Genomic DNA, 288,358 nt, shown 5'->3' on the forward strand with positions numbered 1-288,358 from the left:
GACATCACTAGGTGAGCGCAGGCTGCAGAATCCCAGAGTAATGTATAAATACATGCTGCCTTTGTCCACCTAACAATGATAGGTAAACTCAACCCAGCACCTGCCAAACTAATAAATAAATTCTAAAGTGGGCGTGGGACAGATTTTAGTATATAGCATTAGTCTCTGCACAAAATAATAGATGGACACAGATCTTCAGAAATGACAAGACTGAAACCTCAATAAACCAATAAAACTCTAAGAGAACCCCCCCCCCCACAGACCTGCAACAGCAATAGTATGTTGGTTGAGCTAACATAATATTCTGTATCTGTTTGAGAAAGAGAGAGAGATATTAACTAAACTGCTGAGTGAAAGTATTCAGCAGGTGTGGCTTCCTCCTTCCCCGCCCCCAATGCATGATGAAAGAATGGGAGAGAAGCTGTTCCTGTGTAGTTGCTGCCTGGGGTGTGTTGCACAGGTGGAAATGCAGGAATTTAACCCCCGCTGTGCTGCTCATCTGGAAGTCCCTGCACTAGGCACCTCCAGCGCTGCATTTCTCAGTCCAAAGGTTAATTATAAGAATCTTCAACCTTGGTATGGTTCAGAAAAGACTAGGATTTCTATTCCTCTACCACACTGCCCTTTCTTACAGGGATCTTGCTGGTGTAGCTGATCACTCTCCTGAGCCAAGTGCTAAGAAGGATCCTGTTACCTCTTCAGCTTCCAACGCCTCCTCTTCCCAGTCCTCTCTCTGATCACTCATCATCACCACCAATCCTGGAGCTCTGAGATTTCTTCCCTTGGGGGTTCCCCTCCCACCATTCCTCTGCACCCAACCCGTCTGGGACACAACTATTAGTCTGCCTGGCGCCTTCATTATACACCTTTAGGCGCCAGGCAAAAGTGTTCCTTTTTAGCCAGACCTTTGGTTGATTAGATTGACATCCTATGCCCTTTTAAAATGTGGTGGCGTTTTTTTTGGAGGGGGGTTATTGGGTTGTAGCTGCTTTTATTTTATGCATTTTGTGGTTTTATATTTTATTCTGTGAACCGCCCTGAGACCTGTGGATATTGTTGTTGTTTAGTCGTTTAGTCGTGTCCGACTCTTCGTGACCCCGGACCAGAGCATGCCAGGCACTCCTGTCTTCCACTGCCTCCCACAGTTGGGTCAAACTCAGGCTGGTAGAACACAGTCCAACCATCTCGGCCTCTGTCGCCCCCTTCTCCTTGTGCCCTCCATCTTTCCCAGCATCAGGGTCTTTTCCAGGGAGTCTTCTCTTCTCAGGAGGTGGCCAAAGTCTTGGAGCCTCAGCTTCAGGATCTGTCCTTCCAGGGAGCACTCAGGGCTGATTTCCTTCAGAATGGATCGGTTGGATCTTCTTGCAGTCCATGGGACTCTCAAGAGTCTCCTCCAACACCAGAATTCACCTGTGGATATAGGACGGTATGTAATTCAATCAATCAATCAATCAATCAATCAATCAATCAATCAAATATTGAGAACTACAGTTTTATTTTTTAAAAGATGGCAGCGTCCAAAAAGCCACAATTAGCTGACCTTAAAGTACCCACCCATGAGCAAAGAAACTTCAGAGCGACTGCAATATGAACTTGCAGTTCCTCCCGAGTTCCATGCTGCCACCCGGGAGCTGAATCAGGCCCCGTTTTCGGTCCCCTTTCCCCCGTCTCTGGCGCCGCTGAGCCCGCGCGGCGGCGGCGGGAGGAGCCAGGGCCGCCCCGGGGGCCGAGCGCCCTTCCTGGGCGGCGCGGGGCGGGGCGGGCTGCGTCTGGCGTTCGCGGAGGTTCCTCCGGCCGCCTCTCTCGGCGCGCCCGCCATGGCCCTGGAGCGCTGGGCAGAGGCGCTGTCCTTCGGCGCCTTCCAACGGGGGCTCCCGCGGGGCGCTGCCTACGGCTACGGCGGGGAGAGCCCCGAGGGGCTGCGCCGGAGGGAGCTCGCCCGCCTGGCAGGTAAGCCGAGTCCCCGGCAGGCAGGCAGGCAGGCGGGCGGGAGGGGGGGGGTTGCAAGCTGGTCGCTCGGCGCCGGACCCCCAGGGGCTGCTTGGGGGCTCAGGTGCCGCTTCGCTCCGTCTCCTTTTCCCTCGGGTGCTTTGGGTGCCCCAGGTGCCGGAGAGGAAGGGGCGCCTCGCGGGGACCCGGGGAAGTTTGGCCCGCTGCGATCCAGTTAAGGAACAAGACCCGGGCTTACTTTGGAGTCAACAAGAAGGACATAGCATATGCGACAGCGGGGAAGTAATTTGTCCTGCTCTCAAATATCCAAGCGGCCGGGGAGTTTTCTCTTAAGCATTAAACAAAAGTGGTGTTTAAAGTACACAAGCAATATCAAGGTAAAGAAACAGTGGAGGTGGAAGCTGCCTTTATAGATTTGTACTGGAAGATTTGTGTCGGTGGTTCCGTGGTGTCTGGTGTCTGCCCTAGAAAGATTCTTTTTGGTCACTGTTTTAGTAATGTTGTAACCAAAGTTGCCTTTACAGGTTTTCACATGTTATATAGCCTTTTTGAAAAAACAGCCAGCTCATACTTGAGTTTGTTTGTTTGTTTGCTTATTTAAATGCATAGATAAACCACTCAATATTTTAAAAAACCTGTTAAGTGGTAGCTCTAATTGGCAGAATCTCTCTTCCCACACCCCACAAAAATGTTCATTTACAGAAGCAATTCAGATGCTAAAGTATATATTATAAAGTACCCCCCATCAGTATTTATTTCTAACCAGGAGCACCAGCAAGACTTTCTGAGCCCAGTTCGTTGCACATGGATTGGGCCCTCTGCTGCACTCCTAAGCAAAAAACAACCAGAATCTGCATAATGCAGATTATTGTATTACACATGTAATATAATGTCTACCAGGCAGAATATCAACAGGTGAAGCTTTCCCCATAATTGCAGTTCCATACTAGAAAAGATTTACCCTGTATAATTTCTGCGTCCTACATACGGTAACTTTTAAAGGTGATGAGAGTCCTGCTGTACTTCAATGTCAACTTTAAAGCATGCAAAAGAGTTCAAGTTTCCTAAGTTGTACATGAGCTATGCTACAGTCTGTAGGTCTTTCTTCAGCAGACCAGGCATTGCAGTTCCGATGAATGGGGGTCAGAAGTGATTTAAGCTTTATAGATGTTCTGTTCAGATGCACATGCTTTGCATAAATCAAAATTCAGTGTTAAAAGATGAGCAACATATTCATTTGTTATGGGTACTCATTAACATTTTATTTGTTTCTTAAATTTCTATACTGCTCTTCATCTGATGATCACAGGGCAGTTTGCAATATAAAAACACAAAAATACATACCATAATGACAAATAAAACAATACCCCCCACCAAGTTTAAAAGGCCATAGATGGTTTAATTAGCCAACGGCCTGGGAAAAGAAAAATGTTTTCACCTGGTGCCAAATATATGTAATGAAATTGTAAGGCAAGACTCCCTTGGGAGAGCATTCCACAAACGGAGCCACCACAGAAAAGGCCCTCTTTTGTGTTGCTTTCCTCTAGACCTTACGGAGCGGGCGCATGAAGAAGGGCCTCAGATGGGTCAGTCCTTGAGGTATTGCAGTCTTCAGCCATAATATATCATAATAACGGCAGCATTTATTCTTCATTTTTGTGAAGGATTTGAAATCCCAGCCAGGAAGCCCACTGGGTGACCTTGCAAAGTTGCTGTCTCTTAGCCAAACCCACCCCACAGATGGGCGGGGTATAAATAATAAATTATTATAATATTATTATTTAGAGGGGGAAAGTGGGATATAAATGCAACAATAGCTTCCATAAATACTCATTTTGGGTTTTTATGCTAGTAGTCTCAAACTACCTGCGAGGACCCTTCCCTTCCCTGACTCATTGGGCATAGCCTGATATGGGCATTCAGAAGCTCATGTGAGAAGATCCCAGATTCCATCCCGTGACTTCTGAGAGGGCTTGGAATGGTTCTGTTTGAAATCCTAGAGAGTATAATGATCAGGTAGCATGCATGCTTGTTCGGGAAATAATTCCATTTATTTATTTCCCAAGCCACCTCCCAAAGGAGTCTGGAGTGGCAGTGCATGAGGAAGACGAAAATCACCCATGTACTAGGCATAGTCTGCATTACATCTCTGTGCATAAAGCGCACCTGTCTCTAGAACTTATGCAGAATACAGGACCACTCTCCACATATAAGCCACCTTTAAGAACACACAAAGAGCACTTAGGCCTATACTTGTGGGTACAGTGGTTAAGAACTTAATTTGTTCTGGAAGTCCGTTCTTAACCTGAAACTGTTCTAAATCTGGGGTACCACTTTAGCTAATGGGGCCTCCCACTGCTGCCTCTGCGCCATTTCTGTTCTCATCCTGAAGCAAAGTTCTTAACCCGAGGCACTATTTCTGGGTTAGCAGAGTCTGTAACCTGAAGCGTCTGTAACCCGAGGTACCACTGTATAGGGCAGTATACAAATTTAATAAATAAAATAATAATAATTAATGCCCTGTCAAATCTAGCAACTTATTTCTCACAATGGCCAACCAGATGGGAGGCATGCAAGGAAGACTTGCGTGCAAGAGCAGCCTTCATAATGGCGGGTGTTTCAATAGTATTTCATAATGACTCCCCACACCCTTAAAGCTGAGGAATAAAATCATATGAGCTGCATTATCATTCAAAGAAGGCTGGGTTATCATTAAAATAAAATGTGGCTGATGTGCTTCAGGCATGTTCTGAGTTGACAAGTCTGCACCATGTTACAATTGTAAGAACTCTGCTTGATGCCATTAATTTATTAGATCTGCTCAGAAACAAATTTAATGCCTCAAGGTGTCATCTACCCATAAAGCTTCTCCCTTAAAGGGAGGACGTTCTGTTGTGTTTTGCACTCTGGCTAGGCAATGTCCTTAATTGCATTTATTAAATGAGTAAAAGAAGAGGCAAGACCATCTTTTAGAAGGAACCCATTTCTTGGGGATGAGTAGTTATTTCTCTGTGCCAAGGATACTCCTCGGGTGGTTGTGGGTGTGAGTGTCTAGGAAATATGGTTGTGGGTGATTTAACAAGGTAGCACATAGCCATTGATCACCGTATACTCCATGAATTTGTCTAATCTTTTGAAGCCACCCAGTCAGTGGCCATCCCTAACTCTTGGTTGTATATTCCATAGTTTAGCTATGTGCTGTGTGAAGAATGTACTTCCTTTCATTTATCTGGAATCTTCCAACATTCAGATTTGTTGGATGGCCCTAAAAGGAGAAAACATTTTCTTTATCCGCTTTTTACACACCATGCATAAATTTATACATCTTTCATGTTGCCCTCCCCTTACTTGCTTTTTCACTAAATGAAAAGGTCCTAAACGTTCGTACTGGAAGCAGTATGCCACTGAATATGAGTTGCTTGGAAATGCAGGAGTTGAAGGAATGCTGTTGTTCTCAAGGGCTGCTTGTGGGTCGGCCACTGTAAGAAGAGTGTTAGACTAACTAGATCAGGGGTCAGCAACCTTTTTCAGCCGTGGGCCGGTCCACTGTCCCTCAGACCATGTGGTGGGCCGGACTATATTTTGAAAGGAAAAAAACCGAACGAATTCCTATGCCCCACAAATAACCTAGAGATGCATTTTAAATAAAAGGACACACTCTACTCATGTAAAAACACGCTGATTCCTGGACCATCCGTGGGCCGGATGGAGAAGGCGATTGGGCCGCATCTGGCCCCCGGGCCTTAGGTTGCCTACCCCTGGACTAGATTGGACTAGATTGGCCTTATCCAGCAGGGCTCATCTTATGTCCTTACGTGTTCTTGGGACGTTGGGAGTTGTGATCCAATATATGGATACCCACATGCACTAAACTAGCCTTTGCCAACCTCATCCCCCCCACCCCCTAATCTTTAGGACTGGTCAGCCTTCCTATACTGGCTGGGGCTAATAGCAGTCATGTTACACAGTATCTGGAGGGCAACCGGTTGGCCAACGCTGCCCTAAACCAAAGGTGTGGATTTGCAGTGCTCTGCCCTCTTCTGCAAAGCTTCACCCTTTATTTCCTATAACCATCGTTTACTGTGATGTCCTTGTTGGCACCCTATGGTTAATGGCACCCTATGGTTAATGCTTGTCTTCTAAACCAGAATCAGAAACCATTCCAAACCCTGAATCACCAGCCATAGTTTTCTGAGTGGGACATCTCAGTATACCGGTAATTAATTCTGGACAGAAATGCAGGAGAAGCAAAGCGTAGGCTGGGGGAAGAGGGAGTGTGCAAGTTTGTGTTTCATTCATACTTCCCAAACCACCTGCCTTCATTGTTTGAGGTTTGATTGAATTGAACATAAGAGTCTTGTGATATCCTGAAGACTAAAATATATACGATGGAACACATTTTTATGCTTTTGTTAATCAAGAGTCACCAAGTAAAGTGACTCCCTTGATAAATTGGTTGATGCAGTACAGTATTAGCTGCTGAATCTACATTGACCCAGCAGCTTGCAGCAGGAGAATGCAAATAGGTGAAACTGTGAAGAACTTATTCATCCTTGAAGCTAGAACAGAAGCTATTTTTCTAGAAAAAGAGGTGCCAGAACTCACTATGAACACCTCCCTTGTTCTCTTATAATTGCAATGGTGCCCACCTGAGAGGTGCCAGAATCAGCAATGGCGCCCGCCCTGTGGAACGCCCTCCCATCAGATGTCAAGGAAATAAACAACTATCTGATCACAAGGACAGGCAGCCCTGTTTAGGGAAATTTTTAATGTCTGATGTTTATCACATTATTATTATCATTATCATTATTATCATTATCATCATCAATTCTGTTGGGAGCCACTGTTGGGAAACCCAGCCAGATGGGTGGGCTATAAATAAATAAATTATTATTATTATTATTATTATTATTATTATTATTATTATTATTATTAAGTTTCAGCTATGTTCCCTATGTTTTTAGCTGCTCTTGTTTTTATCTGTAAGCTGCCTTAAGTCCCTGTCAGGAAAAAAATGAGGGATATAAATATCTATATAATGCTACTAGTAATAATCCCTTCTGGATCAGGCCAAGGGCCTGTGGTGGCCAGCGAGACAGGAGCAGGCGCAAGGGCATCTTGTTTGCAGAGACCTGCTCCCACTGATCCTCAAGGAATTGCTGCTGCCCATTGGAGTGATAGAAACAGTTCTAAAGTGTGCGTCTAGAGCAAGATGGCTGCAACTGTGACCTCATTGTTAACGGTGGCTATGGCAATTGTACCAGTGACATCATGAAAGTAGACTTACCGTACAACATCTAGTTTTCTCCTTTGCTTGGTTATAGAAAAGTGTCTGATTACTCATTTATTTTTATCATTTACAATTTTAATGATTACTACATCTTTCAGTAAATGTGTTACAGTTTGTTTTGAGTAGCCTCTTGGGGAAGTGGCAGTCCAATCCATTTTCTGATTCAAGTCACCTGAGGGTTCTATGGCACACTGGTTGAAAACCTAGGCCTTACACCATCATAATGGTTGCCCCTTCCCCATCATTGGTAGCTAATAATGTGAAGTGGAGTGTTGAAATGCAAAATGTTATGACATCACAAACATAGCATGAGTGTATCTGTACATTTTGAATGCAGTTGCTATAAATTCTCTCAGATTTTTGTGCTTTGGGAAGAATTTAATTTCTTGTATGAACCAACTTCCACTTAAATTGAGTGTTCTAAATTACTTCCAGCATGCTTTTTTGTCATCATAGACTCCATTCTATTTTAGCAGAGACATTTATTTTGGCATTTTGGGTGACAGAGTAGTTAACAACAGTCTTTTGTTTGAAATCAAACCTTATTATGTCTTCTTAGCAAGAAAATATTATAAATTACTTCCTAAACAAGCCTGCTTTTATAGTTTAGGAAGATTGCCAGAACTGTGTTTCAATATGCAAGTCTTCACATGCAGATAGAATCGAAAACAAACCACTTCCATCTAAGCAAGTTGTACTCACCTTTTCAATTTAAGTGTTGCTAATTAACTTCTACACATATGTTCAGATCAAATTGGTGTGCGTGGTTCACTTTTACACGCTCTAAAACTAGATGTTTTCAAGTGCAAAAGTAAGAACAGCCTCTGCCCCACTTGTTCCTGTCTGGGCATGCCTCCTGTGAGCAAGTGATTCTGTTTACAGGGGGAGTGACTGAATTCTCAGCCAATCTCTCTACTGACTGCTTCATGTGCATTGAGAAATAAATAACATCATTAGTGACTACTGTGATCCTAAAGTGGGGGGAGCCAACGGTCCCCTCCAGATGTTTTGCACCACAATTCCCATCTGCTCCAGCCGATATAGATAAATGGTCAAGGATAATGGGAGTTGTAGTCCACAATATTTGACGGTGCCACACTGGCCTCCTCTGCCCTAAAGTGCCCACCAAGGCCAGGCAGTCTCCTTTCTGAGAGGGTGTCTTGAGAGTACATGAGCCATTAATCATTTATTTCCCATATTACACTGAGCAGCAGGGGCATCACGACCTGTTTTGCCATGCCATCGCAGTGTCCTTTACCTGGGTTGCATGGCAGCGCCCACAAAGTGGCAGCAACAATGGCAGCTTCTGGCGAGATCTTGCTGCTGGCGGTGGGATGCCCCTGGGGGGCGCTGCTTATTGGGCTTTTGCCACCCGAGGCAGCTGCCTCACCCTGTCCCGTGGATGGCCCAGCCCTGCTCAGCAGTTGTCTTCTGGCACAGAGCTTGGGAATGCTAACCGAATGACTAAAACAAACTCAGATATGTAGATAGGGTGGTAAAGGTAAAGGTAAAGGGACCTCTGACCATTAGGTCCAGTCGTGGCCGACTCTGGAGTTGCAGTGCTCATCTCGCTTTACTGGCCAAGGGAACTGGCGTCATGTGGCCAACATGACTAAACTGCTTCTGGCGAACCATAACCAGTGCACGGAAACTTCCCACTGGAGCGGTACCTATTTATCTACTTGCACTTTGACGTGCTTTCGAACTGCTAGGTTGGCAGGAGCAGGGACCGAGCAATGGGAGCTCACCCCATCACGGGGATTCGAACTGTTGACCTTCTGATCAGCAAGTCCTAGACTCTGTGGTTTAACCCACAGCGCCTCCCACGTCCTTGATAGGGTGGTAGTGTAGACTTAAATATTAAATTTAAAAACCCATTAGCAATTTCTTGGTACTACTGAAGGGACAGCAATGGGAAGAGTTAAACATTTGTAAAATATCAGCCCTAGGGTGGTGGTATGTTAATCTTATTGTCCTCAGGCCAAGGAACTGGAGACTCTTAGACTATATATTGAATTCCTGAGCTGATGTTTAAAAGGAGACAGAAACATGATCTTGGTTATCAGCACAAATTTAATAGTTTATGATTTACTGTGGTAGAAATCACATCAGTATAGAGAAAAGGCACAGGTCTCTAGGCTGCTGGATGAATGCTCTGTACTTTGAATTAAGCCTGAAGTGGGTAAATTCCTCCCACATCACTATGGTGTGAACTGGATGACCCTACATGCCAGTCAAAGTCCACATTGTGCCATGCAACTGTTGCTCTTACGTTCAGGATCAGTAGTTTGTATGGCCCTCGGGGTGATGTGGATGACAGCATTGCATCCAGCTGTTTTGCTTTTATCATTGAATGCATTGCAGCTTTGGATGTTGGGACAGGTCCCTATCTGAGAATGTGCAGAACTCCATGTCAAAATCTTTGGAAATAAGTGCTTTTAACACAGGCTGAATTTAGTTATAATGTCAATCTATAGTTTAGAACCCAAATCATGGTCTTAGTTTCCTTAGAGTACATGAACACCATGTTCTAGAGCTATGTGTCTTTTTGTTTTCCATATTTTTGGAATAACTATGACTTGTCAGTTGAGAGAATGGCTGGTGTGTTGAATCTGGCTGTAATCAGCAAAGCTGCTCAATGACATGGATATTGGAAGCCATATTGTACAGTGGTCCCTCTCTGGATACATAATCTTTGGGCTGTGAAAGCGGCAAACCTGGAAGTATTTTTCTGGGTTTCGCTGCTTGGGCAGAAGCCAACTTTATTATGAAATCTTCTGACCTGTCTTGAGAATAGAGTGGATCCTAAGAATACCCAAGCCAGCCACCTCTGGGTATAGAAAGCAGCTCTTTATTACAACTCTCACCTTACACTTCCTGGTATTACCTGAGTGGTATTGCCTGGATGACTATAGTAGTGAGCTTCTTAAAAAAACAATAAAACTTTGTTTCAAGTGATTTTATTCTGCACTGACTGAAAAGATATTTTGAAAATTCATTGATTTTCAGATTTCCAGCTTTTATAGCATGGTAGTTCAGTGAGTGATACATTTTTGCCTGTTTCATTGTAGGAATTACGTACCTTGACCACGCAGGCACAGCACTCTTCCCACAGAGTTTACTAAAAGCCTTCACTGATGACCTCAATGAAAATGTTTACGGTAAGGAGAAATCAAGCAGGTGGGGTAAATCTTTGCTCCCTCTCTTTGGCATTGTTAAAGTTTCCAGAATTTAAAGCTGGGCTGAAATTTGCGACCTCTTGGCATGGTTCCATTCATTGCCAGCAAAAGTGGGGAGTATTTTTTGTAGCCTTTGCAAAGCTGGCAAAAAATCTATGGGATTGATTGATATCAATTCTGTGCACTGCCATAATCCACTAACTGTGGCTTTATAGTAATGGCCTTCACATGTATTCAACTGACGTGGGTTTCAGTTGCAAAGAAACTTCTTTTAGAATTGTAATTATTTTCACTAAATCTCTTTATAGGAAGCTGCTTGCTTGTTAACTAGTTGCTTTGGAAAACTGTTGTAAAGAGCTTCAAGGCACAGCAGTGAAATATAAAATGAATGTTATATTTAATCACATTTATAGGAGTTTTTTAAGGTAGTGCTTGGCAAAAAGATGAAATGTCTTGTTTATGAGTCTTGAACGTCTCTCTTGCCTCTTAGGGAACCCTCACAGCCAGAATATCAGCAGCAAATTGACAAGTGATACAATTGAACATGTTCGATACAGGTAGAGTGGTCTTCATTTTATAAACCCAATGTTGTACATATTTCACGTTTGCCTTGGGTCTTTAGTTTCGCTATAACCACTTCTTGTTGCCATTTATTGTATTGCCTCACTGCTAGAAATGCCAAGTTTCAAAGTATCATTAAGTGAGTGAGAGTGTGTGTGTGTGTGTGTGTCTATTACTGTATTTTAAGAAGTTGTAATTTACTGTATTTCATAGTATCATAGATTTGTAGAGTTGGAAGATAACCCAGGGTCATCTAGCCCAACCCCCTGCAATGAAGGAATCTCAGCTAGAGCATCCATGACAGATGGCCATCTCCTCTCTGCTTAAAAACCTCCAATTAAGTACAGACCACAACCTCACGAGGGAGTACATTCCTCTATCTAACAGCTCTTGCTGTCAGAAAGTTCTTTCTGATGTTTAGTTGGAATCTCCTTCCTTGTAACTTGAATCCCTTGGTTTGTATCATAACCTCCTGAGTGGGAGAAAACAAACTTGTTCCATGAGACAGCCCTTCAGATATTTGAAGACGGCCATCATATCTCCTCTCAGTCTCCCCTTTTCCAGGCTAAACATACCCAGCTCCTTCAACTGTTCCTCACAAGGCTTGGTTTCCAGACCCCTGATCATTTTTCACCCACCTCTGCACATATTCCAGCTTGTCAATATCCTTCTTTAATTGTGACATCCAGAACTGGACACAGTATTCCAGGTGGGGGCCACACCTTTATTTTAATTTTAAATTTTTTTTGTAAACTGCCCTGGAAACTTTGCTGAGGGGCAGCATGTACATATATTAAATTGTAAAAGTGGTAAATTAAGCTTACCCAAAGTGGATCACTGTTACGATAGAAATGAGTGGATATGATGTTCATTTCAAACAGCTCAGTTTCATGTATGTGTGTGATTTTTAGCCTCTGCTTAGATCACCTATATCTCCTCCTCCCTTTCTGGTATAAACTGAGGGCCAAACGGGGCATGAAATGACATGTACTGTAAATAGGAATGGAAGAGAATTTTGCTTGGTCTGCAGATTAAAGCAAAGTGACCTAATTTGCAGTTCCTGTACATGGATTAGAAAGCAGGTAACAATCACATTCTCTAAGTTTTACAATGCAGTTTTGGTTCAAAACCATATAAAATTGTACAAATATATATATATATATATATATATATATATATTAGAAGGAAATGAAGAGAAAAGCAAACAAATAGCTCAGGCGGTAGAGCGTGAGACTCTTAATCTCAGGATTGTGGGTTTCAACCCCACATTGGACTAGATGACTCTTGGGTACCTTCCAATTCTACAATTCTATGATTCTATAAAATATGCATTGGGGGGGTATACATACAGTTCATACGTGGGTTTTGTTTTTTTGGGGTGGCTTCTTTAAAAAATGAAACCTGTAGAAAATGGGACAGATGCAAAATGGATGGAACAGAAATAGGCTGATCCATCCACTCCTGTCAGTGCACCGTTTCCAAACAATTTTTGTTTTTACTTTAAAGTTCTCATCCCAACTTGCCTCTGGTTGCCAACTAGAACAACCCTTTTACCCATTCCCACATATTTTTGCTTCAAAGTTAAGTCTCCCTAAACTCAGCAGAACTTTTTTTAGGAAGCATTCTTGGAAGCAGAGCCAAAACATATTAAGTAGCAAAAAAGATTGATTAACGTTGGTGCCCTATTTTCCTAGAAGTCATTGCTGGTTTTGAGATGACTCTTCTGTATTGAAATTTCCCTGGTTTTCCTCTGAAATGTTAGCAAAGTCTGTCTCAAAACAGTGTTGTAACTGGTAAAATACATGAAAATCTCATTTGACCTTTAGTACGCAGTAAGAAACATCCGATGCAGTACCTGCTTAGTATTGATTTGTCCTTTTGAAAGGTCACTAACTGGAGACTGTTCAGATGAATGAAACTAGAGCACTCTACTGTGCTCAGTGCATCTGTTTAAAAGCCCAGAGTCAAAGTTTTGATGGACTGAATTGCTTGTGCTTGTTTAGAGATCTCTTGTAGTTTGCCTAATTAATTCCCTGATCCCATATTTCAATGCAACATATTTGTGTAAACAAATCAGATGCTGCAGAGCATAAGTCTGAACCGCTATTTACAATGCAGTCTCTCTCATCTGGACTTTCACTACATTAATGACAGAATGTGGATCTGTGAGGTGCATACTAAAAGCTAGTGTAGCAACTAAGAGAACGAGCTGTGTGTTGGGAGGTTCTGGTTTGTTTGTTTAGAGATTTACACCCTGCCCTTCAACTCAATGTTTCTCAATGTGGCTTATTCCACACCCCGTAAACCTCACTCACTCTTTCTCTCAGCAGTCCTTAGTCCTCTGGCTGATGGATGTGGCTACAACACACTTCCCTTCCATTCTGCATTTCCAGGGGGCAACTGGCAGTTGGAGACAAGTGTTCTTTTTGGCAGGGAGGGAGGGAGGAAATTCCTTGAAGCTGCTCTTTCTCTAACCAGTAGATGTGTCCAAGTTGGTCCACACCTTGTTCTTCATAGTGTTCTAATCTTATTACAACCAGCAGCTCCCAGTGTGAGTGCCCAAGCCCTGCCCTTTCACTTTAAGCCGGTACTTAAAGAAGCAGTGCTCTGGCTTGCAGCTGGGTTCCCCAGTGTTGATGAGTGGCTCTCAGCTGTGTGCTTTGTCAGGAGCATCCCAGGAGAAAGGGAGAAAGGCCTTTAACTTCAGTGGGAGGTCATCATCATTGCATCCCACCCACAGCTTCCTAAGGCCACTCATCGGGCTTTTCTTGAGCAGTACATGGACATGTTTAGTGGCTGGGATATCCTGTGTATATTGCAAGATGTGTAAATTTTTTTTTTAGAGTTTCCATTAGTAGAGATGCAGCAAAATACTGTCTGGCATATTTAAGTTAAAACAAGCGAACTTAAAAAAAGTTCCCTTTCCTTGGAAGTCCTGAACGTTCTCCTTTTGTGTAGAGCAATACTGCCGTCTGGGGTGAACCAAAGCCACAACTTCATTAACTTAACACCAAATAGGTTTATAAACTGGTTGCACGTGAAACACATTGAGATGGAATCCAACTTGGATGCTTGTCAACCAAAGCTGAGAGGGAGGGAGTGTGAGGAAGAGGCTGGTGGAAGTTGGATATGGCTGTCCTTTGCCGCCCTTCAGCAGCAGAACTTTGACTTTCCCTCTCTAGATTGAGTGCTGTTTCCCTTAGGGCTTTTAAGGAGAGCCCTTGTATTTTGAGGATCATCCAATTTCTTCACAAAGCCCAAGTCCCCCTGCTACCAGCTGCTGGGGCCAGGCAGCATATGGCTTGTCCAGCCCCACTGCCAAACCAAAGCAATGCCTGACTGCTCTGTAATCATGGGGGCATGGAGCTGAATGTAATTTCATGTCCCTGCAAGGTGAACAACCCTCTTGAAATAGCTTAGGCTGCCGGACCCTGAAATGAGGCACCATTCTAAGCTGCAGAGCTTTCTGAATTGTCATCTTGCATAAATGAACTTCCATGGACACTTGGCCCCCCACAAGACATGTTCTACCAGGAAAAGTGAGCAGATTACCTGCATGCCTGGAAACTGCTGGGTATACCCACTGATGATGTTCCTTGCTTGGCAGATGCCATTTCCCCCTTTCCTTTTTGCAAAAGTCATTATTGCCTAACTGCACCCCAATTACATCCATTGGGTGTAACACTCTGTTAGCAGTGAGGGATGGGAAATCTGCCCAGAACATGTCATTCTTGCCAGACAGCTGTTTAGCTGTGTGCCTTTTTCTCATGTGATACTCTATTGCCCGGCCCAGTAGTGAAAACAACACTTTTATATAGAAATATAATAAAAAGCTCCTATGCCAGAAAGGTGTGACATGTAGCTGCAGTAATGGAAGCAATTTCTGATCAGTGCTAGAGCAAATATTCATTTTCATGTTTTTTGCCATCCACTATTTTGAATGGTGTTGTGAATCAGCGTGCTCTAGTGAGCCAGGTAATGCTTTGTTGTTGTTGTTTAGTCGTTTAGTCGTGTCCCGACTCTTCGTGACCCCATGGACCAGAGCACACCTGTCTTCCGCTGCCTCCCGCAGTTTAGTCAACCTCATGTTGGTAGCTTCAAGAACACTGTCCAACCATCTTGTCCTCTGTCGTCCCCTTCTCCTTGTGTCCTCCATCTTTCCCAACATCAGGGTCTTTCCCAGGGAGTCTCCTCTTCTTATGAGGTAGCCAAAGTATTGGAGCCTCAGCTTCTGGATCTGTCCTTCCAGTGAACACTCAGGGCTGATTTCCTTCAGAATGGATAGGTTTGATCTTCTTGCAGTCCATGGGACTCTCAAGAGTCTCCTCCAGCACCATAATTCAAAAGCATCAATTCTTCGGCAATCATCCTTCCTTATGGTCCAGCTCTCACTTCCATAATGCTTGCTAATGTACTAAAATGCAAATATTGTTTGCTCTCCTCCCTTTTAAAAAGCTAGCTGCTTTACAGAAAACATAAGAATGTAAAAAAAAAAAAAATAGAGGGAGAATATATCTTTAAATACTTTGGTGGTTGTTGCCATGTTGATATGAGAGATCAGGAGAACGACAAAGGGACATGGTTTTATTGGACTTACTCCTTTGGTGCCAAAGTGGTGGCCCATATTATGGGGCAGAGCTGCCTTCCTGCCATCACAGCCCTGATCTTGCCACCACCCAATTCATCTTCACTCAGGTAAACTGCAGCAAACCTGTTACCAAACCTGGCACAAGAAACTTCCCTCCGATTAATTTCAGTGGGAAGAAAAAAGGGAAGCATAACTGCCCCTTCATCTCCAATGCTGCACATGCTGCCAAGACAGAGTGGATATGAGTGGAAACTTGGGATGTTGAAGAAATTCTCCAGATGTATAAATTTTCATTTATGAAAAATTGTATTCCATTTAAAAGGATTTCTAAACTTCTTAATATTTAAAACTCTCCAAAGAGTATATGGAAATAAAACTTAAGAAAAATAAAACATACAAATATATACAAGCATAGCAATAAAACTCAACTATAAAAACAAAAAACAAAAACCCCCAAAATGAGAATAGTTCCTAAAATTAACTTTTTCCAGCTCTGAGCAAAATTTCATGTCCCTGCAAGGTGAACAACCCTCTTGAAATAGCGTAGGCTGCCGGACCCTGCAATGGGGCGCCATTCTAAGCTGCAGAGCAGGGGTAGGAGACCTAAGGCCCATGGGCTGGATGTGGCCCAATCGCCTTCGCAATCCGGCCCATGGACGGTCCAGGAATCAGCGTGTTTATACATGAGTAGAATGTGTGCTTTTATTTAAAATGCATCTCTGGGTATTGGTGGGGCATAGGAATTCTTTCATTTTTTCCCTTCAAAATATAGTCTGGCCCACCACATGGTCAGAGGGATGGTGGACCGGCCCACGGCTGAAAAAGGTTGCTGACCCCTGCTGCAGAGCTTAGACTTAGTTTAGGCAAATCTATGCATCATTTTTTGTGTACAATAAAACAGTATTGGGGGAAAGTGTTTAATGGCAACTGTACAGGTCCCGATTGCAAAATAGTTTTGTACAGTACTTTTTCTGGGGGTACTCAAGCATACGCAGTACCAGCGCCTCCCCCCTCCGTGTTGAAAGTGTGGCACTTACAGTAACAACTTAATGGTGAGTACCTGCAGCTTTTTTTTTCTTAGAATAAAGCACTGCTTTTGTACTAAATAAATCAAAACGAGGTTTGCAAGGAATTGATCTGAACTAGAGTAATTTAAAAGAAGAAGAAAGAGTGAGAACAATTAACAGCTCTATGTAAAAATGAAGTTCTTTGGGCTTCAGAGAGATAATTGCAATATAAAAATAGCATGTCTGAATTTCTGCAGAGTAAGCTGGAACACTGCTGACTGCCAGTCTCCAACCTCCTGACTGTTCTATCTATGGCTCTGCCCGTTAAGGGAATGGAGTGGCAGGATGCACGGGTTCACATCACCAGTTACTCTCCATCCAGTGCGCTTCCACTGCTAATTTTTGAAGCCACATTCACACATCCTTTTCCTGTCAGTCCTGCAGTTTCTTGGAAAATACTGGATGCGTTTTCACCCCTCAAATCAACTTCAGTTGGATTAGAAAACTGTTTGTGGTTTGCTTTAAAAAAGTATTTGGGTTGCAACCAGATCTGTCTGTGGAAAGGGGTGAGTGGGAGCTGCCTTTACTGTCCGTCCTCATTTTGGTGTTGCTCCCCCACAAAAAAATGCTCATATAGGGGGGTGGAAAGAGCCTGGCAGCAGCCATGGCTGGCTCATTCTGGGACCTCTGTGGCCTCTTTGTGGAGCCTGGAAAGTACCCTCAAACTCCCACCTCCATTGCTCTCACCACTCATACAGTCCAGCAGAACAAGCAGGACAGGACCAGAAGAACACAATTGCCACTCTGAATCACATGCCTTAGTTTAGAATCATAAAACTGTAGAGCTGGAAGAGACCCTGACGATCATCTAGTCATTCTAGTGCAATGCAGGAATATGCAGCTGGCCCATATGACCAGCTGAGCTAAATAAACTGATGCACATGAAAGAGGTATGATACTATCAACAGGGTGTTGTCGTGAAATGAAAGGGGATCTGTTCTGTTTTGAGCGATGGCCTCAGCAGTAGGGAGTCTTACTGATATTTTGAATCTGCAGTCAGAGGGGACCCTTTGCAGAGTAACTCCCTCTGCCCCTTCTGGCTCTCCATGTGGGATAAGCCTCATATACATAAGCCAATGTGGGCAATGCTTTTCTAAATCTCCACCAAGTCTGATAGTGTAAAACTGGAAGAGTATTTTCTGATTTGGGCCAGTTAAGCTGCACAGTGTTTGCACAGCAGGATCCTTTCAGGTGGCTAATGTGCTGCGTGTCAGAACAATCCCCATTGTAATTATGAGAACAAAAACCTTCTCATTATTTGCTCCATTAATCTGTTGTAGAGGAATGAGGCATAAATAAGCTTCCACTGAACTAACCATATTTCTTGATTCCTCCATCTAGAAATGTTGTAACAGAGATATCTTTGATCCAAGCAAAAATGGAAGGGTTGAACTGATGCTTAGGTCTAATTCCTGTGCTTGGGTCTTATCACACCTTATGTTAAATGTCCGCCCTGCAGTTGTAAGTGGCAGGATGGATCGGGAGCCGCTCTGGGGTGTGTGCTGTTTGGGTTTGAGTCCCAGGTGCTCCCACTCTCGCTTTTCTTTTCTCTCCCCCAAGCATGAAAAACAGGTGTGTGCTGAGGCTTGAACTCTTGTTTGCAGTTTCCCAGCCTTGTGCCCTATGAGTGTGCCACTGTGATTGTGCAAGTGTTGATAGTAGGTCTCTCTGTGTGTTGTGTGCATATTGGGATACAAGTTATATGGCAGGGAAGTGACCAGATGAGTGAAACGTAAGTCTGGCTCCGTCCCTGATGGATGGCTGTGATGTATGTGCAAGCCACACTGCAGTACGTGTCCTTCATTTCTATGCTAGCTTTTAATTTTCTTTTTTGGCATTTCAGACAACTCCAAACAACTTGAAACAATAAAAGTTACATTCAGTTAGACACATAATTTCTTATACTTGTCTAAACATAAGGCATAATATCTTAGATTACAAAGATCTTGATCCTGAGCTAACAATCAAAGCTGTGACTCTATCCAAACAGCTTCCATTTGCCTGAGGCAGTTTACAGGAGACAGAGAATTAATATCTCCATTCTCTTCAGTAGCTTGAAAACAAAGAGCTCTCACACAAGATGCCTACAGATTAGCATATGCATAGACCTGTCATGCAATCCTTTTCATGTGATTTAAACACCTTATGCCTGAGCCAAAAAGATACAGCCCTACTTAATAATTAACCTGTTAGGTTTTCTTCAGCTTCAATGGAAATTTCCAGTCATGCTTTACCAGTACAATACGGGGGCATTATATATTTATTTTCCATTCCAATGTACATTAAATAATTATGCTTAATAGAGCCTGATGATGTTGCCAGCTAGCCACACAGGAAGCTTTTGGGGGGACTCTCCCTTGCTTGCTCATGGCCACGCTGAGCTGCCGCCGCCACCAAAAACAGTAAGTGGCCTTTTTCACAGCAGATGGCATCATTTCCGGTCCCCCCCCAGTCTGCTTGGGAAATACCATATAAGTTCTTTCCCATGTAACTTTCACACAGCAACATGCTCTGTTCTCTGCATGCAGGTGCTTGACAACATTGCAGTTGTCAATACACTATATGAACTTGAAATTGGATGCTTAATTTATAGTTTAGGAACGAAACAATTTTATTCTTCTTGTGTTTTTATGACAGTGCTCTGTGTTCCTTGTCAAAGTTCACCCTGTCTCCTCAAACTCCTATGCTGGCATTTGTAAGGCTTCCTCCCCCCTTTCTCATCCAGTTTGGAGATTTGTCTAGCGGACTTGGGATCAGAATGTCTTTGTATTTAATTGCTATGTAGTGATGTGGTCTTAGTCTATGTCCTCTGACACCTTCTCCAGCATTAGATCAAACTACCCATTTGGGTTGCTGAACTGTTTTCTTTCCTGCAGCAGTGTCACCCCAGGTCAAAGAGATTTTGCAGTGCATTGAAAGTCAAGCTCCTATTTGATAGGGGAAATGAAATGTATGTATTCCCCACAGGCAATGATGATGCCATTGGGCAACTTTGTAAAAACCACTACTTGGTGCAGCGGACAGAATTAGCAAGGTTTCCAGGACACAAGAGGCAAGAAAAATATTATAGTAGTATAAAATAGTGGAGGGAAAAGACATTTTCCATGATGCTGTGTTTCCCTTCTCTTTTTTCAGGATACTGCAGCACTTCAATACATCTGTAGAAGACTACACAGTCATCTTCACTTCAGGCAGCACAGCGGCACTCAAACTTGTTGCAGAGGCCTTCCCTTGGGTTCCTGAAACAGCAGAGGATCCTGGCAGCCGCTTTTGCTACCTCACTGATAACCACACATCTGTGGTGGGCATGAGAGCAATCGCTGATGCAATGAATGTATTGTCAGTTCCAGTGAAACCAAAGGATCTACTGTCGGGGACAGATGACTTGGTGGCTGGAGGGAACAGCTGCAAAACACCTCACTTGTTCTGCTATCCTGCTCAGAGCAATTTTTCAGGGACTAGATATCCTCTTGCATGGATAGAACAGATAAAATCTGGGCAGCTCTGCCCCATCGAGGTCCAAGGGAAATGGAGTGTGCTCTTGGATGCGGCATCTTACGTCAGCACTTCTCCGTTAGACTTAAGCCTTCATCAAGCAGACTTTGTGCCTCTGTCATTCTATAAGATGTTTGGATTCCCCACTGGTCTAGGCGCACTGCTGGTGAAGAATGGAGCTGCTGCTTGCCTGAGGAAAGTCTATTTTGGAGGGGGAACTGCAGCTGCCTACCTTGCAGGAGAGGATTTCTACTTACCTAAAAAATCAGTGGCTGAGAGGTAAAACACAATCTCCTTAATAAAACTCCTGTTACCTAGGTTCTAGAATAATGTTCCATCAGACCTGAGGCACTGACGGAACCATACAGGTCCCGTGTCTTGATGGTGGGGATTGTTCTGTCTGAAATTTACTTTGAAAATATACTTTTAATAAGTGGTGGTGCAGCTTCACATGGGGTTTATGTTGAGTCACACTAAATGCCAAGGAATTAAAAATGCACTGAAAAATATATTAAGCCTTCCAAATCCACACCAACTAAATCTCAAAAGTGTGTGACTAGGTGTTCCATTTAGACATCCGAATTCCAGCTTATGCAAAGTTACTAGTAGCAAAAAGGCAATTTAAGATGTTCAGTATCAATCATGTTTCACTTGAGATGCTTCCGGTCCCACCCCACCCACCCCTGGCACTTAAATTATTAAGCATTTTAGTGTGTTTTCTTAATTTGCTGGGTCCTTCTGTGATGTTGCATTTAACTAATAAGATATAAAAGAGCACTCCCAGTGATAATTATCTGTTTTAATAAGTGATCTGGTTCACTTCTACATAATATGAGTCCATATTAGACATGTTAACTTAAATCAGAAATAAAAATACTTCAATTAGAAATATTGTGCTGCAGGATTCTGATAGCCATTCTGAAATTTCCCATACTTTAAATAAATGTGCTTACAGTCACAAAATTTCAACTAGGGCTGATCTGAAGTCTAGCCTGGCCAAATTATCAGAGGTTTTAGGGACAGTGGTGTCACTTGTTTGAGTGAGAGGTAGCAGGGGGTCATAGAATATGGGACAGGCTCTACCCCTCCCCAATCCCTGTCAACAGCGCTGTGTCATCACGTAACATCATTTCCTGGAATATTTGAAACTGTAAATTCACTGAGTACCCTCTCACCTGAAATACTTTCCTCCTGCCTCTGCCCCAAATAATTGGAAAAGGGTTCTAGGAAGGCAGATGGGAGGTGGTTTTGCCAAACTGTGGGAAACACTGTATTAAGGTAGCTGTGTAAGCTGAAGTCTGTCTTTAAACCCAACTAACTTCCAACTCTTTGTCTCATTGTTTTTTTAAAAAGGGTACTGCATTTTTCCATAAGAGGAAAAGGTCAGGGAATATACACAGTAGCTTTTTTCAGTGAATAAGGTTTTGCTCTTGTGATATTTCAGGTGTATAGCATACTAGCATAATATTGTACCGGGGAGTCTGATGGCATCAGCTACTGTTTGGTGGTTGATGCCTTCTTGGTAGATGGGTCTGTCTGGACTGCAGTGGATGGTATAGTTGCAGACGTAAAGGTCAGAGGGGGCACTGACATCTGATACTACCAGTTGCATAATCTGTTCTGTAGAACCTTCCTACCTCATACTGTAAGGATAAAACAAGCAGTCTTTCAATATTGCTCTGGATTCCTTGGATGAAAGGAAGGATATAAAGTAAATACACTTATTGATTGAGGTGTTCATTCCTGGTTGTTTTCTGTGCCATCAGTCTAGGAGGCTGATCATCTTGTTTCTTTAAGTAAGTAAGTTTTTTGAGAGTAAATGTGCTTCTCAGTTTGTTGCAGCATTATTCTTCCTAACCAGAGGCAAAATGACCATGTTTTGGTGCCAATCATCTTATCAGATCTGCTTTTCATTGCTTGATACAAGTATATGAAAATATGGGTATGCATCCTATGTAAGAGTTGTAAGTGCCATAAAACTACCTCCAGAAATGGGAGCTTGAATTATCTAGAAATGTGTTTTTTGGGATCCAGAAATAAAGAGGTGAAAGGATGTTAGGCCTGCTTGGGTCACAGGCATTTGTGCTGCAATAAATTAACTAGGGGCTTGTCCACTTATTTATTCAATTTATTTCTGCTTGTCCCATGCTTTCTAGGCACAGGTCCAAGTGGTGTTGCCAAGGCCACTTGCCCTTAGAAAACCTGCTCTTTAGCACTAAATCGGAACAAGCAGCAATCTGTGGAAAACCTGATTGCCATTTGTTCCAATTCAGTGCTAAACTGCAGGTTTTCCCAGGGGAAAGTACTGGGCCAAACGGACGTGTGGACAAGCCCTGGTTGAAAATGAGGAGGCATCTGATGTGCCTCTGTGAGTGTCACAGATCTGGAAGTACCTCTTTCCATTCAGTCTCCTCTAGGGTTTGTTAATTCTTCTGTGCCTTTGCATTTGAAAGTTGTTGCAGAGACACAGCAGTATTGCTCGCCTTCACAAGATGATTCCTGTTGATCTCTGTGAAGTTCAGTATTTGGGGCTTCCCTGTTTTGCATTCAGTACAAAGGGCAGCCAACTGTTCACCCCGCCCTCCCTCCCACCCTCCCTGCCCTCCCGCCCACCCTTAGTACCATCACGACCTTTTTCTGATTGTTTGTACAATATATTGATGTGTCAGTGTGCCCCTCAGTCCTGTGTTTGAATAATTAGGTCAACTGGATAATCTTAGTTAATTATAAACCCTTGCTCTACTACGAAAACCAATATTGGTGACATTCAGACAAAAGCTGCAATCCTGTGCTTACATCAGGCTTCCTCAACCTTGGCCCTCCAGATGTTTTTGGCCTACAACTCTCATGATCCCTAGCTAGCAGGACCAGTGATCAGGGATGATGGGAATTGTAGTCTCAAAACATCTGGAGGGCTGAGGTTGAGGAAGCCTGGCTTAGATATTCATGCTCGGTTCCATTGAGGTCAATACTTCTTTGTACACAGAAGGCAGCACAGAATTTACAGCCAGGATTGCTTATGAATTCCAAAGCCCATCCAAAATATAACCTCGTTACCTGCTCTTAGGAAAGGGTCAATGTATGGAAAGGGACAGTGAGATTCAGGACCTTTTCTTTTGGGGGTCCCTGACTTTGGAAACTTTCCCTAGGGAGGCCTTCTAGCTGTTAAAAAGAACCTTCTAAACAGGAATGTCTTAACGTACCTGAAGAGCTGTCACATGGCAGGTGGAGCACGTTTGTTTTCGCCTGCTGTGGAGGGAAGGACTTGTACCAATGGATTCAAGTTACAAGAAAGGAGAGTCCGACTAAACATCAGAAAGAGCTTCCTGACAGTAAGAGCTGTTCAACAGTGGAACGGATCCCCTGGAAAGTGGTGGACACTTTTTCCTTGGAGGTTTTTAAGCAGAGATTGAATGGTCATCTGTCATGTATGGTTCAGTTGCAGGGGTTGGAACAGATGAGTGTCAAGGTCCCTTCCAATTTTACAATTCTGTGATTCTATGATTTCTGGCAGGGTAGGAAGAGGGAGCACGGTTACTGCGCTCCATATTTAGTTTGGGTTTTAGAATCTTCTGTGTTAGAATAATTCTCCATTGTGTTTATTGAAATAGTGGTTACACCTCTTTAAGCCAAATAGGCTGCTTAAAAGGGGAATTGTTTTTTATAATGCCCTCCTGGTGGGAGAGCAAGACAGACTCTTCCCACCCACCGGATGTGCATATTCTCTGAGACATGCATATAAAGCCATAGCATTTGAATAGGGTGCCAGGGCATAAAATGCAAAACACATAGGCATACAAATCAGGAATGACTTGTAGAATCCATGAATCCATGAACAGTGAGTTTTGGGCCTGTGAGCACTGCGGTTTTTTGCCTTTTCAATTTTTATTCTCACACATGGAGAATTTAACATACGCACTTTATTTCCCATCATTTTCTGGGGAAAATATCAGGCTTCATTCAATCATTACTGAAGACACCATCAAACAGAATGATTATTTGTGGCCCTTGTTAACTATCTAAAGAACTGTGATGTTCTTAAGAGAAGAAATTAAGTTCCTGAGCACAATTTCTTGAAATACACATGACTACGGAGCATGGTACATTGTTCTCTCTGACAGTAAAATGGAGTAGACTGAGAGATTGCCTCACAATGCTGGTGCCTTACACATGTGACCTAATGCATTCTCAGCATTGCTACTTGTGCCACATTTGTCACCAGTGTGTGGCAGTTAGAGATATTATGCAGAGAATGTTAATAGATATATATATATTTTTCTCCCAGAACAGTTTGCCCAACAGTCCAGCTTGGCATTGTCCCCTGTGAATGTTGCAAGCAAGGGCTTTTAGATGATGGTGTCAGAGTGACCTAGAGCTGTAACACAGGACGTTCTGAGTGAATGTGCAATATATGCTTAGTGTAAGATAAGAAATTACATGTCAGACAAGGATGTGGTGATCCTTTGGTTCATGACATGGTTCATGACACGTGAGTGCTGTAGACCCTGGTTTCCACACCATAGACCTCCAGTACTTTGCCTCTTTGGCACATATACACTTTTGTAAATATGTACACTCCTATGTTTAGGAATTGGTACATTGTTTAGAACCTGAGACTATGTCTGGGATGGTTCTATGTGTTTACTGGATAAATGTGTGGAAACTGGAAGCAGTGGCGTAGCGTGGAGGGTGCAGGGGGGGCCGGCCGCACCGGGCGCAACATCTGGGGGTTAGGGTTAGGGGGCGCAAATCCACGGGTTAGGGGGCGCAAATTACTTGCCTTGCCCCGGGTGCTGACAACCCACGCTACGCCACTGACTGGAAGAGCTCTTAAAATATATGTTAATTTTTTATTGTTGGATAATCTAACCTGGAATGCTTCCTAATGTAAGCATTTACATTTGACTGTGGATTATGGCCCCCAAAATGATACAGGACGCTTAGGAAATGAATTGATGTGTGCATTCCATCACCCATTCTCTGCATTGAAATGATTGTGGCAGAGGATACGGAGGACCTCTTTTGAGAACTTTCGAGACTCTGAATCAGAGTGATGGATTGTTACTTTTATTTGCAGATACATTGTTTATTAATTAATTGTTTACCGGGCAACATTTGGATTGTTTTTCTTACCAACAGTGGCAATGTTTCACTCAAAGCAACTAAATTTTTAAATTCATGGGGTGTGAGGTATGTTATGCTCCTTTTTTCAAATGAATCTTCCCCAGATGGGGGGGAATGATAGTTTTTAATGGTTTTGAATCAAGACCTCCATTCACATGGCAGGAATTGAAATGTATTTGGGAGCTATTACAGCATATTTAATAAATTACATTCTAAAAAAGATGTGGAGGTAAGAAGTGACAAGGAAGGCTGTGTTCTAAAATCTTGTAATGAGGAAAGAGTTTATATGTTTATCTTAGTATGACTTTGTGGAGCAGAATATGTTGGTAAAATAAATCACTTTAGCAGCTTGCCTTAAATCCATTTACAATGAAAATTGGGGCAAAAATCACTGGAGAAACTTTTTTTATTATGCTGCAGAGTTCTCAGGAACAAGACTAATTCCAACACAGGCATTTTTGATTAGGAAACTGAAGTGATGCAATTTCCCCCTTCTAGTAGGTATGAAAAGCCTGTTTGAAGAATATATTGCTACTCAGAACATTTCTGGACTATTCTTGTTTCCCTCCCTCTGCCCACTTAAAATATTGCTTCCCTTACTTTGTATGCAAGGTGTTATTGAAATGGCTGGAGGTGTATTTTGTGATGCTAATATAGCTGCCCTCCTGCATTACCTGTGTCTCCTTAGAATGTGAAACCTTTGGCTTTATGAGGTAGAGGGGAAAGAGCTGTTGTTGAAATCCCCTTTCAGCCGGTGGCGTCCGGTGGAATTTTTCATAGGGGAACAGTTAGGGTTGTAGAGTTGAGGACCCCAAGGAATCTCCACTCAAGCATCCCTGGCAGATGCCTGAAAACCTTCCGTCTCCCAAGGAAGTCCATTCCCCAGCCGGTCAGTCTGCCCATTCCTAGCACCTTGCAGAAAGAAAAAGAAAAATGGCTTTGCTTTGTTTTTTTCAAAAACACAACCCCAGGTGGAAGGGTGGATTCCAACCTCCCACTAAAAAAAACATTTTAAACAACCCTGCTTTCTTCATCATCTCCCTTTCTATGATTGTGTTGTTAGCTGTTGAATGTTGCTGCTGTTCTTTCAGGTTCTGGCAGATTGGGACTAGGTCAGGGGTCAGCAAACTTTTGCAGTATCCCTCAGACCTTGTGGGGGGCCGGACTGTATTTTGAAAAAATTTAATGAACAAATTCCTATGCCCCACAAATAACCTAGAGGTGCTTTTTAAATAAAAGGATACATTCTACTCATGTAAAAACACGCAGATTCCCAGACCGTCTGTGGGCTGGACTGAGAAGGCAATTGGGCCGCATCCAGCCCCCGGGCCTTAGGTTGCCTTCCCCTGGGCTAGGTGGTTGTTTTATTAAAACACCATGCTTTCAAAAGACACGCACAAACACGGAGGCTGAAGGTGAGGAGGGAGGAAGTGAGCTATGAAGGTCCCAGGGTTCTTGTCTTCCACTCCCACCCCATAGGCTTTCTGACTGCTCTTCCTTTAAAATGAAGGGGAAGGGGCTGCAGTTCTGCTTCAAGCAGCCCCTTCCTGCTCTTGCATGTGCATTGCTGTGCAGGGTCATGCAGTTTTGCAGCCTTTGCGGAGGTAATCAGAGAGACAGACAAACACAGAGATGCGCATGCACACTTGGTCGTAGCCAGGATTTTTGTTAGGGGGACAGGCCTTTTGTTGGGGGGGGGGCAGAACCTCAGCTATGTATTTTAATAGATTTTTATTGATTTTTATTGATTTTGGGGCTTCCTGCTTCCCTGGCTATGCCCATGCCCATGCACACACAGACACACACACACACACACGGAGCTGGGAGCATTAAGGGGGCTAGGCTAGTCCCACTAGTTGATGGACTGCACACCGTTGCTTTCAGCCCTTAAAGTTCACTGTATTTCTATGGACAAATGTCACAAGATGTTATGCATTTATTTACATACAATCTTCTGCCAAACTACCCATTTTTTATATACTAAAACAAACAAATGCAGATTTTCCCAGGCAGATTGATGGAATTTACTGGCATAGACTTTTTTTCTTCCGAATTCCCTCAGGGCAGCCCTTGAGCCGATATAAGAGGAGTAACCCTCGCAATTCTCCCAAGGCTAATTGATGGCCTCATAGAACTGTGCTGAAGTTCAATATATGAACTTCAATATATGAAGTTGAATATAAATTCAATTGCTAGTTAAGAAGTTGGATTCAGTAATTGAGTGATGCTTAAGCTTGATTCAGTGTCAGGACAGTAAACTTGATCAGACACTCCCAGGGATTACCCCAGCCGAAAACATGCGTGCTAAAGCAGACTCTGTGTTAATGTGGAAAGAGGGAAGGAGAAAATGAAGTTCATTTTAATTTGCTGTACTCTGGAAAGTGCTGCCTCCCTTCACATCTAGTTGGAACAATTTAGTAACTTTTTCCCATTTCATCCTTTTGCTTTCTCTGCATGCCTAAATTAGTTAATTATCATATTTCACTAAACAATGACATCGATTCAAGCACTTTCTACTGGGTTTTGGAAACTTCTCCCTGTGTTTTTAGCCTGAAGCTGTTTTTCTGTGAAATAATCTGCATATAGTTAGCTTTCAAGATGTTCAGCAGGACATCTTAAGAAGACTTAGTTGCTGAGTAACTGTCACACAGAAGTGGGTCTTAGCATTATGTTCCAAATTACATTTCAGGCAGTGTGACAAATAGCATCATAATAACTTTGACTCAGTTGTCATTAATTATAACTGAAATGTAATCACAGCTGGGATTTCGCCTAGTAATTGCAAGCTATAAAGGCAAACATTAATATGTACAGGGGGAAACATACTTTCATAAACTTAGGTAAATCAAGGCAATATATCTGCATGACCTGAAAAATCCTAACAGGCTGAGGTTAAGATAGGAAAATATTTGGAACAGTTTCAAATGTTTCCTTTACAAATTTTACTGCATTGAATGCAAGATTGTCTGTGTGTCTTTTGTGTCATCCAGCTGCCAGTGCTCAGCCTTGGAAGTAGTCAGGAAAGGACAGGCAAGAAGTAGAGATAAAATATTAAATCCCATATAGCAGAGCTAGTTTGTTTCCAAGTTAGCTTTAAGGTTCTGATATTGACCTTTGAAGCCCTGTGTGACCTGGGGCACATTAGAGGGAGTGCCTGTTTTTCATTACTGAGGTAGAGAAACGTTTCCAGCCCAAGGGCTCATTGGCTCATAGGCCGCTTGCCAGTGTTGGGCAGGGCCAGTGGTGCCAACCACAGGGTGTGGAAAGGGCTTCAGCCCCCTCATTATTTGTGGGTAGGGGGCTGAGCCCCCTCACTTTTGAGGGGGCCACTATCTTGTGTAGCCTGCTGCTGCCAGGCGGGTGTGGGATGCACGGAGGGTGAAGATCGCCCTCCACACCCCTGCTGTTGCCGGGTGAGAGCTTGTGCGGGGGGCGGGGTATGTGGGGGGTGAAGAGCTGTGTAGCCCACCCACTGCCACCACCAGGTGAGCACTCATGCACTGGGTGGGGGCGGGACGCACAGAGGGGCGCATGAGGTCATGCATATGACAACATGCGATACCGGGCCCCCTCAACATGGGGGGCAAGTCGGTGCCCCTGGCAGGGCCAGAGGCAAAATTGAGTCGAGCAACATACACAACTCTTGCCTGTGTGCCGTGTATTCAAGGAAACAAGGGGGCTTGTCCCATTTCCATGACATTTCCAGCAAGGCCAAAGCATTTGGGGAGGGTCTTGAGCCAGTGAGGGGTGTGACCAGGGCAGAGGCATTGCTTGGGAAGAATCCCAGGGGCCAGGTGCAGAGGTCTGGAGGGCCACATTTGGATTCTGGGCCAGAGGTTCAGTACTGGTATGTTATTGCTATATGTCAACATTGCGATCTTCTGATTGACCCCTGCTCTTTTCTTTCCCATCTCAAGTGCTGTGGTGGCCATCCAATCAGGGCAAGTACCGGTACTTTGCGGCAGTGAAACCTTGTGCCTTAAACACTCTGCTTCACAGAGCCCCTGAACCTAGCTCATACCTTGGGAGAGTAAATACTTCTGCCTTGGAGCTTTCCTTTTGTTGTGTTAATTGTAGAAATAATGGGGTTTTAATATGGTTAGTTACAAAGGGAACTTACTATAAACCTTATGGTAGTAAGCCATGTTGTGTATCTGTTGAGTGGAAAGGCAGTATTAAAAAAATATATATTATATAATTCTCCAGCAAGGAACAGGGCTTATTGAAGCCTTGGTAGCTAATCTACTTTTAGCCCAGTATGGAGGATTCTGGTGACTCTGCTCCCAAAGGAAAAGTGATATTAAAATTCCCCAACCCAGGGTTAAATCTCTGTGTTGCTGAAATTCAAACTTGCAAATGGGTTCACAAGAGGTATTAGTGCAATGCTAGAGTGACATAAATGCATCTCTGGCAGTTATAACAGCAGAGCAGGGGAAAACGGTGTCTGTCATGAGCAGGACGTGGGTATGACATAATTGTGTCTCATCCAAAGACCCTCTGAGTTCATTTTTTATCTCTTGCTAGAGTGTTTGGTGTTACTTCTCTTATTCCCCTGCCTGCCTCCCCTCCCCCCATGTCTCTTAAAATAGAATATAAAATTTTAAAATAGCAGGATTGTTTCATAAAATTCTGCTTTGCACACTTGTTATACAGGACATATTTTTAGGCTTCCTCTGACTGAAGTTCTGCCAGCAATTTGCAGTTCTGTGTATGTAAGCATCAGGGAATCCCTTGGTTTTGGCAAGTGGTCTCAGATTTGGCAAAGAAGAGTGTCATCTCCTGGGTGATAGAGGGGATGCTTTTAGAGCCTATGTGGAGATATACAGCAGAGGATTCCCTTGAGGGTTGTTTGGTGCAGGGATGACATATTCCCCCCCCCCCCCATGCACAGTATTACCACGTACCCCACATTCTCTCTCTCCCTCTCTGCCTTGGAGATGCCTGGTTCATTTCCTCCTCCAATCCATCAGTGTTTGAGCCTCTCCTCCTTCTCTCCATCTTTCCTACCTCAAGTCTACCCCAAAAGGATTGGTTTTTGTTGTTGTTTAGGCTGCTCCAGCCTCCCCGCCTAACAGTTGGCGTGCGGGATAGCACAGCAGCAGCAGCAGCCTCTTTCCTGCGCATCCTCCAGCTTCCTGTTGGCCCCAGAGCTTCAATTCTAGTGGTGGTTATTTTTTGATACAGTATTTTTGGTATGGATTGGCGTAAGAGTGGCAGAGAGGGCGTTTAAAGGATGTTTAGAGAATGCTCCCCACTTTATGTGATTTAACATGTGGGGAGAGCCCAGAACATAACCCCTGTGTAAGTGGGGAGTCACCTGTATTGTGGGGTGGGTGAAATAAATGTCTCCACAAAATACATGCAAATGAGTCTCTTTTGCTGTTAACATCTTTGCAACTACTTGCCAGTGTCTCACACTTGGAAAAGACAGACACTAACACATCTCACTTTTCTTTTAAAAAGAGAGAGAGAGGGAGAGGAGCAAATTATACCACCCACAGTCCTAAGTAAGATTGAACTACTTTTCTATAGCCTCCTAGCCAGCAGATTTGGAGCACAGGTTTGTGTTTTCTCCCTTGTGTAAGATGTCTGTACTGCAAGATGATAAATTGCAAATGAGGTTTTTTGTGCATGTGCTGAATTATAAGTTGATGCAATGTATACCAACTTGTAGTTTGTATCAAGAACCCCCCTGCCCCCCGCTTCTCTGGCATCAGTGATCATTTTCTCTCCCCCCCCCAAATGCCCTGCAAATCTTGTTTCTTAGTGGGCTCATGCTAAGTCAAGCACTTTGGGGATTGGTCTGCCCAATAATTACTGTTGGAGACTTAATTGAAGTATTTTGACAGTCTGTTCTAATTATCTTCCTTCAAACCAATGCAAGTAAGGTTTATTATGGGTTCTTTAAACCTGGGATTGGTCTCTCTAGAGAGATTAATATGTTAAATATCTGAGTTTTAATTAATACAGTTTCTTAGTCCCAATAAGACCTTGTTCAAATACTACAGGGGGGATTAAGGTAACCATTTCAAAATAAGTCTCTACAGAGAAAGTACATTTGTACCCTGGTTGAGCTCTCCCTTGGGTGATGTGTTACAGGAGAGATTCATCAGATAGTCCCTTGAGGAAGAATAATCGTACAGTACAAGAAAGCCAGGTGTGTGCTGCTTGAACTTTTGAACCCTGCCTGGGAAACGCTGGAAGTCAGGGTGTCAAATTCCCATCTTGGGGTTGCAGATACATGGAGCCACTTTGGATTTCTTCCCATAGTCAAGAGTCAAGACTGATTTAAGATTTATTAGATGAGAAAAAATGACAGTTCTACCAAATTCACTTTGGCTATGGTGATGTCTTGTTTGGTTGCTATACATATTTGGATATGCTCCATGAAATACCTGAAAAGTCTAGCAAATCCCTTTCTTGTAATTTAATACTGAATATATATATTCCCATATTTTCCCTGAGCGAGACTCAAGGCAGTTTACATATAAAAACAAGAATGGCTAAAAACAGAGAAAAATATCATTAAAAACAATTAAACATTTGTTGTTGTTGTTTAGTTGTTTAGTCGTGTCCGACTCTTCGTGACCCCATGGACCAGAGGACGCCAGGCACTTCTGTCCTCCACTGCCTCCCGCAGTTTGATCAAACTCATGCTGGTAGCTTCAAGAACACCATCCAACCATCTCATCCTCTGTCATCCCCTTCTCCTTGTGCCCTCCATCTTTCCCAACATCAGGGTCTTTTCCAGGGAGTCTTCTCTTCTCATGAGGTGGCCAAAGTATTGGAGCCTCAGCTTCACGATCTGTCCTTCCAGTGAGCACTCAGGGCTGATTTCCTTAAGAATGGATACGTTTGATCTTCTTGCAGTCCATGGGACTCTCAAGAGTCTCCTCCAGCACCATAATTCAAAAGCATTAATTCTTCAGCGATCAGCCTTCTTTATGGTCCAGCTCTCACTTCCATACATCACTACTGGGAAAACCATAGCTTTTACTATACGGACCTTTGTTGGCAAGGTGATGTCTCTACTTTTTAAGATGCTAAATGCTAAACATTAATCAAATTAAAACTATGAAACTATAAATTAAAACTATAAAGCCTGTTTAAACTTTAAAACAGACAAATAATTCCCATAAAACAGCATAGCAACAGCCCTTTTGTTAAAAGCAATCAATTCCCCAAAGAATGACCTGCCAGCGGAAGGATAAAAAGGAGGGAGCCAGTCTGACTTCTCTTGGGAGAGAGTTCCAGATTCTAGGAGCAGCCACTGAGAAGGCCCTTTCCCATGTCCCTGTGAGGGTGGCAGGACTGAGAGAAGGGCCTCCCCTGAAGATCTCAAAACCCAGGTAGGTTCATTTGAAGGAACATGGTCTTTCAGATAGCTTGGGCCTAAGCCATGTGGGGCTTTCTAAGTAATAGCCAACACTTTCAGGTTTCCCCAGAAACAGACAGGTAGCCAGTGATCTGTTGTAGCAAGGGAGTCATCATCTGCTCCCTATAGCCAGTCCCAGTCAGCAGTCTGGCTGCAGCTCTTGCAGCCCCATGTAGAGCGCGCTACAGAAAGCGCTCTCTCTCTCTCTCTCTCTCTCTCTCTCTCTCTCTCTCCCCCTCTCCCCCCCCCCAGTTGAAATGGTGCCACTGCATCTCTTGTGAGAAAGAGCCATTCTCTGCATTGTTATAGCTAGGTCAATATCTTCCTAAGGTTTATGAATTTTTGCTAAATAACTTTTGGTTTTTATAGTGTGTAAATGAATAAGCAACAAAAGTTGACTGAAATGTGATTTATTTATTTTTTCAATCCATGTAGGTTTGAGGATGGGACTGTTTCTTTCCTTGATATTATTGCACTAAAGCATGGATTCGATGCCTTGGAAAGACTTACAGGTTAGTCTGCTGTCCTGACATTAAGTTCTGTGTCCATAAAACCAAGGTTTGTTGGTTTTCTAGGTAAAACACGTGAGTTACAACCGGGGTTATCCATGACCAAAGGCCTTGTGAAACTTTAACGGAGGAAATAGATAATTACTTTGAAGCCTGAAACAGTTGAATCAGTTATCGTACAACCAGCTAGATGAGCAATGGTAAAAATCTTAGCAGTGTTCACATCACCCAGGCTTCTAAAAAAAATTAAATTTTCACCAGACCCAGTACCACCAGCTGAGTGATGTTCTAGCTTGGAGCATGAACGCAGAAATATGCAGCTCAGTCCCATCCATATTTACTAGTGCTGTGCAACTGCTTCAGACAAATCTTGAATTCTAAACCAAATTAGCTGTTTTCAGACCAAATTGCGTCCAGCCAGCTCCAGATTGGTCCAGAGTGTGTCAGATTGATCCAGAGCTCCCCTTCCTTATTTTCTATCTAGAAGTAGTCTTGCACTACCCAACACTCTTTCTAACTACATTGCAGGGTCAGATAGTTAAAGTTATTGAAGAACTATATAGTCAGTCTCATGAACAATTACACCTTATAGAACAGGTTAAGCTGGGTTAAGCTATTCATCTGGGAGCAAGCATTATTCAGCTCAACAGGACTTTTGAGGAGGCAGGTGTAGAATTACACTGTAATTATTCAAAATTTCATCTCTAGGATTTGTGAACAAACTCCAGTGTTCTGCATAATGCACAGGAAGAATGTATTAAATGTATTCATAATATGTGGTATGGTGATCATAAGTTCCACCACAATGCCAGTCTTTTTCATTACTTCAGAGCACATCGTAAATGGTAAACCAGAACAGCTAAAGTAATCTTATTACAAGATTCTTACAGAATTTAGTATATTATGTTGAAGTACTGCTGCTCTCAAGAGGCCAAAACAGAGCTGACCCACCCATGAGGTGGGGTGAAGCAGCTGACTTGGGTGGCAGAAACCTCCAAGATGGCAACTAGCCTGCCCCATTGCTCCAAGATGGCAACTAGCCTCTCACCGGTGAAGATCTTGCCAGAACCTGCCATCACCACCATTTTGCAACACTGCCACTCAAGGTGGGCCAAAATATTTTTACTTAAGCTATACATGGGCATGGCAGTCAAAGTGCTTTAACTTTTGTGCTATAAATTGTGTAACTGCCACAAATTCTGTTGAACTGTAATGACTGGATGAGATCTGTGGCTGAACATAAGAAAGCCCTGTCTTCATCTACTCCTGCAAAGGGAATTGTGTTTGTCCTGGGGAAAGTAGGGAAAAAAGACTTGGGGTGGTGGTGCTTGCAGCCCAGGATAAAGAGTAAAGATAAGGGCAACTGCCGAAAGAAAAACGGACATTATTTATGTATGCAATGACAGCAGCAAGAATTCTGATAGCACAGAACTGGAAGACTGGAGAAATACCATCAAAGGAACAATGGCAAGAGAAGCTGATGAATGCAAAGTTGGCAAAGTTAACAGATAACTGCCTAAAAAAGACAATAGTGACTTTGAAAAAGAATGGGAACCTTTTACATCATATTTGCAGAAACAACAACAACAACAAAAATTAGAGTCATTGGCAGGATTTAAATAAACATTTGCAATTTTATTCATTAAAAACAAGAAGCCTAATAGTATGACAATATAGAAGTATATATAAACAGCAGAATGTAATATGAGATGGAATAAACCAGGGATGGAAGTTGAGGGAAGTCAGCAGGGAAGGGGGAAACTGAAATTTGAATGTAATGTAATGATTACAGATATTGTTAAAATAAAATAAAAAACCAATAAAAATGATTAAAAGATAAGGGCTGGAGACCCTGGTCTTAGACTAAGGAACCACAGCTCCCCGTCAGCTTCTTTCTTTTTTAAAATTGTTTGGCTTTTTGCTTAATGAAAATGCACACACAACCATTTAAAGCACAGAGTTGTCTTATCGGCAGCAAGTGTTTAAAGGAGTTGTGTTTTGCTCGAGAAGCTCTTAAGCTAAATGGACTCAATTAACTAAATGTAATCACTGACCATTTATTTATTTGATTGATGAATATATGACTGAACAAAGTTGAGTTTTGGCAATTTAATTAAGGTTTTGAACCTAGCTGATGGATGAATTTCGGTTCTTTAAATTGGGTAAATAAAACAACATATCTCATTTGAATTTTAAACAACAGTGTTAATGAATCAGATCTTTCAGCAACTGATTTTTCAGTATGATGAACAGAGTTTATGAGAAGCCTGGAATGAGTTTGTATATTGATCAGGTCATATTTAAAGATTTATGTCTAGTTAACAAATTTGAGTTTGCCTACAAACATGGCTATGGGTCTCAATAGGCCTTGGATACCTTTACCGGGAGAAGGACATGGGGAGTGCAACCCTGTTGGTGGCTTTGGATACCATAGACCAGGATGGTCCAACCTCCCAAACCACGTGGGCCACAAGAGTACTTCAGTACAGAACCTGTTGGCCGCCCCCTGCCTTGTTGTCTGGCAGGGTGGGGGGAGCCAGGACAAAATTTGACGCCCCCTCCAACCTTTGTGCTGCCTTCCCAAAGCTGTGTAAGCAAGGAGGTGGGCTTTGGGAAGGCAGCCCAAGTGCAGCCCAAATGTTTCCGGGGGCTGCCAAAAAAGGCCCTCAGGTCATGCATTGGACCACACTGCCGTAGAGCATGGTATTCTCCTGAGCTGACTTGTGAGAATGGGTCTAAGAGAGACTATTTCACAGTGATTTTTGTTTTGGGGGGTGAAGTCAAACCGTTGGAAAGTTACAGCACCTGCTGTGGCTGTAGAGACTGATATGGGAGAGTCATGTTTTGTTGCATTTGGGGAAGATGAAGGCATCCGGTAAATAAATAATATACTTTGTGCCTTGCAGTGGATCAGAATATATTCCCTTCAAATTCTGCAACACTTGTAGAACTCTATAATCTCAACAATATAGTCAATCTGTTTGCAAATGAAATGCATTCTCAAATATGAATGGATTTACTTACAACTGCTGTGGGGTTTGTTTGATGAAGAATTGTAACTGCTGAGAATTGTGATGCATGAAGTTAAAACACAGAAGCTCAGCAACGCTATGTAGGTACAATTCATTTTCCTGTGGATGCCTATTTAAATACTACTTTTTTAAAAAAAAGATATGTGTAGTATCCTAGCAGGGATTATTTTGTTTGTAGTATGTACAGTTCCTCAGCTGACTTGATCCAATCCTTTCTTCAGTGCAGAAGCATTAAGATAATTTCAGAAGGACCATATTAAAGCGAATGAAAGTTTGCATATTTTGTGAAACGCTACTTATTCAGCAGCTCCAGATCAAATGGCACTAATCATAAATATCAGATATAGAAAATCCTTCTGAAGTCACCGTGGGGTTAAGTCAGCTGCTTTACTCAGCCACAAACTCATGAAATATGTCATAAAGCCTGTTTGACAACTTCTCCTAATTACTAGAGGTATAAAGGACAGTGTCATGTTGTGGTTTGGGGACGGAACTGGGAAGTGAATTTAAAGTTCACTTTGAACAGCTTTGCTGTGTGTGACAAGTTGATCAGGCCTGAGAAACACAGTCTGGGAATCTTTCATTTCCTAAAGGGAACACTAGGATACCAGAATGAACAGCCAGACCTCAACCTGCAAAGTTGTTGCAAGGGAATATAAGAACAAATCACCAGACAATGAGAGTTCAGAGGTTTATTTCCAAAATATTGAAAGGAATATTATTGCCTCCTCTCCCCTGCCCTCCCCGGATCCATTTATGTTGCCATTTTGACTTTAAATGGAGCTCACAATATTTTGTGAATGTTACAAGAGCCAGAGTGACGTAAGACCTGGGACACCAGGGTTCAAATCCCTTCTCAGCCATTAAGCTGACTGAGTGACCTTGGGCCAGTCACTGCCTCTCAGCATAATCTACTTCGCAGGGTTGTTGTGCGGATAAAAATGGGGAGGAGGAAAAAACAATGTTTGCCACCTTGAACTTCTTGGAGGAAAGGTGGGATATAAATGTTATAAATAAATATATAAATAAATTTTCTGTGAGAACAACAATTTGTAAAAGTGTGAACATTTACTAAGCACCGTTTGAAAATTAAAATAGTAAATCACTTGCCCCCTGAAGATCTCAATCTAATAGAAATAGTAGAAAAGAAAACAGGAGTGAATATAAGCTCTGGAGTAGGATTCTTTCTGGCAGGGAGAAGAAAAGCACCTCTTCTGACTCTGGTCAACTGATGGGGCAGGCTGGTTTCCCCCTGGAATCAAACCTAAGTAATCAGTAAAGATACGCAAGGACTTGCTACTTATCTTCCCCCACCCTCAAGGTGTGCAAATCACCACAAACAGTATTTCAAGTGACCAGAGTTGAATGCAAGCCATTTATCAGGAAGTGCCACCTGAGAGTGAGACAGAACATTTTGCACCCATGTCCCTGGATCCAAAACAAGACGGTTAAAACAAACTGTGTTTTTAAATTTCACTCACAATGCATGATAGGTTGTAATGATGGGCTAGATGTAGTCAATATTACCCATAACTCTTGGGAAGATGCCTCACGTGTCTCCAAAAAAGTCAGTTGACCCTTACATAAAATTATCATTCTAGCTTTCCCCCCTTCATCTGCAGCAATTAGACAAGAAGAAGGAACACAACATTCTGTGCTTCTTTCATGTTGTCTATAGATAATTGTAGCTTGCTGGATGTCAGCCATCTTATGTACCGTATTCCCCCAGTGGGATTTATGAGAGTTCTCTGTTGATCAATAACCAGAGAAAATCTTTGGATTGAAAAATGATCTTTTGAAAAAGCACAAAATGTACTTTGTGGCCGTTACTGTGCATACAAGGCTGACATTTGACTCTTATTGCTGCAAGCCGAAATACCTCTTTGCTTTTTTTAAAAAAAGAAGAAGCAGATTTCTAAGATACATACCACAGGGGGAATTGGGCTGCAGCTTGTGCAGGGAGAAGGGGAACAAAATGCAGTAAAGACTATCCAATTATTCCTCTGCTACTTGATTCAATAAGAGCAAGAACATCTAAATGGATTTGGGAATTGAAAGCTTCTTGACTCAAGAATATGCACTGTCAAGCTGGCTCCAGCTTTTGAGGTTCCTGGGGTCACACAGTGCTGATAGCACCCGAAACACCTGCTCCCCTAGGAGCAGCACTCCTGCAGCCGCTTGCCTGCCCTCATATCTGATGAGCCCATTTTCTCCAAGCGCTGTGGGGAGGCAGTTGCCAGCAGCCTTATCCTGTAGGGACACTGCCAGGGTTGTTTTGCTGCTGTGGGCAAGATACCCCACCCCCCAAGATGCTGGCTGCCCTGCAGATCCAGGTTCCCTCCCCATCCCTGTTCCTGCCATTGCATCTGCACTGGCAATGGCAACTGTTAAGTTGTGGGTGAACATATCAGGCGACACAGCGATTCTTCAAACAGCTCTTGTTTATTCACAGGCCAGGACAGAACTGAACTGAAGGGTTCAGTCAGCCTGCTTATATAGAGCTCCAGTACCATGTAACTGTAACAATTTTCTAAAACTATCCAATCACTGAACGTCACTTTCGATCCCTTATTTGCATAATTATCTACAGTATCCCCCTGCTGGCCCAGGGTGAGAACCTCAGTACATAACAGCAACGGGCACCAGACCCAGCACCGCAACTGCACCCTCACCTACAGCTGTGCCCGTGCTGCTGCCATGGGGGGCAAAGACACAGCAGGTGCAGTGGTGAGGGCAAGGGTGCTGTCTTTGGGAGGGGGGAGGTGAAGCCCCAGTGGGGTAGGCCGCATAGTGGTGGGGGCAGGGACAGCGGTCAGATCCACTGCCAGAGACAAATGGCGTCCCCTCGCCTCATGCATGGGCTGCCCCTGGACATGGCAACAACTGCTACCACTCTTTGGCAAGCCCACTCATGCGTGAGCAGCTCCCAAAGAGATTGGTAGCTGCAATAGTGCTGCTGGTGGGAGGCCCAAGGGATGGCACCACTGGGGTGGGGCCAGGCAAAGTGTCAGCCTTGATGGGCCCTGCATGTCTGTGGACCACAGCAAATGCCCCAGTGGGCAGACTGGTGATCCTGAGCCTGTGTACTGTTTATCTTCTGAACCACCTGGAGCTCTTCAGTTGAATGTAGATGACGATGATGACACTGTGGAACTGGACAACTGAGCTTCATGTGCTTAACAGCTAAACCTGAACACCCAAAGTATTTTTCTGCCGCGAGGAGTTCACATTTATGTGTGAGTTGTGAATATTATTATTGTTTTTGTTATTTCTATAGCACATCAATGTACATAGCTCTGTACACCAAAGGGCATGCAGTCAATTGCATCTGAAAATGCTTGGTTTAGTTGACAAATTTAGTTATAATTTACTTGGGAGCCAGACTTCCCATTAATTAAATACACAAATTAAATTGGGAAACTACCTAAGCTGTCTGTTGCTGGCATATGTCCTTTTCTTCATAAGCATTAGACAAGAGATTAAATTGTAGTAGGATTTGCTGGAGTCTCAGGGTGTGATTTACTGAAATTACGGGTAGAGGAGAAATTTGTTTGCTCCACAACCTAATTAGCCAACCTAATTTGCTCATCCTGGATTTATATGTGGATCAGAACACAGCTGTCAATTGGAGTATAGTACACATGTGTATGACTTTTGTGATGCACTTCAATGCACATTAATTTAATGTATTTTTAATCTTTGTTGGAAGCCACCCAGAGTGGCTGGGGAAACCCAGCCAGTTGGCCAGGGTACAAATAAATAAATTAATAATAATAATAATAATAATAATTATTATTATTATTATTATTATTATTATTATTACTTTAGGTTCAAAAAGTGTGCACCAAAATGCATGTTTTATGGGAAAATACATCCAAAGATTCATACTTTAGGGAAAGAATATATATAAAATGAGAAAAATTGTAGCATTTAAATGCATTTTGAGGCAAACAGTGAGATGAAACAGAACTACGATTGAGAGTATTTGAAAGTGATTTGGAATGGAAACAGACCCACCTGTCTGCCTGTCGCCACATGAGCGCATGAGCATTCAAACCTCTTGTTTAAAAAGTCAGTATTTCTTGTATTAGCAATCAAGGTTTCATACCATCATCTCTTCTTCTTAACTAGAGCAAATTTTATTTTCAGATTAACAGTTTTTAATTTTTAATCTATTTTTCAGAATAACAGTTCTGTACCTGGCCCTGCCTCTGCCCCTGTTCTTCCCTCTTCTGGGTTCGAAAGGACCTGCACATCAGTGATGGCATGTCAGTTGGACACGCCTAAAATGGCCACCACCTGTACAGCCATTTCAGTCTGAAGTCTCATTCACAGTCTTATTTTTTAAAACAAACAAACAGCCATACACATAGAGGCAGCCTGGATTGCCCTGTGTCAGAGTTGAGCGTTCGCTTATTCTTACCTGCATATGAAATAACTGATGGGATAAGTAATGGGTGCAGGATACACACTGACAGGAAAATGAATCCTGTATCCTGCTGGGGGCTGGAAGAGACCTCAGTAATCATTATAGTTAAGTTTAATTTTGTACATTGCATGTGTTGTTTAAAGACCAAAGGTCTCTCTTCTTCAGCACATAAATTTCAAGGGATTATGATAATGCTACTTTGCAGAAAATAGCTGAAATTACAGGCTGAACTGAACTCCAAGGGGCTACTTTATCTGGATGTTGTGCATGCTCTCTAGCTCTCTCTTGGATAATATATAACACTGGATGTACATAAATGAGATAAAAAGACTGGGTGAGGACTGAATAAAACAATTGACATAAAAGGTCTCTGAGGAATGTTGGAGCACAGCACCTTGATAAATAAAAAAATAAAAATTTGAATTCACAAGAGGGAGCATTTAAGTAAAGCAGCTGTTACCTGGAACGTGCACTTTCCATGTGTGAGCTCTTGCCATGTGTGCGACCTGCACTGGCAATTAGGCACCTGGGAACATGAGAGCCCCTTGGCATCAATGGGGCCACTCTCTGGGGAAGCTGTCTCATTGGGCTTCAGTCTCAAGACCTGGGGCTGGGTTCAGATCTAGCTGGTTCCTCCTCTGTGTCAGAGTGCTGGCTGCTCTTCAAGATCCGGGTTGTGACAGCTGATGCAGACAAGCAAGTTCATTCTTTTTCACTGACACTTCAGGTGTTCTGCACTCCTCAAGGAATCTCCCTTGCATGGAAACCTATCTATTGCCATCTGTGGACTCAGCTACGTTAGTCAGAAGACAGTGTTGTAAATGTGTTATAACACTGTAACTCCAGATGGCGCTGTAGAGCTGAATATACAACTCAATGATATTTTCAATTGTGAGATTTATAACTTTCTTTGCAGAGCGTTTTCAGAGCGATTTTTATAGCTGTGTAGATCTAGCTTGTGTCTTCAACAAAACAGGGGAAGAAGCGGGAGTGATAATCAAGGGCTGTGCTGTCATTCATCTTTGGCCATTCTAGTCCAACAAATATGATATTTTTTTTATTTTAAGGGCTCACATTAATTCCAGTTCAGATGTGCTTTCCAACAGTGATATTTTTTAATGCACTGAGAAGCAGTGAGCAGAACTCTATTTTTTTTTATTAGAGTTTAAATTTGATATTCTGTTTTTGGGAGGCAGGCAAGGGGAAAGTAAGTGGGCTCCTGGGAAGCAGGAAAGAACACATTACAGTTTCATTTCTAAGTGGAGGTTTATAATGTGATTATCAAAATGTGAATAACAGTCAAAATAGTGTAGCAGTTTATTCCCAATAGGTAGATTTTTTTCTTTGAAATAAAATAAAATAGTAACATGCTTTCCCAGCAGGAATCTCCATTCATGCCAAGTTCTTTTCTACATTTGAGCAAAATGTATTTATATGATTCAAACATCAAACACTGGAATGATAAATAGCAGGAATAAAATCCTGTTTCAGGAAATGACTGCAATGGAAGAACAATTAAAATAAAACTGGCAAAAAGTTGAAAATATTATTTAAGCTTGAAGAAAACATGGGGCGGGGAGGAACATTGCACTGGAAACAAAATGTTAAGTCAAAAAGCAACCAGTATGGGCAACAAATGTATTAAATGTATTAAAAGATTTATACAGTGAAGTATCAGCAGATATTCACATTCATGCATCTAAATTTCTTTTTTAAAAAAACAAAAAACCGAGCCAGTGTCTTACACAGTGAATTACTCTGTGTTATCTTCCCTGCCTACCAATTCATTTCCAGTCTCAGTTCAGTGTTAGTGTTGCCTCTAAAGCCCCAAATAGCTTAGAACCAGGATACCCAAAGGATCATTTTTAAATTGTGTGTCCACAACAGAGCCCTTCTGCATGTCTTCTGATCTTCTGCAGCACGGGAGGCATGGATATATTAGAAAGCACCTTGGGGGTGGAGATTTGTTTGCTTTCCATTTTTGCTGGCAACTGAAGACCTTGTTGTTTCGGAAAACCTCTGATTCGCCTAATGTTGCAAGTTGATTGTTTATTTTATTTTTTTGCTTTTATTGTGATGCATTGGCTCTTCCGTGAGAGTAGGAAGATGAAATAATGATTAATTCATAAATAAAATACATTATCGCGTTCGGTTGACTAGAAATGGAGATTAGGGGTCAAACCACATTTCAGGCTGTAAAAAATAGAGGAATGCTTTTCATTCTATATAAAAAAAAGCAAAGCTGCTACTCTTTCCGAAACACAGGTGAAGGTCATGTCCTGATCTTCCCAGCAGGGAATCACTTCACTAAACTGGTATAAAATCAGTATGTTTCTACCGTGGATGTGCTCCTTTGGAGCATAATATATGATGGTGGTATAGCAGTTCCTTTCCCTCACACAAATAGATATCAAATATTTTTCAGAGAGGAGGCTGGTTGGAAAAACCTTGTGAATTAATATGAAAGCAATCAACGCATGTGGCTGCATGTGCAACTTTGGACTGTGAGGGGTTGTGGGCATATAAATGCTAAATGTTCCAGCGGTCTTGGAAAACTATACATGCTTATTTTACAACATTGAAATAAATACTGAAGTTGTGAAAAATGAAGGCAGGAATTTTATTTCATGCTATTGGTAGTTTCTTTAAATGGAAGCAATTCTCAGGAGCTTAAGTGGTTCAGTTCATTTTGTATGCAAAGCTTCTTTCAGGGTATTAGAAGCATCTTCATTTCAAAGATTAGAAATGTTAAAGAAGAATGACAGATGGAATGAAGAGCAGGCGGTGTGTGTGTGTGTGTGTCCTGCTACAGGAACAGTGAAAGTGGTGCGAGAGCTATTTCTAGGTGCTCACAGGTTTTCTACCTAAACCTAACTCTTGAATTCTCAAGTGATGCAGTCCACACTTCTTGCCACAAGGTCTATCTGTTGATTGTAGTCAGTGGTCTGCTCTGCCTCATGGGAAGATCAGTCATGGTGGACAAATGACCCTGAAAGACAGCTCAGGGAACACTACATTACGTATTCAGTAGCGCACAGGCACATTCTGGGGCAAGAGCTCCATTCAGAATGGTAAACATTTGAGGTCCAACAGGCCTCACCTGTGCCCTGTGGAAACTGGTGTGCTCTGAAATTATTTGAATGGTATTTTGATGCTTTGAAAAATCATTTCAACAGCCACAAATGGAAAAGGAGAGGGCAGATAGCTTTATGTTTTCTTTTTCTTTTTGGATACGGCTTTCTCTTTCTGCCCTGTCCTTCATAAAGAGACAAGAGGCATGTGAAGTTGTTTGTTTCTTGAAGGAAGAGAGGCAGACCTTTGATTTATGCTTTACAATGAATTTAATACGGTTTAACTACATCTGCCCCCCTTTGACTAAGGAGTAACTAGGTGATATTTATTACCATCTTTTGATGGGATGTTGTGGGGAAAAGAGCATAGTAAAGAATAACCCACAGCTGGGCTTGTTGTGTAAGCCACGTAGAGGCTGAATTAAAGAAAGACTTATGTTACGATGGGTGTGTTTGCACTGGAAAAGAAGGCATCGCAAGGTGGAATCCTGTGGCTGAGATGGGTTTGGAAAGTTCGCTCTGTAAATTGTTTAGGCTGCAGTTTGAATCTGCTCTGTGTGACTGTGTTATCATCAGGATGGGATTCGACCTTAGAAATATGAGCATGACAGAGGAAGCAGAAACTGCAACAAAACACCCAACCCGGGAAAGATCTACGATCTTAACAATGCTGTTATTGATTATAAATACTAAGGTTTAACAATGCTGTTATTGATTATAAATACTAAGGTTTATTATATATATTCACTATGGAAATAGAAGCCAACAACCAGCTTCCCTTCCTTGACGTCCTAATCTACAAAAAACCTGATGGCTCCCTAGGACACACTATCTACCGGAAAAAAACACACACCAACCGCTACTTACATGCTCAATCACACCACCACCCTGCACAAATAAACTCCGTAGCCAAGACCCTCATCTCCAGAACCAAACGCCTGGCTGACAAAGACCACTTGACAACTGAGTTACAGAATCTCTCAAATGTGTTAATCGCCAATGGATACCAGCAAAACAGGGTTAAGAAGCTAATCCAAAAAGAAACACCCCCCAAAAACCAAGACACGGAAGAAAACAATGGCATGGCCCTCCTTCCTTATATCAAGGGCACTACAGATAAAATTAGCAAAATCCTCCATAAACACAATATCAAAACAGCCTTTTGCACCAACCAAAAAATAGCCAATATCCTCAGAAACCCCAAAGATAAAATCCAGTTGGAAAACCAAGGGGTCTATGAAATACCCTGCAAAGTCTGCCCAGCCACGTACATTGGACAAACAAACAGACGAATAAATGCACGTATCGCAGAACACAAGAATGCCGTCAAAAAAGAAGAAAAATCTTCCTCTCTTTTCCAACACATGAAAGAAACAGGACACGAAATTAATTTTGCAGATTCCAAATTGCTCTTTAACATGGAACATCACCACAAGAGAATAATCATGGAAGCCATCGAGATAGAGAAACACCCTCACAACATGAACAAGCGTGACGACACGTCCCGCCTGCCAGACATCTGGAAATTAGCCCTCCCCACAAAAACCGACACCAGATCCAGAGGCACACAGAACGCCACCACCAATCAACCACACCAGACCCAAACCCAGACCCTCTCCACAGATAAATTACAGACACCATCCAGTAACCAAACCATAGTGGCAACTCCGGATGCTGCACCCCCCTGCAATCCCTACACAGATCTGGCTGGCACAGGGCACAAAACCACAGCTCGCCCCTATACACGAAGCCAAGCCAAAGCACAACTAAGTGCAGTACAGCCATCTTCCCAGAAAAACTCTTCACAAATTCAAGAGGTCAAGACACGAAGGCTTTAGCAACTAATCCACACCTAATGACCCACCTAAGTGGTACTCAGAATATCACTCAAGAAATCACTCAAGATATCCCTCAAGTAATTAAGGAACAAAAGAAGAAAAGAACACTAGCCTGGGAACTTCCCCTCTGCCCAGAACTTTTGAGGTAATACACCACACCCCTCTACAGTATTTATAGGAACTCAAACACTGAGATCCCGCTCTGTTCCAGTAACAAGAAGCCGAAAGCACCAGCCTGAAGATGACGAGTGAGACCTCGTCGAAACGTCGCCTAGACACCCCAACTTTTACACGGGAAGACACCCGAGGACACCAAAACCTGCATATATATATATATATATATATATGTATGTATGTATATAGTCCAGTAGCACCTTAGAGACCAGCTAAGTTTGTTCTTGTGTGCATGAAAGCTTAAACATGAAAGCTTAAAGCTTATACCAAGAACAAACTTAGTTGGTCTCTAAGGTGCTACTGGACATTTTTTATATTTTTTTATATATTTCTACTGCGTCAGACCAACATGGCTACCTACCTGAATCAAGGTTTATATGAGGAATTTGCAGTATGCAGGGTTGTAGAGGGGCAGCTGTTAAAAATATTATGGTAATTGCAAAGTGATGTCAACTAGCGACTAAATGAGAATTGACGCAGCAGTGGGGGTATATCTTGGACATATTCTGTAATGAGAGCGGGAAACTGGTTTTGGAAATTGTATTAATTTGGTTTGATTTGTAATAATTTGGAAAATCAATAAAAATAACTGGCAAAAAATGTTTTTTAAAACCTGAGAAAGTAAAAGGAAGCCTGAAGCAAGTAATCTACTTTGATAACTCTAGAAGTGAGGCTGCTTTCTGTCACAAATTCTAAGAATGAATTTTATATCCTCCCACCTCTACTGCTAGGATTGGTAGTTTGGAGTTTTTAGAAAGCATCTTTCATTTTTCAAGTTGACCTAATCAACCATTTTGTGCCAAAATCCCAATGACTCTTTGAAGTGAATTGCATAAGAGGCTTAATATAACTGAGCTTAAATCCTGAACCTTTTGCTTTTCATCTAGCACTGCTCTTTGAATAACAAGTTGGATTTTGAAGGAGGGGAATCTTACTGTGAATCTCAGGTTATCAGTTCTTTTGCCAGGTGACTGTACTGACACGCTGTGGTTCTCAGCAGTTTTAAATCAAATGTCGTAAGTGCGGGATGAGTAAACATCAAGGAGCTGACTTTTTCATATCTTTTAGAAGTGATACATTAATAATACAGTTTTTGGAATAGTAGCAAATATTGGTTATGTGATATTTTATATGCATTACTAAGCATTTATAAAAAAGGTTAAATTTAGAAGTTTTCATTGCTTTTGCTATCAACAGTAACTGGAAGATACAAGGTCCCCCCCCCCCAAAAAAACCCCTAATTAAAGCCACTGATATTCTATTTATTTCATTCTGTTTGTGAATCCCTGGGAAAGATCTCAAAGCAATACATAAGCTTATTTACAAAAAAATAAGATGTTTTGAAATCAGATTTACAGAAAAATGTTTTCCTCTTGTGATGCCCTGGGATGATAAATCAGTTTTATGCAAACAGGAAATGTTGACAAAAACCAGGAATAAAATAAAGCTGCTTTTGGCATACAGCTTTCAAGAGCGTCTTTCTGGCTTTACAGTTGAGGGAGCAATTATTTTACAACACTGAATTATATTTTACTCATGGGGAGAGTGCAGGGAATATGGAGTCTCCTTTTGCTTTGGAGAACAGAATGCAGTAGTGACCAATAGAAAGCTGCATAAGCGTTGAGTGTGACTTCCTTCAGCAGCATAAATGCTGAAAGAAGATGTCTGCTTTGTGCATCTTTGACGTTGCTGAGCTCCATGGTTTGAAAGCCCTCTTTCTCCTTCGGTTCTGGAACTGCTATTGCCAGTCTTTTTGTTAAATGGGTGGAGATGTGATTTCCCCTAGGTACTTTGATTCGTCATTGGTTTGCTCGTCTTTTTGGATCAGATTACTACATCTAAAATCTAGTAGATCAGCTTCACTTCAGCCAGATCCCATTACCACTTTGTGTAATCTCCCCCACAAATTCTATATGTAAATACTATTAGATGAGCAAGGACTACCAGTAATGGCTTTTCCATATAAGGTTCTTTACAATTGACTCTCAAAATACAAGTTGCTAACATCATTGAGCTGAAAGAAGGAGTAGAAATTAGCTATTCAACAAAATAAGATGGGGAATTTCCAAAAGCCATCTGTTCATTAAGATAAATACTGAAAACATATCACATGTGGTCTAAGCATGCCATCCTGAATGAGAGGATTACGCTTCGGCTGAGGAGGCAGAGAAAGAGAGAGAGAACAAAAAGGAATTGCACACCCAATTAGAACCGAGTGGAAATGAAATGTTCCTACCATTAATTAGAGTAGATGTCTGATTTCAATGCATATCTGACCCATTTTTTTAATATTAGTTTACCCATGTCAAGAATAAATTAGATGTGTGGCAGGTGTTGAAAAAAACCAAAACATTAGGGCCCAGAAAACTTTCAGTAGAGTGATGTACCATAAATTAAACAAACAAACAAATAAATAAATAAATAAATAAATAAACCTTTATTGTCACTACACCACCTGCGTGCAGTGAAATTAAACGAGCCACACACACCCGCCACACACTCAGTCTTGTGCTTGTCAGAAGTCAATTACACCACTATTTTTTTCCATTCAGCAGCCCAACAGCCCACGGATAAAAACTGTTCTTTAACCTGTTGGTGCGGCTGACTATACATCTGTATCTCCTACCTGTAGGAGATTTAAAAGGTGCTGGCCAGGGTGTGAGTCGTCCCTAAGAACTTCCCTCGCTCTCCTGAGGCAGCGGTCTCCCGCGATGTCATCTAGCAAACTCCGAGGACAGCCCATGATGTCATGTGCTGTGTTCACCACCCTTTGTTAAGGACTTCCATGCTTCGTTTGTTGTTTATAAGAATTACGCCTTGTCTATTATATTCTCTTTATTTTATTTATTTCCCACAATTCATGACATGAATCTAAATATATAAAACTGACTACTGAAAACAATTGCTTCTGTAGTTATGAAAAATGGTGTGAAAATTCTGTCACAGGTGTTAGATCTGTGATGACTCCTCCTCGCGTGAAGTCATCAGTTGATGACACTGGAGCTGCTAGATTTGCCCAGGAAACACTAAGAGTGAGTGCCTGCTGCTGTAGCTTTCATGAGAAAAATCCCGGAACAAAATGTATTTCTGTGTGGCCAGGTTCTCTTATTGATATGTGAGTCTTACTTCCAAAATGTCCCTTCAAAGAATCTATTTTACTATGATGTCTGCAAAAATGGATTGAACCTTCTTTTTAATTTTTTTAATATTTATGTTGTTTATGTAAACCTAATAATCACATCTTTTAAAAACTTACATTAAATAATAATTACAATTGACTTGATTTTACGAGCTCCTTTTAATGTCCCTGTAGAAATGGCTCAAAATGAAACTGGAAGTTGTTGAATTTTTCTCTCCTCTCTCCCCCTCCTCCCTGCAGGTGGAATGAAGAACATAGAACAACATACATTTGCCTTAGCTCACTACACCTATAGAATCCTCTCTACGTTAACATATCCTAACGGGGCACCTGCTGTGCATCTTTACAGTGATACAGACTTCAGCAGCCCTGAGGTCCAGGGTCCAATCATTAATTTTAATGTATTGGATGAAAATGGAGATATAGTTGGTTATTCACAGGTATGCTTTAATAATTCTCTTGTTATCTTCTAATGCATTTTTGTGATCATTTGACCACCTTCACTCAAAATACCTGCTCTTGCTGAATTCTTTTATTCCTTCTGAACCTCCCACATGTTGTTTTATATTAAAAATAACAAACAAGGGAAGAAATATTTTGACAAAGTGGAGGACAAGTTGTCTGAACAAATTTGGACATGGCTACCAAGAACAGTGTTCAGTGTGGCTGGCATGTTATCTTCAAAAGTATGGTGAAAACCTTCCCCTTTGTCCTTTTTATGAGGTACGTCACCAGAGTCTTTTGAGTGATATTGGAAAGAGTCAAAGCCAACCTCCTCATTTTTTTTAAATAAAGAATATATTGTTCAACAATGATCAAAGAATATGAATTAGCAATTCTAATGCTTTTAAGAGCCTACCCACTCATTACATTAAATGTCATGAGTCCAGTTAAGATAATATTCATAGCCAGCCTAATGGCTTTTTTGGCCATGTTCCCAACAGCCATCTCTAAACCTCGGGGGGGGGGGTGATCATTCACTATTGATTTCCCCCCATTGATTTAGCAGTTAAGATTCCAGGCAGGCAGAAGAACTTGATGGACTGAAGGAACAGAATACAAACCAGATGATGAGGGAAAATATTCTGCTGATGCCTCCAGTTCAGTTATTCCTTTGGCCTGTATCATCTTCACTGTTATGCAGCGAGTATCTTAGCACAAGTTCCCAAGGCACAAGGGTTGGATTGTGTTGTTCTGCACTACTAAAATGGATCTGATATCAGAATGGTGTTTTGTCATTACAGTCTGGCAAAGTGCATTTGCAGTGTATTTAATCAAATCCGACTAGGTGTTGAAATGATTTGTCTCCTGCAGACAGTTAACTAGGTGGAGAACTGCTCTCTTGGCTCAGACATATGATCAAAGGACAACTAATGGATGCATTTAGCAATTCTTATATTCTAGAAAACCTGAAAATACTAGCATATCCTCCAACATTTCTCTGAAGAAATTAGGGATATCCTATTCTACATTAGGAAGCTTCTCCTGCATTTGTTCTTGCCACACACATATACGTAATATACACATCAACATTGGTCAAGTCAATTACAACCTCTCAGCCTAACCTTCCTCACAGGATTGTTGTAAAGAAAAACTGTGTGAGGGAAGAGATTGTGTACAGCACCTTCAACAGACAAATGGAGTGAAATAACATTTTAGCTGTAAGCTGTCTTGAGTCCCTGCCAGGGGAGGAAGTGGGTAATAATAATGGAAACCATGAGAAGGATCAGGTACATACCTGAGAGTAAATCCTATTAGGCTCCATTTACAATAAAAGAGTAAGCACTCCATATGCTTCTTTTAAAATGGCTGGCTGCTGAAGCGTTGCATTAAACTGACCCTTTCCTTCAAAATTATAGGAAGGACTTTATATGCCAGTTTCACCATTTCCTTCATTTGGTATAGGAATTTTATTTTCACTATAAACAGGACTTTGTTTTTGCACCTACACACACAAACAACTTTTAATTGTTCTCTGAGACATGGAGAGGAGGAAAAAGGAAAAAGGAAAACCGGAGTATTCTGGGTTCAAATCAGAAATTGAGACAGATATCAAGTCAAAAAGAGTTTGTGAGAGAAACTGCAATGTAGGGAGAAACAGGGCTTTTTTCTGGGGGGACGCAGGGGTTTGCATACCCCTAAACATTTTGTGAATCTAAGTCTGGCCTCATTGAGGGGCTGTATTTCAATATGAGTACGGAAAAGTACCCCTAAATATTTTTTTAGAGAAAAAGCACAGGGGACAAATATGTGTCTTCATTCCAGTCTGGTAGCTGCCATGGCATATGTACATTGTTAAGTTATAAAATGAGGATTACATCATGGTATATTTTAATGAAAAGTCTCTTTTAGGATGCAAAGGTGATATTGGGGGGAAATCTCAAGTTGCATTAGAATGAACATGCATAAAATCTAAAGCAGCTAAGTTATTGGCTTTAATTGATAGCAAACTGATATCTTTATGTTGAGAATCTTTCTTTCTTTGCTGAACCTACAAGGTAGACAAGTTGGCTGGGCTGTACAACATACACATTCGCACAGGCTGTTTCTGTAATACTGGAGCTTGTCAGCAGCATTTGGGGATCAGCAATAATGACATCAAAAAGAACCTGCAGGTCAGTATGTGTTTAGTCCATTCATGCTACCAGCTACGCTACTTAGGGGTGCAATTTAATGTTACCGTTTCCCAGTGTATCCTAGCAAGTCCTGCCAAGTCCAGCATTATGGTTTTATTTAGGTGCTCCCAAGTGAAGTCTTCAGTCTTTCACAGGCTCCAACACTGTCCAATATTCTCAAACGAAAAGGTAATGCCATCAGCTAGTTTCTGTGCATTGCAGTCCTTTTTGGAAGTGAGCCCCAGTCACTTCAGTGGAGGTGCGCACAGTGTTGCCGTTTTAAAGAATTATGAGTCAGCACTAAACTGGACACAGGTACAATACTTGCTCTGATGTATTATTAGATCTCAAATTTTGTTGTTGTTGTTGAGTCGTTTAGTCGTGTCCGACTCTTCGTGACCCCATGGACCAGAGCATGCCAGGCCCTCCTGTCTTCCACTGCCTCCCGCAGTTTGGTCAAACTCATGCTGGTAGCTTCGAGAACACTGTCCAACCATCTCGTCCTCCGTCGTCCCCTTCTTGTGCCTGCCATCTTTCCCAACATCAGGGTCTTTTCCAGGGAGTCTTCTCTTCTCATTAGGTGGCCAAAGTATTGGAGTCTCAGCTTCACGACCTGTGCTTCCAGTGAGCACTCAGGGCTGATTTCCTTCAGAATGGATAGGTTTGATCTCAAATACGTAAGAGCAAATCCCGATCCCACTCTCGAAATAAACTGTGGGCAAGATTCTGCAAAAATTATTTCTGCAACAAAAATCCTTTTTTATTATTGTGATTGTTGTAGAGCACCTGTAAATATGTACATAGAGATATGAGAGTAGTTTACCTTTTTCGGGGTCCTTACAGTATTCAGTGTAATCTCTTCTCAGCCTACCTTCTTCCTCTCATATACTTTTCTTTTTTGAAAGTCCTCTGGCCATGAAATTGTACAACAGGGCTGGGGAACACTTTTCAGCCACTTTCCTTCCTGGCTAACTTTCTGGCTGTCACATGCCACTGGTGGATGGAACCACACACACAGCCACATGCTGAAGGTAGAAGTCCTGCAGGTGGGAGGATGCACAAGCCAGGGCTCCCCCAGCCTGTTTGTACGGCAAGCTCATGTGTTTATCAGGGCAATCAAAGCCTTTATCACCCTTAACTTGCTGAGTGGGTGGCGGCTTTCCTCTGTATCCTGTTGTGGAGCAAGGACAACCTTCACACATCAGCTGCCGTTTTAAGGGACTTCAAAATTTAGTAAAGCCGCATGTCCTTTGCCATGTGTGCCATTTTACTCTCCTAGTTTATTTGTCAAATGCAAACAAACAGCCCTAGTGTGTTGTACATATTAGGTTAGTGAAAAGACACAGTAACTATAATGCTGTATTTTAATGGAATGAATAATGAAAACAGGACCAGAGCTCAGCGGTGAAGCACAAAGTGTTTTTGCTTTGCATGAATAAAGTCCCATGTTCAGTGATTGTATCTCCAATGGGAAATCTTGGAGATGTGCCATCAGTCAGAGTAGACAGAATGATACCCAGAATCCAGACTTCATATGTGGCAGTTTCAGATGTTTATAAAACCAAGGGAGAGCAGTTATAGAGACTTGTTTGCAAAATGTATAAATAGAATATATATTTTACTATGTGCCTAAAGGCAATATATAAAGCATAAGAAGGGGAAAAACAACATCCTAAAATTAAAATAAATACTCCTTTTAAAATTGGGGACTGCAGCAACATACTTAAAAGTAAACCTCTCCAAGTGCCTGGAGGAATGGGTTCAGTTTTACAGAAACCTAAAACTCAGTAAAGGCAGATCAAGGTGGGTCTCTCAAGTAAGGTTTGGGGTTGTGAATAACCAAACTTGGCACAAGGAATAAAAATCAAGATTACTTCTCTCTCCAAAACAAAGTCTTGCGGGGGGGGGGGGGACGGGACATTCTGTGTTTTTACAAAATCTTATTGCTGTAAAATACAGTACGTTACATTTTGATAGCGTATACAAAATGTTTATCATACCTTCTATCTCTCTCCCCCCCCCCCATCTAGGCTGGGCATGTCTGTGGTGATGACATAGATGTAGTTGATGGACGTCCCACTGGGTCTGTGAGAATCTCATTTGGCTATATGTCTACATTTGAAGATGCACAAGCCTTTCTAAAGTTCATTATAACCACCAGACTCATTGGCTGCAACGTGGTTAATATTCCATCTCCAAGACAGACTATTTCAGAACTGGTAGCGTCTCCCAGGGAGAATGGTCACACCTGTGATAACAACAGTGCAAATAAGCTGACTCCGAACAAGAGCACTGGGGACTCTGCACTTAGTACCTCTTCCACTTCAGTGAACATGCCGGTCAGTCTACAGCCAGCCAAGAGACATTCAGAAAGAGACATGACTGAGGTTTTTGGGAACCCAGCAGAAGACATGCCAAGTGGTAGAAGGCCAGTCACTGTCACCAACATTTATCTCTACCCAATCAAATCATGTGCTGCATTTGAGGTAAATGCTTTTAGTGATATTTAAAAGATTCACATTTTTTCAGGTCTCTTGATGTTTTATATCTATATATATGTATATCTCTATATATCATAGAATCATAGAAGAATCATAGAATCATTGAGTTGGAAGAGACCACAAGGGCCATCGAGTCCAACCCCCTGCCAAGCAGGGAACACCATCAGAGCACTCCTGACATATGGTTGTCAAGCCTCTGCTTAAAGACCTCCAAAGTAGGAGACTCCACCACACTCCTTGGCAGCAAATTCCACTGTCAAACAGCTCTTACTGTCAGGAAGTTCTTCCTAATGTTTAGGTGGAATCTTCTTTCTTGTAGTTTGGATCCATTGCTCCGTGTCCGCTTCTCTGGAGCAGCAGAAAACAACCTTTCTCCCTCCTCTATGTGACATCCTTTTATATATTTGAACATGGCTATCATATCACCCCTTAACCTCCTCTTCTCCAGGCTAAACATGCCCAGCTCCCTTAGCCGTTCCTCATAAGGCATCGTTTCCAGGCCTTTGACCATTTTGGTTGCCCTCCTCTGGACAACCAATGTATATTGTGTGTGTGTGCGTATGCATACATTGGGATGGGTGTGTATATATCTAGATCTAGATCTGCATAGATGTTTTATATGTATATGTGTGTGCGTGCATGTGCATGTGCATGTGCATACACACATGCAATTTTTAGCTCACAAAGGCATCCAGGGCCAGAGCCGCTTCACCTTCACGTAGAGAGAGACAATGAGCCTCCTGTGCCAATTTTAGGAATACCATTAACTGGTATTAAATTGTTGGTTATTTAGTGTATGTGTATATCTATCCATCCATCCATCATGGGGCAGAAGAAGTACGGTACATCATTAGGATTTTCTTCTAATGCATCAAAATGTTTTTGGCCTTCTCTGTTCAGATATATATATATATATATATATTTGTTTTCGTAGATTTTCACGGGTACAGGAATGCAGGTTTTGGTGTCCTCGGGTGTCTTCCCGTGTAAAAGTTGGGGTGTCTAGGCGACGTTTCGACGAGGTCTCACTCGTCATCTTCAGGCTGGTGCTTTCGGCTTCTTGTTACTGGAACAGAGCGGGATCTCAGTGTTTGAGTTCCTATAAATACTGTAGAGGGGTGTGGTGTATTGCCTTTTGAGGCAATACACCACACCCCTCTACAGTATTTATAGGAACTCAAACACTGAGATCCCGCTCTGTTCCAGTAACAAGAAGCCGAAAGCACCAGCCTGAAGATGACGAGTGAGACCTCGTCGAAACGTCGCCTAGACACCCCAACTTTTACACGGGAAGACACCCGAGGACACCAAAACCTGCATATATATATATATATATATATATATATATATATATATAAAAAATCAGAATAGAGGTCTCTTCTGGCCTGGCCCAGGAAATAAAAAGAAGAAAAGGGTCGTTTTGGTGTCCCTGAAAGGATTGCTCCATTGGTTGGTATAATCACCAGGGGGGCTTCGGTTCATCTTAAGCTGTCTTTTCCATGAATAATTGGACACCAGTTTTATCCTCACATGCATCCTCAAAACTTTTGTGTTGTGCTACAACAGCGTGTAAACAGCAGGTAAGTGTGATCGCCTAAGGCCTATGTTTCACTCAAGTAGTGAACCTGCATCTGGGCTGTACAACGTCAGGTTGGGGTACACATGAAAAAGTCTTTCCACATAGGGAAATAATTATTATATTATTACTGGTGTTTTTGTAGGAGAATTGCATCACTGAGGATAGAGTGGCTGTACTCTAGCAGAAGTCCCACCTGTGATGCTTTTGCCTATTCCATTTAGTAACTGCTCAGAGGGTCCCCTGCAGTCTCTTCACTCACTTTTTGCTCCATCAAGGAGGGGTTGCATGCTGCATAATTTGGCTCTAGAATGGGCCTTTTCGCTTTTGAGGAGAAAGGGGGGAAAGAGGAAAGAACCCTCAGAGAAATCAGGACAAGAGATTTAAAGAGGGAGAATTGGAATATTTCTTCCTTAAGCCTGTTGGAGACAGTGGAGATGGTAGGGCAAGGTGAATACCAACTGTTTGACCAACCTTGACGATGGGAAGGAGGAATTTGGAGAAACTGAGGGTTGATTGGTAATGGGGAGACAGAAATGCAGGAGAGGGAAGAAAGATGGGGATCGTATGGAGGGCAAACGCAAAATCAGGGAGGTAAAGAACTCTTAGAACTCTGCAATGCAAGGGCAGTTATAAGTCTGGAAATGGAAGACCTGAAAAAGAATAGGGTGCTTTTGGGATGACAACCTCCAAGGCTTGTTGACACAAGTGGTAGTGGGCTTTAGGTTAATTTTAAAGTAGGGTTTGCAGTACTTCTGATACAGCATGCTTTACTTCTCAGAGCTCTGGTAGTCAGTTGGAAAGGAGGTCCCATGTTAGCTGAAATGTGCAACAGGACCCACACCTTTGCCCACGCCAAATGGGAATTTTGGCTGGAAACTCGCATCCAGATTTGACCAGGGCATAGACTTGTAGTGACATTCAGGAAAAATTGGTATTTTTAGTCAAGGCACTATAATGGGTCAATTAAAATGGCCGTGGAACTGTGCTCTCTGGCAACAGGGGGAGGAGGAAGGACTCAGTAATTTTCCAGTTCTATCTGCCTGCATAAAACTACAAAACTTGGAAGCTGTCAACCACTTCACAGATACTGTGCAGCTGGAGGCTGCACATAGAATTGTGGGTCACAAATTCTGCTGACTGGCATTCAGAGCATGAGGCAACTTCACAGCAACTAAAGTTAAACTTTTTTTTTTTACTCATTGTCTTAAATATATGGAATACTTAGTATCAAAATAAATATTATGCTAATATTCTGTTATCTTGAAACAGCTCTTGTCTACTCAAGGAGTTCAGTGGTGTTAACAGTCCCATATCCTAGATGACTGTTTCTGGTGGGACAGTTGCTGAACAGGTCCATATTTTGAATTGAGCAGGGCTGGAGAAGCTAGCAACATTGCCTCTGCTCCATGACTCACTCCCAAATATGTCAAAACACAAGACCCCCCCCCCCATGGGCGTAGCCAGGATTTATTTTAAGGGGGGAAGCATTGTGTTAGGCAGAACCGAGTTACTTGTAATGCAATTGGTCAGTTAAGTAGGCCCTTTGTCTCCAGTATCAACAGCACTAGTCACTGATGGCAGGATATCAAAGAAAGATCTCTTTCATTCCCGACAGTCCCTGCGTAAATAGTAGTAGAGATTATCAATTTTCTGCTTAGCTTCCCAGTTTTATTGAAGTCTGAAAGAAAACACAGCCTATATTTATGTTCATACTGGAGGGAGTGGCTTAAAGAGTCTTTTGCTTGTGCCTTGGCATGAGAGAAAGTGATTAAAGTACATAATAAACAAAGAAATAAATCAGGCAAGCCGAGGACCAATCTAGGAGGATCATTCATAGCTGACAGTGTATCCCCTTGAAAACTGAATGCCACCCCCACCCCCCACCCCGCCCTGCATCCCAAAGATAACAGCCCTTCTTTTGTGAGCATACTCATCCAGGGCTGAAAGAGGGCTGTCAAGAGCTCTTGGTTTTGCCAGGGTTGGTTGAAGCTGCCTCCAACTTCTAATTCAACAGCAACAGCAGCAGTAGCAGCAGCAATAGTTCAGAGATTGGACTGTAGGCATTGTTACCCCAGGGCCACTGACTGTGGCAATAGGTCTAATATTGGGAATTTCAAGAACAGCCTCCCTGAACCGACTTCACGTAACACATACCCATCACTACATTTTAGTTTGGGTGATTTTACAAAAATCCCCCAAAACTGCTTAGTAGAGTGCATGGAAACGAATAACTTAATCCTAAAACTTACAATAAATATTAATTCAGTAATTAGCATGCTTGTATGCTCTGACATGACATGGGCTGCAGGCGGTGATGGGCGTACAGCAATTGAGGAAACACTTGATTAACATGTTATAATTAAGAGGATGCTGATTTGCATTACAAAGAAATGTTAACATTAAAAATACATTTGCAACAAAAATACGGCATTTAAGTGTTGCGGTGCTATTTGAAAATTCTCTCTTTGAAGATTTTAATTGCTTTTCTTTTTCAAAGTTAATAACATTACCACCTTGCCTGTGACACTCCCTCCCCCCCCACCGTTTTTTTGAATAAGGCATGATGAAGTAGGTAGATGGTCTACACGCTGACCTAGAATCTGACTTTCCTTTGCAATGTATTTTGCAGTGCTTTAATAGATGTCAATATTATTATAGCTTCTTTTATGAAAACTTCCTGCTGTGGATCACAGCCCTGCATCTGCATGAAAATTGAGGTCAAAGCCATTGAAGGCTCACCTGCATTGAAAATATATTCTCTTCAGTAATAAGTTTTTTAGTTGCCTGGGAGTTTAAAGCAAAACATAATAAGAAACATTACCAAGGCAGTCACATATTTTTCTCAAGTATAAATGACACATTACTTTTGCATGCGATGAGCACAGCCCTTAATTCAGAGGTGCAATCTTGGAAAATGAAGACTCAAACTCCAGTTCAGAATTCCATTGGCAGAGCAAAGCAACTGCTGAGGGCAGAGTTATGCAAATGAAGCATATTTACATACAGGTACTGGTTCTTCTGGCAGAATTTGCAAAGTTTTCTTTTTAAAAGAAATGAAGCTGAATTCTGCAATCTGCATGAATTATTCAGGTTAATCTAATATACAAGCACCAATCACTCAATAAGGCCAGCTTTATTTGCTGTGGTAAAAGTTGTGTTTCCAATAAAGCTTACATGGGGGGGGGGGTGTCAAAGGTCGAATTCTCTTAGGAATTCTCTCCCTCCTTCCACTGTATCTGTCTCTCGTCTCTGCCTGTCAGAGAGTCCCAAACACCAGTCAAGTTGACCTATGGTGGGTGGGAAGAATGGTGAGGAAGGGAATCCCAGTGGGGTAGCCCCCTTGTGCAGCCCATCCCAGCAGGGCTCAGTGCCAGCTCCCTTTCAGCTCCAAATTCCTTATCTATAGCCATGCCTGTACCTGCCCCATACCTCCCTTTTGTGCATGACTAAATCTGTTTTGACTATGGTAGCGATGGGACTGGACATCAGCAATGGAGAAAACGATTCCATGAAAACACACACACACATTTATAAATGTTTAAAGCGCATTGATTTTGCATTGTAAATGCTGCAGAATGAAAAAGGTAAAAAATGCTGCAGAATGAAAAAGGTAAATTTTAAACATTAATAACTTCATCGTAACAGCAGGTTTCAGGCTATTCATATTTGCTCAAGACTACATAAATAAAAGAGTATTTAATCTCAGATGCAATAAATACTTTAGACTCACTGAGATCACTGTGCACTAGATTTTATTCTAATTTTTAAGTGCTCCCAGGTCTAAGATGAATTATAATATTGTTCTCTTTACGTTTTCCTGAATAAATCAGTCCACATTTTTCACTACCTCATTGCCGAATAATAAAACAGGATATTCTAATGGAACTTCCTCAGGCTGTTTCAACACCCCGCCACTGTGGTGAGCTTTATCTTTCTTGTTAAAATCTGCTTGATTGGCTTGGCATCATTTTTTCTGGAAAATGCAATCTCCCTGTATGTTTGTCAGATACCATACAGGGGAAAGGGGTGGCTGTTAAAAAGAAGGAAGGCAAGAACTTTTCCTGGCAGTTTTTGTGTTTTGTTTTTAGTGAATATATATGACATAGCACTGAATGCTTTTTAGGCCTGTCTTCAAATCCAGGCAGAAGATGCTCCACTATCAAGTCTCTCTCCTGCCCCTCCCCCACTCCAATTTGTTTTCCTGTTTATTGAATTTATATTGTGCTGTTCCTCCCAAAAGAGTTCAGGGCAGCAAACACTTTAAATAAAATACAGTGGTACCTCGGTTTAAGAACATCCCTGTTTACAAACTATTTGGTTTATGAACTCCACTAAACTGGAAGTAGTGTCCCGGTTTGTGAACGTTACCTCAGTCTAAGAACAGAATCTGAACAGTGGAAGGGCACCAGCGATGGGAGGCCTCTTCAAGGAAAGCACGCTTCGGTTTAAGAACAGACTAAGTTCATAAACCAAGGTACCACTGTAATGACAATAAAAATAATTTTAAAAACCTGCTTCAAAACTGTTGCAAACATCTGAAAACAAAACACCTAAAACTATTTTAAGAACAGACGTAACCATTAGGGAAGCTTTTAATGCTTAACAGACTACTGTATTTTACCGTATTTTTCACCCCATAGGACGCACCGGCCCATAGGACGCACCAAGTTTTTTGGGGGGGAAATAAAGGGGAAAAAATTATTTTCCCCCCAGGTGCTTGTGGGGCTGGCAGCAGGGAGAAGCGCTCTTCTCCCCGCAGCCCGCCTTCAGACCAGGTCCGGGGACAGCGGGGAGACGCGCTGCGCCTCCCAGCTGTCCCCGGAGCTTGCGGGGCTGGCGGCGGGGTCTCCCCGCCATCAGCCTCCAAACCACTTCGGGATACAGCGGGATGGCGCCGTTCCGCCTCCCTCTGTCCCCCGACCTTGTGGGGCTGGCACTGGGGCTCTCCTGAAGCCTGGAGAGCGAGAGGGGTTGGTGTGCACCGACCCCTCTCGCTCTCCAGGCTTCAGCGAAAGCCTGCATTTGCCCCATAGGACGCACACACATTTCCCCTTAATTTTTGGAGGGGAAAAAGTGCGTCCTATAGGGCGAAAAATACGGTAATACTTTGTTGAAAGCCGCCCAGAGTGGCTGGGGAAACCCAGCCAGATGGGCGGGGTATAAATAAATTATTATTATTATTATTATTTATTATTATTATTATTATTATTAACCAAGGTGGGCATCCGAAAGAGTACTGTCATGGTGCCTGACTAATATCAACAGAACATAGGGTTCATCCACACTTCCCTTTGTCCTGTGATTTCTTCCATTTGATTTCTGTCTTCTAGGCATGGGTCCAAGAGCTTCTTTTGTCTCGCCACTTTCCCCAGGGAAACCCGGTGATTGACGTTTGCTCCAATTCAACAGTAAGCAGTGGGTTTTCCCAGGGAAAGCAGCAGGACAATTTAAAAATAATAATAACTAGATTTGTGTCTGAAGTCACAGACCAAACAGAAGGGTGTATGAGCCTATAGCCAGAAAGCTAGCCATTAGTGTTATGTACTGAAGTTCTCACCCTGGGCCAGCAGAGGGATACTGTAGATAGTTCAGGTCCACGTATGCAAATAAGGGATCGAAAGTGACGTTCAGTGATTGGATAGTTACAGAAAATGGTTACTGTTGCGTTGTAGTGGAGCTCTATATAAGCAGGCTGGCTGAACAGTTCAGTTCTGTCCTGGCCTGTGAATAAACAAGAGCTGTTTGAAGAATCGCTGTGTCATCTGATATGTTCACCCATAACTTAACAATTAGCTAGAGCTGTGGGAAGTAAAGTGGACGCTCGGGTTGCGAACGTGATCTGTGCGGGAGGCACATTTGCAACCCGCAGCGCCGCGTCTGCGCACGTATGGTGTCGTGCATTTCTGCGCATGCACGAGCGCTGAAACACGGAAGTAATCCGTTCTGGTACTTCTGCGTTCGGCACGGTGCTCAACCCGAAAATGCACAACCTGAAGTGTCTGTAACCCAAGGTATGACTGTAGTTGTTCTGGAACACGTGCCCTAGTAGCATCCTGGACAGAGGCAGAAAGGGAACAGAGGTCATCCTTCCCTATAGGGGGGACATGTAGCGAAAATGTCACCCCAACTGCCCGCCTCCTCCATGAGGGAGGCATCAGCAGATCCAGTGTAACCCTGAGGTTTGCAGGTAGTCAGAATAACTTAGGGGGAACCCTGAGAGAACCTCCAAAACAGCCCCCTAAGAACTCTTCACACAGTGCGTAGCTGAACTGTGGGATTCACTCCCACAAGAATAGATGGCCACTAACTTGGATGGCTTTTAAAAGCGACAAATTCAGGAGAGGATAAGGCTCTCAGTGGCTACTAGCCATGGTGGTTGTATTCTGCCTCTGTTGCTGGAGGGAGAATGTCTCTGAATAAGTGAATCACAGGTGGAGAGAGTGCATTCAGGTTTTGCTTTTGACCGGTAGCTGGCCATCAGCCGCTGGACTAGATGGGCCATTGATCTGATTCAGCAGGGCTGATACGTTCTGAACTCACTGGAACAGGGTGTTGACTGAGAGGGTGGAAACCGGCGAGTGGGAGTGGGAGAACAGAATGGAGTGTCTGGAAAAGGGAGAGGAGGAGGAGAAGCACATAGATATCACAAGAGGGAGGAGAGAGATTGGGATATGTTGCTTCTTCATTCACTCACACAAAAAAGCTGTATTAAAATATCCTCAGGTATGGAAGCGAATGCTGCCCATAGATGTCAGTGGAGAAACCAAAGACTTTAATGTACCTGAGACTGGGCACATGTTTGTCCACCTCCCTTCTGCAAAAAAATCAAGACAAAAAGAGAAAAACAGCATGGTGGCCATTGAGGATGTAGCCTGATCAATGGGCACAGAATGCTGACTGGCTGCAGGAACGACAATGTTCAGGGGTCCAGCTACTCCAGCAGGAATGACAGTGGAGTCGCTGGAACCCTGAACAAAAGCACTCAGTGCTTCAAGATTTTGTTGAAGGGCCCACTTCTATAACATGGTGACAATTATCCAGATACCATTAAATTATGTAATATTTATAATTTTGTATAGTGTCCTTCAATCCTGTTTTCAATATTGTGGCTGAAAAGCCAAATCTCAATTTTTTCTTTCTATCTATCATCTATCTATCTATATCTATATCTATATCTATATCTATATCTATATCTATATCTATATCTATATCTATATCTATATCTATATCTATATCTATATCTATATCTATATCATCTATATCTATATCTATATCTATATCTATATTTATCTATCTATCTATCTATCTATCTATCTATCATCTGTCTATTTATTCCACCCCTCTGACTAGGTTGCTCGAGGCTGTTAGCAACAAAATATTAAAAACACAGTGAAACATCAACCATTAAAAATTTCCCTGTCTTTGAAAAGTCAATCAGTTGTTTATCTGTTTGCCGTCCGATGGGAGGGCATTCCACAGGGCAGGTGCCACTACCGAGAAGGCCCTCTGCCTGGTTCCCTGTAGCCTCACTTCTAGCAGTGAGGGAACTGCTAGAAGGCCCTCAGAACTGGCTGGACAATGGGGGTGGAGACGCTCCTTCAGGCAGGTATACTAGGCTGAGGCTGTTTAGGGCTTTAAAGGTCGGTGCCAACAATTTGAATTGTGCTTGGAAATGTACTGGGAGCCAATGTAGGTCTTTCAGGACCTATGTTATATGGTCCCAATGGTCACTCCCAGTCACCAGTTTGGCAGCCGCAGTCTAATTATTCCTAACAAGGGCAACAATCCAGGTAGAGTGGACTTACTGCAGCTTCTCTTGGCCCTGCTGCCTAACACGATAAAGTGCATTCAGCCGCTGGATTCTGCTGCTGGGGGAGGAGCCATGCCCTAAAACCAGAGGTTTTCAACCTTTTTGAGTCAGGGGTTCCCTTAACCAACTACATTCTTTCTGTGGCTCCCCTGTGGGGCTCAGGAGCCCAGTTATGTCACCCCTTGCCTGCAGAGCCGGCAGCTCCTCACCCCTTTTTGAACACCCTCCCTTGTGGAGGGTTCCCTCAGCCTCCTCTCCTTGAGAGTCCTCTGGGCAGCCACTGCTGCTGCCCCTGGTCTCTGAACTTCCCCCCACAAGCCTTTGGGAGGCAGAGGCATGAGAGGGCATCAGAAGAGGGAGGGAGGGAGGGAAGGAAAGAGGCCAGGGTTGCTCGCAGCACCCCAAGATGCCACAGCACACTGGTTGAAAACCACTGCTTTAAACTGTTCCTAACTTCCCAAATTTTACCAAGTCTTTTCCCCGAGTTATTAATCTAAGGATAATCTCTGTTTTGTACTTGTGACATTTATTTTGTATATGGCTTTGATTATTTATGTTGATAATTTATATATTGCTTTTCTTTGTAAGAAATAAACTCAGATCAATTTCAGTTATAAAATCAATAAAACATCATATATATTAAAACATAATGTATTAAAAATGCTTTCTAAATAAAAATATTCTCCCAGAATATGTTTTGGAATTTGTGGCATTCCAAATTCCTGCACAGGTTCTATCCTCCAGCAGAAAAAAGCTGGGGTTGCAGTGGGAAACTCATTCTCTAGAACAGGGATGTTCAACAGGTCGATCACAAAGCTCAACAACTTTGGCTACCCAAAAAAAGCTCAATAACTTTGGTAGATCACTGCCAGTTTTTTTTATAGTGGGAGTAGATCGCAGTCTCTTGAAAGTTGGACATGCCTGCTCTAGAACATTGGAGCCAAATTCCCCCTAGACATTCATGATTCAGAAGGACTTCTTCCCTGAACCCAGAGAAGTTTGGGATGCACCTTAGTCTATTAATCCTGTTTGCTGTTGACAGACAGTATGCTCTCATATCCTTTCAGCTCTTGCAGTGAGGTATTGACTATTAAAAGTATCTATTTTAAAACCAGAAGTAAATACCTACCATTTTTAACTCATTTGATTCTCAGGTAGTTTCAGTCATGAATAGTTTTTCCATTTCTTTGCTCAGCGTCTGTGCACATCTGCAGCTTAAAGACTTACTAAGTGAGCAGAGGTCTGTTTCCCATCAGGTGATGCGGTGGCCCATCGGAAATAAAGGTTTGCTGTACGATCGTAGCTTCATGGTTGCCAATCACAATGGCGTTTGCATCACTCAAAAGCAAGAACCGAGACTGTGCCTTGTGCAGCCCTTTATTGACCTGGAGCAAAATGTGATGATCATCAGAGCAGAAGGTTGGTAGGCAAATCTTCATTATCATTTCATTGTAAGATGGTTTCAGTAAAATTTGTAATAGCACAAATTACTAGTGTTTCTGACAGGCCTTTCTGAGAATTTCTGGTGCTGCAAATCAAATAATAGATACCAAGTATGTTATGGTTCCAGCTGTTTGGCGTGCTTGGACAAACTGTTAAGGGGTGGCTATCCTCTACTTTTGGGGTCTGATCAAGACCCAAAGCATTTTTTTTCTGGCCCCTTAACTGTTTTTTTCACAGGGACAAAAAGAAGAGAAAGAAGTTGGCCCAGTGCTGGTTTGGCCAGATGGAAATGTGCCCCCCGTAATCAGATCAGATATTCTCCCACTCAGCTAATTTACCTGCACTATCTGAGGAGCGAGGGCACTGTGTACATGAAAGAGTGGGGGGGGGGGTTGATGGAGAAGGCTTCTTCTTATGTTCTTAACAGGCATGTGGCAGGAATTATGAATGCAACTAATCAACCGCAGCTGGGTGTCCCGTCCCCCCCGCAACTTTGTATATTTGCTCACATGTCAGTTTGCCAATGAAGAGGATTCTGGGGCACATTCTAGGGTACACCCCATTCCCATTGGGCCCTGTTAGATTTATTGGGCCTTATTATCGTTGCTCTGTAGCTGTGCAGTGTAAAGAAAATTGGTATACAGTGGTACCTCAGGTTAAGAACTTAATTCGTTCCGGAGGTCCATTCTTAACCTGAAACTGTTCTTAACCTGAAGTACCACTTTAGCTAATAGCGCCTCCCGCTGCTGCCGGAGCACGATTTCTGTTCTCATCCTGAAGCAAAGTTCTTAACCCGAGGTACTATTTCTGGGTTAGCAGAGTCTGTAACCTGAAGCATCTGTAACCTGAAGCATATGTAACCCGAGGTACCACTGTATATGTGCAAGTCATATTTAAGTGAAGCTTGTCTGTCATTACTCATTAAATACTGTAACTCCTTTCCATCATTTTTCTGCCCCTCCCTTTCTGCAAGTAACTCAGCCTGAGATTAAGAGGCCATGTTTTGTTCATGCAACATTCCTGAGGTAGTGACTTGTCAAAGGCAACCCAAGTGCCATCAAGGTCCCTTGGATGGCTGAGTCAGGATTTGAACTCAGATTTAAGAGGTCCAGATCTAATACTCTAATTACTGTAGCACACTGTTCCACAGCCTTTCAGCATATATGCAAAGAACCTTGACATTTCTACAACATGGGAGAGGTGGGTGGTGGTTCTAACCATTTCATCGTAGGTTAGTAACGCAGTGTTTAAAAGTCAGTAGTGACATCCCTGTTAGCTTGATCAGGTTCTTCAAACCTGAGTGTAAAAATACAGTAGCAGAAAGGATGGAAAGCCTTTAATATATTGAACATATATTTCACTTAGCTGCAGCAGCAGGCCTGTACTTTTCAATTTCAAAAAAAAGTATTTTTACTTTTCTAATCTCATTATTTATGTCTTATATATCTACATCTGAACTATGTTTGCCATCTCTTGGTGATCTTCCATTTTTACTTGCCCTGCATGCAACATTATTAATAATGCATGTCCATTTGTTTGAGCAACTGATTCCAAATATGTTAAATCCTTTACCTGCTTTATTCTTAGTTGTTGCACAAAACATTGCTTCTTTTGGTTTCCTGTCAAGGATACTCCTATTTTTATGAATTGTGTTACTGAAATAAATAGGCATTGAACCGGGTTAGTAAAATGTTAAACTTAGGACAACAAGCCCTTCATAGAGACCTTGAGTCCAGCCTTGGGTTTCATTTATCATCCTGATGCCATAAAAAGAAGCCTTTTATGATTACTCAGTTGCACAGAAGGAGACTGGAATACATCAGTGTTAATTGTACAAACAAATGTTTCTTTAGTAATTACTCTTCATTGATGGACTAAATACTATGAGAACAATTCAGCTAAAAACTGAGACACTTTTAAACCAAGTTGATTTTCAATCTCAGTGGGAGACCTAAATGTGTTAAATGAAATCAAACAAGCTTTAAAGTGCTTTAACTTTAGTTGGATTGTGCCCCATATGTTTCCCATGCTGTGCTTCAGGTTCATTGGCCACATTGTTCAATTTGGATTCACTTTCGCATCAAAAACCCAGTGTTTAAAATATCTTTTGCCAAGGACCGATTTGCAATATAAAGCCTCCATCAGGAAAGACCTTCAGAGCAATTTTCTTCCTGCTTTCTTCAGAACTGAATATCTTAAAACCTTCAGATTCAATAGCATATCATATGTGTGTACATTGTTTAAAAACTTGGAGTATGTTTAAAAGATACCTGAAGTCAAGCTACTGTGTGGCTGCATGTGTAACACAGAAAAGGAAGCCAATTTTCTCCCATCTCCATTGCATCTTTCAGGTTTTCCCCACTGCTTTGCAGGATGTGCCATAAAGGCAAGGCTGCACCTGACATAGTTGTATTGGCAAAGTGTATATTAAAAACCTAAGTATAAAACAGGGACGCGGGTTTGAATCCCCGCGACGGGGTGAGCTCCCATTGCTCAGTCCCATCTCCTGCCAACCTAGCAGTTTGAAAGCATGCCAAAAAGTGCAAGTAGATAAATAGGTACCGCTCTGGCAGGAAGGTAAATGGCGTTTCCGCGCGCTGCTCTGGTTTCGGTGTTCTGTTGCGCCAGAAGCGGCTTAGTCATGCTGGCCACATGACCCGGGAAAACTGTCTGCGGACAAATGCCGGTTCCAGTCGTCGTCTGCGACTGAACTGTCAGGGGTCCTTTCCCTTTACTTTTTTAAAATATAAAACACAGCATTGGAATGAGAAAATTTTGGGAGATGGCCCTGTTTCTTTTATCCTGATATTTTCTGAGATGATGCCTCTGCTATTCACTTGAAACTAAAATCTCTTTGGGTTAATGAAGTACTAAGATATGTGGCCCCAATATAGTAAAATAATTTGTTAATAATAATTTTCAATTAACCACATCCAATACCATTCACATCATAAACCATTTCAGCATCTGCATCCCCTCAGTTCATTTTTTCCAGAAGGGAAAATTACAGCTGAGACAGTTAGAGTTGAATTTTCTTTCTTTCTTTTTAACCTGAGAAGATGTCCTTGCGCATGCAAAAATGTTTTGGTGTGCTCTCATTTTGCCTAGTGAATATTTTTCGAAAACATATTTTAAAATGTCAAGTATTTGTATTTTCTTCCTTTCGAACTTCTCTTTCCCCCTCTTAAAAGAAGCCTATATTCTCATTTATTAGAGGTGACATAACTGGGATAAGACTTCTTTTCATAGAAGTCTTATCACGGCTGCAGTAAATTTCTGCCTATTCCAATGTATGAAATACAGAGGGAATAAAGTTACTAAAAGCTAAAATTGTGCATTGGCAAGCGTGCTGTGGGGATCAAGGTTGCACAAAACTCTGCTATATCCTTGTTTAATGGTCATTTGGAGCCACCTGCAGGCACAAAAATATATTTCTGTATTGAAGCTATAACATTTTGATCCAGCACAGATGTCATGCTAGCTCCCGTAGCAAATGATAGTTTGCAGAACAGAAGCTGGCCTCAGGAATGTGTATGTCCAACCTGGCATGGTTTGACTACCCCAGATGGCCCATGAGGAGAAGGAAGAAGCAGTAGATCCAGGGATAAAGAAGAGAGGTCCTTCTCTTCTGACTCCAGGGGTCTCGTCCGTTCCTCTAGGAGCTCAAAGCCTCACCAGGGAGGAGGGAGGCCTTTGACCAGCCAGAGGGACCAAACAGAAGGCGCTGAAGGCAGAGGGGCAGATACAGTTTTGTTGCAAAGAACCATGTGTCCCCTTTGCAGGTCCCTCGCCCCCCCCCCATAAGCTCAACAATTTATGTATCCGGAAGATTATTTAACTTTTAGAATGTCTGCCAGTATGCTTTTTACTATGTTTTTATTTTGTTTTTAATTGTTGATGTTTTGTGATGTGTTTCTAATATTGATAAAGGATGGTGATGATGATGATGATGGCCATCACTGCCTCTTGGGGGAGCAAGTTCCATAGTTGGACTATGCACTACATGAAGAAGGCATTTTCTTAAAAATTTGATCTAAATCTTCCAACATTCATTGGACGTCCATGAATTTTAGCATTATGAGGGCGGGGGGGCTTTTTACACACTCTGCACAATTTTTACTTACCTTTCCTCTAAAATAAAAGGTCCCATAGGGTTCCTAGAGGAGTTGCTTCATCCCCTTGATCATTTTGCTTGTCCTTTTACGAATTTCTTTTCAACTATACAGCATCCTTTTTGAGACAGTCCTTTCCCTTATGAGGGGTCTGGGTCAGTTTATTTTTTGCTTCTGAGTCCGTACCATTACTCCGCTTCAATAAAGATAACTTCCTTAACTTACAAGTACTGACATCCGCTGCTGTGTTTTGGAGCAGGAGCCAGAACACTGGATTTGTGCAACACTAAACTCCAGCAAAGAAAGAGTGGCAGAATGTACTTGCTGCCAAGGCTTCTGATTTGCAAACTGTGGTTTGCAGGGAGCTAACACTCTATCTGCAACCAACTTCTGCCCAGAACCCTTTCACACTGCCACTAAAAACATTGAAGCTTCAGTCCAGACATTCTTGTTCATAGATGCATGTAGGGATCTCCAAGATGGGCAGTGCTGTTAACTCAGAGACCATTCCCCCCTTATTGAGGATTGTGGGCTGGCTAGAATCAGTCCCCTATAAGCCTCAAACAGATGATCTAGACTTCTTAGTTGCACAGATTCACCTATATGCTTACAGCCTCAATCCACCACAAAATGCATTCTCAGGTTCTAGGTGAAGAATTTTCAAGGCAAGCATTTGGTTTCTGTTAGCCCATGACTTGTATCATTCTATTTAATGCTATAAAAATGGAGATATGAATAATGTTTTCTATAACTTTTTATGTAGCGATGGATCCCATTTCTGTGTCCTTGGAAGAAGACAGTGAAAGTCTGACTCAGACCTGCCAGAGTAAAGTCTGCTCACACAGGTGAGGGGGGGGGGGAGTGAACCCACAGAGCTTGTGTTGGTGGAATGAATGAATCGTTATTTGCATCAGCAAATATTGGCCATAGCAATAAAAGAATAATACAATGTACAAAGAATAGAAATAAAAAGTCAATTATATAAAATATGTTTTAGGGTTTTGAATCAATAGTCAAATAGTGGATCTTATTCCGATTGCCCCAGTAAAAAATCTTGCAACCTTTGCTGTCTCCTGCTCATCTTGATCTGCCTACAGAAAGGACACTGTGTTGCTGGAAACCAATGGCCTTCTTCCCAGGGCAGAGGGTGTGGGTGAAGGGAGCCGTGATTAATCCATATGAGCACAGTAGCTGTGTTTGGATGCAACACTAAACTATTACAGTGGTGCCTCACAAGACGAAAAGAATCCGTTCTGTGATTCTCTTCGTCTAGCGGTTTTTTCTTCTTGCGAAGCAAGCCCATTGAAGGATTAGCGCTATTAGCGGCTTTTAGCGGCTTATCTGCTTATCGGATCAGCTGATAAGCGGCTTAGCGGCTTAGAAAAAAGGGGGGAGGGGAAAAAACCAGCAGGAACTCGCAATACATTGTCGTCTTGCAAGCAAGCCCATAGGAAATTCGTTTTGCGAAGCACCTCCAAAACGGAAAACTCTTTCGTCTAGCGAGTTTTCCGTCTTGCGAGGCATTCGTCTTGCGGGGCACCACTGTATTTGTGTTTAAGAGTCTTAGTGGGGCTTTGGAGAGAACCAGAGGAGTATGGTTATCTTTGGATACAAATTCTAAGGAAGGACAGAAAAGAATGATGCCACTCTGTACATCAAGGAAGATACAGAGTCCAACAAACTAAAAATTGTAGAAAGGGCAGACATATGCACAAAATTGCTATGGGTGGCAATACTGGGAGAAAAGAGTAGTTTAGTACTTGGGGTGTGCTATTGTTGCCCTGACCAAAATGCTTAGGTCAGGGCTTGAGCTTGAGATGAAGAATGAAATCAAGGAGGCATCCAAAACTGGAAGTGCTGCAGTGATTGGTGACTTCATTTATTCAATCGTAGATTGGGTACATGTATGACAAAGACGTGACATTAAATAACAGTGCCTTAGAACTGTTCATGTTTAATGTTTATGTGTCATGTTTAATGCTCATCACTGCTAAAACCATAAAGACAAAAAATGAAACATTATTTTAAAATGTTAGTAGTTGGAGACAAGCCAGGGAGGTGTTCCTCCCTGTGGAACACCCTCTCTCGGATGTCACGGAGATAAAGAACTACACAACTTTTAGATGGCATATGAAAGCAGCCCTGTAACGGGGATGGGTGGAGTATTATTATTATTATTATTATTATTATTATTATTATTATTACTATAATAATATCCCACTCTTTCTCTGAAAAACTTCTTTGAAACATATTTAGATGGCAAGGGAGTCAAAGTTGTGCTTAAAGGAGGATAAGTATGGAGAGAAACTCAGTAAATCTTTGCATCTGTCTTCACGGCAGAAAATAAAATGCAGATCCTTGTATCTGAACTAGCCTTCGCAGGTAAAGGTAAAGGTAAAGGACACCTGGACGGTCAAGTCCAGTCAAATTTGACTGTGGAGTGTAGGTGCTCATCTCCACTTTCAGGCATTTGTCCACAGACAGCTTTCCAGGCCATGTGGCCAGCATGACTATACCACACCTCACCAAAGAACAAATTGAAAATCTTAACACCCCGATAACGCTGCTGGAGGTTATTACAGTGGTAAAGCAAGCTAAGTTAGGGAAATTGCCTAGACCTGATGGACTACCCTCGATGTACTACAAATCCTTCCAAGGAATACTGGCTCAACCACTGGTGGAGGTAATGAACCAAATTCTTCAAGGGGAAGAAATCCCACCTTTGTGGAAAAATGCATTTATAGTATTAATTCCAAAACAAGACCAAAGAACTATACACCCAAAGAATTTTGGGCCAATATCTTTATTAAGCAATGATTATAATTTATTTACAAATATCATGGCAAATAGAACGATGACAGAATTGAATACAGTAATCCGTGAAGATCAAGCGGGTTTTTGCCATCTCGACAAATGAAAAATACCATCAGAAATATTTTGAATATAATTGAATATCTGGAAAAAAGGATAGAGAAGCAAGCAGCACTTCTGTTTCTAGATGTGGAGAAGGCCTTCGACAATGTTTCATGGACCTTTATGACAAATATCCTAGATGATATGGACTTCGGGCCAGCAATTTTATATTATTAAAGATTACCGTATTTTTCGCACCATAGGACGCACTTTTTCCCTCCTAAAAAGCAAGGGAAAATGTGTGTGCGTCCTATGGAATGAATGCAGGGGGGAGGCAGGCGGGAAAAGCCCCCAAGAGCCGCACACAAGCTCCGTGCGCTCTTGCGGGCTTTTCCACAGGAGGGAGAAGGGACTGACTGGCGGCATCATCCATCCCGCTCACTGCCTTGGCTTGATCCATAGCTGCGCGCAATCCCTCCACCAAGGAGAGGCTGCACGGGGCTATGGATTCTTTAGCCCCACGCAGCCTCTCCCGGGAGGGAGAGGCTGCACGGGGCTAAAGGGGAAGCCAAAACAGTGAGTGGGATCCATCCCGCTCGCTGCCTTGGCTTGTTCCATAGCTGCACGCAACCCCTCCGGCAGAGAGAGGTTATGTGCAGCCTGTACGCTGCTCTTTGGGGCTGGGGGGGGAGATTTTTTTTCTTGAATTCCCCCCCTAAAAACTGGGTGCGCCCTATGGTCCAGTGCGCCCTATAGTGCGAAAAATATGGTAAATGAAAATACTAACTCAGAATTTTTATATTACTAAAGATTAAATGAAAATACTAACTCAGAATATAAATAACCAAACAAAGAGAGAACTGGAAAATGACTTAGGAATTAAAGTGGAAAAGAAAATTAAATACTTAGGAGTATGGATTGCATCTAAAAATCTGAACTTATTCTGAGATAACTATAATAGAGTATAGACTGAAAAGACTTTCAAAAATAGGAGCGTAATTAAAATGAATGATACCCAAAATTGGCTGCCATCAACCAGCAAAGAACAAACAAGTGTCAGGCTGCTGCCAGTGACTCCCACAGCCGGTTGCCCAGGAACATACAAAGACAAGGAATGGTCTTACCGTCCGCTTTTATAGGTGTTGAGAAGTGCCCTCTGTCTTTGTGCTCTTTGCTCTCCTACTTTCAAGGCTCGCCAGGTTCTGGGGGGCGGGGTCTGGAATGCTTTCTAAAGACTCTGTTGCCCCCCTGGTTATTCCTCTTCCTCCTCCTCTCCCTTTATTTCCCAACTTTCCCTTTCATCTGTCTCTGAGCTGTGACTTCCCTCAAACCCCTGATATAAATCTATACTGTCTTCCTCTTCTCTGGAAGGGTCAGGCTGTGAAGGTGGTCTCCACCATTCCTCCTCTGCCCAGTCCCTGACAACAAGTAAGGAAGTGGGAAAACTCTGGGTCTTTGGATATCTGAATCAGCCACACGTTTGGGCATAATTCTTTATGTTCAGATAATTGAATATATTGATAATTAATGTTTTGATAGCAGGACCTGTGTGCAATGTGATCTGAATCTGACTTCTTATCCTGGAATGTGAACTGATATTAAAGAAGAGAAGTAATTTGGAACTTTTTCTTAATGCAAGACAGGATCTCTATGCAGAAGCCAAGCATGGGGCAGGGGCAAAGAAAGTGAGGGAAGAAGGGCACATGCTGTGGCACCAGCCCCCAGCTCCATAAACCTTGGTTTCCTGAACCAGGGGTCAGAGCCCAAACCTCACCATCATGTTAAGTCTTGCTAATGCACCCATCTGAAATGGAAACAATAGGAAGAAACACAAGAAAACCTATAAAACGGTTTACAGTTGTGCTATGTAAATAACAGTACATAATATTCTTGATTAACAAAATAGTTCTTCCAAATGCTGTTTTTGGCTAAAACTGTGTTATAATGGGTACAGCGGGATTGTAGGTGGCTGGCATTAAAAATATCTAATTATGCATTGCTACCAGCCTGACATTAGTTTTGCATCTGAAAGGGAGCTCTGAATTCTTCCTTACACTTTTCCCTTACAGAGTGCAGACGCACGATTGTGGAGGACGAGCGGCTGATTGGTTTTCTGCCTTTCTTGGCCGGCAGTGCCGCCTGATCAGGCAGAGTTCAGACTTCAAAAGAAATGCTAATAAGAAAGATGAAAAAGGTATACATTTTGCATGGTTGTTAGGAAATGAATATCCCAGTGCTGCAAATGTGAAGTGTCAGCATGGCTTATATGCTCTTTCATAGATGAAAATCAAAATTGCCCCAGTGATACGGGATGCACTGAAATTACAAAATGAACACACGATGGACTGACTTTTAATACTACACAACTCACAGGGGAAACTTCTGGGTTTTATAATAAAAGGAACACCTTTGTATCCAACAACATATAGTGAGCACTCCAAACCATCACTGAAACTATAGTCGTATTGAATATCCTATTAAATAAAATTGTAATTAAAACAATATCTGAAAATAAGGTACCGTGATATTGTGCATTTCTGTGAGAAAACCAAGGACTTGAACATTATGTCACTTTATTATGTGCTGCAGCATAGGTGAAGCTGCATATGCCTGTGTTGGGTTAATGCTTTGATAGGCGGCTACTGGGATCCTTACATAGGGTGCTCCAAGCTTTCCAAGAATAAGTAGGAAACAACAATATTATTACCAATATTTTCCAAACACATTCATTGTATGTTGCAGCCCAAGAGAGAAGTAGCTCTTCTCCTTTGCATTACTCTTTCCCTTTGCTCTTAATGCGTAAGCACAGAACTATGCACTCTTTTGAGCTATAACAGACACAGGGTACAAAAAACCTTCCCCTTGGTTTCTGGATTTAGAGTTGGGACATGTGATGAGTCAGATGAGACGTCACATGCTGATGGAAGTGAGCCAAGTCAATTCAAATGGACCAAGTAGTGGTTATGACGAGGCCAGTGGGAGGGCAGAATTGTTAAGGGTGCATAAGTTGAATAGTAAATGAGATGTTGGATAGGTAATGAGAAGAGATCAGCAAATGAATTTGGAGAGCAAGGGCTTGGAGATGCAAGCAGAGTAAGGAGGAGTTTGGGTTCATGGATGGCAGGGATAGATCATATTAGGAGTGGTGCTCATTCATGGTGATTGCCCCAAGCAATGCTTCCATGCCTTTCAAGAGATAGAATCTTCTTGAAGCTTCTAAGGATTTAATATCTTTACCTGGTATGAATCGAGTGGGACTACACATCCCACTCACCATGTGAGACCATTTTGGCTCTGCCTGATAAGAGTTTTCAAATCCCACCATCTACTGTCAGAGGAAGCTGGAGAGATCAGATGGGGACACACGGGGATGGAGGAGCCTTTAATCCTTGCTTTTCTCTGTTTAGCAGCTGATTCGCAATAGAAGTTCGGGGGAGCAGGAAAGTGGGCTTCTCTCTCTCTCTCTCTCTCTCTCTCTCTCTCTCTCTCTCTCTCTCTGTTTGTGTGTGTGTGTGTATGTGTGTGACAGAGGAAGAAAGCGAGAGATAGGAGATTTACTGCAAATTCAGTCCTCTTCAACTTTCTCTGCCTATAGGCATGGGAGCCATAAGAATTATCAAGGGACATAGCTAAGCTGTTTGTTCTTGTGGGTGTCACATGTAGTCTGGCTCCAAGCCATGCAAATAGAGGCAGTCAGCTTGCACGTTGGCCCATTCATGTACAGCATTAGCACATAAGCAGTGTGCTCGCCTGGCTTCCAGTTCACTGACATGCTGATGCATGAAATGACATGCATGGAACCAGGGTTTTTTTTTTTCCAGCTGGCGGTCACTGGAGCCTAGTTCTGGCACCTCTCAGGTGGGCGCCATTGCTATTCTAAGAGAACAAGGGGAAAGTTTCTGGTGAGCTGCAGCACCTCTTTTTCTAGAAAAATTGCACTGCATGAAACCCTTGCGCAAGTAGCAACAGCACCTTTACCCCTCATCTTCACGGTGTCTGTTTTAGCTATAAGAGGCCTTTGAAATAGACTGGATTCCTTCCACTGTGCTCAGAATTTCTAACAACTATCACCTTATACTGAATGTATTTCAGGAGAGACCTCTGCTGCAAGGGCCTCACTCTCTCTAGTCAATGAAGCACAATACCTCCTGATCAACAGAACAAGTATTTTGCAGCTGAGAGATAAAGTTGTGGAAAGGTAAGTGCTTCCTCACCTGAAAAGGCACATTTCCTTGTGTTGCCTCTTTTTGTCCTTTCCATGAGCAAGACTTCTTCTGGCCCAACCTGCTTAATGTTTCACTTGTACACTGACTACTGTACATGCACAATTATGGCAACTTTTATTCTTAAGAAAAAAATAAGAATGTGAGATGAGCATCTGCTGGATCAGACCATCTTTTCTAGATTTTCTAGTCCAATGTCTAGTCCATTGTCCACACAGTATTCCAGGTGTGGTCTGGCCAAGGCAGAATAGAGGAGTACTAGATTTAGAGACTAGACTTCTATTGATGCATTAGCTTTTTTTTGCTACAGAATCACATTGTTGACTCATGTTGCAGTCTTCTAAGACTTCTAGCTCTTACATAGGTGCAGCTGGTTATTTCAGGCTGAAAGGGACAAGTGGGACTTAGAAGAACAGAAAGAACAATCCCTTCTCATGGGCTCCAGTGTTGCTGCAATTCGGGGATTTTTTAAAACGGGGAATTTTGTGACGCATTTACCTAGACTTGGGAAGGTTTAAGATGGCAGCCCTCATCTGACCATACCACCCATGGGTGCCAACTCTCTGTGGCTGAAGGGATGGAGCTGCCCCCTCAACCTTGAGGGGCCAGGCTTTGCTGCGCCTGCCTGCCTGCGATGAGCCCCTTTGGGCTTTCACACGCCAGCAGCGTGTGAACTTGGTGCCTATGACACCACCTAAACCCACTGTAGTTGAGCAGCATTACGGCCGTCCAAATAAGCAGCATGCAGGTATGAGAGATTATGTTCTCCCTTCTTGCTCCTGCTTTGCACCATTCTTGGGTGCTGTTGCCAGGCAGGAATAGGTGCTTCAGCTCTGCCTGTGGTTGAAACAAGAGAATCAAAGAACATGATGAGGCATTAAGAAAAGCAAAGAAGAGGTGGAGTCTGAAGTGACAGGAACTGAATTCCTTCTTGCCTCTTGGGAAGTGGGGGGAAAGAAGGAAAGGAAATTCAGAGCGGAGGGGAGGACTGTGGCAAGCTGGCGGGGCTCCCAGATGAGGAACAGCGAGAGGGGCGGCAAACTCAGTGACCGCCCCAGGCATCATAAGCCTAGCTACGTCACTGATTGCGCTTGTTCGAACTTTGTTCATGTTAGTAATTAAAGGCTATGTGAAAGCTTTCGCCTTTTGAATGCAATAGAAATCTGTCTTCATTGAACTGAGAAACATGAAAGCACAAGTGTTACTGAACTCATTTGGGTTAATATTAGACCATATTGTTTCCCCCCCTGCCTCTGTGGAACAGACTAGGTGAATCACTTCCCCCTCAGGAACTCGTCCACCGCTTCCGTGCCAACATTGTAGTCAGCACAGATGAGCCGTTCGAAGAAGACCTGTGGGAGGAGATTGCAGTGGGTCCCCTGCGTTTCAAGGTACAAATGGCTGCAGCTGTTTGTTAGTGTCATACGGCATGCTGGGAAATAGCAGGCAGTGGCTTCTTGCAAGACAATGATTCAGGCAAGGATCTGGAACAGCAGTTTGGGATACAAAACAGCTTTGAGCTAGAATAGTCTGAGCAGCAGTGTCTTATTTTGTGTGTGCAATGGCTCTCTGCTACCACAGAAGTGACCTGGCTTGGCCCTGTGACGCAAGGGCAAGAAGGCAGCCGCTACGGTCAGATTTGTTGAATCCTGGGAGCCAAGACCCAAGTTTGGGGCAGGTACCCTTTGGTAGGAGAACCCGAGCAGAGATTTAACATCGCAAAACATTCAGCAACGAAAACCTGGTGTAAAGCCTTTAAAAAGTGTTCTTCCACTGAGTCCCTTAAATGTCCCCTTTTAAAAGTTCTTTCCAAATTGTCCCACTTCCCCAGCTTAGACACTGACCACACATTTGGGTAAGTCATAAGATAGTTTACTTAAAAAAAACACCTCTTCAAATGTCAGATCCATGTGCTTTTCCACACAGCAACCAGAAAAGATGCACAGGCAGTCAAGACGTTGCTTAGTTACAAAAGGTAAAAGTTAAACTATTGATAAACTATTGAAAAATGATCTGAAACAGAAGAGGCTGGTCAAAGTCATGTGGCCGGCTGGAATGACCATCTCAAACCTCCTTACATGCTGAAGTCCTTATGGAGAGAGAAATACTGTATAGCAAAGGCATGGTGACCTATTGCTGCTAAGGTGGAGGATGATGGCATAGGCTCAGCCTGGCAGGACAGTTTATTCTGTTTATTTTAACCCCTTCATGCACTGATTAGATTTACATGCTAAAATTATATGAGGCTGGAACCCTACAAGACTGACCAAGAGCCCAGCCAGCAGCACTGTGATCTGCACACTGGTGTTCCTTGTGGCTATGCTGTGGTGGAAGGAGGAATACAGTTGTTGGGCCTGAGAGACTTGTGGCACCACTCCCCACTCTCCTCAGGAAGTAAGGATGGAACCTTGCTCAAGTAACTCCCTGGGTTTGCTTCAGGCTCCCCCCCCCCACGCTTACTAGCTTCCTGTTCTCTTTCTATTGAGTCTGCCAATGTTTCCTTTCACTCTGTCAACTTCCCTCACCTGCTCAACTATTCCCTCATAGCCACTTCAGAAGCCCCTTTGGGAAGAACTTCTTCACAGTGGATTCTGCTTCTCTATTGGTGGTTCCGTGAGGCTCCCAGCATGTACTTGCCTGCTTGTCTAAAATAAATACTACTTCTCATAGGCTGGCCAGATGTCAAGAAAATTCCTGACATGTCCTGGTTTTGGGGGGTAAAAATGGCATCAGGGGGGAATTTTGCCAAATTGGCAAAATGTCAGGGAAAACCAGGCTGTATGGCAGTGCGCTGGTAAAAGCAGCGGAAACAGATCCAGAATCACTATGGGGGTGGGAGGAGGACGTTTCCCACCAAAAGCTCAACTTTGGGGGTGTCAGGAATTTTACTTTTTGAAATATGGCAACCCTAACTTCTCACTGGAGAAAAATTAAACCAATGTGAGGATCCTAGGCACTGCAGTTATAATTAAACACTGTCTATGTTAGTAATAGGAATACTATTATTATTACTTATTAAATTTGTATAATGCCCTTCATTCAAAGATCGCAGGACGGCTCACAACATAAAAATACAAAATGAGAACACAAAATACATTATAAAAACAAGAAAAAGAACAAAAACAAACCTTCCCCCCCCCAAAAAAAAGCCACAGTCCTTCAAAAGAGTAATGTTGATTCAATTAAGAGTTGTAGGCATTTTGAAAGATGTTCTACTTGAAACTAAGTTCTTAGGCACAAGTCTGTGCTGTATAATAGAGAACAAAGCTTTAGAACTAAGGCAAGCTACTTAATTGATATACTAGAGAATAATGTGAATAAAATAGAATAAGGAGAGCTGAATTAAAAATTGTCTTGTTATGTTTAGATTACTTGTATAACCAGTATGAAAATGTTCCCTCCTGTATGCTGGTTTGTTTTTATTTAAATTATCATTTTATCTGCGCTTTCAGTCGGAAGACCATATCTTGCAAGAGCTTTTGCATTCCCAATAGATTGGGGGGTGGGAAACCTGTTTTGCCTGGCTGGGCTGCACTGCTTCTTGGTTGGATGGATGGAGAACTGGGGAAGGGGCGTTTGGCCTGGTGGGGATAGATCATATTGTATCGCCCCACCAACTTACGCTTCCAGTCCTGCCCACTTTTAGCTCTGGCCCCGCCCACTATGGTGTGAATCCCCTGGAACATTTCCCATTGTGCAACGCGGCCCTCAGCCTGATAAAGATTCCCCTCCCCTGCTGTAGGAAATGCTATATCCCGCAAGGCAGTGGAGGTTTCAGATCAGAGTTTTCCCTTTCCTGCTGCCTTGTGGGATGTCTTCAGGAGAAGAAAAGGCTAAGGAGTAAACCCTACACAGATCCAGAGTGGAGTGTGTAAGGGAGGTGGATGGTGCTTTGCACGCCTCCCTCGGGCAGCGCTGGTGTCAGATGTATTCCTCTGCTTCCTTTTGGGCCGCATCAGCGAGGCTGAAAGGCTGAGCGTCTTGTCGTCTGGGTAACCTGGGACCTCCATACACGCAGCTCAGGCTTGTGCCCCAGGGAGGTCACGTCAGTGCTGCAGACACACTAAAAACAAGGCGGGAGGCTGTGTTATTTGATGTCTGCAGTCCTTATGTTAAGAGTTTCCCCCCCAGATTCAATTTGGTGGCTGAAGCTGAAAGCATTCTCCAGGTGGCTGCCTGCTCATGGGATTCCAGCACGGCAGCAGCAGTATTTACTACCAGTTCTTTTCTGAATCCCTTATCCCAGACAGAGAGGAAGCGTTTGTTTCTTGTTGTGGCCCCTGCTCTGACAGGGCTGAGCCACTCTGTTGTGCCTGCTCTTCACTATGGCATCTTCTGGGTAGAGAGCTACATTCTTATGCAGAAGATGGCAGAGTGCAAGGGAAGGTAGCAGTGCTTCTTAAGTCTCTGATTTGAATAATAAAATTGTAGTGTTGGAAGGGACCCCAAGGGTCATCTAGTCCAACCCCCTGCAATGCAGGGATCTTTTATCCAGTGTGGGGCTCAAACCCACAACCCAGAGATTAAGAGTCTCGGGCTCTGCTGACTGAGCTATCTCAGTACCTTCAAGAATGAGGGAAGAAGCAAAGCCCAATGCCTGCTTCCTATGAAACGCCTACATTCTGGAGTTCTCTCTCTCTCTCTCTCTCTCTCTCTCTCTCTCTCACACACACACACACACACACACACGGCATCATCACAGTTGGAGAACTATTCTAGCCAAGCAAAAGCAAAAGCACGCTGTGGCGGGAGCATGGCCTGGGAGACTCTTCAGGGCTGGGCAGAGAAACCTGGAGGGCTGTATTTCACCCCTGGGCTTGAGCTTACGCAGCCTTGATTTTGCAGAAGGGTGAGTAAACACCAGTAACTCTGCCAATAAGTGGGGCAAACACTTGCCATGGTTTACATCCCCACCCCCACCCCTGCTCAGCTTTGCAGGCCAAAAATGTTTGGTGCTGGTGATATGGTCAGAATGGTTGCTGCTGGCATTTGACTCCTCTAGAAGCAGGTGTGTTGTGATTCCTGGCTAAGTGGGGGCTTCAAGATCTTCTCTGTGCAAATTTCAGGTTACCGGGCCATGCCACAGATGTCTGGTTATCTGCATTGATCAAAAAACTGGAGAACGGAACAAGGAATTTCTTCAGACTCTGGCTGCCACTAAAGACAAAAAAGTCAGTATACAAATACTTATTTCCAAAAAAATGTGCCCTTTTCCCTTACAGGGAAGGCTTACAGTTAAAATAAGAACAGCTGAAAACAGAGAGAATAAAGAATAATTTAAATACAATTAAACATTAATAGAATTAATAATAACTATGTATGTATATGTGTGTGTGTGTATAGAGAAACAGACAAACAGACAGATAGAAGATCTATTAAAAACATACAGACAATTGCAACAAAAATAGCACAGCGTCAGCCCTTTCCTTAAAAGCGGTCAGTTCCCAAAAGCCTGTTGGAAGAAGAAGGTTTTCACCTGCCAGTGGAAGAACAACAAGGAGGGAACCAGTCTAACTTCTCCAGGGAGGGAGTTCCAAAGTTGCCTGGGAGCAGCCACCACCAAGAAGGCCCTCTCCCACATGCCCACCGAGTGTGCCTGTGGGGGGGGGGTTAAGAGAAGGGCCTTCCTTGAAGATCTCAAGGCCCAGGCAGATTCGTATGAGGGAATATACAAATGTGAATGAGCTGCTCAGTGGAGCTTTGCAGCCACTTCCACAAAACCTTTTGGTTTTAAAAAAGGGGAGAAAGCAGAAAGCAAGGCGAGCTTTCATTTGCCTTCCTTTTTTTTTTTTTTTGCCCCGTCAAACCCTGAAAGATCTGTAAGTATAATAAACGTTAAGCCTAATTTTTAACAGAGCATCATGCCTCCTTTCCTGTCTACATGGGGGGGGGGGTTCTTAAAAGTGTTTACCTAGTGATAACTATAGAAAGGCCAAATGCCACCCCACTAAAAAACAAAACAGGCAGAAATTGTCCCACAGTACAGTAGGATGCAAGCTAGCAAGCCAAAGTCTGGGTAACTTCCACAGCAAATACTACAGTGCTTCCTCGGAACCTTCACATAAATTAAGGCTGAATTTAAGCAAGAAAAATGGAAATGGTTCTGAACATCATCTTAAATAACTTGACCATTCTTTCTGTTCATTGCACTGCTTGTAGTCAATATACTTTATAGGAATTTAGTTTAACCATCCAGAGGCATTGCAGTTGTTACTGTTCCATCTGCTGGGTATTTGATCTTACTTACAAATGTTTCCCCCCTCAGACTAAGTTTGGAATATACCTGATGAATCACCCTGAGATGGAGATGGTCTCCCACCCAGATACATTGTCAGTGGGATCGCCAGTGTTTGCAGCGGTGAAGAAGATTATCGCATGTTGAGCATCGGCTGAAGAGCAAACAGGTGGAGGATTTCTCAGCTGAACCTGCACATGGGACGGTCTTGCAGATTATTCATATGTGTTCTCAGCAGCAATATGATCTTCTCCAATATTATGAGTAAAAGGTCAATCACCTTTAAACATTCAGAAATGGCATGTCACAGCTAATCAGGTGGATCAATTTTTGCAACTCTATATCATTTGATCATTTGATTTCTTTTTTTCCATTCAGGTTCACGAGGGACTTGTTGCAGGGCAGTGATGCTGGCTAGGAAATTTAATGTCCTCAAAATGCCACTTCACAAGTTAGATCGATAGTTAATAACCTCAAATAGTCAGCTGATTTAAATTAAGTATGGTGTGTGTGTGCAGTGTGGGGGGGGGGAGAAGAAATAGTGCTTTAGGTAAGAAACAGAGATAGCTGGCTGGAAGTGAATCACCTTGGGATTCAAAGGCTTTAACGTGGATAGCAAATTTGCTGCCTTGCTGCAGTGCCTGCTGTGAGCTTCCACTGATGCAAGTAGCACCTGCAACAAAGGACTCATCCAGACTTCTGCTTCTTTGCAAATTATTTTTATTGATCTTGTAACAAATTGCCACCAAATTAATACAAGTTTAAAAGCTGATTTCCCACCCTCCCCCAAAGGTCCCCTCTATTTTCCTCCCTTCTTTGCTGCTCCCAATAAAATAACTTTTACAACTATCTTTTCAAAGTCCACTCATCCCTTCTCCCTACACATCATCTGCTATGGCTTTTATACATTGTTATAACCTGTCCTCAAAATAGTCGAATAGAGTAAATCCTCTTTTATCTATCTATAATAGTCATTGATCAGTTTTGAAATATTTCCCTCTGATGCCTCTTGAGTAGCACTTTGCCTAATAAAAACAGGTCCTGCTTCTTCCCAGACAAGACACACATAGTCCTCCCTAACATGGCCTTGAACATTGCTGTCTCACATCTGGCCCCAGTAATAAACAGAGTGAAAAGGAACCCCCTAGAATTTTTTTTGTATAACTATATAATATACATCCCCCCTCTCACACTCCCAATCTCCCAGCATCCCCCATCCCTTGCATTTCGCCAGTTTTAATCCTCAATTTTACATACAATCAGCTCATAATTAATTAATTAATAAACATAATCCGAATCTCTTCTCATTTCCAACTTCAAGCTTTGGGGCTGATGTAATCCCACTTTCTGGTTTCCTCCAGCTTTTGGTTGCTCACCCAGCAGCCGGCCTTTAGCACCAAATATAAGCCTGAATGGAGGGGAAATTGGCCTGGTTTGTGAGCATCTAAAAAGCATGTGTTAATTATGAGGAGGTGCCATGAGTTTATCCAGAATAGATCATTCCAAACCAACCTTATCTCCTTTTTTGATGCCATTACTGCTTTGGTCCTGTGCCATTTCTTTCCTATCTCTGTCTTGCTTCACCTTCATGCACACTGGCTTGTTTTGCTCTTCTTGCTCATGGCAAGGCTTCACCACCACAAACATAAAACAGTACAAGATTCTGTCTTTGCAGCCCAAGCCTACAGTCTCTGCAACCCAGTGCTTGCTAGTTCCACTACATTCAGTGAGGCTTGCTCCCTGCTTAGTTTGCATAGGAATACAGCCTACATAGCAGTGTAGCAAGTTCATTACCCAATTTGTGGACTAGCACCAGATTTCCCCTTGTGGTGCATAAAGATTGGTTGTGAGACTTCACTTGAGTGGCACATTTGACCAGGGCCAGCCCACTGGCAAGGCAAGGTGAGCCAACCACCACAGGCATCAAGATCACACACACACACACACACACACACACACACACACACACACAACCATGATTTCTGAAGTAGATCTTCACTGAGCCCTTCTTCACTGGTGGGGATGGAAATCCTGTTTTGTGGTTCACCTCAGGTGCCAAAATGTCTTGGGCCAGCCCAGAATCTGACCCAATGGAATAGTGAAATGGAATGCAGAGATTTACATAGCTACAGCCTAGATGGAATGCTGAAAAAATGCCAAGTGGTAAATTGAGCCACACTTTTTATTCAAGTGAATAACTGTATTTGTGCACTGTCTACTTAATCAAAATAAGTTTGCTGTACATCAATCCTGACAATAAATGCTTTGCAGATATTATCCAAATATTTTTGAAGCTAAATTATTTGTCTGATATTTGAGATCTATATTTGATATCATGGGATACTTGATTCCAATATTTTATATTAAATAATATTTAATAATATTTGATATGACATATGATGTATTAGTATCTGAAAGCATTTTATGGAAGACATGAAATAGACATGAAATTGGACTGTTATTTTTTGTAATACCAGCCAAAACAATCAAGAGAATGTAAACAAATCCAAAGAACTCAATTTGGAGGGGAAATGTCTCTCAGGGCAAACTATTCTGTGTTAGAATTTGCATTCATCTTTCTGAAAAGCAGGTTGAAAATATTTGCCAAATTTCAAATATTAGAAAATATTTGTTTCAGCTAAAATATATAATTTGTTTTTCTATGAGCTCATTTAATTAAACTGACATCTCTTACACTTTTTGCCGAGTGGTTTGTCTGTCTGTTCTCTATTGGGGGCCTTTGAGATATTGTCACCCAATCTGTGAACACAAAGCAGTTGGTTTTCCTCTGTGATGACGTTTTGGATTGAGAAGGTGGACTGAATTTCTCCAGACTGTGCCAATTTGGACATCTTTGGATATACCACTGGCCATTTGGCATGGTGGTTCCTGAGACAGCAGGGCAAGCAGACCTGGCATGGCAGCTGAGTGCACAGAGGAGCAGCTCGCGAGCCACCCGCCAAAGGCGCAGGCTTGCTGGCCGCAGGACTCTTCCTCACAGGGAACACACTGATGAAGCAGTACCCTGCAGGACTGGCCCCTCCTGCTTTCTGAAGTGTTGTCAGGAGGGCAGGAAATGAGATATTTGCAGGAAGGTTCCTGAGATCAAGGAACAGGTTTTCATCTGTTCCATTGGTTTAAGTCCTCCCCTCCAGAGCAGACAAACACAAGCATGTTCCATCTTCCATGTGACAGCTGTTTAGATATTTGAAGACAGCTATCATATCTCCTCTCAGTCGCTCCCACAAGTACTCCTCCTAAGGCTTGGCCTCCAGACCCTTGATCATTTTGGTTGCTCTCTGCACACGCTCCAGCTTCTCAACATCCTTCTTAAATTGATGTGCCCAGAATCGGACACAGTATTCCAGGTGTGGTCCGACCAAGGCAGAATAGAGTGGGACTATGACTTTCCTTGATCTGGACATTATGCTTCTGTTGATGCAGCCTAGAATAGCATTAGCATTTTTTGCTGCTGCATCACACTTGGCTCATATTAAGCTTGTGGTCCACCAAGACCCCCAGATCCCTTTCACATGTACTGCTCGTAAGCCAGGTGTTCCCCATCCTATATTTGTGCATCTGGTTCTTCCTGCCTAAGTGCGGAACCTGACATTTGTCCATATTGAAATTCACTTGTGCCAGTTCTCCAATCTTTTAAGGTCATTTTGAATTCTGATTCTGTCTTCTGCAGCATTAGCTCCCCCTCCCAGTTTGGTGTCATCTGCAAATTGGACGAGCATCCCCTCAATTCCTTCACCCAAGTCATTTATAAAGATGTTGAGCAACAATGGGCCCAAGACAGAACCCTGTGGCATCCCAAGATGACAAGGAACCATGAATGAGTACTCTTTGGGTTCGGTCAAATCCACTTAACTGTTCATTTTACCAGCTTCCTTGCAAGAATATCATGGGAGATTTTCTCAAAAGCCTTACTGAAATCAGTATACGCTATGTCCACAACATTCCCCTGATCCACCAAGCTTGTAACTTCATCAAAAAATGAAAGGAGGTTTGTTGGGCAAGACTTATTTTTCTAAGTGCTCACAGACCAGCTGTTGAATAATCTGTTCTATGGCCTTTCCTGGTACAGTGGTAAAAAGGTAAAGGTAAAGGTACCCCTGCCCGTATGGGCCAGTCGTGTCCGACTCTAGGGTTGTGCGCCCATCTCACTTAAGAAGCCGGGGGCCAGCGCTGTCCGGAGACACTTCCGGGTCACATGGCCAGCGTGACAAGCTGCATCTGGCGAGCCAGTGCAGCACACAGAAACGCTGTTTACCTTCCCGCTAGTAAGCGGTCCCTATTTATCTACTTGCACCCGGGGGTGCTTTCGAACTGTTAGGTTGGCAGGCGCTGGGACCGAGCAACAGGAGCGCACCCCGCCGCGGTGATTCGAACCGCCGACCTGACGATCGGCAAGTCCTAGGCGCTGAGGTTTTACCCACAGCGCCACCCGCGTCCCTCGTACAGTGGTACCTCGGGTTAAATACTTAATTTGTTCTGGAGGTCCGTTCTTAACCTGAAACTGTTCTCAACCTGAAGCACCACTTTAGATAATGGGGCCTCCTGCTGTTGCTGCGCCGCCGGAGCACGATTTCTGTTCTCATTCCGAAGCTTAAAGAATCACTTCTCCAGGAACCTACAATATTCTGAGAAGTGGCTTCTCGCACGAAACAACCATTTCTATTGGTATGATCTGGGTTGCACCAAGAAGGCCTTGGGTGTGAGAGAGACAAATATTTCACAGAGGATGGCCTGAGAGATAAGAGTGTGGGGTTGATCTTTTGAAATATTTAAATATTATCCTCTGTGAAGGAAATGTTTTCATTTTTTGTGTTTTAACTCCAACCCCCAGACCTTTGTGGGCAAAATACACTGCGATACACTTTCTGTTGCAAAATTTACACAGAAGTAGACCTACAGCTTATTGCTTCTAGGGCACTGACACCTGCACAGTTTGGGCTGAAATAAAATAACAAGAAAACCCAACTCTACAGTTCACCAGATGCTTTCCAGGTTACAACAATGTGAAACACAGCATTAAAAATTACAGCCACAACCTGAGTGGGTCTATATGCTTTCCTCAGATGAAGTTGGATGAAATTGTCAGATGCGCTGCTTTGGGGAGGAATCTGCAGAGCTTTGAGAACAGAGAACAGGGAGAAGGTGGTTGTGTCCCAATCAATGTAATGCAAAAGTGTGTGTGGGGGGGTGTCAACAAAAGCTGACCCAGGAGTACACAAATTCCCACAGTCCTTTTGCAGTAAAAAAAGATGTACCATATTGGCCCGAATATAAGCCTCACTTTCCCCCCAAATTCCGACTGTGAGAAGTTAAAATGCGGCTTATATTCCCGGCCTTATGGTATGCAGCCAGGAGCAAACCGTCCTGGTCCTCTGCCCCACGGTTGGGAAGGGAAAGAGCGAGGAAGGGAACAGGATGCCCGTAGCGCAGCATGGCTCCCCCTCCCACTGCCCCCAGTATGCAGCCAGGAGTAGCGAAGAATGGAGCGGCTTATATTTGGGTATTTTTTAATTTTTTTATCCCCCCCCAATTTTTTTTAAAGCTGCAGCTTATATTCGGGTGCGGCTTATATTCAGGCCAATGCAGTAGATATACTGCAGATATATCTGATATATATTTAGATATATATCTGGTAGAGCTCTTGATTTTGAGATTTTTTGGTACCAGCTACTATTGATATATTGGAATAAAATAAAATGCTCCATTTTTTCCCAAGCAAAGATTGATCCAGAGAAGCAGACTTCTGACACCACATTCTTGGTTTGGTTTAGGGACATTTTTTTAGTCCACCCCTAGAGACACTTCCACCCCTAGGGACAATTTGGTTCATTTTAAAATAAGTGTGGTTTTAATAAGATATTATCCTGATTCTTTTTAGATTATGAATTTTTATTCCAAGAGTTAAATGAAGACAAAACATTAAAGTCTGACACTGAATATAATTTATCTGCATAAAGGACTTTATATTAATTTTTATTAAGTATTTGCTTGGCTTATAAAGGGACTTTATAATCGGAAAATGGAGACAATGTATTTACTTTGTAACCCAAGAAAATCTTTAATAAAAACAAATTTTCCTCATTTTGCCACTAGATGGCAAACTTCCTCTTTCTGATCTATCTCTCTGTGTTCAAAAAGAAACGTACAGTGGTACCTCGGGTCAAGAACTTAATTCGTTCCGGAGGTCCGTTCTTAACCTGAAACTGTTCTTAACCTGAAGCACCAATTTAGCCAAAAGGGCCTCCTGTTGCCGCTGTGCTGCCAGAGCACGATTTCTGTTCTTATCTTGAAGCAAAGTTCTTAACCCGAGGTACTATTTCTGGGTTAGCGGAGTCTGTAACCTGAAGCGTCTGTAACCCGAGGTACCACTGTAATCTCACCTGGCGCTGGAAAACAAGCAAGCAAACGCCCCTTTGGAGAGGTTGGACTACTTTAAAGGTGCCCAGCACAAAAGCCCCTAGTCCTTTTGTAATTTGACAAGTCAGGGGTCTTCTCTTATCATGCCTGCCATTTTCAGACCAAATCCCCACGAAACAAATCTCCGGGGGGGGGGGCACTAGGATGCCAACTTCACCCACCTCTGCCCAAAGGAGTTGGGTTCCCTAAGAGCAGGGAAAGACGGGAGGGCCCGCCCCTCGGGGCTCCTCCGCTGTTTCCTGCTGAATCCGAACAAGGCTCACTTCCCTGGGGAGCGACGGGTTTCCACAGGGGAAAGCGATGGGGACACAAAAAGAACCTCTCGGACCCGCGACCAGAAACCGCGGAACAAGCGGACCTGAGGGGGAACCCTTTGGGTTGACGAAGCAGGCCTGGGACTCGCGACATTCGTTTCTTTAAAATAGCAGCCTTTTAAATGCGTGATAACATTGTGACACCAGGCGGCGCTTTTTGGGCAACGTGATTTCCCATTATGAGGTTTTCCTGATGTCCCTGGATGCAGCCTCGGACTTTGCCCCTGATCTGAGTCGCGCAGCCTCCCGCAGTGGCGTAGCGTGGGTTGTCAGCACCCGGGGCAAGGCAAGTAATTTGCGCCCCCTAACCCATGGATTTGCGCCCCCTAACCCTAATCCCCAGGTGTTGCGCCCGGTGCGGCCGGCCCCCCTGCACCCCCCACGCTACGCCACTGCTTCCTGGCAGTTTTATTCTCTTGGCAAACCGCTTTTGTAGCTGTTAAGCGGTTTATAAATTTTAGGATTTTTTTTTTTAAAGGGCATTTTCAGAAAAAGCTGCTCGTGGCTCTCAGCTGTTCCTTCTCAGCTGCTCGCTCCTAGTTTGTGGGAGGGTGGATTTAAGGTGTGACGCGGGGGGGGGGGTTGCGTGCGAAGAAGGGCAACCTCTCCCCACTCCGCCGCTTTGCTCCACCCTGGCAGGCAGGCTGGCAGGCTGGCTACACGCGACGCGCTCGGAGAGGGCCTCCGGATCGTCCCCCGGGCTGGGCAAGGGTTCGTTCTCATGCAGCGGCTGTTGTGCAGCCTCGCCGCCGCCGCCGCCCTTGCTCCTTCGCGTGCGGGGAAAGGCCGCCGGCAGCCCTGGGAGCGCCTCCCTCCGCGCCTTCACACGCAGCTGTGCCAGCCCAGCAGGCGGCTCCCATCCTCCCCGAGCCCCGGCCGGGCTAGCGGGGGTTGTGAGCCACCTGCAGGGAGCCGGGGGTCCTAGCAGGCTCCCTCGGAAGGTGGAGCGGGGCCCTCCTTCGCTGGAGGTTGGATGGCCAGCTGCGAGGAATTCTTAGCAGGCTCGCTCCACCTCCTCCTCCTCCCGACTTTGCAAGGAATTAGCAGGCTCGCTCCACCTCCTCCTCCTCCCGACTTTGCTGCTGCTGCTGCTCGGCTTTTTTCCTCTACCGATGGCACGCTGTGCCTTGGAGAGGTTCCCGCTTCCTTGAGGGGGGCCGGCCAAACGCGCCCCCCAAAATGTTGCGCCCGGTGCGGCTGGCACCCCTGGCACCCCCCACGCTACGCCACTGGCCTCCCGCCAAAGCTCTTTGGACCAAAGCAGGCTGTTTTCCAAAGCACCAAAAAGGGGATCCAAATCAAATCAAACCCTGAACACTGCCGGTTCCATTCCCATGTCATTTTATTATTATTTTTTTATAAGATTTTTATTGATTTTACAACATTTTTAAGAAAAACAAACAAACACTAAAAATGACAAACATACACGTATAATTTCAAACATATTTTCATAAACCTCTTTTCTTGGACTTCCCCATACCCCCCCTCTCTGCATCCCAATGTCCATAATTCAACTAGCAACTCCCAATTGTTACTTTCCAATCTCTATCATCTTAGTCCTCTTTTATAGTCTAGCCTTGTATCCCTGTACCCTTTTGCTTCTGGAAACCACAACATTTTAGCATTCATTAAGTTTATAGTAGTCCTTAAGATAGCTTTTAAATTTTTTCCACTCTTCTTCCACCGTCTCTTTTCGTTGGTCACGGATTCTGCCTGTCATCTCAGCCAGTGTCATATAGTCCATCACTTTCATCTGCCATTCTTCCACAGTGGGTAAATCTTGTGTCTTCCAATACTTTGCGATGAGTATTCTTGCTGCTGTTGTGGCATACATAAAAAAAATTCTATCTTTCTTTGTCACCAATTGGCCGACAATGCCCAAGAGAAAGGCCTCTGGTTTTTTAGGAAAGGTACATTTAAGTACCTTTTTCATTTCATTGTAGATCATTTCCCAGAAGGCCTTAATCTTCGGGCATGTCCACCAAAGGTGATAAAAGGTACCTTCAGTCTCTTTACACTTCCAACATTTATTATCGGGCAAATGATAGATTTTTGCCAGCTTGACTGGGGTCATGTACCACCTGTATACCATTTTCATGATGTTTTCCTTTAAGGCATTGCATGCCGTAAATTTAATACCGGTGTTCCATAACCATTCCCAGTCAGCTGACATAATGTTATGTCCAACATCCTGAGCCCACTTAATCATAGCCGATTTAACTGTTTCATCCTGTGTGTTCCATTTCAACAGCAAGTTGTACATTCTAGATAAATTCTTAGTATTGGGTTCTAACAGTTCGGTTTCTAATTTTGATTTTTCCACCTGGAAACCGATTTTCCTGTCCTGTTTAAAAAATTCCATTATTTGACGATATTGGAACCAATTTTCTACTTTATGCTTCAATTTCTCCTGACTTTGTAGTTTGAACTTATCTCCATCCTGTTCTAAAATTTCCCAATACTTCGGCCATCCGACCTCCATATTGAGTTTCTTCACTGCTTTAGCCTCCACTGGTGACACCCATCTAGGGGTTTTATTTTCCAATAGATCCATTCCCATGTCATTTTAAGCTCTTGTTTGTCATTCTGCTAGTTAATTACAGCTAATTAAAGATACTCATTCATTACATTATTTATATGTTTTGTCGCAAAGGATTAGCATGTTACATATACCAATAAAATACAGTAAAAACAAACACAGCCTTTGACAGGCATCCCAGCTGAATCCTGCACAGTGTTTACTCTTGCCAGGGAATTTCCCTAGGACCATCTCTCTCTCTCTCTCTCTCTCCCCCCCCCTCTCTTTCTCTCTCCACACACACACACACACATTTCACTTTGTTATTGCCAGGTATTTCTCTAATACTAACACAGAAAGGTGGAACTGGGAACTGCTGAACTGGGGAAACCCAGCCAGATGGGTGGGGTATAAATTATAAAACTATTATGATGATGATTAACTGTGATGTTGCCTCTACTCTCTCTCAGAGTGGGAACTGTATGCAACCACACATATGTAGTTTAAGTTGTGAAGAGTCCGGGTTGTCTTTAAGGATTAATAAGGTGTTGGTCAGGCACTCCCTATCTACACTAAAGGAATTCAGAATTTCAGGACCGGAAGAGTTGCATCATAGGATACTGAAGTAACTTGACAGTATTCTCTTGGAGACTCTGGTCTATCACCTTTGAGGAATCCTGGAGAGCGAGTGTGGTGCCACTGTGTGGAGATGTCACAGAAACAACATCATGGTGAAGTTGTGTAGCTGCACATGACATCTGGACAAAGGAGGAGCCAATTCACTCCTGCTAACATGAAGGTGAGGGATTGCCAGCCTCAAATCTATTTAATGCATGAAGGGAAGGAAGGAACTAAGTAGTCAAGATTTGTTCTCCCTCAGTCTACATCTAGATCTAGATCCAACTTATATACCAATAATTTGGTATGTTATTTACCTATATACCAATAATTTAGGAACTTTCAGCACAGAACTAAACTTTTTTTTGCCTGTGCAACACATGAATCCAACCTTTAGGGAGTTTCTAAGTAAACCATTTTTAACTTACCAAACATGTAAGTTTCTATGCTAAGGGAACTGGGGAATTTTGGAAGGATGTAGAAGGGCATATTTTAAAGAGAACAGCTTATATTTCCATGTTTTGCTGCATATTGTGTGGTTTTAAATCTCTGCTAGGGTTCTCTCACCAGAGTACTTGCCCCAGCAATTATCCTTTTATACTTGTTTTCCCTCAGTACTCAGATATAACGATGCCACAGGACTGCCAAAGTGCGAGCCACGGGGACGCAGGCTGGAGCAGACCAGCAACCCAAGAGGCAGACCAGGACCCAGGGATTCCGGCCCACTTATGCCACATTCTGCTTGCAGTCTCTATGACAATCAACACAGCTCCCAGGGTGGGCTGCCTGCCTGGCGCCCTCCAAGTGCTGCGTCAGCTGGCTGGGCTCTCCCCTACATAGGTGGCGCAGCATGCTCCTGCTGGGCAGGGATGCTCCGGTGGTGTCGGCAGTGAGGGCTGGGTTGCCACGGCAGACTCCTTCACCCTCTGTGCTCTCCCCCCCCCCCGTGCATGAGCCCCAGGCATTGTTTGGTCACGCGACACTGCTGGACCAGTCCTGCTGGGCAGTTCCTTAGAAAACCTCCTTTTTCTCCACTGTCACTACTCCTCTCCCTCTCCTAGGTGGTAGCAGGAGCTGACCCCCTGCAATGGTGGAGAGGAGTGGGAGTGATGAGAAATGTCTTCTCAAAGATCAAGAGGAGGGTGTAGAGCCTGCAGCAGCCATGGCAGTGACGTCCAGTGAAATTTCCTGAAGGGAAACAGTTAGGGTCAGAGGCACCAGCATGGCACCCACTGGCAGAGGAAGGGGGGTGCGGGTGTTGGGAATTCCATTCCACCCTTTGCTGCAGACATGGGATTGTTACATGTCACATGTCTGTTTACATTCCAGCACAGATTGCTGGCACGAGCAGAACTTCTGCTCTGTATTGCTTTTGTTTTCAGTCTCTCTCCGAGAAGACCAGTCTTGGTTTATGTATAATAAATGCGTAGTTTAGTATCTGTCTACAGCCTCAGGCCTCTTCTGTTGCACAGTTTGCACTGCTGAGGAAAGTCTGCTCAGGTCTGCAAGCTTGAGTCACTCCGCCTCTCCCATAGCCACCCCGCCCCCGGCTGTAGGACACACTTGCCAGGCACCCGAGCGGCTAGCTACGCCACTGATTGCTCCTCCCTCCCTAAGGCTTGCAAAAGCTTCCTGGGCTTTGGGAAGGAGACACCAGGAGAACATTAAGGGGAATAGTCTCTAGGGAATAGTCCCCTAGTCCACTGACCACCCACCACTGAGCCTGGGCAAGCACCTTTGGGTGGTGGGAAAGCTTACACTTTGATGAGGTAACTGGGTGGTGGTCTTTTCTCCCCCCTCCCCCCATGCCCCTTTTAAACTTTAAACCAAGGCAAGCTACTCTACTCACTTTAGAAATCTCTTAAGATGGTCCTGGGAAATACAGTGGCTTTGAGGTGCCCAGTGACACTGTTGGGAGAAAGATTTTAACTGGCATTTTTGTTAAGAAGGAAAATGTTCCTTGAAAAAAACACCTTTCTGCATTTGCTGTGGGGGCACCTGATTTTGAAAGTGGAGTGGCTTAAGCAGGGTTTATTTCCAGGCAGAACTCACCAGACCTCAGTTCTGGCATCTCTCAGGCAGGTACCATAGCCTTCTAGAAAAATAGCACTGGGCTTACCGTAAGTATTTAAGGGCACACCTCAAGTCTCTTGGCTTGAGGGAGAGATTTAGAACCTCCCTTTTCAGATGTTTCCAGGAATTGAGGTGTCTTGGGACACAAAGGTACCACACCTTCTTCTTTTCTTGCTTTAACCACCTGGGGGTCCCCATTTGAGGAGAGAGGCTACAAAATTGCCAGGCTGTGGGACAGCCCCCTCCCCTTGAGGCATGTCTGACCCCCACCATTGTACGCATTTTGTTGGCGAGCCAAGGCACACCTTTTTGCACATGGCTTGGGGTGGAAGGTGAGTCCAGCGCACCACTCCCTCTGCAGGGTTGCCTGTTGGTTTTGCCTGCTGTTTGACACAGTTTAATGGATAGTTTGGTGTTGCTACACACTATGTGATTTGCTTGTTGTTTTAAACTGTGTGTAACCTGCCTATGCGGTGAAGAGCAGACTATAAACGCATATAAATAGATGTCCTGCTTTTAGACTCTTCTAGTAATATGGCTGCCTTGGACTCCATGTGGGCACCAAATTTCAAGATTTCCTAGAGAAGAGCACCCTGGCAATTTTGATAGCCCATTGTTGCCATGCTCTGCACACACGTGTGCACCCATCCAGGGTGGCATGCTGAAAAGCTAGACTTGGCTTTGTGGGAGGCTTAGTGTGCGCAGCGCAAGGACACTCCCCTCCACTGCAGTCCGTGCCTCAATTCTCCGTACTGCTGTTACTATTATTTACACCACTCTTATTTCAAGGAACTCGTGGTGGCATACAGGGGTCTCTTTTCCTCACCTAACATCCCTGTGAAGTAAACAAGGCTGAGAGAGAGAGAGAGAATCATAGAATCATAGAATCATAGAGTTGGAATAGACCACAAGGGCCATCGAGTCCAACCCCCTGCCAAGCAGGAAACACCATCAGAGCACTCCTGACATATGGTTGTCAAGCCTCTGCTTAAAGACCTCCAAAGTAGGAGACTCCACCACACTCCTTGGCAGCAAATTCCACTGCCGAACAGCTCTTACTGTCAGGAAGTTCTTCCTAATGTTTAGGTGGAATCTTCTTTCTTGTAGTTTGGATCCATTGCTCCGTGTCCGCTTCTCTGGAGCAGCAGAAAACAACCTTTCTCCCTCCTCTATGTGACATCCTTTTATATATTTGAACATGGCTATCATATCACCCCTTAACCTCCTCTTCTCCAGGCTAAACATGCCCAGCTCCCTTAGCCGTTCCTCATAAGGCATCGTTTCCAGGCCTTTGACCATTTTGGTTGCCCTCCTCTGGACACGTTCCAGTTTGTCAGTGTCCTTCTTGAACTGTGGTGCCCAGAACTGGACACAGTACTCCAGGTGAGGTCTGACCAGAGCAGAATACAGTGGCACTATTACTTCCCTTGATCTAGATGCTATACTCCTATTGATGCAGCCCAGAATTGCATTGGCTTTTTTAGCTGCCGCGTCACAGAGAGAGAGAGAGAGAGAGAGAGAGAGAGAGAGAGAGAGACTGACTAACTGGCACCAAGACCTGAGTGGGCTTCATGACTGAATGAGGATTTGAGCCTGTGTCTGCCCACTCCTAGCCCTACCATCCAACCCACTGTTTCTCAAAGGGAGTGATGGTCCACACTGTAGGGCAGGAGAGGATGGCAAGTGAGGCAGGAAGATTCAAGGACAGTCAAAGAAACAATTAAACATTTCAGTGTAGTATCATATTGTATAAGGGGAGCAGGTGGCGCTGTGGTCTAAACCACTGAACCTTGGGCTTGCCAATCAGAAGGTCAGCGGTTTGAATCCCCACGACGGGGTGAGCTCCCGTTGCTCGGTCCCTGCTCCTGCCAACCTAGCAGTTCGAAAGCACACCAAAAAGTGCAAGTAGATAAATAGGTACCACTCCGGCGGGAAGGGAAACAGTGTTTTTGTGAGCTGTAGCGTTAAAACAGAAGTGGTTTAATCCTGCTGGCCACATGATCTAGAAAGCTGTCTGTGGACAAACGCCTGCTTCCTTGGCTGAAGCGAGATGAGTGCCACAACCTCATAGTTGCCTGACTGGATTTAACCTTCCAGGGGTCCTTTACTTTTACCTAGTGCAGTACAGTATAGTATCAATATTTTTTTTTAATTTGCAGAATATGGATAGATACATTTTCAAAATGAGACCTAGGGCAGCAAGGGATATTGAGGACAATCGTAGCTGTGATCTAAAATCACTGTTCAGAGTGCTGGAGAAGACTCATTTAATTCAACACCAATAGCAGGCCCAAGGAAACCTCCAAAAGAGAAAGTTTGCTTATATGTGGATAGCTATACGAGTCTCAGTTTCACATGGACTGGAAATGAAAATGTTCCTCAGCCTATGGCCTTGGTCTGCGGTGAGAACCTTTCTAATTCCAATATGGTCCCAAAACAATATGAAAAGACACCTGTTGTCAAAACATGGACATCTGGCAAACAAGAATGTTCAGTATTTTAAAAGGCTTTTGGTACAGCGGAAATGCCAACAATCATATTTCAAAAAATGTATAGAAATCTCAGATAAGATGCAGATTATATCTTACCAAGTGGCTGAATTGACTACTCAACAGAAAACATTGGGCAAAATAACTGAAGAATTTATTGATGGTGCTATCAATGATTAAATGGGCGCAAGATATTGGGAAAAATATTATGTTTGAACAATGGGAAAAATTGTGGAAAGAAGATATGAAATTCACCATGTGTTATATACTGAAAGAAAATTACCTTAAAATGCAACATAGATGGTATTTAGCACCTGAAAGAATAGCAAAAATGAATAAAAACTGTAGCGATATCTGCTGGCGATGCAACACGGGAAAAGGTACTATGATACATATATGGTGGAATTGTTTAAACATCAAACAATTTTGGGAAATAATATATAATGAAATGAAAAAAATGTTTAGATACTCATTTAGGAAAACACCAGAAGGTTTTCTATTGGGAATAATACCAGGAAGCCTAAAGGAAGAAGATAAGACCTTATATTTATACGCAACAGTAGCAGCAAGGCTATTGATTGCGAAAAACTGGAAAAGTGGTATAATACCGACAAAAACAGAGTGGCTTGCCAAATTATTGGAGTATTACAATATATCCAAAACAATGGAAGAAATTGGAAGGATTTCAAAAGAAAAGATAGGGACTGGAAGGTGTTTAAAAGATACTTGCAAAATCATATCGAAAAATCAGAACTCCTATTAGAATAAACAAGTTCCGTTTCAAATACTGAAATATCAAATAAGATGGAAAACAATGTGTAGTAGAAAAAGAAGTATGAAATTAGGGTAAAGGTGTGTGAAAGAAAGTAATAGAAGTGGAAAGAAATTGTAATTGAGTAGACTGGAAGTCAAACACAAAGGTGGGGTGAAGGGTTGGTGGATGGTGATGGGGAAAGGAACTATTTGTGGGATTGAGTGTAAGTATGTTTGAACATTTTTAAGGATTGTATGAAATGTATGTTTGTATGCTTGTATATGTGTATTAATGATGAATTTAAATTAAATAAATAAATAAATAAAAAGAAAATACAAAATAAAAATAGTTAAAAACAAAAAAAAGAAAAGAAAAAAAGAAGAATTTATTGATGATGCTGAGCTGCATTGTTTTATACTTTCTGGTTTGTCCTGTGATCATATTTTAAAGTAGTTCTGTTATGTTATAAATCAAGCACTGCTAGGAGTTCTTTCCCTTTGTTTTCCAATGTATTTGTTATCAATAAAAAGTTCTGTGTGGTGCAAGTAATCCCCCCCCCAAAAAAAGTGTGGCCCAGAGAAAAAAGTTTGGGAACCACGATTCTGACCATTGCACCACATAGACATCTGGATCTGCTGTGGTGAGGAAAGCTTTGCCTCCTCCATTTCTGCCTGCGGTGAAGTTGATAAAGGTCCAGAATTCCCACCAGGGAAAGCCTCTAAAAGAAGCCAATGCTGAGGGAGGCATTATCTGCACCCGTCTTCCCAAGGCTGTGCGAAGGGTGGATGTCATGGCCATGAATCAATTAAAGCCTCTTCTGACACATGAAGCTGCGCAGGAACTCCTGGACCCGTTTTACAGGTTTGTTTGGAGCGGAAACAATATGAACTTGTCGCTATTGTAACTAGGACAAGGCAGATTCGTGCTTTGTGAGACTCTGGGTTCTTCCACGTACAGAACTGTCTTGGAAGGGAGAACAGGAAGAAGCAGCAGGGGAAACGATGGTGGAACAAGATCTGTGGCTAGAATGTGCCTCGACTCAAGAGAAATGTAAGTTGTCTTTATAAAAGTCAGGAGGGCAACAGCCTCATTCAGAAGATGGGGAAGTCCAGGAAGTGGGAAGCCGGGAAGTCAGCATTAATTACAAGCTTCTGGGCATCTAATGGGATTATTGCATTTGAAATGAAAAGGTGAAAGGCACTGATGCGAATCATGGGGAAAAGTTGTTATAAAAAAACCCAGTTGCTGGAGCAGGGGCAGATAAGGAAAATGAGTTTCTGGCACATTGAAATGGAGGGGAAAGATGTTTGGAAGTGCCTTTTGATACACTAGGTTCTTTGCTACAGAAGTAGGTTCTTTTTCCAGTAATAGCTGAGATTCAGAGCAGTGTGTGTGTGTGTGTGTGTGTGTGTGTGTGTGAGAGAGAGAGAGAGAGAGAGAGAAGTTACAGAAAACCTTTCCACATGTTATTTTATTATATACTTTAAATAGTTACAGCCTACCTTTATGCTAAGTTAAATACTTGATTGTGACCTGCATCCTGAACTCTTTGATCTGTCCTTTACATATGTTTGTAAACACACTTTTTGGCACATTTTAAGATGTGTACTTAAAACACCTTGCAGTCTATTTATTGGCCCTGAGCTTCCAGAGAGAGCATGAATAGTAGGCCTTTTTACGCATGAGTCTAAGGCACCCTTCCCCAACCTGGTGCTCTCCAGATTCCTTGTACTACAACATCATCATCACCCCACATTATTATTTCCCCAGCCACTCTGAGCGGCTTACAGCAAAATATTAAAATACAATAATCTATCAAATATTAAAAGCTTCCCTAAACAGGGTTGCCTTCAGATGCCTTCTAAAAGTCAGATAGTTGTTTATTTCCTTGACATCTTATGGGAGGGCATTTGACAGGGCAGGCACCACTACCGAGAAGGCCCTCTGCCTGGTTCCCTGTAACCTCACTTCTTGCAGGGAAGGAACTGCCAGAAGCCCCTTGGTGCTGGATCTCAGTGTCCGGGCAGAACGATGGGGGTGGAGATGCTCCTTCAGGTATACTGGGCCAAGGCCATTTAGGCAGTGGCGGAGCTTCATTCTCTGGCACCGGGGAGTGGAGAGCAGGTGGGGGCGTGGCCCCCAGCGCATGCGGGGGGCCCTAGCCATGATGGTACCCCACCGGAATTGCGCTGCCAGGGGTGGTGCACTCTCCGCGCACTCCTCTTCCTCCACCAGTACATTTAGGGCTTTAAGGTCAGCACCAACACTTTGAATTATGCTTGGAAATGTATTGGGAGCCAATGTAGGTCTTTCAGGACCGGTGTAATATGGTCTCAGTGGCCACATACAATTCTCATCAGCCACAGCCAGCAAGGCTAGCTTGTCTAAAAGCTTGGCTACACATTGCATACCCAAGTGTGTAAGAAAACCCTGACTGGCCTCTTCATCCCGGAAGAGGAAAGGCCCTTCCACTTGTGGGATTGCATGAGAACCCCATTCCTGGAGGAGGCAACATTCCACTTTCGATCATATGATGAGAACAGTAAATATGCTTAGCTGTGTAATAATCTAGAATTTAAAATAACATACCGGTTAATGCAGTAGAAACTGCCATATTCTTTCATTTTGTTTCAATTTCTGTTCCACTTCTTGACTCAGCATTGACAATGACAGAGACAATAAAAGCAGAAAATTATTAGTATGTAAATGAAATAGGAGCTGAAATGAACTTCTGTGCTGTTGTATCACAGGCATACACAGCAGTGACTGAAAACACTGAGCATGACGTTTGCCTGGCAGGATCAGAGCAGAGAAGTGTCGCCAGCAGTGGGTGCTCACAGGCACCATCTTGTCCCCAGCAGCTGCTCTTTAGAAGCACCTGCTGCCTCTAGACATGGAGGCTCTCCTAACGTGTCTCATGGCTACCAGCTGCTGGTTTTTTTCTGCCCTCCATGAATTTGTCCAGACTTCTTCTTATTAAGCTACCTGAAGTCCTGGTCATCACGATGAAGCCTTGCACAGATGCCTCACCAATTCAGAGGGTGGAGGCTCCTTAAGGCAGGGATGGAGCTATGCTCCTCCAGATGTTGTTCAACTCCGATCAGCCTCAGCCAGCATGGCCAGAGGTCAGCGATGGTGAGCACTGGAGTCCAACAACATCTGGAAGATCACAGTTCCCCTGCCCCGCCTTAAGAGGTGTGTTTCCTGAAATGCTTAGCAAGTTGCACCTATTTATTTGTGCATTTTTACAACTGCTGTACATAAATCATACATTGTCCATCAGTTATCCATTTCCTAAGTACTTCCCAGTCCACCTCTCCGGGGCATTCTATGCAAACCCTGAACAGCTGCATATCCCGATCTTACACACGTTTTGGTCTCAAGTCTTTCTTTATTTGAGATTATCTGGAGATTTGATTGAATATTATACCCTCTAAAATATTCTCCCAAGCACTTCCACTCTTTTTTAAACTGTGTCTCATTTTTATTTCTTATTTTCGCAGTCATAGATGCTAATTCTGTACATTCTATCAATTTATTCGGCCAGATATCTTTCATAGGTTATTCTTTTTCTTTCCATTTTTTTGCGTAGACAACTCTAGCAGCAGCAGTCACATATAAATATAGGTTGAGAGCCTTCTTTGGTAAATCATTTCTTATTATCCTTAGTAGGAAGGCCTCAGGTGTTTTAGGAAATGTAGGTTATATATAGATAATTTCCCAGAATTTTCTAGTGTATTTACAAAACCACAACACATGTATCAAGGTTGCAAGTTGTGCCTTAGCATTGCATGTTTGCACACCTTGCAGTGAAGAGCACACCCACACATAGCCTCTCCAGGTGACAATCTCAACCAACACAAAGGTCAAAAGAGCCTGGGAAGCATTGCTCCGCTTTCACCTCTGTACATAAATTTCCCAGATTAGTCATTTTTCTGTAGTTCAGCTTTACTGGGATCAAATGTTTTCCTCAGATGAGAGAACTATAAAAAGGCTTCTGGGAGGAAATGTTCTGGTCATATCAGATTTTGGCCTTTTGATGGGCATGAACCAGCCCACAAGGCACTTTGAAGACCCACCCATTTCCCCAAGAGTTAGGCTGGGTCTATATGCATGTTGCACTGTGAGCTGTGAGTTTCTTCTATTCAAACACAAAACATAAACAAAACCTCCCTGCAACTAGAAAACCAACAGACCAGGTATCGGGTTGAACTTGAACCAGGTGATGCCCTAAGCCAGGCTGGAGAATTCCCAGGTCCAGGGGCCCAGACACCTGGCCCCTCAACTCTCCCCAGGCCACACACCTCCCTGGCCCTCCAGCACATCCCCACAGTTTTTGCCTGGATGTTCTGTGTCCTTATTTCTCGTCCTTATTCCTTTGCTTGCCTGGATGGAGGATAGAGAGGACTGTGAGTGTGCACAGAGACCAGCCAGTTGTATAAAGGTAAAAATTATAGTCATTGCTCCACCCCTAAAGGTTGCCCAAAAGGGAACGTAGTCCCAGGCTGAAAAAAAGATCCCCACCTGTTTCTTCATATTGTCCTAAAGGTAAAGGTACCCCTGCCCGTACGGGCCAGTCGTGTCCGACTCTAGGGTTGTGCGCCCATCTCACTTAAGAGGCCGGGGGCCAGCGCTGTCCAAAGACACTTCCGGGTCACGTGGCCAGCGTGACAAAGCTGCTCTGGCGAGCCAGCACCAGCGCAGCACATGGAAACGCCGTTACCTTCCTGCTAGAAAGCGGTACCTATTTATCTACTTGCAGTTAGGGGTGCTTTCGAACTGCTAGGTGGGCAGGAGCTGGGACCGAAAGACGGGAGCTCACCCTGTCGTGGGGATTCGAACCGCTGACCATATGATCGGCAAGTCCTAGGCACTGAGGTTTTACCCACAGCACCACCTGCGTCCCTCTCCATATTGTCCTAAGCTGCTCTTATTTCCAGGTAGGAGTGGGAAGTGTTTTGTTGGTTGTTTGTTTGTTTGGCTTTATCTAAATGTGGGGAAGAAGTTAGGAATGGATTCCTCAGCTCACCTCCTGAACTGGTACAGTCAGCCTAGTCTAATACATTTTGCTGCCTGAGGCAGCAAAGAACAAGAAGACAGTGTCCTCCTCTCTCCTTCTATGTACAAAAGCTCACTGAACTGAGAGCTGTGCCTAAGAAGAGCTTGCTGCATCAGGCCAGTAGACCATCGAGCCTGCCAGCCTGTTCTCCTCATGGCCAGCCAGGTGCCTGGGAGAAGCCTGCCACTCACTCCAATGCTGTCACTGGAGCAGGGCACTTGAGGGCAGCTGGCTAAGGGAAGAGATGCTGGGCTGGCGCATACACCTCTGTGTGTTCTGCAACAGCACTTGACTCCCTGCCCCTCCACACCTTGGGCACAGTCTACTGTCCCATCACAGCAGTCTACATTTATTACAACACTGCAATATGCTCCAACCACTGAGACACACTTCTGCTTCTAGATAGAAGAGATACACATGGCAAGAGAAAGAATTTCCCACTTCACAACAGCAAGGCTGCAAAACAGGGTCTTCTGGTCTTCCCTTTCGCACCTCCCTCCTGCTCACTGTTTGCACAACAGCCTTCCTTAGGAGATAAGCATGTCTTGAGATAGCATGCAGGAGACTAAATCTTGTCAAGGATGCCTGTGGTTACAGCTTGTGCAGATCTTATATTCCACCCAGCCCCTGCCTTGCTCACAAACACATATCTGGGACTTGAATTCATTAATAACTTTGTTGTTTCAATTCTTCCTGTCACAACCTCATTATTCTGGAAGAGTGATAGTATGCACAGAAACCTGCAGCCTCCAGTTCCCTCCCTCCCTCCCCTTCTCTCTCTGTGTGGCATTTCACCAACACAAAGACTCATGCACCTTCCATAGGCGCTGCAGCAGGTGAATGCTTGACACTAAGATCAGACTGGAGGCCAGCAACAGATAATTTTTGGATAATGACATTTACGTGCTTGTGGAGTTTGCAGGAAAAACAGGAGTGTATCAGCTCCTGCCAAGTTCAGTAGAGCCATATTCAGTCACTTCAGATATTGATCTTGGCACCTCTGGGTAAGCAGCATTCAGAGGGAGTGAGTCACTCATTTGGATCACTGAGGACAGAAGCAGTTTCAGCAGGCACAGCTCCACCTTTCGGCACTTTAGCCTGGTCTATTTATTGTCATTTTAAATTGACTGTGATGCTAGAGGCACAGGAACTATTATGCATAAACAAAAGGCCTTTATTAAATATTGTCTATTAAATTGCATTTTCACTGCTTGCCTTATTCTGCATATAGGTTGCAGTAGCACTTTGATTAAGCAGCATTGAAATCCTTTCATTTGTTGCCTAAATGTTTAGTAGTTGATAAAATCCATTAACTGGACCATTTCTGAAGCCTTGTTTGAGCACAAGGAAGCCAGCAAGAAATATTATGGGGGAAATGAATGTGCTTCCAATATTAATAGGTTCTATTTCTAGTCAGCCTGCCTCGCTGTCTTTTTTGCAGCCACATAAGGAGGACTAGAGGCTTTATAGGCTGATGTGACGCCTAGTACTGTTCTTTCCTAGGCAGTGACTCATCCCTTTGCCTGCACTAATATTGAAAGCAAAGCAACTTTCTGTGGGCTAATCATTGCCATGAGCAAGAGAGGCAGCAGATGGGTCACCCTGAGCTTGTCTGTAGCAGTGAAGGTTGCAAAATTAAGCCTGTAACTTCAACCCCAGTAATCTCAATTAGGGAAAAATTAGGACACACTCCCATACTTCAGGTCTTCTGGCTGAGGGGCTCTAGGATCTAGAAGCTGGTGGAGCTTGAGCTTGAGTTATTGCCCCTGCATGATATAGATGCCAGAGCAATTCCCCTCACATGCCAGCAGAACCTTCAGGTGGCAGAGCCCTCATGGCTGTGAAGGATGTTCTTGTTATAAGAAAAAAGAACCTGCTCCTTTTCCCTTATGGGGTATCCAGGAGCCCAAATAGAGTCCTTTTGTAGGTTCTCTGTCGGTAGGACAAAATAACAGAGACCAACCAGAGAATATTGAGAAGTAAGGCAGCTAGTAAGCCTGATCTTTATTAAAGCTGTTGCAACAGGGTGCTCCCCCCCACACACAGGAGGGGGGGGGACCCCGAGCCGTGTGAACAAGCCCTTATTTTAAATTGCCCGCCCTGGAGTCCAAGACCACCCCCTAGATACATCATACCTACATCACAGAAGGGGTGCAGCCCAAGACGACCCCTTTAATACATCAGAGAAGGGGCGGACTACAACAGAAATCTGAGTGAGTTGTTTTTTCTCCTGTCTGCTAGGTTACTTGGTTAGATTACCTGGGCATCCTGGCCACTCTTGTTATGATAACTACTCAATTCCTGAATCCAGGTCACAGGTCACAGGCTCACATCCTATTCATATCTTAAATGTGCCCTTAAGACAGAATTTGTGAAAGAGACAATGGGGAGATTTCCCATTTTCCTTCGACCTTGCAGAGAAATATTTGAGGTCATTTTGGGAGAGAAAATGGCTTCAGGACTTTTCTGTGGGTTTCAGACGTGGTTTACATATTTGTATGTGTTTGCTTGGTACATCTATGAACAACTATTTTTTATATATATATATATATATATATATATATATATATATATATATATATGACCTTAAAATTCTTATAACATTCTGTTTCACTGCCTGAAGCAAAACGGGACGGTGCTGCTGCCTGCCCACCAAAGCCTCGCTCACTGGGGTCATGCTGCTGTCCAGCGAGATCTCATGGCACTCTTGCGCAGTGGCGTAGCGTGGGGGGTGCAAGGGGGGCCGGCCGCACCGGGCGCAACATCTGGGGGGCGCGCACTCGCTGCCTCCGGAGTCGCCGAAGAGCCTCGGGCGCAGGCTGTAGCAGAGCCCCATGTCTCGCGGAACCGACGAGCTGTGCGCGCGTCCGGGCTGAAGGTGTCCGGCAGGCAGCGGCTCTCAGCGCTCACCGCGGTCCCCGCGCGTCAGGGCCGCGGAGGACGCGCCAGGCAGCCCCGCCTCCGCCGCTGCTGCTGCAGCTGCTGGGCCATGTTGCATTTTCCTCGCCTCTCTGCCCCCCTCCTCCTCCGGGCAAGCGGCGTCGTTTCGGCGGCAGCGCCAGCGGCAACTCGCCTCAGATCACCTGACGCGGCAGGTTAGGGGTTAGGGGGGCGCAAATTACTTGCCTTGCCCCGGGTTAGGGGGCGCAAATTACTTGCCTTGCCCCGGGTGCTGACAACTCACGCTACGCCGCTACTCTTGCGAGATCTCACTGGAAGCCACCGCCACTTCTCCAGTGGCAGCAGCAGGGGGAGCAGGGCATGTGCTGCACAGCAACCCTGCAGGATTCTGTCACCTGAGGCAGCTGTCTTAGTTTGCCTCAGGGTGGGCCAGCCCTGCTGTGAAGATATGCCAGAGGAGCAGACAAAAGGGGCTGGGAATGTGAGTGGGACAGGGATGGCAGCACACTCCTGGGCAAAATGCTGAACTGGGTGGACTTCGGTCAGATCCAATGCTGTTAAGTCTTGTTTTCTCATTCATGTGGTCTTAAAATGCTTTTTCAGCATCTGTAGAAATTTAGAAATAAATGCATACACTGTAGTGGAATTAGCTTCTGCTTAAACAGAGAGCCCACCACATCCCCATTTATTTGCTAACTTTGAAGGTTTATTCTAATGTTTAGCTAGACTTTGCTTCTTTGAAGTTTCCACCTTCTAGTTAAAGTCCTGCCCTCTGGAGCAACAGAGAGCAAGTTGGCTCTATCTTCATCCTGACAGCCTGTCAGATATTGGAAGAAGAATGCACACCTGCCTCTTCAGACTAAGCACACCCAGCTCTTTCAATCCTCAGAGGATTTGGTTTCCAGATCCATCACCAGCCTGGCACCTAAAAGATGAGTGACCGTCAGGTGAGCTTCTGATGAAATGACTGCGGCTGAGGAAGAGAGATATGAAGCATCTGGTATCTCTGCGGGACCAACTTTCTTTCTCTCCTTTGGCTGCAGCCTGATGGAATGACATTTTTAAAAATTTGCAAATGTGCAAGTTGAGCAAGGGCAGAGGGAAGCAGCTTGAGCAAATCCACTGTCCTGCGTCAGAGAGGCAGGCCAGAGCCTTCACATTGTTTTCCAGGTCTCAAACCTAGCACTCACCCTCATTCTTGGACTGCCTCTTCCAAAAAAACCCCAATTCTATTATTTACTCATATGCACCCGCCTCCAGCTGGTGGAGAGATGAGTCATTTCCACCAAAATGCCTCCACAGGTGTCTCCAGCTATTTGGGGTTTTTTTTAGCCATTTTGGCTCACTTACCTGTAATTCTCCTAACAACAACTGTTGATTGGCATGCCTGACTTTTAAGACGGTCCCTTAACCCTCTTTTGATCTGACCCCAGACTTCTTGCAATCAGATATAATTCTACAACCATCTACAATCTATCAGAGAATGATTTAGGCTGTAATCCAATCCACACTTACCTTGAAGTAAGCCCCATTGAATTCAATAGGACTTCCTTCTGAGTACACATGGTTAGGATCCTGCTATTATTTTAACCTCCCAGCTCATCCCAAGAGCAAACTGGAATTTCAGCCAGGCCACCAGTTGAGTCCTCCAATGGGCTGTTCTGGCTGCCGATCTGTTAAATGCATTTCGCAATTAACATTAAGCCAAGGCACACATAGGTTTGTTCCTTCAATACTGTAGGGTCTGGACAGGATTTAGAAACACTGGGCATAAGCTTCGTTGTGATAGCAACATTTTCTACATATTTTACTGTAGAATATTTTTGCTATAGAGAAATATTCTTAAAATCAATGTGCTGTATTACAGCCACAGATAGTCAAATGGCTCTTTCAGACTAATAATTTCATTGCTTCTTTTTATTAGCAACACATTTTATTCATATTTATTCATATCACTTTGATGAAATGCACATGCATATCTTGAAGTATGACATTTTGGTCTCTGAATGGGAAAAAGCTCTGCAGATGGCATCAGTGAGTTCCGCTTGCAAGGGAGCAGTTGGGAGCTCACACATATGACATCAGATATGAAGCAGGTGTGTGGTTGGCGCCAAATTAGGCCCATAAGGTCCACACCTCGCGTTTGGGAGGAGGCAGCAAGTAAATCATTTACATTTTTTTGCATTCTCACAGTTCTTTGCATAGTAAGTTATATCCTAAATCTCTTGCCCAGTGTATCATCACAGATTTTACCTGTTCTTCTTCTTTCTCCCATTCTTATAACAATTTGTACATGTGGGGAAATACTTTAACGGTATTTTCTAGTAGGTCTCTTTCAAACTGTGAGATTTGATTTGAGAAATCATAAATCATTCCTTTTATCCATTTTTAAAGTTTTGTTAAGTTGATGATATTGTAACCAATCAGTTGCTTTTTGATCTAACTCTGGTTTCTCTTCAGATCATATAAATCTTTTGCCTTTAACTGAACCATAGTTTTTTGTTTACTTTCACAGACTAAACTACAGCCATGTTGGCTGGTGATAATTACATGCATACACTGATGGAACGCATGAGGGAATTTTTAACCTAGAGTCAGCATGCACAAAACTAGTATTTCCAGAAAAGGGAATGAGCAACAAGACAAGACAGAGTTCAAAGCACTTGTATATGCAGGGTTTTGTGTTTTTAAAAAAACAAAAATAGAACAGGCAGCACTCAGATTGAATTAACTATTATTCGGTTATATCTTTAGAGGGGAGAGGAGAAGGGGAAGAGCAAGCAAGATGGAGATAGGTGTGATATGAGAAGGCAGGAGTGAGGGGGTGACTAATAAAGAGATAGGAGCATATTAGAAGACAGGAAGACATATAAGATTAGTGAAAAGGTGAGAAAATATAAATAGCACCTTGTTTGTAGGCAACACATCAAAAGTCTTGGAGAATTAGAGTGGCCAGGAAGGAAACAGAATTAGAGAGTGAAGGGTGAATGTTACTTCTTCCAAGTGGGTAGGTAGGGAGTCTTCTTCAGGGGGTCTACTCTACTATGAACCAGGAGACCAATTTTTGCACCAGTGCACTGGCCTCACAGGGTGCTGTTCACTATGATTTGTGATGGCTAGGACATCATAGCCATAGCAGTTTATTACCTAGGAACATCCAGGAGAAAGGCCGTGATGGAGAAATGCAGGCACAGTTAACCTCTTTGATTCTTCCCAACCAAATCTAGTTGGGATTATTCTTAAAGGCTTGGTCTTTCAAGGAACAGCTTCACTAACAAAGGAAAGGAAGGGCATCTACAGTTCTGGTAGGATTTTCATATCCTGACATGAGTGGTGGTGGTTATAAAAGGGTGTGGAAGGTTGCAAAAGGGATCCATGTGTACCTTAAGGGTGTGATTTCCTAATCTGAATGGATGCTGATTCATTTGTGGTGTTGTTCTAACAGTGGGTTTTACTCTGCTTTCCTGTACTTCTCTGGGGGTTCTCCAAAGCCCATAAATAGAAGTGCAGTGGGGTTTGATTAGACTGGAGATGGACTGGCGTTTAGTCAAAGTGAAATGGGCCACTTTGGAGAGCTCTCCTGAAGCTCAAGGCCTACTTTGAAGATTGAGAGGGACAGAGACACTTACTGCAGATGGTATCTGAGACATAGTCATTTTAAATTAAGAAAGGTTTTCCCCTCAAGCTCTCCATAAAAGGGAAATTCTATGGAGGGAAGAAGAGGGTGTCTGGTTCTGGATTAACTTTACCAGGACTCTCCAATCACTGATTGGGGGAGGGCGAATAAAGTAAAATATTATAACTTGTTCCAGTGTGCTCTGTGCTCTTTTGCCAGTTCTTTCTCCTAGGAACAGCAACATATACAGTAAACCACATGTGTCAATGTTGTTGTCGCTTTCACTTGGGCGCTCTAAACCTTTTCTTATTCTAATGCAGTCCAACCCTTTCAAATAATCTATTCTGAAAACCCTCGTGTACAAAAAATGGGTCCCTCATTAGAGTCCATTGCTGCCCCCCCCCCCGCGCTTCAAGCCCTAGTTGCGTCAGTGAGTTTGATAGGTGTGTGTTGGTGGATAATAGTGTATATTTTAAAGTAAGGTAGTAGTTTTTTCTTGATTTTACTGTTTTAACAGCTTTGAGGTGTTTTTTTTAAAAAACACACACACCAAGCAGTATATGTGGTGATGACCACCAATTTGAGTGACTCTAAAAGGGGATTAGATAAGCCCATGGAGGATACCATGGGCTAGTAGCCATGATGACTGTGCTCTGCTTTTACTGTAGGAGGCAGGGTGTCACTGAATACCACCGGGGGGGGGGTAGTGCTGTTGTGCTCATTTCCTATTTGTGGGCTTCCCATATAAGCATCTGGTTTACCACTGAGAACAGGATGCTGGACTAGATTCAGCAGGCTCTTCTTATGTTCTTAAGCATGGTCAAGACCCATTGCTTTTATTCTAGGGTTGTTTTTCCTCTTGCTCTTTCTTACTTTACCAACTCTGTGCTACAAAGATGTCTGCAAGTGTGACATGAAGGCTGTGTGGGAATTCCCTTGCAGGCAACTGCAGTGCCTGGAGACAGACAGTCAGGTGATGCAACCATAGCAGTGAGCAGAGGAGTAATGCCCACTGAGTGGAGTGCAGAGAGAAGAAACACCATGGTGCATTTGCATCAGCAACAACCAGACGCCTTCCTCTGCCCCAGCTGCAACAAAACATGTCTTTCCTGCATTAAAATAAAAAAATCCTTCCAGTAGCACCTTAAAGACCAACTAAGTTAGTTCTTGGTATGAGCTTTCGTGTGCAAGCACACTTCTTCAGATACACTCTGTATCTGAAGAAGTGTGCATGCACACGAAAGCTCATACCAAGAACTAACTTAGTTGGTCTTTAAGGTGCTACTGGAAGGATTTTTTTATTTTGACTATGGCAGACCAACACGGCTACCTATCTGTTTCCTGCATTAGTCTCTACAGCCACAGCAGGCAATCTTCCAACCATTGAACTTCACCCACAAAGGCACACTCCTCCATTGTCTCCCGAGACAGGCGAATGCCAACCAACCAATCTATGTATAATTTCTGAGTCTGCAGTTGATTTAAACATTAGCAGCTTCACACCAGCTATCTAGGCCAGCGTCCTATTCTCACAGTAGCCAACCAATTTCTTTTAAAAATAAATATATATTTCTGCATTTTCTATTTTACATAAACAAATGAATTAAATGCATAAACGTATAATCCCTTCTGACTTCCCTCCCCACCACCGTAGATCTTAATGTAATGATTTCCCCCTCGGCCTCTCTATCATAACTCTATTTTTATAAATCCTTCGTCAATCCATAGTTCAAATTTTTACTACAAGTTTTCTGTCAGTCCTAGCAATGTATGTAGTTGTTTACAATAGCTTTTCAAATAAATTATAAACTTTCCCCATTCTTTATTAAAGACCTCCTCTTCCTGGTTTGTAATTCTTTCTGTAAGTTTTGCCATTTTGGCATAGTTTTTTGTTTTTTTAAAAAATATTTATTAAAGTTTTTTAAAATATAACAATGAGAATGAAAAATAAAAAGAAACAAAATACAAAATACAACATAAAAACAGTTAAAAAACAAATAATTTTCCATAACATATCTTCCTTACACTTATTTCCCCAGACCTCCTCATACCTCCCTTCTTTGTATTCCACTTCAGTTTGTTAGTTCAGCAAATCCTTACCATTAAGCTTTTACCCATTTGTAAACCTTCCCCCCCCCTATCTCCTAGAGCATTACAGCTGGAAACCCCTTAGTTTCTATCCAACATCCTTCTAGCATTCATTAATTTTACAATATTTCTGTAAATAGTCTTTAAATTTCTTCCAGTCTGCCATTTTGGCATAGTTCATCAATTTTTTCTGCCACTCTTCTTTGGTCGGAGTTGTACCACCTTTCCATTTCTGGGCTAAGCACAGCTGTGGTCACATACATAAATAGTTTTGTCTGGTCCTTCAGGGTCAGTAGCCAACCAGATTTCTAAGGGAAGCCTGAAATGGACCTGAGCACAAGAGCAGTCTCTTTTCTGTGGTTTCCAGCAACTGATACTCAGAAGCATTACTGCCTCTGCATTTGTCATTTGTTAGGGTACATATTCCTTGAAAAGCTGATGGTGTGGCTATTCCTTTTGACACACTTGTATACCTAGACTGGAACATACGTTTTTGCTCCAGTCTAACCAGTCTGCGGGGTGGGGAGTATGAACACTGCTGATCTTTAGACAGGCATATAAAATCCATTTTTGTAGACTATGGATTGTAGAACTCAGGCGACTGCCTAAAACTGTCTGTTGCAAATCGCCAGAGTCCCAGAGGCACTTGATGGGAAGGAAATGCCTCTTTCTTGCTTCAGTCAGGCTTGTAAATCAGTGCAGGCAGAAATGGATTCACTCCTTGCTGTTTGTAGCCGTGGTAGATGTGGCCACTTTGCTATTAGAAATGAATCAGCTAGATGCTGGACATCAAGTGCTGGTTGAATAGAAAATATTTCTCTGCACATAACATATGATGGTTGATGGTAGCACTTAAATTGGCTAGCTATGTTTTCAGACTCTTTACCCTTACTGGAAATGATGAAATGCTGATGATGCAATGTATCTCCAATGGACCCAGCAGCCTTGTTCTTTGCAGGCCCAGCCCATCTTAAAGGGGAAGCACAGGAAGCTCTTAAGGAAATTAAGTGGGAAAGAGTTTCTCATGCTGGCATCACATGAATGACGTTTCTCCACTCCTTAAAGGGACTTGGGGGCTGGAACCTGAAACTCATTGACCATCCAAGTACGCTACTTGGAAGGTTTCTATTTATTTTAATAAAGAATTCTGATACCTTGGCAGGAGTACTGTGAGAACCCTAGTTTAGGAGGCAGAGCACGGGGTGCCTGCTTGCTATAGCCCTTTTGGTATTAAAGAATCCCAACAAATGCTCTTCAAATACACCGCATTCTTGCAATTTAAACCGAATGGGTTGTAAGAGTGAACCAGTGCACCTTGCTAAATTTTATGCACACTCAGTTCTGAAATGGCACACTTGATTATTGGATGCGGAGGGTAGTTAATGCTGGATCTATACATGGGCCATAGCTGCAATTAAGATGATTTAGGCCTCTCTTCTGAAGCTGTGAAGTTGCTGACTTGACAGATTACTGGAGTTGGCAGTGTTTTCCTTTTAAATGGAGGCATTTTCAGCTAATACCACCTCTGGTGAGTCAGGCCCTTGGTGAGTGGTTTTATCAATTTCCATGCTGAGCTACAGAGCCCTGTGTTTGCAAGGAAGTAAATCTTTGGTAAAGAGTCCAGCAGAAAATGAAACCTGTGTTTGCAGAATAGGGGGTGTGGCATTTTGGCAAATCGTTAACTACAGAATTGACTTTGGGCAATTTCCTAGTTAGAGAAGGCAAGCAGGAAGGTATGGACATGATTATCATTTGCTATCACAGACTGAGCCCTAGACTACATGGGAAATAAAGCAGCACAAAGGACTCTCCACATCTGACCCATGAAAATAGGGGCAAACTTATACGCAGGATTGCTGCCCTCTTCCCACAATGGCATGTTGCAGAAGGCTCTACTTTGCCTATTGCATGCTTAATTTATTTATACTGCAATAGCCTGTTATTTACTGTTTTAAAAGCAAAATACAATGGCAACTGTTGCTAAAGATATAGTAGAAAAACACAATAGGTATGCAGTATGCAGTAAACAACAGGCAGTATGCAAATACTTCACCAGCCACAACGTGTGAAATGGCAGGCTGTGCCATGCTGCTTCAAGAGTCCACACACATGCATTTATATGCCACAACACACTCAGCTGCCATTCAGACTGTGACCACAACACTATACGTACACACTTAACTGGGAGGAATTCTACAGAACTTAATGGGACTTACCTCTGCTCTGAGTAGACATGTATATGCTTGCACAAGCATCTTTTAGAGAACCCAGGCAGGAAGCTGAACGCTGAAGATAACTCTTGCAAACTTTGTTAGCTAAATTTTAATAAGGCACACCCAAAGGTAAAAAGAAGGACAGTTATTTACTAGAGATAGGTACCAGGAAATAGGGGCAGCTGCAGCATATAACTTGCTTGAACTTCTGCAGTGACTGTTTCTCTTCAAATGCCTTGCTGCCTGGTGCTGAGTCTACACACAGAGCTGTGCCGCCTGTTTTTACAGGACTGGGAAGACCCCTGTCCATAGCAGTCAACCTTTCCCTTTTCTTGAGAGGAATCCTATTCGGAATAAGGGAATTTCCCTTAAAAAAAGGGAAACATTGACAGCTATGCCCCTGTCTGAAACTCTAGAGAGCCACTACCAGTCTGAGCAGGCAGTACGGAGCTACAAGGACCAATGGAGTCCCTCTGTACAAGGCAGCTTCCTGTTAGGAGAGAATAAATTTTTATTTGCGTCAGCCATCAGCCATAGCAATAAAACAACAATACAATATGCAAAGAATAGAAATAAAAAGTCAATTATATAAAATACATTTTAGGGTTTTGAATCAATAGTCAAATAGTGGATCTTATTCTAATTGCCCCAGCTAAAAACCTTGCAACCTTTGCTGTCTCCTGCTCATCTTGATCTGCCAAGAGAAAGGGCAGTGTGGCAGTGGCTGGGTGACCCAGAATGGCCAATAAAAGAGGGGTGATAACCTCATTCCTCAAGTCTTTAGGAAGAGTGTGAGCCAGAAGGGCATGTTAGGAGAGAGAAAGTTGAGAAAGGAATACAGTAAATGCCAATTCTGCACCCTCTGTGGCTTGATTGGCGTGAAGACCTTATGTGGTCTGAACTACAGCAAGATGTGAAATGGAGAGCTGAGGTCACAGCGAATGCTTAGGCAGGCTCTGCAGTGTACTGTGGGCGAAACACAACTGCTGGTAGTGGCTTTTACTCAGACTTTACAAATAGCAATGACTTGTCAGTAGGCAACCCTGAATCCTGCAGACAATGAATCTAAATCTGCAATGGCCCTTTGGCAACTGAATTTGACCCAGGAAACACATTCATCTGGCTTTTGAAGACACCCCCCCAAAAAAATATTATCCATTTTATTTGTGAATCCCTATCATAATGCATAAAAGGGATGCGGGTGGTGCTGTGGGTTAAACCACAGAGCCTAGGACTTGCTGATCAGAAGGTCGGCGGTTCGAATCCCCGTGACGGGGTGAGCTCCCGTTGCTCGGTCCCTGCTCCTGCCAACCTAGCAGTTCGAAAGCACGTCAAAGTGCAAGTAGATAAATATGTACCACTCCGGCGGGAAGGTAAACGGCGTTTATGTGCGCTGCTCTGGTTTGCCAGAAGCAGCTTAGTCATGCTGGCCACATGGCTGTACACCGGCTCCCTTGGCCAATAAAGCGAAATGAGCGCCGTAACCCCAGAGTTGGTCATGACTGGACCTAATGGTCAGGGGTCCCTTTACCTTTATCACAATGCATTGCTTTACTACATTTCAAATTATCATTAGCTAGCATTACTGTAGTATGATATTAGAAAAGCACCAATTGCCCATTAATTGCTGGCCATATAAATCCCATACCTTTGGTCAAAAAGCCAGTATTTCGACAGGGATAGTCTTATTATATTGAGTATTCTATATCACAAAGTGATTCCAACTTTCAAAAACAGTTCTAACCCATGTCCAACCCTCTAGAAATATTGGCAAAGAGAACTACATAGCACTTCCAACCAGCCACAACAACAGACAGAAAAAAGGAGGGGGGGAAACCTCGGAAGGGGGGGAGAGGTCTCCACTTCTTTCCTTGGCTTGGGGGTCATATAGCTGTAGACCCTCCAACTTTTCTCAGGACATTCTGGAATCAAATCAGAAACCAGGATGGCTTCTGTAAAACCAGGACTGTCCCTGGAAAATAGGGGCACTTGGAGGGTCTGTTAAATGCCTCTGTTCTTTAGACTCTCTTCCTGAGAAAATAAGTTCAGGCATAGAGTCAGAGGCTAAGAATTCATACAGCATCTCTGCAGTCCCCTTTTCCACCCTTCATAACACCCTTGACCGTTTTGTCATGCTAAGGTTCAACTGCTTCCCAAGATGGTCTCCTGCTGCTACTAATGTCTTTAAATTATTTTTTATTGTTGCACATAAAAGTTTTAGTACACACGCTCCTCATAGATTGGGGGCGGGGTTTGCATCCTTTATTGTCTGCTTCCTTTTTTTTGCCACAGTTTGTCATTCTCTTCATTTGGACAAGGCTTCCATTTTCTAAAGGAAGTCTTCTTGCCTTTAAGAGCTATCTCAATTCTGCGTGTTAAACCACACTGGAATCCTCTTGGACTTTATGACCCTGTTCCAGATCTAGTGAGCTTCTTATTATTTGTATCTTTGGAGACATTTGACCCTCGTTACTTTAAATTTCAGCTTCCTTTTTACTAATCTCAACATTTTGGAGATACTTTATCTTTTGAAGTTCAATGTGTTGAACTTTCTTGTTCGGATGTTGAATTTGATAGCATTGTGGTTTCTCTTTCAAATTGGTTCAGTTTTCCTTGTCTAGCTTCCCCCAGCTGCTACCAGTGGGGGGGGGCGGCTTATTTAAAAAACCTCAATGGGATATTGTGGGGGACCCCAAGGCCCCCCAAAATATGATAATGTGGTCCTGAGTGTGACTGTTAAAAAGGAACTTATAGTAGCCTATCACTTTAAGAAACTGCTGAGAATGCCTTTTCCTTTGTAAGCAGCCGCCCCTCATGGGGCAGAGAGAAGCTAAAACTCTTATCGCAAGAACACAAGCAGCTATACACTCAGGTTCACAGCACTCAGTACAAAGCTCAATAGCTCTTGCAACAAAATGTCTCTGTGCAAAGGCCGTGCAGGCACAGTGGATGTCGGCTGTATCAGAATATTAAAGCTATGTCAGCAATACAACCGATCTGTATGCAAGTTTGCTTATGCTAGAAGCGCAGGCACACTAAAATGAAATGTATCTAAGCGAACTCCAGCCAGCAACAGCTTGTTCTGCCTCTTTGAATGGGGCATCGGAAGGGTTTCTGTGAACGTGATTGGAGGAAATTGTAATGCTTTGTGTGAGAAACCTATAAAGAACGCGTTTGGAAGGGGTTCAGCCTTTGTGGAGCAATTCTGCTGAAACACTTTATTGCAGTAAATAAACTTTTGTACCCTTACTCACAAGTAGTTAATGGTACAAGTGAGAATAGCAGATTTGTCCTGCTTCAATATGACCCAGCTTGCTGGGATCTACCAGATTCCAGTCAGTAGAAATTTTACAGGGCAATTTAGGTAAATTGAGTCCCCTGGGAATGATAAATTTTGTCAGAGAGGAGAGTGAGATGAAGGGTTAAGGTACGGATGTGGGCAGTTGCAGCCCTCTGGGAAAGCAAAGGTCTGGTTCCCTATAATATCTGCCTGAATGTGCACTCTAGTTTTGAAATTTGTGGTAGCTTTTAACTACAGTAGCTTTAAATTGAACTAAACAGTGAATTTTCAACCAGGAATAAGGCCTACACTTGCACTTTTCTTTAGTCAAAACCAAGGGCTCACCCACACTTCTTTTTTTGCAGATAAATTTTTATTAGTTTTTCATTATACATAAATATAAACATATTCCGTATAGATTATATAAGTTACATATATCATACCCATTCCACAAATCATATATATATTACACAATTATTTTAGGCTCAACCGAGCCTCGGACATCCCTTCACTCCTTTGGTAGGTATCAAATAAGTTCTAAAGTCACGTATTTCTTTTCCTTACTTACTTGGCAGGGGAGACACCTTGATCACCCACACTTCCTTTTGTGCCGCGTTTCCATACCCTCCAACATTCCTCAGGTGAAAATAGAGACATTTCTCACTCTCCCCAACTGACCCTCCTTGACCCCCCCCCATTTTTGACACCCCCCCAAGCATTTCCTATCAGTAGAAGGGTGAATGCCATCACCACTTCAGCAATGGGACACAGCAAACACACACATCCTCCACACTCCTGAGAAAACTCTTTAATCACTTTTTTCTCCCTTTGGTACATTTACAGAAATAAAATCACAAAGTAATAAGTAAATTTTAGAAAGGGGCTAGATTAGACATGAACGCACAAAGCATTTTTTTAAAAAGTCAATATTCCTTGCACTCCACTCTGCCCTGCTCCCCCTTCCTTCCTGCCCAGGGCGGCTCTGCTGCAATGATATCCTGTCTAATGGTTAGAGTACGGAGCAGGAAAGAGGTTCTTTTGGATCCCAGCGGATGGGGGACTTAGCAGACTGTTAGGTGAAGAAGAAAGTAGTTTATCGATGGACAAATGTTAGCAATAAGGCAGAATAATACTACAAAATAGGATCTAATCACTAGTATGAAATATAAAGCTCTACAATAAACAAAGACCTACAATAAGTGAAGACTTAACACTAAGTAACATGTAATCAGCAGAATAACTATTAAGATAAGCAAAGTAGTTAGAATTTGCGGAACGAAACTCAGTAGTTTGCCCCTTCGGCTTCTAATGAACAGCTGGCTGACTCAGCTCCCTGATAAGGATTGACACAACCCACTGCTGCTGGGGATCTCTGAAGCGGCAAGCCAGCAATCCTATGAGATGGTTTCCTAATCAGGTCCAGAGTACTGGCACCTTCTTTGTTATGGTTCCAATATGAGATCCCATTGGTCCGCACCAAACACAGTCATTTTATACTCTCTTAAGGCTGTAGCCAATGCCTAGATCAGCAGGTGTTCTCATGATATAATTCCATTCCATCCTTTGATGTGGTCTGGGAGTGGGTGCACGTGTGGCCTTTTTCTCTGTGGTTGGCACAGAGGAAGATTGAGAGAGAGTTCATGATGTCATCTGTCCTTCAGGCTGAGCCAAGTACAGTTCCCTTGCTGGCCACCCTGTTCTTTCCCAGTCAATTTCCTTTCTTATCAGGCCAGCTGGCTAGACCATTGGCTGGTGCCAAGTTAGATATATATACCGAAGCTGGTGCCACGTTCTCATTATACAGCTAGATATACAAGGATTTAAAGCCACAATTACTTCAAGATCAGGAGACAGCACTTACTGGTATTGCTCAGGTGATACAGAGCCCTGTCTTTTGCCAGCCCCTCAGAGCCAGCGGCTGCAGCCTCTCTTCCTCACCCACTCTCCAGCAGCCCCTACCAGCTGCGCAAGGGAGGAGGCTGGCAGCAGCGGCCATGTAGAGGCTATGGAAAGACAAAGGGATGCTCCTTTGCTGCTGCCACTCTGGACAATTTTATGCTTAAAATTCTACAAGGCAGGCTTAAGCAGTATGTGGACCGAGAACTCCCAGAAGTGCAAGCTGGATTTAGAAGAGGCAGAGGAACCAGAGGCCAAATTGCAAACATGTGCTGGATTATGAAGAAAGCTAGAGAGTTCCAGAAAGACATCTACTTCTGCTTCATTGACTATGCAAAAGCCTTTGACTGTGTCGACCACAGCAAACTATGGCAAGTTCTTAAAGAAATGGGAGTGCCTGATCACCTCATCTGTCTCCTGAGAAATCTCTATGTGGGACAAGAAGCTACAGTTAGAACTGGATATGGAACAACTGATTGGTTCAAAATTGGGAAAGGAGTACGACAAGGCTGTATATTGTCCCCCTGCTTATTTAACTTATATGCAGAATTCATCATGCGAAAGGCTGGGCTGGATCGCCAGAAGAAATATCAACAACGTCAGATATGCAGATGACACAACCTTGATGGCAGAAAGTGAGGAGGAATTAAAGAACCTTTTAATGAGGGTGAAAGAGGAGAGCTCAAAATATGGTCTGAAGCTCAACATCAAAAAAACGAAGATCACGGCCACTGGTCCCATCACCTCCTGGCAAATAGAAGGGGAAGAAATGGAGGCAGTGAGAGATTTTATTTTCTTGGGCTCCATGATCACTGCAGATGGTGACAGCAGTAACGAAATTAAAAGACGCCTGCTCCTTGGGAGAAAGGCGATGGCAAATCTAGACAACATCTTAAAAGGAGAGACATCACCTTGCCGACAAAGGTCCGTATAGTTAAAGCCATGGTTTTCCCAGTAGTGATGAATGGAAGTGAATTGATGCTTTTGATGCTTTTGAATTCTGGTGCTGGAGGAGACTTGAGAGTCCCATGGACTGCAAGAAGATCAAACCTATCCATCCTTAAGGAAATCAGCCCTGAGTGCTCACTGGAAGGACAGATCGTGAAGCAGAGGCTTCAATACTTTGGCCACCTCTTGAGAAGAGAAGACTCCCTGGAAAAGACCCTGATGCTGGGAAAGATGGAGGGCACAAGGAGAAGGGGACGACAGAGGACGAGATGGTTGGACAGTGTTCTCAAAGCTACCAGCATGAGTTTGACCAAACTGCGGGAAGCAGTGGAAGACAGGAGTGCCTGGCGTGCTCTGGTCCAGGGGGTCACGAAGAGTCGGACACGACTAAACGACTAAACAACAACAACAAGGATGCACAGATTTATGCTCCCAGGATTTAGCTCCTGGCACACAATGCTTTTACAGTGCCTTTGTTTTAGTTTCAGCAGATGCATTAATTAATAAATATGTATCGCTTACCTTCTCTTTGTACAGCTGCGTAACTTGTTCTGTACTTTGGTGCTCTGTGGGGTCATGGCACTTTGTCAGTTGGTGTTACTCTTGTGCTCCTTAGCAAACTTGCAGCAGATTTATGCTCAGTCAAAATCACACAGAGAGCCTGCAGGAGGCTCCCTGCTATAGATTTTTGCTCTGTACAAGTGGGAAGCTGGAAGGACCCATACAGCCATGAGGTGGGGTTAAAGGCATGGCCCTTCTAGGCAAACAGTGGCTGAATAGCATATTGTCATGTTGGAAATTTCAGCTGACCTTTCTCATTTTGTGTATGTGATGTTGCCAAGAAAAGCCAGAAGCTGAGGCTTAAAACTCTGGTGACCACAGGGAATGCTCTTGTGCACATCTAATACAATTAATTCAACCTCTATGGGAAGGGAAGCAGCTTTCTTCATGAAATTGTTAGACTGAATCATTACTGGGGCTCTTAAATTATACCATAGGAAGCAGAAGTGTGACCATAAATATTCATGAAAGCAACCTGTATCCTTGAATTTCAGAAAAGCTGTAGCAACATGCTTTGCAATGCATATTAATAGCAAAAAGAAACCTATTGACAACCAGTCGTGTCTGTACAATTACAAAAACAAAATCTCGGTAGAAATAACCACTGAAGACAGATATTTTTTGGATTCCAGTGTCATACATTTTAATGCAGAACTATGATCTGAAATATGTTTGCGCTCTTTCATGGCTCCTTTTCATTTCAGTAGGGCTCTCAAAGGAAAACCTCCCAATTGCACCTCTCATTAATTGGAGTGAGGATGCCAAGGCCAATTTAGTCCCATAATCAGGCCTGAACCAAGACTGAAATGCATCAATATAATCTGTGTCATCCATGAGTCCTTCAAATTGTTCTGCCACAACCCTCTTGGTCAACTTCCCTAAAAGGAGGGTATTTTCAACCAAGTGGCAGTTGTCATAAACCAGTGGGTCCAGGCTGGGCTTTTCCAGGAGTGGATGGATCACCACTTCTTTCACGACAACTCGGACCACTCCCTCCCACAGTGTCAGAGACTGGGCAGATGAAGAGGAGTGGTAGAGACCACCTCCCCTGGAGCCTTCCAGAGAAGAGGAAGGGGCAGATAGTATAGATCAACAGGACTGGCTCGACACAGGGCACACCCTAGAGAAGGCATTCCCAACCTTCGGCCCTCCAGATGTTCTGGACTACAATTCCCATCATCCTTGACCACTGGTCCTGTTAGCTAGGGATCAGGGGAGTTGTAGGCCAAAACATCTGGAGGGCCGCAGGTTGGGGATGCCTGCCCTAGAGGAAGAACAAGAGGGAAGAAGTTGGGAAATAATGGGAGATGAGGATCCAGGTAGCATTGAGCAGGCAGAGCCCGAGCAGCAGCTGACTGACACGCTGTCACTGGAGAGACTCCCAGAACCCATTCCCTCCCTCCAAACCAGGTGTTTACTGAGAATAGCAGAGCAGAGGACTTGAAGGCAGGTGGCCCTTAACAGCAACTGTTGGAGAGGGGAGGAAACTGATGAATAGGGAAGTTCGGAGGGGGGGGGGGGAGATACTGAAAAGTACTTGGTTGCCTTGCCTTGGGCATCTGGAATAATAGTAAAAAGGACTAAAAAGCCTGTGTTTTCTCTGTCTCTCTGCTTTCCTGGGCAATCAGCCAAGAGCCGCCGACAGCACCTTGACACACAGTGATGCTTTGACCAAACCCTGGATCACACCCCTTGGCAAGCTTAATAAGCCTAGAGGGTCAAGCATCAGGGGTCAAGGAGATCATTTGGTGCTTGTGTCTATGTCAGCTTTTATTTTATTTTTTTACCAATTATTTTTATTGATTTTCCAATTTTGACCCAATTATAAAAATACCAATTAATTCCAAATTAATTCAGTTTTGTTCAAGCAGTTTCCCATATGCCATTCTTGATGCATCCATTATGTTCTAATATTACTGCATTTCATATTCTTATTTTACAAAAGAATCACTTAATCAACAGCTGCACTCTTAATGATTTCTATTCGTGTTATTATTTAACCTTACATAAAACTTCAACTGAGGAGCAATAACTCTTTTTCTTTTCAGTCTGTTTGTGTCACGTCTAATAAATCTAGTTGTTGATCTATTTGGCCTTATATGCCTGTGCCCCCCCCCCTCCTTGGGCTGCCTTCTTCTCTCACTGTTCTGGCTGGGTCAGGGTGGAGCTATAATCCCAAGGCTAACTCCTCCTTCCTGGGCTCAGCTCCATCCCATAATACTCAGGCAATTCCAGATAAACAACAATCCTCTCTTTTCTGCTGGTCATCTGAATCAACAATTTCCAGAGATTCACCTTTTTCCTCCATCTGGAAAGGGAGGGGGGAGGGAAGGGTATTTCTCTTCAAAAACAATTTCAGGCACCACCTTCTCTTTAAGATTCAACCAAGCCACCCTCCATAATCTCTTTCGTTTTTTTGGGGGGGGAGGGTTAAGCTCAAGTTTCCCAGCAACATCCATCAAAACAAGGCTCCCCCTTTCACATCCTTCAAACCACACACAGCTTTAAATCTTCTTTTAAATCTCAAAGTTACACAGTACGTCAAACCATCTTCACTTGAATATATTTAAATTTGTGTTTGGAGAGGGTTGCCAAATCATAAAAGTAGGAACTTTCGTAAAAAAATAGCAGAAGGCTTCCCTCTCCTACACCCACCTCCAACACAAAATAAAATCTTCTCCCAATTTCAAACCTCAGTTCCATGCATCTGGACAGTCCAGAGTTTTAGTGTTCACATCTACTCCAATGACAAGCCGTGCGCATTGACTTAATGCCAATTAAAACCCAATTATTAGGAGAACCTCTGCTTCCGATGGCGATCTGGGAGGGTTCTGTCTGCCCCTGTGTTGAACTGGACAGGAGGGGGGTCAGCCTATTCAGCTGCTGTACCCCAGGAGGTTTCCAGGGAATGCTTTAACCACTTCCACTCCCCTTTTCTCTGTCTGTGCCTCTCTCCTCCGCCATCGGGCAGACCGGAACCGGAAACCCGTGTCCATGACAGCTTTTAGACATACCATGTGTGTCCGTGGGGGTGGGGGTAGGACAGGAGAGAAGGCCTGGGGTGGCAAAGCTTAAGTTCTTTTATTTAGTGTATGCTTGGGGGGGTTTCTTTCAGAGTCACTTGGGGAAGTTCTCTTTCTATTCGCTTGTTATGTTTCCTTGGTGGTGAGAGAGGTTGGGGTGGCCTAGGGTGTGGTTGATTGTCTTTGGCCGGCTGCAGTGGGATTTGTTTGTTCGTGGGTGAGGGGGGTTGTCGGGTTAAGTTAGCCATATTGAATCGTATGCCGTCGGTGGGTTATGAGCTCTTTCTAGTGTGAGTGGGAATTGTTATCTTGGAAGGTGTTCAGTAGGGCCAGTTCTGGGGTGACTTCTAGTACCTGTTTAGTTATTTTGCTTCTTTCTGGTATGACTGCACACACTCCTTTTCTGACTGGGTCCACGATTACTTGGTTTGGTGGGATCTGCTGGTTCAGACACAGCATATGTCTGAGAAGGCTCCACGAGGGATCATGGGGAGGAGGTGCAAGGAAAAAACTGTTGTGACATTGAATTCTTTGGCAACTTGGAAGGGCTGTGGTGGGATCCAGAAACGACAATCTGGAGCCCCACTGACCACTTAACTGCTCTCTTCTCCATCAGCTTGGGAGCTTTTTCTGAGGCTTGCGGGGTATGATAGCATCCTTTGTCATTTGAGCATCTTTATCAAGATGCTAACAGATTTGCCTGCCTTTGATCAGTTGTGCTTCAACAGTCCTCTGATTCTTTAATCCTTCCCAGCCCAGAGAGATGTTAACCAAAGGATCTCACAATAGTCATCTCCTTGAAGGAGCAAGGAAGCACAGGGGAATCAGATGCACCACAAGAGCATCTTGGATGGGATGGCTTTCAAAGAGGGCGAAACAATTGTATAGAGGAGAGGCCTATCAAAGGCAACTAGCCATGATGGCTATGCTCAGCCTCTCCTCTTGGAGGGAGCAATGCTTCTGGAAAGCACTTGCTGGAAGCCACAGACTCCCCAAACGTGTTTCACAAGGACCCCTTCCTTCCCTCTGCCCCAGTACCTGAGGGTTGTCACGTCTCTCCAAGGATTTGGCCAGAACAAAGTATATGCTGGGGAAAGGATCCCTCCTTGCAAAGAAAACAGAGCAATCAGCAAGCAGCTGGCTCTCAGCCATGCTAGCACCAGTCTGGCGCATGAGGGTGGGGACACGGGAAGGAAGCATTCCTATAGTATAGGGCACTCAATTGGCATTTCCACCTACCTGAACTCTGAGCCTTTCCCCCCTTGTTCTGGCCTGCCTATCTCCTAAGGAAGATGCAAGCTCTTGCTGGAAGCCACTGGTGGGGAAGAGTCTTTCTATGATTCCCAAATATTTCAGAAGCATCTTTTTGTTCCTATAGCTGCTTGATATAATCATACCATGGAAGGGATCCCAAGGGTCATCTAATCAAACTCCCGGCAATGCAAGGATCCTGCCCATAGCCAGCCTTCTGGGTACCATTTCAATTCTGCATGGTGTGGAGAAAGGGGAGAGAGAAATGTGTTGCTGACACTCTCATAACACTGATGTGAGATCCACACCATGCAGCCCTTTCAATAACTAAAGTCTAAAGGGCTGTCACATGGAGGATGGAGAAAGCTTGTTTTCTCCTGCTCCAGAGGCCCTTAGGGCCTGGAGCAGTGACTCTCCTTCCTTGGAGGCTTTTGAGCAGCGCTTGGGTGGCCATCGGCCCTGAATCATCTAGTTGAGATTCTTTCATTGCAGGGGGTTGGACTAGATGACCCTCAGGGTCCCTTCCAAAACATGACTTCCCCAAAATGATTCGTGCCATTGTGGCTTCCCTCTCACAGACCTACAATCCCCAGATCCCCTAACACTTCAATTCCAAGGATCTTTTGGGGGAAGAATTCTGGTTTTTAGAAAAGGGATGGAGAACCTGCAGTTTGCTCACCCCCATTTGCTAGGAGCCAAGAATGGGAAGCTCAGGTGCTTCTAACAGTATGGTTATAGGGAGCAGAATGTATAAAATATTGAATGTAATAGGGTTACAGTCATACCTCAGGTTGAAGTTGCTTCAGGGTGAGCGTTTTCAGGTTGCGCTCCACGGCACTGCGTTACTTCCGGGTTTCGCCACTTGCGCACACACTCAAAATGACATCACACGCATGTGCGGAAGTGGAGAATCGCGACCCGCGCACGCACAGACACGGGTTGCATTCGCTTCAGGATGCGAACGGGGCTCTGGAACGGATCCCGTTCGCATCCAGAGGTACCACTGTATTAAGGTAATTGTATCAGAATTATTATGGGAATGTTAAGGAGGGAGGGAGGGGGAAAGAGAGATTGTGGAATTCTGGTGGTGAGTGATGATTGGATGAGGATTTGAAAGGGAGTTTGAATACGAGGCAGTTGAGAATCAGTTGAGAGCAGTGGCTTCTGGAGGGGGTGGTTGGGCAACTAACTATTCAGTGTGGGATCAGTAGTCTAGTCATCATTTGTGCAATAAAGCAGCATATAAGATAAAGAGAATTTGAGGCCATAAGCTCAGGTACACACGTCACCCTACAATCATTTAGTGAATCATCCATACAGTCTCCTTTAGTGAGGGTGCAGTACCTAGTGTCAGGACGAAACATTGATATTTTTTGCTCTTTTCTAGTTTCATAGGCTTATGTTCTGGTTCTAATTTCTAATGATGTAATAGGGGTGGGGGCTCTTAAATACTGGGGGCTGCCGCACACGCCTTTTCTTCTTTAAAATAATTTCCCCTCGTTTTGAAAAGCACATGCATTGTCTCTTTCTTCAGGTTCTTCGTTTACATTTGTTGTGAGACATTGGTGTTCTATGCAGTATAGGGTTGGGAAGAAAAGAGGGGACCACAGGCCTCAAAATGTTTAGGGCCCTCTGGTTATAGAAGGAGTGGAGAACCTGTGACCCTCCATATATTTTTGAACTGAACCCCAACTCCCATCATCTCCAGCCAACATGGTCAGTGGTCCAGGATGGTGGCAACAACTAGAAGATCACCACTGCTGGGTTATAGTGAGGAATCTTGTTCCACAGGCTCACTCTCCCTTCCTCCCCTGTTACCTTCTGTGTGAGAGCTGTCCTCTTCCATGCTTCCCCACAGCAGTTGGCATTCTTCAGCTTCAGGGACATCTCCTGTACCAAGGATTCACTATTGGTTTTCTGAAATGCAAGATAGGTAGGAAATAGTCTGAGCATGCACAAAGTAGCTTTCCTGCACCATTGCATAACCACCTGCAGTTCTTGCACATATGAAATTGGAGAGTAGGGCTTCTAGGTCAGAAAGGTGTGGCAGCTTCCAAAAGACACTTCTAATTTTACCCATTAAGCTGTTGTGGCACCTATCAATCTTAGCAGCGTGAGATGGAACAGGGTAGCAATATACATGGCAAATCTTATTCTAAGACTCAAATATAGAAATGCATTCCTGTGCCTTGGTACACATTTTGGAAACACGTCAATCTGAAAATCAATTAGTCTAATTCAGTTGCTGCTTTTCTGATCCCGACTCCTGATCTAATTATTTATTTATCTTCCTCTGTAGATATTTTATAACTGGAGAGATGCCACTAGGGCATAACCGCTGTACACTAAATGAGAACACACCATAAGGCTAGGATATTCCAGGAAGAGCCACTTAAATGAACGGAGCACAGATTTTATTCTTTACATTAATTGTGACCTTCAAATTAAAATGGCTCTGTTCACCCCCCCTTCCCCTTTTAAAAAGCATCATGACAAATTGCTTGCTTTGAGTGCAGTGCACAGATTGCACAACTGGTGGGGTCCACTGTTTCCCCCCATGCATATATAGCTTTCCAACATTTTGCAGATAAAAGCATTCTTGTAACATCCCTCTTCTCACACAAAATATCGCTGCTTGAGTGCTGCTCCCTGCCCCCCCCGAACACTTCCCAAAGGCACTTCATCTCCTGTGTGCTACGTTCATATACTTTGCAGTAGAGGGTCTGGCATACAGAAGCCAAGAGGACTTTGTTCTATGAGCTAAACAATATTAGGGGAAAACATTATTACCTTATGTAGGTCACACCAGCCTGCCGAAGGTACTAAAATGGTCAGCTGAGGCCTTACTTTGAGTATCCCAGGTTGGCTGGGTGGCTACCAGGGAAAAGTCTTTTCTGTCATCATGCCCTGACTTTGGAACACCCTCCCCAAACATGTTTACCTGGAAACCACCTCTTTTAATACACCTTAGGTACAAGTTGCTTTGCTGCTCAAGGTCTTAATGGAATATCATAATACTGCTTATAATCTAGATGCTGCTCCACTGATTTCAGTTGTTCTTAATTGCTTTGCATATTTTTCTGGCATTGATTTAATCTCTTGGAAGTTGCCTTGCACACTTCTTCTTCTTCTTAATATATAAAAGTATTTTTATATATTGCCAGTTCATACAATATAATCCAGTGACATACAACACTGTATACAATAAAATATAAAAGACCATAAAAACAGTAAAAAATGATCCTTAAAATGAGTGGCTGCTCCATTTTTAACAGTTACATGTGCCTATGTACATAAAAAGGGTCTTTTAAGAGATGCCTGAAAATAAAAAGTGAGGGTGCTTGCTGACATTCTGTTGGAAGGGTGTTCCATGGGCAGCACTAAATGTCTGACTTTTGGTGGAAGCCAGTCAGGCCTGTAACATGAAGGACAGCTAGCAATATTCTTGTAGGTGATCTCAGTGTGATCAAACTGAGAGATTAAAGCTCAGGCCATCCCTAAGGTGTCTGGACTCAGGTTGCTCAGCTCTTTATATATGAACACAAGGGCCTTGAATCTAACCCTGTGAAGATATTGTATCAAAGGTGTTAACATGCTGTTGGCATTCTGCACCAGACATATCCTCCAATATTTCTCCGATGAAAATAGGGAGAAACGATAATTTTACTATTTATACTCCACACAACTTACCAGCAACTCTGGGTGGCTTCCAACATATATACTGTAAAAACATAGTAAAACATTTAACATTAAAAAAACTTCCTATACAGGTTTGCCTTCAGACAGCTCGGAGGGTTGGATAACTCCACACCCTCCAACATTTCTCCAGTGGAAATAGGGGCATCCTAAGGAAAAGTGGAACGTTCCAGGATCAAATCAGAAACCAGAACAGCTTCTCTAAACCAGGGGCGTCCCTGGAAAATAGGGACACTTGGAGGGTCTGGACCCAGGGGCAGCCCCACATGGAAAGCACATCGCAGTAGTCCAGCTGCAAGGTTGCCAATGCATGGGTTGTAGTGGCCAGGTTATGCCTGTCCAGATGAGGCATATCAGGACTTGAAGCTTTTTTTGATCTAAGGTGGCACCTCTCTGTCCTGTGCCACGTGAAGCTTGACAGCTGTTCTGTCAACCGTGATGCAACCGACTTTTAGCTGAGTTGCCTTCTGTGATATCTACAGCCTTATCCCATGCTAGTTTACCAATAAGTAAACTCGAGTCTTGTTTGTGGTCTTCCCAAAGGCATTTAGTCTGCTGCTGTGACAGCAGGGCCTGTGGGCTGATCTAGCAGGGCTGTTCCTAAATTCTCAAGAAAGCCCTATTATAATCAATGGAGCTTGTTCCTGAGCAAATAGTGCATTGGAATCACAGAATCATCGAACTGTAGAGTTGGAAGGAACTTTGAGGGCCATCTAGTCCAACCCCCTGCAATGCAGAAATCTCAGCTAAAGCATCCATGACACCCACCTCTGCTTAAACACCTCCAAGGAAGCAGAGTCCACAACCTCCTGATGGAGCCCATTCCATAGGCTAGGTAGTATGACCACATAACTAAGTGGGCTTTAGTTTTATTATTTATTACATTAATTCCACCTTTTCCCTCCAAGGAGCTCAAGGTGGTGTAAATTGTTTCCCCTCCCCTTTTATCTTTACACCACCAACAACTGGCTAAACATCTTTCTGATGGCAAGAGCCATTAGACAGTGGAACGGTCTCCCTCAGAATGTGGAGGACCCTCCTTCACTGGGGGTTTTTAAGCAAAGGTTGGATAGCCACCTGCCCTTGATACTTCAGTTGAGATTCCTGCATTGCAGGGGGTTGGACTAGAAAACTCTCAAGGTCCCTTCAAACTCTACAATTCTATGCTTAATTAAGTAGGTTGGGGCTGAGAGATTGTGACTGGCCCAAGGCTTCATGGCTGAGCAGGGATTCGAACCCTACTCTCCCAGGTGCTAATCCTGTACTCTGATCATTCTACCACACTGGCTCTCAGAGTAAACAGGCATTAGGATTGGGGTTATACTGTAACATGGAAGGTGGGTGAATTGCCAGAAATGAACCAGATGTCAAGCCACACATGCCCTTATAGGAGCTTCCAAAGCTTAGGTGAATGCATGGAGGTACACTTTACCTCACCTCAAAAAGGATATTTGGAAAAAGTTCAGAAAAGGAGATAGAGTGACTCCCTGATGAAAAAAAGTTGCAGTGTTTGGGGGGTTTTTTGGTTTGGAGAACAGGCAAGGAAGAGGAAACATGATTGAAGTTTATATAATTATGCATGGCCCGGAGAAAGTAGATAGACAAAGGTCCCACCCCCCCTTCAATAATCTTTCAATAACATTAGACCTCATGGGCATCCAATGAAGCAGAATGTGACAGGGGCGCCGACTTATAAAAAATATTGGGGGAGGCCATGAATAATAAATGAATAATAAATGAAAGCTCATGAATAATAAATAAGCTCATGAATATGCAGATAAAGTGGCGCCTCCTCCTCGTGAGCGAATAGGGGAGAGCGTGCTGCGCCTATTAATCAGCTCCGGAGCGGAAATTGGGTGGAGCTTTTGCTCGGGAGGGAGGGCAGGAGGCATGCAGCCCGACCCTGTGCATTTCGGGCTGGGGGAGGGGCGGCGGTGGCGCTCTGCTGGAGGGGCGCCCGAGATTATTGGGGGGGCGGAGCCCCCCCAAACGAATTTTTGAGGGGGCTCGGGCCCCCTCAGGCCCCATGGAGTCGGCGCCTATGGAATGTGATAAGATTTGGGAGTTCCGTCTGGCCTTTGGCTTGGAACTAATTGATCCCCTCCCCCTTTTCCCTTCTGTGATGGAACTCCTATTTGGGGACTTCCCTGGCTTTTTCTGGCCCACGTAGGACCAGTCTGGACAGGTGGCCTTGGTGAAGATTTGACGTTTTCATCCCCAAAAAGATTCTGATTTGAGTTTCTATTGAAATGAGGCTGCATTTTAATGTTGTATTTTAATCTTGTTTTTAAGTTGTATCTTAATCAATTGTTTTATATCTGGTCTAAATAAATAAATAAATAAATAAATAAATTCCTTCCAGTAGCACCTTAAAGACCAACTAAGTTAGTTCTTGGTATGAGCTTTCGTGTGCATGCACACTTCTTCAGATGCCAGATGTCTGGTGTTAGCCGCCCTGAGCCTGGTCTTGGCTGGGGAGGGTGGGGTATAATTATTATTATTATTATTATTATTATTATTATTATTATTATTATTACAGTCATACCTTGGGTTAAAGTAGCTTCGGGTTAAATCTTTTCAGGTTGCGTCCTGCGGCGACCTGGAAGTAACGGAACGGGTTACTTCTGGGTTTCGCTGTTCACGCATGTGCTCAAAATGATGGCATGCGCATGCGCGTAAGCGGTGACTCGCGACCCGCACACACGGGTTGCATTCTGCTCAGGATCCAGAACGGATCCCGTTTGCATCCAGAGGTACCACTGTATTAAAAAAGGGCTTCTCACAGTGCATAAATAAACTATGGAACTCCCTCCCGCAGGAGGCAGTGATGGAGGCCTTTCAAAGAGGACTAGACAAATGCATGGAGGAGGAGCGGGCTCAGGTTGCTCTTGTGCTCAGGTTGTGCTTGCAGGTTTCTGACAGGCATCTAGTTGGCCCCTGGGAGAGCAGGATGCTGGCCTGGGCGGGGCCTAGTCCTGCGGGGGGGGGGGGAATCCGGCAGCTCCACTGCGCAGGCGCGAAACAGCTCTCCGTCCGTGGACGTCGCTCGCTGCCCTCTCAGCCCCCGGAAGGAGCCGAGAGCTTCCGATGAGAGCCGAGCAGCTCCGGAGGTTTCCCCGGCGAAGCGCAGCTCCCTCGGCTCCGCTCGGGGGCCGGCGCCCGGCGGCGATGGACGGTGCCGGGAGAGGGGCGGTCTAGCGGCGGCCTCCTCCTCCGCCTCCTCGGGCAGGTAGGAGCGCTTCCTGGTCTTGGCGGGCGGGCGGCCGGAGCGAGGCCCCCACACCCGCCGACAAGGTTGGGTCGGGGCCGAGGGCGGAGCCGGCAGGTAGGCGCCGCCGCGAGGGGGAGGCGGGCGTGAGGGAGCGCTGCTGCCCTGAGGGGAAGCAGCCGCGGGCCCCGCGCGTGTGAGGGGCGGAGGTTCCCTCAGGAGAAGCGGGGGGGGGGCGCTGTGCAAAGAGGCGGCGGCAGCCGAGCGGGACGGGTCGGGGGAAGGTCGCTTCCTTGTTGGGCCGCCCCGCCGCGGGCCACCTTCAGGGGCGGTGACGCCGCCGCCGCCGCCGCCGCCCTCCTGGCACCTCCTCCTCCGGGAGAGCGACGGCCGCGAACCGGGGCTGCCCCGCCCCGCCATGTCAGCGGAGGAGGCGGCGGCTGGAAGGCGGCGGCAGCAGCAGCAGCGCTTCTTTAAAAGGAATGTCGGTTTATCTATTCCCCGCCTTTCCCCCCTGACCGCTTACCCACCACGTCCAAGCAGCTGCTTTTAAATTTTATTGTAGTTGTTATTATATCATTAATTTATACACTGCCATTTCCACCTGACCACATGTCCTCCCAACCTGTCCAAGTGGGTGTGTGTGTGGGGGGGGTGGGAGATGCCTGGAAAAGAGCACCGTTTTTTAGAGCAATTAATTATTATTACAGTACATACTTATTTGTACTCTGTCTTATTCGCTGTCAGGGATTCAGCTGACCACTTCTCTGCTGCGTCCAAGCAGGATGTGTGTGTGTGTGTGTGTGTGTGTGTAGGTGGCTGGAAGGGAGCTGCTGCTGCTGCTGCTGCTGCTGCTATTTTTTAATGACAATTTTATTTTATGAAATTCATGTACCACTTGATTGTAGAAAAAACAACACCCTCAAAGCAGTTCACAACTAAAAGATAAAGCAATACAGTGGACACTCGGGTTGTGAACGTCATCCGTGCGGGAGGCACGTTCGCAACCTGCAGCGCCATGTCTGCACACGCACAGGTTGCAATTGGGAGCTTCTGCGCATGCGCAAAGCGTGATTTAGCGCTTCTGCGTGAGCGGCAAAACCCAGAAGTAACCCATTCCGGTACTTCCGGGTTTGGTGCAGTGCGCAACCCAAAAACGCGCAACCTGAAGCATCTGTAACTCGAGGTATGACTGTACAAGGATCGCTAAAGAAAACATTATCTCCATGATTTAATATACACAGGTTAAAACCACTATACAACAGACTGACTAAAATAAATTAAAACTCAATTAATTAATAAAATTAATATACCTCTTTATTGTAGGGAAAAAACATTAATCAGTTTAAAAATGATAAAATCACCACTAAAATGTTTTCTTACCTCCATAATTTAAAACATAACAGAATTAAATCTACAAACTTTCCAAACATCTGGGTAGGCAATAATATATTTATAACCCTGCTCCCCGACCAGGGACTTCGTTCCTCCACTTGTTGACATATCTGCTGGGGCCTTGTTTCCGCATACTTTTGTGTGAAGCACTATAAAGCAGGGTGGTTGTTTTTCTCCTGAGCTGACACTGTTTGGGTTTTTTGGGTAGGAAGGTGCTAAGAGAGGGTCATTTGTATTTGGGTTTTGATACAGAGGGATCCCACCCTGTCCTCTACTGCTTTGCTGCATTCTATCAACTGTGTGTCCTCCAGTCCACACTGGCAAAAAACAAAACAAAACCTGGAAATGGGTACTTACCTGTGAACTTCTGTTTGAAGAGTGGACTTGGGGGACCACAACATTCACTCACCCCTTGAGTCTTACGGAGTGTGGGGATTCATATGCTTTCGTCCTGGTTTGGAATGGATGAAGATGGAATGGTGGTGTTACGTCTGCTCTCTCTCTGGGCAGTGAGGTGCTTGGGATCAGGCCTCCCTGTTGCACTAGGAGAGAGAGAAAACGGCTATGAGTTCCCTTAGTAGTCTTGTCTCCTGAGCAGCAGCAGCAATAGACACTGCAAGGAGAACAGCCCACTTCTCTGGTGGCTGCTCTTTTCCGCTTGATCACCCACCAGAGAAGCAGTCAGTTCAGCCTGCCACCCAGGGCAGGGCTCCTTCTAACCACCACTCCTCTGCCTTTATGTGGTGGTGGTGAGGAGTGCTGCTGCCTGCACAGGTGACATCACATTATGTCACAGAAGGAGTGGGGTGGCAACAACAACAACTCCCAGCAACTCTTCTGTTGGTAGTGGTGGCTACTGTGCCCTCAGTGGCCACTGCTTGTGTACCCCTTGAGTTGCTGACCCTCAACAGCTACCTGCCAGTTCAGACCTCTGGCAGTAGTACAGTGGTACCTTGGGTTAAGTACTTAATTCGTTCTGGAGGTCCATTCTTAACCTGAAACTGTTCTTAACCTGAAGCACCACTTTAGCTAATGGGGCCTCCTGCTGCTGTCGCGCCGCCGGAGCACAATTTCTGTTCTCATCCTGAAGCAAAGTTCTTAACCTGAAGCACTATTTCTGGGTTAGTGGAGTCTGTAACCTGAAGTGTATGTAACCCGAGGTACCACTGTACTGCCTGAGTGAGTTAATGCGGGGTGTACTCACCCAGTCTTGGAAGGGGAGGAATGCTTGTGTCTCTGCCATGCTCTGTGTTGGTAGTAGTTTTGAGATGTATCCTGCAGGTGGGGAAAGCCATTTTGAATAATTATCATGTTAGAAAACCACTACAAGTAAGCAAACCTAGAACATCAGAGATAAAGATCCAAGGCCAACCGACTCACTAGGTTTGGTTAGGTTTCTTCTATGGAGTATTTTGAGTAAGGGCGGTCCCCTCTTACCCTGCAGACTGGATGGTAAGGTAAAAAAGGTAAAGGACCCATGTACGGGTAAAGGTAAAGGGACCCCTGACCATTAGGTCCTGTCGTGACTGACTCTGGGGTTGCGGCGCTCATCTCGCTTTATTGGCCAAGTACAGCTTCCGGATCATGTGGCCAGCATGACTAAGCTGCTTCTGGCGAACCAGAGCAGCGCATGGAAATGCTGTTTACCTTCCTGCCAGAGCGGTACCTATTTATCTGCTTGCACTTTGGCATGCTTTTGAACTACTAGGTTGGCAGGAGCAGGGACCGAGCGACGGGAGCTCACCACATTGCGGGGATTCGAACCACCGACCTTCTGATCGGCAAGTCCTAGGCTCTGTGGTTCAACCCACAGCACCACCCGCGTCCCTCCATGTACGGTTATGTCCAGTCAAAGGCAACTATAGGGTGTGGCGCTCATCTCGCTTCAGGCCAAGGGAGAAAGTGTTTGTCCACAGACAGCTTTCTGGGTCATGACTAAATTGCTTCTGGTGCAGCGGGACACCATGACGGAAGCCAGAGCACACAGAAACACTGTTTACATTCTCGCAGCTGCCATACCTATTTATCTACTTGCACTGGTGTGCTTTTGAACTGTTAGGTTGGCAGAAGCTGGGACAGAACAACGAGAGCTCATACCCGTCGCGCAGATTCGAACCGCTGACCTTCTGATCAGCAAGCCAAAGACGCTCAGTGGTTTAGACCACAGCGCCACCTGCTCCCTACAGACTGAATGGTGTTATCCATTCAGTCACTTCATTCTGCCACATGTGTAGACACAGCTGTATTGACTAGACTAGCATACATTTGACAACAACAACAATAAGTAGAACCTGCAAAAGAATGTTGCTATGTGGAGTTCTTCTGTTTACTGTTCCAGTTAGTTTAAAATGTCATTCTTCATGATACTCCATTCTGTTCACCTTCCCATCTGGCTTCTGGCTTTTCTCTCTCTGATCTATGACCACTGGGCATAGCCATTCTTGGTCTGTTTGTGGGGTTCAGCCAGGGTGGATTTGATTTAAATCAAATCAGTTTATATCACGATTTGAATCACTTTTTTTAACAGAAAGACTCATTCTTGCTGGTATAATCTTAATATGTATTTACAACCAGATGAAGGTTTCATTTTTGGAATAATAAATTTTAAGAGTAGTTTTTACAGTTACTGTATATCAAAAATTACTGATTTGGTAATACTATTAAAAATACATAGATCATTATGAAATTATTGTGAGGTTTAATAAGTTAACTGTTTATATTTGGACAACTTTTCTGCTGTACTTTATTGGAAGGAGAAAAATAATAATTTCCTTAATAACAATTTAAACAATTTAATTAAAGCAATAACATTATAGCATATGTATCCATGTTTGTTAATGGGTGTGGTTAGACTTTAAAAAAAACAACTTTGAGTTTTAGCACACGTGAAAAATGTAAAACAAATCCTTATTTCCTGATGAATAGCCTTTGGACTATAATGTAACTTAAATAGAAAACTATCTTTAGAAAGGTTTTTCCTCCAAAAGCATTTTGTTTTAAAATTCTGATTTAAAAAAATAAATAATCCTATTTAAATAACAAACTTTTTTTTTTTATAAAAAAGCATTAATTTTTATCCACTCTGGGTTCATCCTCTTTAGGGCTTTTTCTTAAATGTTTTCTGTACTTCTGTAAACCTTGGGATTCCTTCAAAGTAGCTGATAACTCCTTCATGTGCAAGGGTGGTGCTGTTTTGGCTACATGAATAATGACACGCCTCTTCCTGTAGAGGAGTTTGTATAAACAAGCCCGATAACAAAATGTTGCAGTGTAGCTCTGATGTTCATATATTCCTCAAGCCTGTGGTTCGGTGTGTGTATATATTTTACTTCATTATCATTTTTAAAAGTTTTTGAACATTTAAAAGTGCAGCAAGTCAACAGAGCACAAGACTTCTGCATGCAATTGAGTGCTTGGTTTGAACATATAACCACTCCAGGTTTTATTTTACTGAGGGCTGGGACACTCATTGTCTCCAAATTCAGTCCTTTATTCTATTTTCTATAAGCATTAACTTTTACATGCAAAAAGTGTGCGGGCACAAGCTGTTTGGAGTGGTGCTAAATCTGCCCCTGGTGATTGCACCAGTTGACAATGAATTCTGCTTCTGTTTGATCACACCTATATGTGACAGAAAGTTAGAAACTGGGTGTTACAGGTTGTAATTTTCATACAATACCTTTAGGGGCATTAACACCCATGTAAGCAAAAATACAGGTTTGTGCCCATACAGTCTAAATTTAGATCATGGGTGGGGTGAGAGAATAATAAAATAGGAGGTGAGAGAGACAGAGGCAAGAAGGGTGTATGTAAGCTGTGGGTAGTGTCATTTACTGAATATGGCGCAAAGGCATAATGAGGTATATGTATAACACATAGGCAAGTCTGCTGTGGTGCCAGGGGACATAAGCAGATGATATATTCCTATAATGTTTTGCTTCCATTCCTGTGATATTTTTCACATACATTTAAGGATTAGATTGGTGATCAGGCCAAATGAGGAGAACTGGTGGGCCACATTAGGCCCATAGGCTGCAGTCTGTCCACCATTGGTTTGGGCACTGCGACTGCAAAGACCTTGTCTCATGTTGCACTTCTGATGGTGGCAGGATATGAAGCAAAGCCTCTTGCTGAAGATCTGAACATCTGTTTCTCAGGCAGCCTTGGATCCAAATGGATTTCAGGGCTGCAACAGTTCTTTTTTTATCATTCTCTTCTAATCTTAGATGGTGTGTTGGTGTACTCCAGGTAGTCATAGTCTGATTTAAGCCACCTTGTAATAACCCATTTGGTTACTGAACCACTGATATGTTACAAGTGAACTTTTTATTTACTGTGTTTGCTATTGTTTAAGATAAAACCTATTTGGGAAAGAAACTACTTTTGCCATTTTTATGGACGTTTAGTGTTTGTTTACAGATGGTTGCCTTGGTGATATTATCTTGTGTATATTATCAACAGTTTTTGAGCGAACAGATAAATAAACGCCATATTTAAGCACTTGCCTGGTTGCAATAGGTGATGCTCCATCCCTCTTCTGTGCACAAAATAGTAACCAAATGGGCCATGAGAGGAAGGAAGCACCATCCTCAGTGCCCAGCACTGAAATGCAATGGGCAAGAAGGGTAGAGCCATCTCATAGCATCCATGTAATTTTTGTGGGTGTGTTGGCAAGACTGAGGTAAACTTACCTTTGTATGATATAATTAAAAATAAGCACAGTCAATTCACTTTGTTCATTAGAATGCAGTGGTTTTTATATTGACTTTCTGTTTACCAGACAAGGGTGGGTGGATTGAATTTTGAAGGAGTGAAATGTGAATTACTGGTTCAACCGTAAAACAGCTCTAGGATGATCAAAGCCAGTGTATACCTTGACAGCAGATAATAACAGCCTGCATGAAGAAGGTCTAGCCACTTAGCTTTTTGATTCTCATATATCCTAGTTGAAGTAATGCTTGTTCCAGAGTGCTATGTTTACAAGTGTTTTTAACAAAAGGGTAAGCCCTCTCATGGAACTGCTCATAAGAGAGCCTGCCTTGCTACTGAATCTATAGTCATTCTAACACTGCTGGCATAATGATATTGTCTGAATATTTTATTTAGGTTTTGTTCACTACTTGAAATCAAGTTTTGTACCACATTCTTTTATTTGTCTATTTTTGAGTACAGTGGTACCTCCGGTTATGAACTTAATCCGTTCTGGAGGTCTGTTCTTAACCCCAAACTGTTCTTAACATGATGTGCACTTTCGCTATTGGGTCTCTCTCTGTCGCCGTGCCACCGGTGTGCGACTTCTGCTCGCATCCCGGGGCAATGGTTGCAACTCGGGGCATCTACTTCTGGGTTAGTGGAGCTCGTTACCTGAAGCATGCATAAGGAGGACGGTTTGTAACCGGAGGTACCACTGTGCAGATATGTACTTTCAGAATTACATGTATTGAATTATCATGTATTGTTAATACCTGCAAAATTATCTGTTCCTATTTGCTCAACTTTTCATTTCTTCTCATCTGGAAAGTTAAAAGCGAAGACTGTAGTATCTATTTGTAAAATATGTAAACATTCACCACCTGCTGGGGCTGCCATTTCGAAACCAGAAGTTAGCTATCAGAAAATGTCTTAACAAACAAACAAAATCCTTCCAGTAGCACCTCAGAGTCCAACTAAGTTTGTTATTGGTATGAGCTTTCGTGTGCATGCACACTTCTTCAGATACACTGAAACAGAAGTCACCAGACCCTTATATATAGTGAGAGGGTGGGGAGGGGTATTACTCAGAAGGGTGGTGGGAAAGGGTGATTGGCTGATAGGTGTGGTAAACCTGTTGACAACTGTTAACGACTACAGTTGGTCTTATAGGAAAAAGCAAGGGGTGAGATGGCTAAAAATAGCTTTATCATGTATAATGAGATAAGAATCCAATGTCTCTATTCAGACCAGGTCTCCATGGTTTTAAGTTTGGTAATAAGTTGCAATTCAGCAACTTCTCTTTCCAGTCTGTATTTCTAAAATTCTTCTGTAATAAGGCAGCTACTTTGAAATCTTGTATAGAATGTCCTGGGAGATTGAAGTGTTCTCCTACTGGTTTCTCTGTCTTGTGATTCCTGATATCAGATTTATGTCCGTTTATCCTTTGGCGTAGTGTTTGGCCTGTATGTCCAATATAGAGGGCTGAAGGGCACTGTTGGGATTTGATGGCATACACAATGTTAGAAGATGAGCAGTTAAATAGTCCTGAGATGGTATGTTTGATGTTGTTGGGGCCAGTAACGGTGTTGTCCGGGTGTATGTGGCAGCAAAGTTGGCATCTGGGTTTATTGCAGGCTCTGGTACCAGTGTCCATGTTAAGTCTGGTTGTTGTATTATTGTGGGTGAGGAGTTGTTTAAGATTGAGTGGCTGTCTGTAAGCAATGGAAGGTTTTCCTCTCAGAGCTTGAGAAACAGAACTCTTCATTGTCTAGGAGAGGTTGTAGATCTCTGATGATGCATTGAACTGTTTTAACTTGGGAGCTGTATGTGATTAATAGTGGTATTCTGTTACTTTCTTTTTTGGGTCTGTCTTGCAGCAAGTTCTCTCTGGGTATCAGTCTGGCTCTGTTGATCTGTTGTTTAACTTCATCAGGCAGATATTTTAGTTCTAAAAAGGTTTGCTGTAGTTCTCTTAGGTGAGAGTCTCTGTCTGTAGAGTTGGAACAGATGCGGCTGTAATGTAGGGCCTGGCTATATACAATGGATTGTTTCGTATGTTTGGGATGGTAGCTAGAAGCGTGTAGATATGTTTGTCAGTCAGTTGGTTCACGGTATAAGGTCTATACACCCATCCTGTATTTTTATAGTAGTGTCTAAAAATGTATTTCTTGCATAGATTGGTTCATTGTTAGGTTGATGGTGGGGTGAAAGTCATTGAATGTCTGGTGGAAGGTGTCCAGGGTCTGCTGACCATGAGTCCAGATAATAAAAATATCATCAATGTGTCACGGGTACAAGAGAGGTTTGAGTGGGTAGGAGTTTAGGAAACGTTCTAAATCTGCCATGAAGATGTTGGCATACTGTGGGGCCATGCGGGTGCGCAATGGTGTGTTGTGCTGTGTTTATTGAGGCCTATCGTTCTTGAGATTTCTAAGAAAGTGTGCCACAGAGATATTTTTCATTTCTCAGGTAATTCACCAGGCACTACTTTTTTGGAATTCAGCAATTTCTGAATTTCACTCAAATCCAGTGTTCAAATCCAGCACAATGGTACTATCAATTGCACAACCCAGAAAGGGTGATGAAGGAGAGTCCCCAATCTACCTTGGACTTTGTACTGAGCTGTTGAGGAGGGAGTGCCAGCCTCTTGCTGCCTCCTGGACCATGCAGTCAGGTCAGGTGAGGCAACTATTCAAACTCCCCCTTACCTAGTGCGAAATAACATCACCCATTGGATTATAACCTGGCTGCTCCTTCACCAATGGTCTACCAGTTACAGGAAAAGGACAGTTCCATTTGGCCCTTAGAGTAGCCCTTAGTGCTAGTCGAGTCACCAGGGTGCATGCACATCTGATATGCCCCAGAATGCCAGCTGTCATTGCATCCTCTTGCTGCATGTCCAACTTTGCAGCATAGCAGCAACCCCAATTCAGAAAGAATGAGAGGCAAAGCTCCCAAGAAGTAGCCCAGTGCAGACACTATACTGCAGAAAACTCCAGTGAATTCAAACTGTTCAAGAGCAAACCACACAGAGTGCTTAATAAAGGACTCTCCTCCAGATACTTCTTGATGATCATTCAGGTCAAGGCAATCCCTGCAGACCTCAGCAAAGATCTGCAAATGGGATGCTGCCCCCTTGTCAAGCTACTGTGAACAGTAAGCTCTGTGAATAGCATCTAAAAACTTTACCAAAGGGGCCCACTCCACAACTGTGCTTGCACCCTCCCAAATAATACATCATAACAATTATCCTAGTTCCTCCTTGCCATGAATTTTGCACGGCTTAGCATTCCTCAGTTTAGTGGTAAGCACCCTATATGTAAGAGTGAATTCATCTACTTAATCCCTCTGATTTGGTCACTTGAAGCAAATGACAATCCGTAACTAGGAGGACCTTTAACCCTCAGTGTCCCCAGAATCCAGGCCTGTCTTTCTACTTGCAAAGGAACCGTGGTCTGTCCAGATTTGTCCAGAATGTTGTGCTTCACCCCATACCAGCTCTAAAAACTCCCAGGTAGCATACCTGGTGAAAATACTAGAGAGAAGACAGAGCAAGGCCCTCAGAGTTGCTTGCAGATAACGCACCACTGTTACTTTCTGTCCAGGTAACAGAACCTCCCATACTCCAGGGTGCCGATGTCACCTTCAATGAACCTTCTACTACCATTGGAGCCCAAGAGAACAAAATAGGCAATGACATGTGAATTCCTGCTGGCTGCAGATCTGTATGGGCTGCCCTTATCAGCCCCCAAAGTCTTAGGACTGTTGTGGCCACCTGCACTGCTACTACTGCCACAGCCACTCACTGTGCCTGCTCAAGAACATCCAAAATTAACCACATCAATCAAAAAGCAAAGCAGAACATCTCTGTCTGACAGATTCAGATTATGTGATGTGCCTCCACTGCTGAGACTGGTTGCTCTTTTTCCGGAGGTGGTATACATAGTTCTCTCCCTCCTCATTAATTAGCACAGCAACCCTGTGAGGTAGGTTAGGATGAGAGGCAGTGTTTGGCCCAAGGTTACTCAGCGAGATTCACGAGTGGGGATTTAGTCTCACACCCTAACCACTACACACACTGGCTGTCATTTTTATGCACTTGTTTCCCTAATATACATACTTTGTACACCTTCATTTGGGTTGGGAGACTTCAAAGGATTTCCATTTTGAAGGATACCTAGGTTTTGGTTCACATATTGTTTCAGAAAGTGCATATTACCTTATGTTTTTATTTAGATGTGAACCAAACAAAAAAAAATTCCCATTTCTATCCTAGGTAGCATTTTCACACTGAAGTACCTATCCTTCTTGAACAAGATATCAGTGTTTACCAGTTCAGTGAGATTAAAGAAATCACAGTTAATAGCAGTAGCTGTAAAATGAGTATCGGTAGTTTTGGTCTCTGTAATGGAAGGTGCAGAAAATTATATTGTTCCTAATTTACCTTCCCTTCCCCCTCCTCCCATGAGCAAGCAGTTCTACTAAGTGTTCAGTGCAGCAGAGTTACCTCTTGAAACATAACACTTGGACCATGAGGAATAATCCATGTGCCTTGCCATTGTGTGAGATTAATTTACACAGCTTGTCAACTTGGCACGGTGCCCACATTCTTCAGGAATCACTCACTTCAGTATGCAAAAATTAATTATGGAGAAGTAAATATTTTAGTTGCCATTAAAAACACACACACATTGCAATAAGGAAAACAATAAAATACTGAGAGTTTATTGCTTTTGACTGTCTCTAATAATTCCCATTAGTGTCCAGGTTAAAAGCTTCCCATAGACTTTATTTTGAAGCAAATAAAAATGAATGATAGTGAAAACATGCTATAAGGTAATTAATTCACAACGGAACATTTAAGCATATCATGTTCAGTTTTCTGACTATGGATGCTTATATATCGAAGCCACCACCATCTATGTAAAGAGAGGTGCATAAGTGAGCTTGGCCTGGAGCCCCTGTAACAACGAAGTGAACTCATTGGTGGATAATAGTAGGGCATTTGTTGTGGTCATGAGGTTTTGGACACAGATTTATTAATGTAACTTTTCATGTAGTATGTATCTTTAGCACCTGCTTTTAATAGGCTGATCCTTAAGACTGATTCAAAATGTTCCATTTCTTAGTTTCTTTTCATTGGGTGTGAGAGAGACAGAAATGCAGCTTTAAGAACTTTTGAGTGTTTAAATTGGCTATGGAGGAAAGTGGATTCAAAATTGGTTGCAATGAAGGTTGGCTGCAGCTTGTGATCTTTGAGGAGAGAGCTTTAACCACAAGCCTAGCTTTGGCTGACATTCTAAGCCAAATCTTGGCTTAGTACAGCACAGTACAAGAATAAAGACTGGGGAGGGACACAGCAGCTGCACTTTCCTCTTTGGGAGCCTTTACATTTGTGCAATCCTGGTAAGTCATAGTTTGCCTTACTGTGACACGTGAATCAAGGGAGTAGAATCTGATAGTTACACTCTTTAACTAGTTCTGGGGGAGGGGGGGTTTCCAAAAGACTTTGGAATTGAATGTCTTTTCTTCCTTCTCCATTTGTTCTTAAAATTATTTCCTTTAGTATTATCTAAAGATACTAGAACAATATTATTGGGGATAACAGATTTTTGTTCCCAGTTCTTTAGATAACAGTTCAGAAGGAAACAATCTGTCCCTCACTTCCCCATGTTTTAAGTTCTGTACTGTGAACCCTTTTATTTGGTGGTAATGGAACAATGATTTGGACAGACAGGCAGAAGTGTGATCAGCACAAAAACCATGCTATAAATATGAGATTTCATGTGGCAAGATGCCATCTCAAAGTCTAAAGAACTCAGAATTCCAAGATGGAGCTCTATTGTTAAGAGTCAGAATCTCCTTGAAAGCAGAAAGTACTTAAATGGTAAAGATAAATGGTAAAGAGATGTGGGTGGCACTGTGATCTAACCCACTGAGCCTCTTGGGCTTGCTGATCAGAAGTTTGGCAGTTCGAATCTCTGTGACAGGGTGAGCTCCTGTGGCTCTTTCCCAGCTTCTGCCAACCTAGCATTTCAAAAGCATACCAGTGCAAGTTGATAAATAGGTACCACTGCAGTGGGAAAGTAAATGGCGTTTCTGTGCACTGTGGTGTCTGTCACGATGTTCCGCTGTGCCAAAGCGGTTTAGTCATGCTGCCCACATGACCAGAAAGCTGTCTCTGGACCAACGTATGCTTCCTTGGCCTGAAGCAAGATGAAGTCGCCTTTTACTGGACTTAACCATCCATGGGTTCTTTACCTTTACCTCTTCTGAAATGGGTGCTAATATTAAGATGTGGCTCATTGCAGAGACTTTTGCAAGAACTGTGGAAACTGTAGAAGTTACAGACAGTCAAGAAAATAGTACTGCAGAGAGTGTTTCACAAGTCTGAAAAATCCCTACATTGCTTGCATATAATTCATGAATAAGTAAAGCCCTTCTTTGCACCAGAGTGTAAAGCACCACTCACACATGAACTATAAACAGCATAGTCAACACAGCATGGTCAACACTGTTTAAAGTTTAACTATAGGTAGAGAGCATTAATCAGGCTGTAGTGGCGCCTGGGAGAAAATATATATAACTAGTTAAGTCTGTACATCTCAGGGAAGCAGCATAAAATGTGTTGAAGGAACCTGGACCATCTTCTTGTTCTATTAGGCAAACTGCATGTAACAATGACTGTACTGAGGTGCATCATTGCTTTAATGAAAAATAGTGGAAGTTATACACAAGCTCCATTCATTCTACTTGCCCTATTCATGGGCAAGAACTTTCACTGAAACAGCTGATCTGTGGTGAAACACCTTGGCAATAGAGATGTTGCAGTCCTATTATATGAACCTGTCATTTTATTTATTTATACTATGGTTTTGCTATTCAAGTGACAACACTCTCTCAAGGAAGCAATAGAATTCCTCAAGGCTTCAGTTAAGGAAATGAGTGAATTGGCAGTCATTGTATGAAAGTGCAATGTGATTTAAAAATGTGATTAAGGGATACAAGCATGGCCTTATAGCAAAATGTGGCAGTTCTGTTCAGGTTGCCAGCCATTCCATTTGTTCTCCCTCCCCATTTCCCGTTTTTGTCCTATTTTGTGCCCTCTGAATATGCACCCTGTTTTTTTCCTTTTTCTGTTTTGGGCGCTCCCTTCCATTTTTAATTTTTTTTAAAAAAAAATTGGGTGGGGGAAATGGACATACATTTGCCTAATTCCAGGTATATTAGAACTATGTACTCTCACTGGGTATAGAATGCTAACTGACTGCTGGAGGCGGGGGGGGGGAATCCCCCCCCTAATATAATGGAGTGGCTGAAACCCCAAACGGAAGCCCCTCCACTTTGACAGGAGTGAAATGCTGCCACATGCACGTGAAGTGGAAGAGGAAACAACTGGAGAGCTGGATGATGCTGGGGTACGACTATACAGAGTCTTCCACTACACAAGTCCCCATCTTAGCCATAGTGTCATCAGCAGCCATGCTTCTGGCTATAATGCACTCAGAAAAATGGCAGCCCTCAAACAAAGTTTGCATTACTTAATGACAATATAGAATCTAAAAAGATACACCTCAGTTGTGTTGATAAACCTGACTTTTTATGCAAATCTCCATCTGCAAATGATCAGGACCTACAATATTCTCTATTGATATCTGAAAAAATATTATTATTTCCAGGTCAGAATTGCAAGGGCTAGCCATATGGGGAGTGTTAGTGGGAAAGGAGCATGTTTGGTTCCTTTCCTGGCCATGCAGCGAAAGCGAACCCTTTTGTTTCTGCTTATAAGTGGATGATTGTTATTTGCTGTTAAGAAAAAAAATCTATGGCCCCGGGAACACCGTCCCTATAGTTATAATGACTGTTAGCGTGCTAAGTTAGTGAACAATAACTGTTGTATTTATTAAGGGCTCTTGTATTTTGAAAATGCCCCCCCCCCCATGACTTTACAAATGCTTTACAAAAAATTTACAAAAACAAAACGGTATTCTGGTAACTTAAATTAAGTTATAAAAATGTAATAGCCATCTAAATGATCAGATCAGTACAGTGGTACCTTGGGTTACAGACGCTTCAGGTTACAGATGCTTCAGGTTACAAACTCTGCTAACCCAGAAATAGTACCTCGGGTTAAGAACTTTGCATCAGGATGAGAACAGAAATTGCGCGGCGGCAGTGGGAGTCTCCATTAGCTAAAGTGGTACCTCAGGTTAAGAACAGTTTGAGGTTAAGAACGGACCTCCAGAACGAATTAGGTTCTTAACCCGAGGTACCACTGTACATAAAAAATCATCTTACACTGTGTGTATTCTTGTTTTCCTAAGCAGTTTGGAAACTCCAACAATATTATGACATTCTTTTTGAGTTTCTTTAACTGCAACACTATAGTCCCACTATTGTACATCTTGATGTGGCATGTGTGGTGAATTTAGAGGAAGAGTTTAATTTACTTACATGCACAGAATTTATATACTGTATATTTATATACTGTAAAACTTCAAAGCAGTTTAAAGGAAAGCTTGTATATAACCAAAAACATATGTCTGTTACATATAAAAATATACTTTGGCATCTTTCTTTGCAGGTTGTTCAGCAACAGTTATGAACTCTCGGTTACGAGCACTAGGTGGGAGAATAAATAACATTCGTGCATCAGAACTACCAAAGGAACGCACCCGATCTGAGATCATTTGCAGTGTCCGCTTTTTGGATGGCTCAATGCAAAGCTTCAAAGTTAGTGTAAGTCTTGGGATTTTGAAATGTGTGATATCTGTAAAGCATGGGGCCCCTGTGTTTTGGGGTTTCTGGTCCAATTTGGAAACTTGAGAAACTGTTGCATATCAGATATTTGATCCTTCACTGCTCAACATCAACTTCACAAAAGCAAATTGGTTCTGAGAAACTGCTGCTAAAACTCCTTCCTTTTCCAATTTTGGCATGGTAACATCCTTAATAGATGGTTTCTTGAAGCAGTCAAATACAAGATCTGTTGTGGTGCAACATTCATTGAAACTGGACAAGATACTCACTTTAAACAAGTCTGCTTAGTCTTCAAAGGTCACTACATCCTTGGGTTTCCAATTACTGCCATACCATCCATTACAGAACATGTTAGAATCCAGGTTTCTTTCAAACTTAGCTGTGAAATAGTCTCTTCTTGTTGACAGTGATAGTGGCATAGTCCACATCTCTTGCTTCAAGAGGTTAATGACCTCAATAGACCTGCCAGCGTCTATGGATGAAAGGTCACAATCAGTTCAGATAGCTGAGGTATTTTTTTTTTAATGCTAACCACTGCATATATGGAAGAAATATTTTGTTAACTTTTTCTTTGGATTTGGTGCATGTAGGTTGACAGTTTATCAGCAACAAATGTCTGCAGTTTTTTATTTATGTGCATTCAGCACATCATGTGTAATTGGCTCTTGGGGAATGTCTGGTGATTGAATCATGCAATGTCTATAGCTTTTACCATTGAGAGTATTGCATTATACTGGACAACCTGGACAGGTACTTGAAATGAAGCTTCTGTCTTATTTGTGCCAAAATTGGGTTGGAAAATGGTATGTAGGCCAGGAATATCAACATGTCAGCTAGTCTGATAGTTCAGTTCCGATATTTCTTCCCCATGGACACTTCTGTAGAAAGGAACTGTTTGAGATGCATGGAAGGTCCCCTTCCCACCTGTTATTTCCTCAAAATTAGAAGGTCCACTTCCCAGCCTCTGTTCTCATTAACGTGTCTCATGTAGCCTGAAAGCAAATCATGTCTGAAATTCATTGGGGCAATTACCGGTATATTTCCATGTGCTAAGAATCTTGGGGTTATTGCTGCTGTTACGGTACTTTTCTGGGGTTATTGCTGCTGAGACAGTACTTTGAACACACTCAGTATTGAATGTGGACCAAGATACCTGCCAAGTGACAACTTTATAATGCAATGTGCAGATTTGTTCAAAATTGAGAAAATTGTTGGATAGTAAGGAGCTCAGCATCCTGTCATGGCATACTCTGTTCCTTAGAAGTCTCTTCTGGTTCATATGCTAATCAGAGAGAAAGCTCAGAATGTGAAACCAATATATCCTTAGAATCATAGAATTGTAGAGTTGGAAGGGACCCTGAGGATCACTGAGCCCAGCCCCCTGCGATGCAGGAAGATGCAGTTGTCCCATATGGGGATCAAACCTGCAACCATGGTTTTTATCAGCACCACACCCCAGCCAACTAAGCTATCCGGACTCCTTGATAAGGATGGGTGCTCAAACCCAACTTCCAGGTACTGCTTTCGTACTTAGATATGGAGTTAACCCTGCCCTTACCATCACTTTGAAGTCAATGCATAGTTAAAGTGCTTGTCGTAGCTCCAAGCCTCAGTCACGAAACTCGGACTCTCAGCTCAAGGAAACCTGCAAGCTTTGTTCAAAAAGTCAGCGCATGGTCTCAGCATTAGTACACAGTTCTTAAGTCTATAAGCAGAGCTCTAAAATTAATAGCCAAATCAGTAGCTGAGATGTCCCAACACTTGACATGCCCTTCCTGCTCAACTGTTGAAGAGTGGGACAGAAACTTGACTCAAGTGAGAAGACTGTCCTTGCAAGTGCGCTCCTGCTGGAGGACCAGTACTGTTGTGCTGATGCAGTTGGCGGCATATCCATAGCAACAGGACCTGAGTCACAAGGGGACCCATGATAGCACTTACTGTGGAACTGTTAGGACATCTGATGAGTTGCTGAGTGCCAGAATGCTTCAGAGACGGAGGCAGAGCAGTATGGAAAGTTATTTCTTTTGATATAAAATATTTGGTTGGTAGTTGGTTGGAGCATTATTTCCTTTCCCTTCTTAAAATTTAAAAAGATATCTGGATATGCTCTCAGGCTATTTGAATGCTGACCTGTTGATTTTTAATTTTTTTAAAGAAGCACATTCTTTAGACATAGTATTCATGTAGGAGATGGTTGCTAACTAATGGTTGTATAGGTCTGCTTACAGGAGGTGTGTTTGTATACAGCATTTTTTTCCAAAACAATTCTGTTTATATGTAATACAGGTACATATTCATTTTTGAACTGTGTCTAGCTCTATGCAGGTTTCTTGTTCACATAATCAGGCACTGGAAGGCTCCTTTGGAGAGGTTTGTGACCTCCCCTCTTCCCCCAAACCCCGTTATTTAGGAGAAATGTTATGGAATATTAGGAGGAATATTATGGCATTTTTAAGACTGCACATTTAAGCCCAGTTTGTCAGTCTGCTGAATGCACCTCATGAAGGCAGCTGTAGCCTACAAATAGTTGTTTTGTTTATTCCACAAACATAAACATACGGTAAGTCTGACATCTTGTTGTTTTATTCTGATGAATCTCCAATATTGGAGTCCCATTATCTGTATTTACACAAGAAAACACTCTTGAGAGGACATGGCACCCATCAAGGGAGAGAGGGTGGATGGTGCTTACATTAATCTTTTAAAGTTTTAAGAAGTTCTCAAATTCTGGATATTCAAAGGATTTCTCCAATGAAATTAGGGATGTCCTAAGGAAATTTACATAGCTTGTCATAGTAAATATGGCATCCCAGGTGCCCAGAACCTTTCATGTAACAGGATTTTGAAGGCTCAGCTATACAGGCAGACCTGCAAAAAATATTATCTTGTGAATGGAGTGTTCATAAGCACACTGCTGGAGAGGTAAAAAAAAAAATTGTTTGAGAATTAGTTAATCTGGTGTAAGAAAGTGGGCAGGCTCTGGCTTGCGGCTGAGTTATAAACTGTTTACGAAGAGAGCTTGACATTCAATTTAATAATGATAGCAGTTCTTCCATTTATTCCTAGTAGTAATTTCACTTTTATATGTAAATGTTAGTGAAACTACATTTTTAAAGCACTCTGTGTGGCAAAGATTAGCTTTCTAAATACTTTTACTTTTATTCTGCAGAAACAAGATACTGGTCAGGTGTTGTTGGATTTGGCCTTTAATCACTTGGGTGTGACAGAGAAGGAATATTTTGGTTTGCAGCACTGTGAGGACTCAGCAGATTCAACAGTAAGGAAACATATTCATATTCAAGATTTTTTTTAAAAAATGCAGTCAGAAAGCTTCCTAACTTTGTTTTTTTAAAAATATTTGCAGAGATGGCTTGAATCTGGTAAACTTGTTCGGAAACAGCTAAAAGGTAATGCTTTAAAATTTCTTGCTTTAAAATCTCATATGACTCGGGATTCTAGTACAGTGGTGCCTCGCAAGACGAAAAGAATCCGTTCTGTGATTCTCTTCGTCTAGCGGTTTTTTCGTCTTGCGAAGCAAGCCCATTGAAGGATTAGCGGATTAGCGCTGTTAGCGGCTTTTAGCGGCTTGTCTGCTGATCGGATCAGTTGATAAGCAGCTTAGCGGATTAGAAAAAGGGGGGGGAGGGAAAAAAAACAGCAGGAACTTGCAAGACATTGTCGTCTTGCGAAGCAAGCCCATAGGAAATTCGTTTTGTGAAGCACCTCCAAAATGGAAAACTCTTTCGTCTAGCGAGTTTTCCGTCTTGCGAGGCATTCGTCTTGCGGGGCACCACTGTATAATGAGAGAAGAAGAAAAAAATCTCTCTGTCCACTTTTTCCACTTGCTGCATAATTCATGCCCCACTTTCCCTTTTCTCTAAAATAAAGCCCCTTTCCTCCATAGGGTAGTTGCTTCAGACCCATAATAATTCTGGTCTAGTATTTCTGAACTTCAGTTCTGTATTATCCTTGCTGAGGTGTGGTGACCAGAACTGTACACATTATTCAAAGTGTTAACAGAAATATAGAATTGTAGAGTTGGAAGCAACCTAGTTCAACCCCTGCTAAAGCATCCATGACAGGTGGCCACCCAGCCTTTGCTTAAAAACCTCCAATGAAGGCAGTCCCATAACCTCACAAGGGAGTCCGTTCCATTGTCTAACAGCTCTTACTGTCAGAAAGATATTCCTGATGTTTAGTCAGAATCTCTTTCCTTGTAACATGAACCCATTGGTTTGTGTCCCAACTTCTGGAGTAGGAGAAAACAAGCCTGCTTGTTCCATGTGACAGCTCTTAAGATATTAGAAGATGACTTATCATTTCTTCTCTCAGTCTCCTCTTTTCCAGGCTAAACACACCCAACTCCCTCAAACATTTGTCTTAAGGCTTGGCCTCCAGACCCTTGATCATTTTGGTTGACCTCTTTTGCACATGCTCCAGCTTGTCAATATCATTCTTAAAATGTGGTGCCCAGAAGTGTATACCACGTGTGGTCTGTCTAAGGCAGAGTAGAGTGGTACTATTGCTGTGAGAGGCAGTGGAAGACAGGAGTGCCTGGCGTGCTCTGGTCCATGGGGTCACGAAGAGTCGGACACGACTAAGCGACAACAACATTGCTTCCCTTGATCTGGATACTATACTTCTGTTGCTGCAGCTTTTTTTTGTTGTTGCTTCAGACTGTTGACTCATGGGTCATTCCATGCCAAAGCACCTGATTTAAATGTTTGACCGTGCTCTCAGATTTTCTTCAAAAAAAATTTATGAGATAACCTCATAACCTCAAATTAATTTTTTTAGATTTGTTGGTCCAAAATTGGGCGCAGATTTTTTTTTAAATTTCAGTTTTCCCACGATTTAGGCTAATGCAATTTCTGTGTGAGTTTAGAAAAAAACCTCCTGTTTCGCTTATTTTTCAACTGATTGGGCTTATTTTTGTATCAAAATAAAGCTACTGTGGTCTCTTTCAAAATAAGTTATAAAAATTGTATTAAGTGCTACAGAAAAGGGTCACCGACCATTCAAAGTGAATTTTTGTCATTTTATTTCCTGTAGGTTTAATAAGCCATAGTGTGCGAACCACAACTAACAGGTGTATCATAATTTTGTTGTAGAATGGACTAACCACGTAGTTGTTATGTTTTAAAAATAAGGAGCGTGTTTTTGTGGTTATAAAATTAATTGATTTTGAAGTAATTTTTTTTACAAAAAAATAATAATTGTACAGATTTAAGATCTCTTTGAGCCTGAAATAACTCACACATTCGTGAGAATAGTTAAAATTGTACCCTCTTATGTTACAATGTCATCTGATATATTTTAAAAAAATAAGTTTATTGGTTATTTAATAAAAACAAAATACGTCTCAGAGCCCTTGCTATAAAATTAATTGGATTTTACAATTTACTATTCAATCAAATAAAACAATGTGACATTTGTCATATAAACAAAAAATAAAAAACTTCCCCATGACTTCCCTCAGCTTCCCTTTCCGGTTCTTTAAATATTTATTACTTCTGCTTAATTTTTGTTTTATTTTTATGATCTTATACAATATACTTAAATTCTCATCGTTTTTATACCAAATTTTCTTTTGTAATTACATCTTGCGCTTAATTACATTCCATATTATTATTTCTTGACCTTTAAACTTCAAAATCAATTTATACTCTATTCTAGAAAGAACAATTATTTGAGTTAATCCAGAAAATGTACTATTTGTGTAGTTAGAGTATGCAGATTGAAGCTATTGGCACTTATGACTGTCTTAGATCCCATTGATTTCAGTGAGTCTGCTCTTAAGTATGACTAAATCTGGAGCTAATCCTTCGGGGGGTTTTAAAAATCAAATTACATTAACATTTTTATTGAAGTGTTCCTGTGAACTGAGGTTTTACATAAATGACATATTGACTTTTTGTTTAAGTTTGTTTTAGAAGGTAATTTCATGTCATTGTATATGATATTTTTATTAATCTAAATATAGATGAAGAAATCATGTACACTGATTTTAATTTTGTAAAATATTCTAGGTGGTTTCCCTTGTAGCCTGCATTTTCGAGTAAGGTTTTTTATACCTGATCCGAACACACTGCAGCAGGAGCAAACCAGGTAAAAGTTCTGTGGTTATGTTTTAAGAACTGCTGACATCTCACATATCCTAGTATTTTCAGTAAAACACCAGGTTTACAGTCTTTTATCTATGGTTGGCACATAAACACCTGTATGATATAATTGTAAATTTAAAGTTGGTTGTTAAAGAACCTCAGAATATGCACCAGTAGATAAATACGACAATAGCAAAATGCTGTGTGTATTGGTCATCCAGTGTCAATTTAGACAAGAGCTGTTTATATTCAGCATGCCTTTTCTTAGTTTTAAATGTTGCAGGAGGTAGGTTTTCAATTTAGGTAATAATTAATCCTTCTCACAAATGTAGGAAAATGCTGCTTCCGCTTCAACCACAAAATGGTTTTAGCAGAACCTGTAAGATTAAATAGTTAAGGGATGCTGGAATAATACGCCCCCTTAGCAATACAGTGGTGCCTCGCAAGACGAAAAGAATCCGTTCCGCGAGTCTCTTCGTCTTGCGGTTTTTTCGTCTTGCGAAGCAAGCCCATTAGCGGATTAGCGGATTAGCACTATTAGCGGGCTTAGCGGATCAGCTGATAAGCGGCTTAGCGGATCAGCTGTTAAGCGGCTTAGCGGCTTAGGATCAGCTGATAAGCGGCTTAGCGGCTTGGGAAAAAGGGGGGGGAAACCCCGCAGGAACTCGCAAGACATTTTCGTCTTGCGAAGCAAGCCCATAGGAAATTCGTTTTGCGAAGCACCTCCAAAACAGAAAACCCTTTCGTCTAGCGGGTTTTCCGTCTTGCAAGGCATTCGTCTTGCGGGGCACCACTGTATTCATCTAACTGCAATGGCACCATGAAGTGCAGAGTGCTCCAAAAATGTATAAGAATATATTGTTTATTATTATCAATAGGGGATATAAATTGTGAGCATTCTAGCATGATAGAATGTGCTCTTTGTTGCTGTTGTTTAGTCGCTTAGTCATGTCCGACTCTTCGTGACCCCATGGACCAGAGCATGCCAGGCACTCCTGTCTTCAGGAGAATGTGCTCTAGTGGAGCATTAATAATATTTGTTGGAGGTAAATAGATCCACACAGAATTATGGATTTGTGAAGTATAAGCTTAGTTATTTTTAGTGTTTTAAGATCAGGGAACTTTTTTTTTGTTTCAGGGCCACATTTCGTCATGGGCAACCTTCCCAGGGCCATATGCCCAGGATGGGAGGTGCCAGAGGCGAAAGTGGGTAAACAACAGATTTGACTCCTGTTTTTTGTACTGTAGACTACATTCTAGACACAAAAAGCAAGGTATCTACATACACTTATCTTTCCACCCACAATCCATGCCACCAGGAGGCATTGTCACAGTTCACGGACACGCTCAGGTGTTGAACTAATTTATGTGTATAATCATCTTAATTGTCTCTATATTTATAGGGTGTCAAAGTAAATTAGGAAATATATGTTTAAATTACACAGATTCACAAGAGGCTTGATTAGTCAGATGTAAGAACTATTTTCATTTTGTTTTTTAGACATTTATTCTTTCTGCAATTGAAGGCTGACATTTTGGAAGGAAGGTAAGAAATCTTTATTAAAGTAGTTTGACTGGTTAGCTGTTGAAACACTCCAGGTTAAAAGGGGAAAAAAACTTCTCCATTGTGTTAAGAGGAAGAATGTCAAAAAATTTAGTGTCTTTAAGCTTCTGTAGGAATTGAGTTTCATAAGGTATACATATTGAGTTAGATTTGCGTCCAGCACACTTCCCTGTGCCTCTGAGCCTTTGGACTTCCCCCTGGCTCCAAGCAGAGTTTTGCAGCAGCGGTGTGTGCCTTGTGTAGGTGCAATAAGTAACAGTCCACACGCCAGCTTCTTCCTAATCTAAAGAAGCTGTAATTTATGTACAGCATAGCAAAAATAAATCATCCGGGAGGTCGAGCAGACATCCTCCCAGTTTGTCAGCGGAAAAAGAAAGTAACTCACACACAAAGAACAAAAAACATTCCCCTGTGTGAATAAGCCCACACCTCAGTAGGTAGGGACGACACACAGAACTGTTTAACCCTGTAAGTTCTGATTCTCCTCACAATACAAGACTTATAACTGAGTTGCTAAAGGGGGCACTATATAAAGTTCATTAACCCATTGCAAATTTTCTCCTAAGTAAGCATTCTTCAAAGGGCACTGTTACTCATGTAAAATAACTTTGCGTGATAGGCACAGCGTGTGGGAGAGTTGTCTTTTGTGGACCTATGAAGCTACAACATAAGTTAACTTTTATTCAATATTTCTAGTATGCTGACAGTAAAACAATAGCAGATCTGTTTCACTGGTACATCTGACTGTTCATAATTTTCATTTTCAATATGTTGGATAGCTTTACCCAGTTTTTAAGAAGTGTAAATTTGTTCTTGATTTCCAAAACAAATGTGAAACATAATTACCTATTTTTAAGGTTGTTGTTGTGAAATGTGTCACTACAATGTGCTGGTGTTCCAGGTAGGTATGCTGTAAAGATTGTGGATGCATTCACACAGTATTCTCTCTCTCAGCTGCCTGAAAGGTGCTTTAGGCATGAAATATGGGAGAAAAACCAAAATGAATAAAATTGCTTTTGTATATGAAAACACCTTGATCTGATGAAGGGGTAATAGTTTTAAAGTTAGAAACCATAGTTTTAATAACAAATTACAATAATTGCCATAGATATTTTGTGATGTTTGGTGGATGTGTAAGTGCATTCTAAATATATTGGCATATAATGTTTGAGCTGTGACATTTACCTATAGTTCAGACAGAATGTTATCAACATATTTCAATTTTTCCTTTCAGGTTGTTATGCCCTGTTAATTCAGTTGTGGTACTTGCATCATATGCAGTTCAGTGTAAGTTGTGATGTATATTAGTAAAATATTTGGTCCTATTTCACTATTTCTTTGGTCCCTATTGGTCTGTACTCCAGATATATATATATATTGTCAGGACTGGTCTGACATATATATATATATATAGGTTTTGGTGTCTTCGGGTGTCTTCCCGTGTAAGGGAAGACACCAAAACCTGCATTCCTGTACCCGTGAAAATCTACGAAAGCAAATATATATATATATATATATATATATATATATATATATATATGCTAGTTTCCTAGCTTTTTCTTGAGTAACAGGCTCATCGCTGTTTTGGAATCTTTAGCTCTTATTCTTGGAAAATATTACAAAGCTTGTCTGAGAATGGAGTTCTCCCTGAACAGATCAGGTTTGGTGGTAAAGCATTTCTGCTATCTAAGTAAGATTGTGTTTATACAAATGATAGTGAGAAAATATCTAACAAAAAAAGAAGAGGGGGGAGTGAAGGAAAAATACAGCTTCCTTGGAGATGTTACTGCTGATCTGAAAGTTATAGTTCTTCAATAATTAAAATTAAAATTATTTATTCAAGACAGTGGGATGCATCCAGTGATGGCAGCTTTGCATTAGTGGAAAATGATCAGTTTACGCAATGTGGGACACCCAATTTTTGTCTTTCCTTCTACTACAGCCTTCTGCCATGTCCATGCAGCTTTGTAGGGCCCTTTAACTCTCAGGAGCAGATTTTTGAAGGATATTGGAATTTGCACTGGGAGTGGGGGATCAGTAATACTCAGGTGCCCTGTTTTGTGGACATAGGCTTTCTTTCTGTAAGTCAAAGTTGTAGTTGGATATAATCCAGTGGTTTCCTCTACATAAATAGGGAAATTGTGTTACCACCTATTACTACTGTTGTGAATTGTCATTCTGCTTATCTTGTATATCTTTAAACTTACATAGAATTGTCAGAAACTGCATATCTTACATTTCATTCCTATTTGGTTCATTGTTTGCAGTTTTTAGATTTTCACATTCACATGAAGTGGGTCTCTGGTCCATGAGTTTTCACAACAATAATTCTTTCCATCTCTGAGGTGCCATAAGACTGCTCTTTGAGCAGTATTTAGCTTAATATAACACATTTGAAGGATTTTAAACATGTGTCTTGTGAAGAAAGATATCATGAAACTTTAATGGACATGGGCTATAGTTGATTTCAGGTCCTGTTGTATTCAGGAAATGCCTGGTGCCTATCATCTCTGGTTATATGTTGGTAATATAACTTTAAAATTATGGAAACAAAGTTATGCCTGATTTGCAATGCAACCTCTCTTGTATCATTTCTTCACCAACATCTTGCTATAAGATAGATAAAATATACAGCCTGCATGAGGTCCCTTGTAGCTCACCCAAGGAAGTTCCTTGGTTCATTGTTTCTAACACTTGCTTCACTTATTGTGCAGGGTGACAGAAAAAGGTGTTATTAATAAGATATCAAAAAAAAAAAAAAAATGCCGCCACCACAATTTTTGGGCTGTGAAGGAAGAATAGGGAGCACACTTTCCTGCAACTGTTGTCATATACAATGTCAGTATTGGGAAAGGTGAGCATGCTTAGTCCAAAAAGGCTTGTCTGTCCCATCTCAGAGGCCTGGTGGGTTTAATTAGGCCCCACCACCTGCATAGTCAATGTCATTCAAATTTGCTTATCAGTAATAAAAGTTTGATGGTTTTAGCATAGAGGCTGAGAGAGAGAGAGTGGTTTTTCTTAAGGTCACATAGACTGCAGTCCTCTGCACAAGATTCATAGAATTGTAGGGCTGGAAAGGGACCCTGCATTGAAGGAATATGAAACTGCCCCATATGGGGATCGAACTGGCAACCTTTGTGTTGCAGCACCACACTCTAACCAGCTGAGCTAACCAGCTGGTGCCAATGTTGACTCCAAAATTAAAAAATGGTATGTGGGAGATTTTCCATTTACCTTGCTTGGAATGTTAATGTTAAGCAAACTTGATTCAAGTTAATGTTTAACTATTCAACGTTGTGTCTAAACTTGTTAGCATGATCCATTTGACCTGCTATCAAATTTCAGCAGTCTCTGCACTAACAGCATATACAAGGAACGTTATTAGCCAAGTAAACCTTTATACTGTACAGCCTTGGTTCTGTTTTTAAAGTTACAGTAGTTGCCATTGATTCAGAAAGCTAGCTATGTAGAGACTTTATCAAGAGTTAACAGTTCCTATTTCAGAGAGGTTATGAATGCCTATTCACATAATGTTGTGGACCTTTAGTTGTTTGGAACAGTTGGAGTTGCTGCTCAGGACAATTTCTGTGTTGTCTGGATTGACAAATCATAGTAGTTGCCACCTCTATCAGTGTTGTGCTGCCTCTAAGAACTTCTGCAGGGTGGAGATGGGAGTGCAGGAAGATGGAATATGACTGACAGGATGGAAAACAGAAAATAGTTCAGTTTAGTTTCAGTTGCAGCTGAGGTTATTCCAGTTTGGTTCCAGTTGAGGCCTCTAAAGGTTCACTAACCAGTTCAGAGCATAGTTCAGTTCATATGAGAATATTTAAATATAAGAGTACATTAAGCCATTATCATTTAAATATCTAAATAATATTTAATATTTAAATATAAGGCCACACTTGAAATACAGTACAGTAAGCCCTCAACTTACACAGATTTAACTTGTGTGTATTCAACTTTATGTGCTTGAGAAAAGTTTTTAAAAAATTAAAAAGGGGGCAGCTAAGTCCAGGAAAAAAGACTTTGGAGCCAATGTGTGTGTTTTTGTTGTTGTTGTTTTTTTGCAAATTAAATTTTTATTGATTTTCAGTAAACATACATACATTCATTTATGAATGTGTTTTAACTAATACAGTGGTACCTCAGGTTAAGTACTTAATTCGTTCCGGAGGTCCGTTCTTAACCTGAAACTGTTCTTAACCTGAGGTACCACTTTAGCTAATGGGGCCTCCTGCTGCCGCCACGCCGCCACCGCCCGATTTCTGTTCTCATCCTGAAGCAAAGTTCTTAACTTGAAGCACTATTTCTGGGTAGCAGAGTCTGTAACCTGAAGCGTATGTAACCTGAAGTGTATGTAACCCGAGGTACCAATGTATGTGATTATGGTTTCAGGCATCATCCCTGGAACATAACCCCCAAATATGTTGTGGGCTTACTGTACCTTCTTTTTTCAAAGGGCAGGGGGAATACAGAATGTCCTCTTCTCAGTTTCACATGTTTTGGCTCCAAAATTTTCTCCCAGTTGTCTTAAAACATGATACTTCCTGCATTTGACAATCAAAGCAAAATAATTCTCTACTGGTTTTAAAGCCAGAAGGAACCTCCAATCCTAAATATGAGTGGGATCTCAACTGGTTTGATTGTTTCATGGTGGTAACTTTACAGATCTGTGACATAGAGGATTACTATAAACAACTGGATATTCTGTGGAAATCTAGGACCAGCAGCAGATTGAACTAGGTTTTTAATTCCTAATGATAGGGCTCTTTTGAGTTCAATTTTAAATGCAACTTTTAAATTCAGTTAATTTAAATTCAGTTTAACATAATTTGTATCCTGCTTTATCATCAAAGGTATCAAGCATTTTTATATAAAATATACATTGAAAAGGCTGATTTTATGAAATAGTGAAAATTAACATTTTATTAAACTAGGTAACATAATAGATGGCCTAAACTGTTAAATCTATGACTCTTACTTAGAAATGGGTGTCTGCCAATCCATAAAATCACTGCTCTTTGTTTACATTTAGGACTGTTCATTACCTTTGATTTTAGGTATACTTCCTGTCTCTGACCCTTATTCATCTTGAACCAAGTATTGCATTGGCATGCTATTCCTATCTGTATTTTCTTACATATCTCAATGGAAGAAAGTGGAGCAATATTAGGAACTTCTGTAGGAGTTATGTGACATTATTCATTGTGCCATTTGTGTAGAGTTAAGATTTTGTTAAGCACCTTTGCATTTGCATTAAGAAAACAATTATCATGTGTGTTCTTTTATTTCTCATCCCGCCACCCACCCACCTACCCCAAAAAAGCTCAGCTTGGAGACTACAATGGTTCCACCCATCTTCCAGGATACCTTTCAGAGTATTGCTTTATTCCAGAGCAAAATCAAGATTTCACAACCAAAGTTGAATCGCTGCATGAACAGCACAGGTATTGTTTTCTGAAATAGTAATATATACAGTGGTACCTTGGGTTACATACGCTTCAGGTTACAGACTCCACTAACCCAGAAATATTACCTCAGGTTAAGAACATTGCTTCAGGATGAGAACAGAAATCGTGTAGCGCAGCGGCAGCAGCAGCAGGAGGCCCCATTAGCTAAAGTGGTGCTTCAGATTAACCCGAGGTACCACTGTATTGTGATATATACATAAATGGATAATTTGCATGAAGTATAGAATTTAAATGTGATTCAAATTATTAATTCACAGCATATTGTATATTCAGACTTCATACTGTAGGCTCCCAGTAATTGGCAAAGGTATGTTAGTTCTTGGACTATAAGACACATTAATAAAAATGGTTCCAAATGTGGGGATTTTTATATTTTTTAGAAATTTGGCAGCCCCAAACCTGTATGCATGAGATACCCAGATGTGCTGGGTGAACTGATGACTATTAAGTAACATTGGTTCTACTTACACACCGGCGAGAATAGGTACCAAAAATTCTGGAAATTTGTTGTTTTCCTAAAAGTTTTGGCTGCTAATTTACTACTCTATTTCTGCTTCAAAATAGGAGTACATCTCATTGTATGACAATACTAACACTCAGTTTTATTATATGGGAAACAAATCCATATAATAGACCTGCCCCCAGTAAAAGAAACTTAAACTGTAGATGTATTTCTACATAATGACTGTAGGTGAATCCATCATGAGATTACCCGATGATTGAAAGGTGGAAAAAGAGTTCATATTTTTCTTTGAATGTGTACCTTGAATTTATTTTCATAATAGTACTTAAAGTTTCTGTTATAGATAAATTACTTTCCAATTAGGATTTTATTGCCTTTAATACCTTATTGGTTTTTTCCCCTAGGGGCCTCAGTCAGTCAGAAGCAGAGTCCTGCTACATTAATATAGCAAGAACACTTGAATTCTATGGAGTAGAATTACACAGTGGTAGAGTATGTTTACAGTTCTTTTTTATATTTAGAGCAACTTGTACTTAAACTTTTTTTTAAATCATACATACCTTAATATTAAAATAGCTAAGTTAGAGGAAAACGCTCTTTTTTGCACCTAAAGCAGCTAAGCATAAAAAACTTCTATTTCTTATACACCTTTATAACTTAGTTTCTTAAGCAGGACTTGTTGTCCTTTACTTTTAACCATGTTAAAATATGGATTTGAGAAAAACTTGCAATATTGCCAATTCTCAGCTGAGATTTTAATATATTCTTCTGCCTTTTTTATTTATAATTGACATTGCAAGAAGCATTCTCGGTGGCATAAGTCAGTTGCTTCTATAGAAAGCTTCAGTTAAGCTACAGTTTTAGACTGAAATGTTTACTTGCATAGTATGGGCTGCCTTGGAATTGGGTGCTCAGCAGGATTTTTGTGACGTGTGTGTATGTATGCATGTTTCTGGGGAAACACACCCTCCCAGTCCTCACCATATTGCCAACTGTTTTTGAAAGTCCTTTCAGTTTTAAATTTGGGGTTGCTATGTGGTGAAGAATTCCTGTTTGAGGAAACACCAACTTTAACTTTCCTTCCATATGCAGACATAGTCATCCATTTCTTTGGATTTTAACTCCAGTAAATGGCATCACAACCAGCACCCACTGACATCTAAGCTACAATGCATACTCACAATAATAACGGCATGCAAAAATTCTGGCATATCTGGTATTTGTGTGTTTTAATTAAGCAAGTCTGGATTGTTTCTCCCAAATACAGAAATTGGTCAGCTCCTTTTTATGTAAGACATCCAGTTCTTTATCCCCCATCACACAGAGAGAAATTCAGAGTCACACTTCAATGTATCCATTTGTAGAATAGGATTTTTAGTGCTTTAATTTACCAGTTTTTCCTGTGGTTCTTACTTTTAGGATCTTCATAATCTTGATCTTATGATTGGAATTGCTTCAGGAGGTATTGCTGTATATAGGAAACTCATTTGCACAAGCTTCTATCCTTGGTAAGATACTTGGGGTGTGGCTGGGTGTATAAAGTTTTAAGACTGAACATGAAAAACAAATTTTTAAATAATACCCATAAAGACCACTACTGAAGATGGAAGGTGTTGAGATTGAAGTCTGTTTAGAAATCCAGCCCTCTAATGGTTGGTGTGTGGAACTGAGCCATGGTTACATGTGAAGTTGCTTCTTACTGAGTCACATCACTGGTCTATCTAGTCTCATTTATTTTCTACTGTGACATCTTTATCAGCCTCACTATCTGAAATCATTTTTAGTTGGATCTTCTACTGTCGTGTGTTTAGGATCTTGTGCATGCAAAGGTTGTTGTTTACCACTGAGCTATGCCCCTTCCTATTGTTTGTTTCTGAGCTGAGCTGCTCTGCAAATGCTCAGGCATTCTCTTTAATATCATTATTACTTAATACTTTTGTTCAGGTTATATATTTCCCCCTATTATACCTAAAGAGAAATCAGGAGATGGGTTTTTGATCTCAGGTGCTTCTCCATCGTTCTTGTCCCCACAGACGGCAGTGACCAACTGAACTGGGAATCCAGTGTTGTTTGAACATTGAAACTTGGTGACTCTGAGAAACAAAATCAGTGTTAGAACTTAAGGCTTGCTTTCGTTTTTCCCCAGATACATTTATTTTGACAGCAGGGAGATAATTTCTGAACCAGACCCCAAGTAATTGCTGACTCACATTAAACCTTGAGGGTGTTGTGCAAAACCCCAAATCAATTTGGAGACGATACATCCACTTTGATACCTCTGGAGCAAATAGTTCTTGTGTTAGATCTAATGTTATTGACTTGAAACTCTTGTATAATTCAAGTGAGCAATATATATATCACAATATTCAAACCAGATTAAGGGACATTAAAAAACGAAACATCAAATCAGCTGTAAATAAAATGTTTAAATATCTGCCCTTGATAAAAGTTGAGGGGGAAATATTCAATCGGGCTAATATAAAGGCCCTACGTTGGACTGAAATTATTAATTTTGAAATAAAATAAAATAATAAAATAAATAAAAAGCCTTACCAGTTGCAAGAACAGAAAAAATCATGATTGCTGGGGTACATAAAGGGTAAAGGGACCCCTGACCGTTAGGTCCAATCACAGACGACTCGGGGGTTGCGGCGCTCATCTCACTTTATTGGCCGAGGGAGCTGGCGTACAGCTTCCGGGTCATGTGGCCAGCATAACTAAGCTGCTTTTGGCAAACCAGAGCAGCGCATGGAAACGCTGTTTACCTTCCCACCAGAGCAGTACCTATTTATATACTTGCACTTTGACTTGCTTTCAAACTGCTAGGTTGGCAGAAGCAGGGACCAAGCAACGGGAACTCACCCCGTCGCGGGGAATCAAACCACCGACCTTCTGATCAGCAAGCCCTAGGCTCTGTGGTTTAGACCACAGCGCCATCTGTGTCCTGGTGGGGTACATAATCATGTTTATTTTCCATGTCAATTTTCTCTGTGTTCATTCATAAACCAATTCTTTCCCATTAATCTGTGATTTAAAAAAAAATTATCACAAAATAAAATTGTGCCACAAAATTCAGAGAAGTGCAAAATCCAAAGTATAATTACGTTTTAATCTGCATGTCATCTACAGCGTGCAGATCAGGTCAATTTGCATTGGAATTCACAAATACCAAATTCCTCAGGCATTCATACTGATTGCAATAGGAAGCTTGCTAGTACTTCTGTGGACAGCCCATTATAATGGAATGTGCCACACCTGTAACCCATGGATGTGCACAGCAACCTTTTAGATTGAGGAATGCAAAGAATGGTTGTTCCTAGACTCAGGTCTGTCTTTTGATGGGCATGTAGTCCAAGCTTGCTTGACAGTATTGTCAGCTGGTTTTGATGGATGAGGCTTGTTAGAGCAGAGCGTAGGAGTCTTGTCAGGAATTGTGCAATCCGATCCAATCCTGTTTCCTAGAAACAATTGTTTGTGTTGTGAAATTGTGGGCTGCACCCAATACCTTCAGTGTGTAATTACCTCTATTTTATTTCCATGCAAAATTTGAAAGTAACTAACATTTTTATTGCTTACCTACAAATTGTAAGGATATTGGTTGAGTGGATTGCACAGGAAAGCACTTTTGAATGTAGCCTCTCCCTTTCATTTCAAATTTTGCTTCAAGCTTATGGTAGTGATAATGATTTTCTGAGAAATGAGAATGTTTTAGTTAATTATAGCTACCGTATTTTTCGCCCCATAGGGTGCACCGCCCCATAGGGCGCACCTAGTTTTTTGGGGGGAAAATAAAGAAAAAAACTTATTCCCCCCCTCCCCAGGCGCGGGGCTGGGGCAGGAGAAGCCCGAGCTTCCCCCGACCCCAGCCCCCAGAACAGGCTGCTCTCTGCAAGCTGTGGGAGCCCTCCCATGGCTTGCGGAGAGCTACCCGAAGCCCGGGGCGTGACTGCTCAGCACGCCCCAGGCTTCGGGATAGAGGCAGCTCTCCGCAAGCCCTCTCGCCCTCCAGGCTTCAGCGAAAGCCTGCATTTGCCCCATAGGACGCACACACATTTCCCCTTCATTTTTGGAGGGGGAAAAGTGTGTCCTATAGAGCGAAAAATACGGTAGTTACTTAGATTTTAGTTCCTGTTTCAGATATAATGGAGCCCTTCTGAATACTGTGACAAGGTGTGGGGCTGCTGACTGGGGTGGAGGTAATTTCCCCTTCCCCAGCAACATCCCACATGGTTCAGGAGGGCCTCTCGATTCTCCAGAAAGGCTTGAGAGGGAAGGGGAGAAAGGAAACTTCCCTTATGTGAACCTTCTAAGTTAACTTAATTTACAATCCAAGCATTGAGTCTGATGTGCATTATTGCACCTGTATTTTCTATCAATGTTTGTTTTGATTGTGTTGTGTTTTTAGAGTATGATATAGTATAACTTGTTCCTTTTCAGGGTGAACATAATAAAAATTTCGTTTAAACGAAAGAAGTTCTTTATCCAGCAGCGACAGAAACATGTGAGTATAGTTTGTTTCTCCCAGCCACCCCACCCCTAGACTTTTTTACAATTAACCTCCAATCTTGCCACAAGATGGAGCAATGAATTAAAGGCCATGTCTATGAGTTGGAAAACAAGGTGTACAGAGATCCTTTTTATAGTGTATATTTCATAATACATTGATGATATGTGAAGCTAATTGCTGTAGAGGCGATTGATGTTTGGACGGAATACTTGATCAGAGATTTTCTTCCTACCCTGTGCCCTGCACCTGTTTTTTCATTCAAAGAAAAGATGTAATAAGATCTGATCATTAATTTGATCAAGTCAGCATGGTGGTCTGCTTAATTAACAGCAACTGTGCCTCTGTGGGAACACATGAATTCAAGGTTCTAGCTATCAGAGCTTCTAATTAGCTGGGAATCTCTGGGTCAGTTGCTGGGCCAGTTTCTTGGGTTATTCCTTTATTCTATGCTTCACACTGTGCTGCTTGTTCCTGTTGTGTGGGGCCATGTACCTTGCAGGCTAGATCAGCTAGGTTTGTTGTTTTAGTCTGACTTGTATTTTTATGCACTGTAAATAAAATACCTCACTTAAATTTGGTGTGCTCTTTTCTGGAAATCCTGGGTCCCTAATTGCAGTGTTTTGGACTTCATGGTTAACTGCTTCTGTATAGTGTAATTGCCTGAAGCCTAGAGGGCAGAGTGGACTTGCAGAATTTGGTTGGAAGGCTCTGGTTTGATTTTTGTACCGACTTAAGCCAAATAAGTTTCCTGACTCCCTAAGCTTGGTGGCCAGACAGTGTTAACGTTATTGACATAATAATAGTTCATTGATAGCTGATTTGTTCTGCTTTAATGGTGGTTGTCCAATGCTTCCCTAATGCTACTGCAGTATTGCTGTCCTGAAGAGCCATAGGGGCCTATAGCATAACAAAAGCCGGCCAGTACCCCTCACTCCCCCATATGTTTGTGGCATGAAAAGTTACGCTATTTCGGCAGGCTGTTGCAGGATATGCATTGGTTGGAAATGAAGCAGTATGAAACACTGCCCCCAACACATATTTATATAAAGTGGAATTACGTATAGCTGCTCCCATAGCATCAGGAGCACACATCATTAAGGATGTGCAATGAAAAGAATATCTGGAGAAGCCCTTAGAGTTAAAGCATGTGGAATATAGCAGTAAACACTTTAGAATTTTTTCATGTGGTTTATTTCTAAATCTGATCCATACAAATTCTCTGCTGATGTCCCTAGAGATTTGTAGCCAAATACATATTTTCTTTTACAAGTAAGTGTCTGGTGTCTACTGGAGATCATGCTGCAGATTTCTGCTTTGTTACAAAAGCAGCTTTAAATTAAAGCCAATATGGCATGTCCTACAAAGTGGCAGATGGATCAGATTTCTTCATAGTGAAGAATGTTAACCTTAAGCATTGTTTGCTGTCTCATTGACTGATGGGTTCAATAACTCTTCCTTTATTTAAAAAAAAATAAACTTATAATTTCTGCAGTTTTATTCAGTCTGTCCACGTTCATTTTATTTCAGTACTTCCTTTGGCAGACCAAGCTATAATTGTTCAGAAGAGTTTGCTACCATTTTCCTCTGTCCAATTTTTCTGGCCCTCTACCTCAAATCATTATAAAGCGCTCAGGGCAATCCATGGAAAGGGGAAGGGGAGAGCTGGGAGAATATTTGGAACCTATTGAAATATATACATTTTGTATATGTATATACAAAAGCTTGTACAAATCTGACAATATTGACACTGTTACCACAGATATATGTTGGCAGAATTGTTTTTCTGTTGCAAGCAAACAGTATTATGAGGCCATCTTGCAGCAAAAGGTAGAATTGCAACATTTGTAGTACAGCTTATTTGGAACTACAGTCTGTACATGTGGAAAGCAGCTATTACCCAGTACAGCTAAGCACTGGGAACATGTAATCATACATCTGTATTTGCATCTGTAAATTCTACTTTAAGTCAAAGCTGAAAATACATCATATATTTCCGTTTCAGTGTTAACATTTACAAATTGGTCTTGCCTTGTATATAAAATTCTTGTAAGACAGTAGTCCCCAGGAACGCCCAAACTTTGTGTAACTTCATCAGAGGCTAATCAGCTGCTCCAGTAAGCTCACAAGGCCAAGGGATGAGAGCCAACAAACTGAAGCTCAGTCCAGATAAGATAGTGTTTGCTTCTCTAGACTGAGTGGATGGGAGGGTGTCTGCTCTTGATGGAGGTATACTCCCTTTGAAGGAGTAGGTATGTAGCTTGGGGGTGTTTCTGAAGCTCAGGTGGCCTCAGTGGCACAGGTGACTTCTGTCAGCTTCAGCTGGTGGCCCAGCTGTGCCCCTATCTGGACAGGGATAGCCTAACTTCTGTTGTCTGTCCTGTGGTAATCTCTTACTGTGGTAACCTCTTACCGCAATACTTTATACATATTCTAATTATTGATTAGAATAATTCTGATACATATTTTATTGTTACAGAATGAATCCAGGGAACACATAGTTGCCTTCAATATGCTAAACTACCGAGCATGCAAAAACCTGTGGAAATCTTGTGTGGAGCTTCACACATTTTTCCAGGCAAAGAAGATGCTACCTCATGAGAAGTTACTTTCCCATTATTGGACCACGAGTTCTAGAACACCAACCAAGTGAGTATGAGCTCCTAAACAGAAAACTTCTGAATGTAATTCTGAAACCCGTTTACATATATAATACTTAAACAATTTTGTGAATAATTTAAGGCTGATTTTGTAAATTTCTGGTTGACTTCCCAGCACATCACTAGAAGCCTGGAAATTGTCCCACAGGGAAGCCAGGGGAGTCTGTTAAAATTGGAATGGGTCAATTCTAAGGAAACAAAGAAATGAACTTTAAAATAACTGCCAGTGTGGAACACAGCAAGGGCTAGCCTGGACTATATTTGGCATGTGTCCGACAACTAGTTTAATGAAACTTGATGTTCTTCGTGTTCTCTGTGCAGTTCCACATTACAGGTTCTGTTCTCTTGTAGAGCTGCAATCAGAACTTTTGACAGAAAGATTAGCATTTTGAAGGGAAGCCTGTCCCCCTTCTGAGTGCATGCAGTAAAGGGGTGTAGCTCCCACTTTCTCTCTGGCAACTTTTTGACTTCCACAGCAGCAGCATTCTAAAGAACTTCTGTTTAATGCGTTGCTCTTCAGAGTGTGAACTAGATTTTTCTTCTTTTCTCTCTTTACTCAGTTTCCCAGAAGCTGCGGAGTTGGTAGTTTTCCTTGTTATAAGCCTCAGTTTCGCCAATACAGTAGCGATTCCTAGTTCTGGTGCTGGTGAGAATTCTCTTTAGTATAAATAATATTGTTTCCCAGCTACCACAAGCCAGGTCACAAACTTCTCTGGAGTCTGATCACAGAGGAGGATTAGCTTTTGAAGGGAGAGTTGGCAGACATTGACAGGTTACTTTACATCCAGGCTGTTTCCAGTCAATCTATCCAAGACATGTTGCATGCTGCTGCTCATGGAGAACAAGCTGGAAGGAAAAGTACAAAGTCTGTCAATATCCAAAAGAACTAAAGGGGTGTTTCTGCAGGGCACCTCTTAACAAAGTACATTTTCCTGAGTCCTTCATCAGTATTTGAAAGGCCAGTTGGGACATCAGCAAGGCTTACCAGGCATGGGCCGGATCACTCCCGCGGAGATCCTCCGTGGGCCGGGCCGGCGCAGTGTAACACCGGAAATCGCGTCTGCGCATGTCCATGGTGCCAGAAATCGCACCTGCACAGAAGCGATTTCCGGCACCGCAGACATGCGCAGACGTGATTTCCGGCATCTGCAGACATGTGCAGAAGCGATTTTCTGAGAGAGTTGCTGCACCACGCTGTGACAGTTTAGCGCAGTGCATGGGGACTCGCCGAGCAGGCGGCTTGGTTCGGGGGCGGCTTGTGGGCCGGTTAAACGGCCTCCGTGGGCCGCTTCTGGCCCATGGGCCTTAGGTTGCCGACCCTTGAGCTAGAGGCAATCTGCTTGTTTTGTTAAATACAGCTCTGCTTGCTTCCACAAAGCATCATCAAAGTTCTGCTGCTGGATGTTTCTGTGGCAGTGCTGATTTCTAATGATTTCATTAATTTTTTATAGAGATATAGTTTTAAGTGGAAGGGATCTTTCTGTTTTTCCTGTCTGATCTGGGAGGGCAGAGGCATCCTTCTCCGTGGAGGAGGCAGTACAAGTCATTGGCTCTGCTCAATGAGCTAAGGGCAGAGAGCTTCCTGAAGAATTAAAATGTCCTCTGGGAGTTTAGAGAACATGAATTTCCAGTAAGAATTTCCTCTTTCTGCACCTAAAATAAAGATTTATTATGCACAAAGTTCTTTGTCTAAAGTATGTTGTTTTATTTCAGATCTTCTAACAATCATTACTGCAAAAAAGTAATAGGTGGTATGATTTGGAATGCAGCTATGAGGAGATCTTTGTCAGCTGAACACCTAGAGACCAAAAGTCTTCCTTCTCGGTCTCCTCCAGTTACCCCAAACTGGTAAGAATTATCTTTTTTATCTTCCATAAAATGGGAAGGGACATGAGCACAAGGCAAAGTTTTGTTTATGTCAAAATTTATTTTTGATGTGATTAAGATCTCTCTTAAAGATGAATAATAAAGATTCAAAATAGCTACTGGTGTGTTTCAAAATGTTACTGCAATTATTTCCAATACTCAGTGCTTGGTTGTCGGATATGGCTTTTGATTCAACAGCGTCAATATGTGAGGAAGTAGTGGAGGGGTTCTTTCTCCCACAATTCTAAACTATAAAGACTGACTTCCTGACTCTAGAAGGAGGAGCCTATTCTAAGTAGTTGTGATACTTGCTTGAAGTTAAACAGAATTTCACATTCTGTTTTTCTACTTAAAAGTAGAAAATTGTGCTTAGATTGCAATTCTGTTTATGCTAATCTGAGTGTAAGCCTCATTGAACACAATAGCATTTATTAATGAGTAAACACATTTCTTCTATATAGGTTTTGTCTGTGGTCCGTTCTGCATGTTATAGCTCATGTCTACTTGGAATAAATGGGCTTTGAATTTAAAAATATTATTAAACAAGTGATAAAATAATTGTAGCCTCTGAGTGTGTGTTATAATATATTAAGCTTCTCATATTTTAAAAAGTTTAAGAAAGATACTATCACAACTAACTTCTGAATCCTACCTCTTTTAAGGCGAAGTCCTAGATTACGTCATGAGATTCGTAAACCACGACACTCATCTGTAGATAACCTTGCAAACGAGATTTCCTATATAACTGAAACAGAAGATGTGTTTTACACCTATAAAGTTTCCCCAGCTTCCAAGGATAGTGATTCAGAGTTGTCCCAGAGTCGCAGCCCATGGAGAAGGTAAATACCCTCTACAAACAGTGATTTCAGTGCTACTCTGCCCTGATAATTGGTAAACAACAAAATTAAGCAGATATTTCATATTAAATATTTCAGTAGAAAAGAATAATGCTAGTAACGACGACTGATACCATAACCCTGAGTTTTTAGTCAGAAGTACCAAATTCCTAATTGGAGACATCACTAAATCTGTATACTGCCCTTCATCTGAAGGACTCAGGATGGTTCACAGCATAAAAATAAAAGATTAAAAAAAATACACAAAAAAACAAGAACAAGCACAAAATAAACCAATATCCTCACAAACACATTTAAAAGGATAGGATGTCAATCAGCCGAAGGCCTGGTTGAAGGGAAACATTGACGCCAGGCAAGCCTCCCTACAGAGAGCATTCCACAAGTGGAGCCACCGCAGAAAAGGTTTCATGTTGCCAGGCATCTCATTGAGGAGACACTCAAAGAAAGGGCCTCAGATGATGATAACAGGGTCTGGGTTGATTCATATGGGGAGAGGCGGTCCTTGAGATATTGTTGTCCTGAGTCATTTAAGGCTTTATAGGTCAAACCTAGTGCTTTGAATTGGGCATGGAAACTGATTGGCAATCAGTGCAGTCAGTCCAGAATTGGTGTAATATTCTCAAACCACATTGCCACAGTGAGCAACCTGGTCTCTGATTTCTGCACCAGCTGAAGTTTCTGAACCATCTCCATTGGCTTCCTTATGTGTAACACTTTGCAGTAATCAAACCTGGAGGATACCACAGCATAAACAGAAGTTAGGCTATTCTTGTCCAGTTAAGGGTGCAGCTGGGCCACCAGCCGAAGTTGATGGAAGGCACTGAGGCCACCTGAGCCTCAAGAGACAGCAAAAGATCCAGAAGTAGCCCCAAGAAGTACCTGCTCCTTCAGAGGGAGTGTAGCTCCTTCAAGAGCAAGCAGCCTCCCATTCATCTGCTCTCGGGAACCATCCACTAACAGTCTTACATGGAGTGAGCTACAGTTTGTTGGCTCCCATCCAGTCCCTTACTCATCCAAGCAAGACAGTGGTCCAGCACATCCACTGCCTCACCTGCAGATGTAAAGGAGACTTAGAGCTATGTGTCATCAGTGTGACAATGTACTCCAAACCTCCGGATAACCCCACTCAGCGATCTCATGTACAGTGGTACTTCCGGTTGCGCACGTGATCCGTTCCAGAGCTCCAGTCGGATCCTGAGGAATTCACAACCGGAGGTGCCTCTTCTGTGCATGCGCGTGATGCAGTAGAGCACTTTTGCACATGCACGCTCGGTGAAACCTGCAAAAATACTTCTGGGTTTGCCGCGTTCGCATCCTGAAGGATACGCAACCACAGGTGTGCATATCCAGAGGTACCACTGTAGATGTTAAACAGCACAGGGGTTAAAATCGAACTCTGAGGAAACACACACTGAAGATTCCATGGGACCAAAGAGCACTCCCCAAGCATCACGCTCTGGAAATTACCATCTAAATAGCACCAGAAACACCACAGAGCAGTTCCGCCCTACTGTACTGTTGGTTTCTTTGCTTTTTTGCATTCACATATATGCTATGCATGCAGTGAAATGCTCAATGACTTAAGCAGCATATAAGCTGCATGTTCTTAGTTTAAAAATGCAAAATCTGTACCATAGAAAGTATCATGGGAATTGGGGTTGCTTGTGTGTAAACCTCCAGCCGTTCCCAACTGCTTGGGGTGGTTGCGTCTTTCCCCGGCTGAGCAGCCCTCCTGCGCTGCTGCTCAGTCGCTGGCAGAATCCGTCAGTGGGTGTCTCCTAAATTTCCTCCAGCATAAGAATTCCTTAACGGACAACCTTCGCCTCGCCTCTCTGCGCGGAAGCCTTCTGCGCAGAGTGGGCGTGCCAAGCGGTGGTCCTCCACTCTCCTCACTGACTTCACTGGAAGAGTCTCGGGGCCTCCCCTCCGAAGTGCTCTCTGCCTCTCCCTTCTTCCTGGTGTCACCGGGACTTCTTTCCCCCGAGGACGTTCTCTCTCTTCCCTAACTCGTTCCCTCTCCTGCAGAATCTGGGAGCCTAGCCTCTCCACTCTGCTCCGATGTCAGTTCCCTGACAGAAAGTTAAATCTTATACTTAAAATAAATTTTTGTATAAAGATATTTGAGGATTCATAGGATCCAAATATTGCATGGAACACCTATCAAATGGTGGTTGGGGTTGGAACTCAGGGAATGATGGAAATCTTGGGCCCAGTTCATACCCCTATTATATAAACAAGCACGGGAAACAGAAGGCATATGTCATTCCCATTTCTGCTTTTTCTATCTGTTGTTCACACCCAAATCAGCCTTTGGGGTTCATGAAACTAATAGACCCAGATGGCAGTGTGAGTGAACAGAATATTTTCTTCGTTTGTTCAAGGGCATAAGAACACTGTATGAGTGAATTTTGATAAATTAGTTATTTTCCTTGCATCCTTTTAAGTATATACTGTATATGTTTTCTGCAACAGTTACAATTTTTAAAATGGAACATGTAATTTGCCTAGATTTTGAAACAGTGACTCTAGAGAGACAAATGAGTGTCGCTTAAATGATTTTGTAGAGTACCAGTGCAGTTTGTTCTACAGTGGTACCTCGGGTTACATACGCTTCAGATTACAGACTCCGCTAACCCAGAAATAGTGCTTCAGGTTAAGAACTTTGCTTGAGGATAAGAACTGAAATCGTGCTCCAGCGGCGCGGCAGCAGCAGGAGGCCCCATTAGCTAAAGTGGTGCTTCAGGTTAAGAACAGTTTCAGGTTAAGTATAGACCCCCGGAACGAATTAAGTACTTAACCCGAGGTACCACTGTATACGTGTTTTGAATTTGCATGTGAATGCCTGAATAATTTTTAGTCTCATAGAAGAAAGAGTCTTGTCAAGTTTTGCTTTCTGCATAAAATCAAACTGATGAGATTTTGATACTTAGTTTTTGAATACACCATTTCTCTACTGCTTAAAATCTTTGTTATAAAACATTTTGTTTAATTATCCTTTGCTTGTATGTGTTTTCTTCAGCAGATCATCAGAACAGGAATCACCAAAGTGAGTTTTCCAACAGTGTCACAAATTCCTCTTGTAGCTGAAATTTTAAGATATTCTAATCAAGTTAAATCCCAGAAAACATAATAACATGTATTACTTATTCATTCATAAACTAGTGTTGCTGATTTGTTTCTCTCAAAATAAGCCATGGTTTATTTTTGGCTTGCTATTGCTGTTTGATGCTCACACCTCCAAGACAGGAAAGGGAGGAGGGGGTGGGTGCAATTTCAGCTGCTCCCTGGTAAACCATAGTTTAAGTCTGACTTAGTGTTACATGTGAGCACGTGTGTGTATAAAGTATTTTATTAACATATTAATTTTTGCTGCACCAGAAAAACTTTCTGAGCCTTGAGCTGATATTGCTAGTGAAAATGTGAATATTTATTATGTTCTTCTTGTATCTTAAAGTGTGGGGCTGGAATATAGTGAGCTAAAGTAAATGAAAAATTTGAAATCCTGAAAAAAATCCCACAACTGACTTGTCAAAAAGAAATCCTTATATTCAGAAGAAGAAGTCATTTTGCATAAAAATTGTTGGCTTACACTAAATAGTGAGGTCTGGCTACTAATGTTTAACTTGTTTTGTTTTTTTAATGAAGGAACATATTGGAAAATAATTCAACACAGAATGTTTTGTCCCAGACTCTCAATGGAGTTGGCAACCTTTCAGGGTCTTATCCTTTGAATGGAAAAGATAAACAGTCTTTAGAAACAAATGAAAATGTTTCAAAAGGACTTTTAATGGATGACTCCAATCAGTACTACTTTGATAAGGTATGATAAACAAGATGAAACTGGCACTTCCTGATAAGCTTAAACAGCAGTGTAGGTGAGACAGAACAGGATACCTTTTCAGTTGAGAAGCAGCCATTTATTTCATACATCAATTCCAGTCCCCCATCCTGGTCATTTTGTAGAAGAGGTGTGTATCTGTACACTAAGCTTTTAAAAATAATTTTGTAAATATGTATTGAGAAGTTGGAGGGTTTCTGGATGTGAATTATATGTTCCATTACACTGATGGTTGTATTTATACTCCGTTTGTACATTTGTGTTGACTTGTCAATTGCCTTGTTTGCTTGTGGATTATTATTTTTTTAAGAGAGAGGGGCGAAATTAGCCTTATCATAGAGTTTTAGCCTTTGGCTAGATAGCTCCTTTGAAATGGACAAATCTATGTGGAGGGGATGCCCAGTTTGGAAAAATTTCTCATGATAGGTAAATTGAAGATTATCCAAGTCATCCAACTGAGGTAGTACTTAACATGTTTCACAGATAAAAAGCCTCTTTTCCTTGTCTTCCAGAATGAAGTTATTGATGGAGACTTGCTTTTGATACGCATTTTGCCAGATGAAGATGGAAAATTTGGATTTAACCTGAAGGTAAAAAGGCACTAGTAAAGCAATATTGATAATTAAATATAACTTGTGAGTGAGCATTGCAGGGGAACCATTGGGAAATGTTGCTTGTATCTTTTTAAATATGCTTTCCCCAGTATGTGATAAAGTATTATGCTGCTGTGCTGTCAAAACAGTGATTGGTTTAATGGAGTATTGATAGTTCTTCCTTCCTATCTTCTCCCTGAATAAACCAAATTTTATTGCCCTCAGCTAGTTATTAGTGTTGTCATGTGGATGCTAATTATGAAAGAGCTTTGTGCACTAGATATAAATGGGAATGCAAGGGTCTTCAAATTACAAGTGGATATTGGGGGTGAGCAAATCCCGACAAATCTTGCTATTCTCACCTTTTGGGTAAAATTCTATGCATGTTTTGTTTAGAACAGAAACTCTGAAATTTGCCTCAAGTTTTGCTTTGAGTGTAAGTCATTATTGACCCTGATTAAGATATTGATTCTCTTTTAGTCAAAGATTTTGCCTTGTTTTAACAGTACATTTGCCCCTACACAGTGATTTGGAATAATGTTATGTTCGTATCATTTGTCATCTGCCCAAGTTATGCTAGTAAATTTCCTGGAGTAAAACTATCTTTGCACAGATTGTAAAGAAATTAGATCAAATGTAAACATTTGGTCATGAGACCTAGTTCATTACTAAGCATTTTCTAGTAAACCTGTTAGAGGATTTTCATTATGTGTTTTTAACAGGTAACCATGCTGAAACCCCCAACCCACCCAGAATGCTGTTTTAAAGATTAAATCTTACAGCTATTTGCAATTTATCGCTTTATCGTTCGATGCATCACGATAACTGGTTCATTAAATTTGACCTGACAATATATCATTCAAAACACCAGAGGGCAGTATAATTGTGATCAGTCCTGTCCCTGTGTGTGGTTTGTCTCAGCCAAAGGCAGAACAGTTTCAGCCTCGGCACCTTGCAATAAGTCTCAGCTGAGGACAGAACAGATTCAGCCCCAGCACCTTGCAATAACTGTGTCCAGCCTTGCGATAACAGCGGTGTTCCCTCTCCCTGCTCTGGCTGCTTCACAGTGGTTTGTCTCAGCTGAAGACAGAACAGTTTTGATCTCAGCATCTTGTGATAGCTGCGGAGTTCCCTTTCTCTGTAGGCTGATGCAACATCCAAGAATGCCTGCTGCTTCTTCCGTATGCCCCATCTCCTCCACCACCCACCTGCACAACATCCAAGACTGCCTGCTCTTTCTCTCCCAAGCCCCATCTCCAACCCCCCCTCCTGCAGATCTCCATGGCTGCTCCTTTGGCCATCCACATGCCAGACCTTCATGCCCACCCTATAAAGTTCTGTGTTTCAGATATCGTAATATATTGCTATATTGGACAAGCTTTGTTTTAAGTTAAGCTTATCTGACACATAAACTTCTGGAACGCCCCATCACAGTTTGAAAACTGTTCTAAATAAATCATGTATTGCACAGTTACAATGCCGGCTTACTACATGTCCAATCAATAGAAAACCCCATTGCGTTTAATAGAAGTTATCCCCAGAGCATAGGATTTCAGCCTGAGTATATTAATACTTTAACTATTCAGATGTATTTTAAATGTTTTAAAGATTGTATTGTTTTGTCACTGTTGCTTGCCATCCTGGGGTGCTCTGAGAGGAGTAGCTGGATATAAATATAATAAATAAAAATACTTTGGCACCATGTTTTAGGGGGGCATTGATCAGAAGATACCTCTAGTTGTGTCCAGAATCATTCCAGGTTCCCCTGTAAGTATAAACTTTTGAACTTCCTTCATTTTTGTATTGTATTTTATCTATAAGCCTCCTTGAGTCCCTATCAGGGAAAAAGGCAGAGTATAGAAATCTACTACTACTTTGACTATAACTGCTGCTGCTGCTCATTGTTAGTAGAATAAGAGAGTGGGAAGAAAACTTGGACATTATCTCAATAGAAATGCATAAAATCAGGATGTGGACCCCTGGATTATTTGAACAGCTTCATTCTCAATCTGAACTGAATAGTGTCAGACATTGCTGATGGAAAAGTTTTCCAAATATATTAAACAAATAAATTTTCCATGGTTTCCTAATGCAGATAATACTTCATCAAGATAAAGAATAGCACTGCTAATTAGAGATTCAGTCAAATCCTTCACACTGAAGTTAATATCCAATTTGTTTCTTAGACTGAAAGGTTTGAAAATGGTGACTTCATTTTCTTTTGTCTTATGGCAGTCTGATAAATGCATTCCAAAATTGCTTGAAGGTGATCAGATAGTATTAATCAATGGCCGGGACATATCTGAGCACACACATGACCAAGTAGTGATGTTTATAAAAGCCAGCAGAGAGTCACATACACGTGAGCTTGTACTTCTGATCAGGCGGAAAGGTAAGTATTTATGTGATGTATTGTTATTGAAGAGTGGGTTTGTGGTGGGATCCTGCTGCTTGGAGCATAACTGATCAGGATTATTGTCTGTACACTAGAAGCTATTTTATTTTGAGTTTTTCTTTAAATTTCTACAAGGAGTCACTTGAAACATTGGAATCTCACAGTTAACTAAAGCTGGTCTTCTGGGGGGGGGGGTATAGCCTCCCTTCAGCTCTCCACTCCTAGGGCAATTAGTAGTTTGAGCTCGACACTCCTTCTGGCATGGAAGGGAAGGAAGTGTTTTGATCCCTCCCTTCCATCTTTGAATTTCAGAACTCTACTGGTCTGGATCCAGGCACCAGAGACTTGAGATTCCAAGATACCCCCCATCATGCCATTATATCAAGATTTTTCTGTAATCATGGTTTGTTGTGATATCCAAATTGGCCTTGCCTGCAGACCCAATCTTTGCAAACTCATCTCAGCATGGTTTCAAATCAAGGTTTTGAGATAAGCCACTGGAGTTAAAATTGTTTCCCCCCTCATGAGAGCAATATTTCAGCAATTTGCCAAAGAAAAAAATAGTTGCTGAGACACAGAAAGAGATTGAATTGCATCCCCCTCCCTGCTAATATTCACCTGCCTTAGGATATTTGCTTTGGAACTGTTAAAGAGCAACAATTAGCAAAGCAGCTTTTACAAATCTGTCCTTTTTCATATACATTTTCTTTAAAATACCTAGACATTACTGTTTGAAGAATGTTAAAGATCTGGATTTGCCTGTGTCTTTTTAGTTCTTAGACCATTTGTTGAGAACAAGTTGGAAGATGAAGCTGATGGATCTGGTTTTCTGGAAACAATTATTCCCAACTGTTCTGAGTATGGTGAGACTTTAGAAGAATCAATGGAGCAACTAAAGAAAGGACTGGAAAGTGGAACTGTCCTAATTCAGTTTGAAGTAAGCAAGCATCACAGTGTCAGACCCTTGGTTTGAATGTGTCCCTTCCTAAACAGATGCAAATAAAGCCACTATTCCCTTGGCTACTCTCCTCCTTCTGACTTTCTCTTCTCTGTGATCGTTAACTTGTTGACAGCATTGGCCCAGAAATGGAGCACTTGGTGTTCCAGAAGCTAAGGGTTCATTCAGGTGCTGGCCAAAGCAGCATTGCAAGTCATGACTTTAAAAACATAAAAGAGCCCGGCTGGATCAGGCCAAAGGCCCACTTAGTCCAGCATTCTATTCTCACAATGACCATGTTTTAACTATACTGGAGTGCAAGTTTCTAAAAATATAAAAGCAGGAAAATGTAATGTTTTGTTAATAATTGCTGCTTGGATAGGCCTATACAACCCTTGTGTTTCACCACATAATTAAAACCTAAATGCAGTCTTTTAATTGGCAGTTTTAGAAGTGCAATGTTGATATCATAATGCCCTAATTAGATTTTATTTAACAGTGTATTTAAATGACACGCAGCTGTCAAAATAGTAAGTTTATCTTCTTACAATTTTTGTTAATCTGTAATCCTGTTAAGAACTAGCATCAAAATTTGAGGGGTATTTAGTCAGCTTTCCTCTGACTTGATAGGCAAGCCAAGGATTAAGAACGCCTTCCTGCCCTGTAACTCTCTTCTGTAAATGCCTAATCCTGCATTGTCATAAACTTGTTAACACTTTGCAACAAGGCCTCAAAATAAAATAAGCCCCCAACTCCCTTGTCATACGATCTGGCCAGAGATATGGAGCAAATACAAGACCACCGCAGATTCCAGTGCCAGTCAAGCTGCCATCCACAGGGATTGGGAACTGCCAGTTGTTCATTTGTGGGGAATTATTTTATATTTGTTATAATTCAAGCAAGTCTGGGCAGTGTGTATGGAGGTCCTGCACTGCCTAGATTCAGCTTGATCCTTATTTAATTATTCAGTGAAGAGCTTTTATTTTCTTTCAGCAACTTTATAGAAAAAAGCCAGGATTAGCTATTACTTGTGCAAAGCTACCTCAAAACATGGACAAAAATCGGTACAAAGATGTTCTGCCATGTGAGTATTAAATTATATTTTGCCTTTTATTTCCTTTAATATTTAACTTGTAATATTTAACAGTAATTCCATGCCTATCAGCCTAAAAGTGAGTCAGGACTGCCCCGAAATAAGGTGATTTCTACATATTCAGGGTAAGCAAAAGTACATTTGTTGTACATAAATGGGGCAACTAATCCTGAACTTACTTCATGCCATATCTAAAGATCCATGACAGCTCCACTAGTAGATCAAATATCTCCCTACACAGGGAGCTTGCACAGAGTATACACAAGGCTCGTGGAACAGTGGTTTAAGACCCATTCACAGAGAGAAATGCCCTTTTACCATACAGAAACTGCAACAAAAGCAGTCACATGCATACACTAACACCAGTACCCTCCAGTTGCCCATAGGATATGGGATTTGAAAGCAGAAATTGGAGGCTGAGCCCCACCAGACAGAAGGCTGGAAACCCCCACTGATCTCTGGACATCTAGAAAACTCAAACCAATTTGCAGCCTATACAGAGCAGTTCCCAAACTGCTCAACCACAGCAGCAGACAGGTGTCTTGACATATTGTGGGGCATTGGCCTTTCCGTCATAGCAATCAATGTTGGGAGCACAGGGACTGAAGGTGAAACCCTGGTCTCATAAAACAACTTAAGTCTTGCATGCTAGAGGACCGTGGTTCAAACCCAGAGTACAAACCTGGTCTTGAAATGGGTGAGCCCACCCCTAGTATTCTAATAGGCACACCTAAGATAATCATCCCTCTTTGACCCACCACTCCTTTTGACAACCCATGTGACCAATCCATCCCTTAATTAATTTAGTTGACAGGCTAGCCCAGGGCTTTTTAGAACCATATAGCACAGCAGGGGATGGAAATCAGAAGGGTTTCAAAAGGAGGAAAGTGTTGTTTCCTCCCTGTTCCCCTTTGACCTGGACCAGATGTTGTTAGGCTACAACTCTCATCATTTGCCAGGAGGGACAGCAGTCAAGGATCAGGGAGTGGTTGTCTCAACCACATCTAGGAACTTGATGTTGAGAAAGCCTCCCCTAGACAGTGCTGTGTTTTGTAGTATTGCTTCAGAAAACAACCTGATTTGGCTCAGACAGATTTAGAGGCTGCCTAATTTTGGGGGAACGAAACTTCATGTCTTCCCATTCACTTCTTTCTCCCCATTTTTGACAGAATTAGATGGAATTTGGAGGCATAATAGGCCCTCGGGCAGACCCTCCTTTATTCTGCTAAATTCCAGTAGGGTAGGTTCAGGAGGGGTTGTGCTGCTGGGCACATTAAACTTTGATTATTATTTTTAACAGTATATAAGTTTTTTAAATTTTTGACTGAATTGAATGAAATTTGTATGTTTGAGGGGATGAACACTGCCAAATGTTTGCAGTTTTGGTGGGGTTAATCTCCTGTATTCTGTTGCCATCCATTTTATGAACATTGTGAAAATAATAGAAGTGCTCTTAAGAAACCTGTCAGAAGTATAGCTGCAGGAGCTAAGGCGTTAAGATGAAGGGGTGGGGGACTTACCTTCAGACTTGGCTCTGCTGAGTTAGCACTAAAAGTCACAGAAATGAAGTGTAAACTGACTTGACAGGACTGTTTCAAGTAAGCAGCAGCAGCAGAACCAGCACAGAACAGAGCAGAAGGTGATCTATTACTTTAGCATCACTGCTTCGGAACACTGTGATGTGAGATTCCTGATAAAATCATTCCCTCTGATTAGAAGCTATAAAACACTCAGCAAAAAAGGGAGCCCCCCCCTTTTGACATTTGCTTATATGGCATTCACTTGAGGATAATTTTTCGCTTATGGCAGACCCACTTCCTGCACTGTTTTCTCACTTCAGAGATTCCTGTTTTTATCTGGGAACCTTTGGACTGACCCCACTTTGGTTTGAACGCCCAAGATCTTTCTGAAGCAACCACTTCTGCTCACGATTCAGGATTCATTTGAATCTGGCACATTCTATTCTTTCGTGTCCTATTTGGTCATAGTTCATTTACTTAAGTTTTCAAAATACTGTGTTTGCAGACCATATTGTGCAGCTAATTGATTCCCCATCTCTGTGAAAAGTGATACTAATTTATATAACCTAATGACTTTTTTCCCCTCTTGCTAGATGATATCACTCGAGTCATATTACAAGGAAATGATGATTACATAAATGCAAATTATGTTAACGTAAGTAACACAGATAGGTCTTGAAATAATTACGAGTTGTTTCCATACTAGTGGACCTATTAAAATTAATGGACAGGACTAACTTAGGTCCATTAATTTCAATGGGTCTACAGAACTAAAAGTATCAAAATTATCAGAATTATCAATTTCTTGTACAATTTCTTGTTCAATTTTGATTTAGTGACCTAATCGTGTGGGTTGATGTTGTATTTGAGGATGACTAGAAATATTAATAGTTGTTGTTGTTATTTATTATCCACTTGCCTTTGCTATTACTTCAGATTCTTACTAGTAAGAATCAACCTTATTTACAGCTTTCTTTCTTCTCGTAGCTGGAAATTCCTCCTGCAGGCATTGTGAACAAATACATAGCCACTCAAGGGCCTCTTCCACACACCTGTGTTCATTTCTGGCAAGCAGTTTGGGATCACAGATTATCACTGATTATCATGCTGACAACCCTTACAGAACGAGGGCGGGTAGGTACAGTTTTCCTGATTATCAAGCCATTCCTGGGGGTGGAGGTTTGTATGTGAATTGAGATGTGGTTTGGTGGTCTACTTGGCACATTGAAACTAGGCCCTCTTTCCTTTTTCTTCAGTGCAACTTAGCAGGTGGACAATAAGTTGTGGCTTGTGAAATTTTTTAGCATATCAAGGTTCAGGAACCAAGGAGCTATTTTGTTTCCAGCAATGGAAAGGCTAAAGATGAAAGCTTTATATACTCTGGCCTGCTAGAGCATAAGCTAACTCCAGCTGCTGTGGCGGCTGGAGACATTTTGGGGATTGCTTCTGCTAACTCTTTGGCCTGGACCCCTGGGTCTTTTGTCATGTCAATTAGTACATGGTGTGTTCTATGTTGATTATTAGCATTGCTTGAACAACCCTCTAAGATGTATTTCCACAGAAGATATAAATGTGACAGGATGAGTTTTTCTTTTGTGTTAGACCAAATGTCATCCTTATTGGCCTGATCCTCCAGACGTTCTTGATTATGGCAACTTTCGTGTCAAGTGTCGATCTGAAGATTGTACCATTGCTTACGTGTTTAGAGAAATGGTTATTACAAATATTGAAGTAAGTGATTTTTATTTTTTCAGTTTGCTACAAGAAAAAATACATATTAAAACTTCACACATGGTTATGTACATGTTGTGCTTTTCGCCTGATCTAAATGCTGCTGCGCTTGGTCCATTGGTCAGCCTTACTGGAATATGTATCTACAAAGCTAACCTTCTGGTTTATTATTATTATTATTATTATTATTATTATTATTATTATTATTATTTATTATTAAGCAACTCAGGTATAAGTGCTTGTGCTGTTACTTATTTTGTCTTTATTCATTAGTAAGGGCCCATTCAAACAGCTCTTAGCTGTATGTGGTATGAGATTCAATATAGAGCTTGGATGCTTTCTTCGTCACCAATGCATGTGCATGCTTACATGCGTGAGAATACATATACAAGTTTGCATGTACATGCCAAAACTTAGAACTCCCATTTCTATATGAATAAGTGATTGCTAAATGAATACTAAATCTATGTGCAGTACAGTGGTACAGCACTCAATTCCTTATTTTGCTGCACAGAATGAGGAGAGAGAATCCTACACACCTGAATGGTAATGCAGTGTAATGTAAACAATTGCAAAGTGATAAGCATTGGACCAAAAATCCTAGTTTCACAACTATCACAAACAGATCCTAGTGATGACTGAGAAGGAATGAAGCCTTGCTGTTGTGGTGGATAGCTCAAATGACCCAAGTGTGAAGAGGCTGTGAAAAACATCAATTCTGTTTTAGGGGTAATTTGGAAAATAACAAAAAACTGCCAATAGAATAATATTACTATGCAAATCTATGGTGCAACCATATTTGGAATACTGTATCTAGCTGACAGTTGTGAGAACAGCATGTTGGAGTAGATGGGTCCTTGGCCTGATCCAGCCGGGCTCTTCTTATTACACTTCAAATACAGCATCCTATGATGAATGAACAGTAAATGCAGAAGAACAAAGCATAGGAAGCTGCATGGAAACCACGGGGACCCTTTCTTGTCCCTGTCCATATTGTTTGATGCAGCTTTACCTATCCAGCTGTTGTTTGTTTCAGTTTGGCTAGGGCCACTGACTTCTAATGAGCTTTGAGTATTCATGCAGACTTTGGCAAAATATAGCCACATGTAGACTTGGCTATGGCAGCATAACTGCTATATGGCAAATTTGGTTTGGAGCTGATTGCTTGTTTTTGCATCTTTTGTTCATTAAACAGACGCTGCCTACATTTTGTGTCTGGTATACTGTGACAGAGCTGGCAGAGTTGTTTGCAAAATGGAAGCACCCGCTTTGGACCAAACTATAGATTACATTATATGTGTTACTGTGTTGAACTCACTTATTTTTTAAAAATGGCTGCAGAGAGGTTAGGTGCATAGAGAGGTGGGTTTAATGTTTCCCTTCTGCTGCAGTCTGCTTCAAACTGCTGACCTCCAAGCTCTTTCCAACACCTAAGCTGTTATTTAGCTGAAGCAGCTTTCTTCCCACCAGGTGGCAGGCCCAGCCATAAAGTGACAAAGTGCCTTGAGAGGGAGTCCCCAGGGAACCCAGTGTGTTACAGGTGGCTGTGAGTTAGGATTCTCTGTATGTGACAGTATTTTGCCTTCATAAAAATGGAAATACAAACAGTTTGCTATGTTGAATATATAATTGAGCTTTTTTGAGAAATAGCTATAGCACAGTTTCACATATTTGATTGGTCTATGGAGTACAGCAAACATTCAGATGAGAATGTAACTAATTTCTAGTAGGTTTACTGTACATTGTCAGGGTCTACTGAGAGAGACAGCAGAAAATACCATTCCGGAGATAGGGGGGGTGGGGAAAGAGATTCAGCTAATAAATAAATAAATGATGTACTGGTTTTGACCACAAATCAACAATATTTATTGTTGAGCTATCTAAATGCAAATGGTTTGTTTGATATTTTCCCATTACATAATTTTCAGTTAAGGCTGTTTTTACAGTAATGTCTGTAGTCCTTTATAGTGAAAATGTTAATTTATTTCAGACAGAGGAAGAACACACAGTCACTCATCTCCAGTATGTGGCTTGGCCTGATCATGGTGTCCCTGACGATTCCACAGACTTTTTGGAATTTGTGACCTACATGAGATCAAAGAGAGTGGGAAATGCGCCAGTTCTTGTTCACTGCAGGTGCAGTAAATAATTGTGCATATAACCATTTGGCATAATAGTTTGTGATAGTTCTTGAGTCTGCTTTATGAATATTGAATTTGTTATAGCTGATATTGAATCAAAACTGCTCTTGCTGCTTCAGGCTGCTTAGGGACTGTTCAAATGTATTTGAAGTGCTTATTCCTTTCAGTGGACTTTCCCAAAAGACAGAAAACATAGCTTAAATGTGACCGGTTGTAAATGCAACTTGGTTGTGTGATTTTATGTGGGGTGGGGTTTATTGTTATTGTTTTCTTTTTTTAAAAATAGAACTTATAGGAATCCCACTGGATCAGATAAAGGGTCCTTCTAGTTCAGCATCTGTTTCCTAGTGGTGGCCCACAAACAAGGCATGAAGACATAACTCAGTAGCTGGCACTCAATGGCATATTATCTCTAAACCTGAAGATTCCATGTAATAACCATGTCTAGTAGTCATTCAAAGACTTATTAATTTATTCCTCTCTCATATTACAACTTGGGGTCATGCAATGAAACAGATTGGCAGAATATTCAGGACAGACAAAAGGAGGTACTTCTTCACCTGGCAATTAGTTGATTCATAGAATTCTGTGCCATAAGATGTGGTGATGGCCACTAGCTTAACTAGCTTTAAGAGTAGAGTAGAAAAATTCAAAGAAGATACGTACCAGTAATGTAGCTATATTATGAAGTTAAAAGTGGTGGCAACCCAGAAGGAAAAGTGACAGTTCCACTCTATTCTGTGCTGTTTAGACCACATCTGGAGTACTGTGACCAATTTGGGGCACCACATTTTAAGATGGGCATCAACAAACAATAGTGTGTCTGGAGGAAGGTGACGGAGATGGCAAGAAGTCTGAAAACCAAGTCCTATAATTAATAGTTGAAAGAGCTGGATATGTTTAGCCTGGATAAGAGAAGATGGAGGAGGGACATGATATCTGAGGGGTTGTTATGCAGAAGAGGGCACAAACTGTTCCACAAGACAGGCCTAGAACCTATGAATGGAAAGTGCTGGGAAGCATATTTGGCTGAATGTTAGGAGAAACTTACTAACTATAAGAGCTATCTAACAGTAGAACAGTCTGCTTGCCTAAGAGGTGGCCTTTGCTTTGCCACCTCTTTGAGATGTTTTAGCAGAGGTTGGACTGCCATCTGTCATCCTCCATTGCAGGAGTCTGGACTCGATTACCTCCATGGTTCCGGGCAACTCTGATTCCATGGAACCTCCAGTTTCAGAGGCCACTGAATGCCAAGTGCGTTATTGCCTTGATGTCCCTCGTGTGGGCTTCTCAGAGGTATCTGGTGGGCCTCTGTGAGAAACAGTATGCTGGACTGTATTGACCCTTGCTCTGATCCAGCAGGGCTGCTCTTCTGTGTGGCAGCACACAATTCCTTATGGTGCACTCATAGACATCTCATTTGCAAGGTGCACAATCTCTTCTATGGTTGCATAGAGCACATTCTTGCTTTTCTAAACCATGCTTAAATATATATGCCAATATGATTTTAATCAGGTTGTCTAAGTTTGCTGTTTATAATTATTTGAAACCAGGATTTGAAGCTGGCTGGAATTTCTGGTTAAGCAGTGTACCTGATTATTTTTAGCTATCATTGATTTTGATGCCAGTGTATCCTTTAGCCACTGCTATGGTGGGTGGAGGAAGTTTGCCTTGCATAAGGGAGGAGCGTATCATCTTCTGGCCTGCTCTCAGTCTCTTAACTGTGAGGAGATAACTCCTTTTGCCCCCCTCTCCCAATAGGGCAGCTATGACCATTGAATTTTTCTTTGTGATATCCTGTTACTTCGGGGAGGGGGGGGCAAAACTCCTAGCTTAAATTAGATTAAATTACATATTTAACCATTGATTACTAAAACTTACTTGTTTTCTCCATTTTTCTGTGAAATGTTTTTCTTACAAATTTGCAAAGAACATGTTGCTGAAGTGATTTTTAAGTGTTCTGTTGTATTCAGCATTCCTAATATATTCAAGAGATTTTCAGTATTTTTTAAAAAAGCCATAATTTTAATATGAATTCAGGACAAAACATATGCTTTGGTTGTTGTTGCTTTAAAAAAAATGCAGTCTTGTTGCTTACCTCTTGCAGTGCTGGAATAGGCCGGACTGGAGTATTGGTTGCTATGGAAACAGCTCTGTGCTTAATTGAAAAAAGCCAACCTGTTTATCCACTGGATATTGTACGAAAGATGCGAGACCATCGTGCTATGATGGTGCAAACATCAGTAAGTAAAAAGTACAGGAGCCTATTTTCAATGTGTTTGACCCAGTTTCAATATATTGAAATCATATAATTGTAATGTTTGAAGGGTCCTCAGTGGTCATCTAGTCCTGCCCTCAAGCTGATGCAGGAAGTTCATTGCTTAAGCATCCCTTGCACATAGTGATTCTGTCTCTACTGAAGAACACTTAATTGCCTTTAAAGTTGCCATGCTTCAACAAAATACTTTCAGAGGGAGATTCCAGCATGAATTAGAACTATTCAAGAAATCCTGTTGTATTCACTGAGGCCTGAATTGAAACAGTGGTTTCCTGTGCACTATAGATTTCATTTGGCCTAGATAAACACATTTTGACTTGTGCCTCCTTCTCTATTCTGCTGGTTTATCTCTGTTTCCTGTCGCTGCTGCCTATCTCAGCTCTTCAGAGATGGATTTAAATCACCTGAAGAACCTAATGCTGATCTCTCCCTGCCCCCTGCACATGCTATCCATCTTGGTCTTAAAGGCAATGCTGGTGTTAACTTCAGTGTATGAAAATGATGGCATTGTAGCTGACCATTGTACTGATATTATATAAATGAAATCTAACTTAGGTTATTTTTAACCTTTTCCTTTTTTTATTGTGTGTGTGTTATGCAGAGTCAGTACAAATTTGTCTGTGAAGCTATTCTTCATGTTTATAAAGAAGGACTAGTACACCCGCTGGATTCCAGTTAGCATAAATGTGAAGAAATTGAGTTCATCTTTCTAAAGACACATGTCAAGCCCAAGTGGTTTGTGGTGATAGATTATGGCAGAGCTCGCCAAGGCTTTGGGGAAGAGAAAGCAAGTTTGTACCGTGGCACTTTAAAATTCTGTAGGAAATTACTGAACCATGTAATCTACATATGAATCAGGTAAGTTTGTAAAGGCATGTGATGTGGAATGTACGCACACAGAAAACAAGAAAAGAAAATCTTGATGTACTCGCTGTATGCACCTTTTATTGCCTTAAAACATTTTTCATTAGAAGATTCCAGTGCTCTCCATTGTGAACTGAAAAAGGCCAACCAGCAATATCAATGGAAAAGCAACCCAATTATTTGAAGAGCCAAGTGCCTTCATCGCCTAAGAGTTGAGTATTCCACAACTCCCACAAAATTGGACTGAATCATCCCAATACCAGTTAAAGTTGGCAATATTACTTTGCTCAGGCATATTTATGAAATGAAATACCAAGGGCTGGAGCAATGGCACTGTAACCTCTGTAAATCTATCTGCATCACTGATAAGCATCTTTAAAGCAGGCAGAGATCATGTGCTATGCAGAAAAGGCAGTGAGGCAACTGTATGTGAAAGAGGATACAATTTGTCTTCCACTGGCTGTTTTCATGTGCTCCTTGTGTCTGTATTGCTCTTTATCTTGTTATTTCTTCCACATGTTTGTTCTGAAATGGGTGGTGCTTTTTAAATTCAGTTTGTTTGATCTGCTCCTCTGTTTCAAAATCTGTTGTTCTTCAGATACAGATAGCAAAGTATCTTTTACTGTTCGTGTAAACATTTTAATCAGGTGCTGGAAGACTATCTACTGCTGACATAAATATACTGTTGCTGCTAAAATGTAAAGGGCATAGATGTTCAGATGCTAAAACACTTAGTTCATTGTCCATCAGATAAAACTTTGTTCTACCCTAATCATGGGCCAAGTCTTCCATTGCTTTAGCAACATCATTGCTATTGCTAAGCCATCCCATTGTGTTCAGCTCTCAAGTAACACATGGATGCATATATCGTATGGCTTGGGCAGATCTTGTGGGTGGATCTATAAGTACTCCTCCTCAGTTGCGGGATCACTTCTGCTTGCATTTTGAAGTATCTATGAAATTTGGCCTACGTGTGGATATACAAGGAAAAACAGGCTGCCATGCAGCAGCAAGAATACTACAAAAAACAAACAAACAAAATCTATTTATCTAGAATGCTGAAAAATCTATAGACTTGTCCACAAAGAAGAGCCATGGCTTGAAAAGTGTAAGAAGCTTATAATGCAACCCTGTGCATGCTAGCTCAGAAGTTCCGCTGTCTTCAAAGGCACTTACTCCCTAGTGAGTGTGTTTAGGGCTGCAGCCTTAATTAATTTATTACACATATAGCATTTGAGGTTTCTGTGTGTGGATATGAACATTTGTATGATGACAGCATGAGAATCAGCAATGGTGTGAGTGGCTTAGGAGCAGCAATTGCTCTACAAAGGTATTATATGAATTGATTTTGTTGTGTAATGTGAGTGAAATGTTGAAAAAACCTGGATGTATCACAATGTATGTAAAGTATGAATGAGTTGTATTTTGGTAATTTGCTTTATGGTACACTGGTCTCAGTTTCATTTCAAGGGAGAGAATTGGAATAAACCATCACTGTATGGTATTTAAGAATTTGTCTTTGTCAATAAGTGTATAAATTAAATTAAAAGAACATATGGAATATATCATCATGGACTAAAATTATGTATATAAAGGCTGGTTCTGAGAAAAATCATCTAGAAATTTGAGAAACATTGTGTATATGTTTATATTAAAACCTATTTTTTCTCTTTAATTACAAATGTAGCAGTCCAGAATTGAATTACAAATGTATTGTTGTAGTTTTCCCAAGAGGTTCTTTTTCTTCTCTCCTTTTTTCAGTCTGGAATCAAAAGGTTTCACAGTGAATGTGATACGGTGACCCTCATTGGGTTCTCAGCTTCTGAGGTGATCATCTTCATCATACATGCAGATTCATACCCAAAATGAGTTGACTAACAAGTTTAAATTCATTCTGATTATCTCACATGGTCATTTCAAATTGAAAATGAATGATCAGTTAATAGCATAGAAAATCATACAAATATTCTAGAAGCCAGAAAGCTTTGACTTCTCCATTGTTTTCAAGGTACATTTTTTTATTGGCGAATTATACCTTAGGGTACTGCAAACCCCCTGCTTGCTCATTCATAAAAATATTTCTGTTGTGTGTCTTGCACTTGGATTAGGTCCTCAGAGCAGTTTATAGCCAAGTGTCATAGAGCCGTATTGAAAAGCAATTGTGAGACAACAGCATGAAAATTAAACAGCAAATCACAACAATTGGAATCCAGAGCAAATGACCATCTGCCCTCTGAGCATGCTCAAAGAGGTAGCTAGACAAATCTCCCAGGTCAGCAAATGCCATAATTTGGACACTCCTAATGAGTAGGCCCAAGGGACGCGGGTGGCGCTGTTGGTTAAACCACAGAGCCTAGGATTTGCCGATCAGAAGGTCAGCGGTTTGAATCCCCATGACGGGGTGAGCTCCCGTTGCTCGGTCCCTGCTCCTGCAAACCTAGCAGTTCGAAAGCACGTCAAAGTGCAAGTAGATAAATAGGTACCACTCCAGTGGGAAGGTAAACGGCGTTTCTGTGTGCTGCTCTGGTTCGCCAGAAGCAGCTTAGTTATGCTGGCCACATGACCTAGAAGCTGTCTGCGGACAAACGCCGGCTCCCTTGGCCAATAAAGCAAGATGAGCGCCGCAACCCCAGAGTCAGTTACGACTGGACCTAATGGTCAGGGGTCCCTTTACCTTTAATGAATAGGCCCAATCCTTTGCCTGTGGAAAGAAGACAGCTATTTAGATACACAGGTCCCAATCCACTTAGGGCTTTAAATTGAAGAACCAGCAACTTGCACAGAGCCTGGAAATAAACTGGGAGCCAACTAACAACTGTGGACTTGCAAGGTCACCATATGTTGCAATAGTTTATCCAAGATTTGTATGTTTTAAACTGCTTACTAATTGGTGAAATTGGCAGCATCTAAGGGGGGTTTCTTTAACAGGGACCTTGTCACAATCACCTGCAATGCAGACAGAATTAAACCTTCCAGCAACAAGGAACTAATTACCTCTTCTACCCAGGCAAGCCACATGGCAGGTTCTTTTGTTAGTTTTTATTTAAAGAAAATCCAATCTAAGAAACTATGAGGACTTACAAGGCCAAGTTAAAAATCAGCTTCAATCAGCTAGTATAAGTATGGGTCAAGCACACTTGTTTATATCCCCAAGGATACTCTGTCCTCGGGCTGTTCAAACTGAAAACTATACGTCAAAAACTTGCCAAGATGAGCTGTGGCATCAACCAGAAGCGACCCTGTATTTAATGTGAGATCCAGGTCAGAATGAATGCAAGCAACCTTCCTCCTTCTACATATTTGCAAAAGCTCATACAGCATTACACATGTTTGGCTATTTATCTCTATGGTGAACTTATGGAAAACTGGATTACAGCAGTGTATTACTTATTATTACATGTGTTTGCACTTCTTTATTGGAAATCTTTGCTTCCTGTGCTAACATTGACCATAACCCTATCCCTAACCCCAATCCTAGCCCTAACCCTAATCTTAACTCCAGCCCTAACCCTGACATAAACCTAACCCTAAGATTAACCTAACCCTTAACCCTAACCCTAACCTTAACTGTATCCTAACCCTAACCTTTACCCTAACTCCAGCTCTAACCCTAACTCCAACCCTAACATTAACCCAAACCTTAAACCCTAATCTTATAACCCTAATCCAACCCTAACCCTAAATTTAACCCCAGCCCTAACACTAACATTGACCCCAACCTTAACCCTAACTTTAACTGCATCCCTAACCCCAACTCCAACACTAGCCCTAACCCTAATCCAACTCTAAACCTAAACATAATCTGAACCCCAGCCCTAACCCTAACCTTTACCCTAATCCTAAACCTCACCCTCACCATAACCCTAATCCTATAACCCAAACATTTACTGTAAACCTAATCTTAACCCCAGCCCTAAACCTAACATTAACCTCAACCCTAACCCCTACTTCTAACCCTAAACCTAACCCTAACCCAATCCCTAACCAACTCCAACACTAACCCTATAACCCTAACCCATACCCATCTTTATCCTAGGATAAAAGTATTTTCTTTTATAAATCCTAAATCATGCATTTAATGAACCCTAGGATAAAAGATGGGTGTTCCCATTGGATAAGCTTTTTCACAGAAATATTTCAAGCACAGTAGCTTACAAGTTTTCAATGAATTTGATAATTTTCAGATAGCACCATCAAAATACCGTACCACTCTATAAGATGCACCAGACCATAAGAGGCACCTAGTTTTTGGAGGAGGAAAATAAGAAAAAATAATATTCTGAATCTCAGAAGCCAGAACAGCGAGAGGGATCGCTGCTGCAGAAGAAGAAGAAGAGTTTGGATTTGATATCCCGCCTTTCACTCCCCTTCAGGAGTCTCAAAGCGGCTAACATTCTCCTTTCCCTTCCTCCCCCACAACAAACCCTCTGTGAGGTGAGTGGGGCTGAGAGACTTCAAAGAAGTGTGACTGGCCCAAGGTCACCCAGCAGCTGCATGTGGAGGAGCGGAGACGCGAACCCGGTTCCCCAGATTACGAGACTACCGCTCTTAACCACTACACCACACTGGCTCTCGATCCCTCAAGAGCGATCCCTCTTGCTGTTCTGGTTTCTGGGATAGCTGTGCAGCCTGTATTCACTCCATAAGACGCACACGCATTTCCCCTTACTTTTTGGGAGGGAAAAAGTGAGTCTTATAGAGCAAAAAATACGGTACTGCTTTTGGTCTCTAATTTGAGTACAGATAGGAACAACTATTGCAACTTTTGTTCTAGCAAAGGTTCAACAGCCTGATCAGTGTGACGTTTGCTGGTTACTCAGATTAGAAATCAGTGGAAATTTACTCAAGATTGCTGGATTGTCATGCTTGATTCACACAGCCAGTCCACTTCCCTGCTTTTGTCTGCAGCCTGGGAGGAGGTGCTGAAGGCATCTCCTGAGAGGAGAAACCTGTATCTGTTCCTCATCTGGGTCTTCCTTTCGGCAGTGTTGGGTTCAGGTTTTAGGGATCATGATGACAAAGGAAAAGTTTTAATTGATGGGGCTGCTAGTAAGAGGGGCGCTTGTTTACTTTCTGAGCCAGTGTGCCTATTCCATGGGGAACAGAGAATGAAAATATTGCTGACCGAGTTTCCTTCTAAAAGGAGCAATAGCATTCGTTTTTAAATTATAAGTTTGTATGCTTCCCTCAGTAGCTCAAATGACATCTTTCTCAAGCTTTTCATTTTCATCAATTGATTAAAGCATGGGTGATTGTTCAACTAAACATTTTTGAAACAGTATGACAGGACTAATTTCAATGCCTGGAGTCCCACATTATTGCTAAATGTGCTTCAGAACATGTGTCTCTGTGTGTTTTCTATGCTGCACACCATTTGTGACGGCTGGCTTCCGTCATGTTATGAAACTGCAGTCCTCAAAGAAGGATCTCGGGTTCCAATATTCAACCTGCAGTCCACTTTGGAAATAATTTTGCTACCATCAACCTGCAGGAAACATCCCCAATGACCAAATCCTCTCCCCCTCCCCTTCCCTGCGTTTCAGAGACATAATTAAATGCTTCCATTGCCATGTGGTGATGAGAGGCATAGATATAGTACAAAATCTCCTTGCATAACAAATATGCTGAGTGCTTGTCTCCGATATGTCAGAAGTGTCAACATAGAAACTTGATAATTAGCATCTCTAATGAAAAGGGATCCATCACACAATGCACTCTCAACTGCATTGGGAAATGAGGCTTGAAAACGCTAAGTAGCAGTGGTATAGTTAAAAATCCATTATTTAAAATAAAATAAACCATTTTACGTTTTCAGTTGCAGTATAGGTGTATTACCACTACCACCACCAACCTAGGGGAATAACTAATTTCTAATATCAAACTTAAGCACGCCATATATTGTCAGCATTTATCACCTTCAATCAAGCATCATAGACATTTTCAATTTCATGGAGAGAAACATTACTTTGCCTAGGATCAGCCCCTGCTTCTGGAAACTTCTGCTCACTCAGTCCACACTCCTGCTCATCTATTCTGTTTTCAGATATAGCCTTGGTCTGCAAGTAAGCATTCTTGCGTAGTATCCTTGGATGTGCAGAGAAAGAGTTAGATGGAAAGAAACAGGTTTGCTTGTTTGTAATTAGTTCCTGGGGAACCTTTTTTGGCCCCAGGAACAGATTCAGATATGGTAAACTTCTGGAGGGCCACATTCCATTGATGGGCAGGGTCAAAAGCAAAAAAGGAAAAGCATAAAAATGCAGAAATTCCCTCCAGTAGAATACATTAAAATGGCTTTTCTCCCTGACAGCCCCTGCCTCTGTTTTTGCTTTTAGGTGAAATGGGTGGTGGCACCTTTTTAAAAAAATGCATTGTTCACACATGTGCAATAGAATCCTGAGCCCTGAATTGCAACAAGTCAATTCCAATCTGTTACCTCCGAGGATGTGGACAGGCTGCTTGGATGAGTGAAACCAGCCACCTCTCTCCTTGATCCTTGCCCATCCTGGCTTATAAAAGCAAGCCGGGAAGGGCTGGGCGATGGGCTTTGTGGGGTGGTGAATGCTTCTCTGTGAGGGAGCCTTCCCAGACCCGCTGAAAGAGGCGGTTATTAAACCACTTCTTAAAAAAACATCTTCAGATCTGGCCAACTATCGCCCAGTCTCAAATCTTTCATTCTTGAGCAAGGTGATTGAGCAGGTGGTTGCTAAACAACTCCAGGCATGCCTGGAGGATGTGGACCATTTGGATCCCTTCCAATCGGGATTCAGGCCTCATCATGGGACTGAAAGTGCCTTGGTCACGCTGGTTGATGATCTCCGGTGGGCTAGGGACAAAGGTGAGAGCTGTTTCCTAGTTCTGCTGGATCTCTCAGCGGCTTTTGACACCATCGACCATAACACCCTTCTGGACTGTAGAGGAGCTGGGGGCACTGTTATACAGTGGTTCTGCTCCTTCCTCCTGGGCCATGTTCAGAAAGTGGTGTTGGGGGATGAGTGTTCAGACCCCTGGGCTCTCACTTGTGGGGTGCCTCAGGGTTCCATCCTCTCCCCCATGCTTTTTAACATCTACATGAACATCTCCCTCTTCTGGGAGAGATTCTCAGGGGGTTTGGGCTGGGTGTTCATCAGTATGCGGATGATGCCCAGCTCTGCCTCTCCAGATCAGAACCAGTGAAGGTGGTGAAGGTCCTGTGTGAATGCCTGGAGGCATGAAATTGTTTTAACAACAAAAAAAAACTATTTAAAATCACATAGAAAAGTTTTGTGCTCTACAGCGTCATATGTTGCATGTTTATAATGCATTAAAACACTGGTTTTTTGACTAATGTAGCTGAGTCCAAGGTTTTCCGTTCTGATTCAGTTGTAAAGAGTGGGTTTTCTGGGGAAAGTGGGGGTGCAAATGGAAAACTGCTCAGACCCCTGCCTAGAAAGCCCAGGAGAAGCGGAAGGCCACTCAGAACCATGCTTTTTAGGTGTGGGAAAGGCAAAGTGTAGACAAGCCCTGAGAAGCCTGACTGAGGCTGATGGCCCTTAAATCCCAGTCTCTGCTATTGTAGCCCCTTAACTAGCTGGTGGGTAGAAAATGCCCACTCCTTTCAATGAGCCAACATAATGTATCTTCCTTGAAAAGGTAAGGCTATAACCTTTTTTAATGAAACTGTACAGTCACCTATCCAATGTATCTCTGAAAGCAGGGGGAATAATACAGAGACACATCTGCAGTCAATGTGGAGTTCTTATGGAGTATGGATTGGCAGACATGAGCATTGAAGTCAACACCAAGGAAGAAAAACACACTGTTCTAAGGACTTAAGTATAAGCATGTCTGAATAAGTTTCCTGCTCTGCAATGCATCTTTGTTTGTTTGTTTGAAAGTTAGGATTTAGCTTCAGCCCTGTTCAACAAAGAAAACTAAACAATATCAAACGACAGCAACCAGAAAATAAGACGGCATACTTCTAAACTGACTATGGAGCACAATCCTATATGTAGGGCCCTTTGGCAGACACCTTCAACAGTTGTGCTTCAATCCTAATTTGTTTACGGGGTGTTTGTGTCTTCCCATTTACCATTCATTCATTCATACCCTATTTTTCAATGCATTTCCCTATCACTTTTAAACTGCAAAAAGACTGATTCTTTTTTAAAGTGAGATTTGTTTTAGTAGGGCAACAGTCAACTTTTTAAAATTCCACAACCTAAATTTACAATGTGCACATGAACACCTGCAAAATAGTGACTGTCTAGAGGCACTCTGAATTGGACATTTGTATTTTACTGATGGTTTTGAAAAGCAGAGCTGTCCAATTAAACAGGGGCAGCTTTGCCGTCAGTTAAACACTTGCAATTTGATTAACCAAGCATATCCCTAATAAGAATAGTATGTCCAAACCTCAACTGCAGCTATAGGTGAGTACTATTTTTCTAACTACACTAATTTATCACCTACAATAGGAGAGAAGCCTACAGCCCCCTTTTAGATTGAAGTGAATAGAATCCGTTTTGCTTAAACTGTCTAGTCCACCATTTCCATGACGGAGTCTTCTTGTGATGTCCCTTTGTCATCCGTTGACTTTGAGTTCAGCAGCATAGCGTTGCCAGGGACTGCAATGTTTTCCTGCTGACGTCTGTATGCCAGATTCCAGCAGCGAGGGTGGACAGGTGGGGCTCGCAGTGCTCATAATGTGGAGTTCTCGCCCCCTACAGACCTTTTGGGAGAGTTCTAAAAAACATACCCAGATGGCCTTTGGTTGATAAATAGTGGAACGTTTTCAGTGATTTTTATGAAATGTGATTCTGCTTCACTTGTCTCGGTTTACCCTGAACATCGTCTATAGATCCAGGTGCATCACACAAACAAACAGTATCATAGAAGTCTTTTAAGAGTCTGAGTTTCCCTAAGTTTTCTGTACACGTTCATGTACCTGATTTATATGAGTGTCTTCCTTTGTTGTCGATGTTATTGTGTGGGGTTTTTTTTAAAAAAAGAGATGCCATGTTCCAAGCATGGCCAAATTCTTGCCTTTATCTTTTCCTATTGGCCCAAGCAAGTATCTGAACTGGGATCTTACATTTAATTTTAGTACCTTACATATACTTAATTCACACCACAGCTTCAGTTAAAATTCCATTCACCTAGCAAATCCTACCATGTTATATAAATAGGTTACATAACCTGAATACTGAATCATGAATACACAAGCAACCCACTGATAAATGCATTGTAAATTTGAAATGATGCAAAAGGTCACAAGCACCAAATTTCAGATCCTGGAGAAAGCCGTTCATTTGTAAAGGTTTGTGGTTGAAATTTAACTCAGCTGCAGCTTGTGCCCTGCTTTACATCATTGATCATTTCTGCCACCAAACTATAGTTCTGTGGTGGGGTTGGAAATCTATAACAGTGTAAATTCAATATCTTCACAATCTATATTTTCCATGACTTGATTTGGGGTGACATGATGAAAGCATGCCTCTTATACAGGTGTAAACATGTTTATCCTGTTAAACCATGGTTGACAAATATATATTAGTCTTTAAATTAGTTTGTAATATAAAAACTGTGCCCCCATGACAATGAATCCTCAGTACCTTCACTAAGTTACACTTTGGACATTTATTTTGGGGTAGGTAAAAGTAAAGGGACCCCTGACAGTTAAGTCCAGTCGCAAACAACTCTGGGGTTGTGGTGCTCATCTTGCTTTACAGGCCAAGAGAGCCAGCATTTGTCTGCTCCGCAGAGTTTTTCCAGGTCACGTGGCCAGCATGACTAAGCCGCTTCTGGGGCAACGGAACATTGACACCAGAGCAGCGCACAGAAACACTGTTTACCTTCCCGCTGGAGAGGTACCTATCAATCTACTTGCACTTTGACGTGCTTTTGAACTGTTAGGTTGGCAGGAGCTGGGACCGAGCAATGGGAGCTCACCCCGTCGCGGGGATTCGAACCGCCAACCTTTTGATTGGCAAGCTCAAGGCTCAGTGGTTTAGACCACAATGCCACCCGCGTCCCTTATTTGGGGGTAAACACTAGGAACTAATCTGGTCTCAAACCAGTCTAAAGTTTGTAGAGTAGTGATGCCCTAAGAAATGGTAGCCTAGGTTCAAGAAGCCTTGAAGCACAGTGAGAAGGAAGGCTCACACAATGAAAGTCTTAAAGCAAATTAAGTTGAATTGCGTAGATACTTGAAACATCATGGACAAGAAAAGGAAAAATGGAGAGTTGTTAAAGACCAACTTAGAGAGTGAGTTCTGGGGTGCCGGGTAGAGGAGGGATGTTGAGGGAAGCATGCCTCTTGTGATGTAAGAGAAGTCGGCAGAACTGTAGCTATGTGGGGGAGGGGTAGTTGGACTTTTCCCCTGGGTGAAGCCTCTAGGGGGCGCCATTGAGGCTCCCAGCTTGTGTGTATGTATGCAAATGCACATGGAGGGGGTGCCAAACTGGGTCTTTGACCTAGGTGAAATAAATAAAGCCTAGTTTCACCCCTGGGAGTTGGTATTAATATGCATTTGCTAGGACTTATTAGTGCTCTTCCCACCATATGTTTGCTCTGTTGGAATCCTGGAAGCAAAGCCCCAAGTTTGAGCCAAGCACACTTTGGTAACGTTGCAAAACACGCAGCAAAGGAAAGTATTGAAATATAGGCTGTAAAACCTTTAACATGTGACCTTCCAGTGAGTCCCCAAATGTCCTCTTTTAAAAATTCTTTCCAAACTATCCCACTTCCCTAGCACAGAGATAGACCACATGCTTGGTAAGTCATAATATGGTTTACCTACAAAACTCTTAAAAGGTCAGATTCATGTGCTTTTCCATACAGTATTCAGAAAAAATGAACAAGCAGTCCAAATGTTGCTCAGTGACAAATGGTAAAAGTTTCTAAACTACTGGTATAGGGGAAAAAAACTAGTTTCAGACTCAGTTCTGTTCTGAAACAAAAGAGGTTAGTTAAAGCCATGTATCTGGAGAGACCAGCTCATACCGCCTTACGTACTGAAATCCACATGGAGAGAGATACATAACAAAAGCTGGTGACCCATTTCCTCACAAGGTGGGGAATAATGGCATAGAACAGCTTACTCTATGGTTTTAACCTCTTCATTGACTAAATCAGGGGTCGGCAACCTAAGGCTTATTGAAATTGAAATACTTTATTGTCACTTTTACAACTTGTATACAGTGAGATTACACGAGCACCCCCCACTCAGCTCTCTTGGTCTTAATTCCCCTCGTTTACTGACGCACATCCACCAAACCCGAAAGTCAGTTGTCCTGTTGTTATCTTTTCATTCAGCAGCCTAACAGCCCAGGATAGAAGCTGTTCTTTACCCTGTTGGTGCTTCTATATCTTTTGCCCGAGGCAGGAGATCCAGAAAGTGCCGGCCAGGGTGTGAATCATCCCTGAGAATTTTCTTCACTCTCCTGAGGCAATGTTCTTCAATGATGTCATCCAGCGGATTCACGGGACAGCCCATAATATCTAGTGCTGTATTCACCACCCTCTGTAGGCACTTTCTATCAGTTGATGTCAAACCAGCGTACCAGACCATGATACGCTTTCTATTCCAGGACACTTTCTATTGTGGACCGGTAGAAGGAGATTATCTTTTTTAAAAAATAATAATATTTATTAATAGTTTCAGAATAATAGAAAAAAGAGAAAAATAAAAAACAACAACACTACAATACATAAAGAAGGAAAAAACACAAAACATAAAAACCAATACATCAATGCAACAAAAAAAACAAAAAGAAGAAAAAACCTCAAATCCCAAATTACATATCTTTAACTTCCATTTGCTTGTTTCATTGACCTCCTCACACCTCCCCTTTTGTATTCTAGTTTAATTAGTTATTTCAGCAAATTCTTTCCATCTTTCTCAATTTTTGTTAAATAATTTATCTTAACATTTTAACCTAATAGTTAACTCAATAAATCCTTCCCATCTTTCCCCATATTCTATTCTGTTATTTAAATTACCTTGATTTATTTAACCTTATCTTACCCTAAAATACCTTAAAGCTTGAATCTTAATGCTCAAATATACATAGCTCCTGATATCATTTCTGCTAGAGTCATATAGTTTCATGCCAACATTTTCCCTAATATTCATTTATTTTAGGCTGATTCCCCAAATAAAAATTTTCTTTATAGATTTTCTTCCAATCTTCACCCAACGTCTCTTCTTCCTGGTCTCGGGTCGTGTCAGTCCTTACTGTCCAATCCATCTAGTCCAGGGGTCTGCAACCCGCGGCTCCGGAGCCGCATGTGGCTCTTTTACACCTTTGCCGCGGCTCCGGGGTGGATACTAGCGAGGGGAGAAGGCGCATTGTGCGCCCTGACACTCCCCACTGTGGCGGGCACTGTACTGGCTGTGACGTCGCATGGGGGTGGTGCGTGCATTAGTCACGCACCGTCCCGACGTCACCTTCCCGCCCGCTGTCAGATCGCAGCTCCGGAGATATATTTGTTTTAAATGTCGCAATGGTTTTGCAGCTCCCAGTTTTTTCCCCCTTCGAAAACGGGTCCAAGTGGCTCTTTTTGTCTTAAAGGTTGCAGACCCCTGATCTAGTCCATCAACCTGGAAGTCTTATGTCCGAGGCCCTTAAGTCTCTTCCATGTCCCTTCTGCAGATCTTCTTCTTGTTTATACTTGCCCTTTTTCTTGTCATTTGTTGGTCTCTTTCTTAATTTCTTTCCTTTCTCATTGAGGAGTAGGTTTCTGGGGGGTTCCAACCCAAAATTGTCTCCATCTCCCTTCATCAAACCCACCCATTCCCCACAGTCCCACTCCCCACAGTCATCAGTGTAATCCAAAAAGTATTTAAAAACATATTTCAAGGTCTCTCCAAAATTAGGAACCTCCTCAGCTCCAGACTCCCCCTGGCCCAATCCAACTTCTATCTTCAAAGGCAGCGGCTTATGCTCCTGTAGGGCCTCGGGTTTCTCCATTTGTATTATTTGAGGTGCAACCACATCCTCCTCCATTATTTTCTGCACTTGCCCAATCAGTACAGGTTCATGAGTTGGTCCCTGAATGGTTTCTGTATCAATGTTCCCTGTTTGTCCAGAGTTGTTAACCACAACAATCATCAAGTCCATTTTCTCATTCATCAAATCCATCTTCTCATGCATCTGTTCCAGCAAGGCACTTGTCTTGCATAAAGCAAGCACCCAGTCTTCCCCCAAGCTCATCTTTAGTCAAGGTCAGAAAAGACTAGTCCCATGATCTTAATCTCACAGCTGTTGAGTCCTCATGTAGACTACAGCAACAATTTAACAAGCTCCCTCTAGGGGAGACAATTTCTATTTGTATCCATTTTTTTTAAGGCAAGTCCAACAAAGGAAAATTACTTTCATTTTTCAGATATTTTTCAGTTATTTTGTTTCTTTAGAATGCAAAAGGCAACATTGGAATCAGTTTATTTCTCTTCTTTAGCTATCTGTCAAAGTATTCCATTCACAGTCAATGAACCTCTCCACTATTTCTGTCTCTGACACCCCGTTTCCAGGTTAGAGACGGTGGAAACTTATCCTTCTTCACTCCCTCTCCTGCAGGGGTTAAACAAAGTTCTCCCCCCTTTTCTCCTACTTCCAAGGGGGTTTCAGTAATTATAGATGAAGGAAATTTAGACTTTTTAAACGGCTTTCCAGGCTTTAGCTTACAAAGTTTTTGCTTTAGTCTATATACAGAAAGCGGAAGGCGGACTTCCTGTTTTGAACCTTCCCGCTCCAATGCCAAATTAAGATATTTCTTGATCCAATTTTCCGTTTCTACTCACGGGTACTTGTTTTAAATCCAATTGTCCACAGGAAAAAGTCAGCGCTCTCCGGCAATGGCTGTGCGGCTTCACTCTGTAAAAATAGCAATCAGTTTGCAGCACCGCACCTCTCACCCCACTTCACTCCGGAGCCCCAAAATGGGGTTCCCGGTGCGTGGGGGGCGCTCCTGGTGCCCTGCCGAACTCCACGTTCCCAGGCTTCCTCCGCCTGGGATTTCTAGCGGGTCCCCACCTTCGCCGCGGTGGGAAGACCCAATTTCCACGGAGCCCGTTCCTCTGATCGGAGGAACTCCGCCATTCACCGATGGCGCTGACCCGGAAGTCGAAGGAGATTATCAAATGTTGATTGACATCGTTCTTTCGCAATACTCTGAGGAGATGAAGTCTCTGCTGGGCTTTCTTAACCACCTGGGTTGTATTGATTTTCCAAGTAAGGTGTTCACTGAGATAAACTCCTAGGAATTAAAAGGAAGAGAGTCTCTCCACACAGTCCTCCCCGATGTACAGCGGGGCTAGTTCTCCTCTCTTCCTCCGAAAGTCCAACACCATCTCCTTTGTCTTTGGCTCGTCTATCTGGCCCATGGTGACCCCTGCCGCCCCCCCGCCCTCCGCTCTTACTGGTGTGGTGCAGCGTGGTGCAGTGCAGGGACTGACTTCCAGGTTGATGATGCCTGTGCGCACGGGCACTCCTCCAACCCGGACGTGCACCGAAAATAGTGTGTACACATGCATGCAGGATGGAGAAGCGCCTGTGCACATGCGCATACGCTATTTCCAGTGCACATCTGAGTCGGAGGAGCGCTGGAAATAGTGTGTGCACACGTGCACGGCCGCTCCTCTGACCCGGAAGAGCGCGCATGTGCACGCTCTCCAGCCCATCCTCTGACGGACAGAGCATTGACTGGCCCATTGTTCGGTAAGTTTGCCAACCCCTGGACTAAATAGATTCAAATATGCTAAGATTATATGAGGCTGAGACCCTACAAGCTCCACCTCCACCCTGGTAAGGGTGAAGGGAAGCAAGAAGAAACAGAAGTCTCCACCACATGCAGTGGCGGAGGAAGCCTCTCGGGCACCTGGGGTGGTACGCCCGGGGCGGGGTGAACCGCCCATAGGGAAGGACAAGGCAGGGTGCACAGCACCCATAGGGACAGGACGGGGTGCCCGGCGTCCATTACCATCCTCCTCCATTGTTTGCTCACCTGCCTCCTCCCTGTCCTCTCCCCTGCCTGCCTGCCTCCTCCAGCCAGGAGCATGGGGTAACAGCGCGCTGCCCCCTGCAACTCCCGACCCAGGCGTGATCCGGTGCAGAGGCCAGGCTGGGGGGTGCGATCCAGTGCAGCCGCGATCGGACCTGGCTGGGAATTTGTCACCCCCCTCAGGGATGACACCCAGGGCACCCCACCCCCACATTGCTCCACCTCTGGGTGTATGTGTGGTTATAGCCACTGCCACTCAAAAGGAAAGTGATGGATAGTGAGGAAGAGTGGAAATCCCAAATAACCAAGGGCTTTGCCCTCTGTTATCCAAAGTCTTACATGGCCCCCAACATGTGCCCAGTGATCCCAACTGCTGGTGCCAAGCGTGAGGCTTGTGACCCTCTTGAAGATACGTAGAGGCTTAGACCCAGACTCAATCTCAATTAGATTGCATTGAAAGAAATGTGAAAAGTGAAAATGAATGGGACTCACGTGTGACTGCCTTTCTCTGGATCCAACCCATAATATTTGTTTCACAATGTGTTTCCCAAATCCTCATGTTTTTAAAAGGGACCAGGATCAGAGCAAAGTAAAAGAGGTTTAATTAAAGATCCATGACAATTAAGAGCTATGTTTAAAACCTTATCAGATTTTTGATAAATGTGACTGCTGTAATAAATGCAGAATGGAAAGAGTTGCTATTTTAAACGCTTCCATTCTTACAAAAGAAATCTCTCTAGAGCAGAAAGCAGTGTGTGTTGTTCTTTGAATAAAGGAATTAATTTCAGGCTTTATTAACAATACAAATAACACTGCGTGATTTCTTTGCTTCCTAAAGCCTGACTCAGCCTCATAAACCAGGAGTTAAAACATGATTTGGAATTCAATAGCCTCTGAATGACAGGAGTATACATTTCCTCTCTTGGCTTGATAGGAGACCAAATGATGCTCTCACTTGCCTGATTAGAAAGTGGGGGGGGGGGGGGAGAGACGGGTGCTGTTTAAAACTAGTATGTTACATACCGTATTTTGTGTTAAAGCCTTACAACAGGTTCCCTCATCAACAAATAAGGTCTGCCCACATACCAAAACAAAAAAAATGTGTGTGTGGGGGGGGAACAGTTTCTTTATATAAAACTAAATTAACATTGCACTTTTGGTTTAACATGTGCCCATATTCCCTGATACTCCAGAATACTGAGAAACTGCAGCTGTTGAAACCCATACAAGGGATGGACAGATCTTTGGATTTCATCTGCCTCAGTTTATCATTTTTCAAATTTTAAATTCAGTTTTACACATTTCTGCAGTAATTTGCATTAAAGAAAACTCATGAAAATTTCTCTGAATAAACACATTTTTGTATTTTTCCCCCATGTTATTTTCACCAATATATTAATTTTTATACAGTCTCCCAATATTTGTGTAAGTGTTGCTTGGTTAGAGAACCACAACGCAAAAATAAGAGACATGCAAACTTGAAAGAATGGCAATTTTTTTGGTTTGCACATTATCTTGGAAAGTGCCGATTCGGTAGGTTTGCTGTCAAAAACAAAGGGAATCAAATTTCTGCTCGAGTCCCACCTTCACCACAATGTTATTTTGGCAATCTGGATGTGGCACACTATTCTATTTTGTGGTGTGTTTTTAACCAAGGCTAAGATTACCCAGGGTGCAATTGGAGCAGCTGCATCAGGGCCCATGACTCACGGGGCCAAAGAGTTGGAGCATACTTAAAAGGAAAGCAAGTATTTAGCCACCTTGGAAGGAAAGTTACAAATCAAAATGTGTAGGGTACTAAACTGACTAGAGTTAAGATTTTCCTGTGTTGGGGACACAGCTTTCATTTTGCTCCGCAGAGCAGCACCAGGAGTCAGAAAGGTCCCCTCCCCTCCCACTCTGATTATTATTGTTGTTGCTGTTGTTATATATTTCTTTAAACCCCACCATTTGTGCTGACAGGACTCAAGGCACCTTAAAAACAAAAACTGTTAAAAACGTAGAAAAAAACAATAATTAAAAACAATTAAACACACAAACATATATATGAATGATTATATATACTCTATTAAAAACAATTACAGTAAAACTGCACAGAACCAATCCTTTCATTAAAAGCAGTCGTTCCCAAAAGGCTGTTGGAAAAAGAAAGTATTCACCTGCTGGCAGAAGGACAAGGAAAGAGGCCGTCTAACTTCTCCACGGAGTGCCAGAGTCTGGAGACAGCCACCCAGAAGGCCCTCTCCCACGTCTCCACCGTTCATGCCTGTGAGGATGGCAGGACTGAGAGAAGGGTCTCGCCAGAAGATCTCATAACCTGGGCAGGTTTGTATGAGGGAATGTGGCTTTTCAGATAGCTTGGACCTGAGCTGTATAGGACCAGCACTTTGAATTGTGCCCAGAAACAGACCAGTAGCAAGTGGGGCAGTTCTAGCAAGGGAGTTGTCTGCTCCCTTTAACCAGCCTTGGTCAACATTCTGGCTGCAGCCCTTTGAGACGGTCAGAGTTTCTAAACAGTCACCCACCGAGCACGATACAGTAATCCAAACGAGATGTAACTAAGACCCATGACCATTCATTGTGACCAAGTGAGACCACCAAAGAAATTGTCTGTGAAGTAATCCTCTCCTCGTGGAAACTCTGAGAGTTTCTCACCCTTGAGAGTTGGAAAGCGCAGGGTCTGCCTTGGGGGGGGGGCTGTTGGAGAGTGGGTGCAAAAACTTCCCTCATCCTTCTGATCAATCACCCAACAACAGTGCAATGCCATTAACAAGCTAGACTTCATAATGACAAGTGGTGAGAATTGAAATAAGGGTGACTTGAAAATGTACCTGCTGCACATTTAAACCCCATGTTTGAGAGCTTTGCACCTCTCACCTCTGCATCTTGGTCTAAACAAAGAGAAAGGCAGGTGATAAAACTGGTTCTTGTGATAACTAAGTTGGGAATAAGTGACCTCTTTATAGCCTCTTATTAGGAGTTGTATCTTACCCATGGCCCTTTAGGCTCAGTGTGAAGGACAGGGATGATGGGGGCCAGGCAGGAATGGGTCTCTCATACCCTCCAACTCATTATAATCCCAATTTTGGACACACACCCCACCAACATGCCTCCCATATCCCCCTGCCTCCCCCTTATCTTACTCTCCCTCTGCCAGCTCCTCCTCCTTGGCCAGCCTGACGCAACCAGCCCTTCTTGGCCTCCTCTCTCAGCTGGCTCCCCACAGGCAGGCCTCCTTGCTTCCTCACTTGGCCGCCGTTGCTCCACTGCCAGCCCATCACACCTGTCTTTTTCTGCTTCTCCCAACAGCCACTGCAGCCACCTTCTTTCCCTCCTAAGTTATTAAGACACTGAGAAGAGGGGAAAGTCACACTTCTGTGTGGTGGCTGCCCAAGAGAGGAAGGACACATGTCCCAGGATATAATCAGAAGCTTGGGTGACTTATTTAAATTTGAGATGTCTAAGTAAAAATGGGACATTTGGGCCGTATGGACTCTTTGGGCGCAGCATTATGTGCTACACAGTTGGCTGTGGGCAGGGGTGGAGTGGGCAGGCAGGACAACGGATTTGGACTTTGCTTCAGGCAGCAAGCTCAGTTCAGTCCTAAACTCATGGTGCAAATACTGATTGCATCCTAAGGCAAAAAACCTGAGTTCAGTCAGTCAGCAAATTACTTTGCAGACTCATTTTTCATCTAATTAAGAAATGTGTCTCTGAAGAACACAAGAGAAGCTGGGCCTCATCTATTATAATCACGGGATAATTTTGTTCTAAATATAGGGTGAGATTAGAAGGGCTAGCCTTCCAAAGCCCTAGCAGAGCAACCCAGTTCCTGAACCCTCGTCATCAGCAGCATATGTGGACTATTTATTTTCTCAACTCGTTTTCACCTTGAGTTCCAAACTCCAGTTTCCCTGCGGCTCTCGTAGCACACAGGAGATACACTTCAGCTTCTCTTCTAAGCTGTATGCGTCTCAACATTCCCAGCTCTGTCCCAAGCCTAGCCCCAACTCACCATGTAGACAGTCCAGACTCCAAACCAGTTAGGCCAGTGTGCATAGATCCCAAACTAGCCTGCCCTGCTAACACAAACTTCAAGTACTGAAAGCACAAGTGTTTTGAGACTGCTTCACACAATGCACATCTCAGATGAGGCAATAATTACTAGCTGTGACCACATAGCTATGACCATGACAGCTAGAAATTACCTTTATGACCAAGGCAATATACATTCAAAAACCAGATGCCTTCACCGCAGAGCATTGCCCAGCACTCCCCAGGACTGAATCCTCGGCTGACCAGCTGTTGCATGGAGGTTCTGATCCTGTGGGGTGCTGCTTCAGGGGGCAAGGTGTTGAGTGGGAAGAAGACGAGGCTGGGCAGGAAGGAGAGGTTGGGTGGGAAAGCCTGCACCCCACATCTATAGGCACTCATCCCTACCTTTTCCCCCGAAGACACAGTTAGTGGAATTTGTTTGTCTGTTGGAATGTTCATGTTGTGCGCCTCCATCTGCATTCAACATATGTGTTTGCAACAAGCACACATCTATCCTTCCAAATATTTCACATCATACTGATTACTCTTCGTATCCAGCAACAGCATCAATTTATGACAGATGAAGCTTGTCATACCAAGTTGTCAGGGTCTGGGCAGAGGAGGAGTGGTGGAGACCGCCTCCCTGCCCTGACCCTTCCAGGGAGGAGGAAGAGGAAGACAGTATAGATTTACAAAAGGGGTTTGAGGGAGATCACAGCTCAGAGGCAGATGTGGAGGAAAGTTGGGAAATCATGGGAGAGCCAGAGCAACACCCAGCTGACGCGTTGTCATTAGAAAGCATTCCAGACCCTCCATCTCCCAGAACCCGGCAAGCCTTGAAAGTAGGAGAGCAAAGAGCTCAAAGACAGAGGGCACGTAGCAGCACCTGTAGAGGAGATGATGAGAATGAGGAACGAGGAAGTGGGAGAGAAGGGGGTGGAGATTCACTCGGGACAAGGCCACTATCCAAGAGGCTGGGTTCTATAGCCTCTCTGTGCAAAGACTGAAATGAAAAAGGACTGTAAGAAACTTTTCCTTGTCTTTATAATTTCCTGGGCAACGAGCCGGGAGCCGCTGACAGCATCCTGACACAAGGTGAGAAAAGCAACTGCATCCTAAAATTCCTTCTTGTTTTAACCCCAACTGCATGCATGTATGTGCAGCCACAACTGAGTCTCTAAGTCCCACCACCAAATCTCATTAGAGCTTTCGAACTTAGAGCAAATTAAATACATACACACACTCTATCCAACTTACGCTTGGAGGGTTGTAGTTGTGGTGGAGTTACATTGTACTGGTGTGTTGGAATACACTACTTGTTTAGGCAACTTCTAGCCAGTCTGATGTACCGTAATGACACAACATCATGTCGTTATACTGATTAGGATCACACAACAAGGCAAAATATAGGATAGGCCCAGAATAGGAGCCATGAGTGATGGAACACTAGGGCTGGAGCAGACATGGGAAACACTAAGTTTCCAAGGAGCATTTTGCACTTTTAAAAGCCTCCCTTTTGCCCTGAAAGATTAATTGGGTAATTTAAGGTAAAGATAAAGGTACCCCTGCCCGTACGGGCCAGTCGTGTCCGACTCTAGGGTTGTGCGCCCATCTCACTTAAGAGACACTTCCGGGTCACGTGGCCAGCGTGACGAAGCTGCTCTGGTGAGCCGGCACCAGCGCAGCACACGGAAACGCCGTTTACCTTCCCGCTATAAAGCGGTACCTATTTATCTACTTGCACTTAGGGGTGCTTTCGAACTGCTAGGTGGGCAGGAGCTGGGACCGAAAGACGGGAGCTCACCCCGCCGCGGGGATTCGAACCGCCAACCATGCGATTGGCAAGTCCTAGGCACTGAGGTTTTACCCACAGGCACCACCCGCTTTCCTTTTATTGGGTAATTTGGCTCATCCCTTGGCTCATCTGATCATTTAAGGCTGTCATCCTGCTACATTTCCAAGGGAGGTCAGTGAGACTAGCTTCTGAGTAAACATGCTTAGACTTGTCCTACATTATGTTCAATAAGTGAATCGCTGGTGGAAGTCGAGAGGCATCCACTGCGACCCCGACCCCCCAAATCCCATGTCAGTTAAGACACCAGTCTGTGTCAAGAGTTAGCTAATGCTCTGGTTGCCATAGAGACTTTTTTGTGGCAGATAAAGCTGAGAGATGCCAAGCTGATTAAAACACCAGGATAATGTACCTTCTGCTGCTTAATTAAGGACCAGCCACATCTGAACACACTAAAACCCCTGGATTCTGAACATCATCCATATTTAAGTGCATCCTTACATATTGAGCCATAGCCGACTGACAAGGAAAGACAGCATATGCTTGCAGGATTATGCTAAGGATAAGATAAATTACCCTGTGTTTGGATGTGCTGCTGCCTCACTCTTGCCATTTATTTCCTATCCAGTGAGTTCGGTCAGATTAGAATTCATAAGAAATCTCTGTCTGAGGGACTGGGCATCTGGGATTTGAATGTTGTAAAGGAATCATTTAAAATTATGCTCAGAGCTGGATTTAAAATTATGCTCAGACAAACCAAAGGTTTCTCAGGTCCCAGGCTGGCAACAGTGGCTGGATCCAGACACATCAAATAAGCGTTGTAAACTTTGCATGAGAAATCGAGTTGGCCAAAACGGAACTCCACAGCACCTTCTGGTGCCACAGTGTTATAATGCATATACAATGCATAGAAAACACCTTTTCTTTACCAATCTAGCAGGTACAGTGTTTACTTGAAGGCAGTGCTTTTTTTCCTTAAAAATGTTTAGGGGTACTCTCATTTTGACTCAAGAAAATCACCATTTTATAGTTCAAATCGAGAAAAATAAACACAGTAAATGGACAAAAGTACAAAGAACATGCATTACCCATATTGAAATACTGTCCCTCAATAAGGCCAAACCTTCATCAGTAAAACACCACACATCCACATTCCACACTGCTTCACACATTAAACCCTCATTTCCGTCTGAGACTCAGGAAACACCGTGACAAGAAATGAGGCTGCCATCACGGGTAGCAACAGAACTAACGATTCACTATGCTAGAGAAGAAACTAAAAAATTTAAAATTTTTAGTTTCTTCTCCTGTTAGATTCACAAAATATTTAGGGGTACGCGTATCCCTGCGTCGCCAAAAAATGCACAGCTTGAAGGACTAGGGTTCTTCCAAGGGGAGAAGGACTAACCTACGTTAATAGCCAATTCACAAAGTGTACTTTTTATTGAACTCTACCACTTCTGGAGGAATGCGGGTGGCGCTGTGGGTTAAACCAGAGAGCCTAGGACTTGCTGATCAGAAGGTCAGCGGTTCGAATCCCCGCAATGGGGTGAGCTCCCATTGCTCGGTCCCTGCTCCTGCCAACCTAGCAGTTTGAAAGCACATCAAAGTGCAAGTAGGTAAATAGGTACCGCTCCGGCAGGAAGGTAAACGGTGTTTCCGTGCGCTGCTCTGGTTCGCCAGAAGCAGCTTAGTCCTGCTGGCCACATGACCTGGAAGCTGTACGCCGGCTCCCTCAGCCAATAAAGCGAGATGAGCACCACAACCCCAGAGTCGGCCACGACTGGACCTAATGGTCAGGGGTCCCTTTACCCCTTTACCTTTACCTTACCACTTCTGGATTGCAGATAAGGCAAAGGCACCATGTTTAAATTCTCTGCTGTTTAACAAACCTGCTGCCCACACAGAAAACTAGCATGTTTAGGATAAAGCTTTCAGGCTTCCTGCTGCTTTCTGTCTAAAGTCCAGAATGCTTTTGTGCAGAGAAGGAACTGTCCAACTCCCAACCAAGGAAGAACGGCAGATAAAGTGAATGGACTCTGCAGAAATGGCAAAATTAATGGGAAGAATAAGGAATCAAGAAGAAATAACTTGTAACAAAGAATGGGGGGAAATTGTGGACTGTCTTAAAAACTATTGCAAACAACTAAACACATTAGCAGGATTAATCTAAAAACAAGCAGTTAAAAGGTTGATTTAAAAGTAAACTAGAGAGTAACTAAGTAAAAGGTGTAAAATGTAAAGAGATGCAGTTTTGGAAATGATCTTATACGAAACTACAGAAGGGAAGGGGGGAAGTCAAACTGAGTGTGTACTGATCTACATGTGATTATCATTAAACTGAAAACTGAAAAATAAAATTTATAAAAAAATAAAATAAAGTGTTATAGTTGCAGAACAGAAGAAGAGCCGGATGTGTCAGGTCAATGGCTCATCTGCCCTGGCATAATATTCTTATAGTGGCCAACCAGTTGCCTGTGGGAAACCAGCAAGTGGAGCATGAGCACAAGAACACGCTCCCCTTCTGTGGTTTCTAGTAACTGGCATTCAGAATATGCCTCTGATCACAGAGGAAGAATATAGCTAACATGGCTAGTAGCCATTGATAGCCTTGTCCTTCATGAATTTGTCTAATCCTCTTTCAAATCCATCTAAGTTTGTTTATTTATTTTATTACATTTATATCCCACCTTTTTATCTAAGGAACTCAAAGTTCTCCTCTTCCTCATCTGCGCTGTAAAATGAAAGTTCCTGGGCTCACTTGGATTGCCAAGCAAAGACACCAGTCAAGAAAATAGGAGCGAAGCAGCAGCCAGTAGGCCTGATCTTCATTCAAAAGACGGTTGCAACAGAACCTCCACCCATCACATGGGAGAAGCAGGAAGAAGCCCAGAACAAAGGGCGGCTCCCTCTTTTATAAGTTTTCCCTTTTTCCCATGAACACCTCAGGTGAACATCATGCATACATCACAGATGCATCATACATATGTCACAAACAGGGAGGAGTTTTCTGGTAGAAACCAGTTTGTCAGGTTTCCCCCCAACCTCCCTTGCCCACCACCACACACCCATCAAGTGATACAACAGGAATATTTACATTTCCCTGGTTTTCCCAGTCAGGTAATCACGCCCCTTTGTCCTGACTGAGGACCCAATCCATTCCTGGATGGTTTGCCATTGTCCATGGGATGACTGCCTGTCTGGCACCCATCTGCCAGGATGCCAGTGATTATCTCTTGTGCAAGAGGCTGCTGTGTACGTGATCCCAGGTTTCATGGATTATGGCTTCCCACATCCCAGACTCCCCCCTTCGTAGCCATTCCTTTCCTGAACAGAACAAAGTTGGTGGAAATCCATACTGGAGCGATTTTATATGACTTTCTAAAGTTTTCCCAGTGAGCCAGTACAGTGGTACCTCGGGTTACAAACGCTTCAAGTTACTTTTTTGGGGTTATGAACGATTTTAACCTGGAAGTTAGTTGTCTGAGCTCTCGGAGGCCTCGTCGCTGCCTGGAGCCAAGCCTGGACATCCAAGGGGCTTATGGAGGCTCCGTGATCGGCTTCCAGCCCGAGACCTTCGCAACTGCCTGGAGCCAGGCCCCGACATCTGCAGGATGCCCAGCAGGTTGCACCCCAGCCCCAAAGTTAGGTAAGGAACACTTCCCTAGCGAAGACCAAGAGCAGTGAAGCTGTTAAGAAAACAAAGGTGAGCCTGGGCCAAAAAGCCCTTTACCAACCCTTGCCCCACCCCCAGCCGTAGCAAGATGGGTGGCACCTAGCCAGGTAAGCCCACCTACCCTGTGGGAGCTGGGGGAGTGTAAAATGTTGGGATTCTGCGAGGGATTTTGGGATTTGTTTATGTGAGTCTGCCCTGTGCCTTTGTCTCTGCTTTGCTCCTTCGTTTGGGGGACTTCTGGGGGACTCTGCCTTCTGCCATTGTTTTGGGGGTAGTGTGGGGTTTGGGGTTCAGCCATTGGTTGACTGTGTGACTGCAGAAATGGATAAAAGCCCCCCCCCCAATCATCAGTACATCTAAGAAAAAAAGTAAAGTTATTTTTTTCATCTACAATACTGTCTTATTTATTTTATTGTACAGTACATTGATTATTGCCTTCATTATATGGATCAATGGTCTCATTAGACAATAAAATTCATGTTAAATTGCTGTTTTAGGGGGTGTTTCTTATCTGGAACGGATCAATCCACTTTTCCATTACTTTCAATGGGAAAGTGCGCTTCAGGTTCAGAACGCTTCAGGTTAAGAACGGACTTCCGGAACCAATTAAGTATTTAACCTGTGGCACCACTGTACATATCAGTGAACTGTTGCAGGTGGTAATGTGCATCAGAGGCCCTTTGAATAGAGATAGGAAAAAACTGTGATGAAGTGTTTTGTGGGGACATTTGCAGGAGTGATTGTGTTGAGTTTGGTAGTCGGGGTGTGTGTGTATGATGTCTGTTGGAGGGGCTACCCCCCCACACCTTTACATAAATTCCTGTAACAACGCAATCGCCACAACAACCGTGTGAGGTAATTTAGGCTGAGAGGCAGTGACTGGCCCAGAGTCACCCAATGAGCTTCAGGACCAAGTGAACCTTGGTCTCCCAGATCTTAGTCCAACATTCCAACCACGCTGCCATTCCAGCTGGTGGCCATCACTGCCTCCTGTGAGAGCGAAGGCCACAATTTAAACTATGTGCTGCGTGATGAAGTGCTTTCTTTTATTAATCCTGAATCTTCCAACATTCAGCTTCATTGAGTATCCACAAGTTCTAGTGTTGTGACAGAGGGAGAAAAACTTGTCTCTGTCCACTGTCTCCATGCCATGCATCATCTCATAAACTTCTATCATGTCACCTCTTTATCACATTTTTTCCTAACCCAAAATCCGCAAATGCTGCAGCCTGCCCTCATTGGGTAGTTGTCCCGTTCTCTTGACGCTGCTCTCCATGATGCAACTGATGAAGAGCAATGCCCAGTGGCTGAGTGTAGGCTAAGGGCCCAGCTTCAAACTCCAGTTAGAAGCCTCTTCCTTTAAGGCCGCTAAAGAATTTTTGGCAAGGTGCAGAATTGGAGTTGGGCTCAGGGGACTCGTGGTCTGAATCTATATGAGACTGGTTTGGATGCAATCATATGGTCAAGACTAAGGAAGATGCCAGGGGCTGTCCAGGGGTCAAATCCAAAAGAGTATGCCAGTCAGAAGCAATTTGTTAAAAGGAGCAAAAACAAACAAAAAATGAGCAAGAGGTCCAGTACAAACAGGATGACGGGAAGAAACTCTGAAGGAAGGTTCCACAAGCAGGAGAGAGAGTAAGTCCTGAGTACTTAAGAGTTTTCTAAATGGAAGAGTGTCAGCTTCCTTTCCACTCTGGATTTCTTTCTCATTCATCTCAGAATCAAGCCGGGAGCACAATATGTACATGGGGCTGTGATCACCTTGAGAGCATTATTTGGGGGCAGTGGCTGCCAAGAGTTGGACTCCAAGCTCCCATCAGCCTCAGCCAGTTTAGCCAATGGTCAGGGATTGTGGGGTTGCACTCCAAGAATAGTGGAGTGCACTGTGCTGGCTACCCATTTTGTAAACGTTGACTGAACCTGGCGACAGGCATATGCTGTCAGGCAAACAAGAAACATTGGGTGCTAGACATTTCTTGTGCAATTTAATCCTTTTGTGTTTAAATAACTAGTACAGTAACAAGATGACCTTGGCTTTCAGCCTAGTGTTTCTTAGATACAGTGACTGAAAATGACTTTCCTATAGTTAAGGCCTGTAAATAAAGGCTAAAGCTAAGCAGCCATTTCTCAAATAAGGGAGATGTATAAGGCTTGCTGTGGATTTATTATTTAGGCCCTCATGATTTTGTTGTGAGCATTAACTTTTAAACAGAATTCATTGTTCATCTCATTACCTTCTCATTACCCCAAATTCATTGTTCATCTCATTACCTTCCATTCTGCAGCAGCCAGCTACAAGCATAACTGCAGTCAGGGAATGGCTCTTTCTGCTGAGAGATGGATGTGGAGAAAATAGCAGTACAGTGGAACCTCGGGTTACGAACTTAATCCGTTCCAGAGGTCTGTTCTTAAACCAAAACCGTTCTTAAACCAAGGTGCACTTTCCCTAACGAAGCCTCCCACTGTCGGTGCCCTTCCACCATTTGGATTCCGTTCTTAGACTGAGGTAAATTTCTCAAACCAGGACACTATTTCCGGTTTTGTGGAGTTTGTAAACTGAATTGTTCTTAAACTGGACTGTTCTCAAACTGAGGTACCACTGTAAATGCAACTATGGGAACAAGAAGCTACTGCATCAGGAAAAGAAGAAGTACCAAACTGTTAATGGAAAGGAAGAGGCTAGAATGGGGATGGCACTGGGGGAAACCTAGAGTGACACCAGACATCTTACTGAATGCAAGCATACAATACTGCACAGCAGCTGAAGAAATCCACTGCTGTGAAACTAGGTTTTGTCTCAACAGAGACCATGTCCCTCTCAACAGAGAGGGAAGGTCCCAGCCTCAGACTGCCTTATTATAGCCTGAGCAAGCTGATATGGAGAAAAGAGAAAAGCTGTGGTTCAGTCTGATGCATGCGAAGAAGCTGAGCAGCAGCAATTGCAGTACTGGGAGGTGGTGGCACAGAGAAATAGATGAAAGACCAGCAAATCCTGATCTGCAAAAGAATTGGTGGGGTTGCCGTCTTTTCTGCTGGACCTGCTCCTTTGCCTTTAATAACAATCAGAAAATTGGCTGAGGATTCTCTTTTTTACCACATCACTATGCTGCTAATTTTTGCAAGTCAGGCTGATCTTAGAGTTACAGGAGTAAGACCTGAATAAAATTAGCAGAAGCAGCAGCAGTAGCAGTGGAAATTTCCCCGCCCAGCATCTAATTTCCTGTGGAGGGAAGTGAGATGGAGGGAACATAGTAAGCTTCCTTATACTGGGGCTCGACCCTTGCGCCATCTAGCTCAGCATTGTCCCCACTGACTGGCAGGGTTTCAGGCAGGGAAATCCCCAGTCTGGACTGGAGATGCATTGGGGATTGAACCCGGGACCATCTGTGTGTAAATCCGATGCTCTTCCACTTAGCAATGGCCCTTTCCAGGGAATAACCTGTTTGGAAAGTGTGCAGGGCTGCCACCTCTTCACTGGGCCTATTTCTCTGCCCTGGTGAATGGCACACAAAAATTTTACCAGGGGAACATTCTCCAAGAGATAACCATGTTGTGAGTGGGGTGGGGTGGGGGAGTGTTAGCTGGCATGATACCGGAGTCCCTTTTACTTCCAGGGTCCTGGATCCAGCAAGGGTTGAAATCTAACGGAGGATTCCATTGTTGAACTAGTCAGGCCAGTTTCTTTGTCAGAGAATGGCTCTGTGCCAGAGGCCTTTGCCCCTCACCTGGCTGGCAGTTCGAAGACAAAAGCTAGGGCAGTTGTGTGAGAGCTGGGCTGGCAGCAGGCAGAAGCTGAGAGATTTGCTTGATTACCTGCTAGAATCCAAGGCTGTGACTATGGAAAAAGGGAGACCTTTTGCGGTCTTAAGGCTGTGAGCTCCTCCATCTTAGGCTCAGGTTGTATTGAAACTACTGCCTCCTGCGTTGTTTATGCTGTGTTAGCAGCACTGAATTGACCTCCCCAGGGTACAAGCCTGGGCTGCCGAAACCACAAGATCCCCTCTTGGCCTTGCTGATGTGGTCCAAAGGGAAACAGAGCAATACATTTGGCACCGGCTGGGCTGGAGGAGTTGCTGGAGGCAGCGGGTATAGTTTTCTCCTTAGGGTTTACTTGTGTAGCTTTTCTTATGAATGTGTGTAGCCACAAGGCAGCGGAGGTTTAGGGTGTATATACAGTGGCAGGGCTGTCTTAAGTATATCCAGCGCCGTGATGCAAAGATCCCTCTGGCGGGGGACCCCCCATTTCCTTTTTACAGCGCTGCCGGCAGCTTTGTGGGGCTGAAGGAGGCGGGCAGCGGCTAGAGGGCAGCTCCTCCAGCAGGGAAGAGGCGGAGGCTCCGGGCGCGGCGCTGCTTCAGCGAGGTGGGTGAGGGTGGTGAGCTGATGCCGGGAGGTACCATGCCCAGCCTCTGCCTCTTCCATGGCGCCCTCCAGAATGGCACCCTGGTGCCCTGCGCCACTTGCCTCTATAGGCAAGACGCCCCTGTACAGTAGTACCTCGGGTTAAGAACTTAATTCGTTCCAGAGTTCCGTTCTTAACCTGAAACTGTTCTTAACCTGAAGCACCACTTTAGCTAATGGGGCCTCCCGCTGCCGCCGCGCCACCGCTGTACAATTTGTATTCTCATCCTGAAGCAAAGTTCTTAACCCGAGGTACTATTTCTGGGTTAGCGGAGTCTGTAACCTGAAGCGTCTGTAACCCGAGGTACCACTGTATGTGTAAATAAACCATATATCACAAAACACCAAAGTCCCCACTGCCCATGGGTTCGGTTTGCCTGGGACTCAGAGAAGGAGCGGGGAGTGTGACAATAATAATTCCACCTGCATAAGTGATAGTAAGAGCTCCACCTGTGTCGAGCTGCTGTGAAAGTTACAAGAGTAAAAACTAAAAAGTGACACTTTAGTCCTTTGTTGCATGCACAACCTCGTCTTGCCTTGGTGCCATTTTGCTTCTAGTAGAGTGAACAGAGAATCAGAAATAGCATCAGATGGGGAGATACAAGTGAAGACATCACTCTGTGCCAGCAGACCCTGCTGCTGTTCAGATATGGCACAGAAAGCAGAGTCAGCATCAGAACCTGGCATCTCTGGGCAGCTGCCAGGGAGAAAAGTGGACGTGCCACTCCTGCTGTTCTTGGGATCTTTGTGCTAGACATCCAGATCAAATAGCAGCCCACTATTATAATTACCCACAATGCCAGTGCACTGGCAAGTTTGACCAAGCTGCGGGAGGCAGTGGAAGACAGGAGTGCCTGGTGTGCTCTGGTCCAGGGGGTCACAAAGAGTCGGATACGACTCAACGACTAAACAATTATAATTACCCACAATGCCAGTGCACTAGAGTGATGCTCTGTCATGGGCATTGTGGGTAATTTTGAGTGTGGGTGGCTCACAACCATCTAGCATAGACTGTGTTACTGCTGCTGCTGCTGCTTCTACTGCCATCTGCCATCAGATAGAGGAGTCCACTCTCCCACCAGCTCTGCAGCTTGCCCTGAACCTCAGCTGCCAGTGACACCTTGATTTCCATGAGGCTGCTGCAGGAGCACAAAATTTCATTGTTTCTATCACAGTTATAATTTTACATAGGTCCCAAAGCATTAGAGAAGTCTAATATGTTTTCTAACACTACAGCTCATGGTAAAGAATTCCTTACTACCTGTGCCATTCTTGTTGAAAGCTTAAACTTGACCTTAAGAAACTGTGCTGAATTTATGGGAGTTATATTCTTGCTGAATTGTTTCCTAAATACATTCTTGTGTCAGTAAAGACAAAGAGCTTTGTCTGTGGATTATGTTTAAATCCTGCTGTAATATGTCAGTCAGATCTCGCAGGAAATGAGATTGAGTAATGAAAAAAGTGCACAGAGCTTCTGTTAATCCAAAATGTAAAAAAGAAGGGCATTAGTAACGTTTAAAAACGTTTTCCATCCCAATTCCCATTGACTCAAAATATGTTAAAAATTTGGTAATGAAACTGGAGCTGTACAACATCTACATATATAATCACCTTTCTTTATCAAAGTAGCGTAGGAAACAGTTGTGGATTGTGGATTTAATTGCTTATTTTCAAAGCTTTCCTTGTAAACCAAGGAACCGCTTGTTCTTCCTTTTCCAGAGGAGAAAACTGGTACAGCATAGAAAGAGCACTCAGAGGCTAGGTACTCCTGCAAACTCACCCAGGAGAAGAAACTCGGGTTTCCAAACAGGGTTTCTGATGGGAAGAGAAGCAGGATGAGGCCCACCATATTTCCTTCCCTCCCAGGCAGCTGATAGGTGATGGTTTTGGCTTTTTATAACTGGTACAAGAGTACAACTTCAGTTTTATTGTTCATGTTGAAGCTTGGATGTGAAACTTTTGCATCTAATGATCTAAATGTGGGGCATTTGGAATAGGCTAACATTTTAGAACAGAACAAGCCGGGTACATCACCTGGTGGGGAATTTGTGTCTTTTCAGTGTGGGATTTTTAGGCACAAGGCACTTTCACAGTGCCCAAGAAAACATTATTTATGCTTGCAGAATGCAGGCTTCACTTACTAACATTTTCATTGACTAATGGAGATGGGGAAAGAATGGAATGGCAGAATGGAATGGCAAAGTGGACTGCAGGCTGAAATTAATATAAAATTGTAGCGCATGATGCTGAAAGCAGGAAGTAAGGATTAATGAACATATAGAGCACTCTAAAGGTACAACTTAGTGTTACAGGGCATCTAGGTATCCATGAGAACACTAATGTAGAGCTGGGGATGGAGGGGAAAGGATGCCTGACAAATTTCATCTATGTGAATTCTAATATAAACCGACCTTATCTGTACCTCTATTAGGGTTACCATCTGTCCAGTTTTCCCCAGACATGTCCGGGATTCCAAGGGCGAAATCACTATCCGGGTGGAATTGTTTTTAAAAAACCTCCCAAATGTCTGGGCTTTTGCAAACAGAATCTTAAGAGTGTGTGCAAGTACCACTCTTTACTTTTTCCTATCTCTATGGACCTGCCTGCTCTCTGTATAACAAAGACTTGCTTTGTAAGCAGAACGAGGATCAGTCTTCTTTAAAGAAATTATTTTTGCATTTTCAATTTTACAATATACAAACAGAATTTAAAAATAAATGAATGTAAAATCCCCCTTGACTTCTGAAATATACTCAGAGTTGAGAGTGGATTTCATGCTCTTTATTCAGCTCATAGTGGTGAGGAGGAATGGAAGTTCCCCCTCCAAGTATCTGCTTTATATACATTATTTACACAATGGGCTGCATGTGATTGGCTAATTCCGGAATTCTCCTGTAGGCCAATCAGATTGTGGATTCACTTCCATCTGGAGCTGGATTGGGTGGCTCCTGCTGCTGCATTGTTCTAGGACCAATCAGACTGCTGCATTCTGAATCCTATTCAACTCAGTACAGAACACCTTCCCTCTTCCCCCTTTCTGGATCTTCATACAATGTATCCTCCTCTCTATGGGATGCCTGCATTGTGCCCGCTGGGATGGGTCAGATCCAGCAGATCTCATGCAATAATAATATTAAAGGAAGGTATATGCTCAAGACATCCTCAGGGCAGATGCAGCTTGGGAAGAACAGCCAACTTTATGTTCACACTGGTACTAAATGGGTGAGAACAAGTGACAACAAGAGTATATGGGCCAAGCAACATGGTACATGGAGCAAGTTTCCTTTTTTTCTGATGCAGGTTTTCTTTGTTTTGTTAAAGATTTTCTTGTTTTACAGAAGTATGTGTAATGTCTCTCATACTTTTTCCATGTAACATTTTTACAAATCCATTTCATTTGTTGAGACATTAGGGGGAGAAAAAAAGGGGTGGAGGGGGGGGGGAAGATGGGTGGGGGTGGGGTCAGGTGGTGATGTTTCTATTATGCTTAATGTATGTAGGGTTTGGTGTCAGCGTTGCTTGTGCTGTTCAGTTGTGTTCCTTTGGTGGTGAGAGAGGTTGGGGTTGGCCTAGGGTGTGGTTGTTTGTTCGTGGTTGGCTGTGGTGGTCTTTGTTTTCATGTGTGACTGGGGTGGGTGTTTTGGATCAGGTTAGCCATATTGATTTGCATGCTGTTGGTGGATTATTGTCATTGTCTTGTTGGGCTGTGTACGTGATAAAGGGGAGCATCTTTTTCTGTTTGTCCCCATGTCAGTTTCAGTTTATTGGTTAATTTTTCTAGTAGGGCTGTTTCCCATACTATTTGGTACCATTGGTCCAGGCTTACTCCTGACAGGTCTCTCCAGTGTCTGGTTATGGTGTTTCTGGCTGCTGAAAGTAGGTGGGTTATGAGTTCTTTGTGGTGTAAATGGGCATTGTTGTCTTGGAAGATGTTTAGTAGGGCCAATTTTGGGGTGATGTCTAATACTTGCTTAGTTATTTTACATATTTCTCGTATGGCTGTTGTCCAGAATAGTTGGATTTTGGGACACTCCCAACACATGTGGAGGTATGTGCCTGTGGAGGTGCACCCTCTCCAGCATTTTGGTGAGGTTCCTGGGCGTATTAGCACTAGTTTCCTTGGTGTTAGGTACCACCTGTAGGTGAGTTTCAGCGTGAGTTCTTTTCTTTTCGTTGATATGGATTTAAAGGGGGGTTTAGACCACATTCTGGTCCATTGAGTGGGGTTAATCTCATAGCCTATGTCATTCTCCCATTGTTTTTTGATTGCGTCTAGGGGGTTTGTGGGATTTTGGAGTAGTATTTTGTATATTGCGGATACCGTCCCTTTACCATTTCCCTTTGTTGTTAGGAGGAGGTTTTCGAAGATTATCAGGGGCCTAGTTGCTGCTGATTTTACTGTTGGGTTGTTTAATAGGGCATGGAGCAAGTTTCTTCTAAAAGCGGCTGTGGGGGTGGGGTAATTTGGATCAGGGCCATGGAAAGGTTGAATCATCTCCTGGACTCGCTATTTGTCCTCTTGGAGAAAATGTATGAGCCACAAGCCCTTTTAGGTCTTCAATTTTTAAAAAATGTGTCAGTTTTTGAGCCCATTTATACAACTACAGAAGCTAGATGCTCTGCTTTCTAAAAAGAGGCTTATTTTCTAAGTTCTAGCAAGTTGCCCCCAGCGGAGCCATTTCAAATCTCAGTCAATTTCAGGGAGGCAGCTGGAGCCCGGTTACCAGGGAAGCTGCCTACACAGCAGATGGGAAGTCTCAGGAGGCCAAACAGGCCGGGCAGCACTCAGGTGGCAGCACAGCTGAGAATGGCAAAGCCCAGCTTCTCTCGGCTTTATCAACGTGTAAATAACAAAGACAATTGCCTGCTGCAATGCATTCAGTTTATCCACCCCATCATCAAGGAGTAAGGCTGAAAGGGCAGCTTTGCATGCTGCTTTCTGAGCAGGTGAGCCACTTATGGCTTGGCTACGCAACAGGGGAACTGCTCTTCAGAGCATAGGTTAGAAGGATCATTCTTCGTTATATATTTTTTAAAATGTTAGTCACTTTATCTGCCCCAAGGCACCCCAAAGTGACTTCCAACCAACCAAGCAAAACCCCACATAGATACAGTACTTTAAAACCGGGGGGGGGGGGGGAGCAGAGCGGCCGGGAGAGAAATGCATTAAAAACATCCCACCCCCTTCACAAGGCCGAAGAGAATTCAGGCCCCAAGGCCCGGCTCGAGAGGGATGCTTTTGCCGGGCCATATTCTGAAGAGCAAAAAAAGAGGCTGCCCGAGAGAGAGAGAAAGACAGGACAGGTCTCTGAAGGCCCCGCTGTCCCACAGAACCAAGGCAGGGAAGAAGGAAGGAGCTGGGCACCCGGCGAGGGGGGCAGCAAGGGAGACCCCGCCCCGCAGGCAGAGGGAGGCAGGCGGCGGCCCCTTCTTCCCGGCCTCGCCTCCTTCCTGCGCCCTCGGGGAGGTGGTGGGCGAAGGGGCGCCGCAGCCTGGGCATGACCCACCGCCGGCCTGGGCGCCGCGGCCCCCCGGGACCGGCAGGTCACGCTCGGGCTTCTCCGCTGGCGCGGGATGAGCTTCCCGGCGCGCCGGCGCCTCCGCGATCCGGCCCCGGCCCTCCCTCCTGCCCGGCGCGGGGCTCGCTGCGGGAAGGGCTGCAGAAGGAGCCCGCGGTGCCGGAGCTGGCCTTCCGGGGAGCTGGGGTGGGAGGAAGGCAGGAGCACCAAGGAGAGGAGCACAAAACCCCACAAAACATGTTGCGAAATTTTTAAAATCCACCTGGATAGACATTTTGACCAGTGCTTTTTTCTTTAAAATGTTTAGGGGTCCTCACATTTCTCTACTCGTATTGAAATACTGCCCCTCAATGAGGCCAAACCTAGATTGACAAAATGTTTAGGGGTATGTGTACCCCTGCGCCCCCCCCCCCAGAAAAAAGCACTGATTTTGACCTTTAAAAAAGAGGACATGTCCAGGAAAAACTGGACGTATGGCAACCCTAAAGATATATAGTGAAGGCAGCAAGTGAGCCTCTCTGGGGAGAGCATTCCTCCAGCAGGGAGCCACCACAGAAAAGGCCCCCTCCAGGCACACCCAGAAGGGCCTCCGCTGACCACCACAGGGTCGGGCTGGTGAATATGGGGAGAGGCAGCCCTGGAGGTATGGCGGTCCTGAGCCATTGTCACGGCTGGCACCATGCAACACAGGAGCCAGAGTCTTAATTCCCCAAACAGCAGCTTTTTCTCTCCTTTTTGTAAATCTTTTAATAGTGATATATTGATTAACAAAAAACCATTTTCACCCCGCTTTACTTTGAAATGATTTCAAGGCAGCTGACAAGAATCAAGTAAAACAATCAAATAAGAACAAAAAAGAAAACCTGTAAGAATTAAAAAGTTGCAGATGTTAAAGCAGTCATCAAAAGGCACCCCCCCCAAAAAAATTAAAAGTAGAAAAATAGCTGCATCCATCATTAGAAGACCTCTGAGTGCTCCAAGCAGAATGTAGTTGGGATACATGCAACCCAGCTCCCAACAGAGGAAGGTCTTTACAAGGCCATTCAACTGGACACAGCTATTGGAAAGGCCTTCTCCTCCGTTGTGATTCGGGTTGCTGGGACACACAAGAGCGCTTCTGTCGGAGTTATTAATAGGCAGGCAGACTCTTACAGGGAAAGGATCTTCTCAAGATGTCCTAGTTCCAAACCTCAGTGGCCTTTATGACTGAGAGAAGGGCAACAGGAATTGTATACCTGCCTAATCTTGCTCTGATTTCTTACAAAGAAGAGCAGATATGAGGTAGTATGTTGCCATTTCCTTTGATGAAAGAGTGTTTGACTTTAGTAGAACAGAGTTTTGTATTGTATTTATTTGTATTCTGTCCTACAGCCACAGGTCTCAGGGCAGTTATAACATAAAATCACAATATAAAAGCACAAAATACATAATAAAAACAATAATGACCTGATACCCCCCCCCACATACATATTAAAAGGGCACTGAATGTCAATCAGCCAAAGGCCTGGTTAAAGAGGAACGTTTTTGTCTGGCGCATAAACTGTGCAAGCTGAACCTCCCCGCAGAGTGCATTCCACAAACGGGGAGCCATTGCAGAAAAGGCCCATTATCTGCAGAGTTGGGTGGCAACCCAAAGCAGATCAGGCTGTGTAGGTTTTGGTGCCCTGCTCTAAAAATAAACAATTCAGAAAGGCAGATAGATCCACTGGATACATTCAAAGCATCATCCATGTGCATTTAAAGCGGATGACTTCCCCTAAAGAATCCTGGAAACTGCAGCTTCCGCCTCACAGAGCTACCATTTCCAGCATCCTTTTAAAAAACCTACAGTAGCAGAGAAGGAATATGTTTTGCCTGTCCAGGAGGCTTACAGCAGCAGCAAGAGCCAAGAACTGGAAGAAAATCCTCAATAATGGATGAAGAACTTTTCTTTCTTTTTTTTAAAATAATTTTTATTCATTTTCCAAACAAGTTTTATACAGCTAACAAATTATTTTACACTCATGCTTTAATTTTTGACTTCCCTCAGTTTCTCTGTCAATCTTTCGAGAAATTTCTATTTATTGACGCATTTCTAAACATGATATTGCCTTTCCCCACTCCTTTTCCTCTAACTCTCTTTTTTGCAGTATTTCTTACTATTTCACAGAGTCTTCATATGTGATGTCTGTGCATCACATATATTTTTCAGATATTCTGTAAATTTTCCCCATTCCTCGATAAACTTTTGGTCTTTCTGGTATCGAATCTTCCCAGTCAATTTGTCCAATTCTGCATATTCGGTCAATTTCCTTCTCCATTCTTCCACTGTTGGAATTTCTTCCTGTTTCCATCTTTGGGCCAGAAGTATCCTTGCGGCAGTCACTGCATATTGAAACAGTTTACAGTCTCTCTTATTGATTTCGTTTCCTACCATTCCTAATAGAAAGGCTTCTGGTTTTTTAATGAACGTATATTTCTACATCTTTTTCAATTCATTGTATATCATTTCCCAGAAGTCTTTCACCTTTTTACACTCCCACCGCATATGATAGAAAGTGCCTTCTTTTTCTTTACATTTCCAACACTTATTGCATGTTTTGTACATTTTGGCCAGTTTAACTGGCGCTATATACCATCTGTAAAACATTTTCATTACATTTTCTTTCAACGCAGTGCATGCCGTAAATTTTAGCCTTTCATTCCATTTCATCCAATCATCATACTGTATATTGTAACCAAAGTCTCTTGCCCAGTGTATCATTACTACTTTTACCTCTTCATCTTTTGTATGCCACTCCAGCAACGTTATACATTTTAGACAGGTTTTTATACTCATTATTCAATACCTCCACTTGGAATTTTGATTCTTTACCTTCATACCCACACATTTTACAATCTTTTTTAAACATTTCATTAATCTGAAAGTAGTGTAACCAGTCGTAAACAAATTCTTTCACCTCTTCATAAGTTTTCATTTTCCATTCCCCCCCCTCTCTTGTTACCAATTCTCCATATGTTATCCACCTCCCCCTCATGTTAATTTTTTTCACACTCATCACTTCTAATGGTGAAATCCAATGGGGGAGTCTAGGTTCCAACAAGTTTTTATACCTCTCCCACACCTCTATCAGTGATCTTCGGAAGATGTGGTTTTCAAAACCTTTGTGAATTTTTTTCTTCTCATACCATAGGTAAGCATGCCAACCAAATCTGTTGTCACATCCTTCTAAAACTAACAGCTCTCCATTTTCTAATTTAATCCATTCCTTTATCCAACAGAGGCATGATGCTTCATAATATAATTTCAAATCTGGCAGGGCGAAGCCACCTCTCTCTTTTGCATCTGTTAATAACTTAAACTGAATCCTTGGCTTCTTACCCTGCCAGATATATCTTGAAATTATTTTTTGCCATTCTTTCAAAATTGATGCCCCCTTAATTATCGGCAATGATTGGAAAAGGAATAACATCTTTGGTAGCACACTCATTTTTATCGTGGATATTCTCCCCCAAAAGGACAATTTCAGTCTTCCCCACACCTCCAAATCCCTTTTTATCTGATTCCACATAGGTAAGTAATTGTTTTGAAACAAATCAATGTTCTTGGGGGTTAACCATATTCCTAAATACTTCACTTTGTTCACCACTTCTATCTCTGTCCTTTGTTGTATTTCCTCAATTAGTTCTTGATTCATGTTTTTAGCCATGATTTTCGTCTTTTTTTTGTTGAGATAAAATCCTGCAACTCGACCAAATTGTTCTATTTCTTCTAAGATTCTTTCAATACTTTCCACTGGTTCTTCTACTGTCAATATCAAGTCATCCGCGAATGCTTTAACTTTGTATTCATTTTTCCCTATAGACACCCCTTTTATATCTTCATTTTTTCTTACTGATTTTAGCAAAACTTCCAGCACCATAATGAATAATAGTGGCGACAGTGGGCATCCCTGCCTTGTACCTTTGGTTATTTTAATATCTTCTGTGGTATAGTTGTTTACTATTAGCTTCGCTTTCTGTTCTGTATATATTGTCTTTATCCCATTATAAAATTCCTGACCCACTTCCATATACTCTAGGTTTTTTAACATAAAGTTCCATGATATATTATCGAAGGCCTTTTCCGCATCCACAAAGATTAAAATAGCTTGTTTTTCACTTTTCAGGATGTGAAGCTGGTGATGATACAGTTCATGATTGAGAAAGCAAAACAAGCAACAGCTGCAGCCTGGGTGTAGGAGCCTCTGATAGATTTCTTCAGCACCTGCACAGCTGTGGATGAAGAAGGGCAGGAAGCAAAAAGCTACAAGGCTGTGTGTGCCAGAAGAACAGCCAGAAGAACAAAATGAGGCCAAACCCTTGACTGTTTTTGCCCCATGGTTGCTTATTAGGCAAATCAAACCACTATCTTGGTTTTTCTATTTTATTTCTGGCATTCATTTACCACCTTGTGGATGGTTCACAGATTCCTCTACAGGCCATGTACCCTAGAGGCAAGACCCCGCTGAGCTGCGATTCTTCAGACCCTCAATGGTCAGAGGCTCCACCACTGTAGGGGAATTACCCATTTAGGGGACCATACCAAAGGAATAAGAATCATTCATATTATTTTCTCAAGGCCTGAAAACATAGTCAAAATATTAAGCCACCCGAATGCACACTGACATCCTAGTCTTGTATATATGCAAGGAGTTACTGTACACGATAAATTATTTAGCCCATCTGCAGTCTGAGCAGTTTTGACCACTTCATGGGCTATTTATGTGAGTGGGAAGCAGGCATGTTAAAAAGCTTGTTTCTGTTACTGCATGCTTACTTTTACATTTCTATTACAGTAACATAAATCTACAGGAATACCTGGGAATTAATGTGATTATATCCCACTCCATCCCATAGGCTCAAGAGAGGCTTACAAGCTGTTTTTCTAAATGTTAATAGAGCTGTCTCCAGGGGGTTCACAGTTTAAGAAAACGTGTTTTTGCTGGCATAAAAGAGGCTAAATTAAATAAAAAATGAGATTGTGAACACATATTATTTTTTTAAAAACCCCAAACCCAAACAACTTAACACCCAAACCAAACTGTAGCCAACCTACCTAAAAAGCTACTTGAAGCACAATGTTGTTTGCAGGCAGGCAAAAGCCTAGTTGTTGTTGCAGCTCTATCCCAGGTGTAGTCCTGATGGTGTCCCTTGAGGTCCTGCCAGGAAGCAGGCAGATCTTCATCCTTAGCCTCTAGAATGTCCCACCACCAACTATGAATTTCCTGGAGTGTGTGAGCCATCAGGGAATTCATCCCCTGTTGCCCATTACAGGTCCCAGTATCCAATATTTTAAATTCACAAAAAGTGATGGGGGGGGGGAGGAAGATAACAAATAAAGCCCACAGTCAGAAGAATCATGTGGTGCAGCTTTTGCTGGGTGGTTGCATTTCAGACTAAGGTGTGGGAATACGTATTTGTTTGAATGTATCTGTAGATAGATACACACCCACACACCCTGCCCATTCAAAGCTAGGCTGTTGGAATGGTTCTGTGCTTAGCCTTTTGTCTGCCACATTGTTTTTTATGTGCAGACATATAAACTCTCCACCTGGAATCTGCATTGTCTGGGTAGGGGAGTGAGGCTCTGTTCCACCTGAGTAGAGTTCAGAGTCAGAGGAAGGATTTTGGATTAGAAGATCAGTGCTAAACGAGAAAGCTATACATTCACCAACAGTTGCCCAATGGATGATCTGGTTTGGTGGTCTGAGGAAGAAATTACTTGCTCTTCTGGTTTTTGTACGTGACATGGATAAATGGATGGCAACTTTAGCAAACCAAAAGCACATGATATGTGTATTTGTTACAAATCTGGACTTCACTTGGAAAAACTCTTTGATTCCTTCCTTCTTTTCTATGGAATATGATCCCCCAAAATCCTTATCCACACAATTTCTTCTCCCCTCTCTTTCCCTTCTCTCAGTTGTTTGGTGTTATTTTCCCCCTCCTCTTTCTTTCATGGTGTTCATGTTTTAAAATACACTCAGTCTGCATCTTTGTAGAGTTATAAAATGTTGAATAAGCCACTTAAAAGAGAAAGATGACAAAGGACCATTAGCAGAACATAAGAAGTGCTTTTTGCTATATCAGACTAAGCTCCACTGAACCCAGCATTCATCTTTCAACAGCATGTTCCCCTGGGAAGTTCAGAGGCAGAGCATAAAAATGGTGCCTTTCCCCTCTTGCTTGCCCCCCCCCCATGGTACTCACACTGCGTCTAAGCATGGATGAGCCATGTAACTATCACAGCTAATATCTTTTTTTCTCTGGCTGCACGCCATGATGCAATTGTTTGGTGGCAATTCTAGATGTGAAATTCAGAATGGGCAAAATCATTATTATTACCGTTTTCCATTTCATTTCTATACCACCTTATATTTTTAAGAAAACTGTTTGGAGGAACAGTTTGCATGAAAACATCAAATAAAACATAACATAACATAAAGCGACATAACTAACAGAAAACTAAAATACTATCTTAATGATTTCAAAATAAGACATAACAAAGGAGGTTCATGGTGGGCAGTGGCTGTGGAAGATGGGGCTCGATGAGACCTGGCGTCAGGCAGAGAAGCAGGGGGTCTTCAAGATGATGCTAAGTGTGCACGTAATGTTGTACCTGTCATGTTGCTTCCACAGATACAGCTCCTACTTCAACAATTCTCCACATTTCCCCTCCTCAACCTTAGGACATCTGCTTTTGGTTTAGGCTTCTTGGCATATGTGTGCAGATTTGTACATCACCTGGGTGTACAAGAGGAAACTCAGCTAAGTTTCATTCAGAGTAGTCCTACTGAAATTAATAGACCTTAGCCATGTTTTGTCATTTCAGTGGGTAAAACTGCCACCCCCATGGGATGTCACAACCTGTCAGAGACATGGAAAGAGTCAGACTCGGGAGATGAGGAATTACAGTCACAGTCACAGTCAGAGTAAGAATTGGTTAGTTTGGGGCCCACTTCCTCCAGAGTTTCCAGCGGCAGATAGAGAAGTAGACTCAGAAGGCTCACAGCAGTCGGGGGTGGGGGGTGGGGAGAGAAACAGATGGCCTTGAGAGGGCTGCTATGCAACCAGAAGGGAGGCAGCATTTAGAAGACTCTTCATCTGAGAGTGGAGGAGAAGTCCATCCACCCTCCCCCTGCTCCAGAAGGGCTGAAAGGGTTAAAATGCAACAGAAGTGCAAGGGAGGGAGGATGGGACATTGGTGCACTTCCTGCTGCAGAAGGGGCGGAGACTCAGAGTGAGCAATTCGTAACCAAGGGCAGATGGCTCACTGCTGCTCTCTCAGTGTTAATTGTAAATAAATGTACCACAAACCTGCCAGAGGCTCATTAATTCTTATTGGAGCTTGCTGATCTGCCTGAGATCCTGACACAACCCTGGCCTCAAGCTCAAAATCAGAGAAGGATGAGCTGACCATGTCAGGAATGGTGTACTGCCTGCTGAGGAACTGGACTGGGTTCTCGAGGTTAGTGGTCAGGGGCACCTGCGCAACGTGAGCCAGGACCCTTGCAGATGCCTTCCTCCTAGCCCTAGTCACCTGAGGAATCAAGAACCTCCTATACTTCACCATGGCACAGGGGGATCACCAGAAGGCAGGCCACGGAAAGGAGGTGAAGCACTCACCTTCAGGCCAGTGGGTTTGGTCCTTTCAGGCCAAAGGATGGAGGTTGGTTGGTTGGACTAAACTGGAAGGAGGGACTCTTAAGACTTCACTTCCATCCTTTGTTGGAGCACATTGTTCATTTGGAGCTTTCCATGGTGCTGAATCATGGGTATCTCTGCTGTAGATGGATTACAATTTCTCTGATCAGGGGACAATTATTCAGAACATGTGTTTGAGGGCAGGAAGCTAATCAAAGTCAGAGACAAAAAAAACAGCAAGAACCAAAGTATAAATCTCACAAATGGACCAGTGTCTGGTGGCTCTAGCTTCCCTTTCACAAAAATAAGAAAGAAGGAAACCTCCAAGCTGCACAGAAAAAAAGTGGTTTATTAGTCCCAGTGTGTTTCAAATAGAGACTCAGCAGGGGCACAATGTTCTGTATTCGTGTTGCAAAATAATTACTACAGGGTGTCTTTGTATTCACATATATGCACTTAGAGTCAGGATGTCTCTCCACCCTCACCTCATCTTCCCACTTAGACTTAAGACCTAAACAATGGTGAATGCAGTATAAAGATGTCTAAACAATTATTTTTAAAAAGCATCCTCAAAATCTATCCTCAAAGAAAATCAGGAATAAATTAGAGACAGTTACACTGAGACTGACCTGGTAAATAGAGTTGTATTTAGTTGCAGTCATTTGAACTATAGAGCTTGGACATCCGTCTCACCCTGGAACAGTAGAAAAACATGCCCATCACATTTCTTTTCTTTCTGTGGCATGCATGGAACTATGAAGGAGTAGTGATTTCTCAACAACTTAATTTCAAATTGAAATAGTTCCTACTTTCCCCCTGAATTTGAGCTATAATCAGTTTGACTTAAAAAAAAGTATACTATTCTTTGAGTTCAGTGCTATTCTAATTACTCTTGAAAAGAGTGAGTAAACTGTGAAAGGCATAACTCTGTGGTTGACATTTCTATAAAACTGCACAGGTTACCATTTATTTGTACTCTACGATTTAGTATGGATAACTAGAAGTAAGGAGTTTTAAACCTTACTGGCTGTGCCTGCATATTGCTTTAAACCATAGGTAAGGTTTAAAGGATTGCATGCAGCTTGCTGGCACACAGGGCGAAACTCATGACTGCTTCATTCATCTTCTACTCTTGCTGCTGCCAAGCTGCCAGGAGCTAAGCCATGGTTTGGCTCACTGCTGTGTCTGAACCTAGACTCAGGGTTTGTTTCTCCCAAACAAACCACAAGAACATACTTTGGTTACAGCTCATGGTATGTTTGGAGCATAGGAGCCACCCTCTCCCTATATGAACAGGTCCCGTCATGGTGCTGGGGCATAGGTACCAACTCCTGGGGGCCAAGGTTCCTTCAGCCCCCGCAATAAAATATTTGAGGGGTTGGTCCCCCACAAAGTTGATGGGCATTGCCATTCAAATGGTGCATGTGCTGTGTCTCTTGATTGATTATGTGGGGCAGGGCTTACCTGCCCCCCATATTTTATTCAAGTTGGTACCCGTGGTTTTGGAGAGAGCCTGAGATTGGATGTGATGCTAAGCTAAACAATGGTTTTGCTCTCAGCAGCACAAGCAGGAGCAGTGAAGCAGCCAAGAATTTCACCCCTTGCACCGGCATGCTACACATTCACCTTGAAACTGTAGTTAAGTGGAAAGGATCTAGAGGTCTTAGTAGATTACAAGCTTAACATGATCCTGCATCAACAGAAGCATAGTACCCTGAACAAAGGAAGTAATAGTATGACTCTATTCTGCCTTGGTCAGACCACACCTGGAATACTGTGCCCAATTCTGGGCACCACAATTTAAGAAAGATGTTGACAAGCTGGAACTTGTACAGAAGAGGGCAACCAAGAAGATCATAAGGGTCTGGAAACCAAGCATTATGAAGAACGGTTGAAAGACTGGGCATGCTTAGTTTGGAAAAGAAAAGAATGAGAGGAGATATGAGAGCCATCTTCAAATATCTGAAGGGCTGCCACATGGAAGATGGAGCAAGCTTGTTTTCTCCTGCTCTGGAGGGTAGGACTCAAACCCATGGCTTCAAGTTACAAGAAAGGAGATTCTGACGAAACATCAAGAAGAACTTTCTGACAGTAAGAGCAGTTCAGCATTGGAACTGTCTCCTTCAGGAGGTTGTGGGTTCTCCATCCTGGGAGGTTTTCAAGCAGAGGTTGGGTGGCCATCTTTCATAGATGCTTAGCTGAGGTTCCTGCATTGCAGGGGTGAAGTGAAGGACATGAGGCAGGAGTTGGTAATGCGGGTGAACTGGGCACAAGCAAGCTGCCAGCTAGCTCTGTAGAGGCTCCTTTTATTGCCACAATATGCAAACCCAGGCAGATACATTTTGGGCTGTGACCTTTACACAACTTCCAGTCCCGAGATTGTGGGGTGGTACAAAGTTATTTTGGCACCTGTTTTCACCACGTCATTTTCCCCTTGCACAATGTATGACAAAGGAGACAAAGATCACAGACAGAGCATGGCAGACTACTAAGACCGCAAGAGGTTAGACAGAGGGCAAGATGTTCAGACAGCTGTGGCTTTATCTGTGAGGGGGAGTGTGCTCCACACCCCAAGGTCATGTGTGCAGACAGCTGAGGCTGCCCCCGGGCAGGAGTGTGCTCCAGAACCCAGCGATCATTCCTACACAGGGGTTGGACTAAATGAGCCTTGGTGCCCCTTCCAACTCTACAGTTCTGTTCTATGATCTATGACCCTAAGTGTGACATGTGAACCAGGACACTGACTTAAACGGGGACTATAAACATGCGGTTAAATGCCTCCCACTGACATCCACCTAATATAGAAGTGCATTAACAAACCTTGGCAGGATTGTGTCCTGTCTTTGGATTTTAAGAGAACATTTCTGTATTCTGTTTCAACTATTTTTTACATGCTTAGCAAGACGCCACACGGCTTGCTGGTGCTTAGGCTAATGACTGAAACCTAAATATGGATGATGCTTTAACTCTACTGCCTTGCAAGAAATGAATTTTCAGTATATATTCCCAGCTCCACAGCAGATGTTCAGTAAGCCTGGTCGATGAACTGTATTATGCTTTAAAATGCAGTGTATCAGATTAGCACTCAGTCCTATAGATGTGCATAGCTGCAATGATACAAAGAATGGTGTGTTCCAATATAGCTGCAGGGGTGTCATATGTGATATGAGTGGCGCAAATCTGTCAGGCTTTGCTGCCTATCCACTGAAATCGCATTTTAACAGCTTTACTGCAAATATATCGGGTGTTGGGCCATCTTGGTTATTTTATTTATTTATGACATTTCTACACTGGCTGATGACAGAAAGTCTCTTGGGCAGCTTAAAATAAGTACATATAAAAACACTCCAAGTACAAAAAGCCCCATAGAAAGCATATATAGCACAAGTATTACAATAAAACCAAACCGTTCTCAACCCCAAAAGTAAAAATTGAGATGCCCAAGCTACACAAGTTATTTAAAATGTCTAGGTGAACAGAAAGCTTTTCACTTGACATCAAAAACCTTCACAGAGATGCTTCCAGGCCCTTCTTCCTGGAAAGGCTGCCCCACAGCCAGGGTGTCACTGCCAGCAGAAGCAACGACTTGTGTGGTTGCCCCACTTGGAGCAGCACTTTCAGAAAAGAACTTCATGTTCTGGTGGGTACATATGGGAGAAGGTGGCCTTTCAGGTAGGTGGTCTTTTAGCATTTGAAATAGGGCCTATAAATGGACTGGAAGCCAGTGCAGCCGGCAGGCATAAAATAGAATAAATAAATTAGGCAAAGTGAATCCATCACCTCCAGCAACAGCTGCCACAGGGCAGTGATGGAAGCCTTCTGGTTTTTCTTCCGAAGCTCTGAGGCATCTCTCTCAGCTGGAAGACAAAGATGTATATACATATAGACGGTCCTTCTCTTCCCCAGTGCTGATGCCTCCCCTGATGCTGCTTTCAAAAGTGAAAACAGAAGCTGTGCTACTGGGGATTGGGGGGCGGTAATCTCTTGCAAGAGTCATGAGGGCTGCACTGCAAGGCCTGTCCCTGAAAGGAAGTACCAGAGACCAAGAACGAGGGGAGTGTTGAGATGCTAGAGGTGTCTCCTTCTCATTTCAGGCTAAGTGTGAAGGACGGCTGGATGTGCCTCTTCCATCCAAGGAGAAGCCACACTACTGGTGCTCCCACCCATCACTGGACCCCAAGGCAAGTCTTTGCACCAGGGGCGGGGAAGAAGGGCTTGAGGAAGGGGTTGATCAGGTTGCTTGAGCCTCCTCAAACAGACCCATCAAACTTCAAACTTTCCACTCAGGGGGTTTAGATACTGGAGGACACTTCTCGGTTCATTTTCAGGCCAGTTGGCTCATTCTTTACCCAAATGCATCATTATGTAGCCCTTATTGATGTGGTGTTTGCATAACAAGTAAGCAATGACCAACTCCTTGGGAGATGCATTGTTTGCCATATTATGTAAACACACCTTCAGGAAGGACTACGTAAATTGATTTTTTAAACACTAATTGCAAATCTGTGTGTCACGAGGGCTCCAAAGGATTGGTTTATGCTGTGCCTGGTTCATTGGTCAGGCCATTTCTCATACCAATAAGCCTCTTCTAGAAACAGGCCATTCTAGGGGTGGGGAACAAGATCTTGCTGATGGGACAGATCCTGAACTTCCCCACACCTTGTGAGCCAGTATGACAGGCTAGGCAGATGGTGCACCTCACTTGTCAATCACCTGGCATCATCATGACAGCTTCAAAGAAAAGAATTGGAGGTGGGGCTGCCAAGAGGTAGTATGGCAGGGCTGCCATATTCTGAAGAGCAAAAAAGAGGACACATTTGCTGACATCTACTTCTAACTACAGATCACTATGACGTCTCTCAATCTAAATACTATATGTAGGCCAGTGTTTTTCAACCACTGTTCCGCGGCACACTAGTGTGCCGCGAGATGTTGCCTGGTGTGCCGTGGGAAAAATTAAAAAATTCGAAAGATTTTTTTTTTTTAAGTCAAATTTTCGATTGGGGCGCCGTCCCCGGAGGGAGGCAGGCGAGTCAGGCGGCGAGAGGTGGGGCGACGGCGGCGAGGAGAGGCCGCCCAGCGCGGGGCTCTCGCCGTCTGCCTGCCTGGCTGCCTGCGAGCTCGGCGGGCAGCGCCTCCATCCGCCTCCGTCCGCAGCGCCCGCCTCGCGGCTCTCATTCCCTGCCCCTGCCAAAGCTCACCCAGCCAAGCTGCGCTCTCCTTCCTGCCTCGCTTTGCTGCCTCCTCCCCCCCACCCCCAAAGCTTGGAGGTTCCCCGGCGCCGACCCGCAGGTTTGACCCCCTTCTCACACCTGTTCGCACCTGTTCGCGCTCCTTGCACGGAATGGGGCGGATGGGGAGGAACGGGGCTCGCCGTTGCCTCCGCTCGCCCTCCCCCCTCCCCCCCTCCGGGAGGGAAAAAATTGAAACTTACACTTTCGTGCGTCCCTCCCGGCGTGACGCTGCGCGCTGACGTCACGGGGCTGTAATGGTGGTGTGCCTCGAGATTTTTTTCATGAAACAAGTGTGCCTTTGCCCAAAAAAGGTTGGGAAACACTGATGTAGGCTATAGGAGCTGTGATATATTGCTACTAGCAGGTGTTATTAACTTTCGACAACAAAATAATAACACAAACAGTTGAATTGGCTTTAATCAAATAAGTAACTAATTGTAAAAGTAAATGTGCTCTAATTACAAAAAAATAGAACATGTGTAGGCTATATACATTGGTAGGCTATATGAATATCAGGGACTGGGCAGAGGAGGAAGACAGTATAGATTTACAGCAGTGGTTTACGGGAAGCCACAACTCAGAGGCAGATGACGGGAAAAGTTGGGAAATCATGGGAGAGGAGCAGCAGGCAGAGTCGGAGAAGCAACCGGCTGATGCATTGTCACTAGAAAGCATTCCAGACCCTCCAACTCCCAGAACCCAGCGAGCCTTAAAGTAAAAGAGCAAAGAGCTCAAAGACAGAGGGTACTTAGCTACACCTGTAGAGGAGAGGATGATGATGACGAATGAGGAAGTGGGAGAGAAGGGGGTGGAGATTCACTTGGGACAAGGCCCTTATCCAAGAGGCTGGGTTCTATAGTCTCTCTGTGTGAAGACTGAAATAAAAAAGGACTGTAAGAAACTTTGCCTTGTCTTTATATTTTCCTGGGCAACCAGCCGGGAGCCGCTAGCAGCATCCTGACAATGAAACTCCTGTATCAGTACAAATGTAAATGACTACCTCATGGTCACGGCAGGAATGCCTTTGAGCCTGGTGGAGCAAAGAGACTCAGTCAGTTGCCCTCACCTGTTTTGAGGGTTTCCGCAGGCAGAGATTCCACTGGTTCTGCCTGCTAGCCCTTGGGCTTTCCTGCCAGCGGTAGAGTCCCCCCCCCCCATTGGCAGAAGCCAGAAGGGCAATGCCCCACTCAAACCACCTCTCATATGGCAGGTTGGAAGCTTGGATTTCTCAGTTAGCTCCCATGTGCTGTGTTCAAAATAGATGGGAACGAAGTATCCATTTACTTTCATACTTCTCTAGAAAAGGGGTGAAGGTGAGTCTTCACTAGGAATATGGAACCTGTGACTCTCCTGATGTTGTTGAACAACAACTACCACCATTCCTGACCCTTGGCCATGCTGATATCTGGAAGGCCACCAACTACTCATTCCTGAACTGCATACACTGTGTTCATGTACACCTTTAAAGGACATTCAAAGCACATTCATACTTTCAAATAATTCTGGGCACGGTAGTTTGTTAAGGAATGTTGGGAATTGCACTGCTGAGAGGCATAAACTACAATGTCCAGAATTCTCTGAGCGAAAGAATGTGCTTGTAAGGTATAGTGAATACATAGCCTGTGGCTTTTAAAATCACTATTACATTTGAACAAGGCATCAGTCCTAACCAGGCTTTTTAATGCAAAAAAGGAGAGGTGTCAAATATACTTAGCCAGCAGCAAATCAAGATTGCATATGCTACCAGGAAGACAACAATAAGAGTAGTTTGTAAGCCTCATTCAAACAAATAAGCTGCAATGTGGTGGACAACAGAAATCAAAATCATGCTGAGGCTGTTTTGTGTGGCCAAGCAATGCAAATGATTCTACCACAGCACAAGCTTCCAAAGAAAACAGTCTGCTGTGCCATGATGTCCAAGCCCAGTGGCCACACTCAAGCAGCTTGCCACATATGGACCTCAAGCAGTTTTGGATGTCAAGAGGCTGCTGCTTTATGCAACTCAAACCTTGAGAATGTAGAACTACCAAACCACAAAACTACACTAAAATGCACAAAGCAAAGGCATATTTTTATCAAATTAAAACCAGCAAGCACACAAGAAAAGAAAAAACAGGCATCCACAATGATGCCCTTAGGGTAGGACGTTGGGGCAGAAGTCCTGGTCCCCAATCAGCAGAAGATGCAACAGGCCTGCTCACTTTCAAGTAATACACATTGCCATCTGTCAGGGGTACAGGGACAGAGGCACAGGGAAGGCAGGAAATGGAGAGCGATGGAGAGGAATCCCAGGACAGCGAGGAAGAGGATAGCAATGACGCAAGGGATTCCATGAGTCTCTCCAGCGAATCAGAGGATTCCCAGAAGGGGGCGCCTGTGGTAAGGGCAAGGGGAGCCCCAGGGGGAAAGTGTCAGGAGCGGGGGGCCAGCAGGGGACCCCAAAGCGGCAGCTGGGAATCAGGGCCAGCCTCCCCACCAGAGCGCAGCGAAGGAGGGGGAGGTTCCAGTGTGTCAGAGGGAGCAGCTCCGGCGACAGAGAAAGGGGAGGGATCAGAGCAAGCCGTTCTCCCGGAAGGGGAGGAGGGCAGTGAGGGGAGTAGCATAACTGTCAAAAGGAAGGTCAGAGGTTGGGCGCACGCGCCAAGTTCAAATGAGGAGGCGCGTGGAAGAACAGGGAGCCCGGAGGAGGAGCCAGGTCCCAAAGCCCGCAGGAGGGGGGAAGAGCAGTCTGGAGATTCCGCTTCAGGAGAATCCAGGAGGGGAGGAACCCCGGCAGGCAGAAAGACCCTGCAGAAGAGGAAAGAGAGAAAAAGGTGGAGCAGCGTTAGCTTATTAAACTGGTGTAGGGGAGGGACCGATTCAGAGGGGACTTCTACCGTCTAAGGTTAACAGACGTGGGGGCTGCGCGCCTCGGTTGTGGAACTTACTATGAACTGCAATAAACGTCCTTGTATATAAGAAGAACTTGGCGTTGATCTTTTGTGAGCTGAGATCTGAGGCAGCCCTGACACCATCCTAAAAGGCCACTGACTTCAGAGTCTACAGTGACATACCGTATTTTTTGCTCTATAAGACTCACTTTTTCCTTCCTAAAAAGTAAGGGGAAATGTGTGTGCGTCTTATGGAGTGAATCCAGGCTGCACAGCTATCCCAGAAGCCAGAACAGCAAGAGGGATTGCTGCTTTCACTGCGCAGCAATCCCTCTTGCTGTTCTGGCTTCTGAGATTCAGAATATATTTTTTCTTGTTTTCCTCCTCCAAAAACTAGGTGCGTCTTGTGGTCTGGTGCGTCTTATAGAGCGAAAAATATGTAACTATATCATTTGGACATACAAAGATGTGCCAAAATATGGGTACTCAAATTACTGTGTAATGTAGAGAATAAAACTACACTGAGTCACAATGTATTTTGCTAGCTACCCAATATAAATCAGCCCACCAGTTTGGAAAGGCATGTGCCCAAAAGCACTGAAACAAAAGGCCACACACACAAACACACACACACACAGAAACATCTGCTAGAAAGATGCGGGAAGAAAAAAGAGGAGAGGGTTAAATGCAGAGACTCAATAGATAGACATTAGCAGAGAGGTATCTTAGAGGGTGCATTTGAGAGAGGATAAGGGAGAAAAGCAGGTCCCAAAGTGAATCAAGTTGGCAGACAGGAGACACCAGATCCAATGGCGGCAGAGGGCAGGACGTAGGTAGGCAAGGGAGCATCTCAACCCAATGAGTGCTGCGGCGCTGTTGAATGACAGGAGGTGCGCCCAATAGAGGCATACCTTAGGTGGGAGCTAGGGTACCAAACAAAAAAAGTGGACATTTTGGCAAATTTAAAAAATCTGCCTGGACAGACACTTTACCAAAAAGATGATGTGTCCAGGAAAAACTAGACATATGGAAACCCTATAGTATGAGGGATGCTGACGTCCTTTCGTGAGGAAGGCATGAGGGAAGACATTGAGCTTTCATTTAAAAAAATAAAAGCAAGTTGGTGTCCTATAAATAAAGTGACAAAGTGAAAGTTACAGGCAAACCTTAACTTTCTGAATGATTTCTGTGAGATAGTTATCCTAGCTGCTCCCAAATTTCAGCATTTTTAGACAGTGAGTGAAGCCAAAGCTGTGATTGATCAGCAGATTGTTTGGATGCCAGGAGACAGGAATCCTTCTCTGCACTTTCTTTCCAGCTTCTGTCTCCTTTTCCGTTCCTTGGAAACACTGTACTTACATTCTGTGAGTTACTTTCTGCAAATTTTACTATACAGTAAGTGTGGGTTAAAGAATTCTCCTTCTTTTGAGTGTGTAACTGAGAGCTCAATCCGCATACAATATTCCACTCCCCCCACCCCTTGGCAGCCCAGTATGTAATGAAGGGGTGGAAAGAATCAGGTTTGCTTGGAAAGAACTTGAGGAGTGTTAATAGCATGTCACTTTTACAGCTTAGATCTAGGGGGAAACTACATGGATGTTGGCATGCAATTCTGTTCGCTGATAGCTTATTGATTCACTCTTCATAGAAAACAAATAGGAGATGAATGAACAGGCTCACTTCCATCTTGTCTGCTAGACAGGAAACAGGCTATGTTGATCTACTTGACTTACACTAGTTGGAGCTGCTTTAATCCTGGGGAGAAAAGACATGTTGCAAGGTTTGGACAAAAATAATGCATAGCAAAACTTTATCACCCAGGAATTCGCTTCTAATTTTTATTAGCATGACTTACCACAACTCACCCTGGGTGGGAAATCTGCTTACCCTTTGCAAGTCTGTATAACTCCCATGGCATTCAGTGGCCTCAGTTGCCCATTTGCTATTGGGTGGTTGAACTGACACGTGGGATGGACAACTCTCACAGCAATCCTGATTTCTTCCCCTTCCTCCTATTTTCCTCCAGTTAGGGGGTGCAGTCATTCTCACCAGCCAGATAATTGGGAAAAACTATGGAGGGCTGAGATAAATTTTACTGCAAGTGTGGTGATTAAAGAAAACTATGAAAATGATGTATAGATGGTATCTAACTCCAGTAGAATTAGCAAAAATGTACAAAAATAAAGAAAGTAAGTGTTGGAAATGTAAATTAGCAGAAGAGACTTTTTTTTCATATGTGGTGGGATTGCAAAATTGTTAAGAAATATTAGGAAATGATTTATAATGAAATGAAGATGAAGTTTAAAATAACTTTTTTTAAGAAACCAGAAGCTTTTCTATCAGTATAACAGGAGTGGACATACCAGGACCACAAAAAGACTTAGCGTATTTTCCCAATGGCTGCGCAGAGCTGCGCTGAGCCCGGGACTGCAGGCAGCTCTGCGCAACCCTCGGAGCCGGTCTCCCGAGGGTTGCGCAGAGCTTCCTGAAGCCTGGAGAGCGAGAGGGGTCGGTGCCCTCTCGCTCTCCAGGCTTCAGCGAAAGCCTGCATTCGCCCCATAGGACGCACACACATTTCCCCTTCATTTTTGGAGGGGAAAAAGTGCATCCTATAGGGCGAAAAATACGGTATTTAAGTATACAACTACAGCTGCACGAATACTGCTACCACAGCACTGGAAAGAAGAAGGTGTCCAAAGAAGATTGGCAAGTTAAATTAATGTAATATGCTAAAATGGCAAAATTGACATTGAAACTAAGAGGAAGAGATGATGAGTTTAAAGAAGACTGGAAGGACTTTATTGCATATATACAGAAGCAATGTACACAGGTTAATACATTAGCAGGATTCTAGAAATATTTGTAAAGTAATATGAATGGAAGATAAGTAATTTTAATGATTTTTTAAATTAAAATGGACATGCAGTATGATGATAAACAATGGAACCAGGGAAGGGACTAGGGGGAAGTCAACTTTTCTTTTTTCTTTTTCAATTTATTGTTTTTTTCTTTTTTCTTTTTTTATGTCCAATTATGAATATGTATTATTGGTGCTATTGTTGATGTTATTCTTTCTTTTCTTTTTCTGTTTTATATTCGGAAAATAAAAATGAAAAAAAGAAAAAGTTCCGGAACTTGCTGACCATTTTCAGGAGAGCACCCACCCAAAGTTGTTGAGCCAGACAGCGCCTCTGCAGCACAGCCTCGAGCACCATGCCACCTCTGCCACCTCTGCCACACAGCCCCAAGCGCCACGCAAGGGGACAGCACTACAGAACTGCTGGAACACAACAAAGAGGGGCTGGAACTCAGTTCCAATGAGCACCAGCTGGAAAAAAGTTCTGCTCCTGAACCATCTTTCTGCTTCAGCATATATTTTGCTAGGTTGTATAACCATCAAAACTCCTGCTTTAACTATGCAATAAAAGTGCTTAAACATCATTTCATGATCAGTAGCTAAGAGCAGGCTACAGTGTTCTCTTTAAATTTGCTTTGCCTTTCTGTGACAATGAGGCAAATGTAGAAAATGCTTCTAATAGGGCAAGAAATAGGGTATGGGGCAAGAAAACATGTGGAGAGATCAGTTGTTGGCAGGCAGAGTAACAGGCACCAGAGAGGGTTGCTGAATCTAGCAGTTAAAAGCACACCAGTGCAAGTAGATAAATAGGTACCACTGTGGCAGGAACGTAAATGGCGTTTCCATGTGCTCTGGTTTCTGTTGCACCAGAAGCAGTTTAGTCATGCTGGCCACATGACCCAGAAAGCTGTCTGTGGACAAACGTTGGCTCCCTCAGCCTGAAGTGAGATGAGACCACAACTCCACAGTCACCGTTGACATCCAGGGGTCTTTAACCTTTACTTTTTACCTGTTGAGCCTAGAATGTGGCTTCATATTTCAACTGTTACATACTCACGGCTCTGAGGCTTTTTGATGGCTCTGGTTCTTTAACCATAGTTAAAGAGGAAATTTGCATTTGCCCATAATGCTAAGTCATAGTTAGCATTAACCAAGATTTATAAACCAACTACAAACCTTGGTTAATCTGCATTCTTTAACTGTATAGGTAAGCTGCAGGACCAGGTTTGGACCCTAAAAATTAACTCTGGTTAATGAAATTATGCATTATAAACCAAGACTTAGCATAATATGTCTTCCTTCTTCATGTAGAAAGGAATGCCTCTTGTAATAGGGGAGCCAGTGCTGTAACTTTGTGCACATGAAATGTTAAAAGTGAACTATTGATTTCTTGTTCGTCTAAAGAGGTTAAATAGGTCTGGCGTCTCTATACGTTTTTGAAAACAGAAATGCGCCAACAACAAGAGGACATCAGTGTCAGGCAAACATAGGTCCAACTATCATGAAGAATAATTTTTCTGGCACAGTGGAATGAAGAATAATAATTATTGTGCTGGCTTCCTCTTCATTGTGCTATAGAAGACTATAGGATCAGCTATGACTGCAATGTGGTATTCCTGATGAAACCACACGCTGAGTATTTGTGTTTTGAGAAGCACACAAGATATTTCTCGGCCTGTTTCCATGGGAGATGGAAGCTGCTTTGATGGAAGTGTTGACAGTGTTGTCTGCAGCTCCTCACTGTCCTCTGTGGACTCATTCCATACTTTCTTTTGCAGAGATCTGGGGGGGGGGGGGGAATCGTTCAGGCATTAAGATACTTTAACATTATTTTTCCCTACCACTCATTCTCAGTGATCAAGTCAGCCAAACCCACAATAACGTGAAGCTGCTCTTTAAAGGGCGTCTATCCCACGAGTGTCTATTTTGAATGACAGCAGCACCCCAAAGTCTCAGGTGATGAGAAGCTACTTAAGAATCTTTTTGGCCTGAGTTATAGGGAAGTGAATCTAGGAGCTTCTGTCTGCATGGCGCTTGCTCAGTCTGTGACCCTCTTGGTTAGAATCCTAAACTGTCCCCAGAATAGCCTGCCCCCTTCAGCCCCCCTTGAAGGATATTGTAGACAAGGCTTCACGGAAGTCTTACTATAATTAACTGAATTTTTTTCAAAGGTCTCCAGAGAGCATGTTGTTAGTCCCTGCTAATAAACTAAATTGCCATAAAGAACTGTAAAATTGCATCAACTGAGTTAAATGGCCACCAACTGTGTAAGAATAAGAATGTTCTATACTGGAACATTGTCCTGTCTTGGTTTTACAGTCATTTATGATTATTCTTATATTACTGGCCTGCTGTTTTCCAATAAATTTTATGATTGTCTCCTTTCTTCAGTTGAGTTTTAGAAAACATAAATTAGTGGTTCTTATAACTGTTATCTGTTAAATGCAGTTTGCATATAAAAAACAATGGTTCTCTTCCAAATGAATTAAAGTCTTGATTGCTGGGACTGTGTGGGTAGTTTGACTATTAATATAATAAAGAGAGAGAGAGAGAGAGAGATGTGAACAGGAAAAGGAAGTCTAATCAGTGATGTGATTTAATGTTTCTGGATTTGTAAATTACTTAACATTCTCCTGTGCTTTACATTTTCTTTATTTTGTAGATAACATCTACTATTCTAATTCTCACTGACAATGTCAAAAAATTGTGTTTTACATTATGATTTTATGCTTGCATTATTTTTCGGGTTAATATGTTTCCAATATAACCCGTAGATATGTTTACATAAGCATTCCTGACTTCCTTTTAAAGTAAATCATGGTTTTAATATCAGGCCAAGTCCATGGACAGTTGCATTCCAATCAAGACCTTGAACATGTGTTCTCTATCTCATTTGCACTACTTTGTTGGCCAGGCTGAGGGCCAGGGCAGAAGAAAAAGAAGATTCCCTCCCATTTTGTCATTTATACTTTCTGTCAATTTCAGGGGGTGGTGTTACATATTCCTATTCCCTTCTGTGTTTGAAGAGGGCTCTAAGATAGTGTGGTGGCTATTCTTGTAACTGAGACTATGTAAGGTGAAAAGGAAACATGCAACATTTTTTCATCTATATGTGCAAACAAGCACTTAATTAAAAAACCACTCCTGGTCTTCTGATTACTGAATTGGCTGGTTGTCACCTTTCTCCATTGGACCGATTGCTATCTTTGGACCCTTGGTTCCTTTCTCCCCCCCCCCCATAAGGGTCTCTTCTAGTTTTCCTAGTACTTGATTTTCCCTTTTTGTGTAATTCATATTTTGGACATCATTGGTCTGTTGTTGTTGGGAAGCTCTGACATGTTTGTTTTTTTAAAGCTTCTCTTCAGCCTTGACATCAGTAAACGTTTCTGGGTGAACAGTTGGCATCCGCCCCCCTGATACCTTGTGCTATTGCAGCAATCCTTCTAGGTGAACAGTCCTGCGCACTTTCATGCAGGTTCTTGGAAGGACCAATATGGCAGCTCTTAGCTAAGCATATAGAAGCAAGAACCACTAGGTCCCAAGCTCAAGAAGGGAGTTAGTTCCTCATTTACATCCCAAATTGGATAGGAGTCTTTTAAATAAATAAATAAATAAATAAATAAATAAATAAATATGAAGGCTCATATTCTATAAATACAGGGTGAGTCCTTTGAAAGAGGCCCTGTGGATACAGATTACACATGTTAAAAGGCTCACCCTGTATTATGACAAATAAATGATCACAATTTGTTTGTTAATGTTGTGACACGCTTCACCTTCAAGTCTAGTTTAAAAGAATAAATTTAGGCAAAAAGAAGAAACATGTGGAAAGTGTTTTTCTTTCTTCACACTGATTCACTGACACATCTGGTATTTAGCAACATAGCACAGTATTCTGGAAGTTATTGCATAATATTGTGAAATGTTTGTAGATACAACATTGTGTAGCATCACTGAATACATGTGGCATCAAGCATCTTCTCTGAACGCCCAGTGTGAAGCACCAGGAGTTTCAGAGCAGGATTTCTGATCCAAGAGATCCAAGTGCCTGTTTCTTGCCATGAGGATGACAGCTTGCCAGAAGAGGGACCTGTCTGTGTGGAAGCGGCACAAAGAGCCACTTCTTGTTCCTCAGCTGACACAAAACTCAATGGAGCAATACAGCAGTGGGGGCATGTTTCACCTTTGCAACGGTGAAACTTGGGGTGGCAATCTCTTCAGTTGGTTTTTCAGGTACAGTTGCATTCCAGTATTTAAAAACACACGGTTTCAACTGAGGTGATATCATCATGAAGTTAAGTGCCCTTGTCAAGAGTTGTCTGAGGAAAGGGTGGGTATGTGGGTAACAAAGGAAATTCTGTTGTGATGTCATGTCTCTCACACGGGGGTGGGAAATCCAGCATACGTCCGGCCCTGAGGTTCAGGTGTCCAGGTCACTTCATGGCGGTGCTTTTTTCCAGCCGGAGCGCAATTCTGACACCCCCTACACTTTTTAAAGACCTATGGCTCCACCTGACTCCTAGCCGTAATTGGTCAGGCTACAGGGTGGAGCCAATTCGTATTTCCTTTTCTTCCATCCATCTCCCATGTAGCAGTGGCAGGCTTTAAGCCTTCCAGCCAGGTGTTTGCGTGAGGGTCCTTCTGAGCTGCCCTAGCTCATCCGCCTGAATCTAAGAGAACAAGGAAGGCGAGGGTGCATTCACCTGACCCACAGCAGAACCAGGGGTGACCCCCAAACCAGCTAGGGAGACAGCTTTCCTTCCATATCAGGACTGGTTCAGGACATTGTGCTGCCTAAGGTGAAGACAACCCATTCCATCCCACATGCAGAAGGCTTGGCCGTGGGACAGTGTCCTCCACCCCACCTGAGTGCAGAGAGCTAGTTTAAGGGAGGGGGTGGAGGGCAGGCCTTGAAGTGCCCACGAAGGGAAATGGCTAGTAGGCTCAGGGCTGCTGCCGCTGCCTGGTTGCCTCACTCTGGCTAGTTATAGAATAGAATCATGAACTTGGAATCGACCCTGAGGGTCATCTAGTCCAACCCTCTGCAGGGCAGCAATCTCAACTGAAGCATCCCTGACAGATGGCAGTCCACACTCTGCTTAAAAACCTCCGAGGAAAAGAGCCCACCATCTTCTTAGGGAATCCATTCCACTGTTGAAAGGTCTTCCTGATTTTAGTCAGAACAGGACTGGCCCAGTTACATATTGTGCTGAGGCAATCTCTCATCCAGACATCTTATATGGCCAAATATGTCTAATTTCATAATAAAAGTGTCATAACTTCACACCATTCTCTGGACAAATTGTTCTTGCATAAAACGAGGGCAGTCCTTCCCCAAGTCAAGGCAACCTCTTGTCCAAAAGAAGTGGAATAGGGAAAATCTTCAAACTATACTGTACGCTTCTGATAGCTCAGCTGGTAGAGCACAAGCCTTTTAATCTCAGTGCCAGGGGTTCAAGCCCCACTTTGGGCAAAGTCCTGCAGGGAGTTGGATGAGGGGGTCCCTCGAGATCCCTTCAGTCTCTAGAATTCTACTATTCTACTACTATTTCACAGGACACATTAGTGATCTGCTGGGCTCAAATTACAAGTGGGCCAGAGGGATCCCAGCCCATTTACCTTTGAGGCAGCCTCCTTAATTAGTGTACTGCTGGTCAGAGACCATAGGGGACATAATTTAGCTAAGATTAGGGGTGGTAGTCAATGTCAGTCCTACTCAGAATAGACCCTTTAAAGTTAATGGACATGAGTAACTTTGAAACTAATGAATTTAAGAGTTTATTCACCACAGGACTTTGTGGAACAGAGCCCTATTTAGTTTAGGGCTCATCCAAATGTCTGTCCCAGTTGAATTTTTCAGCATTCAGTCAGATCATATGAAGAGCAAAAACTCATCTAAAGATGAGTCTGGCCAGTGGATGTTGAGGTAGGGCGAGGGTAGCAAGTTCAGGTTGGTAGGATGAGTAGCATTTGGTGAGGTGACTGGGTAGACTTTGCCCAAATATGTTAAAGGCAAGCTGCTGCACCCAGCAGATGGCTGCTATTCAGTTCGAAAACCTCTTGAGAATGAAGGTAGTCAACTCCCTATACAATGCAATCCTGTAGCAATATTCCCAGAGCTGTTTTCAAATAGATTTTTAAACTGACTAGTAGCCAGCTGCTGAGGAGAGTGGCTTGGCTCTGTTTAATGTTAATAAAAATAGAAGGAAATGGGAAGGTCACTCACTCGCCTATTAAATAAGCAGGTATTCTTTCCACCCAAAAGTTTTTTGGTTTTCATGGGAACACCATGAAGATTGCAGAAATTCTCACAAAATCTTCATTTGTGGACCAAGGTTCAGCAAGGAGGCAAGTGGGGTTGTGTATAGACTTAACTAAATCCCATCTTGGCAACAGGTATCATTTTTGGGTCAAGTTGAATTTGGACAGAGACCAGTAAATGACATTCAGTAAGAAGTCTTACACAAGCCAGCCGTGCTTCATTGACTGGCATGAATTTTAAACTGCTTACCTGGAGAATAAGCAAACCGTAGGGTATCTTGATTTAAGTTATGTTCCCGTAGCTCTGCAAGTCAGCTCAATGCAAAAATATGCTAACTGCATTTTTCACCATCGTTGAGCAGGTAAAAGGGACACTGCCTCCCACAAGTGAGTGGCACAACTAACTTTAAGGTCAGATCACAGCAGACAGTTAACAGCACACAGAAGTACAATTCTGCCTCTGGGCACATCCACTTGAAATGAAAGAGAAGATAGGTACATGGTGGCAGGCACAGTATAATTAATGAATCTGGAATGCTGCCATACAGTCTACGCTAATACCTCTCCCCTTGTAAAAAGGACAACCACTTTTTTTTAATTGCTCACCAAGAGCAAATGTTTAGTTGCGTATTTTTGAACAAATGTGGTTAGATTTATATTAGAACTCTATTTTCTTCTGGTTGGAAGAAAGGCAGATTACATCTTGCTTCATAGAACTTGCATCATAGAAGAGCAAAGTGAATTACAGAATCCTAGAATTGTAGATTTGGAAGGGCCCCTGAGGGTCATCTAGTCCAACCCCCTGCAGGGCCGGAATCTCAACTCAAGCATCATTACAGGTGTCCCTCCAACCTCTGCTTAAAAACCTCCTATATAGGATAATCCTTCACCTTCTGCGGGAGCCCGTTCTACTGTCAAAAGTTCTTCCTGATGTTTAGTCAGAATCTTCTTTTTTGTAACTTGGTTCGAGTTCTACGCTCTGGAGCAGGAGAGAACAAACTTGCTCCATCTTCCATATTGAGATATTTGAAGATGGCTTTCTTATCTCCTCTCAGTCTCCTCGTTTCCAGGCTAACTAATTTTGTGTTATGCTACACCCTGATGGCAGCCATATTCTGACTGGCACCCACAATACTTCCTCAAAAATTGAAATGGTCCTACTGGTCCAAAAAGGTTGGCCTTGCCTGCTCTAGATCTGGTTGGGGGTGGGTGGGTGAATGTGTAAGACTGTTTGCTTATTCAAAACTATACTTGGCACTGAAAGGGAAACACTGTATTTTTAAATGAGAACAGAGTATAAATATTATAAAGCTCCTATTAAGTCCAATATGTATAGTATTTTTCCGTCTATAAGACGCCCCCATGTATAAGACGCCCCCTATTTGGGAGGACTCCGATTTAAGAAAATGGGGAGAGACGCATCCTAATTTTTGACATTACTTTTTAGGGGGAAAACCTAGTCTTATACATGGAAAAATATGGTACTTACTGGGTGATAATCTCACAGAATTTAGCCAAGTAGATTTCCATAGGAATAGGCTGAAGAGCATCTTGGAATACATTTTAAAGAAAATAACTCATTTAGATATAGAGGTGTAATTTGGTATTGCAAATTATTTGAGAGGTCAGTAGACTCCCTCTAGTAGGGTGAATTTTTAGCAAACTGACTTCACGAAATCTCCTCTTGTATACCTTGACCTAACCCAATTCTTCCAACAGGCATTGCAGCCTTGTTCTAAACTGGTAATTTTCCTTTCTTGCCCTAATTTTGAACAATGTTGCATTTCCCAATTAATTTCTCTTTCTTCTCTTATCCAGCGTTCTTTTAATATTTTGTTTTGTTTAAATACTGAGGCAGGGTGTGCTTGTTAGGCTTCCAGAAGGCCAAAAGGAGTCTGCAGCTATTGCAAAATCATATATTCCCAGCCTGGTTGTTGCAAGGAAAGAGAGGCAAAGCACACAGAAGGGCTGTAATATTTTCTTTATTTAAAATATATCTAGGCTGCCTTCTCCCGCTGCCATTGCGCGATTTCTGTTCTCATCCTGAACCCGAGGTAATATTTCTGGGTTAGCGGAGTCTGTAACCTGAAGCGTCTGTAAGCTGAAGCGTCTGTAACCCGAGGTACCACTGTATATTCTTCCCAAGGTGGCGTGGGCGATCATAAATGAGAACCTTTTGAGGATCAGGTTTTTGGTTTGTTTTTTACAGAACTATTCTGCCAGTTGTTGATGTACCAGCCTCCCCCTTCCCTATGAATTCCCTTTAACACTTTCTGTTCTTAGTTCATACGTCCAGATTTTTTCAGAGTTGCAAAATGCACACCATCCTGAAAGGCAGGTTGTATGTGAAGGGAAGACATTGCAAGGATCTCCGGTGGGTGATGGGAACATACAGAGGTGGATGTGTAAAGGTGCCTTCTCACTGCCAGGCCAGCCAGGGCAGAGAGCAAGGTCTGCTCTCTTCATAAGAGTGCAGACCTTGACTTTTCTCCATTGGAGTGATGGCAACCTTTCATTTCTCTGGAAGGGCTGCAGTTCATGGACATGACTGGAGTCTGAGTCAAACTGCTCCTTGCGGCTTGTGCTAGTCACTTGGACTCCTACTTGCTCCTACACCAGTGGCGTAGCGTGGGGGGTGCAGGGGGGGCCGGCCGCACCGGGCGCAACATCTGGGGGTTAGGGTTAGGGGGTGCAAATCCACGGGTTAGGGGGCGCAAATCCACGGGTTAGGGGGCGCAAATTACTTGCCTTGCCCCGGGTGCTGACAACCCACGCTACGCCACTGTCCTATACACAGCCCTGGATAGAGAGAAACTTGGCAACTTGCAGTGCTCACTGACAGAGACAGGAAAGTGAGACAACTGGCCCTTATCTGTGTTGTGCTTTGCTGCTTTGATCCATGACAGACCATAGAAAACACTGTGTTAAGATGGATGCCTTCTGTGCTGAAGAGCTCAACACTTGAGCCATTTACTGCTTTCTTTCCTGGGCAGGGCAAATCTTCTTTGTTCACACATGCATCTCAGCATGCCTGGTCCTGCAAAAAGGTGCTCCATCTGGGTCTGGCTCTGCTCCAGGACACCAACACCTAAAGAAAGGGCACCATTAATGAACAACAGTATCATTACTTTATGGCTTTTTATGTATTGTGGTATTTTATGTATTTTGCTGTTGCTTTATTTTATAATTTAAGTAACGGTTACTGCAATTGTTGAGAGTGAATTTCTGTCTAATATTTGCTGATAGGTTGACATTATTTTCTTGTATACTATTATATTCTAATGGGTTATTAAATATTACTTTATTTGATACTGTTGTTTATTTTAAGTCATACATTTATCTTGACATTTTTATTGGATCATTATAAGATGTGTGACCTTTGCTGTATATTGTTGTTTCTTCAGCTTGTAAACTGCCTTGTATATAGCAAGCTAGAAAAGGCGGTATGCAAATTAAAAAATGAAATGAAACTGAAACAATTAAGGGTGCAGCCTCAGTGTGTTCTGTGCTTTACAGAAACCCTCATTCTGCACTCCCTTCCACTGGCCTCACCCTAAGCACTGTGTGTGTGTGGGGGGGCTGCCGGGGGCTCAGGATCTGCCTGTGTGCTTCCCATTGGCATCTGGTTGACTCCTGGGAGAACAGACTGCTAGTTGCCTTGATCCAGCAGGGCTCTTGTCATAGTAATCCTAAAATGGTAGAGTTGGAAGGGACCCCAAGGGTCATCTAGACCAACCTTCTGCAGTGCAGGAATCTCCACTAGATCGTGGATGGAATGGCAGCGGTTCCTACGAAATAAAAGCGCAAAATACATTGATGTTCAGCAGTGAAAGGGGCTTCTTTGGGAAGTTGTGGGCTCTCCTCAATAGCTGAGATTTCTGCATGGCAGGGGGCTGGACTGGATGACCCTTGGGGTCCCCTTCCCACCTCTGCAATCCTGAGACTAAGAAAACAAGAGCACAGACTGAAAAACAAGCCAACCATTCCCATCATAAGAGTTGCTCAGGCCGAGATCCAAGCGTGCGTTGCCAGGCCCTTCCTGTCGGCTTGGCCTTGCCCAGAACTTACTCGGAAGTAAGTGTCCAAGGTCCGCAGGCTTCTTCGGAGCAAGAGACGCGCTCTCCGCCGTTCACCTGCCTCGGCGCGGGCCAGAGAGGGCGCCCCCGGCCCGCCAAGGGCCTGGCCGGCTTTCCGGGGAGGAGCGAGGCATCTGGGCCGCTGTTCCGACCCCTCTTCCTCCGCCCAGGTAAGGCCAGGTGGAGCAGGTGGCCAGCCGGGCGCAGGTAGAGCCGCAGGCGCCCTTTCCGCGAGGCGGCCCCGGAGGAGGAGAGGGACGCGGCCCCCTTTGGCCGAGCCAGAGCCACGGCGCCGCCGCCGCCACAGGTCGCCGCCGCCCGCCGCCTTTGTGCAGCCGCCGCCGCCGTCTGCGGCAGGAAGGGAGGCGGCGGCAGACGGGGACCCCGCCCAGCGGCGGCGGCGGCGGCGGCGGAGAGCCCTCCGCTGCTTGCCTGCCTGGCTTCCCGGCGGGCGGCGGAGCTCCGTCCGCGCAGGAGCGCCGGCGCGGGGCCGCTAGGAGCCGGAGTGCCGCTCGCGTCCCCCGGAGCGAAGGCGCGCCATGCTGCGGTTCCTGCGCAGGACCTTCGGCCGGCGGTCGATGCAGCGCTACGGGCGAGCGGCCGGCGAAGGAGACGAGCGCGACGGGGCGCCCCGGGCGGCCTCGGCCGGAGCCCCGCTGGCCGCGCCCGGCGCCCCGGCGCCTCCGCACATCCAGGCGGCCGCGACGGGCGGCCGAGCGGCGCTGCAGTGCCGGGTGCAGCTGCTCGACGGCACCGAGGTCAGCGTGGAGCTGCCGGTGAGTGGGGCCAGGGAAGGCGGGCTGGGGCTGCGGGACCTCGGGGGATCCTGGGCAGCAGGGAGTCTCCAGCCACCCCCCCCCCCGTGTCACGATCCCTCCCCAGGCTTGCCTTCCTTCCTTCCGCCACGTGAAATTGCAGTGTCTTTAAAACATGGCACCGGTCGCCTTCCTTTGCTTTTTTGTACCCCCGTGTATGCATTCAGACGTGCGGCTGGCGCCTTTCCGGACCATTTGCGCGCCGGAAAAGCGTTCGCTTGCCGAGCGCCTCGGTCCCGGGCGCGCGTCGCTGGCTGCCAGCGGCCTCCTCCTCCTCCTTGCAAACCCGAGGGGGGCGCGCCTGGGACCAACGGCTCCGCCCCTCGCCCTCCGACTCCCCGGAGGCGTCTCGATCCCTGTTGCTCCCACCCCGCGGCGTGTTTCCAGTTGCGCAGCCCCCCTCCGGTGGGGCCCGTTTCCAGGCCCCTTAGCCGACGGCGCGGGCCCGCCTCGCCTCGCCTCCGCTCGTGTGAACAACCGCCCGCAGCTGCATTTTGCAAACTTCCTCCCCCCCCCCCCAGGAGGGGAGCAGAGCCACCTGTAGCCGTCGCTGGGGGGGGGGGGACAAACCTGTGGCGCTGCCTTAGGCGTGGCGAAGGGAGGCGGGGGGGTACCTGCCCCCCAATCAATTAAAAACAAAAATACATAGCAAACTGAGATTCTCCCCCCCCCCACAAAAGGCCTGCCCCTCCTTGCCTGCACCCCTGGGAGCTGGTGCCTGTTTGTTTTTGCCTTGCCTTGCCTGAGGCAGGTGGGACCTGAGAGACCGGCCTTCTTCCTTTTTCATCTTTGACGTGACAGGCGCATTTCGTTGCCCACTTGGCACTAATGAATTCCTGGCACTGGTGAAATTCTGCTACAAGTTGTGGCCATGACCCTCTTCCCCTGGCAGGGGCATAGCCAGACTTTATATGGGGGGGGGCAGGACCTCAGTTAAGTGTTTTTATTGATTTACTTGATTTAATGGGGGGGGAGCTCCCCCCCCCCGTCCTCCCTTGGCTCCTCCCCTGTCCCCAGGGAAGAGAGTTTTCTGACCCTTGGATCAAGAGCCTTTTGAGTTTTCACAAGACCAGTTCTGCCTGTCCCTGGTTACGCCACCTGGGATTGGGTTGCCTCTAAGCAGAGGATTGCCCTTTCCAGGGCGGGATCCAGTTCTTAACTGTCTGCAGCTGCATTAATTGGATTCGCTTCACGGCACCACACTGCCCTCCCTATAGAAAGCATCCTTCTTGGGGATGAGTGTCAGGTGGGGGTCAGACAAGCCCCCTCCCCTCCCCACGTCCAAAATTGTTGCTTCTGCTTCCTGCAGGTGTTCCCCTCACTCCCTGTGTTTATGCTTCTTGGGTTCCTTGTGAAATTGCCTTTACAGTGTGTTGAATTTCTAAAGTGTTGGATACTGTTTTTAAAGAAACATGAGCAACTGTAGCTTTGAAAGTATGGAATTCATCCACAGAAATTGGCCGGATAAGCTCCTGTTTGCTCTCAGTAAAAATAAAATGCAAATCAGATATGATTTTAAAACAATATGGAAAGTAAGCAAGGTGAAACTTCTTTTAAACCCCCAAATCATCAGAATTCCATATGAATTTGTGTAGAGTCCGATTGTGTATTTTACTAATACTGACCTTGGAGTAAATATATCGTGTGTGTGCTTAAGGTGGTTTGGACAGTACTCAAATGCACCAGATTACCAGTGTAATAGGTACTGTATTAGTCTTGCATGAAAATGCACTCCAGAAATCATGTGAGAGATCTGTGTGTTTAATCTCCACACAGCAGGTCACTTATTTGTATATCAGAACAAGCAGGTGACCTGTTGTATGGAGATTTTAACACAAAGATCTCTCATATGATTTCTGGTGTGTCTGTATATCCAGAAATTGTGAGACTTCTGTGTTAAATATCAGTACCTTGAAAGCACATATGATGCTAGTTCTGCTGCATATTGTATTTCTGCTCTGATCAGAGTATTTGTGCTTAGATTCCTAGGCTGGTTATTTTAACTAGGTCTGCCATGATTAGTTCTGATACTCAGGAGGCAATATGTTCTTCTAAAGCAGGGCAAATGGTCCCAAAGGAATGATTATGGGGCAGAGGCCCAGAAATAGTTTACTAGAGGGAATGCAAAACAGATGTATGGTTACACACCCTCCAACATTTCTCTGATGAAAGTAGGGATGTCCTATTCCATAATAATAATTTCCCCTATCCACTTTGTCCCCCCCATTTTTTTTTTACTCAGTTTATAACACAACTAAACAACACAAGCAGAAAAGACAAACAATACAAACAAATTCTTATCCTTATTTTTCCTTCGCCAATCCCCTATCCACTTTGGGCAGCTTATCTCCTTAGCTCGGAGATAACTCCATACTTTCCAACATTTCTCTGATGAAAATAGGGTCATTCTGGGATCAAATCACAAATCAAATCATACATATCACTGTGTTTCTCTACTTCAACGGTCATTGTAAGAACTGAGCCTTTCCAAAATGTTGTCTGCAAAGCACTCTAGATTTTTATTTTTAGTTAAAGGACAGTGGTGAATACCTTTTTTTTAAAAAAAAAAAAAAAGTTCAAAGCTCTATTTCATTGTTGCTCTTTTTAACCAACACAAAACTCAGAACTCTTCAGAACTCCAGGCAACATCACAAGCATGTAATGCTGTAAGGCCAGTGAGACCTGTTGGAGGACACAATCAGGTGCCAGGAAGGAAAGCCAGTGGGGTGCCACAAAGTGTTTTTTAAAAATGTGCAGGCAAGAAAACACACTCCTCAGCCGCCTCTTTATTGTTTTTGAGTAAGAAAGAGTAAGTGACAAGTCCATGCCCCCACTCCAGATCATGGAGGAAAGTGAATCCCACTTACTTCTGCTGCAGCCCCACCCAGACCTATTTGTCTGCACTTTGGCAGGCGTAATCCACTCTAGAGCCAATGCAAGAAAGGGGGGGGCAGACAAAAGGCCCCTTTCCCTGCCATGGATGGACCTTAGGGAAAGGGGGGGAGGGTGCAGGGGTTCCCTGGCTGTCCAAGAGACATGAGAGACGAGGGCCCTGGGTTCTGGAAGAATTGAGTTTAAAGGCATGAGGGGAAGGCCAGAGAGAGCGAGAAAGGACAGCCAGAGCCATTGCACATGAACCAGGAACTTCAGAGATTTGGGAGGTTGAAGTTCATTGACTGATCTTTGAAATAAGCAGGCATCCTTGGCTTCAGGCCTTTGTTTTTAGATGAATTGCTCAAAATATCCATTGATTTTATTTTTGCCCACTTTCTTGCATTTCATTTTACTGTGCAGCTATTTTTTAAAAATAAAAAACCCTATTATTTCCCTCTTCTCTGAAGTGCATAACCTCAAAAGGCTACTAGAAATTGTGCTTGCCTTTTAATGTAAAGGCAGTTTCCTCATCAGGCTTTTCAAGTCTTGATCTCCTAATGCTTTCATGCTCTCTTCCTCTGCTTTTAAGTCTTTACAGTGCACTTTCTCAAAAGGGCTCTCTCTTCTTTCTAAATGGAGTGATGCACTCTCTAGCCTCTTGAAGCTAGAACTCCTCAGGGTCTTCCACGCTGAACGACACAGATTCTGACACGAATGTCCGTTCATCTGTTGCTGTGGAGCGATTGCCTATGGCGAGGAGGGTGTAAATGTAGCCATTAGTTCCCGTTGACCTGATCCCATGTGATTCACTATGAACTGTTTTAGAGAGTAGTGAGAAGTGAGAGGAGCGCTTGGAACACAATCCTTCTCTCTGCCTCAGTGTCTGGGCCAGCTAAAAGCTTGCCGCTCTCTATCTCTCAAATTAAAACTGCAAATCTGCCCCTTCCTCTAGCTATGAGAGAGACCCGCAAACTCCGATGAGTATTGCACTCCAAGTCTGAAAAAATATTCAGGGAACTTGTTGAATCATCTTACTCCCAAACCCACAATTGTTTCCCTTAGTTTCAGGAGGAAAGCCTTTGTGACATCATCAGTCATGACAACACTTCCCACCTTCAGCTCAAGAGAAATGTTCATACCTAGCAACTAACACAGCAGAAGCAGGAGGAGGGAGGAATTTTTGGTGTCTGCCTGTTAATTCTGTGAAGGGATTCCTCCCCCCCCCCCAGCGCAACAAAAATCTAATGTAGCCACTGCACTGGACTAAAGCTGAATGCTTCAGAAAGTAAGTAAGGAAGTGAAGGTGTGAGAAGGCAACTGATGATAAAGGCAGGATTCAGAATTGAAGAGTTGGGAGGGGTCCTACCCCCCAGCCTTGCAGGAACCAGGAATCTTTGAGGGACAGAATAAAGGTGGGTCACTGGCAGCTGCGCCTCGGGTGTCGTCCCCAATGCACTGCATCCTCACAGCATCTGAGGAGCTTCATGCGAATCTTTTGATGAAGAGCAGCTAACCACAAAGAAATCCTATTTTTAAAAAGTCATATAGACTGGCACTACACAAGCTCGCTTTTCTGCTTCATTGTTATGATTTCTTTATATAGCTATGTCCACATATTCTTAAAACCCACATTTCTGCTAATGAATTAATTATATAGTATGATTTTTTAAATACATCCAAACACCATCTTGCTATTTTGCTACTGAAAGAGCAGTAAGACAGTGGAACAGTCTCCCTGGAGGTTGTGGACTTTTCTTCACTGGAGGTTTGTAAGCAGAGGCTGGATGGTCACCTGTTGTGGGTGCTTTAGTTGAGATTCCTGCATTGCAGAGGGTTGGACTAGATGACCCTTGGGGTCCCTTCCAACGCTACAATTCTATGATTCTAACTCATAATTGTGGCCAGCCCTGAGCTTGCACTATTCAGAGGTGTACTGCCTCCAAATACAGAGATTTCATTTAGGTGTCATAGTTAATAGCTATTGATACACTCCTTTTCCATGAGCTTCCTTTGATTCTTTTTAAAAGCCATCTGACAATGTCTTCTTTCTTTTTTTAGAACAATTAGTGTAAGTCTGAAATAATTTCATTTTAAACAAGTGTTAGGAATGGCTCATCACTGGCAGTTAATACTTGAGTGTAGCTCATGAATGAAAATGTTGGCTCTCATCTTCATACTGCTTCTCTATTCTAGACTGGTCCTGGAAAATATGGTAATAATGCCTAGAACTTCAGTACACCATCCTGTAATCCTTGCACTAACTCTATAAGAAGTGGTCAGTCAGTGTCCTCTGGAACCTAGTGGGTCTACTGAGAGGTCATAGAATCATAGAATCATAGAATCATAGAGTTGGAAGAGACCACAAGGGCCATCGAGTCCAACCCCCTGCCAAGCAGGAAACACCATCAGAGCACTCCTGACATATGGTTGTCAAGCCTCTGCTTAAAGACCTCCAAAGAAGGAGACTCCACCACACTCCTTGGCAGCAAATTCCACTGTCAAACAGCTCTTACTGTCAGGAAGTTCTTCCTAATGTTTAGGTGGAATCTTCTGATTCATGGTGAGGTGGTCATGGTGAGGTGGTGGCCAACCTTTGGTTTTCTCCCCATCTTCCTCCCTTGCATAGATGGGGACATTTAAGCATTGCTGTTTTACAAATAGCACCAGCGTGGATTTGATTTAAATCAAATCGATTTAAATCACAGTTCAAATCGCCAGTCAGTAAGACTTGATTTAAATCATATTTTTTTTACTGAAAGACTCATTCTTTCTGGTATAATCTTAATATTTACAAAAATATATCAAAAATTACTGATTTGGTTATACTATTAGAAATACATAGACAGATAATTATGAAATTGTTGTGAGGTTTAATAAGTTAACTGTTTATAGGGGCTATATTTCCCAGCAGCCCTGACTTTGGAGAGGCTGGTCTTTCTTTTTCTAGAGGAGGAAAGATAAAGTTGGTAGGCCTAGGCTTGCAGAAAGAGGAGGCCGAGGAGAAACAGGCTGGTGGAAAGCTGGAAAAGGGGAACCAAGGACTGGAGCGGAGAACGACAGGGATTCCTGCTGCAGGACTGAAGTTCCCGGTAGAGACTTTATTGTTTGGACCATGTCAGGCCAGCCCCGGGAAGAAGGGCCTGGAAGCAGTGAACTCTGCTTAGTTGACCTGCAAGCACTTCAAGGACTTCCAGATCCCAGTTATTATTTCCAAACCCCACCCCCCTTTGGATTTGCTTCCTCATTCAGGTGCCTATTCTGTACAGTTAGGTGTGAGTGCAGTTGATGGAACCCAGTGGGATTGGGAAGAGGTTGCCAGCCCTGAAGAGCCTTCAGCACTTGCCTCAAGTCTGAGGCGCACACAAAGCATCCCTGCTGCCAGAATTGCATTTCTGCTGGGAGAAAAGTTGTCTTCTTCTCCACCTCTTTTGGTACTCTCCCTGTCCTCCTCTTTGCAAAGAAACAGTGGACATTTGAACATTGGCATTTTATACTTAGCAGTTTGAGCTGTTTGCAGATGTAGAAACAGCTCTGAGCGTGCTCAGAACAGCCCGTGGGTCTACCCGAAAAGTAGACTAGTTCTTGTTAGATGCATTATCTGTATTGAAATAGTGACAACAGTGAGGAGGGGAAATTACACATCCAGGACAAATAGCTAGTACTTCTGGTAAGATAAAAATTGGGTTTGGTGCTTAGAGACAGATGGGCAGATCATGACCCCTGGTCTGGGAATAGTTTTGGACTGAGATTAACTGAGTGGTGCAGAGACCTCATTAGCCATAGAATGGGAGATTGACAGAAAAGTACCCAGGGCACACTCTACCTTGAAATCAATTGTGGAATGAGGTGTGGGACAGGAAAGAGTGTGGCTTGGAGATTTGAGGACTTAAAAAAAAATCTGGGCATTTCACTTGGTAAGGTGAGCCCTGGTTGTCCCAAGGAATCAGCTTCCACCTCGTTAGGTGAGAATTATGATTTGAAATTTGCTAGGTGCATTTTTTCACCTGACTCTTGGCCCTTGTGACTGAGTGAAGATGCCTGGGCACTAGGATGGCACCTGATGTCTCCGCCATCTGGAGGTGCCTGCCTGGGGATTATTGGATTGTGACTATTTTCAAACACTAGCAACACATCCTGTAGAATTCTGCTGTGATATTTTATCTGCACAATCAGAAGGAATCACAGCACCAAAAAGTCGTATTGAAAAATATGACTTTTGAGCCACCTTGCCCCAAAATGGCAACTAGGCATTCTGTTTTGGCAACTGTAACCCTGGTTTAAGGAGCCATTTGGCACCTAGCTTATATATCTGAGTTTCTAACACTGATTACAGGGTAATGTGTGGATTGAGGGCTTCAAAGAGGGTTTGCTTCAAGTTACTTAGTGAGTTCAAAGACGAGGTGAAATTTGAACCAGCTTCTCAGGATACTCTTTATTGGAGCAGCTATAGTGTTGAGGGTGGCAAGCTTTTCTTTCAGTTGCTCTGAAATGCCCATTACCACATAATACTTCTTTTCTGTAGAGCTCTGTGCACCTTATCAAACTTTTGAGTATACCAAATCAATTTGGTCTAGTGGAAACTCTCGCATGAACAAAATTGGATTGTGTCTGACAGTAGAATTAAATGCTTCGTCTCCTTGAGTACCTGAGCTGCCAAAGGGAAAGTTTTGAATGTGTGTGTTGCCTTTCACCCTCATTACTGAGCTGGAACTGAGTAGTTTGAAAGGCCTGGCAGGAGAAGCTCCTGGCAGGCCACAGTGCGTGTCTTGAGGGCTGCATTTGACATGTAGGTCACAAGCTGTGCTAATCCACCCTAAAGCTAATTTTAAAAATAAGGCTGGGGCTTTCCCCTCCTCAAACAACATTATCCACCAAATCTACAAAAAATAACGCTTCACCATTTTTCACTTTAGGACTGGTATTATAAGGTCCTGGTGGCTGCTCCCAGTCACCAGTCTAGCTGCTGCATTCTGGATTAGTTGTGGTTTCCGGGTCACCTTCAAAGGTAGCCCCACGTAGAGCACATTGCAGTAGTCCAAGCGGGAGATAACCAGAGCATGCACCACTCTGGCGAGACAGTCCGTGGGCAGGTAGAGTCTCAGCCTGAGTAGCAGATGTAGCTGGTAGACAGCTGCCCTGGACACAGAATTGACCTGCGCCTCCATGGTCAGCTGTGAGTCCAGAATGACTCCCAGGCTGCGCACCTGGTCCTTCAGGGGCACAGGTACCCCATTCAGGACCAGGGAGTCCTCCACACCCACCCGCCTCCTGCCCCCCAAAACAATACTTCTGTCTTGTCAGGATTCAGCCTCAACCTCTTAGCTGCCATCCATCCTCCAACTGCCTCCAGACACTCACACAGGACCTTCACTGGTTCTGATTTAAAAGAGAGGTAGAGCTGGGTATCATCTGCGTACTGATGAACACCCAGTCCGAACCCCCTGATGATCTCTCCCAGCTGCTTCATATAGATGTTAAAAAGCATGGGGGAGAGGTTGGAACCCTGAGGCACCCCACAAGTGAGAGTCCAGGGGTCTGAACACTCATCCCCCACCACCACTTTCTGGACACGGCCCAGGAGAAAGGAGCGAAACCACTGTTTCATGTAGATGATGAACTTTTCAGTCCAGGGTAGTAGTTTATTTTAAACTCATTTGCCCTACTCCTTATAGCACCAGAGAATTTAATTTAAATTCTGTTGCTCTTTGGCTGCAGTCCTGACACTGCCTGCCTGCTTTTAAGCATACCAATAGCCTGCAAATTGCAACATTAGGTTAGCATTAGACTAGCTTCATGGACCTTCTAGAGTGTACTGTCAGATTTAAATAAGTAAAGGACCCTTTTATTGTTCAGATTTCATGATACTGCTTCTCTCGTCTCAGAACAGCAAAGTTCATTTCAGAGAACGACTGCTTTTTTAAATCATAATGGCATTTCACTAGACTCTGGATAGTTTTATGTTGTAATGGGAAGATGACATCATAATGAAACATTGTTCATGTCGGAACCTTGAATCAACATTTTCAAGGAGTTAAAATCAAGACTGTACCATCAGTTAAAGACATTTAGATTGGTCATTTTACCATTTAATCAATTAGTTTGTTTAAATTTACATATGCATATTCATACCTCACTACTGTATAGACCTGCTTCTTAGATTTTGGAGGAAGTGCAAAGCTAACAGTAATGTTAAATCTCACCATTTGCAATAAATGATGTAGAATGCTTCCTTTTTAAATTCCCTATTACAGTAGCATCAGCACCAAAGTAGCTTCAAAAATAAAAAAATGCATTTTACTGCAGCCCTACTAATTAAATTTTTGCCTCCTAACCAAATTAGTTAGTTTGCAGCTTTAGTTCTTTAAAAACTCATTCAGTACAATTTCCAGTGCTACATATGTATAAGTGCGTTCAACATGTTGGAAGTATTTTCTGTAACATGTTTACAAACCATGAACTTTGCCCTCAGAGTTCAGTGAACCTTTTGCATTTCAGATATGGATAAACGTTGCAATTGCTTCCTCTTAAAATTAAAAAAAATATGCTAAAATGAGGCAAGACAGCTTTCTGGGAGTCAGCGAAACTCGGGAGGCACTGTCAGGCTGCAGAAACTTGCTCATCTGTCATGGTTTTTGTTGCTATTTGCAGTGTGTGGAATGTTTGCATGATTCAGGAAGTTGCCCTTCAGCTTCCAGGACTTAGGTGTGCAAATAGAAAGCAAGTTACTTTCATTTTCTCTCCCTCAGGGTGTTGACCCTTTGTAAGAGGGCTATTTGAGGTGTGTGAAAGTTGGCAAAGTTGGCTGAATTTTCAGGATCTTGTCAACAAACGTTTATCCTTATTTTTGCCATACTTGTTCCTTCCTCTGTTTTCATCCTAAAAGGCTTCTGCTGAGTATGTTAAAATCCTTAGGAGGTGCTTTGTAAGCGGGATCTTATTTTGTACCTTTTAAATTTGGTGGCAGGTGCTTCCTAGTTTTTTGCTGCCCTAATTTTTTATGTGTGAAGTGAGTCCTTTAGAATTTGCTAAATATATAATGCAGTTTACTGAATACAAGCATGGCATGTAAGTGCCCTGCCACTGAAACACAGTTTGGGACCTGAAAACTTGCGAACTATTTTGCAATTACTTTGGTTGATTCTAATACATAGTTTGTCCAACTATGGATCATGGTATTTTCCTATGGACAACTTTCTTAGTTTTTATATATTGGGTCAGTACCTGTTTTCATTTAATATCTCATAATTAGCTGACTTTGGCTGAGTGTTTTCACTGAGGCGCCAACTGCATGGGGATGGTTGCCTGCTTTGGCAGTCAGAGTGAAGAAAAAGGGGTGTTTCTGCCCCAAAAGTGTTCTGTTACTTGCAGGAACATTATTGGCTGACTAACCTCAGGGCCTGCAAGGTGAAGAAACTGCCTCGGGTGGCAGGATCCACAGGAGCAGCAGATCCAGCTTCCAAGGAATGCATTGGCTGTTGCTGCTGCCACTGCCATGAGAAAAGCCGGGGCCTGGGGCACACTCCTCGGAGGAAGGGGCCTCCGCAGCCCTGCCAATGCTGCTTCTATTCTGGGTGAATAGGAGGTGCTGCTGGTCTCCTCCCACCCCCAGGAAGCAAGTGGCGGGCCGGGCTGCTCTCTGGGGTCTGCTGGGCTCTGCACCCCCCCCCCCAGCGTGATGCAGAGCAGATCCTTCCTCCCGACAGCCTTTGATCCCCATTTCAACCATCAGGTTAGGTTGGTTTCATTCCTGCCTTGTTCCCGATGTAGATCTCCATTCTCCGCTTCTTCGCTGACGGGTGTCGGTGCCATTTTGTGGCTTGCCTCAGGTGCCAAAATGTCTCTCCCTTACTAACAAGGTTATCTTAAGCTTATAGTTGTGGCAAAAAACAAAATTCTGACGCTGGACTCCCTTCCCTTTTAAGAGGGGGTGTATGGCAGCCTTATAACAATACTTCTCTGTGGAACCCTTAACAAGAAGGCAGTGCAACAACAGGAGCTGCCTAGAGAGAGTCCAGGGTGGACTTCAGTGTTGCCTCCTCTGGTTTGAAATGAGATTACAGATTTTTATTGCATGTGTTGCTTAGCCAACCAGTGCCAGGATGTTTTGGGTTAATTCGCAGCGTTGCCTTGTTACCAATGACCACTGTTAACTATTTTGCTTTCATATAATTATTAATATCTGTACAATATCTGTAGTTCTCAAATCCTTGGGTGAGAATCAGACAAAGTTTTGTTATTTGTAACAAAGCCACTTGGTATAAAATTAAGTAAAAAACAAGGTATCTCATTCTCTGATCAATATTCTTAAGGGATAATGCTTGTTATAATGGAGTTGGCATTTGAGCCATATGTTTGTGTTGTTTTTTTAACTGGTCAGTTTTAATGCTATCAGATCCAGGCAGGTAAGAAAGCAACATATAAATGAACAACTTCCAAGGGGAAAGTTAACATTTTTTCCTTTTTCTGTTTCTTACTGGAATTCATGTAATGTTAAGTCACTCCACAATGAGCACATATGCTGTAGGCTACCAGAAGGAAGGCTGTGGGCTCTTTGCTCCTTCCTGGTCCTGCTGCTGCTGCTGTGCGGGACCACAGTTTGGCTTAGCATATCGTCTAAGCTTAGCCTCATGGTTTAGCTTTCTTCCAGACAAACCACAAGGTGTCACCAAGGCTTGTCCTGTGGTTTGTTTGGGGGACAGCACACCGCAAGGCTGGGCTCAGATGACATATTAAGCTAAACAGCAGCTGAGTTCAGTGCAGTGCTGCAGCAAGAGAGCCAGAGAGGAGGAAATTTCCCCTCTGGGAACCCATTCATTTGCATTGACTAAGCCGTCATTTGGCTTAGCTTTAATTGTTACCTAATTCATACATGCACGTGACACCATTCCTGTATTAATATTTTGATGGTGTATTTTCATGTAGCATACGGACTCAGTTTACTATTTTTTTGGCAAGATTTTGACAGTGTATATCTTATTTTTAATGGCTTTGCTGCACATGACTCATGCAACAAGGTGATCTAAATAATTGTATATTCACACTGAAGGCTTTTACTGTGTATGTTTTGGAATGTAATACGGAAACTATACTTTGACTTCAACTCCTTTCTGTATGGAACCTTGCCCAAGGTTAGAGGATGACGTTCTCCAGCCCTGTGCACTGATGAAATAATATTTTGAATCAATAGACTAGTAATCCCTTGCAGATGATGTAGTTACTAACCCATGGCATATCATTGTTTTCTTAGAAAGAGCAGAACAGTCACTCTACCACTTAAGACGTAGGTCATTGTTATGCTTCTTTTCCATCTTTTCAAGGGACCTCCAGCTTCTGCCAAATTAATGTTCTCTCTGTCAGTGCTGCCAAGACTCTTGAAGAGCTTCTGTTGTCCAACAATAGGAACAATCGGGGGTTGGAGAAGGCTTTCTCGGGGGAACCAGCCATCCCTTCTGGGTTCCAGCAGGATCTGGTGAGAGGGGTGCATGCCCTCAGGGGTGCCCCTTGGATTCCACTGCCCAAGGCAGGTGCCTCAGTCGGCCTTAGGGCTTGTGGATGACCAGAAGGAGACTCAGGGCTCTTTGGCCAGGCTCCCCTAGAGGTGGGAGAGCTCCTGTCCCCAACGGACCTTGGGGCTCCTTGGCCAGACTCCCTCCGCGTTCGCTGATGTGGGGGGTGGGCGAGCTGCCTTGTCCACTCGCCTCCCACTCCCCGATGACGGACCAGGCGGCAGTTTCCAAGCACACAGAGCCTGACAGGCTCTGTGCATTTGACTGCCTTAGCCTTCGCCTGTGTGGGTGTGCTGCCTCTTTCCTGGGGAGGGGGGTTCATTCACCCCAGGAGGAAAGATGCAGCCCACCCTCCTGGGCGAAGGCGCCTTGTAGAGAGGGGCTGCTGGAGGCTGCTAGTGAGCGCTAGACCACCTGGCTGCCTTCCACTGAGAGGGTGGGCTCCAAGCAAGGCTGCAACCCCAATCCCACTCCTACTCATGTGCAAGCAGGAGCGGGTTTGGGGCTCTCTCAGCTGGGAAGGGGGACTAGTTTAATGAAGCCGCTGGCTTGTGGGAGCCGGTGGAGGGTCGGGGCCTCTGAAAAACTGCTTGTTTCTCCCTCTGCCTGTCAGGAACTGGGCAGAGGAGGAATGTTGGAGACTGCCTCCTCAGGAGGAGGAAGAGGAAGAGGAAGACAGTTTAGATTACACTCAGCACTGGTGCTGGCCTGGGACAAGGCACCGCTGGGCATCCTTCCCTTGCCCTGACAGGACGCGGCAAGCAGGGCAGAGGGCGCCCGAAAGGGCGACGAGGGGAAGCTTTGAATTCTCAGGCGGCGTGAGCAGGGTGGGGGAGTGGGGCTGTTTTACCCTTGCCCTGGCAGTTACAACCGTCTGCAAAGTTTGCAAACTGGAACACTTACCTCCGGGTTTGCGGCGTTTGGGTTCCAAGTTGTTTGACGATTAAGCTGTTCGAGGACCAAGGTGCCACTGTAATGGGAGAGGAGGAGCAGGCAGAGTCGGAGCAGCATCTGGCTGACATGTTGTCACTAGAAAGCATTCCAGACCCTCCATCTCCCAGAACCTGGCGAGTCTTAAAAGTAGGAGAGCAAAGAGCTCAAAGACAGGGCAGCATCTGTAGAGGAGATGATGAGAATGAGGAACGAGGAAGTGGGAGAGATGGGGGTGGAGATTCATTCGGGGCAACGCCACTATCCAAGAGGCTGGGTTCTATAGCCTCTCTGTAAAGATTGAAATAAAAAAGAACTGTAAGAAACTTTGCCTTGTCTTTCTACTTTCCTGGGCAACCAGCCGGGAGCCGCTGATAGCATCCTGACACAGCCAGGGCAGAGTGTGATATACCCCTGGTGAAACCATCCCTGCTTGAGTCCCTTTGCCTCCAGCTCCTGGCTAGTTTGTTTGTCCTTCGGCGCGCTGGGCGCCGGAGACAGAGGGACTCAAGCAGGGATGGTTTCACCAGAGATATACCGCTGAGTGAAGCTGCCATCGCAGTCTCCCCCCATACTGGTTCTGGGAAATATATTGCCCTGGCCCAGTTGTAGCATCATTCCACATCTTTGTATTTTTGTGGCAGGCTATACAGTGGTATCTCGGGTTACATACACTTCAGGTTACACAGGCTTCAGGTTACAGACTCCACTAACCCAGAAATAGTGCTTCAGGTTAAGAACTTTGCTTCAGGATGAGAACAGAAATCGTGTTCCGGCGTCGCGGCGGCAGGAGGAGGCCCCATTAGCTAAAGTGGTGCTTCAGGTTAAGAAGAGTTTCAGGTTAAGAATGGACCTCTGGAACGAATTAAGTTCTTAACCCGAGGTACCGCTTTATAAAGTTTCTACTTTTTAGTCCTGTGAACTTGAGCAAATTATTTGTGGTCCACTCTGCTTATTGCGATGTTTTTGATCCCTGAGTTTGCCACCCCTGGCTGGCACAATTGCTGGGGTTTGGGAGGCAAGCAGTTACCACATAGGTGATGCTGCTGGTGGTGATATGTTTTTTGCCTAATTTTGAGGCATTGCAGCAAGAAAGGGTGTGTGGCCACTGGGCTCTGAGCTGCAGATTACAAATACTGTACTGTTACCAGCTTTCTCCAACTCCTCCAGCTATATGCAGTGTTTGTTTGCTTTTTACTTATTTATATATACATTTCTGTCATACCCTTTTAGTGGCTGTGCATCACTCAAGGCAGCTTATGACAACTTAGAATCACATAAGAGCATAAGGATCAGGCGGTAACCCATCTAGTCGAGCATCTTGCCATGACACTCGCCAGCCTGTTGGAAGCCAGTGCACAAAACCCAAGTGCAAGAATGCTCTGTTCTCCTGCAGTTTCGAGAAACTGGGACTGAGAAGCATTTCTGCCTCCAGCCATAGGTATAAATTCACATAGAAATAATTAAAATAAAATAATGAAATACACTGCCCCCCCAAATAATTAATTGGGTTTCTTCACCATTATGTCACTTGAAAAATGACTTGTGGCATATACTGTACATAACCTTGGCTATCTGTTTATCCAGTCCTTGCGCTTATGTTCTGTGTTTGTGCCAAGATAAGTAAAGATTCTTTCATTCTATACTCTGCATTTTGCTGTCAGAAGTTAGTATAACATTGATTTGTATGTTGAGCAGTGAAGTGGAGATAGTAGCTTTGAATGTAACCAAAATATTTAACAGCAATGAATTTTGTGGGGGTTTGTAAGTACACGAGTATTTTCCCTACCAACCCCCTCCCCCCACAAAAAACACTGTATGTTTTATAACATTTTTCCTGTGAAGAAAAGGCATGTTATCTCTGCAGACACAAATTCACATGTTTGAGAACTGCAAAAACAAGTATCTGTGATAATATCTTCTCATTAGAAAAACTGCCCCAAATAATCTTACAGAAACCTCTGGAAGAGCATGACATTGTGAATGGATTAATGGAATTCGTTTACCAAAAAATCTAAACATTGCATATAAAGCCTCATGCTACATAATTAAAAACAAAAACTTATTTCCTGATGAATAGCCTTTGGACTATAATGTAACTGAAATGGAAAACTATCTTTAGAAAGATTTTTCCTCCAAAAGCATTTTATTTTTTAAAAAATCTGATTTAACTTTTTTTAAAAAAGATTTTTAAAATATATATACATTTTTAAAAATCATTGATTTTTATCCACCCTGGTTCAATCAAGGCTTCTAAGGTAACGACATAACACTACAAGTTATGACTAGGAAGGTCAAAACATGGTTTGTGGCCAATTCTTGACCATTGTTTAGGCATTCAGAGATCTTCAGGGGGAAAAATAAGCCAATATATATATACGTCAGGACTGACTTTTTCTTTCTGGTGCATTTAACTGCATGTTCTTTGGGCACTCTTAGAACTGGAATCTAGACCTTCAACTCTGCATTCTGCTTGAGGGCCAAAAAACTTGCTTTAGGTGGTTGTTGCTCCAATGTCATTCCTTCTGAATATGTGCATTTGTAAATATAATTTTTGGAATACGTTTCAATTTATAGCTCACCCTGTCCAGAAGTTGCTGTCCAGATTGTACAGTGGCTTTTCCTTACTGGTCCTTGCAAACTTTTTAAATGGTAGCATAGTTTTAATGATAAGAAACGGCGGCTGTAATACAATGATTTGCTGGAGTTGATGCCTGAACTTAATTTGAATCCTTATCTCCTATGTCTGAGTCTGTACAGGCTGTCTTGATTTCTCTCATAAAGATTAGGAAGATTTATTTTGACTTAAAAATGCTTTCTGAAGTTATTTTCAGACAAATTCTTTTTCTGAATTAGTTGTATAAAGGGTGACATACTTACTTCTCTCCTAAATCTTCTAATCTTCAGTGATCAGAGAAGGACCATCTGGTTGTGAGATGAGACCCTGCAGCCAAGACCTTTAAGTTGTTGTAACAAGATACATCTGCCTTGAAGCAAATATTAAAAGGGTTTCTCTTAAAAAAATAACTAGAACAACAGCCTGAAGATTACCACATACCTTCCAAATTCCTCATTTTGATTTTGGCATCGTTTAAAAATGCTGCATTTGTTTGTGAGGGACATGTCACCTATCCTTTTTTTAAGTGTTCCTTTTCTTATGATTCAAAACCTTGTCCACATTCCTATTCATACAGTAGAATTATGTAAGTCTGCTTAGCGACAAGGCATCTATACCTGCAGTGATACTAAGATTTCAAGTAAGTGATCTTGCCCATTTAGGTAGGCATAGCAGGAGTGGCGAGCCTCTAGTTTGGGGTCCTGATCCACACATACCAGCATTTTTTCCTGGCCTTCTAAGACACTCCCACCCCAATTTTGGTGGCAGTGGCAGAAACAAAAATAAAGTTCACACACCACAGCACTGGGGCGATAAAGCTCAGTGCCCTGATTGGGATGCCAATCACCCCTTCCTCACCCCTCACTTGGATCATTTGAAGAGTGGAGATGGGACAATGCGCCCCTGCTCTGATCTGCAGAGGTTGGCTGAGGAGAGGGGACTGTGTGCGTGTGTGCATGAGAGAGTGTGAGGTGGTCACAGCCACTTTCGCCCACAGCCACTACTGGCATGCAGCAGCTGATAAGGGTGACTGCAGCCCTCGGACCATAAAGTGTTAGCCACCCATGAGGTGTAGGATCGCAGCCTGATGTGAAAACAAGTCCTCTGAACAGAGTGGAACTGCTGAGTAAAAAAATGCACAAGTTTGGGTCGTAACAAGTGTCCAGTACTTCCCAGAGGCAAATAAAGGGAGTTACTGGGGAAAATACTCAGAACTGATCAGAGTTGAGGCATTTCAACAAAAAATAGGAGTACAACAGGATTGAGGTGTTTTAACTCTTGTCAGGGCCGTTGACTCATATATAGGAGATATAAAAGCCATTATCCGGACTGGAAGCAAGTGGAACCAGAGTCAGCATTATTTGGGGCATGGGGGGCATGTTGGTATGTTGTAAGGATATATACACCCTTTGGTTGAGAACAAAACCAACCAAAAGTTTATTTGGAATTATAATCGCCCTTTTCTTTTCTTTTCTTTTCTTTTCTTTTCTTTTCTTTTCTTTTCTTTTCTTTTCTTTTCTACTTCTTTGCAATATTCTTCACACATGTAATCGAAGGTATTCCAGATTAGTCCAATGTGAGTTTTCCAAGCTGGGACAAGACAATTCAGTGATTTGACTGAAAGCAGTGTAAGATACCTGCTTGCTTGCTGTGAAATTTGCCGTTTTGCATTTTTGGGAGCTCACACAGTTGGTTTGTGGATTCTGATGAATTTATCACATCTTTGTTTGCATTGATGTATAAGCTAGTTTCAGTGGAGGAACAAAATGTTCCCATGCAAGGATGGGTAAGAGAAACAGGTTCGGGAATTGGAGGAACAGGATATATGCCGTTGGCTAATAACAGCTTGACAGTTGGGAAAATGTGATGGAGATCACTTCAGGTGGCAGATTTATATGTGGGATTTGTTCTCCTGCTTCCAGGCTAACATGCAGTGATATGAAAGCTGTAAATGTTTTTGTGAAAGCATTTAGCTCAAGAAGTAAATTCTGATACTTCCACACAGCACTTGCAAAAAAAGAGCCTTTAGTAAGCCCTTATTTTGAAGATAGCTAAAACTCTGCCGTTCATCATTTTTATATCTCTTAATGTAATTAGTTCAACTTCCTGACTTCTTTGATAAGGTGGTTGTGGCAGAAGGGGCCCTGCCCACACCTGGCAGAATGGTTCTTGGGCAGCCTTGGAGATGAATGATGTCGCTTCCAAGCTTCTGCTGTCAGTGCTGGAGACTCCTTGCTTTGAGTTGCTGCTTGCAGCCCAAATAATTTAATCCCTGCATTAGCAACATCATTCCCAGAAATCCATGTAACAAACACATCAAAACTTATTTTAGGAAGAGGCAAACTCTTGTTTTGGCTTCAGCAACCTGCCTCTGTGGGCTGACAGTTTGGCTTCAGAAGACGCGGATCATCATCTCCCCAAAGAAGCCGGAGGTGATCTGCACCAGAATATTTGTGCTGCATTCCTAGCTGGCCCTTAGATCCGATTCAGTTCTTGACCTGCTCATGAACGCCAGAAGCAGCACACAGCCGCCCAGTTGGATGCAGAGCCTGTCTCCCAAAATTGCCTTGCTTGTGATTCGTTCTCGGGTTCCAAGCTGTTTGGTGAGCCCCCACAGTGCAGTTTGGCGTGTGGTGAATAGATGACATGGTTGCTTAGCTATGCATCCAGCTTGTGTCCCAGCCGGCTGCATTTTAGCATGTTTGGGCTGTTGCAAGCTAGATTAGCATTTGCACAACCTCTTTATTTATTTACAGTACTAAAGTCTGTTCATATCAGCATTTCTCCATGTCAGAATGACTACATGAATTTAAGGCAAGGTGTATTTTTAATAAGCTCATTTCCTTCAAAACCTACTTCGTTGTCACATACAATATTTGCTTTTCATTGCTGCTACAAGAAAAAGGTTTAACAAGTGTTAAGAAATTGCATAATAATACTCAGGGCTCCTTTATAACTATGTGAACAAAGTGTTCAATTTGGGGCCTGCTGGCTGAGAGGTTAAACCATGTAATCTTGGCACAAAAACAGTAGTCAAAGACTGGGCTAAACTGATATTACCTTAGTGATATTTGGTTTTAACCAGATGGAATGTTAAGCATTAACACATGAAAGGATTACGTTGATGTTGGAAATGCAGCTGATGACAGTTGCGTACAAAAGAGGCAATTCACTAAATTCTTTGTACTGCTGTGCCTATTTTTGTAAAAGAGAGTCAATCCGGCATAAATGGCAGGTTTTAGCCCCCACCCCAATGCATGGACCTGATCTAATCACCTGAACTCTTGTAGCCTTTCTGTATTATAAGCTAACAAAACTTTGGGACAAGTAAGTAGAGCGAAACTCTGAAGTGGGAAGACTCCAGGTGATGGAGAGGACTGCATGTGTGGATCCCTGCTCTCCTCAGTGGGAGACTATTGCTGCTGCTGCTGCTACTACTACTGCTAAAAATACAGTTTTTATTTATTTCCTTGGTACAGAAGATAAATTTTAAGAAAACAATTGTTACAACAGTAAACAACAAATTACCGGTACTTGTCCTGATGAAATTACAGACTTCTGTCAGGCCATGTGTTAAAGTTTCATTTGATTACTCTAAGAGATCACGCCACATTTTCCCATGAGTGCTGGGTGGATTCCTGCCACTGCCTGAAGAATTTATGTATTCAGTAAACATTTGCCATATAAGAGGAATATGGATTGTGTTTGCCCTTTGCTGCTCTCACCTGGCATGTTAGTTTCTCAGCCAGTGCTATTGACTGACCAACACCAGTTTTCCAACATCTGGCTGTCTCCATATGGGCAGCTGACAATAGAAAGGCTAAGAGGTCATCTTTAGGATAATCAGGAGCAGGCAGGATCCTAAGCCCAAGTAGTGCTAGTGCAGGGGACACTTCCGTTGTTTTCTTGTATATTCAGCTTATTTCTTTGCAGGGTTTGATGATGTCTCAACACCACCACATATGGAAATATGTACCTTTGACTGCACATCCCCTCCAACAATTGGGATTGACTTCCTTACACATTCGGGACAGCCTCACCGGTGTATAATGCTACCTATGCAGAAGTTTTAATGAGGCTTCCCTTATTTTTGCAGAAACTAGACTATTGGTATTTGCACATCTAGGTCCATTTCCCTTGGCATTTTTGTGAACAATATTGCCAAATTCCAGTGTTATTAGAGCTTTGTAAATTGAGGAAGCTATGAGTGGAGAGAAGTTAAAAAAGATGTGCTCCATTGCTGTTAGTTTCCTGTTTGCTTGAGTGGAAATGTCTGGGTTTAACAGGAATCTTCACAGCTGGTTGAAGTGGTATACCATGACCATGTAAGGTTTGGTATGGCAGCTAGGAATTGTTCCTTTCATAGTGGGATACTGTTTGCATAAAAATCTTTAAATCTGTAAAGGCCCACCTGTTCCCAACCATTCCAATCTAAGTATTGTCCTGTTTCTTTAAAAGATGGGTGAAAGCAAAGAGGGATAAGGGGAGATAGCGGGGGAGCCAGTTTTTTAAATGTTGCTTTCCACACATGTGGTGCAGAGGACAGGGTACGCAATCGTATGGGTTTTAGTGAGTGAGGAGAGTAGAAAGGGATAGGCTCTATATACTGGATCTGAAATGTCTATATTTATACATTGTTTACGTTTTTGCCCGTGGTTCAGTGATGACATCAAATGCTTTAGCTGGAAGGCATTGTAATAAGTTTGAAGATGTGGGATTCTGAGCCCACCATTTTGGACCCTTCCATATATAATTCTGGAGCCTAGTCGTGCTTTCCCCCCATCTTGAATAAACTTGTTTATTGAGCACTGTCAAATTTTAAATTGTTTGGGTGTAATCATAATCGGCAGCACTTGAAAGAAAAATGAGTTTTTCAGCAGGATAGCCATCTTTACTGCAGCTATGCTTCCCGACCATGATAAATGTAGGTCTTTCCAATATTCAAGACTTTCTCATACCTGTAGGAATACTGGTGTGAAGTTTGCTTTCCTTAGAGCTGATTTTTAGTTATCCGCACTCCCAAATATTTTATTATCTTGTGGCAGGTTTTAAAACCTGTCTGATTTTGAATGGTGAAGGAATGCCTATATACATTAGTTCTGATTTGGATTTGTTGATTTTTAATCCAGCCACTTCACCATAATTGCCTAGTTCTTTCATTAATACAGGCATTGCATCTTTTGGGTTAGAAAACATTATTTTTGCTATATTATCTGCAAAAAGGCTTATTTTATGCACTTTTTAATAAAAAATTTCTACTCCTTTTATCTCCAAATTATTTCTAATGGAGAGGTCCAGTGGTTCAATTGAGACGGCAAACAAGAGGGGTGACAGAGGGCATCCCTGCCACACCCCTCTTGCAGTGGAGAAGGCTTCAGAGTCTATACCAGTTACCCTAACCTGAGCGTATGAGTTTTTGTATAGTCTCATGACAGAATTCATAAAATATAGCCCCATATTCATTTTTGGCAACAACCCTTCTAGGAATTGCCAGTTGACTCAATCAGAGGATTTATATGTATCTATTGATATGACTGCTAGTGGTAAATTTTTGCTTTTGCTTGGATCGATAACATTTCGTAGACGGAAAATTGGGTCACAGATCTGTCTCTGGGGTATGGACCCAGCTTGATCCATGATGAAATAAACATGTTGAGGCTTGCAGTAAAGATTTTAGCATCTTGATTTTTCCCTGGCTTAGGTATAATCTAGGGCTGGCATATGTCCTGAATTTCCTGGACATTGCCAGGATTTGGCCCCTGGAATAGACTGATGCAGTAAAGTTGCAAGCTGGAGTCCTGGAAAGCCTTTTGTAAAAGACTAAATTTTCATCAGCAAAGAATATTAAACCCCCTCTTGGAGGCAGGAGAGGAGAGGGGGAAGTTGTGGACTGAGTATGCCTGTGGGAGAGAGCGAGGAGATCTGAAGTGCCGCCGCTCTGACCCTGGAAACGGGCTGCTAGCAGGACTGACGTCTTTTGGAATATTCATTGACAGCGTTTGGAACGTTTATTGACAGCTAGCTAAACAAGAGAAATACATTGTTTCTACTGTCTCCGGCTACTTGAAAAAGGAGTAAAAGTAACTGAAAATTGAAACTAACTTTGGAATTGTTTGAATTGTGTCTAAAAGAGGATACTATTGACTATTACAAATAGAAACTGTTTCCCCCTAGTGGAAGCCTCTGTAACTGGTTGCTTTACAGGAGCTGGGCTAGGGGAATTTACAGCTGCAGTAAAAAACCGTGAGACTCTGGGACTGACCTTGAATCTTTTAAGTGTTATGGTAAATGGAAGAGGAAAAACAGACCAGTCAACTGCTGACAAAACATTAAGGTCTGGGAAGACTTGGCAATAACCTAGGAGAGGGTCACCATCAGGCCCCCTTGCTCCTTCTGTTGTTGCCTTTGTACCAGTACATTTAAAACCAAGAGGAATGTCGACAGAAGAGTCTTTAGTGGCTGCACTATATAAGATAAATGATTCACTGGAACGGCTTAACAGGAAAATGGACGCGATAAATGTGAAAATGGATGTTTCAGTTACTAACATTAACTTAAATACAGAAAGTATAAATAATATCAATACAGAAACCACCCAGAAATTGATACAGGAACCTACTTTGATACGGCAAACTGCGGAGGAAGTCAGGGAAAAAGCCGTTGCGGCTGAATGTAAAGTAACACAGCTGGAGAGAAAGAGAAAGAGAACCCCAGCCCTACAGAGGCAATTTGATGAACATAAGTTGATGCTTGCTATGATTGAATTTAAAGAAAAACAGATGAATTTGAGGATTAGAGTTCACCTTTGGTGGACATGCCCAAGGATTAAGACACTTTGGGAGATGATTCACAATGAAATGAAAAAGGTATTTAAATATACCCTTTTGAAGAAACCAGAGGCCTTTCTTCCGGGCATGGTCGGCCAATTGGTGTTAAAGAAGGATAGAACTTTTTTTACGTTTGCAACAATAGCAGCAAGAATACTCATTGTGAAGTATTGGAAGACACAAGATTTACCTACTCGAGAAGAATGGCAGATGAAGTTGATGGACTATATGGAATTGGCGGAAATGACTGGCAGAAATCCGAGACCAGGGAGAAGAGGCGGTGGAAGAAGACTGGAAAAAGTTTAAGACTATTTATAGAAATATTGTAAAAATAATGAATGTTAGAAAAATGTTGGAATGAAGTTATAGGGCTTTAGTAGAAATGTTATAAGGAATTAAGTATAAATAGATTAATAGAGTATTAAAGGGGAAAATAAGGTTAGAATGTGTTAAGATAATTATAGGATAGAAAACAGAGGAAGATGGAAAGGAATTGCTGAAACAATTAATAGAAGTGGAATACAAAAAGGGAGGTGTGAGGAGGTCGTGGAAATAAGTGAATGAAAGATAAGATACTGAAATTGTTTGGTGTTTTAAATGACCTGTATTGTATAGTATTGCTGTATTGTTTTTCTTATTTTTCTTTTTTCTTTTGTTTTTTTCTGTTTTGTTGTGTTTAAACTGTTGGAAAATTAATAAATATTATTTTATTTTTTTTAAAAAAAGGATTTGGCCCCTGGAAGTAGCAACCAGGTGGAAAACGCTGAAACGTCCAGGGAGGAAAAAACTCAACAACTTTGGCTAAATAAATAAATAAATAATGCCCCAAAACTTTGCCAAAAATACGAAATATGGCAACCCTATATAACTATTATTTTAGAGTGTTTCCAGGAGGTTGGTACTTGACCACCTGAAATAATATCATTAAACAGAGAGGTTAATCTTGGGATCAGAATCTCACTGAATCACTTATAGAAGTTTGCAGTGTAACTGTCTTTACTTTATACCCCTTCAGTTTTTTTATTACTGTGGCTACCTCATCTATAGGCTGGTTTAAATAGTCCCCGTGGGTGTCATTTAGTTTAGGTAATGCAATTCTTTCCAAATACAGTGGTACCTTGGTTTTCAAACCACTTTGTACTCAAAAAACTTGGAACCCAAACACTGCAAACCCGGAAGTGTTCCGGTTTGCGAACCTTTTTTTGGAAGCTGAATTTGAGTGCTCCGTTTTGAGTGTTATGCTTCCGATTTGAGTGCCACACTTCTGTTTTGAGTGTTACGCTGAGGTCCGTCTGTTTTTGCTATTTATTTTGCGTTTTTCTTTTTGTGGCTTTTTTGTTTTGTTTTTGTGACTGTGTGGAACCCAGTTCAGCTACTGATTGATTGATTGTTTGACTGCAGTACATTGTTTATTGCTTTCATTTTATGGATCAATGGTCTCATTAGATAGTAAAATTCATGTTAAATTGCTGTTTTAGGGGTTGTTTTTAAAAGTCTGGAACGGATTAATCCATTTTGCATTACTTTCTATGGGAAAGCACACCTTGGTTTTAGAATGCTTTGGTTTTGGAATGGACTTCTGGAACGGATTAAGTTTGAGAACCAAGGTACCACTGTATTCTGTAACTGTTGGGAAGGAGGTGATAGGATCAGCATATAGGGAGGCATAAAAATCTCTAAACATAATATACTTACTGTTATCATCATATTTAAGGGTACTTGCCTTATCCCTTAGCTGGTTTACTCTCTTAATGTTCATTCTTTTCTGAATACGGTTAGCAAGCATCTTAGACTTCTTATCACCATGTTCATAATATTTTTGGTTGAGGAAAAGCAAATTTGTAGAGATTTTTTTATGTTCCCAAGGCTGTGACTTCTGCTCTCCTAGCATTCAAAGTCCTTAAAGTCTTCTTCCTGCCACCTCTTATGTGCTTTAGTTCAAGCTGCCTTATTTCCAGTAGGAGGTGGTCTGATTCTTTGGCAGCCTTTCTTTTGATTGCTGTCGCTTCACTAATGCAGGTCCCCTGATGATGCCTTCAGAGCTTCCCAGACTGTTGCAAGAGGCGTTCTCTCTGTGGTGTTAATATCCAAGTAGTTATTTATTTCTGAAAAGAGGTGGTCTGTTGCCAGCTTGTTCAGTAGGAGAATTGCAGGAAAACTCCCGCAAGATGATGACTTGGGTTTTTCTTGGAGACGTAAGGTGGCCCCCACTGGAGCGTGGTTGGAAACAGTGTGACAGCCAATCTTTGATTCAACAATTCTTTGAAAGTCTGATGTTGAAATCATGACAAAATTGAGATAGGAGTATGATGAGTAACAACTTTAAAAATTCAAAAGTCTTTAGTAGTTGGGTGGAGCTCTCTCCATATGTCTGCCAGGTTGTGTTCACGAAGTATGGCTTCCAATCCTGAGGGTGTTTTACGTGACTTGGTTACAGTGGGACCGGTTCTGTCCAGTTGGGGATCTCATACAAGATTTAATTCCCCTCCTAATAGCACCATGCCTTCCTGGAATCCAGATAGTTCTTGCAGAGTGAGTCGGAGAAATTGTAACTGTCCTTTGTTTGGAGAGCAAAGTGAGGCTATAGTTGGTGTGATGCCTTTCCTTGGGCCTTTGACATAGTGGCCTCTCTTGTCTGTCAAAGTTCCCTTGAGGGTAAAAATCAGACTGTTGGAAATCAGCACCGCTACCCCTCTTGCTTTTGATGTGCCAGGAGATGAGATTTCGACATCAAAGCCTTTGAGACAATGTATTCTATCCATTTGCTTCTTACAGTGCGTTTCCTGTAGTCGTATTATTTTAGGTTTTCCCATTTGAGCAGTAGCTTGACTCTTTGTTGTTTCACTGGTGAGTTGAGACCATTGACATTTATGGTATTTTTCAACAACAACAACAATAATAATTTATTTATACCCCACCCATCTGGCTGGGTTTCCCCAGCCACTCTGGGCGGCTTCCAACACAATATTAAAATACAGTAATGCATCAAACATTAAAAGCTTCCCTAAACAGGGCTGCCTTCAGATGTCATTTCTAGTTTCCATATCATCCATTGGCCAGATTATTATTATTATTATTTAAATTTGTTAGTCATTTTATTTTGCCAAGGGTAACCTAGAGTGACTTACAACCAACCAGGCAGATGGATTCCTTCACATAGATACATTAAAATAAAGAAGGGGGAATACATTAAAACATTCTGTCCCCTTTCAAAAGGCCACATATAGTTAAAGTTTTAGCCTAGCACCTAAAGATATGTAGTGAAGGCACCAGACAAGCCTCCCTGAGGAAATTTTACTGCTGTTGAGATCACTCCGGGTCTGAGGCTTTTCACTGGGGGGAAGTGGTGGTTCTTTTGCGTATAAGGAACCCCCCCCCTTCATAGTAAAATATGAAAGGGGATAGGAGATTTCTTTTTCTGATGCCACCGCTGCTTCTCGAGGCTCAAGATCCCCTCTTGAGCTTTCCCAGGGTTGCATAGCCCTTGCGTAGCCCCAAAAAGACCCCCTTCAGTGACTGCTCCGTCTCCGAGTAGCTCAGGTGCGCACCCGCTTTGATCCGCAGTAAAACAGGAAGTCGGCAGTCCCACCCCAGCCTGTGCCATGCTGGCGTTTTCCAGCACTACCCTCCTTCTGCTGCTTGGTTCCTCAAACGTCAGAGGCTGAGAGCACCACCATGAACCACAGAACCTGGACACAGACTTTTCCCTCGCTCTCTACCAATGCTGGGCAGAGCTCCACCATGGAACGAACCTCACTGTTTCTCCAGTGAGCATGTCTCTTTCTTTGGGGCTCAAGGGAGCGCATTGGCCCAGCGGCAGCATGCTCTGGGAACAGCACTCATGGTGAGGCATCCCTTTGAAAAACAGCTTTTCGGTCATGAACTTCACCTTACAGCTTGGACTGTCAAGGCCAGGGGTCTGCAACCTTTAAGACAAAAAGAGCCACTTGGACCCATTTCCGAAGGAAGAAAATCCTGGGAGCCGCAAAACCATTGCGACATTTAAAACAAATATATCTCCGGAGCCGCGATCTGACCGCAGGCGGGAAGGTGACGTGGGGACGGTGCATGACTAACGCATGCATCGCCCCCATGCGACGTCACAGCCAGTACAGCGCCCGCCACAGTGGGGAGTCTCAGGGCGCACAATACGCCTCCTCCCCTCACTAGTATCCGCCCCGGAGCCGCGGCAAAGGTGTAAAAGAGCCACATGCAGCTCCTGAGCCGCGGGTTGCAGACCCCTGGTCAAGGCAGTGGATGGTATATGCTAGGTCAATACTGACCACTGTCTCTCTTCAGCCACACGTGAAGAGTTTGGGTCATAGCAGGCTCCAGAGAGCGGGGACGAGGGAAGAAGCGTTGGGGGACCAAGGGGCAGAGAGAGCCAAGCCCAATTCCTCCCAGAGCTGGCCCTGCCTGACCACGTAAGCATGTTGCAATGGAGGAGGCGAGCCCAGTGGGGAGGCAGCTCCATCCTTACTTCAGACATCGTGATATATCGGTATACTGCAGTGTTTAGTGGGTGTTATATTGTGATGCTGAAAGCCAGATACCATCCAGCCCTAGTCATGGGTGGAGTGCAGGGCTTGCTGTTACTGCAGCGTACATTGAGGCTCTGACTCAGTAGAGAAGCACACGGTGTGCATGTAAAAGGTCCCCGGTTCAGTCTCATGCGCCACATGGAGACTTCTTGGCAGAGCTGGTCAGAAGAGGAGAAGGAACAGGACAGGACTGTGGAATTGGATCCTGGGAAGGGGCCCATTGGCTTGGGAGGTACTGATCTTGACACTGGGGAGGGACCAGGTTGGTTGTCAAATGGAGGTCTCATCCCCAGTACAATTGGACATCCCAAGAGCTGAGGAGGAGCCCCCTGGTTTGACTTCAGCCCTGTTTCCCATTGCCTCCGGATTGGCATCTGAGGCCGGAACAGACAGCGAATTAGCTGTGAGACTCTGTCTCCATATCCAAGGATGTGGTGCTAGCTGTTCCAGCACAAGCCGATCCAGCCTACTCTCCAGAAAGCCTGTTTGCTTGCCCCAGTGGGCTCTTCAGAAGGGGAGCTGCAGGGGCATGTGAAGCATTGGGACAATGGCCTAGCCATGAATATTAGGACTGATATAACGGCTGACTTGCACGCCTTGTAACCTGATCTTTGTTTAGCCCTTGCATTTGGCGAAAAGGGAGCCAAGAGTACTGTGTCTTCAAGTGGGAGCCAGAACAATGCCCTGCTCGTGATCTTCCAGGGGCCAGTGTTAGACACAGAATCCTGGACAAAATAGACTTTGTTTCTGACCCAGCTAAGGGATTCTTAAGTTCTGATTACAGTGTACCATGATGCTATAATTTATACTGGTAGTGTTTTTACTATTGTCTCCAAAGGCAGTTTGCAACAAACATGTTTTGCTATGTGCGCCTTACAGGTGCAATGAACAGGGACCTGGGATAAGCTGTGGCTCCTTGCTATGTAGACATGCGGGGGCAAAGCACATATGACATTGCATGCTGTGTGAAGCAGCTGTCCCTTGTACCTCATTCTCAGGCATCAGTCCTCTTCCAAGTTGGCCTAGGAAACAGATGGTCAATACTGCAGGTATTCAGCTGTCCATTCAGAATCCATTTATCCATCCTTCCTGAGACCTATTTTTAACTTTTGTCAATTCTGTTGTTGTTGCTGCGACAAGTTTGTGTAGCAGAGTTGATTGGCTTTAATAAAGATAAAGTAAATTACCAGAAAGCAAACTTAAACTGTTGATATAAACTACAATTTCTTATTCCAAGCATGCACATTTCCTAATAGCATGTACTAATTGGCTGACAGAGTCATCAGCACATGCTGATTTGCCCCTAAATGTAACTTTTATGTTATTCAGAAGAGTTTAGCATACATGTGCATGCCTGCACATGTATTATGTATATGTTAAGGTGCATAACAACCAGCTGTTGAGCACATTCTGCAGGTCTCACAGATAATGTATTTTTCAGAAATATAATGCATCTAGTGTTTTAAAAATACAACAAATTCTAGTATACTAGAAACTCATACAGTGGTGCCTCGCAAGACGAAATTAATTCGTTCCGCGAGTTTTTTCGTCTTGCGGTTTTTTTCGTCTTGCGAAGCACGGTGTCGGGAAAGTTTTGGAAAAGCTTCAAAAATCACCAAAGTCTTCAAAAACCTCAAAAAAAGCTATGAGTTGCTCCTTGAAGGCAAGTCGCAACTGTATTAACGCTTTTAAGAAAAAGGAAACAAACTTGCAAGACGTTTCCATCTTGCGAAGCAAGCCCATAGGGAAAATCGTCTTGCGAAGCAACTCAAAAAACCAAAAACCCTTTCGTTTTGCGAGTTTTCCGTCTTGCGAGGTACCACTGTATTGATATTTTGACGTACGTCAACATTCCCCAGACCCCGTAGAGACTTTTTCCATGAGGGGTTCCTGAAGTGGAGTTGGGGCAGACATGTGGGTCTTTCACATGGAATCAATGCATCTGGCAGGAGGCAGACTTGGTGCATGTGAGCCACACAATCGCCCTCTGTGATTGGGTCATTTAAATTTTATCCCAGCGATGTGAGAGCTTGTTCACAGAGAAGAGGCTTCCGTGAATTTGGATGCAGGTGTAAAGAACCCCGTGCTCATGATTTATGTCCAACTGCATTTGGCTGATATTTGGATGTTGAATAAGGAAACTACCATACAAAGTCTCCAAATGAGGCTACTTGCAATCCACATTCTATTTTAAGTCGACACCAAGTCCCCAGAGATCATGGGATCATAGAGTTGGAAGGGACCCTGAGGATCATCTAGTTCAAGCCCCTGCAATCCAGGAATATTCACCTGTCCCTCATAGGGAATGAACCTGCAACCATGGTGTTATCATAGCATAGCACACCATGGGCCGAATCATAGAATTGGAGGGTGCCTTGTTAAGCTGTTCTGTTGACTCCCATGCTCAGTGTGGGGAAACCAAAGGCAAAGTATCCCCAACAGAGAAGCAGATACCGTACTTGGTATGGAGACATAAATATTGGAGAACGGAACAAAACTGCGGAGTGTGAGTAATTAAGGAGTAATTCAACTCTCTGAATTAACCTGGAGAGATACAAGGAGGAAGGCATTTTCTTTGTAATATTTCTTTTTGAATTTTCATTTTATAATGTTATATAAAACAGAGAGAACAATTGTAACAGATGAAAATCAAAATATAAAAACAAAGTAAAATAGGCACCAAGGATGAGTGCAGTTGCACGTGCAATAAAATAACAAAGTTCAAGTAAAAAATATTAACATTATCATCAGATTATCAAAATAAAAAAATTCCTTCCAGTAGCACCTTAAAGACCAACTAAGTTAGTTCTTGGTATGAGCTTTCGTGTGCATGCACACTTCTTCAGATACACTGAAACAGAAGTTGCCAGATCCTTCTATATAGTGAGAAGGTGGGGAGGGGTATTACTCAGAAGGGTGGTGGGAATGGGAGATTGGCAGATAGCTGAGAGAGCCTCTTGATGACTCTTAACGACTGTAATAGGTCTTACAGGAAAAGGCAAGGGGTGTATTACAGTCGTTAAGAGTCGTCAAGAGGCTCTCTCAGCTATCTGCCTATCTCCCATTCCCACCACCCTTCTGAGTAATACCCCTCCCCACCTTCTCACTATATAGAAGGATCTGGCAACTTCTGTTTCAGTGTATCTGAAGAAGTGTGCATGCACACGAAAGCTCATACCAAGAACTAATAGTTGGTCTTTAAGGTGCTACTGGAAGGAATTTTTTTATTTTGACTATGGCAGACCAACACGGCTACCTATCTACTATCAGATTATCAAGCCAAGGTAAATATTTGGAATGCTTTCAGTCTGTCAGTTTTGCCAGCCAAACTTTGAACAGGAGCTTTCAAACTCAGATTTGTGTTTGGATGTTCTCTCTCTCTTTCTCTTACACACACACACACACACACACACACACACACTGTCTACATGTATATTTTGTGTGTCTATTGACATCAAGCTAAAAGCATTTTTGATTAGAGTGGCCTACCCAGATATGTAGAATGTTGAGGGGTGTGTGTGTGCTTAATATATTTTACTGATTTTTCAAAATAACATGTAATAACAATCCTCCCAACCAACACCACCCACTTCACACACCCCACCCTCCAAATACAGGTTCCTCATGGGAAAACATTGTTCCAAAGTGTCAGGTGTGAGTGGTGGAGCTCATTCTGAGTGACAGTCAGTTGTGTGTGTAATAAAAGAATGCCGCTATAAAGTTATCCTCTTCTCCTTTTCCAGCTAATGCCTTGATGTCCTTAGTTACCGTATTTTTCGCTCTATAAGACGCACCAGACCACAAGACGCACCTAGTTTTTGGAGGAGGAAAACAAGAAAAAAAATATTCTGAATCCCAGAAGCCAGAACAGCAAGAGGGATCACTGTGCAGTGAAAGCAGCAATCCCTCTTGCTGTTCTAGCTTCTGGGATTGCTGCGCAGCCTGCATTCACTCCATAAGATGCACATACATTTCCCCTTACTTTTTAGGAGGGAAAAAGTGAGTCTTATAGAGCAAAAAATATGGTATTTTTTTGAAAGTGCCAGTATCCCTACTTTCTTTTTCCACTGTGCTGATAATAATTAAAGGTAAAGGACTCCTGACAGTCAAGTCCAGTCGCAAACAACTCTGGGGTTATGGTGCTCATCTCGCTTTACTGGCCAAGGGAGCCGGCATTTGTCCATTCCGCAGACAGTTTTTCTGGGTCATGTGGCCAGCATGACTAAGCAGCTTCTGGTGAAACCAGAGCAGCACACAGAAACGCCATTTACCTTCCCACCGGAGCGGTACCTATTTATCTACTTGCGCTTTGACGTGCTTTCAAACTGCTAGGTTGGCAGGAGCAGGGACCAAGAAACGGGAGCTCATTCCGTGGCGGGGATTTGAAATGCTGACCTTCCGTTCGGCAAGCCCAAGGCTCAGCGGTTTACACCACAGCGCCACCCGCATCCCACGATGATAATAATAATGATTATTAAATCTGTATACCACCCTTCATTCGTAGATCTTGGAGCAGATCACTGCATAAAAATACAAGATAATAACACAAAATGCATAATAAAAACAAGTACGAAACAAACCTATAACCCCCTCACCTCACCCCACTCCCACTAACACATTTGAAGGAGTATAGGATGTTAATCAGCCAAAGGCCTAGTTAAAGAGGAATGTTTTTGCCTGGCTCCTAAAGGTGGATAATGAAGGCGCCAGCTGACTCTCCCTGGGGACTTCCTATTTTGAGCTATGTAGTATTCTAGTGGCAATGTAAAGGAAGGTGATTAGTGCTTTGTTTGTCAAATTAACACTATCACCTTAAAAACTGTTAGCAGAACCAAGGTTGGGGTGTAAGTAATGTTGTGGTTTGTAATCAAGCTTATGTCACTAACAACAGTCTTCCAGAATGCTTGCGGTTTATAACATTCCCACCACATGTGAATAGTTCTGATATCTTTACACCCTCTAATGAAGGCATTTTCTGAAGCACCCCAGTGCCAGTGATAAGTTGCCAATTCATCACCCACCTTCTCAAGGCAATAATAATAAAGATTGCATTGAGGCTGAAGGTTCCCCTTCTTGGGTGCAAGGACACTTTCATGTTAAGCGTCTGGTCCACCAAGACCCCCAGATGTACTGCTAGTAAGCCAGGTGTTCCCCATCCTATATTTGTGCACCTGGTTCTTCTTGCCTAAGTGCAGAACCTGGCATTTGTCCCTATTGAAATTCACTTTGTTAGTTTGCGCCCAGTTCTCCAATCTGTTAAGGTCATTTTGAATTCTGATTCTGTCTGCGGTATTAGCTCCCCCTCCCAGTTTGGTGTCACCTGCAAATTTGATGAGCATCCCCTCAATTTCTTCATCCAAGTCATTTATAAAGACGTTGAACAACAACAGGCCCAGGACAGAGCCCTGAGGCAGCCCACTGGTCACTTTTTTCCAGTCAACGATATACGATATCTTTATTGTCATTGTCCCATGCAGAACAATGAAATTGAAAACCTGCTACAAATCCACCTGTTGCCTCATTCAACCCACATTTTACCAGCTTCCTCGCAAGAATATCATGGGGGACTTCGTCAAAAGCCTTGCTGAAATCAAGATACACTATGTCCACAGCATTCCCCTAATCCAACAAGTTTGTAATTCCATAAAAAAAGAAATTATATTGCTGGCATTACTTATTTTTTAGAAACCCATGCTGGGTCTTGGTGATCACAGCATCCTTTTCTAAATACTCACAGACTGACAGTTGAATTATCTGTTCTGAAGTGAAATGCTATTCTTTCTTTGCATATAACATTTATATCTTGGGGGGTGGGGGTTGTATATGATGAAGGCATGTTCCTGGGCTCTCCTCAGCACAAACATATAAATATAATATTAATAAAAACTGTGAGAATGATCAGGTACATGTTGTTGTTGTTGTTGTTTAGTCATGTCCGCCTCTTCGTGACCCCCTGGACCAGAGCACGCCAGGCACTCCTGTCTTCCACTGCCTCCCGCGGTTTGGTCAAACTCATGCTGGTAGCTTCGAGAACACAGCCCCACCATCTCGTCCTCTGTCGTCCCCTTCTCCTTGTGCCCTCCATCTTTCCCAACACCAGGGTCTTTTCCACGGAGTCTTCTCTTCTCATGAGGTGGCCAAAGTCTTGGAGCCTCAGCTTCAGGATCTGTCCTTCCAGTGAGCACTCAGGGCTGATTTCCTTCAGAATGGAGAGGTTTGATCTTCTTGCAGTCCATGGGACTCTCAAGAGTCTCCTCCAGCACCATAATTCAAAAGCATCAATTCTTCGGCGATCAGCCTTCTTTATGGTCCAGCTCTCACTTCCATACATCACTACTGGGAAAACCATAGCTTTAACTATACGGACCTTCGTTGACAAGGTGATGTCTCTACTTTTTAAGATGCTGTCTAGGTTTGTCATTGCTTTTCTCCCAAGAAGCAGGAGTCTTTTAATTTCGTGGCTGCTGTCACCATCTGGAGTGATCATGGAACCCAAGAAAGTAAAATCTCTCACTGCCTCCATTTCTTCCCCTTTTATTTGCCAGGAGGTGATGGGACCAGTGGCCATGAGCTTATTTTTTTTATATTGAGCTTCAGGCCATATTTTGCACACTCCTCTTTCACCCTCAATAAAAGGTTCTTTAATTCCTCCTCACTTTTCTGCCATCTATGTTGTGTCACCTGCATATCTGAGGTTGTTGATATTTCTTCTGGCAATCTTAATTCTGGCTTGGGATTCATCCAGCCCAGCCTTTTGCATGATGAATTTGCATATAAGTTAAATAAGCAGGGAGACAATATACAGCCTTTTCGTACTCCTTTCCCAATTTTGAACCAATCCGTTGTTCCATATCCAGTTCTAGCTGTAGCTTCTTGTCCCACATAGAGATTTCTCAGGAGACAGATGAGGTCATCAGGCACTCCCATTTCTTTAAGAACTTGCCATAGTTTGCTGTGGTCGACACAGTCAAAGGCTTTTGTGTAGTCAATGAAGCAGAAGTATCAGGTACATACCAGAGAGTAAGTCCTATTGATCTCAGTGGGACTTACTGCTGAGTAAAAGTGCTTAGGATTGCAGTGTAAAACTGCTGCGGAGGCAGGAAGAAGATTAACAAAATCCATCCTCCTGGCAAACTGGGGAAATATCTCCTCCCTCACGCAGTTTAGGACTTCCTACACCTTTGCTCAGCAGTTTCCTTTTCTTTGAGAAAAATAAGAAGCTCATGTAAATGTAAACAGAGCTTTAATAATAAAGAAAACTGGAACAAAATAACGTATTGGGAGAAACTAAATACAACAACATGAGGCAAGTTTTGAGGCAAGAAACAAGGTGGCAGTTGGTCCCTCTTAAGGGATCACACCCTGAAGGGAGGGGCTGATCCAGAGCAGAACCCCAAGAGACTCTCCCCAGGGTTGGTGGGTGGGAGAGAGAGAGAGAGAACACACAGAAGCAAGCCAGACTCCAAAGTGCTTATCTTTGTGAACTTGCCATTTAAATTGTTTAATCATGTTGCAAAAAAGAGGACCGGGTGAGGAGATCTGATCTCTTCATCACTTTTAATGGATCTCAGAGACGTGAAGGAGAGGGAAAAGCAACAGGAGAAAGGATCTTTCTGGGGGCTAGGGCGCTAGGTCCCTTCCAACTCTGCCACGGATTCTCTCCCTCCGCTCCCCGCCCCTCCAGAATTTCTTTCTCACAGGGGAGCCGATCTTCCGCTTCACTGCAGAGAGCCTCTCCACATTTTCCAGCTCCCCCTCTCCTTGCATCACATTGTAAATAAGGCACCTTCAGCTTCAGGGGGAAAGGGGGCAGTAAGAGCTTGTGGCTGCTGTTCACTTTTTCATATTTCTCTCCATTTGAAGCACAGACATGCAGGGATCCTGGCTGCCCCCCCCCCCCAGCTGCGGCTCTGATTGAGTTCACGTATAAAACCCACTGCAACACTGTCCTTTTTGCAGCCCTCTGTGTCTAGTTTATCCTTCTCTTGTGCCCTCCTTTCTTTTGCCACTGCTCCCAGCTCTGAAGTTAACTTTCAGCCAACAGAATGTCGTGAAGAGAATAGAATGGCCCCCAGAAAATGCCCCCCCCATTACCAATAAAAGTTTCCTTCCTATGACTGCTGCCAATGCAATGCAGGCGGCCAAAAAGTTAGTTAGTAAATGGACAGAAAAGGCCCAATGTAAGTCTTGTAAACCAATCCTAAATGCAACAATTATATCACCTTTCAGAACGTGTAAAGTGGCTGGATCTGGTTGCACGGCTGACTGCAGAACAGAGGGAGAGCGGAGTCCCTGAGTGCAAGGCAGCCTGGCTCCGGTATTGAGATTCACTCCTCCTGTTTACAGGAAACACAAGCTCTGCAGAGTTCAGCGTCCTAGAAAAAAAGCAGCCTTGTACCAGTTATAACTTGTACAACAAGAAGTACCTAGTTAACAGTAACAAGCGTGGAATATTCATTACAAACCTTCTTGGTTTGGGGTGTTGAAACACCATGCTGAAAACTGAAGTTATGTGTTCATGCTCCTGTGGAATTAAAAGTATGCACGGGGGCTTCAACGTATTTTGAGTATGCCGAATTGCATTTTGTTCAGTAGGTGGTGTTGTCCTTGGGAGCCACATCTGGAATTATATGTTCATGTTACTCTGCACACTTTAATTAAACTTGAGAAAATCTGTGCATGCCACAGAAATTAGCAAATACCATGTAAGTAATGAGAAGGGCCCCGAGGGCGCGGCTCGACAGCCACAAAATTCTTGCAGAATTACAAGAAGTACAAGGGGTATATTTTCTCCCCACCATCGTGCACTTAGTTTTAGGGGAAATCTAGAAGCATGAGTTCCTCTCCAGCTGATTTTTAGGTACTTCAGAATTTATTACTCATCTAAGAAAATCATTCTCTTACATAACTTAGTTACGAGTTAGATGCACAAAGCTACTGGTGTTCAAGTTCTGTGACTGTAGCTTCTCAAGGCTTTGTAAAACCAAGTTAACCCTCAACATAATGTTGGAAAACGTGCCTTTTGCCCTCCAAGTCAGTCAACAGTGTGAGTCATACTCTGAACTTTATCAGGCAGTAATCTTACACTTTTAAAATTGCAAATTCATTACAGTCATCTGTGCTTTATGTGGAATAACAGGCTCAACAGGGTTCTCTAGTCCAGATTGTGGTTACTCATTAAACATGCAAATCGAAAAATATTTCATAACTCTAAATGAAGCAACTGACATTGTTTTTCGGGGGGGGGGTAGGTATTTGAAAATATGAATATGAATTTTCATGCCCCTCTGTTTATGTATATGTTCATATATAAATAGGATTAACTTTGAATCAGAGAATTGGAAAGAGACCAAAAGGGTCATCTATTCCAACCCACTGCAATGTGATACATTCCCCACTCCTGACCACTTGCTACTTGGAAATCAGTGTGGAAGGAGGACTCTGTGGGTGAACTGAAAGATTCTCAATGGCTTAAGATCTGGTCCACTGTCTCTTTAGGTTTGTGTCTGCTAACATTAGGGATAATTCTTTGAAGGTGGTCCACCGCTGGTTTTTCAACTCCAGTCCAACTAGCTGAGGTCTAGTTCCTCCTTATGTTGGTGGGATTGTAAGGTACTACTACTCAATCCACCGGAGCCTGTCTCTGCATGCAGGGGAGGGTTTGAGACCCATCAGCCACCCTCACCTGGTCAGCCGGCAAGTCAAAGTCGTTTCCCGTGATGTGGCCGCTGTCATATGCTGACAGCTTCTAGGAACCACAGGTGAGAACTGAGTGCAGCATAGAGCCCAAAGGTGGACAGACTACTCTAGAAAGAGCACAAAATGTCCCCCACCATCGGTACTCCCCTTCCCCCCACCCCATACACCCCTTTTAAGTAAAATAAATAAATCAAAAGGCAGCAAGCAGCAAAGATATGAATTCATGATCCTTCTATCTCTGGTTTTATTTCATGCGGTGGTGGTAATTTTATTTTTCCTTTGATTTAGTAGCATAGGAAGGGAGGGTGGGGAGGCGGG

At 43.1% G+C, this 288,358-nt stretch overlaps 4 protein-coding genes and 3 long non-coding RNA genes across 33 annotated transcripts in view; 3 read left to right on the plus strand and 4 right to left on the minus strand.

The window, feature by feature from the left end:
- The first annotated feature begins 1,695 nt into the window (after positions 1-1,695).
- On the plus strand, positions 1,696-239,375 carry MOCOS (molybdenum cofactor sulfurase). 2 transcript variants are annotated; one of them, XM_083473195.1, is made up of 15 exons: positions 1,696-1,950; positions 10,312-10,401; positions 10,910-10,976; positions 19,771-20,409; positions 33,065-33,141; positions 49,062-49,261; positions 51,320-51,436; positions 53,467-53,922; positions 64,583-64,745; positions 69,645-69,726; positions 73,804-73,928; positions 75,827-75,932; positions 77,222-77,348; positions 81,024-81,128; positions 82,223-84,886. In XM_083473195.1, the coding sequence occupies exons 1-15, from the start codon at positions 1,818-1,820 to the stop codon at positions 82,337-82,339; spliced, it is 2,604 nt and encodes an 867-aa protein (XP_083329321.1). In that variant the 5' UTR covers positions 1,696-1,817; the 3' UTR covers positions 82,340-84,886. The 2 variants fall into 2 exon arrangements, 1 of the variants encoding a protein (XP_083329321.1); XR_014518738.1 differs by lacking the exons at positions 77,222-77,348; positions 81,024-81,128; positions 82,223-84,886 and adding an exon at positions 239,094-239,375 and having other exon boundaries at positions 1,741-1,950; positions 75,827-76,588.
- PTPN3 (protein tyrosine phosphatase non-receptor type 3) lies at positions 98,264-188,547 on the plus strand. 18 transcript variants are annotated; one of them, XM_083473155.1, is made up of 27 exons: positions 98,264-98,446; positions 145,808-145,962; positions 149,153-149,260; positions 149,348-149,390; positions 152,013-152,091; positions 153,589-153,633; positions 154,886-154,938; positions 158,981-159,101; positions 159,993-160,080; positions 161,008-161,096; positions 164,026-164,089; positions 166,572-166,741; positions 168,466-168,600; positions 169,281-169,457; positions 172,498-172,521; positions 173,121-173,295; positions 173,826-173,903; positions 175,617-175,673; positions 176,142-176,298; positions 177,075-177,238; positions 178,232-178,322; positions 180,445-180,506; positions 180,839-180,985; positions 181,454-181,582; positions 183,573-183,718; positions 185,831-185,966; positions 186,603-188,547. In XM_083473155.1, the coding sequence occupies exons 1-27, from the start codon at positions 98,398-98,400 to the stop codon at positions 186,678-186,680; spliced, it is 2,820 nt and encodes a 939-aa protein (XP_083329281.1). In that variant the 5' UTR covers positions 98,264-98,397; the 3' UTR covers positions 186,681-188,547. The 18 variants fall into 18 exon arrangements, with proteins under 18 accessions (XP_083329281.1, XP_083329282.1, XP_083329271.1 ...); XM_083473156.1 differs by having other exon boundaries at positions 145,808-145,956; positions 172,495-172,521; XM_083473145.1 differs by having other exon boundaries at positions 98,265-98,446; positions 172,495-172,521.
- LOC310692421 lies at positions 111,227-147,845 on the minus strand. The gene is made up of 5 exons (XR_014518792.1): positions 147,542-147,845; positions 146,253-146,455; positions 132,889-133,073; positions 126,051-126,149; positions 111,227-113,375 (listed from the first exon to the last, which is right to left on the minus strand). It is a non-coding gene; the product is annotated as an uncharacterized lncRNA (long non-coding RNA).
- On the minus strand, positions 187,330-194,065 carry LOC310692411. The gene is made up of 2 exons (XR_014518774.1): positions 192,351-194,065; positions 187,330-190,339 (listed from the first exon to the last, which is right to left on the minus strand). It is a non-coding gene; the product is annotated as an uncharacterized lncRNA (long non-coding RNA).
- Positions 200,827-205,944, minus strand: LOC310692434. The gene is made up of 3 exons (XR_014518809.1): positions 205,861-205,944; positions 204,005-205,195; positions 200,827-201,101 (listed from the first exon to the last, which is right to left on the minus strand). It is a non-coding gene; the product is annotated as an uncharacterized lncRNA (long non-coding RNA).
- Positions 239,376-250,608: 11,233 nt separating the features above from the next.
- EPB41L4B (erythrocyte membrane protein band 4.1 like 4B) overlaps positions 250,609-288,358 on the plus strand; it is a 117,506-nt gene continuing 79,756 nt past the window's right edge. For 3 of the 5 annotated variants that reach the window (XM_083473206.1, XM_083473207.1, XM_083473205.1), the window contains exon 1: positions 250,632-251,007. In XM_083473206.1, the coding sequence (XP_083329332.1) occupies positions 250,771-251,007 (237 nt within the window). In that variant the 5' untranslated portion in view covers positions 250,632-250,770. Of the gene's footprint in view, positions 251,008-255,060; positions 255,206-288,358 lie in introns of those variants that run through there. The other 2 variants (XM_083473208.1, XM_083473209.1) reach the window with 2 other exon arrangements.
- LOC310692406 (uncharacterized protein) overlaps positions 254,262-288,358 on the minus strand; it is a 38,528-nt gene continuing 4,431 nt past the window's right edge. Inside the window, exons 2-6 of one of the 5 annotated variants that reach the window (XR_014518765.1) lie at positions 280,686-280,885; positions 279,329-279,503; positions 267,237-267,343; positions 264,330-264,541; positions 262,513-263,386 (exon numbers count right to left, since the gene is read on the minus strand). Coding sequence is in view for 1 of the 5 variants with exons in the window: in XM_083473387.1 (XP_083329513.1) it covers positions 254,585-254,667; positions 263,191-263,386; positions 264,330-264,396; positions 279,329-279,333 (351 nt within the window). In the remaining 4 variants the exon portion in view is untranslated. Of the gene's footprint in view, positions 254,668-262,512; positions 263,387-264,329; positions 264,542-267,236; positions 267,344-279,328; positions 279,504-280,630; positions 280,886-286,563; positions 286,717-288,358 lie in introns of those variants that run through there. The other 4 variants (XR_014518766.1, XR_014518767.1, XM_083473387.1 and 1 more) reach the window with 4 other exon arrangements.

Source organism: Podarcis liolepis (assembly GCF_965112155.1).
Source record: "Podarcis liolepis genome assembly, chromosome: 13".
Classification (NCBI taxonomy): Eukaryota; Metazoa; Chordata; class Lepidosauria; order Squamata; family Lacertidae; genus Podarcis; species Podarcis liolepis.

Excerpts from the sequence above, each read along its gene's own strand:
- MOCOS (XM_083473195.1), top strand. The coding sequence starts at position 1,818 with ATGGCCCTGGAGCGCTGGGCAGAGGCGCTGTCCTTCGGCGCCTTCCAA. Across the intron at positions 69,727-73,803 it reads AGTAAAGTCTGCTCACACAG|AGTGCAGACGCACGATTGTG; the intron begins GTGAGGGGGGGG and ends TTTCCCTTACAG. Across the intron at positions 75,933-77,221 it reads AGAGATAAAGTTGTGGAAAG|ACTAGGTGAATCACTTCCCC; the intron begins GTAAGTGCTTCC and ends TCTGTGGAACAG.
- PTPN3 (XM_083473145.1), top strand. The coding sequence starts at position 98,398 with ATGGTGGAACAAGATCTGTGGCTAGAATGTGCCTCGACTCAAGAGAAA. Across the intron at positions 175,674-176,141 it reads GAATCATTCCAGGTTCCCCT|TCTGATAAATGCATTCCAAA; the intron begins GTAAGTATAAAC and ends GTCTTATGGCAG. Across the intron at positions 177,239-178,231 it reads CTGTCCTAATTCAGTTTGAA|CAACTTTATAGAAAAAAGCC; the intron begins GTAAGCAAGCAT and ends ATTTTCTTTCAG.